The sequence below is a fragment of the Melozone crissalis genome, unplaced genomic scaffold, assembly GCF_028551555.1.
Source record: "Melozone crissalis strain CALT ecotype California unplaced genomic scaffold, PUWL_Pcris_2 ptg000007l_1, whole genome shotgun sequence".
Lineage (NCBI taxonomy): Eukaryota > Metazoa > Chordata > Aves > Passeriformes > Passerellidae > Melozone > Melozone crissalis.
The window spans coordinates 6997128-7239093 of record NW_026535785.1 but is presented as its reverse complement, the minus strand read 5'-3'; the positions used below and the strand labels follow the sequence as shown (position 1 = coordinate 7239093).

At 53.3% G+C, this 241966-nt stretch overlaps 18 protein-coding genes and 2 non-coding genes across 34 annotated transcripts; 10 read left to right on the top strand and 10 right to left on the bottom strand.

Annotated features, from left to right (window-relative positions):
- Nucleotides 1-1733: 1733 nt before the first annotated feature.
- On the top strand, nt 1734-7203 carry LOC128932873 (C-factor-like). The gene is made up of 6 exons (XM_054269615.1): nt 1734-1993; nt 2473-2524; nt 5648-5835; nt 6207-6365; nt 6665-6775; nt 7090-7203. The coding sequence occupies exons 1-6, from the start codon at nt 1748-1750 to the stop codon at nt 7201-7203; spliced, it is 870 nt and encodes a 289-aa protein (XP_054125590.1). The 5' UTR covers nt 1734-1747.
- A 663-nt stretch (nt 7204-7866) lies between these two features.
- LOC128932872 (C-factor-like) lies at nt 7867-9886 on the bottom strand. The gene is made up of 6 exons (XM_054269614.1): nt 9740-9886; nt 9380-9431; nt 8990-9177; nt 8563-8721; nt 8349-8468; nt 7867-8054 (listed from the first exon to the last, which is right to left on the bottom strand). Exons 1-6 carry the CDS (start codon nt 9884-9886, stop codon nt 7941-7943), a joined length of 780 nt encoding a protein of 259 aa, XP_054125589.1. The 3' UTR covers nt 7867-7940.
- A 3282-nt stretch (nt 9887-13168) lies between these two features.
- Nucleotides 13169-20402, top strand: LOC128932869 (uncharacterized). Of its 5 annotated transcripts, none has more exons than XM_054269607.1 (15): nt 13169-13228; nt 13831-13960; nt 14203-14327; nt 14886-14976; nt 15519-15598; nt 15786-15830; nt 16347-16381; nt 16768-16931; nt 17129-17231; nt 17353-17433; nt 17832-17963; nt 18494-18592; nt 18812-19539; nt 20070-20143; nt 20315-20402. In XM_054269607.1, exons 1-15 carry the CDS (start codon nt 13170-13172, stop codon nt 20388-20390), a joined length of 2022 nt encoding a protein of 673 aa, XP_054125582.1. In that variant the 5' UTR covers nt 13169; the 3' UTR covers nt 20391-20402. The 5 variants fall into 5 exon arrangements, with proteins under 5 accessions (XP_054125582.1, XP_054125581.1, XP_054125583.1 ...); XM_054269606.1 differs by having other exon boundaries at nt 17126-17231; XM_054269608.1 differs by lacking the exon at nt 17832-17963 and having other exon boundaries at nt 17126-17231.
- A 1070-nt stretch (nt 20403-21472) lies between these two features.
- CARMIL2 (capping protein regulator and myosin 1 linker 2) lies at nt 21473-43754 on the bottom strand. Its single transcript, XM_054269603.1, is given in 41 exon segments — nt 21473-21650; nt 21736-21846; nt 22082-22189; nt 22351-22653; nt 22956-23024; nt 23203-23239; nt 23574-23693; nt 23961-24366; nt 24752-24855; nt 26395-26882; nt 26885-26941; nt 27677-27743; nt 28227-28343; nt 28786-28873; nt 29358-29533; nt 29669-29782; nt 30714-30842; nt 31401-31496; nt 31566-31659; nt 32266-32334; nt 33007-33179; nt 33679-33736; nt 34012-34108; nt 35164-35245; nt 35403-35472; nt 35686-35790; nt 36003-36079; nt 36203-36280; nt 36645-36754; nt 36943-37029; nt 37169-37263; nt 37614-37702; nt 37776-37851; nt 38908-38981; nt 39526-39596; nt 40190-40287; nt 40641-40762; nt 41946-42005; nt 42276-42326; nt 42441-42532; nt 43715-43754. Coding segments are annotated over 41 exon segments (4734 nt in total). The 3' UTR covers nt 21473-21474.
- Nucleotides 43755-48428: 4674 nt separating this feature from the next.
- Nucleotides 48429-82590, bottom strand: CTCF (CCCTC-binding factor). 6 transcript variants are annotated; one of them, XM_054269351.1, is made up of 12 exons: nt 74448-74551; nt 70786-70880; nt 60815-61607; nt 60019-60189; nt 59244-59377; nt 57850-57970; nt 56929-57078; nt 55459-55619; nt 54586-54768; nt 54064-54199; nt 51288-51455; nt 48429-50269 (listed from the first exon to the last, which is right to left on the bottom strand). In XM_054269351.1, exons 2-12 carry the CDS (start codon nt 70837-70839, stop codon nt 50088-50090), a joined length of 2253 nt encoding a protein of 750 aa, XP_054125326.1. In that variant the 5' UTR covers nt 70840-70880; nt 74448-74551; the 3' UTR covers nt 48429-50087. The 6 variants fall into 6 exon arrangements, with proteins under 6 accessions (XP_054125326.1, XP_054125327.1, XP_054125330.1 ...); XM_054269352.1 differs by having other exon boundaries at nt 60815-61604; XM_054269355.1 differs by lacking the exons at nt 70786-70880; nt 74448-74551 and adding an exon at nt 82558-82590.
- Nucleotides 82591-90378: 7788 nt separating this feature from the next.
- RIPOR1 (RHO family interacting cell polarization regulator 1) lies at nt 90379-120930 on the bottom strand. 4 transcript variants are annotated; one of them, XM_054296328.1, is made up of 23 exons: nt 112612-112873; nt 101721-101847; nt 99883-100032; nt 99489-99567; nt 99154-99177; nt 98633-98686; nt 98399-98551; nt 98247-98310; nt 98121-98164; nt 97790-97915; nt 97356-97504; nt 97046-97175; nt 95138-95950; nt 94745-94884; nt 94261-94435; nt 93989-94124; nt 93658-93819; nt 93362-93520; nt 92821-93017; nt 92631-92714; nt 92344-92434; nt 92061-92124; nt 91257-91342 (listed from the first exon to the last, which is right to left on the bottom strand). In XM_054296328.1, the coding sequence occupies exons 1-22, from the start codon at nt 112871-112873 to the stop codon at nt 92102-92104; spliced, it is 3342 nt and encodes a 1113-aa protein (XP_054152303.1). In that variant the 3' UTR covers nt 91257-91342; nt 92061-92101. The 4 variants fall into 4 exon arrangements, with proteins under 4 accessions (XP_054152305.1, XP_054152302.1, XP_054152304.1 ...); XM_054296330.1 differs by lacking the exons at nt 92061-92124; nt 112612-112873 and adding an exon at nt 120536-120930 and having other exon boundaries at nt 90379-91342; XM_054296327.1 differs by lacking the exon at nt 92061-92124 and having other exon boundaries at nt 90379-91342.
- A 4066-nt stretch (nt 120931-124996) lies between these two features.
- On the bottom strand, nt 124997-130057 carry LOC128932795 (C-factor-like). Its single transcript, XM_054269514.1, has 6 exons — nt 129885-130057; nt 127753-127804; nt 126838-127028; nt 126361-126519; nt 125979-126089; nt 124997-125289 (listed from the first exon to the last, which is right to left on the bottom strand). Exons 1-6 carry the CDS (start codon nt 130023-130025, stop codon nt 125176-125178), a joined length of 768 nt encoding a protein of 255 aa, XP_054125489.1. The 5' UTR covers nt 130026-130057; the 3' UTR covers nt 124997-125175.
- A 5268-nt stretch (nt 130058-135325) lies between these two features.
- On the top strand, nt 135326-138943 carry LOC128932794 (C-factor-like). Its single transcript, XM_054269513.1, has 6 exons — nt 135326-137002; nt 137366-137417; nt 137582-137816; nt 138127-138247; nt 138342-138461; nt 138756-138943. Exons 1-6 carry the CDS (start codon nt 136856-136858, stop codon nt 138867-138869), a joined length of 789 nt encoding a protein of 262 aa, XP_054125488.1. The 5' UTR covers nt 135326-136855; the 3' UTR covers nt 138870-138943.
- Nucleotides 138944-140173: 1230 nt separating this feature from the next.
- Nucleotides 140174-142210, top strand: LOC128932793 (C-factor-like). Its single transcript, XM_054269511.1, has 6 exons — nt 140174-140320; nt 140677-140728; nt 140931-141118; nt 141420-141578; nt 141687-141806; nt 142097-142210. Exons 1-6 carry the CDS (start codon nt 140174-140176, stop codon nt 142208-142210), a joined length of 780 nt encoding a protein of 259 aa, XP_054125486.1.
- A 1786-nt stretch (nt 142211-143996) lies between these two features.
- LOC128932767 (C-factor-like) lies at nt 143997-146198 on the top strand. Its single transcript, XM_054269465.1, has 6 exons — nt 143997-144143; nt 144507-144558; nt 144761-144948; nt 145250-145408; nt 145745-145867; nt 146085-146198. Exons 1-6 carry the CDS (start codon nt 143997-143999, stop codon nt 146196-146198), a joined length of 783 nt encoding a protein of 260 aa, XP_054125440.1.
- Nucleotides 146199-147933: 1735 nt separating this feature from the next.
- TRNAH-GUG (transfer RNA histidin (anticodon GUG)) lies at nt 147934-148005 on the top strand. The gene has a single exon. It is a non-coding gene; the product is annotated as a tRNA-His (tRNA).
- Nucleotides 148006-149882: 1877 nt separating this feature from the next.
- Nucleotides 149883-149955, bottom strand: TRNAK-UUU (transfer RNA lysine (anticodon UUU)). Its single transcript has one exon. It is a non-coding gene; the product is annotated as a tRNA-Lys (tRNA).
- Nucleotides 149956-151360: 1405 nt separating this feature from the next.
- Nucleotides 151361-157065, top strand: LCAT (lecithin-cholesterol acyltransferase). Its single transcript, XM_054269403.1, has 6 exons — nt 151361-151508; nt 153698-153854; nt 154319-154434; nt 154782-154877; nt 154965-155189; nt 155991-157065. Exons 1-6 carry the CDS (start codon nt 151361-151363, stop codon nt 156611-156613), a joined length of 1365 nt encoding a protein of 454 aa, XP_054125378.1. The 3' UTR covers nt 156614-157065.
- An 803-nt stretch (nt 157066-157868) lies between these two features.
- Nucleotides 157869-169337, top strand: MATCAP1 (microtubule associated tyrosine carboxypeptidase 1). Its single transcript, XM_054296348.1, has 6 exons — nt 157869-158300; nt 162188-162331; nt 166177-166309; nt 166381-166686; nt 167415-167512; nt 168013-169337. Exons 1-6 carry the CDS (start codon nt 157869-157871, stop codon nt 168175-168177), a joined length of 1278 nt encoding a protein of 425 aa, XP_054152323.1. The 3' UTR covers nt 168178-169337.
- Nucleotides 169338-169418: 81 nt separating this feature from the next.
- Nucleotides 169419-174499, bottom strand: TMEM208 (transmembrane protein 208). The gene is made up of 6 exons (XM_054296349.1): nt 174460-174499; nt 174293-174388; nt 174138-174197; nt 173888-174024; nt 170885-170969; nt 169419-169866 (listed from the first exon to the last, which is right to left on the bottom strand). Exons 1-6 carry the CDS (start codon nt 174463-174465, stop codon nt 169729-169731), a joined length of 522 nt encoding a protein of 173 aa, XP_054152324.1. The 5' UTR covers nt 174466-174499; the 3' UTR covers nt 169419-169728.
- An 812-nt stretch (nt 174500-175311) lies between these two features.
- On the bottom strand, nt 175312-183033 carry ELMO3 (engulfment and cell motility 3). The gene is made up of 20 exons (XM_054269325.1): nt 182956-183033; nt 182841-182881; nt 182651-182723; nt 182527-182577; nt 181894-182063; nt 180991-181090; nt 180735-180886; nt 180575-180653; nt 180167-180217; nt 179684-179806; nt 179405-179536; nt 179030-179134; nt 178422-178530; nt 178073-178209; nt 177817-177980; nt 177580-177692; nt 177223-177327; nt 176799-176881; nt 176486-176566; nt 175312-176309 (listed from the first exon to the last, which is right to left on the bottom strand). The coding sequence occupies exons 1-20, from the start codon at nt 183031-183033 to the stop codon at nt 176097-176099; spliced, it is 2160 nt and encodes a 719-aa protein (XP_054125300.1). The 3' UTR covers nt 175312-176096.
- A 641-nt stretch (nt 183034-183674) lies between these two features.
- E2F4 (E2F transcription factor 4) lies at nt 183675-195565 on the bottom strand. Of its 2 annotated transcripts, XM_054269521.1 has the most exons (10): nt 195389-195565; nt 193484-193593; nt 192846-193007; nt 192311-192354; nt 189660-189721; nt 189227-189512; nt 188607-188771; nt 187459-187506; nt 185886-185930; nt 183675-185564 (listed from the first exon to the last, which is right to left on the bottom strand). In XM_054269521.1, the coding sequence occupies exons 1-10, from the start codon at nt 195563-195565 to the stop codon at nt 185449-185451; spliced, it is 1215 nt and encodes a 404-aa protein (XP_054125496.1). In that variant the 3' UTR covers nt 183675-185448. The 2 variants fall into 2 exon arrangements, with proteins under 2 accessions (XP_054125496.1, XP_054125497.1); XM_054269522.1 differs by lacking the exon at nt 187459-187506 and having other exon boundaries at nt 195389-195549.
- Nucleotides 195566-196597: 1032 nt separating this feature from the next.
- On the top strand, nt 196598-205063 carry EXOC3L1 (exocyst complex component 3 like 1). Of its 2 annotated transcripts, XM_054296375.1 has the most exons (13): nt 196604-196671; nt 197588-197748; nt 198680-198899; nt 199187-199847; nt 200020-200137; nt 200286-200411; nt 200529-200629; nt 201068-201178; nt 201293-201422; nt 202392-202514; nt 202821-202976; nt 203307-203431; nt 203868-205063. In XM_054296375.1, exons 1-13 carry the CDS (start codon nt 196629-196631, stop codon nt 204052-204054), a joined length of 2262 nt encoding a protein of 753 aa, XP_054152350.1. In that variant the 5' UTR covers nt 196604-196628; the 3' UTR covers nt 204055-205063. The 2 variants fall into 2 exon arrangements, with proteins under 2 accessions (XP_054152352.1, XP_054152350.1); XM_054296377.1 differs by lacking the exon at nt 198680-198899 and having other exon boundaries at nt 196598-196671.
- A 1000-nt stretch (nt 205064-206063) lies between these two features.
- CTRL (chymotrypsin like) lies at nt 206064-207865 on the top strand. Its single transcript, XM_054269600.1, has 5 exons — nt 206064-206115; nt 206264-206367; nt 206503-206582; nt 206787-206880; nt 206977-207865. Exons 1-5 carry the CDS (start codon nt 206064-206066, stop codon nt 207163-207165), a joined length of 519 nt encoding a protein of 172 aa, XP_054125575.1. The 3' UTR covers nt 207166-207865.
- A 3488-nt stretch (nt 207866-211353) lies between these two features.
- PSKH1 (protein serine kinase H1) lies at nt 211354-240709 on the bottom strand. Its single transcript, XM_054296257.1, has 4 exons — nt 240670-240709; nt 239194-239356; nt 237116-238141; nt 211354-215916 (listed from the first exon to the last, which is right to left on the bottom strand). The coding sequence occupies exons 3-4, from the start codon at nt 238052-238054 to the stop codon at nt 215599-215601; spliced, it is 1257 nt and encodes a 418-aa protein (XP_054152232.1). The 5' UTR covers nt 238055-238141; nt 239194-239356; nt 240670-240709; the 3' UTR covers nt 211354-215598.
- Nucleotides 240710-241966: the final 1257 nt, after the last annotated feature.

The following is a 241966-nucleotide window of genomic DNA, read 5'->3' as shown; positions in this document are numbered from 1 at the left end:
CCGGGAAGGGGCTGTGGCAGAGCAGGAGCTGGCTGGGGGTGCTGGAGGGGTAAGCAAAGCCCTGCTGGGGGATGTAATGGCTACAGGGTCTTTGCAGGGGTCTGCAGGGTCAAAGTCAAGGCTGTGAGATGCAGGAGAGGTCCCTGCATGGCTCTGGTCATGGAGCTCATGCGGAGGGCTAGTGGACCCAGGCCAAGGGGCACAGCATGTATGCAGGGGAGGTGCCACGGTGACAAAAAAAAAATCACTCTGAGGACAATCAAGCATTTAAAGGGGGTCTGGGAAGTCTGCAGGGTCCCTGGAGGGTTTTGAGGTCAGGTTCAAGCCCTGGGCAACCTGTTCCGAAGTCATTGCCGATCCTGCTCCTCCTGCTGTGCCTTAGAGTAGAGCTCTCTCAGTTCCTTTCTAACCTGGACAGTTCCCAGGTGCCTCTATAGCATTGAAGCCTGGTCTCATCTCTTCGCTGGCGCACACTTTCTGGCCCTGGGCTGTGATTCTGGAGCCATGAGTGTGCCTGTGCTGCTGTCCTTGGCCACCATCGGTCAGCCCTTTCCAAAGGTCACTCCCCTGCTTGGCACTGGCCCGTAGCCATTCCTGGTCATGCAGCCCTCTTTGCTTGTTTCTGTTGTTTCCTTCCCAAGGAGCCTGGAAGGAAAAGAGGAAACTCCAGTCTAATTTGTTCCTAATGGGAGCTCTGCTCTGGATGCTGCTGGCAGGGCAGGCAAGTCTGTGCAGTGCAATTGTTTGTGCAGGTGACTACACCTGCAAGAACATCTGCGACAGCAGTTCCGACTCCAACACCATCCAAATCCACACCCAGCATGCTTACCTCTCATGGGGGCCACAGTCTGTCCACCACCATGGAAGGAAGCACCACTGCTTCTTCCCTTTCATGATCTGTGTCACCTGAAAGATCATCTTCCAAATGTGAGGGCCCCTCACCATCTCCCGAGTGTTTCTTTGGTGATTGCCAAATGTGGAACCACTCAGCTACTTGGGGAATAGAGACTTCTGTTCCCTCTGCCACACTGAGCAACAGGTATGTGCCATGAGGCACATCCAGATGGGATGGACCCACTCCTACTACTTTCCTCTTCTTTTTTCCTACCCCACCCCATATTCATGTTGCCCCAATTATTCTGTTTTAGCTGAGGCTTTTTACATGGCAGCTCTATGCTTCTTCTAACACTTCTGCATGCTAAAAATCCATGCCCCCAGGCTGGCCTGGGTTGCAGCAGCCTTGCTTTTACAGGCATTTCTTCAGCTTATAAGCATCCAGCATTGTCCTCCAGCAAGGAGGAAGGAGATGGATGTGAGCTTGAAGCCCCAGCAGTCAGTGGTCAAGGCTGCAGGGAGTGGAGGGTCCTTCTCTGCTGGCTCCTGGATGCTCTGGAGGGGAAGTGTTGGCAGGGGTAGAACCTGCAGCACATAAACTGCATTCCCTGTGCTTCCCAGGCTGGGCTTTGGATTAGTGTCTCAGAATTCAACTCACCCCGCAAACTAGGAGATTGCTGGCCACAGCCAGATTTGAACCTGTTCTCCTTTTCCTCACAGTGCTCTTCCAAGCCTGTGGAAGAGGTGGACCCTTCTGCTGTTACAGAGACTATGGGAGCTGGGGCTTTAGAGGAGCATAGTGACAATGCAGGTGACATGCAGCCCTGTCAAATATCAGGGAGCCCTTGGTCCTCTTGAGACCCTGGTATTTGGGGCAGGCGAGGGGCCAGGCGCTGGCACTGTCCCAGTCCCCATGGGTGCCCAGAGCCACACCCTGGGCTGTGCCGGGCTCCTCTTCAGGCCAAGCAGGCGGCAACCCTGCCATGTGTCACCGCCCGGCGCAGAGGCTGGGGACATGGCTGCGCTGGCTCGGAGCGTGCTGGTGACAGGGTCCAGCCGGGGCATCGGGCTGGAGCTCGTGCGGCAGCTGGCCGCCAGCCCCCGGCCCCCCCAGCACATCTTCGCCACCTGCCGCGACCCCGAGGGCCCCAGAGGGAAGGTCAGTGCGGGCACAGGGAAGGGGATGGTGCTGAGCCAGGTGGGCAGAGGGGATCCATGCTCCCACAGCCCTGTTGGCTTGCTGCCCTGCCTGGGTAGCCCAGGAGTGGGGGCAGAAGTGCTCTGGGGGTCTCATAACCCCCCCCAGCTCCCTGGATAAGGCAGTGCCCAATGTGGCAGGATGAGGTGAGGCTGGAGAGGCAGACATGTATTCAGCACTCACTCCTGCTGTGCCTATGGCTGGCTAACCCCTTTTCTGTGCTGGGATTACTCAGGAGGGGGGGCAGTTCCTAAGCCCAACAGCATCTGGGCTGGCTATGGAGCTGCTGCCCTACCCCATCCACTGGGGATGGCCCTGTGCTCTTTCCCCAGAGAAAGCAAAGCCACCCTGGCTCAGTGATCTGGGAGCAGGGGTGGGACACCTGACCATGCAGCCAGTGGCTTCTAACCTTCTCCCTTGCCCCATCACTTTATTTCCAGGCCCTGCAAGAATTAGCTGCCCAGCATTCCAGCATCAAACTGGTCCAGCTAGGTATGGAGCAACCTTTCTCCTTGCACCCAACATTGCTCTCCGGTGATTTTGGAGGTGGGAGCAGGGGTGGCTTTTGCAGGAAGCTCTAGCCCTGCCAGGTGGGGAGGGATCCATGGGGAGGCATCCATGCACACTTGGGCAAGCTTCTCCCTGCAAATTAAGCTGTGCCCTGACTGGAGCAGTCAAACTGGCTTCAGAGGAGGCAGAGGTGGGTCCAGGCATCTCAGCTGAGCAAGTGTCATGGGAAAGGCATGACGTCTCTTCCCAAGGATGCTAAATACAGTGCCCAGGTTTTGGGCTGGGACACATGGGTTCACAAAGTGAACAAGGCAGGGCACAATAACCACCTGGATGGTTCCTGAGGAGGAGGGTTGGTTGGAGGAGGTCATGGTTGGCATTTCTTTCAGGTAAATAATGGAGGAAAAAAACAGCTAAAAATGACACATGGGAAATCTGCCCAGCCTGGTACCCCAGGCTGATGCTCTGAGCCAGAGGCACAGGATGTCCATAGCTTGGACTGGGGAGATGTCCTCTTGGCCATTCCCTCCTTCTATGGATGTGGGCCAAATTCAGTGACCTTTTTCAGCAGCATTTGGGAGAAGCACAAGCAGCAAATGGACCTCGGCAGCCTAGGGAGAACAGCCAGGCTGGCATTTGGAATTGGCAAAGTTGGAATTGGGGTATTCACAGGAAAGAAGCTTCCTGTGGTGCTGAACAGGTCCAGGCTCTCACTGGGGAGGACAGTGTTTGGGTGAAGAGTGGGGAGATAAGGAGCACCAGTCTTGAGAAGCAGAGATTTCCTGTGTTCCCCTGTGTCTGAGAGAGTGGGGCTGTTTTTATTAATGAAGAATTAAAATAACATCTAAATCCAAAAGAAACATTTTGGCAAAGTGCCTGCACTAGGATTGCCATTGCTGTAAAAGGTGAGGTGGGAAGCAGCCATAGCTTCTAAATATTTGTATTTCATTGAAGCCAATAATAAGAAAACTGATTCAAGGCTATTCCGTATCGGTACCTACCTATCTACCTACCTGTTTATTTGTTTAAAAGCACTTGAAAAGTTCAAATAACTTCAGTTCAAGTTCAGCTTTTTAAATATTTCTTAGAAAATAAGACATTCTTGAATTCAGGCTTTACTACAAAGAGGCAACAAATCTCTCTTTTGCTGTTAAGTAGATTATTAAAGTAAAATACCTTCTCTAAAATAAAAATAAATGAGCTGTGAGCCCCAGCTGGCAGTACCTGATGGGAAGAGCATGGCCAACATAAAAGGGACATCTCAAGGCACTCTGACCACTACATGAATAATCTTTTCCAAAAACACACACCCCAAGTCCCAACCTGTCAATAAAGTCCCAAAGTAAGCTTAAAAGCTCTTAAGTATGAATAGCAACAAGATATTTTTTTAAAAAGAGAAGTTGCTTCAAGCAGTCTTGCTCCATAATAAGGAAGAGTTGTCTTCAAACCAGTAACAGGCATAGAGTCTTCAGGAAGAAAAGTTTAGAAAATAACTTAAAAATGTGTAAGATCTATCACTTCTTTTCATTCTCTCTCTTTTTTCCCCACCCTTATTTCTTCCAGGGAGACAAGCATTGGTTGTTTCATCAAATTTGGGGGTTAAGGACTAAAAATATGTTGGTCCCACATGCCTTGGAGCAATGACTCAGCTAACCCAAATAGAGCAGTTAATCATTCACCAGGTGACCAAAAAATCCCTCACTTGTACTGGAGTGACAGAACCTTGAACTTCATCCCATTGTTATCCAAAGAAATAACTCCAAAGCACTCTGTGATTTGTCCTGCAACTAGACATGCAATATCCTCTTGAATGCCAAGACTCCTTCCCCTCCCAGCAGCCCCACAGCAGATTATCCCATGGTGTTCCCCTCAAATGTTTTTAGGACACCTCTACAAAGGTCTGGGCTGCACAACACAAGATAGGAACAAGTCCCATGCTGCTCACATACTTGCTTACCACCATAAAAACATCAGGCTAGTTAAAAATGTCAGGGAAAAGGATCTCTTTGCTGCCCATCAGTGTACAAATATTCCAAGAAAGAAATCTTCAGCCTTGGAAACCTTTGCTAAGTCACTCTTTTCCAAGAATGAGAACAGAAACACAGCTCAGGGGCCAAAGTGTTGCAAAAAAATAAGGAATCTGCAGTCCCCCACTCCCAGCAGGCTCATCACATTGGCATCTGCAAAAAACAGGCACAGAAACGTGCATGGGAACAAGGGCACACTCCAACCTGCCCATACACGTGAATATTCATGGTTTTAAGGGCTCTGTGGTACACCTGAGGTATTAAAAAGCAATATATAAAGTTTAATGTTGGCCTAATTAGCCTGTTTCACATCCTGAAGGTATTTAGATGACCTTTTAAATAAACAAATGATGGCCACTTCAGTTGGTGAGTATCCAGGAGAGGATGTAAATCCTAACGAACAACCCTGACAGCTAATGCAAGCTTAAGGACGCAAACTTAAAAAAACCACCACTTTTATTGCCTAAGTCAGAAAAATCCTGCAATTAAAGCATGGCAGAATTTCAAAAGCTATACTAATACTTAAGCAAAGAGGAAGGCACTGGGGATGCTTATCCTTGTTAACCCAATTTCAGTTGTGCCTTGTTACTTGAGAGGGGGTATCTCCACAACTTGCTCGGTAGGGATAGGGAAGTTCAGATTCAGAGCCTGCAACCAAATACTGCAGGTTACATCCCAAATCTTTTATTACTTGTACACAGCTCATCTGTCAGCTCCAAAACCTGGTGGGTAACAGCATGAAGAAAAAAATGGCTCCCTGTGGAAATAAACTTGGGAGTGTCAGTGTGCAAGGACCAAGCATCCCTTGTACAATCATAAATTCCTTAGATACAGAAAGCAAATACAGACAAATTTTTCCTACCAGTAGCCCCCACATGACCCAAAATGATTTGAATTAAGGTTTAATTCAGCTGAGGCTGCAAAACCAAGAGGTGAGGACAAACTGCTGCTCATTCCAATGTGCATAATCTGCTAAACCTGCTGCATCCTTTCTGGATAAGTGCTGGTTCCAGCCAATTTCCAGTGGGTGCTGTGTGACCCATCAGAGCTATTCTTCCCTTTGCTTTTTCCCTGGCAGACACAGTGAATTTGCCCAGCATCCAAAGGGCCATGCAGGCTGTGGGGAATCATCTGAAGGACCAGGGCTTGAACCTGCTCATCAACAATGCAGGCATCAGCTCCCATGCCACACTGTGCTCCGTGGACCCACAGGAGATGCTCGACGTGTTTGCCACCAACGTAGTTGGGCCACTCCAGGTTGTCAAAGTATGTCTGGACCTTTTGCATTTCTTCTTTTTGGGAAGATGTTCCATGATGGGAATAAGGGCACCTCCATAGATCTCCCCTGCCTACTCAGAGGAGCTCAGCAGCTTAGCCCAGCCCAGCATCCCCCGTGCTTAGTTCTTCCCCACCTGGAGTGGCTGCCTGCTCCAGGCTCACTGGGCCAGCTCACTCCTTTCCTGGGGACAGGAAAGGCTGGAGCCTGGCCCCTCCTTGGGGCATTTCCCCATCCTCTGCACTTCTGCCAGGAGTGTCTGTCCAGCTGCTTGTCTGCAGTCTGTGACAGAGCCCTCCAGGATGGTCCTCAAATTGGGGTTCTGTTGCATGCTAATGGAGCATTGGTGTCTTTGCATCAGGAATTTCTGCCGCTCCTGGAGCAGGCAGCAAAGGGAGTGGGAAAGGAGGGTCTGAGCTGCAGCAGGGCCGCTGTCATCAACATCTCCTCCAAGCTGGGCTCCATCGGGCTGTGCCTCCACATGCCACAGGCCCCCATGTACCCGTACCGGGCCAGCAAGGTGAGCTGCCAGGGGAGGTGCTGGAGATGCTGTCCCAGGCATGGTGCCCATGCAGGGGAGGGAGCCCCTGGGTCATCCCCTGCCCCAGCCACCCATCCCCTGCCTGGTTCTCCCAGGTGGAAGCACAGAGACTGGGACAGCAGCAGCCAGGACTGAGCCTTTCCAGCAGGTCATGCTGATGCTTTGTCACAGGACCAAGTCCCATTCCTCACCTCCACCGACATTTTGTGGCTATGAAATGTCTCCTCTCCTGCCCACCCACTCCCTGGGTTGTGCTGGCAGGGCTGTGCCTCTTCCAGGCTGCCCAGAACATGGTGACGAGGTGCTTGGCTGCAGAACTCCAGGACAAGGGGATCTTGTGCGTGGCCATCCATCCTGGCTGGGTGAAGACTGACATGGGCACACAGGAGGTACTGAGCTGTGCAGGGGAGGGTCAGCAGGACCCCCACTGAATCCCCATGTTCTGGGAAGGGCAGGGGTACTTGGGGATTTTATGTGATGCTGTGGGCTGCCAGGACCATCTTCTGGAGCAGAGCAGGCAGGGAGTAGGCAGCAAGCTGCAACACACTGAGTATGTGGGATAGCCAGCCCTGTCTTCCCAAGCCAGCCTGGAGAGGTGTGGCAGTAAGGAAAAATATCCCTGTGAGCACCATGGATGCTGCTCCCAGGTATGCACCCTCCCCCGCAGCTGCTCTCTGTTACAGCTCATTGTCCTTTTCTGCAGGCACCACTAACAGTGGAGCACAGCGTGAGGGGCATCCTGACCGTGCTGGCCAGCCTCTCACAGGACACCTCTGGAGCCTTCCTCGACTGGGAAGGGAACAGCCTGCCCTGGTGATGGACAGATGGACAGCACCTCTTGCCCATACTGCAGCCTCTGCTCGCTGGCTCACCACTCTGCATGGTCACCCCTACTCACTCCCAGCCCTCCCCACACTGCTGGGGAGAGGGAATCAGCCTGAGAAACAGCCTCTCTCTCCTTTCCCACAGCATGTGTTCGCTGTGCTCCCTCTGTACCCCTCACTCTGTAAACTCTGGCAGCTGATGTCTCTCTGCTCTGTCTCCACACCCAGTCTCAAACCCCTGTCTGAGCCCATGGCAGGATCCCTGTGCTGTGCCCGAGCTCTGTGTGTCCCTCTGTCCCACCTGTGACCAGGCATCCCCCAGCTGAGGGCAGAGGGCAGCCGCTCCCTGTGCCCCCCAGCCCCTCAGGCAGCTCAGCCTGGGCAGGGGAAAGCCAGTCCTGCAGGGGCTCAGAAGATCTCTCTCCTCTCAGGAGAGGGCCCAGCTCCAGCTCCTCCAGTGCCTCCTGGAGGGGAGGTCTCCAGAGGGCACTCACGCTGCCATGGGAGCTGCTGGCTGGAGCTCATGGGGGTGCCAGTGACAGCCGTGGGCTGGGGCAGCTCTGGGCACCACCAATCCCCAGGGCAGGAGTGGGTATCTGGAAAGGGCCACCCCATGAGCTGGCACTGCACAACAGAGCTGGGGGTCTCAGCAGGAGTTTATTGAGGATGTGGGGGAGGTGGGAGCAGTGCCAAAGGGACCTCTTGGCTGCCAGGATCCTGCAGTGGTGTCTCACCAGGGGATGACATTCCCTTCCCAGTCCCGGAAGGTGCCGGTGTCCTTCTCAGAGAGGGAGGAGAGGACCTTCAGCATCCCTTGCACGCTGTCATCCACTGTCACTGGGGGCTGTGGGGCACAGGGGGAGATGCAGCCCATGCCCAAGGCCTGGCTGAGGGCCCTGGAGCAGCTGGAGCCAGGGGAAGGAGCTGCTCCAGGGCAAAGGGAAAGCTGAAAACCCCAGGGAGAGGGACTGAGACGAGAACTGAGGGGATGGGGACACCCAGCACCCAGGATGGGGGAGCTGCTCCAGCAGGGATTGGGCAGGCAGGGAAGCCACTGGCAGGGGCTCAGGACAGCAACTCCCACCGATGCAAAATCAGCCCAGGAGCTCTGATGGACCCGCCCCGGGGGAATTCCTACCGCGTGTCCCGCAGCGCTGCCCATGTCGGTTTGCACCCATCCGGGGTGGAGAGCGACGCAGAGGATGCCGTGCTCCTTGTACGCCAGGGACTGGCACTTGCTCAGCATGTTCAGAGCAGCCTGAGGGGAGACGATGCAGGGACGGTGCTGGGAGGGGAAGGGGGGCTGCAAGGGGACCCGCAGCTGGGCAGGGAAAGCAAAGCTGTGACAGTACCTTGCTGCAGCGGTATGAGGTGACGTGCATCAACTCCCAACCAAAGGCAGAAGCGATGGAGCCGCCAATGCTGGACATGTTGACGATGGCAGCCTTGCTGCAGCTCAGCCCTGAGCCTGGGCTCCCCTGGGCAGCCTTCTTCAGCAAGGGCAGAAATGCCTGTGAGGAAACAGAGGGGACAGGAGCACACATGGACACAGCACAGGGCCGGGGAAAAGCTCCTTCCACAGTGGGCAACATGGACACCAGCACTGGGGGGCATCCTCCCTCCTCTTCCCTGCCAGGCTCCAGCTCCTGAGCTCCAGCCCATGGCTCCACAAGCTTCTCATCAACTGAGAGCCCATTAGTAATCAGAGTGGAGGCAGGATCCCCTCCCACCAGCCCTTCATGCTTCTCCAGGACAGCCCAACGTGAGTGAGGGTCTCACCTGACCCATCAGCAGGGGTCCAATTGTGTTGGTGGTGTAAATCTCCCTCATGTCCTCTGATGTCTCGGTATCAAGCGTGTTCAACTTCACAATTCCAGCATTGTTGATGAGGAGGTTGAGCCCAGAGCCCCCCAGGTGCTCCCCAACCTTGGCTGCAGCTGCCTTGATGCTGGCGGGGTCAGAGACTTCTGCAGAGCCAACAGAGGGAGGTCAGAGCCTGTGTCCCCATGCTGGAGTCCCCTCTGTTCCCCCAGAGGTGGCAGTGCCCGATGGCCCTGCAGGCACCAGCCCATGGCACAGCTCCCTCCCAGCACGGGGCTCCCAGGGTGTGCCCAGCCTGGGCACTCGCCAGAGGAGCTGGGGCAAAGGATCCGCACTTGGGGCACCTACCGAGCGGGATGATGATGATGTTGGGGTGCTTGGAGGCCAAATTCTGTAACTCCTGAAAGAGAGGGCACTGTGTAGGCATGGAGAGGCTGGAGGGGCTGTGCAGAGGCTCATTCCCAGGCAAAGCCCATGCCACTTCATCTCTGTCCTGCATCACTTTGTGTCCAACACCTGCGGCAGCTGCCACATCAGTGGGGCTCTGTGCCTTCTATACATGCCTGGTGCCATTCCCCCCTCCACGTATCCCATGCAATTGGTCCTGTGGTGTCCCAAGCTGGCTGACCTGTGCTGCAGGTGCTTGACTGCAGCTCCAGCCCATTGCAAACACCATTCCTGATCCAGTCTCCCCTTGCCCAGCCTCACCTGTGCTCGCTGTCCCTTGGGGTCCCGACAGCCTGCAAAGATCCACTGAGGTGGGTTTGGCATCCTCAGGAAATGCTGGACGAGCCCCAGGCCGATGCCTCGGTTGGCCCCGGTCACCAGAAGAGAGCGGACGTGGAGCCCTGCCATGCTGCCCTGGCTGTGGCTGCACTGCTCACGCCTGGACTCTGCCAGTGCCTTTTGCTACTTGGTTATCTCACATGTTCCCATGAGGACTTGCATCAGCTCGTGGCTCTCAGAAATTCTCTGCCTGCACCTCAATCTTTTGGCTCTGGTCCATACCCATGATCCACTTTTCCTGCTGGCTGTGGAATGATGCAAAGGGAGCCAAGTGTCCTGCCCAGGCAGGGAATGCCCTGGGCTGGGTGTCAGGAGTGTTGCTTTATGCTGCCAGACCTGAGCCTTTTGGTTTTCAGGGCCAGCACTATCCCTGTCCTTGCAGTGTGACACCCTCTCCCACGACCTCCCTCCCTCCTGGGATGCCAGGCCTGTCCCTCCCCTTGCCCAAGGTCAGGCAGGCAAGGCTGGTCTCGCTGACTCTGCATACTGCAGTTTGTTGGCCTTAGTTCGTGCAATGCCAGGGCTGGGGATGGAGCAGTCAGGACAGGTGAATTCCACTTGAGGACTTGAGGATGGAGCAGCCAGGACAGACAAGTGTTCCTTAGCCACAAGAACAGGCTGAGAAACCTAGAAACCCTCCAGGACCACTGGGAAAAACCCTCCAGGGCAGATCAGAGTGACCCCTTTCCTCAGAGTCTGCTCTAACAGCATCTATAATATTTAAGTGTGATAGAAGGATAATCCCTGCCCCGTCCCTGGAAGTGTTCATGGACAGGCTGCACGGGCTTCTGAGCAATCTGGTCTAGTGTAAGGCATCCCTACTTGTTCAGGAGGGTTGGAACTAGATGGTCTTTAACATCCTTTCCAGCCCAAACTATGGCTCTGTGATGCTATGATAAAATTCAGGTTTGCCCCTGGGTGTGACTTTGGTGCAGCTGGGAGCCAGGGCTGTGCTCAGGCACTTGCACTGCAGGGGAACATCCAGCCCCAGGGTGGTCCAGGTACTGCCCAGCTCTTTCCTGCAGTACTGAACCAATTGATGGACTGAACTCCCAGGGAAGCATCTGACTGGTGGGTTCAGGAGCTTTGGACAGGCCTGAGGATCATTGAATTATAGAATCATCCTCCAGAAGCTCCTGTTGCACCTAAAATCAATGGAGAACCATGACCTGCATGCTTCCATGCGTCCCCACCCTGCAGGGAGGGTCTGGGCATCTGATGGATGATGGATGGATTGTACTTGGTGGTCTTAGGGGTCTTTTCCTGTCTAAATGATCCTCTGATTCTGTGATCCCATTGCCTCCCCAGCTGGTTCCTGCTGCAGCATCACTCAAACTGCACAGATCATTTGCAACAGTGGAATATACACATTTAAGATAGTTCAGAGATGTTGTGTAGGTAGTTTAATTAATAACCACTTCTATGGCATGTGATTGGGCAGAACTAGGGTGCATAAGCTTGTGGAACCTCTCCTCCTCCAGCTGGAAATGCTGCTCCAACTTTGCTTTGCAACTGGACAATGATGACTTCCCATGTTGAGGAGATTTGATCCTCCATCCAAATGCAACTCTTCCAAATAAATCAGCTTTTTTCAGTAAGAGCAAACCCTGCTGCCTCCTCTTCTGTGTGTGTGGTGAGTTGACCCTGGCTGGATGCCTCACATTCACCAAAGCCTCTCTATCACTTCCCTCTGCAACTGGACAGGGGAGAGGAAAAATGTAACAAAGGTTCATGAGTTGAGATAAGGTCCAGGAGAGATCACTCTCCAAATACCACCACAGGCAAAACAATCTCAAACTGGGCATATTAAATGAATTTGTTACTAACAAAATCAGAGCACGATAATGAGAAGTAAGATAAATCTTAAAAATACCTCCCCTCCACCACTCCCTTTTCCCCAGCTCTACCTCCCCCTGCTCAGCAGTGCAGGGAGGCAGGGAATGGAGGTTGTGGTCAGTTCATCACATGTTTTCCCTGCTGGGACTCAGGGAGAAGAGTTGGAGTCCTTCCCCAACTCCAGCATGGGGTCCCTCCTATGGCAGACAGTTCTCCATCAACTTCTCCAACATGAGTCCATCTCCTGGGCAAGAGTTCTCCACAAACTGCTGCAACATGGATCACTCTTCCCTGGGGTGCAGTCCTTCAGGCACAGGCATAGCTGCATCATGGGCTGCAAGAGAATCTCAGCTCCAGTGCCTGGAGCACCTCCTCCCCCTCCTTCTGCACTGACCTTGGTGTCTGCCGAGCTACTCCCCTCACATATTCTCACTCCACTCTTCTCTGGCTGCAATTACATCTGCACAATAACTTTTTTGTTTTCTTCTTAAATATGTTATCACAGCAGTGTTACCACTGTGGCTGAAGGGTTTGGCCCTGGCCAGCAACATGTCTGCCCCTGGCTCTGCCGGACATGGAGGAGGCTCCTGGCAGCTTCCCCAGAAGGCCCACCCCACCAAAGCCTGGCCATGCAAACCAAATACAGGGTGACAATTATATCCATCTTGCTGTGCCATTTCAGTGCCCCCAGTGTCAGCCCACTGATGGAACCACAGCCTCTGGCACGGAGAAGGAAGGCACTGACTGCCCCAAGTCACAGCTGAACTGGGTGAGGGCAGGAATTTCCCATCCCTTCAGCCAGAACATCTCCCAGGTTGCTTGACAGACTTGATGAAGTGGCTTTGATACCTTAACATGAGATAAAGGATGGGCAAGGCTGTTGCGGCAGGATGCTTCTTCCCACGGGCAACCATCTGGGGAAACCCTGGGATTACCTGGAGCTGGAGCCAAAACTAAAGGAAAGAACATAAAACCAAGGTAGAGTTGCAGGGATGGTTTAGCATCACGTGTGAATCACTGAATGGCAAACTGTTCTGACTGGGATTGGAAGAAACCTGTTGTTCCAACACCCCGCCATGGGCAGGGTCACTTCCCTTAGGCCCAGAGCCCCATCCAACCTGGCCTTGAACATTCCCAGGGATGGGGCAGCCTCAGCTTCTCTGGGCAACCTGTGCCAAGGCCTCACCCCACTAGCAGGGAAGAATTTCCTCCTCATATCTAACCTAAACCTGCCTTTTTCTTTTAAATTTGAAGTCATTCCCCCTTATGCTATCACTGCAGGGTCCAAAGTCCTTCTCCAGCTCTCCTGCAACCCCTTTATGAACTGGAACCGGCTCTGACGTCTCCCCAGACCCTTCTCTTCTAGAAGGGGACGCGTGTACCCAGGAAAAGCGCCGGGGCTGGGCACAGGGATAGGACAGGACATAAATATGGGGATGGGGAGGGATGGAGAGGGCCCGCCCCGCCCCGGAGGTGGTGCTGCCGGGCGCCGCTTCCCGTTCCGGGCCGCGCGGCCATGGCGGCGGCGGCCGCTCCGCCAGGCGGGGCGAGCCCGGGGCTGGCGGCGGGGGAGCGGTGAGGGGGCCCGGGAGGGGGGTCAGCCCTGCCTGCCCTGCCTGCTCTGAGCCCCCGCTTGGCGCCAACCTCGTGTGGCCCAGACCCGCTTGCCCTCAGCCCCAGCTGCCCTCAGCCCTTCCTTGCCCTCAGCCACTGCCTGCCCTCATCCCTTGCCTGCCCTCATCCCTTGCCTGTCCTCAGCCACTGCCTGCCCCCAACCTTTACCTTTTCCCAGCCCCTGCCTGTCCCCAGTTCTTCTCCCTTGCACAGTTCAGTTTTAGTTAAGACTTGGTTCCAGGCGAATAGTTATTGGTGATAATGAACAATATGGAAGAAATAAATGCCCTCTCCTGTGTGGGAGACTTGCAGAAGGCCAGGCCCACTCCAGAGCTGTGAGTGTCCCCCTCCACTGTCCCAGCAGGATGCAGCAGGACCTGTGTGTCCTCAGCAGCGTGGCTTCCTCAGCACAAAGCCCTTAGCACGGGTGCTTGCAGAGAAGTGGGTGCACTTGGGTGGATTTGAGCAGTCTCCTGCGTTTGTGGCTGTGCTTGGAGTGCAAAACCCTTCCGAGGGTGATGGAGCACTGCTTATGGCTTGGCGTCTTGTCTCTTCTTGTGTAGTCTTGTGTGTGTGGACAAGAATGTGGCTTCTCCCAAACTCTATGTCCTGGAGCCATGGATTGCTGACCTCTTGGTGAACTACGAGCAAGTGGATGAGCGTGAGAATTTCCTGGCTGGGCAGGTGGTGCGGGTAGGTACCCAGAGGGCCTGTCCCAAAGTGCTCCAACAGCCTTTGAAGTCAGTTCTGGGAAGTTCACAGTGCTTCCCAGTTTGCTGGCTGTGGATGTGCAACTCTTCCTCCTCAACATCTCTGATGTTAATTTTTGTTTTGAGGAGGAAAAGCTTGGTGTTGTGACCGCCTTCCTGTGAAACTTGTTCCAGATCTACAAATAAGAGTTCTTTTTTTATTCCCTTTCTCCAATCTCCTGACAGGTCTTGAGTGACTCGAGTGCAGCTGGCCAGCCTGGGCTGCTCCAGGACGCTGTGGTGCAGGTCTCTGATGGATCCTGCTACATCCGTGTGGTCATTACAGCCGAGGCTCTGCAGGCAGAGGAAAAGTGGGTTCCACCATGGCTTGGCGTGGCTGGGACAGCAGTTCTGCACAGCTGCTGGGAGCACCTGGGGCTCCTGCCTGCTCTTGTCTCAGGTTGTGTTAAGCTAAAGCAACCTCAGGGTGGGAAGCTGGTGTAAAAAAGCTGCTCAGAGAAGAAAGCTGGAATGCTCTTGCTCCAGTGTCTGCTGGTTGGGACGGGCAGGGATCCATGGCAGAAGCTGTGATGCCATTAGAAAGGACTGTAAAGCCCTTGGGTTTTGTGGAAGGAGCCAGATCATTAACCATGGTAGCCTGGGTTGCTCCTTCAGTGCTTTCCTCCATTTCCCCATTTGGACACCCTTAAACTCTTGGGGTGCTGGCAGCAGAGAGCCAAGGATAAGCAGCAGGAAGAAGCTGCTCTTAGGCAGGAATTACTAAGGAGCCCTTGGTGCCTGCTGCTCATGCTGAGACATGTTCCAGAATGCCCCAGTGTGGCTGGCAGAGCTCTTGCAGGAGCCCCACTGTGTGTCAGGGGGGGTCCATCTCTGTTCTTCAAGGCACTCCTGCTCTGCTCCCTTTCCAGCGCCCACCTGCAGCTCAGGCTTTCCAGCCTTAATTGCAGAATTATCGTCCTGCAGAAGTACACGGTGTGTTTTCAGGACGAGGCCAGGCTGGTAAGTGCTCTGAGGAGTGGAAGCAGCCTGCTCCTTTACCTTACTGTGCTCCCTGCACTCTTGCCTGCTCCCAGCTGCTCCCAGGAGCTGAAGGCAGGTGATGGGTGGCCTTTCATTTCCATCTGCAGCTCCTGTGGGGCCTGTGGCAGCTGACCTGGCAGGGATGAGCCCTCATTGGGGTACATCTTTCCTCAATGGGGTGCATCTTTCCCTGGGTCACCTGGCTGTCACCTCTGCCTGTTGGACAGCTGCAGAAGGCCTGCATGGGCCGGTGGCAGAGCAGCCCACTGTCCCCTTGCAGTGGTTCAGAGGTGTCCCCACAGACTCCCCTGGGCTGGCCCACCCTGCTGTGTGGCTTTTGTGGAGCCATCAGCTGACACAAGAAGATACAAACTCCTGTTTGAAGGGGTGCTGTCCTTTTTGAGGAGACCTTCTCTTAGACTGGAGGGTTGGTGGCAGAGCTGGGGTGGGTGTGGGAATGCTGGCAGTCCCCAGGGAGGGCAGGGGCAGTGGTGGGACTCAGAGGTGCCTTCTCCCCACAGGAGGACTGCGAGTTTTACCTCACGGCCCAGCAGTTCATCGTGCTGCCCATGCAGAGGCAGAGGATGGAATCACCTGATGGGTAAGGCTCATGGGATGGCTGGGTGGGGGCTGTGCTCAGGGGGGCTTCTTCATCTTCCCCACAGCAGCACTGACCTTGGGAGTCCTGTTGTGGCAATCCCTTTTAAAGGAGGGATTGTCTCCAAAGCAAGGGAGAAGGGAGATAGGGACTTGGAGGGAATTAGTAACTGGCTTCTTTCTTGCTGCAGGAACCAGAACCCCTCTGTGATGAAGAAGATAAAGGAGCTCTGGCTGTGAGTATGGGGCTGAGGGATGTATCCAAGTACCCTGATGTGTGCAGCCTCAGACTGGCGTTAGAGCAGGCTGGCAAGGGCTGGCACAGGTTATGGCAGCTCCTGGTTAACCTGTGTGAATCCTCGCCCTGGAATGTGACGAAGTTGAATAGACTGGGAAAAATGAAATTATGGTGGCACATTGCCAGCCTCTTCCTCTGAGCTAGGAGGAAACACCTGAGAGGAGCTTGTTCCTGCCAGTGGTGGGCAGCACAGCTGTGTGGGTCAGCCCTGCACAGCTTATTCCTCATCCTTGGAGATCCCCAGGGTCTTCAGTCAATCAATCCATCCATCTCCAGGGGTGAGGCTTCCTGATGGCTATTCCTGGCATACTGAGCATGTGGCCAGATCAGCATCCAGTGAGGGATCCACTGCTTTCACAAACTGCTTCTTCCAATCCAGGCTGCTTGACCTGTGGCCAAGAGCTGTGTATGTCCCAGCCCTAACCTGGCTTTGTCTTCTCCTTGGTCATTGCAGGAGGAATCTTGCTGTGAGGAACGCTCCCAGCTCAGGTAAAGGGTTGTGGGGGGCATGCAATGCTCTGAGTGCCTGGGGGAGCCCTTGGGTTTCCTCAGCTTGGTCCATGTTAGGCAGAGGTAGCACAGACCTGGTCAGATCTCACAAGTGTATATTGCTAAGCCCAAAGCAGGAAGAGATAATGCTGACAGTTGAAGCAGAGTGGGACATTAAATGCCTGTGCTCGTGCTTCTGGTCCAGGATTTGTGAAGAAAGGAAAGATAGTTTTTAGAAGCAAAGGAAATGCAGAATTGTGGCTGCTCCCACAGGTTTCAGTGTCATGACAGTCACTAAGTCATGCAGCAGGGTAAAAGTGTTTGCAAGTGAGGCTTGCCTGAGTTCAGCTGTCTCCTCCACTGATGTCTGTGTGTTCTTGCTCTAGAGCCCTCTGTCTCTCAGCTGATTGATGCCATAGGACAGAACCAGCTGGAGATTTTGAAGGAACATGCTGAGGAATGCTTGGATTTATGGAAATCAAAGGAGAAGCCAGTGACAGTGGAGGATGAGGTTCCCATCACCCAGTGGGAGGCAGAGCGCAAGAAGGAGGTCAGTCTGTCCTGCTGGGACCAGCTGGGACAGCTTGGGGTGCTCTGGTGGGTGGGAGAAGGAAGGGAAAGGACAGTGGGCAGAGCTGGAGGTTTGCTGGGGAGGGAGATGGTGTTGGGTGGGCAGGCACAGGTGGACTCCTGCATCTGGAGAGGGACTGCTCAGCAAAAACCTTGTCACGTGTCTCATTTCAGCAGGGTGAGGATGTTTTCATGGTCCCAGTCAGTGCCCTGGTGATCCCTCCTGAGGAGGAGGCAGTGGTTTGTGATTCTTCTGAGGCAGTGTCTGCAGGGTACACAGGTAGGCAGTGCAGCACCCAGGCATGTGGAATTAGGGGCCCCCTGGGGTGGGGAGAAGAGTTCCCTTGCTCTGGGTGTGCCTCATGCTGGGGATATGACCAACAGTGCCCCTTTCATTGCAGATACAAGCCAAGCAGCTCCTGGAAAGAGTAGTGATGACAGGACAGTGCCAGGAGACCCAAGTGTTGTATCTCAAATCAGCTGTGAGTAGCAGAATCTGCAGATCCTGGAAGGATTTGTGTTGGAAGGGACCTTAAAGAATATCTAGCCCCAATCTCTTCTATGAGTAGGGGCACATTGCACTAGACCAGGTTGCTCCAAGCCCTGTCCAACTTAGCCTTGAACACCTTCCAGGGCTGGGGCAGCCACATCTTCACTGGGCAACATGTGCCAGGGCCTCCCCACCCTCACAGGGAAGAATTTCTTAAAAATATCTAACTGCCCTCTGTCAGTGTGAGGCCATTCCCCTTTGTCTGCCACTCCATGGCCTTGTCTAAAGTCTTTCTCCAGCCCTCTTGGAGCCTCTTTAGATACTGGAAGGTTCTTGAAGGTCTCCTTAGAGCTTTCAATTCTCCAAGCTGAATAATCCCAACTCTCTCAGCCTGTCTCCATAGCAGCAGTGCTCCAGCCCTTGGATCATCCTCATGGCATCCTATGAACGCTCCAGATCCCATCCAGCCTTTAGTTTCCTCTACAGTTGGCTCAGCCCATCTCCCTGGATTGAGTGGAGGAGGTACTGGTGTGGCCAGGTCTTTGGGAGATGTTGAGCAGGCAGGGGATGGTCCCAGTCCTCAAGCTTCTTGAAGCTGCAGCTTTGGTTGGTTGTGCTGGGAGCACAAGAAGTCATTTTGATGCCACCACTGAGCGTGAGTCTCCTGCCCTGGTGTGGGCTTCTCTCTGGCTCAGCACCACCATGGGTTTGTGTCACCTTACTTGGCTTGGTGTCACCAAGCTTTGCTGCAGAATTACCTGTGGAAGCTCCATGTGGAGGAGGAGCTGAAGGGAAGAACTGTCCTGGGCAGTGCAGGGTGTAGGAGAAGGCCTTCTTCATAGCTGCCTGCTCTCTGGGCAGTGTCTGCCTCTCCACCACCTGCCCTGTGAGATCTTGGAGAGGATCTCACTGGGATATGCCACATTTTGGGCTGGAAAGGGCTGCAGAGCTCCCCTCAAGAGCTGTCTCTGAGACCTTGTGCACAGGGGACCCACAGGGAATGGGCAGCTGCTTTCTTTGCTAAAATCAACCCTCTGGCTTCTTCGTTGCAGGTGCTGCATCACCAACCTCGTCAGATAGCCTGGAGGGATCCCTGGACAACCCCTGGAATGGGATGCCCTCGTTGTCTTTGACCCCGAGCTCTTCAGATGGTGAGTCCCCATGTCCCAGGGCATCCAGGCTGCCTTCCTGGCAGGAGACAGCTCCTCTCTTCTTAATGATGCTGGCTTGGTTTCCCCTGGCCATAAAGCAGTGCTGTGGTGTTCCCATAGCCTGGACCTGCATCATTCCAGCCCTGACACTCTTCCTGTGTGCCAGGGCAGGTCCCACCACCACCCTGCTCAAATTGATGATGCTTTTCCTCTTACTAGAGAAGACCTTTCAATCTGACCCTCCCCTGAAGACCCAGAAAGATGTGGCTGCTGACAGCAACACCACTGACCTACTGGAAGTGTGCAGCCAGAGCTCTGCTGAGGGCTCACCCCGGGGAGAGCCAGCACAGACCTCCTCTCCCTCCCTGCTCCGCTGCTACAGCCATCCCAGTCTGGTGGAGATCAGCACCAGTGAGGCAGCATCAGCTGCAGAGGCAGCCTGGGATGCTCTGTGTGCTGATCAAAGCCTGCAGAGATGCAGGGGCTCTCAGCCCACCCTGCCCACTCTTTCTCCAGCTTTCCCAGTCTTGCCCAGCAGCAGCTTGCAATCGCCGCCTGGCAGGATTCCTCACAGGGAGCAGGCCTGCTCCAGTGGCACAGCTTCCTCTGCAGAGGCGTTGAAGCCTGGACTGGCTCACACCAGGACAAAGGGAGGAGAGACTGTGGTTGCCAAGAGGAAGCTGGTGGAGGAAGATGAGCAGGCCTGCAGTGAGCAGCAGCATCTCCCAGGCACCTCGAAGCACAGGGGGAGAGGCACACGCAAGGGATCGGTGCTCGGGAGCCCACAGGGTGCAAAGAAGAGCAGAAAGGAGACAGGGCTGCAAAATAGAAAGGAGCTTGAGGAGGAAGAGGAGGAGGAGGAGGAAATGGAGGAGGAGGAAGAGCAAGCATCCCCTGCAGGAGCTGGGCCCAGCTCCAGGCCAGAGCAGTGCAGTGCTCGGGAGTCGGTAAATACAAAGCAGCTGGTGAGGTCCCCTGAGGGCTGGGGGTGCCTGGGGGGGCTCTCTGTGCCCACAGCACTGGTCTCCATCCCCAAGATCTTTCCTCACCAGGCTGGTGGGGATGGGAAATTGAATGCAGGTGTCAGTGTAGATGGGTAGATGGTGGAGGATCTGGGAATCATGAGGGAGTCATGTAATCACTTAGGCTGGAAAAGAGCTCCTGAGATGGAAGTCTAACCATTCCTCAGCACTGTCAAGCCACCACTGAACCATAGCCCCAGCTGCCATATCCACAGGTCTTTAAATCCCTCCAGGGATGGTGAAGATGTGGTTTAGCCTGAGTTAAACATTTGGGTAGGAACAAACAGTTGCTGGAGCATCTTCTGAGCTATCTGGGTAAAAGATCAGAAGTGAGGGAAAGATACCTCAATCCTAGGTGTTTCCCTGGGGTTATTGGGCTCTCACGCTGCATGGGGCAGCACTCTGGGTACTCTGGCTGGAGCAGACTCATCTCACCCTCCCCTTTGCTTTTGTAGTTCATGGAGAGACCACCCCAGTACCAGTACGAGGCACCGAGCCCCGAGCTCTGCCAGCAGGTACAATCTATCAGGTCAGTGTCATATCAGCCATGGACTCGTGGCTGTCCCTTGTTCCTGCAGTGGGACTCACATACCTATAGTGAGTCCCCAACCTCTGCCCTACCCCTTGTCACCAGCTGCCCCAGTGGCATGTCCACAGCTGGGTTTCTTCTCACCCTGGCTCCTCCTGTCTGGTTTCTCAGGATATCAAAGGCAATGCTGATGTGGGCATGCTGGATGCTGACTGAGGAGGAGGAGGAGGAGGACGAGGACTCCTGAGCCCAGCCCATCTTTCATTCCTTTGTTTCTTCAGTGGGTTTGTCAGAACACTGGGAAGAGTGGTTGGGGGGAGGGATGTGGGGATACCAGAAGCACTGTGCCCCAGGAGACTGCTGAGTGGGCTCTCCTGGCTGCAGAAACCGTGGTTCCAGGGGTGCTGGCATATGACCTGTTGAAAGCCAATACCCTCAGTGCCAAGAGGGGAGAAAAGCATTCATTCAGGCCTGCCTATGTGTGAACCAGCATCCCTCTCCCACCTCTTCATCCTTTTCAAATGCCTTGTCCCAGCAGGTGGGGACAAGAGGTGACCCAGTGCCACCGTAGCAGCAATGGCAGAGGCCCCACAAGCTGATCTTGCTCCAAAGGTACCCCAGGAGCTTGGATGGTTTATTGAATAAGTTTAGGTAGGGTCCTGCACTGTTTATTACAAAAAATATCCCACAGGGTTATGCTGTAGAAATTAAAAATTGTATATTTTTTAAATACACAGCTCTTGTATTAAAAAAAAAAAGAAAAAAGAAAAAAAAACCAAAACAAGCATCTTGCTTTGTCGTAAACATCCGTGTGAGGAATGCGTTTGGTCCGGAGCAGAGGGCAACACAGGAGAAAGCCACTGGGGTGTCGGGATCACGCTGGTGCCGTCAGGGAGCTGCGGGGATGGAGCTGCGTGCTGAAAGGCTGGGTCGTGGTCCCGGTGATGGAAGCCTGCGTCTGGCGGGGGCTGGAGAGAGCAGTACCCCATGGGGCAGGAGCTGGAGTGGTGAAAGTGCCTTGGGAACACTTCCTAAAAATAGCTGGCTGCCTAAAATCACCGGCGCCCCCGCTGCAGCCCACGGCGACAGAGGGCACTGGGGACTGCAACACCGCTGGATGCATCCTGCAGGCTCTGACAGTCCCTGGGCATCCTGGGCAGTGCTGGTGGCCCGGCTGTCCCCATGGCGGAAATTGGGCGATGCCATCATTGGCACATCCACGCCAGCCTGGTGCCCGTCTGTCCTCTCTGCACCCCAGCTGCCAAGCACCCCGGCACGGCGCGCTTGCTTGCAGGGTTTTGTTGGGAGCAGCGTGGTGACATGCAGGGGCTTCACTGTCCCAGGGCCGGCTCCTCCTGGCCCGGCACTGGGCGTCTTTGGTCTACGGCAGCTGAGTCTTGTGCATTCCCAACAGTTTGTGCCAGGGCTTGCGGCTGCTCACCCTCAGTGCCTGTGCCAGCCTGCAGCTCCTCCAGCCCGGCACGGGGCCAGTCCTGCAGCGGGGTACCTACACAAGTCACAGGTGCTGGGGTGAGCATGGGGGGACCCTTGGTACCCCAACAGCTGCTTTAGCAGGGAGGGGAACTTCTCACCTTCAGCATCCGAGGTTGGTCCAGGCTCACCCTCCATCTCTGAGAGGGACTCGTGCTTGGTCCTGTGCCTGAGCACAGGCGAACGCCGCAGGCGCAGGGGAACGGTGCCCACTGGGGGAAACACAACCCAGGCCCACGTTAGGGTGGGGCACAGTGGCCTGGCACCTGCTGGAACTGATCCCAATGCTGAATTCCCCTTGGGAACTTCCCATTATGGCAGTGCCATTGTCTATCGCCCCCAGCTGGGAGAGGCAGCACCAGCATGCATGTGGAACACCACCACCACCCACCTCTGTTGGTGTTAGGTGCAAGGAGGGCTTGGGGTCCCACTTCACACACAACTTACTTCCCAGCTCTGCCGGGCACTCGGGCTCCCTGAGCTGCTCCTCGTGGACGGACAGTGCTCTGCGGCTGGGTCCCCGTGGTGCTGCCAGCCGTGCCATCAGCCGGGTGTCTGTGTAAGCAATGGGGAGGTGCCATTGGAGGACAGCCCACAGCACCCCACCTGGCAGGCCCCCACCGTGTGCTTGGCTCCCTGCTGCCCTCCATCCCAAGGACTCCAACAACAGGCCAGCAGTGGAATGGGGCACCCATGGGCACCTCATGCATCCCTACCTTCATTATTGGGCGGTGTGGGCAGGGTGGGCAGGGTGCCAGCACCCACCTCCCCACCATGGCTGACCCTCCGTGGCAGTGCCACCGGCACGTTCCTGCCCAGCCGTGGCAGGCTGCTGCTCCAGCCCTCCCGGCCCCCGGGCTCCGGCAGCCCGCTGGGCTCTGCCAGGGTGAGCGAGCGCCGGGGCTGGTCGGAGCTGGTGGCCGGAGGCTCAGCGGGCAGCTGCCTTCCCAGGGCTTTCCAGGCTGGCCGGGGCTCGGCGCTGGGCTCCGTCCTGGCGGCTGGGCTGCGGAAGGGTGCGTCTGTGGGGCAGGCAGGATGGAGCTGTGGGCATCCAGAAGTGACAGCCCCAGAGATGGTTCTTGGTGCTGGGAACCAGCCTGCAGTCAGCCCAGGGACTGGGCAGTGGGCTGGTGGCCATCTGCCAACAGCAGGGATGGGCACCCATGGGCATAGGGCACCCTCCCGAGGGTGGAATTGTGCCCACGTGCCTGTGCCCACCAGTCCTTGTTGGCTCCAGTCCCCATGCTTGGTGCGAGGAGAGGGGATGAAGCCCTCTGCCCCAGGGGCTGGTGTGACCCCCCAGCATGCAGTGGTGACCCACCTGTGGACACAGAGTGTGTGCGGGCCTTCAGGGATGGGGGTGAGTCCGCAGAGCTGTCCACGATGTCCCCTGCAAGCACAAGCCACCGGGCAGCAGCAGTGAACTGGGGTCTGCCCAGTGCCACCAGCACCCAACAAGGCAAAGATGTAGTGGGACCCACAGCTGGGAGCCCAAGGGGGCCTGCTTATGGCCACCCATGGGTGCCCAGCTGGGTGGGGGTCAGGGTGGGGAGGGAGCAGCCCCTCACCATCTGAGCCGGCTTTCTTGATCTCGCTGTCTTTGCTCTGCAAGGGGAAAAATACTGGTAAGGGGGGTATCAGGGAGGCAGTGCCCACAGAGACAATGGGGGCAGAGGGCAGAGTGCTGCTGCCAGGCTCTGATGCGGCTGCAGGGAATGGGTGCATGCCAGGAAAGGAGGGACGGACTGACAGACACCATGCAGTGCACAGGAATTCACCCCTTGCAGAGGGTTAGGTGAGAGGGCAGAGGCAATGGGCAGTGGCAGCACAGAGTGGGGTGCTGCCATTCCCACTGGGGAGATGTCCCCGGTCTAAGGGCCACCATCTCCTACCACCCTGGAGGGGCAGGGTTCATCCCAAAAATGGAACCAGTCCCCACCTGCTGCTTCTTGCTCTCAGCAGCCGGGCCTTTGGTGACGCCGATGCGATGGAGCATGACCTGCACGCGCTGCTCGAAGGAGCTGGACAACTCCCCCTCGCTCTTCTCCAGGTGCCTCTTCTGCAGGAGAGACACAGCCCTGCCAGGAACATGGACCCACCACAGCACCTGTGGCACCCACACTGCTGCCTGCGGGGCACCCACATTCTCAACCCCAGCCATGCTGCCAGGAGATGGTGACATGGACACAACCCAGGGGGATATCCCCAGCCATCACTCCAGTGTCCCCACATCCCCTGGTAACCCCACCAGTGTCCATGTGTGGGAGCAGCACCCACCAGGGGAGCTGAACAGTGGTGGTGGCTTGGTGACTGTGACAGTGCTTACCTTGTCATGCCTGACCCCCAGCGCATCCTCGTCCTCCCCAGACAGCAAGATGAGTGACTGGGATTTGCCCTCCCGAGAGTACTTGGGCCGGATCCTCCGGGCAGAGTCAGGAGTCTGGCAGTGCTCAGGCTCTGCTTGGGGCTCAGCAGAGAGCCCCCCCTCCTCTGATTTACTCAGAGGCTTCCCTGACTCGCCTGCCTTGCTGGGGGCTCGTAAAATGTCACTGAGCATCGAGCGCCTGCTCCTAGGGGCAGTGGGACCACCCTCGGGCTCCTTCTCACACCTCGAGCCCCGGCTGGATTTGGGTTTCTTGAAGGCAAAAAAATTCCCAATTTTCTTCTTGAGGGTGCGGGAACCAGATGGAGCCAGAGGGGCTGATCCTGGGCAGGTCTCCGGAGTCGTGGGGCTGGGGAGAGATGAAGCATTGGAAAAGGTGAGCTCCAGGCTGCCAAGAGGTAAGGGATCAGTTTTTTCACCCTGCCCACCCTAAAGGGATGGATCCACACCCTGGACACTCCACCTGAGATGGCAGTGTCCTGGCAAGGGCACCCATTCCCAGCACAGTTCCCCTGGGTGCTGCCTCATTGCCTCCCCACTGTGGAACAGACTCCATGGCCACATCTGGCACACCATGGCTGCCATCCCATTCCTCCTCCCCCAGCCCTGCCCTTGGCGATATCCCTGGGTGTGCTGCTTTCCCCAGCATCCCTTTTGCACTGGGCCCAGCAGCGTTTGCAGGGAGGCTGCTGGAACCTGGGGCAGGTGAGGGGCCCTGAGCACCCCCAGCTTACGGCAGTGTTTCTGTGATGAGCCTCTTGGCAAAGAAGTCCTCCAGCCCCTCGTCCACGCGGGTGATGCTCCTGTCCTCGCTGTTCTCACAGGCCACGGGCTGCACCTGTGAGGGACAGCTGCTGTCAGCCCAGCACAGGGCAAAGGTGTCCCCAGGCATGAAGGTGTGTCTGTCACCCACCCCAGGGCATGGACAAGTGGGTGCCCCTGCAGGATAGGTGCTGGCATGCATTAAAGCCAAATCATGGTGCTATCAGCTGCATCCCAGCTCTAATCCTGCTCCTTTCCTTAAGCACTGGGAGCTCCATGCAGCCCCAGGCTCCTTCCAACCCCTTGCCCAGCACAGAGGCTGAGGTATGGCACTCATACTGTGGGAGAAGCCTTTGGCAGGGATGCCTCCTCCATCTGAGCTCCAAGAAAGGGACCCCTCTGCTGCTGGCAGTGATGGAGCAGGTGACCTGCAAGGACCCACATCTGCATCCTTCAGAGGTTTCTATTCCAACCTTGGAGTGCCACCACAGCCTGCCTGAGAGCCACCTGCTCCATCCCCATAACAAAGTGGTCCATGCCATGGCCAAGCCTTCCTCCATGGCACCTTCCTCTCCCTGGCATGTGCCACTGCATCAGTGCCACGCTATCGATGAGAGGGAGGCGCTTCCCCATCGGTGGCATTTCAATCCATAATGACTTTTCATTACGGCTGGATTGATGCCGCTCAGGAGCCGTTCCAGCCATCTGAGATCTGCTCTCCCTGTCATATCACATCCATCAAAGCCTGTCCTTGCTCAAGTCTTGGCCCACCCTGGGTGCCAGGCATGCCTGTCCCACTGCTGGGTGGTGGTCCCCTGGCCCTGCCAACCTCCAGAACCCACCCTGGGACACAGCTCCTGCCTCCCCTCCAGCCCTGTGCCACCCTGATCCCACCATGATCCAAGGGCAAGCATCACCACAGCCCTGCAAGCCAGGGCTTTCCAGCAAGTGAAAGGATCCAGCTGCATCACGGTGGCACGGGGATGAGGTGATGCCAGCAGGATCCAGCCCCGGGGACAGTGATGGAGCTGTACTACCACTGACTGCACCCAAAAGTTACTTTTCCTTTGGGAAGGGGGGTGCAAAGGCAGGATCCCCATCCAGTCGCCTGTTGGATGGGGGGAGCACAGCCCACCTCATCACGGCTGGCAGAGCCCCACCAGCACCACCGGGAGCCGTGGTGGCCACCGGTGCTTCAGGGATGATGGATTTTGGATAAGGGGGAGCAAATGGAGCTCAGGAGGGAGGCAGCTGGAGCCATTGCCGAGCACATCGCCGGCCCTCTGCACCCAAACTCTGCAGGGTTTTCCATTCCTCTCCTGGCTCCCACCGCTCAGCATCTCCCAGTGGGGAGCAGGAAAGAGGATGGATGATTCCCCTCGCCCCCCCCCAGGCCCCCTACCCATCCTTTCAGGTTCCCCCCCGAGGAGGAGGGGGAGGCTCCGGCAGCAGCTGAAATGCAGAATAATAATAAACCCACCGCGTCTTTGCGCATCTTATTTTCCTGCCTTGCAACAAATACTGACCGCAATAATTCACCCAAGCGGGAAAAAAAAATGGGAAAAACACCCGGAACGCAGCCCACCTCCCCTGCCAGCCGTGCCCCCACCCTTACATTCGGCTTGCTGGGCGGCTGCCGGTGTCGGCGGTTGGGCCGGGGCCTGCCTTTGGTGCAATGCTCCAGCTTCTCGCCGGCGGTCGGCAGGTCCATAAGGAATCCGGTGGCGGTGGCAGGCTGCGTGGCGGGGAGCGAGCCGCTCGCAGGCTCAGCATCCTTTGTGGAGGCAGGGCGTGCCGGCGGCGCGGCGGGGCTGAGTGACGGCGGCGCCCGGTGAGCTCGGAGCCCGCTGGCGTCTCGACCCGCTGCCGGCTCCAGCTCCGAGACACCTACGAGAGGCGAGAGGGTCCCTGTTGACACCCGCCCTCGCCAGGCCTCCCCATCATCATCATCATCATCACCATCGCCATCATCATCATCATCACGGACGCCGTCGCCCTCGCCCACGCGCGGAGGGGCAGCGAGCGGGGCAGCGGCTCCGCCGCGGGGCGGGAGCGGGAGCGCGGCCGTGCCCGCCGGGAGCGCGCGTGGCGGCTTTGCGGCGCGGCCGGGATGGATCCCGCCACCGCCGCCGCCGGAGGTTCGCTGCGTGCAGGGGAGGATGCTCCGGGGGAGTGTGCGGGGATGCTCCGGCAGGGGCCGAGCCCCGCAGCCAGCCCTGGGACCTGCAGCCGGCACAAACTCTGCCGGCAGCGAGCAGCAATCGCAAACATACCCGGTTTGCTCTGCAGGCAGCTCCTCACCCCCCCAGGGACCCTCTGGATGGGCAGCAGGGTGCTGCGGGGCTCAGGGATCCCCTGGGGACACAGAGGTGCTGGAGTCTGCATTAGCTCAGCCAAAGCAGAGTGACCCATCAGCTGCTCCTCGTCTGTGCCCCACTGAGATTCACTCCCCTCCCAGGCTGGTGGGGACAGCACCAGCAGCAAGGGAAACCCATGGGCAACCTCTTCTCCCCAAGGTTGTTGGGGGAGTAGTGGGCGATGTCTATGTCCAAGGTGGCCGTGGGAGGTACCATAGCACCCACAATCACAGACAAACCTCCTACCCCTGGCTGGCTCTGTGGGGAGGGAGTTCAGGGCATTTACTCCACTGCCCAAGAGCACTGAGCCAGCTGGGGCCCAAAACCAGCACAAGAGCAAGGTCAGGGTGAGCTTCCCCCACAGACCCCACCACAGCACTGGGAGAGGTTCTCTGAAGGGTCCTGACCCTGCTGTCCCCAGCCCATGACGGTGGGGGGCTTGGACCATGAGGCTCCCCCATTGCTGCTGCGAGCCCCCCACCCCTGCCATGCCCTGTGAAGGGCACCCACAGCAGGGGGACAGCTCCACGGTGACCTTACTTCTCACAGTTGGTGTGGGCCGGATGCTCCTGAAGTGCTTGTTTCTCCTCCGCAGGGCCATCTTGTACTGCAGGGAGAGAGGGATGGTGGCAGCTCCAGCATGGACAGGGACAGGCTGGCTGTGCCAAGACACATCCCATGGCAGCCAGAGCCTGCCAGGCTTCGCCCAGTGATGGGTGCAGTCCCTCCATCATCCCTAGGCTCCCAGGGCTGCACCCCTTCATCTTATCCCAGCTCCAAAACCACCCACGGTGCTGGATTGGATACTTCCCCATCCAGAACTGTGCACTACACTGGATCCCAGGTCCCCAAGCAGCCACAGCAGGACAAGGTACAAGCAGCCAGGCCGCCACAAGGACACATTTGGGTGCCAGCAGCACAGCCTGGCAGGCTGACGGTCCCATTTCCCAGCACTAATTGCCTTAGCCCTGCCCTGGGGGAGCCGGGGGTGCGTGCACCCGCAGGGGCTGTGGCTAAGCCCGGCATCATCCCGTAAGGCGGATAAAGGGCGGCTGTACCGCGGGCATCACGCGGTGGCCCCGGTCCCTACCTCCTCTGCAGCCAGGTCCGGAGGATTCCTGCCCCTCGCCAGCGCCGTGGCATCGTCCTCAGCCGACTCCGGCAGCAGCACCAGGAGGTCGAGCCCCTGCTTGGAGAGGCTCTCTGCCTAAAACCATTAGGAAGCGCTTAAATTATCCCAGGGGCTGAAGCGTGCTGGGCTGCCCTGTGTGCTCTGCGCTGCTCTGCTCCCTACCCACGGCTGGGATTTGTGAGCGGATTTAGGCCTGATTAGCCGGTGTCCAGCCCGGCGCAGCTGCCCTGCTGCAGGAGTGGCCGGTGCCTGGCGTCACCCCAGCACACGGCAGCAGCGCTGGGACTTTGCTCAGGGTGTTAATATTGCTGTGACCACACTGGGAGAGGATTACCCGGGAGGAAAACCAGCCTGGGTGGGAATTGTCCTCCTTCCCAGACTGCAAATCCAGGGTCACGGCATTGGTGTCCAGGTGCCTGGACAATGCTGGGGTATCCAGACCCCCAATGTGCATCTCAGCCCCAATGCTGGGGTATCCATCCCCATCCCACAGGTGCTGGCAGCCCCCAGCACTCACCAGTTTGCACTGGGCGATGGTCAGGTCTCCCAGCACGGCATCCACGATGCAGTCGGCTACAGCGGCTGTGATGGACAGCTTGATCTCACTGGGAGCAGAAAGAGGGTGCTCAGGGCCAGGACCCAGCACCCCTGCAAGCCATGGGGCCATTTCCCCAGGGAGGGCTTTGCTGAGGAGATGGATGCTTGGCTGGGGCACACCCAGGGGCTCCCAGGACATGCCCATGTGCTGCAGCTTGCTGGGTCTGGGCTGCCAGAGCAGGAATGGGAATAGGCACTGGCTGGGATGGAGAATGCCAAATGCATCCCATTGTTGATGGTCAGGGCCGGCCAAGGGGATGTGCCTGCAAGAACATCATCACCCCACAGGTTTCTCCAGCACCTAGGGACTCATCCAAAGTGGATCCAAGCAGGAAGCAAAGCTACAGGTGGGAAAACCCAGCAGCAGGACCCAGCACACCCCTACCACAATGTGGGGAGAGGAGAAGTTGCCAGAGAGCCCCCAGAGTGCTCCTCTGGCCCGGGGGTCAGTGCCAGTGACTGAGTGAGAAGAAAGAACAGCACATCACCCACTTCAGCTTGCTGAAGACATCAGTGACCATCTGGTCCAGGACAGCGCTGAGGCTGAGCTGGTCCTGGAGGCAGATCCTCTCTGACATGGCAGTGACCAGCTGATCCCTGACCCCGCTCTTCTGCACCACGGCCGGGCAGAGCCCGTGGGCCGTGTCCAGCGCCGCCTGCATGATTGCCTGAAGTTTGGGCAGGAAAGGAAGGATTCAGTTTCTGTTCTATCAGGATTCACACGGCTTTCAGTAGACACCATTCCCCTTATCCTTGGGCCAAGGCTGAAGAACATCCCATCAGGTGCTCCCCATGGTGCCCACCTGGATTTCCCGGCTGCAGGTATGTGATGCCTCCTCCGTGAGACACTCCAGCTTGTGCTGCAGCTTGCCATTCTGGTAGGGGGTGTTGCCAGCCTCATACAAGAGGGGCAGGATCTGACATGGGAAGAGAGATAGTGTGGATCATCCTGTGTCACCTCATCTTCTCCTCCCATATTTCCAGGCACAGCCTGCCCCTGTGGCTCTCCCATGGAAGAGCATCACCCACATCAGCCGGGGAGACACAGCGATGCTTTGGTTTTGTTGGGCCAGGTTTGAGCATCCTTGTCCCTCAATTTCTCCCTGCTACCCACTGACTCTCCTTCCCTTCTTGCACTTCACTACACTGCTACCTGCATCAGGGAGACCCTCAACCAAGCCTTTCATGCCTTCTCAACATCAGTACTGTCATAAATCCTGTCTCTGCCAGATTAAGTAACTGGGGAGGTGCCAGAGAGGTGGGGAAAAGGGGAAAGGGGGTGGTTTGAAGAGAAGCAGAAAAGGAAAAGGTGCAGTGGGGAGAGAGAACCAAGACCAGGAGGATCAAACCAGGTCTGACAGAGCCAGGAGCTGCCAAACCAACATGATGGATTTTGTCATGGGCTGATGTAGCATTGTCACTGCTGGGGTGGGATGACGGTGCCCCAGGGAGGGACCCCTCAGGGATTCAGGGAGGTTTCTCAGTAGTGTGGGCATCTGTGGGCTGCAGGGTGTTCTCAAAGCTGGAGCTCCCATCTCTCCCAAGGAGGGACGTGTGAGCATGGGATGCCAGAGGAAGAGGGGCTGTAGCCCTGTGGGGGGTGTGCACACAGTGTGTGGCTCTGGGGCAAGGGGCCTAAGAACATTTTGATCTTTGTTCTAGAAGGGAATTCAGAAATTCTCAGCTGTTCTTTAGTGCTTGCAAGTGCTTGGTGGTGTGTGTCTCTTGCATCGACATTCTGGAATTCCCTGACTGCTGGTTAATGATGTCATTAATTAATCAATGCCCTGCTTCGATCCCGAATGGAGGCTGGGTGAGCTGTGGGGGTTTCCCATGCTGTGCACTCACACTGACACAGAGGTTGGCATTCCTGATGGCCTCCTCAGCACAGAGGATGTCCTGCTCCACCTCCCTGCCCGTGCAGGTGCTCAGGATGTCAACGTGCTTCTGCACGCTCAGGCAGATCTCGTTCACCATCTGGGGCACAGAGAGGCTGTGTCATGTGCCAGCGCTGGGGCAGCACTGCCAGTTCCCCTCTTTGCTGTGACTTTCCCAAAGAGGAGTGTGCTCAGAATGGGCACAGGCAGGTTACACCCTCCGAGAGCATCCCTGCCTAATAACCAGGGATGCACACAGCAGGGATGTGCTGGCAAGAGTGCCCGGGAGGCAGGAACACACTGTACAGGTTGGTGTAGCTGCAAGTTATCTCAGCAGTGCATATGCATGAAAAGCTTGGATGCAACCAGCAGGATTCCAGGAGATCTGCTTTCCATCCACCCCCACCCTCACCACAGAACCATGGCATGGTTTGGGTTGGAAGGGATCTTAAAGGTCCTCCTATTCCAGCCCTCCTGCCATGGTCAGGGACACCTTCCACCAGACCAGGTTGCAATGTGCTCCATCCCTGAATCTGCTCTGCCTTCCGCTCAGGCAAGGTTAACAGGGTGTTTTGCTGCTTGCAAGAGCTCCCATGAGCAAGCCAGGGTGTTTTGGGGCAGGGAAGGAGCAGCCCCATGCAGTATTTGTCCCTCAGACCTGCTCAGAAGAGGTGGTGAGGATGCCCTGCTGCAGCCGGAAGGTCTGAGCCGGCAGCGTTTGCCGCAGCTGGTTCCTTGTCAGGCAGGACTGGAGCTGCAAAGGCAGAGGCCGTGAGCGGTGATGGTGGCACCTGGCCCTGGGCTCCACAGCCCATTTCCCCACCTTGTGCACGGCCTCCTCCGTCCTCTCGGGGTGGCTGCGGTACGCCTGCGCCACATCGCTCATCGGCAGCGGCATCGACTTGAGCGTGAAATTCCTGTGGGGCACAGGGGGTCAGCAGTGCTGCACCCAGGGCTCAGCCCCCTGCTCGTGTCCCCATGGATGTGACACAGGCTCAGAGCCCACCCAACAGAAGCCTGGACATTGTGCTGAGGTCCAGATCTGGAGATATGGATGGCCAAACTCTGGCCCTCGGCAGACCCCGATGGGGTGGCAGTGACCACGTGCCCAGGCTCTCCGTGCACCCCTCTTTCTTTAGACCTCTGGAGATCTGCACAGCCAAACACCAGACAGGTGGTGGGTGTGCTCAGCAGGGGAAAAAGCTCTACCCATCTGTCACGGGCAGGGAGGAGAGGAGCATCACATCACATCAGCACCACCAGCAGATCACCCCGTGCTCACTGGGGGGCTCCTGGGGTGACATGAGGCTGTGCTGGGTGGGATGCAGAGCCCAGGGGAGCCCTGAGGTTGGTAATGGGGCTGTCATCACCAAATGGGTGCCAGGTTGCTTTTCTGGCTGCAAGGCCAGAGCTGTGGACATGTATGAAACTCTGTGATGCCCTGGGGACAGTGACATGCTGGTGACAGAGGCTCTTTTGCATGGTAGTAACAAGCCAGGAGGACCAAGAGGCTCCTTCCTTACCTCTCCAAAGCTTGAGCCACCTCCAGGAGCCCATGGGCTGTTGTGTTGTTCCTGTCCCAAACCACAGTCCTGCAAAAAGAAGGACCTGGGTGAGCCCTGCCCACACCCACACCATCCTGAGGTGGGTGCTAGCAAGAGTCAGCCCAAGGCTGATCCCAGGCATCAGAGAGCCTAAAAGTGGGGTTAAAAATTACAATTTTCAGTATCCAAAACATAAACTTGGACTTTGCAAGGAGCTATAAGTTAAGTGGGTGCCTGGAGGGAATGAAGGGCTGGGAGGACACATTCAGGGACCATCCTCCAGGCAGGGACAGACATGTCCAGAAGAACAGCCCTGGCTGAACACCATTCCCTGTCCCCTGCAGATACCCCTGCTTTGGCTTTGTGTATACAATGTGGTCAAAAATGGTGTTTTAGGAAGTGATGGCAGAGGATGAGGTGAGGGCAGTGACCACAAAGGTTTGCCTGCAGCATGCTGCTCTGGGCAGGAGCCTGAAAAAGAGGTGGCAAGCACCAGGGCAGGGATGGAGCTGCTCTCTTGCCCTTCACATGTCCCCACATGAATGCCATGGGTGCAAAATGCAGTCATAGCATCCAACCTTGTACCAGGAGCAGTCCAGGGCCACATCCATGCCCACCAGGAGCTGTGACAAAACTCCTCTGATGGCATCAGCATCACAACCATCACATCAGGGCCACCCACACAGGGTCACCCACGGGGTGTCACAGAGCTGCTGCTACCTGAGCTTGGTGTTGATCTGCAGGGCCTTGGCGAGCATCTTGGCCCCCGTGTCCCCCATGGCGTTGCCACTGATGTCCAGGGACACGAGGCTGGTGTTGCTGCCCAGGGCACTCAGCAGCACGTTGGTTCCCAGCTTGAGGCGTGATTCAGCCACTGACAGCGACTGCAGAGGCTGGAAAAGGGACAAGGAGGGGGACCAGGGCATGTCAAGGTGCATGTCAGTCTCCAGACACAGCTCCGCCCCTGTGCAGCAGCGTCTGGGCTGGTGCTGGTTTTAGAGAGAACAAGTGATACTGAACCCTGAGGAACAGAGGGGCAGGGACTGCTTAGACAGGCTGGATTTAGCTCAGATGCCCAGCAGACAGTGAGGAGAAAAGAGAGGTTTTTGGGAAAGCTGTGCTGAATGCAGGTTATAATAAATCTCCATGACTTTAGCCAGACACAGGCTTCCATTTTCCCACATTTCCCACTTCTCTGTCTGAGCTCCTGCTTCAGACTGAGGAAAAATAAAAGCAGAAGGATTTGAATGGCAATGGGAGAGAGGGAGGACTGCTCCAGCCAGTGCAGGAGGGACCTGGATGGCAGCCCTGCATGGAGCTGCACAGGGTGCCTGAGGGTGACCACGAGCAGGGATGGGATGGTTCTGGTGGCTGAAGGTAAGCTGGACTTACACAATCCTCCTCCTGGGTCAGCTGGACAATGCGGTGCAGGACATCCAACAGGCCTTCCCTGCAGGAGAGGTGTGTGAGGGGGTTATTGTGCATGCCCTGGGGCCACAGAGGCAGAGCTCTGCCCTCCCTCCACTCCTGCCTGGGCTGTGACCCATCCCTGGCACTGCACCAGGTGCTGGCAGTGGTGCAGTAATAGGGGTGTCATCACTGTGACCCTCCTGCATGGGCAGGCAATTCCTACCAGCCCATGGGCTTTTGATGGGGAGGGAGAGTCAAGGTGGGTGCACCATTCCAGGGTGGCTCCAAGCCTGGGTGCTGCTGCTTGGCACTCACTTGGATTTGATGTTGAAGTTTTTCCCCAGGGAGACGTGCCTGATGGATTTGCTCCTGCCAATGGAGAGCACCAGGGTCACCATGTCGGGGTCAAAGCCTGCAGGACAGGGAGACACCCCAGGATGATCCAACAAACCCATGGAGGTGGCACCAAGGTGGTCCCTCTCAGGAGACCTGCAGAGCCACCAAGCTGCCACAAAGGGATGCTGGGGATGCCCAGGGAGGCTCCTGAGCATCTTCCTCCCTTCCTGGCTTCCCCAAGGAGACTGAAGACCTGTGCAGAGCTGGGGTCCCTGAGAAATGACCTCCAGAAGGAGCAGCCACTGTGGGCACTCCTGATATGGGGGTGCCAAGGCTGTGCTGAGCCACGGGGGCACTGAGGGAGCTGGAGATGGCCCTTGCTCTCTGCCATCCCTCAGGATGTGCCCCCCATCACCCACCCACCACCCTGGACACCATGGGGGGAGTTCAGCTCCCAGGCAGCTGCCTGCACTCCCATCCTCCTGGCTGCACCATCCCCAGGGAAATCCAGCAGAGATATGGGCAGGGATCTGCTCACCCAGCAGCTCAACCAGCCAAGAGCACAAGGCACCAACACCCACCTATGGACTGTCCCTCCTGCACAGAGGTGCTCTACTGGGAAAGCCAAAAATAGAAGTATATTTTGGCAAAGATTGACTGAAAATTTTGGGTGAGAGCACGAGCTTCTGGAGCATTGGTGTCCCGAAGGACTCCAAACCACATCAGCTTTCCCAGAGTCATTTGGCTACTGAGGAGTTGCATGGTCTGCTGTGAGACCTTAGCAAGGCTGTTTGAAAGTTTAGGTGAAATTAACAACTGGCAGAGGTGATGTTTGTGATGATTAGGAACACTTGCCCATGGCTTTGGAGGCCACAGCAGGACAAGGCTGGAAGCAGAAAGAGTTTCTGCCCAGGGAAACCCTTTCAGTGCTTCAAACCCTGAACCAGCCACATGAGACCACCTCAGATTCAGTGAACTGAAGAGGACTGTATCAGGAAAGATGCAAAATGAGAAATTTTGACAAGTCTTGAGGTAGGAGGGCATAAAGAGATCACCTCACTCGCTGTGCTGGGACATGACAGTGCAGGAGACACAGGAGATCTTTTCCCAGGCTGGGGAAAAGCAACCTACCATTGTCAGACAGGTCCAGGTGACTGATGGAGCTGGCATCAGGGATGAGGTCCTGGATGACTTGGGCCCCTGCTGATCTCAGCTTGGAAGAAACAGCAAGACATCAGTACAGGGGAGGAGTGAGCCCTGCAAACCAGATCCTCCTGTTGGGGAGGTCAGGCAGGGCACAGACCCTCCCACACTGCCACAGGGGCACCCCCTGGCCAGAGGGGGGCTGCCCATGGCTGCTGGGCCCTCACCTCACAGCTGCTGAGATCCAGCTGCAGGTCACTGATGTGGCTGTTGTCTGCCAGCCCTTGCAGCAAGGCCCTGGAAAAGTCACCAAAGCCCCATCAGTGCAAGAAATGGGGGCACCAGCACCTGCCATGGGCACCCCAGCAGTGCAGGCAGTGGCAGTGGGATGCTGGAGAAGGCATCCTTCCCAGAGCTCTGCCTCTCACAGCCCCTTCCCTCCATCCTCCCACCAGCTCTGACCAAGGCTTCCCCAGGCTGTGCTCACCCCAAATCCATTCCCCATCGCACCTTACAGCATCAGCTGGCAGCTTGGTACCTGCCAGGGAGACGTGTCTGAGGGAGCAGGCCTGGCTGAAAAACTCCTTCATGTCGGGGGAGATGGTTTTCACCCTCCTGAAAAGGATGGGAACAACATGGCAACAACTGCATCCCAGCACCTGCCACACCCCTGGATATCCCATCCCTGGGTATCACACCCCTGGGTACCACACCCCCCTGGGTACCCCACACCCTTGGGTACCATACCCACCCCTGGGTACCCCACACCCTTGGGTACCATACCCACCCCTGGGTAACACACACCCCTGATGCCATCCCCAGCTTACTTGTGGGAGAACACATTTTTGGAGAGATCCAGGTGGACGAGGCTGGTGTGGGGTCCGTGGAGCAGGGCCCCAAAGAGCTGCCAGGGTGGGATGGGAGCCGTGTGGAGGAGGAGCTAGGGGCACTGCAGCCCCTCACACAGCCCAGGGATGGAGGGGGCTGAGGGCAGGGCTCACTGCCAGGAGCCCTGCATGGTACTCACGGCATCCAAAGGGCAGTCTGTGCCAGCCAGGCTGAGGTGGGACAGCGAGTGGCAGTGCTGGAGGAGGCTCTGCAGGTGCTGAGAGCACAGGGGGCTCAGCAGCTTTGCCCCTAAATCCCACCCCACACCCTGCAGCCCTGGAGTCCCAGTTCCAGCCTGACCCTCCCTCCTGCTGAGCACAGGGGTGAATCCTGCACACAGGAGCCCACTCTCTCATGGGACACTGCCATGTACCACACAGCCCCCTGCTGCAGATGGCATCTGCCACACTGCCACAAGGAGATGCAGGGGGATGTCCCCAGGGTGTCCTCAGCTGCTCCCAGCCATGACCTCCCCATCCCTGGGGTGCACAGGGCACAGAGCAGAGCAGACCAAAGCCACCCAAACCAGACTGGGGACAGTCAGAGTGTGCCACCCCACCCGTGACAGCACGGGTACTCACACTGATGTCATCCCCTGCCAGCGTGCCGGGGTTCCCAGAGAGGTCCAGGTGCCGGAGGGAGAACCCAGTGGCTTTGTTATCTGTGAGGGCCTTGCACAACGTGCTCATCCCTGCTCAGAGAGAGGGAGAGGCATGGCTACAAGCTCCCTGCACTGGGGAGAGCCAGGGAGCAGAGCAAAGGAACCTCCCCCAGCTGGGACAGCAGGACATTGCACCCATGAAGGTTCCCTTTCCAGGGTGTCCCTGCAGCCCCTCCATCTCTCCTTCTGTGGAGGGGGCAAGGGCATCTGGGCTCTACCTTTGGCTGTGAGCATTGTCCTGGCCAAGCTGAGGCTCTGCAGACCCTTGGGACTCCTCTCCACGTGCCGGCTGAAGGCAGAGACCCCTGTGGGAGCAGGGAGCTCTGAAGGGCTGCACCATGAGCTGAGCTGCAGCCTCCAGGGCAGGAGGCAGCTGCTGGTAGGAGCTGGAGCTGAACATCAGTTTCTGTGAGTGTAAACTCATCCCAGCCCAAATTTGAGTACCTCTATCTTCCAGCTGGTTGCCAGAGAGATTGATGGTGTGCAGGACAGAGTTGGGGTGGCTGCTGAGGGCCTGGGACATCCTCTGCACAAAGTCACTGTGGGGAGAAGGGTCACTCATCCATCGGAGCAATGCCTGGATAACTCCAGGAAGGACAGCAACCAGTCCTGTAGTCTTACAGGGACATGCCAGCAGCTCCTGCCTGTGGGGCAGACCTGGCTCATCTGAGCAACCAGAAGGAAGAAGAGCATCTCCAGGGCTGGGTGGAATTCACTGCCAGGCTATGGGAGTCTCTGCTCCCAGTGAGCTTCCCAGTGTGGAGGGGATGGAGCCACCAGCCCCTGGCACAAGGGTCCATGGATGGACCTCCCTGCTCCATGGACTGAGGGAAGAGCCACCAGGCTGCCAAGATCCCGCTCATCATTGCCTTGCAACACCTTCACCTACCCCTTCAAGCCACTGTTCTCCAGCACCAGCTCCTCCAGGGTCACTGACTTGCTGAGCATGTAGAGCAGCTGCTCTGAGATCTCTTGATTCTGGCAGGGAAGAAAGCCTTTCTGGGAGCCTGGCCACCCCTGGTGCACCCAGAGCCACAGCAGCAGCACTCACCAGCCTGAAATCCTTGCAGGAGAGCTTGGTGAACCACAGGTTGAAGGACAAGGCAGCAACACTCAGCGCCACATCCCTGCAGGGTGACAGGGAGGAGGGGGTCAAGGGCCAGGTTGAGCCAAGGCTGATCCCAAATGGGTGACAAAAAACACCCAACTGGGGCTTGTCCCGAGACATCCAGCCCAGGGTGCCCCAAGACACCCAGGATGCCAGGACACACCCATCCCATCCAAACACAAGGTGCTCCAGCTGACCCAGCCCTGGGATGCTCCAAGACACCCAACCTCAGTGTGACCAACACAACGTTCAACAGAACAGGACTGGGGATTGTGGGTTTTAAGATCATCTTCCCCAGATTATTCCCTTAGGGAAAATCAAATTAATCAAAGTATTTGCATGCTTCTATCTAAACCTCGGGGTTTTAAATTCTTTTTAACTCTGAGCTCTCATGTGAGCAACACCACAGGTTTTGGTTGAATGGAAACAAGTTTCTTTTTTACTTCCTCATCCAAAGAAATCTCTATAACGGTCTCCTTTTTCACCAGCTGAACACAGATCCTCTGTTCCCCAAAACATCAGCCCAGAACTTTGACTTGCTGTGTCCCAGCCTGGCAGCTGCCTCCCCTGAGACTGAGTCCTTGCTCTGACTTTTTTGGGGTGGCTGAGCCCCACAGGGAGAGCTCCAGGCACAGCTGGAGCTCACAGCCCCTCTATCAGGTTATAATCAGGTGATAACAGGGTTATAACAGATATCTGGGGGTGCTGGTGGGGAGCAGGGCAAGTTTCAGGGTGGTAAGCTGCACCAGCTGCTTTGCATAGGGAAACACCTGACAGCCACGAGCTGCAAGAAGCCACTGTGGCATTGGGTTTTCAGCCCTATAAACAGCTCCCAGGCTGATCTAAGAGTTAAAAATGAACAGAGAGGCTGCCTGGACTCTCAGCTGCTGCCCCATGGGATGGGGCTCAGGGTGTTTGGTGAGGGGGAGTGTCAGGCTGCAGATGTGGCATCCCTGGAGCGTGTAACCCATAAAAGCCTCTAACGTGGGCAGGAGAGGGTGCTGGGCCCCCCAGCAGGGGCAGGGAGAGTGAGGATGGTGCTGGGAGCCTGCAGGCAGCAGGGCTGGGGGCTCACCTGCTCTCCAGGTGGCTGAAGTCCAGCAGGTTGAACTCCCGGCAGTCCTGGCTGTGGTAAATGTTGTCCACGTCCTTCCCAGAAGGAGGCACACATGGATCAGGCTCAGCACGGGGCCCTGGGGAGGGCTCAGGTCCCTGGTGCTGCTGCTGGAGGAAGCTGAGCCCTTTGCCTAACCCCAAAGCCTAAAACATTCCCTGATGGCTGGCAGGGGACATGTCCCAGCTTGGTGGGACAGATTGGACAATTTCTGCAGGGAATGGTCAGAAGGCAGCACAGCCCAGGCTGGTGGGTGAGAGGGTGTGGGGAGGGGTGAGCTGGGATCAGTGTCCAGGGGAAAGGGGGACAGGGAGTCCTGCTATGGCTGGGTCCCAGCAGGATTCTCCTCTCCTGGGACACCCAGCAAGGCCCCACCTTTCCAGGGCCTCCCCTTGGGTCACAGTCTGGGAAAGAACCCGGTCCAAGGCAGCTGCTCCCACCTGCACTTTGATTCCAGCCCAGCCAGGAGCAGGGGGCACTCAGAGCTGCAGCTCCCAGCCCCAGCAGCTCCATGAGGCAGCCACAAGCATCCTGTCCCCAAGGGACACCCTGCTGCATCCTTGGGAGGGACCAGCTTACCCACTGGATCTCCTCGCGGAAGGCAAAGCCGTTGTAGTCACACAGGGCAGCGTAGGTCTCTGAAAACCCCCCTGCAAGGAGAAGGCAGTTTGGGGGCAGAGCTTCCCAAGGGAACATGGGGGAGAACTTTGAGGGGAGTGGGAAACAGGAGAGGGATGACAGGGACTCAGAAGTGATGCTGAGGGCTCCCCCTTCCCTGCCCAAAGGGAGAGAGATCTGCTGTCAGCCCCAGTGGGGGCTGTGGCTTGCTCTGCTTGCTCCATGTGGGTGCCAGGCAAGGCACATTGCCCTGGGGATAGTGTAGGGATCCTGCTCCAGAGCAGGCTACAGGAAAAGCTCCTGGCTCTGCACTGGTGCCATGTGAGGTGGGTAGAAGCATGCACAGCTACAGGTCCTTGCAGGTAGATCCTGAGCAATATTGCCTGCTGTCCTGCTTCTTCCTGGGGAGCTGCATCCCCTCAAACCTGCTCCTGACCCATGGGATGGGATGGGGTGGGCAGCAGACCCCAGCAGCAGGGCTCCATCTGACCAAAGCCATCACAGGTGCCCTGCCAGAGGTGAGGGCTGTCAGCAGAGCTGCTGTTGGTGGGTGCAGGGCTGGAATGGTTCTCAGAGTGCTCCAACCCTCCTGGTCCTGCCTGAGGGAAGTTATGGCAGGACTTACCACATGGCCCAGGGTTGCTCTGCAGCACTTCCTCCAGTGAGTCTGTGATCTGCTGGATCCTCTCATACAGGCTGGGGGGGCAGTTCTTGAGCAGTGTCCTGGGGAGGGAGCAGAGGGGTGTCAGGGTGGGCCAGGAGAAGAGCATCCCCACCACTCTGTGCTTAGCACAACCCTGTGTGTAGGGCGGCCAGAAATATTGAATCAGAGAACAGGGTCTCGCCTCCATCCATGTGTTTTTCTCCTGCTAAAAGCACTGTTGCAGACCCATCCTATATTTGGGATTTTCTAGCTGCAGGTGTCCCGCTTCATGGCAGGTGGGTTGGAACTAGATGATCTTTAAGGTTCCTTCCAAACCCAAACCATTCCAGGATTCTGCACTGTGGGGCTTTTCTGGGCAAAGGAGTTGCTCTGGTTCCCACACAAGCACCCCTCAGGAGCAGAAGATCCTTACCCAAGGGATGAGTCTGGAAAGACCTTCTTAAGTGACATGGTGACATGGATAACAACTTGCTCCAAATCATCCAAGGACATGAACCGGAAGGCAAAAGACGCTGCATCTGTTTCTATGACAACCTGCAGGGTCCAAAGGATGAGAGATTCCTGAGCAAGCTGGCAGCACACAGCGTCCCCAAGCCCCCAGACACAACGGTGACAGCCATCAGCTCCTCACTGCCAGCCCAGCCACAAGCACAGAGAATGCTGTGAGCACCAGGAATTTAGGATAAAATACATTGGTGTGCCAGAATAAGGTATAAACTTCCTGAAAATTCAGCTTCAGCTGATGCAGAGGCAGCCCGATGCAGTGAGGTGAGAACAGCCTTGTCTCTGCCTGCAGCAGCCGCAGCTGGAGCATGGAGGTTTCCTCCCTGAATTTATTTAATTGAGGTTTAGGGCTTTTTCAGCTTATGGTTCCTACCAGGAAAAAAAAAAAAATCCCATGGCAACATGCTCCCTGATTTAATTACACGCTGATTGAGGCGTGGGAGCAGGATGACAATTATCTGCTGGCATCGTGCAGGACGGAGCTTCCGCCAGTGCCCGGGGCTGTGGAGGCAGGAGAGCGTGGGACCGCCTGCACGTCAACAATCCCTGGGCTTTCCATGGCCCAGTCAGACATCTCAGCCCCCTCCACCCTGAGGAATCAACCCCTGCACCCCTCTGTCTGTGCCCAGCTCCTGCAGCTCTCGCCTGCTGAGCAGCAGAAACCCCGTGTGGAGGCTGAGGCCATGGTTGCTGATGATGCTTCACCAAGAAAAAGCCAGACAGGATGTCAGAAAGGAGCAGACAGGAGGTTAACCAGGACCACAGCCCTGTTTTGGCCAATACATCCAAGCCTTGATATCCTCTCTTCCATGGTTTCCACTGCCACATCTGCCCTGTGTGCCCGCCCCTCTCTAAGAGGATTATTGAGGTTTAAAACACCCTCCTGCTAAATTTGGCTTCACCTTGGTAAGCCTGCAGCCATTTGTCACCTTGTCCCTGCTGAGCAGGAGGTGCCATGGCCAGGTGCTGTCCGTGGATGGCAGAGGGGAAGGAGTGCAGGCACCCACCCAGCACCCCTGGGTGCCCCCCTGCACCCCCAGCTCCAGGGTAACACCCTGATGAGATCAACACTGGTGACCCTCAATGGGAGACCAGAACACCCCCAGAACACCCCCAGATCCTGTGCTGGGCTCTGGACCAGGGTTTGCCACGGGGAGTGGGCAGAGAGGGGGGTAATGCCCAGGCTGGGTTTGTCCCATTTTGTCCCACTCACCACACTGGGCTCCTGGACTGCCATCTCCCTCACCTCCAGGAAGCTGAAGCTGCTGTGAACCTGTGGGTGAGAGAAGCAGGATCAACCCCAGTGCTGATGGAGAAAGGAAACCCAAGGGTTCCCCCCAACTCCCAACTTTCCCATGCCTCAAACAGTGCTTGGCCTTGGCCCCACCCTTCACGAGCCCCCAAACAAGACCCCCTCCCCTTCCCCCATCTCTCTCCTCATCCTGCTCTTGACCCAGTGTCCCAGGTGACTCAGGGGTCACTCCCTCCAGTGCCCCAGGCCCCCCCAGGAACCCCAAGGCTGTACCAGGGTCCCCACACTTACCCTCACTGGCAGCATCACAGGCAGCACATAGGCTCGCCAGGGTGTCAGGACCTAGGCAAGGTGTGACAAGAGACCACGGTGACATGAAAGCCACCCCTGTCCCCCACTGCAACCATAAAACACCTTCCTGGGGAAACCAGGAACCAGGCCAAATTCTGCACATACCAAGATAAAGTCATCATACTTGGATTTCACCTGCAGCTGGATGCTCAGCACCAGGAGCACCTTCTTTGTCCCCAGGAAGGTGGTGATGCCCTCTGAAAAGACCAATGTCCACATGAAATTGGGTGGCTGAAGTCACCTTGGTCCTCTCCCATGTGCCCTGTTGCTCTTGAGGATACTGTCCCCACCTGAATAATCTCCTCTCCCTCCACACCTCAGAGTCACACCCTGGTTGTTCTCAGACAAGCCTCACACATCACCTGTGGGTCTCCTCTGCTGCTTGGGTGATGCACCCACCTCCCCATCTTCTGCCTCAGCCTCAATCAAGCACAGGGTTTGGGGCTGCTGGTTCACACTGCCTGTGCTGCCTCACCCACCGGGAGCTGGCAGTGAGTGATAAGAGGGTCCTGATTTCTCTTCCTTCCTTTCCAAATTTACCACCAGGGAGCAGCTGGTCACCCAAGTCCTTCCTGTCCACAGGGCAGCCAGGGTGGTCACACGCGCCAGCCTCCCCAAGGTCACAGCTGGTCACTGCCACCATCAGCGGGTCAGTGTGAGCATGGCTCCTACCCTGAGCACCCCCTCCGTGCCCTCCTGATTCCTGCCTCTCATGGGAGAAACAGGGCCAAAGGCACAGCTGTCCATCACTGTGCAGAGCACACCAGGCTGTCACAGTGACACCAATCCCCATGGGTCAGTGGTTTGAGCCACTCCTCCCCAGGGACCCACCCTGGCAGAGCCAGGCCTGAGGCTGTGGGGACACGGTGACCCAGCTCCTCCCCACCAGAGCCAGCCTCGGTGGGGCTGGTGAGGCTGAAGGAGCCTAAGACCTCTGTGGCCTTTTGCTGTTCCAATCAGCCAAGGGAAGGCTGTGAGCAGTGGTGTTCACACCCCCTATGCTGAGCTGCAGGCTGTGCCTTCCTGGGGAGCTCCTGGGGACCCCCAGCTGGCCAGAGGAGCCCAGGTCCATGGGGCTGACCAGCACCAAGCTGCACCCACAAATCCAGCAGCTTGAGCTGTGCAGAATCCCATCCTTGAGCAGCCAGGTTCTCTGGGGATGCTCTTGGTCCAGAGTCCATCCTCAGGCAAATGAGTTTTGCAGACCAGAGGAACCCCCAGACACTGCATGGGCCCCCCTCAACCTCAGCTGTTGCCGCTGAGGGACCCAAAAGTGACTCTGCCAAGCCCAGCGAGGCAAACGGGGGCCAGGCAGGCCCGGCAGGGGCAGCCCCATGTGGCAGCGGTGCCCGGCAGTGGCGGCGGCGGGCGATGCTTACCTTGCAGCTCGGCGGGGATCCCTCCGGGGGACACAGCCATGCCTGGCACCTGGCGACACCTGCCCGGGCCGCGGGGTCAGGGCAGCATCCTCGGCGCCGCGGGAAAGGCGCCCTGCCGGGAGGAAGCGCTGAGGTTACCGACCGGCAGCGCCGCCGCCTCGGTGCCTCCTCCCCCTCCCGGTGCCTCTTCCTGCCCCGTCAGGCGAGATTTACCGCCTGAGCAGGAGAAGCGAAATGAAAGCGACGGTGCCCACGGCCCACCGGCCCCGCCGGGAGGAGAGGGCGGCACTACCCAGCTTCCACCCTTCTCCTGCCATGTGGAGGGCATCCCTCCATGAACGGAGCGGGAGCATCTCCCCACAGCCCCAGCTTCCAGGATGGAGGATCCGTGACCTCTCCCTATCTCCTGAGGTGCTTCATGGGGACATAATCCTGCCTGGACACGGCCGGTGTGTGGGGTAAGGGCAAGTCTGCCCTTCCCAGCACTGGGCAGCCAGCCCAGCTCCATCACCTTGCAAGGGGAGCTAATGGAGATGGGTGAAGGTGCCCAGTGCAGGCTGCTCTCTGGAGGATGGATGCTGGTCCCCATGGCAGGATGCTGAGGAAGGGCTTTTCCAGAACAGAAACGCCCCAGGCCTTCTGTTCCAAAGCAAGGGAGAGAGGCAGAAGCCAGGTGACCTCCTTGGAGCACATCAACCTGAGGACTGAGCATATCAACCACTCCACTCATCCAGGAAGGTTTTGGACCAGGAAGTGCTCCTGTGTCCCATGACACGCTGCAGAGCTTCTCTGGACTCAGGATTTCCCACTGTTGGCTCAACTTGGCCACATTAGAAACTCAGGAAAGGTGCTGGAGGGAGAGGCAGAGCTGCTCTGAGCCAGCAGCCTGAGTCCCTGTGACCAGCACCCACCAGGATGGATGGTGACATCTGTCTTCTTCCCCTAAACTGCCCCTTCCTGACAAACTTCCAAGCTCCAGGCTGGAATCTGCCAACTAGGAGCTCACTGAGCTTTCCCAGAGGTCGAATCACTTGGGAGAAGGTGGTTCCTGGAAGGAATGGGTGAGTTTGCCCTCCTGCTACATCCACTCGGGGCCACAGTGCTTCTGAAACCAGCTTCTGTGTGAGGGTGAAGGCAGGCAGCACCTCCTCGAGCCTCCTGAGCTACATCAGCAGAGGGATGAGCACCAGCAGGATGAGGGGCACAGTGTGTTCACCACCAGTGCAGTCAACAGTCACCAGCAGCAGTCCTGGCTGGATCCATGTTTTTTCCAGGATGAGAGAAGGCCAGGCTATTGGTATCTGAACTTCTAAAAGGGCACCATCTCCCAGCTTTGGCATGAAAGGATATCCAGGGCACAGAGGGAGCAGCTGTCCCCTTTCACGCATCAGAATGGCTTCTATAGAAGACTAGCAGCACAGAGGAGATATCCAGGCAAGCTGCATCCAAAGCCCATTCCCCAAAATACTGGTTCCCACATGCTGGAACATTCTGAGCAGCAGCACAGCAGGACATGTACTCCAGGAGTGGGGCAGACATCCATGAGCACAGGTGTTCCTGCCTCTGTGCAAGCCCAGGCACACCAGGATGTCCAGAACAGCACATCTCCTCTGGTCCAGCAGAGAACAGCAGCCCAAGCAGCAGGGATGGCAGCCAGGCCAAGCCACTGGCAGAGGCAGCAACGCTCCTTGGATCCATCCCAGCCCTGGCTTTCCACTCAGAGCTCAAAGCCCAGCTTTTCCAGCACTGATAACATCTCTTGGGTTGAGCACAATTGTTCTGTCCACATTCAGGCTTTGGATGCTGCCCTGGATGTGTGTCCTTGGCAGCAGGCTGGGATATTGATCTGCATCTCTCCAGAACAGCTCCTCTGAGGGTGAACCAGAAGCCTGCAAGAGGCACAAGCAGAGATCCCTGCCCAAGGCAGGAGCCTCAGCTCAAATCAAATAAAACCCAGTCTGCATAACAGAACCATTGACTGAGCAAGCACAGAGAAACCAGGTCAACTGAGCAGATCGCAAGGTAACACGCCAGGCTGGGGAAAAAAGGAGGATTCCCACAGGGTGACAGCTTCTATCCTCACTAAACCTCTCCTGGGGTCTGTGAACAAAGTTCTAGAATCAGAGCACAATAAAGTTGCTCAGAAATTGCTCCTCAGATCTGGGTTAAGGGCTAGGGTTATGCTTAGGGTTAGGACTGAGAGAGCCAAAGAGCCCAGAGCTCCAGGGACACCGGTGCTGGAAAAGGCCTGCCAAGACAATCCTGGCAAGGTCCAAAACATTGCTGCTCCTACACCTTTCTGATCTGGACCCCCCCATAGGAATGGGCACCTCAGCCCCAGTGACAAGCTGCCCTGTGCCTTGGGCTGAGGCTTCAGAGCAGTCAAGCCTCCAGCCCCAGGGACACTGGCACTGGAAGAGGCAATTGCAAGGGCATTGGACAGGTGATGTACCTGTGTCAGAGACTGGATGTTGCACATCTCACAACCTCTTGGATTGCCAGTGCCTGTGTCTGGTGGGGCTTGGCAAAAGGTGAGGCCACACCCTGCTCAAACCCAGACCACCCATTCCCTGGCTGAGCTGTCAGTCATGGACTCCTGGCTGGTCCTGCTCACCTGGGCCCTGACTGACCAAGGCAGTGCCACCTCAGGGATGGGCACATGAAGGGCTTAAAGGATGGAGCATGAGGCCAGCACATGGTCACAGCCCACAATCCTTCATGGAGTGGTGTTTCCTCAGACAAACACTACAGAGGCCACTCAGCACCAGCCACACCTGTGGTCCTTGCACAAATAAACCTCTCAGCTCTGGTCCTTTCAGCCTCCCATTAAGCTGTTCACACACAGCCATCTCTCCCAGCCATTCTGAATTCCAGGAGAGCTGCAGCACCTGGTTTGGTGTCACCCAGGCCTGTGTACAACAGCATGAGCTGCTGCACATGAACACTCACACAGACCAAGGGAGCTGGACCATGTGTGGTATCTCCTGGGGCCACCAGCTAAAACAAAGCCACTGCACCATCCTTCACACCCCACCTGTCAGCACCATGCTGAGCCACAGGGTTTAAGATATGATGGAATTTCTCCTTACAGATCCCAAGGACACCTTTGGTTTTCCCACTCACCACAAAGACTCCCTAGCTCCAGGCTTATGTAAAACCAACTCAGCACTGCCTCAGACTAAAATATCTTTGGTTTCTGAGCACACAGTCCCTTGCCCAGCTGGGAAAGCACTTGAGGATTTACCCATTTCTCAGCCAGACCTGACTTCTCACAGAAGCAGCCCTTACACCACCTCTCCCACCTGCTGCAACAAGGCTCCAGCCTGCTCAGGACTCCCAGCTTCCACCTCCAGACAGGCTTTCCTTGGCAAGTCATGGAAGACCAGAGATAACGAGTCACCAAACACCTAGTGAAAGCCAGAACTAGCAATTCTTGTGCTTGGTTACAGTCTCCTGTAAAAAAGTGTAAAATAAAGTAGTGCCATTTGCCAACAGTGACTCCTGTACCAGCAGTAGGAGGTTCTACCTGAACCTGCAGTGACTGCCAACAGCTGGCACCTTAAACTGCTGTCAAAGGCAATTAAAAAAACACACCACAGAAACTCCACCAAAGTACCACTCCCATTTTTCAGAATGAAATGGAAACAGTATTCCTGTTAACTAAACCATCAGCTACAACCATTTAAAATCACAGTCCAAACAAACAGAAGTAACAACTGCTCCCATGTTACTCCAAGCTCAAGCTGTCAACACCAACATTTGCATTTTACATCCTCCCTCCTCTACACACAGAGCAGCACACTCTGATTTAAGGTCATGGACAGGTACCTTGCACTTGGCATGGGGCAGAGGGAACACCAGCAGAGAGAAAGGAGCCAGTCCTGCTGACAGCATCCTTCTGGGAAGAGCAGCTTTTCCATCTGGAGATGGCTGCCAGGTCGCACCGTGGATGTACACAAAGAAAGCAGCCAGTGAGCACACGTGTTAATCCGTTATTATTTATTAGCTGTACAGCAGTATATTTTCCTTCCCAGCTTTCAAACCCCATTACATATTTTATAACAGTATTTTTTTTCCCATGTTGGCTTCCTAAAATAATGAAAAATATCACACAGTACAGCTAAGTACAAAAATGCATCAACCTAGAGTCTGATAGCTAAACTGATAGCTCTCTTAAAAGCGATACATAGAAGAAAAATTTGTTTGAAATCAGCAAGACTGAGGCTCTATAAAAAGCTTACATATTTTAACATGTGACATTTTCATATACAGGCATCATTTGTATTTCACATTATTCCTTTTTTTGTCTTTATCAGATTCAAAAATTGTAGAATTACTGACCTATTAATAAAATTTCCTGGCCCAGGTTGAGGGCTGCAGTGACCCACTCATAAATCACCACTTTTGTCTTAACATAGGATTCATAAACACAAAATACAACTACAAGATAGAGCAAAGAAAATGTATTTGTGAAATTATAACTCAAAAAGGTTAATTATATGTTTCAAATTGGTTGGATGGTCACATCCAGAGGGCAGTGTCTACAGCTCAGACTCTGGATGGACAGCAGTGACTGGTGCCCCTCAGGGGTCCATACTGGGACCAGTGTTATTCACTATCACCGTTAATGGCATTGATGAAGGGATGGAGAACACCCTCAGCAGGTTTGGGAACACCAAGCTTAGGGTGCAGTGACACACCTGAAGGACAGGGCCATCCAGAGGGACCTGGCCCTTGGGAATCTCATGAGGCTTAACAAGAGCCAGTGCAAGGTGGTGCACCTGGGCTGGGGCAACCCTTGGGATCAATCAGGGTGGGAAAGAACAGACCCAGAGCAGCCCTGGGGAGAAGGACCTGGGGGAGCTGGTGGGAGAGACTGGACATGGCCCAGCTGTGTGTGCTGGGCTGCATCCAGAGCCCTGGGGGCAGCAGGAAGGGGGAATTCTGCCCCTCTGCCCCACTCAGGTGAGACCCCACCTGCAGTGCTGCATCCAGCTCTGGGGTCCTGGGACAAGGAGGACATCGAGCTGTCGGGGCGAGTCCGGAGGAGGCCACAAACACGATTTGAGGGATGGAGCACCATTCCTATGAGGAAAGACTGAGAGAGCTGGAGTTATTCAGCCTGGAGAAGAGAAGGTTTTGGGATGACCTGATTGTGGCCTTACAGAACCTTGCAGGGATCTTACAAGAGTGCTGGAAAGGGACTTTTGGCAAGGGAATGGAGAGACAGGACAACAGGGAATGGCTTCAAACTGACAGAGGGCGGGGTTAGATGGGCTATTAGGAAGAAATTCTTCCCTGTGAGGGTGGTGAGGCTCTGGAACAAGTTGTCCAGAGAAACTTCCTGCCCCATCCCTGGAAGTGTTCAAGGCCAGGTTGGACAGAGCTTGGAGGAAGCTGGTCTAGTGAAAAGTGTCCCTGCCTGTGGCAGGGGGGTAGAACTAGATGGTCTGTAAAAGTGCCTTCTAACCCAAGCCAGTCTAAGATTCTATAAAATACAATTTTTTTGTGCTTCAAAACCAGATTTCACATGTGGGTTTCTCTTGTTCTGCAAGCAATAGTTTGGGTACATATTTTCTCTACCTTATCAACAGCTTTTCCAACATTTACACTCTATCAATTCTCTTGTCACTTAGTTTGAAAGGAATTAGAATACTGGGGTTTCTTTAAACTGCATTTTTTCATACCTCTTAATTAATGGAAAAAGATTAAAATGTAAAAAAAAAAGTTATTTACAAGCTTGACCATTACAGAAATGCTTTGCAGAAAGCAAAGCATATTAAGGACAGAAACCAGTTGGAGCATGCCAAAACTACCATGTGCAGCCGACTTGGAGAACCGGAGCTACTCAGTGGGAGAAAGCAAAAACAAAAAAACAAAAAACAAAAAAACCAACCAAAAAAACATTTCAAAAGTCTAGAACCCTCCCAAGTCTGCATTTACAGTTAAAAACACTACTGAGAGAAGAGGCTCAAGGACTCTGGGAACTGGAAGGGCAAGTCCGGAGTGGTTTTCCACATACTCTAGTCAAGGCTTCCACTTTTGTATATTAAAACTTGGTGCATGTAAACACGGCCCTTGGACCAGCTTTACAATGCAGTTCAGAGCAAAACTAAATCAAGCATCTCAGAGGAAACCCTCAAGGACTCCAAAATATTTCCTAATGTTCCATGATCCTGTAATGCTAACATAAAACAGCAAGTTCTAGTTAAATCACATTCTAACATCGTTTTATTTCCCAGTATGTTTGGTAAAATGGTCTAAAATGATGCACTTCCCAAAGCCAAGAAAAAAGATTAAAAGGAAAAAAATAGATTTGAGCCGCTTAAACACAGCCCAGGCCAGTTCAGTCAGCCAACGTGGTCTTCCTCCATCACCGGTCCATCATGCTGAGAATCATCTCAGGGGTGAGGTCTCCATTGGGAGCTTCCACTACAGTAGGCTGAGCTTCCTCCTCTTCCTCTGCTGTTTCTGCATCAGGTTCTTTCTTCACTTCAACTATAATGTTTTCAATTTCACCAGTGTTCTGGTCTTCAACCTGAATGATTGCTGCAGCTGGAAGGGCAGACACAAAAGAGGAGAGGGAGAGAAACAGATTATTTTGCTGTTTCCAGAGCCAGCCTGCATGCCTCAAGCAGGTCTTTGGTGAGACTATTCCAAGGCAAGGGAAGGTGAGTCCCACAGCAAGCACTGTCACATCAGTGGGGAGCAATTCAACCCACCTCACTCACCCAAGCATCAAGCATTTATTTTCTTGCCCCTTTATGAAGATGGGCCCCCAGTACCACAGTTCCAGTGTGCACTTTCATATTAAAACATCTTTCAAACAATGGATTTCATAGAATAATGAATGAAATCAAACCCCATATCAATATATGGGCCTAAGACAGAACTTAAACTTCACGGGAAATTAGTGATGACAAATTCAGCATTGAATGTTTCCACAGAATAACCCCAGAGAGAAAACAGGCCACACTTTGTATCACTGAGCAGACAGCCAAGCCACTGAGGAAGCCACCACCTCCTTAAAGGAACTGATTTCCCTTTCCCATCCTACTCTGAGTCTAAAATGTATTTACTTCGACTGTGCACAGTTACAATGTCTATTTTTAACTACATCCCTGTGGTGTTGAAACAACACCTGCACTGGTCCTTGCTCAGAACTAACAGCCTGAAGCAAGTTCAGTTGTGGCAATACCTGCAAAAGCCAGCCAGGTAAGAGCATCATGATGTTTTTACTGCCAGGTGTTTTCCCAAGGACTGTATGTCAGCAGAGACACCATAACTGGTACAAAAAGAAGTGAGCACTTTGCACAATTATGAAATGAAACAATACTAAACAAACACAATGGCCTTTCTTTTCCAGCCTGGCCTGAAGTGGCCATGTTCCCTCGTGACCAGGAAACCCTTGCAACAGATTTCAAGGTGAGTTCTTAGCAATGCAGAGACAAGTACAGTTACCTACTTTTAAAACAATCTCATTTGCAGGGATCACATCTACAAGAATGGCCAAATCAAGGCAAAAGGTGCCCAAGCAAGCAGGGTAAGGTGAGAGCTTCAATCAGTGACTTACGCTGGGATTGTTTTGGTTGTGCAGCAGCTTTGCCTGGTGGTCTTCCTCTTCTTTTCTTACTGGGAGGTGGTGCAGGAGCCTCTTGCTCAACTTCTGGTTCAGCCTCAATTTCTACTGCTGTCTCCTCCTCATCTTCATTATCATCCAAATCTGGTTCAGCATTTTCCTCTGTAAGAAAGGATGTCAGATAAATCTTCAGTTTTAACAAGAATAAAACACATCCATCTACAGAGAAGCACCATCAAATCCTGTCCAAAAGGGATGGATTTGAAGGAGTCAGCTCTGAGAAAGAAGGCAAGTAAGGCTTTTGTTCAGAAGCTGTTGCCACAGACTGTTAATCTGTTACCCTCACTTAGAGAGAACAAGCTGTGCTTCAGAAAGCAAAAGGTAATTAAATTATGTTAGATTATGTGGTAAAAGCTACTCTGCACATGCACAAAGGAGCTCAGAGACAACAGCACAAGGAAGACCAAATAACACATGGCTGGGCTACTCCCAAGCCCATCAGAGGGTCCAACAGCCCATCCAAGTCCCACCTGCACAACACAGAGGAGCACAGCATTGCTCAATGGAAGGTGGGAGCCCAAATTCACAGCTTCTGAGGAACAAACTTCTTGTCCAGGACACTCCCAGAAGAGCCACCAGATGTGAAACCCATCCCAGTCATGGGAAGCAGCTCTTGAGATCACCTTTGGTACTATGGGGAGTTAGGGAATTCCTGGTTGGGACACAATGGGATGCAGGAGGAAGGCCATTTTGGATCACACAGGACTATTTGCAGGATGTTTACAGGGGGGATGAGCTGATTTCAAGAAGTGTGGGGAAAATAGAGGGGCAAGAGGATAGAAGAGGTAGATCCCATGTAAATTGCTGTGGCAGCCATTCCAGGATCTCTGTGAAACAGGAGAATCCCAACAGGCACCCAAGAGCCAGCCTCCTACCCCTCAAGCTCTACACTTCATTCTTCACAACACTCCTTAAACCTAATAGATGAGGACCATCAGCATGCTCAGAATGCTCTGGGCAAACACAGAGCAGACAAAAAGCAGTGAGAGATGTCCAAGAGAATAATATTGTTTGGACAGCAAAATGATTGCCCTTAAATTTGTAGGGCTGTTCACTACAGGAGTAGCTTCACTCAAGAATACAAGGGCCACAAAGATACTCCCTTTTATCTGACTAAAGGGAAAAACCCCAACTCACACTGGGGCATGTACCAGCTGCATGATTTTACAATCATTCAAAGGATTCTCCCCATGAGGGATTTATTTACTGGATTTCTCAGGTCCCACCTCTTTAGAAGTTCTTGACATTCTCCCATCACCTCAATGTCCATCAATTAACATTCTGTGTAATGTTGGGCAGCCAGGAGACAGAACTATCATTCATTGTTTGGTCTTTCCTCCACCTCCCTTCATTATCACAAATTTGTCTATTTCATCCCAGCTTTGCTCATAATTTTTAGGTATTTAGTAGTTGCCAAACCTCATGAAACTGCAGAAATCCAAATAAACACAACAGTGAATAATGCAATTCCTTTAGCAGGTGATTAGCACATCTTTCTTACAGCTACTCAGCTCTCATTGGTCAATTCTTCATATCTATCCAATGACTTCTGAGGTCAACCCACACTTGCCATTTCCACTGAGGCTGAAGGGATTCCCTCAGCACAGAGCCTGGCATCATTCACTGCATATCATCAGCTCATTAAAAAGCCTGACTTTTGACAAGCTTCCCCTACAAAAAACTGCTTTAAACTCAGACCAAACCAACTAAATAAAATATGAGTTTTCAGAACAGGCTGAACTCCCAGGAAGACTTCAAATCAGATACTAAGAATGCCATACTCCAGAATGCCACATTTTGAATTACCTTCCATCAATTATTTTACCCGGCCTTCATTACCTTTTCCTGTTTTAAATGCACCATTAGTTACATGTGCTTAATTCACCTAATTAAATTTTCTAAAGATCTATACAAACATGAGTTTAAGCATCAATTTCTATAGTTTTTGAATCAAGGTTTGCAAATCATTTGATCATACTCATCCTAAAACTTGTTTGCCATGTGAGATTTTCAGATATGCATTGTCTAGCCAGAAATATCCCTGTTCTCCCAACCTACACCCCTTGATTAATTAGATAAAGCACTCCAGATAAAAGACTAATCAGCAACATTCCTTCTGCAAAATCATCTTTGAACTGGTTGGTCTTGAGACTCTACTTGGCTCTTCCTGCTGAAGACATGATGAAGTTTTTCCTCTGCCAGGAGACAGGAGTAGGACTGAGTTTTTCCTTCACACACAGTATTAATCTCCACCACTCCCTTGGATGTTGCCAGCCTTTCTCCACAGAAGTAGCCAAACTATTCGGTGGTGGAGTTGTCTGGACATGCCACCCAGTAATGCTGAAGAATGATCAAGTAACATTTCATAGCAATGCACTGCAGAACCACACAGCCTCTTCTGGGACTCTGAAAAAAATTACCAGAGAGTTTCCCACACAGGCAGGGCAGGAATGGCACAGCTGACACAAGGGGTGTCAGACAGTGTTTTTAAACTACTGTCTTGGAACAGGCCTGGGACAGCAGGCTCTATATTATCCCTCACAGGCAGTACATCTCTCTCTCTACTTGGCCATATATCACCATATTCTGTGTTTGCCAACCAGACAGGACTGAAGTGCCAGAAGAAACCTGCAGAACTGGCAAACCAGCAGCTAACACACACAGTGAATCACAGACCTGTAACTCTCAGAAGGGACTGAGCTGCTCTTACCACTATCAGAAGAATCTTCTTTCTTAGAACGCATCTTTCTCTTTCGGCCACGTTTGCCTTTCTTTGTCTCTCCTCCATTCTCTCCTTCCCCACCATCCAGGCCAGAGCAGTTATCAGCATGTCTGGCCATTGTGTTCTACTCAGTGAAAGATCAAAAACACAAGAAAAGTTAAAACATGCACTGAATTCAAGATCAGACATTCTGGCTCTATATTTTCAAACATGTTTCTGGTAACTATGCCTTTTGCTTCTTAAAGAGAGATTCTTTAGGGGAAATGGGTACATTCATTAGCTTTAGGAATGAAGTTGCATTTCCACATTGCTCATGATGTAAACACTGATGTTTGTTGGTACCAATTCTCAATTCTCTCTGCTCTTTCCCTCTTAAAGAGAAGGGCTCTATTACAAGATTCATATTTTACCCTGTACCTCACCCATCTTTCCTTTTGGGTAAACATTTCCCTTGGCTAAAAAAGCCTCATTCCACCCCAGCCCTCTCCAACTCAAGGCATATTCCCTTACCCTGCGAGTGAACGTTTTGCCACACTTGGAGCAGACAAAGGCAGCAGGGACAAAGTTGGGGTCGTGGTATCTCTTGAAGTGCATGTCCAGGAGCTGCTTCTGGCGGAAGGTTTTATCACAATGGCTACAGGCATAAGGCTTTTCTCCAGTATGGGTCCGTTTGTGCATGACCATGTGCCGCTCCTGGCATGGACAGGGAAAATGGAAACTTGTGTCAATGGATACAGAAAAGTGAATTTTCAGCTAAAACGAGGAAAAAATTTTATGGTTAATATCAGGAAAAGAATGATTCCGCAGCAATGCAAGAACATCTTGATTGTTGGCATATTCAGTCTTAGCTCTTCCCATCCTATATGGACTCTTATTCCTTGGTCAAGGGGTACATCAAGGTTATGAGTTAGAAGGCTTTTCTCTACACGACAGAATCACACCAAGAAAAGGCCACTTGTACTCTCCTTTACACCCTTCAAAAAATTTAGACAGCTAATTTGATCCTGACAGCTGGTTGTTGCCCTGTTTTTTTAAGTTCTTCTAAGCCTCCTGATCTTTACATTCTTGTAAGGAACTTTCTCGTGCATTTTATTTAAGTAACTTATTGTTTTGCATTCTTTTATGGAGGAGGAGAATTTGATGGACTATTGGTTTGTACAGCATCATTGGAGAGGTGGCACTCTCATCCTCCAATGAACTGTCACTTTTGGAAATCTATAATATTGGAGTCAGAATTAAACTTTCCCTATCTTTTACCTTGGAGAGTCCAGTGTCCACATTGTTTTTATTTCAAGTGACATCTGGTCATACCTAAAAGCTAAGATTTCCATCCTATACCTTCAGCTCCTGTCTTAACACTCTTAAAGGGTGCCCCCAGCTTACCTGTCTGCAGGCATAATCACACTGGTCACACTTGAAGCGCTTCTCGTTCTTGTGGGACTTTTGATGCTGGATGAGGGCATACCTCTCATGGAACACAGCGTCACAGTAGCGACACTTCTTGCCCTGCTCAATGTAGGAATGCTGCTTCCGCAAGTGGACACCTACAGGAAAAAGAATCAAAAAGCTTTCACCACCGTGGCTTTCCAAGCGTGAAAGATGAGCCCATGTTCCTTCAGAGATCCTCCCAAGCTCAGCCAAAACAGTGGAATTTAGGATCCAACTAAAAACCTGAAGGACTCGCAAGTAAAACCAACTAGAACCATTTCTAGACAGAAAGAGCTCCCAGAAATACTCCATTAAGATTTTCCACAGATTTGGTTATTACTTGCAATCTGTGCTGATGTAGGATACTTGAATTTGATGACACATGACTGTCAAACTAAAGTGTCTTGTGGACTGTTATTTTTAAGACTAACTTGAATTGCCTGGATACAGCCAGAAGCCAGGTAATTCAGTGGGGGGGAATCAGGATTTTCTGCAGGATTAGAAGTCAGAGTGACAGGACTAGAAGGCAACAGGGATACCAGCAGATAATCCCTGAAAGGTTTTAGTCACTTCTTTAAAATCCTCCAACTAAGAGCATACCACAGCTGCACGAGGTAGCTTAGGGTAGATTAACGCATTATTAGAAGAAAAATTCTTCATAGCTAACATCAGTTTTCCTCTGTTGTAAATCAGCTTGTTTGCTCCATACATCAACTGACTGCCTTCTCAAACTGCCTCTCACTGTAGCACTTGTCTTTACTGGAAGAGAGCCTGCCTTCCCATTACTTGGGTGATAATTCTGTTTAAAGACAGAAAGTTCTGCCAAATCGTGGCTCCTTCCTTTCCCTCAGCTGCTCTGGGCACGATATTGTTTGTCACCTTCTAGAAACATAAGAGCTTGCCTGCTGGAATCACACTGGGTACTGCTCACTAGATCAGCAATGTCCTACTGCAAGGACTCAGGGCTTTTTTGAGCACACGGCTCCAAATCCTGGGAAGTTAAATACTTGCTCTAATTCAAATCTTTTAACTTGATGAAAATATCTCTGCATGAAACAAGGGCCTCCAATGTGCAGGAGGTTAAGCCAAGTGATCTTGCTTTTTAGATCCCAATCCTTATGCTGTTGAAATCTCAGTCCAAGTTCAATAAATGCCTTCCATCTATGAGGAAACAGTAACTTACCTTGTATGCTTGGAAAAAAAAAAAAAAAAACAAATAATGAGAAGAAACTGAAAATTGTTTTAACTTGCAGCAGCTATAAGCTAAAGGTGTGTTTTACCAGCCCCATATGTGAAGCTGTGCTTTATGCTGTGCAGTTACCAGATATGGTATTTGGGTTAAGAGAGCAGTTGGGTTATTTGAACTCTAATTCTGGGAAGTTTTGTACCATCTTCAGCAAATGGCCACGTTTGGGAGACACGTACCCAGGTCACTCTTTCTCGCTATAACAGTATCACAGTGAGGACAGTGGAATTTGGCCACATTCTCCGTGTGCTTCTGCAAAATGTGCATCTTCATGGTACCGCTCTGAGTGAAGCGAGCATGGCAGATGTAACATTCATATGGCTTCTCTCCTTCAGGAGCAAAAGGAAAAAATAGAGCAAGTACTTTTATTAAAAAGAAATCTCACCAAGAATCCCCAAACAACCTCCCAGAAACTTGCAACACACAGAAATCGTAATTCTACAAAGTGCTCAATAACATCTTTCTCTGCAAGTTATAGCCCCAGTAAGTGTCTTTCTACAAAGAAACTAAAGTTCAATCCTTAAGAAAGTTAAATTATTCTTACTCTGAGAAATACAGGCAAGACTTACATGCTGACAGAAGAGAGCAAGTGATATCAGATTTTTTGGGGTGGAGATTCTGATGTTCATGTATACATAAAAGGGCATGTTTCTCCCCATCAATTTTAGCAATATGATTAATTTGGCACTGCAGTAACATTCTGTGCTAAAAGCATCCCTATTTATATTGAAGAAAAAATTAGCATCTTTATGAACTAACATGCATGAGATGCTTTTCAGAATGCACTGAAGCATGAAACTACAAATGGCTCTACTCTTCAGCTGGAACACAGCAAACAGAAGTTTCTTCTGTTCATAATAGAGATGCCTGCATTTTATCACCTCACAGTCAAACTAGAAATCAGAATCCACCAAGCTCATTTCTCAGCGAAGTAATTTAACCCGGTTTTAAATTTACAAGTGCTCACAAAACGTGGTGCATTCTCTTCAGCTACACTTTATAAAGGTTTTATATTAAACTACAAATTAGTATTTGTTTGCTGTGTGCCAGCAACACTGTAGCCTCAGCACTCTGACACTAAGAGAACACAGAATCAGTACCGGAGTGGGTCCTCATGTGCCTCTTCAGTTTGTAGGTGTCTCTGCTGGCATAGCTGCACAGGCTGCACTGGAACGGGCGCTCCCCGGTGTGCGAGCGGATGTGGCGTTTCAATTTGCTAACCTGCAAGCCAAGGGCAAGACTCAAGTTAGCACAGATGAGCAGGCCAGATTGCCAAAAGCACAAGAAACCAGTCAAGAGTTTAAGGCAGTTTATATTTACTTAGGCACAAAACCAATCAAGCACATTTCAGTGCCATTTTCCCATTGCTCCTGCCCACTCTACCTCGCCTCCCAGTTGTGCCTGATGCTTGTTCCCACACTCAATGAGGCCTTTAGACTCTGTGCTCACCTTACTGTTATTGATCATCTCAGCATCTGAAGACCTTCTAAAATTTTAAAATATCCTGGAGAGACTCAGGGAAATGATGTGGGGAAGCTTAATTCTTTTCTCCTCCTGCTTTTATTTAGAAGGTACAAACCCAGCTCAAAGCAAGAACACCAACAGTATGGCATTTTCTACCCCAGCCTGATCATGCTGCTTAATCACCAACTTGTGCCTACAAAAAGCAGCATGACCTCATAACGACCAGCTTGGTTATTCTTTCCTAATTTATACTATGAAAACCTCTGCAACATAACTTATTCACCACTCAAACCACAGGACCTGAAGTGACAGCACTGCAGGCATAGCGTGGGCTGAAAAAAAAAAACCTTGAAGCCCCTATATAAGCTCTCCCACTGTAGCCTTCTTCCACTGCAGACATCCCATTTTTTAAAAATTATGTAGCTCATCATCTGGCTCAAATTTCCTTTCACAGTATAAAAGCTGTCCTATAAAATATCTAACAATACTGCATGGAGGGAAGGCATTCAAGAATGTCTAATCTGCTCAGGGAAATTAAGCTATCATCTAACATTAGCAAAGCTGATTTTCACCAATACTGAGACAAAGGCTCATTAGTTTTAGCTACAGACACCTTCATGGCATAAACAGATGATGTGCAGAACACATGTTTCTAAAATGGGAGAGCACTGTGGACTGAAAGGACACCCCACTGCAGCAGGAAATGTCTGTCTCTTTCAACACAAAGAACACTACAATTCCTGCAATCAGCTTAAAGGACAAATCATTTAAGAAACTGTGACAACTATTGTTTCCAAAGAGGAAACGGGTATCACCTAGAATTTCTGCAAGTGATCTCAAATTGCCTTCTGATTCCCTGAGGAAACCCCACCATTTGCTTCCAAGAGCAGCCCTGATTTATAATTTCTTTTTCCCAGAGCCTTTCAACCAAATGGCCAAAGAGGAAATGCCTAGAACAGAGTTTCTAACAGATGGTGAACAAGCTTTGAAGTGCACAAGGAAGCAGTCAGCACTGTAACAAGTCCCATACCTCCACACTGGCATAGTCACACATGGAACATTTGAATGGTTTCTCGTGGGTGTGTTTGTAGCGGCGATGCCGAACCAACTCTCCACTGGTCACAAAGGCCATGTCACAGTCTGGGCACTTGTGAGGGCGAGTACCTGATGGTGTGCAGCAAGACAGGAAGACAGTGACACAGAGATTTAGTGACAAAAGAAAATACAGGGCAGCACTGGTTGTGGAGTTTTAAATTTTTTTTGTTTTTGATGGGAATTAGCAAGATTGTTTTCGTGTTCTGAAAGATTAAATTAGAGCAACAGAATGCACAAAAGTCAGAGGTTTTGTATAAATAACTAATAGATTTAAGATCTTAGAGAATTAATATCCTTTCAGTGAGGAAATAGACTCCTTTATTTTTGTACCACTTGGTTGTTTACACATTAGAAACGAGCTAGTCAGACATAAGTTCAGTAAGCAGAGAAAATGAGGGATTATGAATTACACTCTTGTTTTTGGCAGTAAAGCACAACAAGCTGAAAACATTAGTGCTAATCCCAAGGCAAAGAGAACATTTCTATAACTTCAGGTAACTTGAGATCAAGTCCAGAATCAATTTTGTGCCTCTGAACAGGATAAGCTCTGCACCTGACCATAATTCTGCAGGCAGAAAACAACTACGCCATTTCTTCTTTTTTACCTTGTTCCACAAGAGAAAGTAGGAAAACAAGAAAGGTCTACCTTAAACCTTGTTCTGATGGCAGAGCAGACCCTATAAACACAATGCACACAAAACCAAGAGTACCTGTGTGAGTGTTGAGGTGGTTCCTCAGCAATGTGACTGTCCTGAAAGCCCTGCCACAGAGATGGCACTTGTGTGGTCTTTCATCGGTGTGGCTTTTCATGTGGCGGTCCAGGTTGGAACGACGAGGACAAGTGTAACTGCACAGCTCACACTGGAATGTCTTCTTTACACCTGGTCATGAAGGAAACCATCTTTAGTGCTTGACAGTAGTGTGGTCTACTGTGTAATATAAAAGATTCTTGGGGATGTAAGTACTGCAAGGAACCACCATGCACCACTAAATCCAACTGCATTGCCTGTGGCTGGTTTGGATTAAATTTTCACTGGTAAGCCAGGACTTAATGTTCCTTCTGCACTCTAAAAAGGGTTCCTTAACTTACAGTTTTAACAAAAATCAAACATACTTATTACAGTATTTTGCACCATCTACCTTACCCAGCAATTGGTTATGAAAAAGCCCACAAAATTAATGATACCATTGGCTCCTGATGAAAAACATGCACACAAACTGTTACATGTACAGTACAGCAAAGAGAACAATCTTTTCAGTCACAGTTGTATGAGAATATTAATGCCACAGTATCATACTTGTGGAAAATGATCTCCCTGACAGCCTACAGAGAGGAGAAAGGAGGTGTGCCCCAGAAACACTGCAGTCAAGCATTATTAGACTGTGAGCAAGCAGCATTGGGCATGTCTGCTCTCCTCCCACTTGCACATATTCATTTGCTTCAGTCACACTGCAATCACCACAACAAAAGCATTTTTAAAATCCATTTGCAGATGGGGAACCTACCTTTCTTTTTAATTTTTGTTGGTTTTGGTGGCTTCATATTGCCCACCACCTTTTCTGCATTAACCTCGGACAACAAACCCTCCTGCTGCTCCTCTTCAAAGTCATATACAGAGACATCCACATCTTTGCCTTCCTCAGTGTAGCGAAGCTTACTCTTTTTGTTTTTCTTTGTTTTTTTGGCTGGTGGCTGATAGTCTGGATCTTTTTGCCAATTGGGATCTTCCTGTGGCTGAAGTTCACCTTGTTCCAGTGTCTCCACCTCACCGTTTGCACCCACTTTCACAACTTGGAAGCCTTCTGGTAAAGGGAGGGTGTGACAGATCATGGGCTCCCCCTCCTGCAGGCCTCCTTTGGAAACCTCATTTTCATAAGCTCCCTGCAGTTCTTCCACAGATGTGGTGGCAACAGGTACAGTCACTGGTACAGGTACTTGGACCAGCTGAAGCTCACCAAGGTTTATAGGCTGCTCTTCCATATTAACAACCTGAAGTGTTATGATCTGTGTGTCATCCACAGTAGCCTCAGTTTCTTGAGACACTGCACCTTCCATTACTTCGGTCTTCATTTGAAGAAGAGTTGGATCCAGCTGATCCATCATCACCATCTGCACCCCACTGCTGACATCCTGCACCACTTCACTTCCATCTGCTTGGTTTGGTGGTATGTGACAAGCATCATCCTCTTGCCCACCTTCACGGCGTCTTTGATAGGTTTTCCTCTCTTTTCCCTTAATGAAAGTTTCTGATTCCTCCACAATAGCGTCGACTGCCTCACCTTCCATTTCACCTTCCTGCTGTAAAAACAAGAGAATGAATGCTGCACACCATCCAATGTATTTAACAACTGCACAAACCCCACAGAAGGGCAAGTTGCCCAACTGGAAACACCCAACTGATCCCAATCATATTAAGAAAACAGGAGCTCAGAGCTGTAGTTCTCCACAAGCCCATCACACTGCAAACCAAGGCAATCACAGAACGCTGCCTGCAGTGAGACAACTGTATCAGCTTCTTGGAGAGGAAGGAAAGCAAGGAAGAGAGAATAAGTGATACACATGTCCCTGTTTCTCAAAGATCACAAATCCCACCAGCAAGATGCACAGCAGTATTACTCCTTACTGAGCTTGTTAAATCATTTCACATAACTTAGCAATATCAGAGGCAGACTCTGCTATAAATTTTAAAGGTACAAAACTACAACACTGTTAAAAATAAAAAGCCAACCTTAAAGAAAGTGCTACATTTGAGAACTGCAGAACTTTTCCAGGAAAAGGCACTAAGAATTAAGCACAAGAACATAAGCTGCATTTATTTAATATCAAACTACTATTACTTCAAGTCTAAACTCCTCTGAACAACATAAGGACATAAAGGAGTTAGGCAAATATGCCTCTTGTCACCAGCCTGGAGTTCAATTCCTGCTCCCACCTCTGGCACTGCTGGGCCCTGAGTAGATCTCAAGATGCACTGTGCATCCCTCCTTGGCTGAATGAGCCATAGCAGGAGACACAGCTCAAATCTTATTTCAGTGTAAATGATGTGGACTCTGAGCTGGTTGGACTCTTAAGGATCTCATGACACCTGTATCTATACCTCTATCCATACAGTCACAAGCAAACCACAACACAGTAGTTCAGCACTTGAAGTCAGTGTTCAGCATGTAACTGACAGGAACTGCATGCAAGCATGACACTGAGATTTTGTGCCTCCTCAGATCATCCCCTGCTCTTCACTGCAGTTGGGGAAAAATATTAAACTCCTGTATTCTCATTTTGCAGGAAGGTTGTTTCAAGAGTAGTAAGAGCTAAAATGAATTATCATTTTGCAGCTTTTTCCCAAATGAAAAGAATAAGATTGTAGTAAAGGAGCATTTTGTAAGTCCGTCTCTGTTCCAGGTGGTTTACTTCATAAAAATAAAAGGAGGCCCCCAACCACACCAAACACTTTCCCTGCATCAGGATACCATTTCTTATACCCCTCATTAAGCATCAAAAAGGTACCAAGGTAAATTTTGGGTAAGAAGAAAGTGACAAAAAAGCCAGCTTCCTTACTAAGCCTGTGAAAAATTCCTGAATCCAGTTCCAGATTTGCTAAGAGACTTCTGTATTTTCCCATTAGACTGACTGGCCTCTCAGACCAGCTAAGTGAATTAATATAAATATTTAATCTCCATTGCTAACTCAACACTTTAAAATCCCCATACTACTTTCAAATATCTATGTTTAATCTTGTGTACTCAATTTTGATTTGACACAAGACATAAACATGAAGCACAGCTATCAAGTCTCCATCAGCTTTAAAAATTACAAGACATGTAATTGCTATTATTTTAAGAGAGTTCTTGCTGTTACTCTGTCTTTTCTAGTATCATCCACTTCTGCTGTAAAAACAATACAGCTTATCTTGTTCTTCAGCCTGCCCAGACAAGGGACATAAATTAGCGTGGTGCCTTGACACCGGTGATGTCGTGGGCAGGCACAGTCTCCAGAGGGCACCAGATCCCCAGGAATAGCGACATATGGCTTCGTGCGCACTCCCCGCAGGGATCCCGCCTCTCCCTTCCTTCACCACCCGTCAGCTTTTCAAGTCGGAGCAAATCCATATGGACAAACAGCTGAAGTACACCAGATGATGTAAGTACTTCACACCAGACAGCAGGCAATCAGAACAGAGCCCGTCTTTGGCCTACAGCAACTGCAAAAGTGTTTTACAATTATCTTAGGTATTTGCAGAGAGAAGAGAAGGCTGTCCAGGTGACCAAAAGTGTCTGAACAAAAAAAGGAAGGACATAGCTAAACAACACATAAAAATGTGGTCAATGGGCAAGGAGGTAACAATAAAATATGTAAGAAGGAGGGAAAAAATGGCAAAAGTCCATCTACAAAGCTAATGCAACTTTGGTGCTGAGCAGAGGTTTGCAACCTTGAAACAAGCACAGGCAGCTCTGAGCAGAGGTGGGGCCCTCACAAGGACCTTCACATTCACTGTCAATATCAGTTGGTAACAACATTGCTAAGTCACCTGAAAGCAAGCCAACAGGCCAAAATTTGCCAGTGTCCTCTATGATTCTGTAGTGGAGTAGTAGGAAGGCACCACTTCTGACTTGTAAAGCAGAAAATCCTATGCCCACCAAGGAATAGGACACTGGCACACATGGAGACTCTGGCTCACACTGTCAGGAAGTTTGCCGGCCTAGGAACGCAGGTGTACAGGGACACCAAGGAAATGCCTGCAGCAAGACTCAGGTTAAAGACACTCACAGTGGGGGTGTACCTGTGAGAAAGCAATGGATGGATTCCTACAGCCGTCCGGTAAAGAACCTCAGACCCCGCCACTGCCCCTGTCCCTCTGTCACCTCTCACCCCGTTTCCTGTCGCGCGGCTATCAGGGCTCACACGGCGGGGCACGGCTGCCCCCGAGCGGCGACATGCGGCACTGCACCGGGCTGGGGCCGCCGCCTCCATCCCTGCCTGCCACCTCCGTGTCACCGCCATCCCTGCCTGCCACTGCACCCCGACCCTGCCATCCGTGTCACCGCCATCCCTGCCTGCCACTGCACCACAACACTGCCATCCGTGTCACCGCCATCCCTGCCTGCCACTGCACCACAACACTGCCATCCGTGTCACCGCCATCCTGCCTGCCACTGCACCCCAACACTGCCATCCATGTCACCGCCATCCCTGCCTGCCACTGCACCACAACACTGCCATCCGTGTCACCGCCATCCTGCCTGCCACTGCACCCCAACACTGCCATCCGTGTCACCGCCATCCCTGCCTGCCACTGCACCACAACACTGCCATCCGTGTCACCGCCATCCCTGCCTGCCACTGCACCCCGACCCTGCCACCTCCATGTCACCTCTCTATCCCTGCCTGCCACTGCACCCCAACACTGCCATCCGTGTCACCGCCATCCCTGCCTGCCACCTCCATGTCACCTCTCTATCCCTGCCTGCCCCTTTCCACTGTCCCAGTACACGCTGCCTCCTGACACTGCCACTCCCACTGTCCCTGCCTGCTGCTGCATCCTGACCCAGATTCCCTGGCTCCAACACTCAGCACATGGATCAGCATTCACTCCTGCCTATTACGAAGGATCCACTATAGTCAGTTCCTTTCCATCAAAGTTAGTGCATCTGAAAATGTCTTGTTCTAAACCAAACTCTTGCCACAGGGGAAATGTCACAATATACTGAATGTCACAATAACAACATACAAAATTAGAGAAATATACTAGGAGCCGGCTCACTTGATGCTTTGGATAGCTCAAAAATCTCAGGAAACAGCTGAGATTTCCTCAGAAGTGTGGATTTACAAATTTCAAAATTCTTCAACTGCGGGGTGGGGACCCTGCAGGATGTACCCTAAACTTGAGAGGAAAATGTAGGGGTGTTTTCCTATTAAATAAGCTCTCTGTAAAGACTCCATTTCTACTGCAGCAAGCTTTGCACTGGCTGTCCATGCCACTTCTCACTCACTCTGTCTTGAATAATTTGCTACTTCTCTTAATTTTTTTTCTTTACTCTAATTCTCCTTTTTCATAAAGTGGGTCTCACTGGCAAGTTCTGTGTTTATTGGAGGACATGTGCTGTTTCCTACAATTAAGCCCATTATAGCAGAACAGTAGGAATAAAAACTGCAGAGTTTCTCTCAACTTTTTATTTCTGGCTTTTGTCTCCAGCTCTCTTCCTACCAGTTACTGCTACCTTACACCAACAGCTCGGTTCCACAATGACTGAATCTAAAAAGGAAAACAAAGCAGCAAGTTAAAAGATGCAGTAAATCAAGACTGAAAAAAGCAAAAGAGAAAATATTCCACAATAAGGAGAACGACCAAAAAAGAAATCAAAGATCTGAAAGCACAATTCCCACTAATAGCTCAAGCCAGCCCTTCCACATGGGCTCACCCAGCAGGCTCTACTGACAGACACTGTGACACCAAACAGCTCAGTGCACTGTCACAATCCAATTAGCCAGGTAAGGAGCTGTGACATCCAAACAACAGACCTAAGCTTGCTCAGACAGCTCATGGACAGCCCATCTAAAAAGCTGGAACAAGCAGAAATACAGAGTGCTGTGCCTTTCATACAACTGACACGTCATTCCAATGAAAGGAACCAAAAGGTTGCTTGAGAGAAAGTAATTTAGTGCCAGCTGTCCTGCTGACTACAGCACAGGAGAGCCTCAGCCCAGATATGCTCACTTTCTTCCCCATATCCAATCTAGCCATGCCCTGTGTCAGTGGGAAGCCATTCCCCCTTGTCCTGTCACTCCATGCCCTTGCCCAAAGTCCCTCTCCAGCTCTCTGGAAGCCCCTTTAGGTACTGAAGGGAATTGAAGCACTAAAAACAACTTGCTGTCATTGTCAATGCAGAAAGTACAAACCCAGAGACAGGGATAGCTAGTGCCAGCGCCTATTTTTTACTGGTGTTATTTATAATAAAGCTACTATCAAAGAAGCATTTGTCTGCCTCTCAGGCACGTTAAAATTAAGGAACCCTGAACTGCATCAAGTTTCATGCACCAAATTACACAAAAATATGTATTTTCACCAAAAAAGGCACAGTCTCAATAAAAACTGCTGGGAGACTAACGCAATTGAGAAGTGTCACACGTTAAATGTTACACATTTAATGCTGTAAAATGCACTTAACTTGAGAAAAAAAATTAAAACTCCAATAGACACACTGAAGCCAAATGCTGTCAGTAAATTTTTGATAGTCATAAAATAATGAGAAGTATCAGCAGCTACATAGTGCAAACAACCTTATCACCTTGCAGCATATTCAGGCCTTGAATTCAACTCAATCTACATACAGATCCCACTCAAAAACTGACATGGTTTTCACACTTGTAGATTAGCCACTTATTAAAAATTGCATGGGAGTGGAAATAAAGCCTAATGTTAAAACATGGGAGACTTATGTTCCTCCTGCATTCTCCAAGAATCCCTTTGAAAGCTGAATTAAAAGAATAAACAACCTCAACCAGGAGTCTGCAGTTATGCACTGTATATGCCACTTAAAGCAAGAGAAAGATTGAAAAAAAAACAAACATATCCAACAGGATTTATAAACAAGAGACTTTTTTCTCCCCTGCCTGCAGTTCACAGATGCCTATGTAAGTATTTTAGTGCATGAGCAGATGAAGATTAGCTGCAGGAGTGCTTGGCCATTCTCCTTCCCACCATGACACAGCCATATCTTCTCCCTGAAAAGTCTCCCAGCTAAGCACAGCCCAAGATAAGGCACTTTAACAGGTAGGCAGCCTTTCCATTTCCTCCAGCAGAGCTACCCTGAGAAGAGATGAACATGGCTGAGTGTAACTTACTCTAAAGCAGACAGACACACATCCAAACAGGCCAGCTGTGCCTTTCACATGCAAAACAAAGAGTTACTACCAACAGGAGAAACTAAAACATTGGGTAAATTTCTTTCACTAAGTAATTTTCTCACAGTAAAAGCTTAAGGCTTTCATTTGGCTACTGCAATCATTTCCATATTCACTGGTTATGACTGCTACACCCATCTCCAGCTGTTTTCTCATTTCCTCCTTGCCACTTACAACACTGGTACTGAAAGCAAACAAGAAGAGTAAAATGGACAACATTTACTGCAGCTTTAAGTGAAAAAAAGGGGTACTATCATTAACCCACTATTAAGCAATTATTCTGAGAAATATTTCAGCATCTTGGAGGGCATAAGGAAAAGCAAGAACCTAGAAGTAAAAAAGCAAACTTCACCATAGGTTAATAAACATTTTTGTTGTTCCTCTGCATGAAAAGGGGCCTGTCAAGATTATGCCCCAAGAAATACATAAACCAGCTATGGGAATGAGAGCTGCAACTGGAAAATGCAGAGTTGTAGAAGGATGGTTTCCTTGAGTGCTGACCCTGTGAGGGGATCAGAGAACACAGTGCTGGTGGTGATTACCTAACCAAGGTGTCTGTGCTGGGAGGTTGGTCTAAATAGGACAAAAAGAGCACATTGTTCTAGGGAGTGATTCAAAGCTTTTAAGTGGATCCCTACACTAAACTGACATCTAGAGGAATTTACTTTTTCTAACAGGAATTCACTTTTTTCTTACTAACAAGACAGGAGACCAGATTTTTAACCTGTGTAATAGTTTCATGGTCTCTGTAAGACAGATAAACACAGCACTCTGTCCAAAGAGCTGCTCTCAGCTTTTTCCTTCCCACTGACAGAATAATTCACCATAATGAACTTGACTGAGAACTAATTTGGCCCAGATGTTATCAGAGGTGATCTCTACCTTCAACCCCTACAAACTCCCAAGGGCACAGCCAAGCCAGTCCCTGGCTACAGCACATTCCTCACCCACAGCCAGCTTGGTGCACTGTTAGAATCAAAATGCATCTTGTCCATTTCTCTACTTCCCCCCTTTTCTTTTTTCTCTGCTCCTCCTATAACCTACAGGAGAAATCTTCCTGGTTGCTACTCCTGCCCAGGGATCCCAGCAGAGCTCTTTCCAATTTCATTGTGTTTCATGAGATGATGCAAAGCAATGAGAAGCTTCATTCAGCACTGACCCCTATTTTTCAGTCAGCAAGTAGCACACACCTGTGATCTCCTGCATTACTCAGAATAAAGCTGACCTTTCACTTTGGATCAGAAACTCAGGGAGTTCATGCAAGACATGGAAACAGAGTATATACCCAGGGCCCCCTGCCAGGCAGAAGGAAACTCAACTCCACATCTTTCCTCAGCTGTTTGCTGAACAAGTTCCCTCTTAATCCTTGCACCTGACAGTGGCAGAAAGCCCCAGATCATGGCTCTTCCAGAACTAATACTGCTAATTCTGCTGTAAAAAGCTGCAGCCTACAATGGAGAGAAAAGCAGATACAATAATGTCAACTGCTTGAAACTTGCATCGTGTAACAAAAGATAAAAAATCATTGCAGTTACTGACAACAAATCCCACATATATTCAAGTCATTTGGGATATCCTGTAACCTGACAAGGAAAGCCTTGATGAAGAAAGCAGATTGATAAAAGCATTTTCAGCTATATTTCTGGAATAGTTTTTTTCCTTACTTTTATTTTAGATTTGGAGAATTAAAGGTCTAGTGAGTAGGTAATAGGGACAAAATTAGTTAATGTTCTTAAAATTTGTTTCATTCTTAATTTCTCCTTCAGTTCCTATCTACCATTCTTTCAAATCTCAGTTTTATTTTTTCACTGTCTTTCAATAATTGCTAGTGCATCTCACTAGATGACACGAGGTCTTTATTCATTCAGAGAATTCTCTACTGAAAGCTGGGAAATGCAAGTGAAATATACTCTTATCAGTAATTTTTATAAAGTTTCCCTTTTTAATTTAGTAAGGAAGTCATCATGTTTTGCTAACCTGACAACCCATTTCAGAAGGACAAACACACAATCTAATCAGGTGTAGAATACAGGAAGACTTACACTTCAAAAGAAGCAATCACAAAGGAATTTCTTTTTAGCTGATGTTAGATCATAAACTAATCAGTCCCTCCCTTTTACAAGTCTTCACAATGCAAAAGTGATGAAGGAGCTCATGAAAGACCATTAGAATACCTGAAGGTATTAAATTCAAAATCAAAAATTATTTCAGATTAAACAGCCTGTAAAATCCATTGGCACAAAAAGTGAAGCCTTATACTGTAGGCAGATATTGGAAAAGATTCCTAGTTTTATCATCAAGTATTTGTGGTCATTTCTTCCATCACACAATAATTTAAGCTTTCATTTAATTTACTGGCAAACTGCTAACAGCAGAAGATATTTCTTCAAAATAAGTCTGAGCAGAACAGGATTCTTTGGCCATCTGATGTAGGGTAGCACGATTCCAAAATGGCAACACCAGCCACTCCCACACCTGAAAAAAAGACCTGTGTAACAAGTTTCATGGCATTCTAGAGACTTCATAATAAGTATCTGGATTTTGTTTTCCTCCAAGGCTTCACCTAGATGAATAGGTATCCAAGAATAAACTTTTGGGGAACAGCTATTTCTTTTATCTTTGCATATGTACTCCCTAAGTAGTAATACTCTGCCAGGACAAGGGAATTCAGACTTCACACTGGAGGAGCAGGAAGTGCTTATCCCTGGGATGGTAACTTGGGTCCTACCCCATGAACAACAGCTGCCCATGCACTATTAGTCACCTCACAAATCACACCCTGATGCACATAAGGAGAACTAAAGTCAGTGCTAGTTAACCTAATGTCAGGCTGTACCAAACACAGAGGTGCAGTTTACTGTTGTTGCAGCAGGAACAGGAAATTCCAGGAGAGTTTTGAAAGCACCTATGGCAGAAGGGTGGTGGACAAAAACTCCCAGAGCCTAAATTAAGACATCCTTGCTTTTGAGTCACAGAAAAGTTAGTCTGAATTAGTAAGTGCTGGAGCAGACATAAACAGAATCAAACCCAGGTGACTCCCTTAAAGTGACCCTCATGCTGAAATTTTAAGAAGCTTCATTGTTTTACACACACCCCTAACTCATTTGGACTCTTATTCCAAATATGCTCATACACCAAGCCCTAAAAGTGCTACAATCAACCTTCAAAGCAGATGAAGCAAAAAACCCCCAAAATCCCATAAAGGCACTCAACCTTGGAAGAAAAAACCCCTTTCTCCCAGGAAGCAGTAAGGTCTCATTTCCAAACATACCCACTGTGCAAAGAAACCATATCTGCCTTTAAACTGCCCACTCATTGCCTCCATCAGCCCAACTATTCCTCATGTTAGCTCAAGCACTCTCAAAACTGCAGCTACTGTCAGGGAACCAATCCAGGCCAGAACTCACCCAGCCAAGATTTCAATCCAGACTGGGTCTTTGGTGTGCCCCAACACTAAGGGCAGCCAAAAGAGAAGCAGGGCAAAAGGGTTTCTACTAGCACAATGTTAAGCTTTATGTTCAGGAAACTACTGCCTCAGCATGGAACACATACCACACTTTAAACCCCCTCAATTTACATTTATGTTCTTGGCGCTTCTGCACTTCTGCCTGGACTGATTTGTTCTCTTCATGCTGGCTATTCTTCATGCAGCTCCTGAGGTCACAACTCACTCTGGAACAGAACAGATGAACTAGTGAAACTACATAAAAGAGAAAGGTAAGGGGGGTTGGGGAGGGGAGAGGGAGGGGGGGAAATAAAAGCAGTGTTCAATATTTAATGCTTGTTTAACATAGGTGTAGTCCCACACCCCTAAGAGAACTGATAACTGCTTGAGGACCCCTTCACTTACCAAAAGAGCCATAAGCAAAACCAAAGGAGTATTTTAATCAGCTTTAATACTTTCACTAGGATGACTGAACTCATTTTACAAGCTCCTCTACCTACTTGTTCTCAAACTCTTTAGCATTCACAGTTCTGACAACCTAAAGCTCTGGATGCCTCACATCAGATTACAAGAGCAATGTGACATTTTAGAGCCAGCTCTGCCTACTTCAGATGGCCTCTCTGTCCTGTGCTGTGGAACAGCACATCACACACAAGGAGTTTTTACTGCTGAGAGGTGTAAATGAGAGCAAATATCACTCCTTACAGTGTCAATGCAGCAGTGGATCTACTGCTTATATCAAATAACAAAATCAGCTCTAACACAGTCCTAACCTTGCCACCCTGAGGAAGACAAGGCTCTCTGCTCACTGAAGCAAGCTTCATTACCCTTATCAATTAAGGGCTTAAAATACCCACATTTACAGAAATACAGAATTTACAAGACAGCACATTACTCCTTTCTGTAATCCTTGTCAGTGTGCAGTGTGCACACATGCTCAAAACCCTGGGAATGGCAAGGAAGTCCAGAGCAGTGATTCTCAAGAGAGGCATGTATTCTTGCTGCACTCAGCAATGAAGGCCAAGCAGTGTTGGATTTCACACTAGTTGGATTTCACACCCTTTGAATTTAAGTGCTTCCCCTCCAGGTTCTTCTGTCATTTATTTAGTACAAGGCACTCAAGTCTGGGTCCTGCATTTATTACTTGGCAAGTCTATTTTTAATTGTTTACCAGCTTCAAAGAGCATTACTGATAAGAGGTTTGTTGGAGCTGTGGATGCTCAGTGATAGTGAGCTTTTAAAAAAATTTGGAAATTATCTCTTTTTATTTAACACTCACTCTGCAAAAATCACAAATGCTACATACAGGCCCTGACCAGGAAAGAGGATGCTCAGAGGATACACGGGGTGTGCTCCACTGCTAAGGGCATATTGAGACTGCTGATGGAAGCTGCATCCTTGCCAGGTTCTGTGCAACACTGGAAAAGATTTCCTGAACTTTACAAACTTTTCAATTAATGCAGAAAAGCCTTAAGAGAGAAGGATTTCTACCTTCAGAAGACATTTGATACAAAATTAACACCTCCCATCTGGAATATTATCACCTTAGAAGTTTTGTCACACACACAAGAGGACAACAGAACACACTGAATTGAATGGAAGCATCTGTTTATCCACTTTGGGTTTCCTGAAATTCTGAATCAAGAAGAATCAGTTTTCTTCCATTTTTCAAAACTAATCTTCTGCTTGGAAAATGATTTAACTGTGAAGAAAGCTGTTTTAAATCAAGATTATACCCAAACTCTTATGAGGGGAAAGAGAAAACAAACCAGTAATTGCAGCTCTTTTCTACACTGAAGACAACACAAATAGAGAACATTTCACAGGGATCTCTGCAGATTAGCACTGGTGGTGAGTTAATGCAAGGCACAGCCATTGCCCCTCTCTGTTTACAAGGTAATGATTCTCATTAAGGAAATAAGTTACTGGAGTTTAAGAGATGTTTTGAAGCTGCTTGGACACCACTCAAGAAGTATCAACCTACTAATGTAAAATCCAGGGAGCTCCAAAAATGCAAGGTTCTCCTGTTCTGATCCACTCCAAGGGAACATCCCAAAGGGAGAGTAAGTCACTTCTGCTCTCCTTTACTGCAGAGATGACACTGAACTTCTGTTAAATATCTGGTATATTAATACCTGGTGCATTATCTTCTGGCATAAAATAACTTGCGTGAATTTACATTCCATCAGAGCTTTGACATTTGGGCAATGTTTGAAGAGCTTGAAGGAAAACAGGCATAAAATGAAAAGCTGAAGTGCTTCACATGTCCACTGCTGAGCTTAGAACACATGGAAAGAACACACCAGCAGGCTGCCAGAACAATGAGGTGGCTGGAATACAAGATCTACACAGAAGAATGACAGAGTTAGCTGTGAAAAAAATATGGGGAGATCCTACTGCTGCCTCCAAATGGAAGCAAAGAGAATATGGAGCCACACTCTTGGAAGCAGAGAGTCAAAGGACAAGTGCAACAGACCAGCTGCAACAATGAGTGGTCAAACACTGGAACAGGTTGCTCAGAGATGCTGTGGAAACTAAAATATTTCCTAAATACAACCCTAATTGACCTCATCTAGCATCAGTGCTGGCCCTGCACTGAGTCAGGGATTGAATCAGGGTACCACAAGAAGTCCTTCCCAACCAAAATTATTTTACCATTCTCTGGCACTACATAAAATGAAGGATATGCTTAAACTTCAAACCCAAAACATTGAGACATTTTTCCATCTATGCAGTTATAACTACGATGCTCCTAGGACTGACATTTACTGGTTCAGCACTCATTTCCACACAAGATGTAGAGGCCCTGGAACACTTCTGCAAGCTCTCATATACTGATCAGTTCTTCAGCAAATGAACAGATGTAGTGTAACTCTCAGCAATCTACTGGGGACCAGCACTTTCAGAGTGGTGGATATCCAAATACACCCAGTATTAAAGGGAACAACATTAGAAAAGCACAAATACTGTGGTTTATTGTTTAGGAGACAGAGAATCACATGTGCTATGAAGTACAAAGATCCACAGCAGACAAGAGTCTTATAGGGACTTCAGTAAGAAAAGGATGAAGCAGTATCGACAAGAGACTTTACTACTTTTTTTATAATTTGCAGGAGAAAACCCAGGTCCACAGTGAATAAATCTAAACTAATAAAAAAGGAAAAAATCTGTCTTTAAAGTATTGAGGGCTACTGTATCCTCTTTTCCCCAAGGTGTTAACAAGAAATTGTATCTTGTCAAATAGGCAACAGGAAAGGTGACAAAAAACAGATGAAAACTCTCCCCTGGCTGCCTCAGGACAGCCTGTTTGCAGAGGCAGCACATCACAGTGACCAACAACTGCACTGGATCCAGCACTTCTAACCAGGAAGAGCCAGACTGGAACACAGCAGGACAAACATTCAAGGCCATCTCTCTCCTTTGAGAGATGGAGAAATCATCACTAAGGATTTGTCTGCACAAGCCACTCAAAGCAGATGTCTCCAAAACCATTACAGATGTCACATCAGGCAAGTGAGACATCGAAATATTTCATTGTTGGCTCCACCATACTGTCATGGAGGCTCACAAATTCTTCTTCATGTAGGTCAAAATGTTGGTAGGACAAGGAGAGGATGCAGCTGCTTTAACAGGACACACACTACAGGAGCAAAGCATAAAGTAGTCTGGGACCATGTAATGCTCCAGGTAGCTCAGAGCAGGCAGGAGTCAACAGCAGTCACTCTTTGGCAGGAAGGAGAGAAGAGTATTAATAAACATGGAAGATAGGCAGGGATCAAGTAATCAATGAGTACCTTTTGAGTATTCAGTATTGCCACAGGAAGCGAAAAATCTCTCTTCAAAGATCAGAAGTGGCAGTAAGTTATATACTCAGCAGGAATGCTGGATAACACTAACTTCTTCCATCCTCCAAAAAGAAAAGAAAAGAAGAAAGGTTTTAATAATCTGATAAGCTTTGAAACTACTAGCCTTCAAAAATGTCATTTTTTTCCAACCTGTAATCTGGAAACTCCTGAAGTGCCTTTAAGGGGTTTTCTTGCAGTATATACTGAGAAAGTAAAACTGAAGTTCAAACTGCACTTCCACTGCAAACAGTTTAGAACACAGGAGAAAGCTACTGGTTAAAATGTGATACTGCTAACTTATGTCATGGAATTATACAATCAAAACCAGGGGGTATTTTTAATTCAGTAGCATTTCCTGCTTTCATTTTAAATCTCTGGATGTTAGAAGTGGTTTCAAGGGAAGAGCTTTGCAAATCAAATACAAGGAGACAGAAAAACTATATAAGAAGCTGAAGTAATTGGCCAAAAATCACTACTGGTTCTACTGCAGTAAAAGGCTCTTCCAGGAGCCAGTCCAGACAAACCATGTCTCTTTCAACATTAAACAATGGGAGAATTCAATTGCCTGGACAACAATTTTAAACATACAGGGAAGTTTACAGCTCCATTTCAAAAGAGTAAAAAATGTTTACAAATAGCCCAATGCTGCTATTACTACTTGTACTCTTGGCTTCCCTCACAGAAAGCCTCTACTTACCCCAAAATATTTTGGGGCATGGTTCCATGAAGACTCAACTCAAACTTGAGGCATCATTTTTTCCACATCCACTTACACCTATTGCTCTCATGAAGGAAATTCTGCTGACCAGCTCATCACCTGGGGATGCAACTGCCAGCACACATGTGGAAGGAGATGGGGTCACAACAATCCTGATGCAAGCCAACCTAATTTTCCAGAGAAGCCTTGACTTTCACCTCTCTAAATGCTTTGGTGTTTATTCCCAAAATAGCAAGAATTGTAAATTTCCTTGTATAGCTTTTATCAATAGGTTGGGAAAAAATGAAAAAAATTTCCTTTATCCAACATGAGCATAAAAAAAAAAAGCCCTACAAGGACAGATCACTGTCCATTTAGAGCAGCAGTCTGTCTCCAAAAACTCCAGCAGGAAACTGTGTGTAGGGAGAGCAATCAGTCATGTCTGTGGTTTACCACCCTTATCCCAACATCCAGTCAGGGGATTAGGGATCATTGCCTCTGGACTTGTGGATCCCCTTCTGAACCTACAGTGTCTCCACAGTCTCTTACCAAAAGAAGGTTTCCCATCAATTGTGGTGGATTTACCTCATTTTTTACTCCTACAAGCTATAGGCTCACCACAAAACTCCCTGCATTTACCCAAGAAGTTGGCCCTGTGTGAAGCACAGCAGCCAGACTGGGCACAGACTGAGTTCTGTGAAGAACTCAAGGGGCAGCAGCAGTGACTCCATTCACCTTCTAATGAACAGCCAGGAAAAACCAGAACTGCCAAACTCAAGCATCATGTGCTTCTGTTGAAATTACCACACAGAGGAGCACATGGATTACATGCAAGTTTGCTCTGTAGCTCTGAGTTCTCAAGATTACATATCCCCTTTTCACCTTTTTAATGTAAGATGGGAAAAAAAGCCTTAGCTTCCAGCAATCTCCACCTAGAAATGCTTATGCCACCATCAAGTTGCTCACTGTAACATCCCTGAGAGCTCAGAAAGTGTCAAACACTTGTGTCAAATCTCCACACACAAGGCATTAACATAGCTTAAAATTATTGAGTTGTTTACTCCTTCTTCCACAGCTTTATGCTTCCTAGTTTAATTCCTGATTAAGTCAGTATTTTACTCAGCATCCAGTTGAAAACTAGGATCACTGCAGATAATATAATTCCACACAACAAACAACAAATGCAATATATAAAATGAGTCAATACATAATTTTATGTAACACAAAACTTTATGGAGCTATGTTTTCTTTAGTGGATTCAATAAAATCACCTTGCTTCACCCTCTGTGCATTTTCCATGCTTAGAAGCAGGAAGGAAGAACCCCTTTGCTGATACAAAGACTGTCTGGGCAGCAGTGCTTGTGCCAAGGTCCTTGGGCTGCTTGGTAGGCAGTGAGCTGGACATGAGCCAGCAGCTTGTCCTGGCAGCAGAGAAGTAACATTTATCTTTCCAACAGCTCCCCAGTGCCACAGCCTCAGATCAGGATGTATTAGCCACAAGTCTGGACTGAGTATTCAGGACACTATTTGACACATCTCCAATATATATCAATACCTGCTTATTTTCCCCCATTCAGAACTTTTACTGGTTTGATCATATTCTTGATTGAAAAGGAAAAGTCCTAAACCTCTCTCTGCTCAAAAAGAGGAAAGGTGGTTTAGGAGAAAGAGAAGACAAGCTGCTATCCAACCTTTTTCTTTAGCACCCCTGGTTTATCACCAAGCCTGAGCTCTCATGAATGACAGTTCTCTAAATATACATGAAACAAGAAAAGGTCAGCACCTTGCAGCTGCCTGAAGCAATTTTCAGGGTTTTTTTCCCCACAATCTTGATTCAAAGATGTTAAGAAATAAAGAAATATATGACTGCTCTTGATATCAATCCATTAGTTAACCACTCTCCCTGTGAGGAACTTAAGCCTTTTAAATTGAACTTATTGGGTTACAAATTCATATTGTGCTTGTCAGCAAGATTAGAACAAGATCACTAATCACTAATATCCAGTATCACTAATATCTGGTATTATTTTGTAAGGGACATATCTGAGGACTTTCATTAAGTCACCTCAGTTTTGATGAGAAGCTGCACAGCACATGTTTAGCATTTTACTGCATGGCAATACAGCTTAGTTTTCCATCAAATTTGAGATTAATTTCACACAGTAATTTTTTTGAGGGTTTTGAGTGCTGAGGCCAAAACCATATGTAGGATTTTGGGAATGACTTCATCCCATCCCACAAGATGGGCAAGAACACACCCATGCTTACTCCACTAATGCATTTAAGAACCACGTTAGGTTCTTTGTCACAGCATCACCTTGGAAACTTGTGTTTATGCTGTTTATTCACTATGACTCCAAAACACACTTCAATCACTGCTTTCTAGGATACCACGTGCCTTGATTTCAATTCAGCTAGAATACCTGGTTCCCAGGTGCACAGCTTTACATGCAGCAGCCTTAGCACACACTGGACTGGATTTACTCCACCTGACAATCACAATGGCTGCCTCAGTGCCCAGTGATTTTCCATGAACCAGAAGTTTATAATGAACAGTTTTTAAGTACATTTTTCACCAACAAAATCATTAATGAAAATAAATTGTGACAAGCAGTTACTAGTTTTTGCTGAATATCCATGGAAACTATTCACTCTTGTACACCCCCAGATTAATCCTGAACTAAATGGCATTTACTGATACTCAGTACTAATATTAATATATAGTAAGGTCATCATGATCAAGTCCTTTAAAGGAGTCAAAAAATATATTTAACAAGCTCTTGTTTTCTTAAAGCCTTTGTTACTGGGATTAACACTTTAACTAAATTATGTACTAAGAATAAATGGGAGAACTGGTAATAACATGAACTACATGTGTGTTAACACCATGCAGAGCTAGTCAAACACCCAAGGTGTTTTGGGCACCTGCCACCCTCCCTGCACAGCCATGTTCATGCACTCCACCTCCTTTCAGAACTGACACATCAGCACTTCTCTGACCTCCTGGAATTTCACTACTGTTCCAAAGTGCATTGACTATAAAACATCCCTTCCAATACTGCAGTTAAAAATATTCCAGTGGTGAAAAATATACCAATATGCCAAGGTAAATGTCTCTCTCACCTCCCAATGTACTCTGGTGGGGGGCAGTTTTAAAGGGTTTTCACGTTAAGTTTTGGCTTGTGTTTGTTTTTTTAATGTACTTTACCTGTGGATGTTTGAGACATATACAGGCTTCTAATGATGATGCATTATTAATATAGACAGGGGTGCAATTCACATGCCAAACAATCTGGGATTTGCCTCCTGTTTTGCCAGAATCTGACATAATTCAATGATGTCAACAGAAATTTTTTTACAGTATGGGAAAAAATATGCAAAACAAGATTTTCAGTATAACATGAACTTACTTAACCCTGTCTTTACATTTGAGCAAAGCTTTCCAGCGAAACCTGTGAAGCTTTAGACATTTCATGAGTTTGCAGCTATATCAGAACAAAATAAGATGCTGCTGTTGACTGATATAATATGTATCTGGGCAGGCTACTTGCACTACAGGAGAAAAAAATACCCTGTAGTTCAGCTTGCTGCACTGCTACCATTACACAAACCCTTGCTGGTGTCACTGGTCAGAATATTAACTGATCACTGCCCTTGTTTTTTAAAAATAATTTCAAACATTCCTGGCCACACCTCTTAATACGAGCCCCACACAGCACACTGAAGTCCTCAGGTAGCTGACAGTAAATTGTGGGAGGGCTTGAACTGAGGGGGGATCTCTAAAAACAAACCTTTAGAGAAGAAATGCAGCTCTATCTATGACTCAAAAGTTCACCTGCAGGGACAGTTAGAGAATAATGCTTCGGGAGTCCATTCTATCAGAGATGTCCCCTAAGCCACTGCACGTTAACTGCGCCATTCTGGAGAGCTGGCTCTGCACTACTTCTCTTTTCACCTGTTAAGAACCACATTGGAAGGAAATTAAGATTTTATAGCTTCCAAATTTTTTATAGAACTGAGGAAAACTTCACTTTAGCTTTAATTTACATTAGATACCCAAACTGAGTTGTTCTGCGTACAGTTACTTAAATGTTAACATGATCTGAAACATAGAACTCCCTACTCACCTTCTGTTTATTCTGCTCTTCTTTTTGAGGTTATTTTGTTAATAAGAGAAAAACAGATCACTCAGCTGAGCAGCAACTCTTTAGCTTTCATATTAAACATGTCTGCAAAAAGCATACCTCACTTAATTCCTAAAGACTGGTGAAATACTGGAGAGATCTGGGAGAAGCAGAACAGAGTGTTGTAAATGAAATTCAAATATCCTTCAGCACAATAAAAAGCAGTATTTTTAGCTATAATCAGGACAGATTCTTTCTAAGTTTCAGTAAAAAACCTGAAAGAACAAGTGCCACGTATGATCCGAGCCATTGTTACCAACACTAAATATAAACAACAAAAGGGAATTTCCTGGATCTGTGTGTGTCTCTAAGACCATGTAGGTTACAGAGTAGCAGAGCTTGATACTGTATTGACATTTCAAGGTCTAATATAACAAAGAGTGAACTGGGCATCTGAACTAAAGCCAAATGGATGAACAGGGGTTTACAGTTAAGCAAATAAATCAGTACAGTTCAGTAAGTTATCACACACAAAACAAGCAGTCAAAGCTTTGGTTGTTCTCAGCTTTTGTCAGTGTGTGTCCTCGTGTGCAGGTAAAGCAGTGGCTGCTCTTTATTACACACATTTCTAGGGCACCTACAAGCACATTTGAGATCCTAAAGCTTATTACTCCCTCAAGCATTCCCTCTCTGGTACAGAGGTAAGAGAAGGTAGAGCTGGCAGGATGGGGAATTAGGGAGTTTTTATGCAAATATAATCAATAACATAGCTGAAAGAGCTCAGGTACAAAAACCTGCTTGGACAGAGCAGGGAGAGCTATCCAGAGGTCAGTGGAACCTGTTTAAGCACGAGGGATAAGTGCAAGGAATAGGCTGGCTTTGCTCCAAGAACAGACAGGCCTAATAATATTCAACATCCAACTTCCAAAAATCTAGAAAAGCAGGAGTTCTTGGACATGAAGTCCTAAGGGGAGGAGAAGAAATTAAATTCTGGAGTCGGCTGTGCACAGAAATTCCTTAGCAAGTTAGTAATCCCATACAATTAGATTTTTCAGGTAAATGCTGAACAAAGTCAAGAATAACACGGGTCAGCTTCTGGCGTTTCAAGACACAGCCCTGGGAGCGCAGCAGGCGGGTATGAACCTGCAGCCCCAAGAGCTGGTGAGGATGCACACAAATTAGCTACAGATCACAGTCAAGATCCAGCCTGCTCACATGAAAACAGCTCTTGAAATAGCTCCTTCCCTCAGAAACTCTGCAGGCACGAGTCACCAGCAAACTTAACGCTCTAGTGACAGTTCTCCAAGCTCTGTCTGAAATGGACGAGCCTTGCTGTATCATTTCAGTTGCAGGGCCACTGGAGGCTACAGGAACTTGAGTTTTGCATCTTTTGCTCAGATATTACTCCTCAAAAATACCCCACAAAGTTTCTTGAGCCTTTCTGTGTGTCCTAATAACCATCCATGCACAGCGGATGACCTTAAAACTGAGCTGGCCCTACACATCCAGAAGAAAAACAAAATGGAAGTAAAAATCCATCAACCTAGAAAAAAAAAAAAGGCAGCAAGCATTGCTTTGCTCTTAAACTAAAATGACTCCTTTTTTCAGTTCTGCGGATGTCCTGTACACTGAAGGAAAGTGTTAGGGGGGTCGTTTAAGTAAGAACAGCTTGAATACAGCACGGAATTCTTTCCAATACTCAACGGGCTCCTACAAATTCAACAGGCTCGGCAGAAGATTTAATAAACTGGAGAATTTGAGACGATATTTACATACTTCCTGCACTGAAACAAAAACACGTACACTGGAAGTGGCAAACAGTGTTTTAGATGCAGTGTTTTAACGACACCTCTGGAGTTTATTACTAGGATTCAGTAACTGGCCAGAGATGAGGAACAGCCATGCTTGTATTTAAGGGGAGAAATGCTCGGCAAAAAAATAGGAAGTCACAAACAGGAAAGCGAGCTCATTTTCACCAACAGGCAAGTCCTAAGGATTACACTGAACGGAGAAGGATCCATACAACACGACAAAACCCTTCTACCGAAGTCATTTCACAAGGTTAACACAAGGCCAAATCCGATACCATATAAACATATATTCTAAAGAAATCTAAAGCTGATATAGAGAACAAACAGCAAAGCGTTTGGACACAGAGCATGTGCGGTTTCCTCCTCTGCATCACAAAAAGAATCGGGTTTTGTGCTTCCCCCCCCAAGCAGCACAGACCCATGGAAGGGAGGGAATAACGCCGTCCTTTGCCATGAGATTTCGGGCTCCATCCCCGGGCAAGCGCCCGGCTGCGGAGGCCCGGGAGGTTCCCGGGGAGGCGCCCCGCGAGTCGGGCAGCCGGGCCAGGTCCCAGCAAGTGACACAGCTGCGAGGCGGCTCGGTGGCAGCCCAGGCGCTCCCGATCGGAGCCCCAAGCCCCGTGGGGACCCCGGGCCCGAAGTGGGGTGGCGGGGACGGGACGGGGGGGGGAAGGGCAGACACAGAACGGCGGGGCCGCCGCGCTCCGGGAGCGGCGCGGGGGGTGCGGGGGGGCTGCCGGCCGGTCACCGCGGCGAGAGCGGGCGCCCCCCAGCCGTGCCCGCCCCGGTGCTGCTGCATGGCGCTGCTCAGCCTGCCTTGCAGAGGGAGCTCGAGTCCCGCTCTGCGCCTCGCAGCGCCTCTCACTCCGCCGCACACGCCAGCGCAGCGAGGCGGCGGCCGGCGGGAGCGGGACACGCAGCCGTCCCCGCGGGCAGCGCCCGGCCGGACAGCGCGGCAGGACACGGGCGGCGGGCGGAGGGCGCCGGGCGAGCCCCGCGGAGGTGCGAGAAAGGGGGGGAGCGGTGGCGGGGCGGGAGGGGAGCGGGCCCGGCGGGGCGGGGGAGGGGGGGGGAAGGAAGGGACGTGCGGGACGGGAAGGGAAGGGAGGGGGCGGTAATGGGGCGGTTAATCAGCGCCGGTGGCGCGGTGGAGGAGACAAAGGAAAGAAAATGGAGTCGGGGCCGACGGGTGGCGGCGGCCGGGGAGGGAAGGAGGGCGGGCGGCCCGGGCGGTGCCGCAGCCCAGCGCCGCGCTGTGGGGAATGGCGGCGGTGGCGGCGGCGGCGGCGCGGGGACGGTAGAGGGAGACAAAGCCCCCCTTGCTGCCCCGGCGGCGGCCGCTGCGGGGCCCCAGCCGCGCCGGAGCCCCATCGTGACACCTAGAGGCCGGAGAACGCGACTGCAAACCCCCCGCCGCCGCCGCTTACCTGCGCCCCGCGCCCCGCCGAGCTCCCTCCGGCCGCCGGGCCCCGCCGCCGCCCCGCGCCGCCCGCGGGCTCCGCGGAGGAGCCGCCGCGCCCCGCACGCCCCGCCGCGGCCGCCGCCGCTTTAAGCGCCCCGGCACCAGCCCCGCGGTTTAATCGCTCCACAGTCGCTTTCGGACACAAAATGGCGGCGGGCGGGGCACAGTGCGCACGCGCCACCCAGCGCGGCTCTGCCGCGGCCGCCGGCCCGGGCGGGGGGGAAAGGGGGGGCGGGGGGGGCCGGCGCGCGCGGGGAAGCGGCCGCGCGGGGCAGGCTGGGAGGGGCGGGCGGGGCGGGGCGGGGCGAGAGCGGGGCGGGAGCGAGGGCGCGGGTCGCGCGCCAACTTCAAACGCGCGGGGCCCGCGGCGTCACCCGGCGCGCGCCTGTGCGTGCGTGCGTGCGTCACCGCGTCACGTGCTGCCGAGGCGCGGGCGGAGGGGGGGGCCGGAGGCAGCGCCCCTCCCTCCCCTCAGGGCAGCGCGCGGGGCGGTGTGAGGGGAGCGCTGGGCAGCTCCTGGGTTAGTGCTGCCCCGGGATCCCGACAGCGGCCGGCAGTCCCAGCTCTGCACGCCGCTGCTCAGCCGGAACTGATCCTTCACCTCAGCCAAAACTGACCCCCTTCGCCTCAGCCAAAACTGACCCCTTCGCCTCAACCAAAACTGACCCCTTTCACCTCAGCCAAAACTGCCCCTTCATCTCTGCAAAACTGACCCCCTCACCTCAGCCAAAACTGCGCCTTCACCTCAGCCAAAACTGACCCCCTTTACCTCTGCAAATTGACCCCTTCACCTCAGCCAAAACTGACCCCTTCACCTCAGCCAAAAGTGCCCCTTCACCTCTGCAAAACTTCCAAAGCAGGAGGCTGTGCCTCAGCTCGGTGGGAAGGAGCTCCTCAGGAGAATAAGGGCACAGAGAAAGTCCATCCTCTGTGCTAGGAGGGATTTGGCCTGGTTAAAACTTTCCTTAAGCTGGAAGAAACCCCAAAACTGAGGAGTCAGTACAATCATGAATTAACCAGCAGGAAGGTTATAGGACAGTTTTGTAAATACCAACAATTGTCTGGAATTAGGGTCTAGAGGGGAAACCGTGCGAGGAGTGGCTGAGGGCACTTGGCTTGTTCAGCCTAGAACAGAGGATGCTGAGGACAGAGCTCTGTGGGCTTCAGCTCCCTCAGGAGGGGCAGCACTGGTGGCTGCTCCCTGTGACCAGTGACAGAACCTGAAGGGAACAGCATGGACCTGTGTCAGGGGGAGTGAGGCTGGGTATTAGGAAGAGATTCTTTACCCAGAGGGTGGCCGGGTACTGGAACAGACTCCCCAGGGATGTGGTCACAGCACCAGGCCTGACAGAGTTCAAAAAGCATTTGGACAAGGTCAGGCATGTGGTGTGATTCTAGAGGATGTCCTGTGCAGGACCAAGATTTGGACGTGATGGTCCTTGTGAATCCCCTCCAACTCAGGAGATCCTAGGATTCCACAATTCTGTGATTGAAGATGGTGTTTTCCTGGTATATTTTAGGACCTTATGCTTGCCAAGCTCATAATCAAGTAGGACAAACCAGCTCCAGTCAGCTTCAGCACAGCAGGAATGGTAGATGTGCTGCCAGGTATTCAGTGGGGAGCTTCTGGGAAAGTCAGCAAGGTTGATTTCCATCAGAAGTTAGACACCATGGTGTTTTCTGTCCACAGCTTATCCCCAAAAGGTGAAAAGAGCCACGGCACCCTTGATGAGATGCATGAATTTATGTGAGGATACTCAGGGGCTTGCCTGTCTTTTATTTGCTGCAGTTTCCTGAGTTGCTGAATCTTCTGGGTTTAACATATTTTCTCATCTCCAGCAGTGCTGTAGCAACTCCAGAGCTGATTGACAGGCAAGCTGAGGAGAGGAGAATTCTATGAGCTCATGCTGCATCCTCTTGGTATTTCCTTACCATAAATCTATGTGAAATGGAGCAAGAGTAATGGGTTAAAATATTAATAGTTCAAAAATCAGACACATTGGAAGGAAGCTGCATTTTTTTGTTCCTCTTACTCCATCAGTCGCTGGAGGACGATAAGGCCAGGAATTCTGAGAGAAACCTAAATGTAAAAAAACCCCAACACTAACCTGTGGTGGGAGTTTTATGGCTGTTAGTGTTAAAAATCTTTCCTCCAATTTGTGCCTCTTGAGATATCACTGCACATTGGGGTAAAAGCTGTTCAACAGCCCAGGCGTTACCACAACCTGCTTAACAAGCGACAAACCCATCAGAAAAACATTAGCATACATTAGCATGTGTAGACTCTGTCCCTTAAATGCTGGGATGAATGATGGTGAAGACTTGCTGAGCTGTGCTGTGCAGAGGAGGGTCCCTCTGCCAGGGGAGTTGGGCTGAGAGTGAGATCAGGCCCTGACCCGGCTTTACGGGTTTCTCCTGCCTAAGCCTAAGCTCTCCCAAGTCCTTGCAAAGCAGCAGAGCGCCGTGGGCTGTGCTCTGAGAACCAGCACTCCTTTGGAGCTTGTTGACAGCCCAGAACAAGTTTCCCTCTCAGGAACATGACAGCAAGATAAGTCCATTAGCCTGTTTCAGTGCGGCATTGGCAGCTTACCGAGGGGCCAGAGGGGATGAGCTGTGTGGGTGCAGCCTTGGCTGAAGGAGAAATAAATTATCTACAAAGCAATGGTAAAAAGTGGCCATTAATTATGAGAGGTGATGGTGCAGCCCACAACCATGAGCTCCTGGGTCTTCATTGCATGAGAAATTTGAATAATCAAAACAATATCCACAAAGTGGCCATTAATTCAAGAGGTGGTGTAGCCCACAACTGTGAGCTCCGTGGTTTTCATTGCATGAGAAATTTGAATAATCGAAACAATATCCCGAATTTGAAGTAACCTCAAAAAGACTTTTGAGTCCAATGTTGGACAATCAAAAGCTTTGCTAAAATAAAAAAAAATCCCCGCATCCATTGCCTTCCGTTTAGCCACTGGATGAGTTGGTGTAGAAGGAAATTAAGCTAGCACAGCACGAAGAATCCGCTCAGAACATTTCTGTGGTGTGAGTTTTTTAAAAATCACGTACATTCTAAGCTGTCAAGCCATCAATTCTCACGCTGCAATTTTTGGGAGAATGGCATATCTTTCGTCTGTAGCTATGAATCTGCTTTAAGCTCAAAATTTAGCTCAGGCACGAATCAAAATGGAGAGGAGCAGTGGCTGTGTGTGAATTTACACTCTTACCCTGCTTTAACTACTCACCCAGGGCAGGGTGTAAATGGTTGCTAGCGATCCCTCTGCCTTTTGTTTGAGCCATTCCGTGGCAAACGGTCGCGTCTTTCTAGAAGGAACGTCACTGCTTAGGATGCAGAAGGTTTTTGTCCTGGCAAGCACCAATTCATGGACTTTTCCTGCCGGGAGCGTCCCGGGCCACCCACCAGCGGGTGCTGGGGGTCTGCCCTACTGATCCTGAGTTTCCTCACTTGGAGGCGCTTTTGAGCTGATTTGCAGGGAATTCAAATCCCCAGCTTCGGCCCTAGCTGTGACTGCTCCTGCGTATCGGTCTCTGAGCCTGTCCAAATGAGACACCCAGAGGCAGATGCACCTTCTAGAAAAGTTGCCTGAGCGAGGCCTTTCCCAGAGACACCTTGCCCATGAGCACAAGGGAAAGAACTGAGGCCAAGGAGCTCCCGACCACCTTGCTGAGGCCCCGGGTGGGCTCACCCTCCTCATTCCGGCTCTGAGCTTCCATCACCTTCACAATCCCTCAGGAGCCACCACTCTAAGTCAGCTCTAAGGAAGGCAGTAGTCGAGCTTAAATTAAGTTTTGAAGGCTGCCTAGAGCACCATTTGGTCTCTCTGTGAAACAAGGCCCCAGCTGTTGCCCCAGGAGTGGTCCTTGGAGAACAAGCCCATACAGATGTGCCTGACAGCCCTGCAAGCAACACGTCAGTGCTCACGAGGAGGCTGTTGCTTTGCTGTGGTTCAGCTCAGGCTGCTTAGCTGTTCCAATCATCTCTAAGTGCCCCAGTGAGTGCCTTGGAAACATGATTTCCCACAAGCCTGGGAAAAGGTGGGAGGTCCAACTTTAAGATTGCTCAGACTGGAAAGGCATAAACTGCAACCTCCAAAAATGACTTTGCATCAAGATTTAAGTGATTTCTAACACAAGGGCTGATTGGAGCTTGTAGTGCCACAAAGTGGCAGTGTCTCCTTGGGGTCATCCTGGCTGGTGGCTGCTCTTAGTGTCAAACCCAGGCAGCTGCACCAGCCTGGATGCTGTGCAAGAGGAGGGAACATTGTGCTGATGGTCTTCAGGGGCTTCTCAGGACACTTTCCCAAGACTGGCAGGTAAAAAGCCGCCCTGCAGAGTGCTCCAAAATCCGCATGCACCCTTCCAATTAAAAGGGAAAAAAAAAACAAAACCAGCAGTAAGCAGGGAAAAGGAACATCTTCCCCAAGCCAGAGCACATGGATAATGTAACTGTGACACAGACACCTCCTACGGGCTGCAGCTCCTGCAAGAAAAGCAAGTAGCTGCTGAGCACAAGCACGTCCGTGCGGGAGGGGGATGTTCTAAGTGCTGACACAGATTTGGCTGACAAACGCGGTGCTGGCACACTGTCTCCTTTGAAATAACAAATGCTGCCGCAAAATGTGCTCTGCACTGCTGGGTCTATCCCTGGGTGCTGTGAAAGTGGCTCCCAGGGAGTTCACCCATGAAGCTGAGAGCTCCAAAAATCAAGGCCTTTTGTGTGAGGTTCAGTGCTGTGGAAATGGCAGTCCTCCAATTCCAGGTGACCTGGTGGTGTCCATAAGGCAGAGGTCTTTGGCAGTGCCAGCACAGACCCATTCACAGCAAGGGGCTGGGCAATAGATTCTTGAGTTAATCTGTTTGAGGTTTTTACCCCACATGTTCTTACAGCCACATAAATAATGGGATTATTCCTTGCAATTCCAGGAGCAGAGTCATTTTGTCCTGGCCTGCAGCTCCCTGCCTACCCTGACAGAAGTCTGCTTTCCTGCTCTGATTTCTTCAGTCAAGGTGTAGCTTATCTTGGAAAGTGGAATTGTGCTGCAGGGAGGGGACAAGGTTTTGGCAGGGCAAGGAGAACACCCAGGTAGGTGAATGAATTAAATTCATGGCTTTGGCCACTGGAGCACTGGGCTGGTTTTTTTCAGCAGTTATTGCAAGGGGAAAAGAAACCAAACCAAATGTGTGAGAGGGCTGGGACACTTTCCACCTCTCAGGTGCTCTTGTCTGCAGTTGCATGTGCCAGCTGGGACCTACATCCCTCATCTCTTGCTGCTCAAGCTGACAGTGTGATGCAGTGCTTTGGGAAAAGCACTGTGCTTCCCTTCTGGAGCTCATCCAGCCCCCTAAGCAGGTGGAAGAGGCTAAGGGATGAGTGATGCAGCAATGTCCCTGGTTAACCCTCCCTGCAATCCCATCTGCAGATAAAACTGCACCCAGAAGTGGTCATGTTGAGGGGGTGTCCCAGATGGGACCACACGCACCACGACATGCTACATTCTGCCTGAGCCAGCCCCAAAAAGCTCTGCTACAGTGAGGAAGGAGGAAGTGAAGGCTGCAGCCTCTTGGTATGTACTTAGAAACCCTGGGAAGCACTGATGGATGGGCCTTGCTTGGCCTGGGAGCTGTAAATCCCCTGCTCTGCTGGTGATGGCAGTGCCCCTGCTCTGGGCATGAGTGACTGGCAGGGCTGGGGGGATGTCCCTGTCTCTGCTGCTTTTGGGGACATCTTTGCTGCTCTGAACTACTCCCCTCCCAGGACCATACAGGCCACTAAGATGATTAAGGGATTGGAGCAGCTGTCCTGAGAGCTGGAAAAATGAATGCTTGAGAAGGGTGTTCTTGTCCATGCCTGGTTGGGGGATAAAGAATCACAGAACAGTAATGTTGGAAGGAACCACTATGGGTCATCTGGTCTAACCTCCCTGCTCAAGGGGTCATCCTAGAGGGCATTGGACAGAATTGTGTCCAGATGGTTTTTTAATACCTCCAGTGAGGGAGACTCCACACCCTCTCTGGGCAACCTGTTCCTTTGTGTGGTCACCCACACAGTGAAGTTTTTCTTCCTCATTTTCATGTGGAACTTCCCATGCATTAGTTTCTGCCCATTGCCTCTTGTCCTGTTGCTGGGCATCACTGAGCAGAGCCTGTTCCATCCTCTGGCACCCTCCCTGCAGGTACTGACAGACATTGATGAGGTCCCCTCTCGGTTGTAACTTCTCGAGGCTGAACAGCTCCAGCTCCCTCAGTCTTCCCTTGTAAGAGAGATGTTCCAATTCCTTAATCATCTTTGTATCCCTCTGTTGGATCTGCTCCAAGAACTCCATGTTTGTCTTGTACTGAGGAGCCCAGAACTGGACATGCTTTCGAGATACGGCCTCAGATATGGAGGGGCAGGATCTTGCCCTGCTGCCAATGCTCTTTCTAGTGCATCCCAGGATACCAATGGCCTTCTTGGTTCCCAGGGCACACTGCTGGCTAAGTGACAGCTTCTTGTCCACTGAGACTCCCTGGTCCTTCTCTGCAGAGCTGCTTCCCAGCAGGTTGGCCCCCATCAGGTACTGCTGCACGGAGTTATTCTTGCCCAGGTGGAACATCATGGCGGGTGTTCAGGGATTTAAACCAGCAGAAGGTGATAGGCAGGGTTTGAGAAGAGGAAGGCAAATTATACAAGCTTAAAAAAATCACAAGTGAAACCACAGAGACACATCACAGACAGAGGGGAGCAGTTCTGGGGGCCCCCAGCCCCACAGTGACACCACACAGGATAGAGGGGCAAGGGCCCCAGCAGCCCTGCTTCATGATGCAGGCAGAAATATCCAGGATCCCTCCTCTCTGTCCAGCCTAATCAGGAAGTGGCACAGGACCCAGCACTCCATTGTGCCTGTTGTCACCTCCTCCTTGGTGGGGCAGAAGGCTCCATGTCACCAGCCATATGCTGCCAAGGCCACTGAACTCAGGAAATTTAATAAAAGCAGTGAGAACCAGTCATGTTGGGAGTGTCAGGGAGGTGGTCCCCACCATGCTGCTGCACCATGCTGTCACAGCCACCAAGAGGACAGAGTTCCTGGGAGAGCCAGAGGAAGCAGTGCTTCCTTCCCAGCAAGCTTCTGAAAATCCAGTAGCTTGTTGGTGCTGAGGAGCTGCACAGGAGGGGCACAAAAACCTCCAGGCTCAGGGAATGTGGTGAGGGACAAGCAGCAAGGGGGGACCCAGAGAGCAGCCTCCCTCCCAGCCCAGTGGTGTGTCCCTCACACAGCGAGGTGGGGACAGCGGATATCCTGGGACAAGGCACAGCCAGTTAGGCAGAGCAGCTCACAGGGTGGTTTAGCATTCCCTGTCACACCCATCCGGTGTGGGAACATTTGGGAACATGGCCTGGCCACCACAGCTGCTGTAATCTGCCTCCAGTGCTGGACATGGGTCTTTACTGGTGCAAACTGGAAGTCAGGACCTAGATAACCAACAGCAGCTGGAGATGGGGAACATGTGGATTTACACACACACACAGACACACAGGAAGGGCTGTTTCCATTTCCAGGGCAGCCCTGGTTTTGGTGGCCCCCATCCTGTATGGCCACCTCCTATTACCTTGGGTGATGCATCCCATGCTGAGCAGCCAAATTTTGGCAACATTTGGCTGAGTTGCAGGGCCAGAAATCACAATTATTTCCCATGACATCCCCTGTCACCCTCCAGGCAGCTATGCTGACACCCAACTTGCCCTGCCCCAGGGCACTGGGGCCAAAGAAACACCCTTACAGCGACACCAACACTCTTTAAAGGTTTTTATTTCTGCTTTAAAATCAAAATTAGTCATTCTCTGTAATTACATTATATATAGATTTATAGAGACAATATAGAAAAGAATTTTTTGCTTTTGTTTTTCTGCAAAAATCTGTAAATAAAAAATAAAATAAAACAAAACAAACAAAAAAAAAAGGTGGCAGCTTCTGTCCATCCGTCTGTCCATCCCTCTATCGCTCCTTCTGCCCCTGCCCTCCACAGCACTTTCCAACAGTCCAGGAAAGGCTCTGGGCTGAGGCCACATCTCACTACACTCCCTACAGCCACAAGCCAGGGAGGGACAGGAGCACGTGGAGCTGGAAAGAAGAAACGCCAGCAGAATATATTAATATCTTATATTTCATTTTATTTAAGTCCTGGGGACTGCAGGTGGCAGAGGGCAGCAGTCCCCATGGCCCTGGCAGCTCCTGGAAAGAAACAGCAAGGTTTCCAAAGTGCAGGTCCTTGTGGGACAGGGCGCGTGCCCTCGAGTGAGAGGAAGGCAAGAGGAGGCAGAGCAATCCGGGACCTCCCGCCACCCCAGTCCTGGCAGCTGGAGCGGACAAGGGGGCAGGAAGGGTGGACTCCCTGGGTACTTTAAATAGCGATCAGAGGGTGGGATGTGCAGCGAGCCCCCTGCCCAGTGGTGTGGAGGTGACACCCGTGGGGCCGGTGGCCGGGGACAGGGAAGCGGTGCTCCGTAAGGCAGTGTGCGGCCATGGCGAGCTGCCAGCAGGCGGGGTAATACTGTGGTGTGCTGCCGGGAGCGGAGCTGCCGGGTCCCCAGTCCGTGCAAGCCCGGGTGGCCCAGCAGTGCCTTTGCCCTCAGGGGTGGCAGGCGGGTGTGCGTGGGTCTCAGAAAGCTGTACTGGCCATGCTGGCTGGTGCAAAGATCCGCGGGAGGCTATCCAGGGTCTCCTCCAGTCGCCGGTGAGCTGATTTACCATCTTCCCCTGCAAGTACATGCCACGGTCAGTGATACAAACTGCAGAAGTTCTGTCCCCTGCCAATCCCTGGCCACCTACCCTGGCCTTTCCAGGGAAACATGCCTAATACCTGGTAGAGCTGAGCCTGCGTGCTATGGCCACAGCATGGAAACCTTTCTTGTTCTCTATAGCACACCCCTGGGCAGGTCCCAGCTGGGATCTGGATCAAAAAGTCCCCAGAGCTCCTGATTCAGAAGTTGTAAATCCCGTTCTCAGCTGCCCACGCGGGACAGGGTTAACCTGTGTTTCAGCTGCACGACTGTTGGCTTCTGGAGAGCCTCACTTGGGGCCAAGGTACCAGTGCTCAGGGCTGTGCCAGCTCTGGTGGCTCCAACAGCTGTGCACATCTGCATGCACTGGCATGGGGGTCACAAGGGCTCCCCAAGAACCCTCAGGCACACACAGGGATGCACACATCCATGCTACAGGCTCACTCTGAGCTCTGCCTGCAAATCTGCCCGCAGCGGCCATCCCCAGCAAGAGATGGTGACATGGACAATCTGCTGGGACATAGGACACAAGGCGTCTACATGTGTCGGGGTGGCAGTGGGATGTGCACTATCAACAACCAAGACACACAGACTCCAAAACGTGACACAGCTGACAGGCTCTAAGACAGAGACATTCGTGAGCAAAGCAGCCAGAGCAGGGACAAGGGATACGAGGACAGCTCACGTGTCCCAACCTGTGCAGCAGCTGCCACGATCTGGAGGCCTAGAAACACACTCAGATGGTTCTCTCAGGGCCATCTAGCAAATAATAAATAACAACCAGGCTTAGTGCTGTGGCTGCAGGATGCCTGGCCCTCGCTGCCAGCTTGTTCTTGCCTGGCAGAGCTTTGGGCATAATGAACCAGAGTGCGTGGGGTAGCCATGGAGCCCCATCTCCCGTGGGCACTGCTGGCACCAGGAGATGCCACTTGGGATGCTGTGGGTGGGGAGCAAGCAGAGAAGCAGCAAAACACTCACCACACAGCATCAGGCTCTGCTTGGCTGCCTCCCGCACAGGCTCTTTGTCGGTTTGGCACAGGTAAACCAACTGCTCGATGCTCTCCTTGGCCTGCAGGAGAAGGGACAAGGAAATGAGTTTTGGCTGTCAAGGCTGGAGCAGGAACAGAGCCAGATGGGGAAGGTAGCAGATGGTGCTGCAGCCCCACGGTGCAGAAAAGCCCCTCATCCTCTTTCTTTTCCTCCTTACTGTGTTTCCTCTTCCCCTGGAACATGCAGCCCTGCTGCCTCCTCCCCACATCCCTCACCTTCAAGCAGCCCAGCGCCGCACACCCTGCCACACGTGTCTGCACCTCCTCATCCTCCAGCTGCTCCAGGAAACACACGAGGGCCTGGGGGAGATGGGGGAGTCAGTGCCACCATCTGTAGCAGAGCAGGGGCAGCACCCCGGGGCCTGTGGCACCAGCCCACGTCATGCCTGGCTGGCCCAGCACGTACCCGTTGGCGGAAGCGGGGGTTTTCTGCCAGGCTGCGGAGCTGGGCTGACACGGCGCTCACCACCTTGCTGTTGCCCTCCACGAGGAGCAGGCTCAGCGCCTTCAGTCCCTCCTTCTTCAGGCGGCCCTCGGGCATGCGCTTCAGGGCACGCAGTACCACGTCCTGGTCGTCTGAGTTGAGGTTCTGTGCCAGCAGCGCTGCAGGAAGCCATCCAAGGTGTGAGGACTCACACAGCACTGCCCCCACACCCCTGCCACCCATCCCCAGGCTCCTCGGATCCATGCTGGGCAGAGTGGGCCCCACACAAGGTGCCAATGCGTGGAATTGCTCCCAAGACACTGGGGGACCTACAGCAAGGATATCAAAAGGGAGTATGGGACTGGGCTGCACTCTAGATCAGACTGACTTGCCCACCCCAAGGATGGCTGAGCCTCTTGGTGATGCCCCAGAATGGTCATGGCACTGCTGCAGGGTGATCAATCACTATGGTGATACTCTGGCACCCCATCCCAGGACTTAAGGAGGGTGAGAGGACACCCACCTTCCTCTGCCAGCTCCATCATGTAGGTGTCAAGCACCAGGGCACCGAGTGACTCAAAGTGGCTCCAGTACTGGAAGATGGTGACCTGCTCGCTCTGGGCACTGCCGGGCCGCCGGGGCAGCCGCCGGTTCAGCACGTCCTCCACCAGTTTCACACACACTGTGGGAAAGAATCAGGATCACAATGTGCAGCAGCCATGGTCACTCCTCTGTGGAGCTCCTGGCACCCATATCCTCCCACTCATGGTCACTGAGCGAGGCTGGCAACTCCCCGAACGCCCCTGGGCACGCACTCACCAATATCAGCCAAACCGGGGTGCTGCTCGCTGATGGGAGCTGCATACTGGGCACTGAGCACCTGCAGGAACCGCTCCACAGGGCAGGTGTAGACGTTGGGCACTTCCACACAGAGGTCCCAAAGGGGCAGCACGCCCTCCTTCCGTGTCGAGAACTGCACCACTGTGGGGACAGGCACTGTCAGACCTCCCCGAGGCCATGGCACCAGGCAGGTGACTCCTGCCCTCTGTCTGGCATGGTTCATTGCTGCCCAGCCATGCCCACGAGGGGACACAGGCTTCACACAGCCTCCAGGATTGCACAGAGGGTCCCCTCAGCTGTGTTTCTTTACCATCAGCAGCTGAGGTGGCTGCTCCTGCGCGCTCCTCCGTCAGCTGGCACACGATCTCCAGCACCTGGGACTCCCGCAGCAGCCTGTCCAGGGCATACATCTCCTGGCACCGCAGGGGACCGAAGGTGCCCAGCTTCTGCAAGGCACAGCCAAACCAGGGACTTCAGGGACGGAGCTCACTGCCCACATCACAGCCTCCAGGCTGCAGCAAGACCCCCTTCAAGGGGATACATACAGCCCACCCCAGGGTGTCCCTGCTCCCTGGTCCTCACCAGCAGCAGGCGGTTGCAGTTGTTGAGGTGAAGCACCAGTGCCTTATCCAGGAACTCATTGCCAGTGCTCATGGGGTCAGTGCTAGCCTCAGAACCACTGCACATTCCGGTGTCATCTGCCCCCATCTCGCCAGCGCTGGGAGCTCTGGTGCTGCGCAGGGGTCTGCCAGCCCTCCTGCAAGCCAGGGAGAGATCAGGGGAGTGGATCAGCACAGGACACCTGGACCTGGCCCTTCCCCACCCACAGGACAGAGGACAAGTCCCAGGGGCACAAGGACTGCCTCCAGCCCACTCCTCATGGAGAGCTGCAGGGTGACATTATGCCACCAGAAGGACCAGGTACTGCTGGTTCTTGACCTAGACCTTCCCTAAGCTGTGATGAACAGATCTAAATACACTTGGGCACCCTTGAACATCCCCCATTCCAACTGCCCCAGGTGCCATCTCCTGCCCTGTGCCCCATGCTATGAGCCCCACTGTGCACCTCTCATCTTGGAGAGGCTCCTCCTCAGAGCCTTCTGAGTCCTCCATGTCAGAGGTGTTGAGGAAGCTGAAGCTCTCCAGTGCATGCTCCACTGTCAGGCTGATGCTGGAGGCCCGGCTGAGGAAGACGCCTTGCTTCTGCTGTGGAGGAAGGCATGGTGGAGATGGATCCTGGCTCACCAGCCAAGACAGCCCTGCCACCTGCATTACCAGGCTATGCCATCACGGATGGCCCCATCCCCATCACCCAGGGGCACTGCCAGCAGGGATGGTATTGTCTCCATTGCCTCTGAGCACTGCCACCATGGCTGGCCCTGTCCCCATCATCCCCAGGCACTGCCAGCCAGGATGACCCTGTCACCCTCACCCCGTGACACCCCTGGGAGCCCCTCACCAGCAGCATCTCCTCTAGACGTTTGAGCTCCCGTTCGAGGGGCTGCAGCTCCGGGAACTGTCCCCGATAGTCATCCAGAGCTGAGCCCAGGAGGCCAATTGCCTCCTCCAGACCTGAATCCACCATCTTCCCCCGTGGCACCTCAGGGGTGCTGGTGGGCAGTGGTGGGGTTGGGGTGGGCCTCTCTTCTGCAGAGGCTTGTGCCAGTGCTGTGGGGGTCCCGGTGCCATAGTCACTCTGTGCTGGCGCCTGGCTCTGCGCTGGCTCTGCACTGCCAGCCTCCTCCTCGCAGGAGGTGGCCCATGCCACGGAGGCACGAGGCTTGGCCTCAGTGGCCCTGTCCTGCCTTGCCACAGCAGCTGCCACCACAGCACCAGGCAGAGAGTGTGCATCTTGCTTGCCCATCCCTGTGTCCTCCGTGCTGGGCGCAGGCTCCCAAGGGCTCTCCACAGTCTTGACCTCCATTGTGGCATCCACACTGGCCTCGCTGATGTGGCTCAGAGTCCGGGAGTAGGGCACATGCCCGTTGGCCACTGTGTCCTTCTTACGGCTGCTCAGCTCCTCCGGCTGGCTCCCGGCAGAGGGGACACTGCTGCCACTGGCCCCAAGCACGGTGTCAGCCTCCTCTGGTTGCTGGGAGAAGGAGATCTCGATGGCAGGGGCGGAGGCCTGCACCTCAGGCTGCACGATGGGCTTGTGTGTGGCATGGCGGGCACTGCTGGACAGCTGGGGGCTGGAGGAGTCATCTGAGGACTCCGAGGAGATGGACCAGGCTGTGCCGTTCTCCAGCTCCTCTTGGCGCCGCAGCATATTCTAGAGGGGGGAAAATGGTGTCAGCTGAGACCCTGCTCCTGCTGCCCCATGTCCCCCAGCTGTCCGCGTGTCAAGCAGGGGCAGGATCGATCTGAGCTGGAGGGCACTGAGGCTGCCATGGCTCTGCTGACGCAGCAGGATGGCCAGCAAACACCTGGCAGCTTCCAGCTCTGGATCCCACCCAGTGCCAGCAGGCAATCCAGCTCCCCATGAACAGCCCCATATGTCCTGGAGCCTTGTGGTGCTGGGATTCCCTCAGCACAGTGGGATGCAACACATGGAGCCAAGGACGCCAACCACCATGGCTGCAAGGACAACAACAGCTCCAGCACCAGCTGGGGACAGCACTGGCCACCACCAATTTTGTGGCTCACCATCACTGAACCAATACCAAGCCAACTCCATGTTAGGCACACCAGTACCATGACAGCATCACACCAGCACCACAGCAGCACTGTTACACCATTACCATTTCACCAACACCATCACCAGTACCACACCAATGCCACCAGCACGGGGACACGGAGAAGCTGTCTACTCACTAGAGCCCAACTCTTGCACAGGGGTGAACCCAGGCTCCCCTAGCTCGGGGACCAGCTCTGCAGGACCAGCCAGACCCAGCCTGGCAGAATCAGGCCTTCGGGCATCAGCGAGGGACAGTGAGTAGGAGACAAGGACTGGCTACAGCTACAGCGGGATGGCCACAGCGCTGGGCTAAGCTACTGGCCTGCTCCAGCCCCGCACTTACACGGCCCTGCTGCGGCCATCTCCCGAGCTCGGCCGAGGAGACATCGCCGCAGGAGCAGCTCTGAGACAGCTTCTCGAAGAGTGTCTCCCGAAAGATGTCCAGCAAGGACCAACCACGCTTGTCAGCTGCCCGCTCCGGGCTCTTGGGCAGAGAGAAGAGGAGCTGTGAACGTGGGAGGGAGGAGCAGGTGCCGGTACTGGGGAGTCCTGGTGGGATGGCTGGAGAGGAAGGAGCTGCCTACCCATCCCTGAGCTCTGCCACCCTCTCAGACGCTGCCTAGGCACATCCCTGTGTGGACCCCTCCACTGGCCATGTCTCCTGAGCAGCCCTGCCTGGTGCACACTTACATAGAATGCCTGTTCCCGCAGGGATGGCGTGTCAGGTGGACTCTGGTTGTAGGTGGAGAACCTCTTGTTCACCGTGGAAGCCTTGTTGACAGAGCTGGCTGCTGAGGGCTGGTCGTCCTTGTCGAAGGGGCTGGGGAGGACAGGAGGACACCAGGGAGGTGAGGGGTATGTCTCAACACACCAGGAACCTCTCCAGACCAGCTCTGGTTTTCCATAATTACAGCCTGGTTTTGGGATGGGAGACAGACTGGGGTGGGTCATAACCCCTGCACTGTCATCTGCCACCAGCAGTGCCTGCTGAGGTACTCACTTCCAGGTCACCTCCAGGCTGAGTTTGAGCGTGCCCAGGTCGTTGATATCCACAGCCACTACCTGGGGCAGAGCTGCAAAGAGGTCCTTGGTCTCACAGGACACATTGCCCACCACAACGTGGTTTGCCAGGCTCTTTAGCTCCGTCACCTGGAGAAGGAGGAGAGGAAGGGGCAAATGAAACCATGGGCCAGTGAGGGTGATGTTTAGGTGAGGTGCTGGAAGTAAGCCCTGGGAACTGGTGGAATCATCATCCCTGAAAATGTTCAAAAAACATGTGGATGTGGCACTTGGGGACACAGTTTAATGATGGGGTTGGCACTTCTAGGTTAACAGTTGGACTTGATGATCACAGAGGTCTTTTCTGACCTAAATGACTCTATGATGCAAGGAAATAGCTGTCCCACCCCATCCCTGTCCTTTTATGCACTATACCTTGATGGAGAGGAACTCAGTGACGAGGGGCAAGAAAACCATTTCCTCGCTGTCCCACACCTGCTTGCTGTTCACCTCGATGCGCCCCCGCAGCTTCCACCGCTGCCGTCCATACTTCATGAAGATCTGGGGATGCAGAGGTATGGGTATGGGGGAGACACGACCCCAGGGTGCTCTCTGTATGTCCCTAGGCATGGCCATGGACTCATGCCATCCACCACCACCACCCTGCAACACGCCCTCCACGCCAGCACCCACCTACACCCCTCAGACACCCCAAGGACAAGAGGGCAGAGGAAGAGCAGAACCCAACCCATATGGTCCCACCAACCTCATACTGGTCACCAGCACAAAGCCGGGCAAAGCCTGCCAATCCTGCAAGAGAAGGCAGAGGGGCGTCAGCAGGCAGCAGGCAGGCAGGCAGGCAGCAGGACAGGGATGGAGCAGGACAGGGTACCTTTCATCCGGATGTGGAACTCGCCCAGCTGGCTCTCCAGCTCATTCTCCAACAGACACATGTTCTGGGAACAGACAGACGGATGGACAGGACCTATGAGCAGCCAGCCATGGACTCAGCACCCTGCCAGCCCAGCCAGCCAGCTGCCTCACCTCTGTGTATTCCTTGTAGCCCTTGCTGGCCTCGGCCAGGCTCTCGCGTGCCTCCCGGCTGCCCGGCGAGCCGGTGCTGTAAGCCTTGACCATGTTGTGGGCTCCATCACGGAGCCGCCGCTGGATGCAGTAAGCCTCGTACAGCTCATCTATCTGCAAGGACAGGCCAGAGCTGCAGTGACAGGCACAGGGCTGGGGACAGCACGGCCACCCCAGCATTGCCCCAGCTCTCACCTTGCTGGCGTGAAACTCCAGGCGACGCAGGAAGCGCTCGATTGACTTCACTTGCTGGAAAAGCAGAGGAGATGGTGTGAGCGGCAGTGCAGCCCCTCTGTGGAGGAGCCACAGGTCACAATGTGGCCTCTGCAGTCCCTGCACTGAAGCTGGGGTCCTGCCTGGGAGCTGCAGGGTGGCAGCCAGTGGGAAGCACCCATGTGCTGCAGCCTTCTCCAGACCCATGCACCAGAAGGTCCTCCAGGAGCCAAGCCAGGCTCCAGGCTGCTTTTTTCCCAGCCTGTGAGCTAACCCATGCCCTGCACTCACTAAAACCATCTTCTGTCTGCCTGAAAGGGGTTATAAGATCATCTCTGCTTCATCCCCTGCCCACCTGGGCCACCCTGCCTGCAGAGCCCCAGACCCAGTCCTTCCCAGGGGTCAAGGCAGCAGGGCAGTGCTAGCAGAGTGGGGCTGGCAGTAGCACATCCCAGGCACAAGGAAGGGGAATTCAAGGGGAATGAGACACTGATCCCGCTTACCTTATCCAGATCGTAGAGAAAGCCCTGGAGGAAAGATGAGAGGGATAAGATGTAGCACAAAGCCAGCTCTGCCCACCCAAAGAAGACCCAGCACATGATACCCACCACCCCCCATAGCATGGCAGTGGGACATGCAGCACCCAGCCAGGGCTGGAGAGAGCATGACAGAGAGATGGGAGCCCCAACACCAGCGCCTGGGCTGGCCCCTACAACCCCACAGAAATGGGCTCTGCCCCAGGCACAGATAGACCATGAGCTGTCCCAGCTGTGCCCACAAGCCCAGCTGTTTACCCAAAGCATCATTCCCCATAAGGCTCTCCCTAAGTGGAACTCACCAGGCGTGAATTCCTCTTGGACTCACGGATCTGCGTGCTGAGCTTCTCCAGTTCCAGCTGGTGCACCTCCAGGTAGGCTCTGGGGGCAACCACACCATGGGGGTCAGGTTGGGATGCTGTGTCCAGGGCTCCTGCTCCCCACATCCCACACTAGCCCAGCACACATGGCAGCACATCCCCACTCCCTGTTCCAGCACACAGGTGTGGGAGGGAACACATATATGCCTCTGCATGGGATGTGGGACCCCACACAAACTGGGACATAAGGCAACGTGCCCAAGAGACCTGGCATGTCCCTGCCTGGTGAGAGCAGAGAGCTGCCAACCCCAAGCCATGTCACAAGCTGTCCCCATGCCCCTCAGGATCTCTCAGCCTCCACCCACCCAGCACTTACGTCAGACCCTTCTTGAGAGCTTCGTACACCTCGTCCAGGCGGTTGGGCTGAGGCACCTTGGGTGGTGGGGATTTGTGGGACATTGAGAACATCCTACTGACCCTGGAGCCAGTCTTGCGGGAGACAGTGGGGGTGAAAGGTGAGAGATTCCTGGGGAGAGAGGCTGGGATCAGCACACAGCACCAGGGTCCTTCTGGGTGCTCCAGCCAGCCAGGCACCTGTCTCTAGAAAAGGGTGATCTCTGGCATGGAGGTCAGGTCCACTGGGCCAGGTCCACCAGGTCCCTGATGCCAGCTGGAGGGAGACAAGGCAAAGGCAGGCACCACCTGGAATCAAACTGAATTCCTGGAGGGTCCATGGGGACATCTCCAGCCCTGGGTGCCTCTAAAGGGGGCATGGTTGGCTCCATCCCAGCACCTAGATTGCCAGGGGCAGAGAGGTGCTCCCTCTGGGAGGGTGAAATATGCCACCCTGTGCTTCCAGGGTCAGGCAAGGATCCCAATCCATCATGGGAGCATCCTGGGGACCAGCAGCTCTGTCACCTCATCACCCAGCACAGCCACATGGGGCAGGGACACGCTCACTGATGCTGTGCCTCTCCAGATGTCACCAAACCTGCTGGATGGCGCTGCCTCCCCCAGCCGACCCGCGGACGCCGACCCAGCGCTGGGAGTGAACACCACCCTTCCTGCCTTGTGCAATGGAGTCACTCCCCAGCCCAGCAACGCCTCACTCACACCGGCTCTTCCCTTCCTCCTTCCCAAGCATCCTCGAGACACCATGGGCTCCTCATTTCCCAGCCTGTACCTCCCATCCTGTGCTGCTCTTCACAGAAGTGACCAAAAGACTTCCCCGAATCATGGGTGGGGAAATTACTGTCTTGGCCTCTTCCCAAGAGATGGGTAAACACCTAATTTCCACCATTCCTTCTCCTTCCCATCCTCCAAGGTCCCTGGAGGCATCTCCCACAAGCATCTCCCCGGCAACCACTGGGTTGCAGGCATCTAAGAGTCCTCACTCTTCTCTGTCTCTAGGGGCCCCCTCTGGTACCCACAAATCACCAGCAAAGTGCTGGTGACCTGGAAAGTGTCACTTGGCCCAGAGGCTGCACAGGACTTGGGGACAGAGTTGAGTAGGGTGGGAGGTCAGAGCACAGGGAGGCTCTGCCTGCTACCCAAGAACTACCTGCAACACGGTAGCCAGGAGTGAGGGATGGTGCAGAGAGGGTTGGTGGGGAAGTGCAGCATGTGGGGATGCTCAGCAGAGAGGAGGAGGAAGGGTATGAAGGGGCCATAACATAACCAGAGAGGATGGAGCAGGGAACAGCTGCTCCTCACACTGCAGCTGGCAGGCAGCTGGTAAAACCTTTCAAACAATAGGTTTGAGGTGACCCTGAGGAAACCCTGATTCACACCAGCTCTCAGCCCCAAAACTGGCTGCTGCAGGATGTCAAGGCCATCAAAACACTTCAAAGCCACCCCAGCTCTACCGCACCCATTAAACATTATGAGGTGGTCACAGGGAAGGTCTTAGGAGCTGTTTGAAGAATGAGGTGAGCTACACCTGCCTTCTCTCTTATGCTCTCGTGGCAGCAGCCACAGGGCTGCAGGGTCCTCATCCCAGTTGGGGCATGGCATGGCAGAAGGTTGGGATGTCTCACATGGCCTCAGTGTTCCCTGCACCCCTCTGTGCAACAGCCCCTGGCTACCAAAAAGATCCCTGAGGGAGATGCTGGGCCAGCTGGATGGAAAAGAGCCTCAGGATGCACAGCAGGTCCCCACAGAGCCCCAGCCTGTCCCCAGTGCCCGTGGCAGGCAGCATGAGCAGCCATCTCGTACCTGAAGGGCCGGTCGGCCGATGAGTTCACTCCGGCGAAGGACTGGCTCCTATTGATCTTGGTGACGAGGACTCGGCGCTGCGGGCGCACAGACAGTGACATCGTTGAGTGTGACCTGGAGGGCCGCCCTGGGGACAATGACACATCAGGGTCACCAGCAGCACGGTGAGGACACACATGCAGGCAGGACTGCCACCACCACTGAGAACAGCACCCACAGACCATGGGATGGGAGACTTCCCCCTCTCTCAGTCCAAGAACGCTCCTGGTGGCACTGGGACACAGACCCCATGCTGTCCCCAGAGATACTGCCCTTGGTGAAGTGGGGCTCTGGACACTGGGAGCTCTCAGTGGGCACACCTAGACACCATGTCCCAGGCTGGCCCTGTGGGAGTTACAGAAAGGGGCTGATGCCTGGTGCCTACCATGGCCTTTCCCAGATACATCCACGGCAAACTCTACACAGTGCCCAAGCCCAGATACCTCCTCCTGAACCCCATCTTCTTCTATGTCCATTGTCACCCGTGCCACCCTGTGCAGGGGCAGGAAAGGCACAGGGCTGGACTCAGCTGCCCAGCCCTTCGCTGACTCTTCACTTGCTTCCGCTCACTCCAGCAATCAGGAGGGAAACCCAAGGACAACAAAGCACTTGGGAAAGTTCCCAGCTTTGCCAGGAGCTCTGTGTGGGGGAAGAAAAGGCCAAGCCATTCTCTGCCAGACCCTGGAAAGTCTGTGCAGGCCACATGTGTCCAGCCCCAAGGCTGCTGCACCCTGTCCTCTGCTCGTGGCAGTGACAGCGCCAGGAGCCTTGAAACCATGAGCTGCCTGTCCCCACCACAGCCAATGCAGTTGATGCCAGTCAGGGATAGAGCAGTTTTCTGGGTCTGCACCTGGCTGCCAGTCTGCATCACAGGAACCATCCCTGTAGCCCTGGCCAGGGCTGGGCCTTGGGGAGGGCAGCCCAAAGGACAAGGCAAGAGCAGGGGAGAACAGGGCTCCTGGCCCTGCCACCCCCAGCAGTGCCAGCTGTGCACAGGAAGGAGCCCAGCCCACAGGGCAGCCACTGAGGGGCAGGATGCAGGATGCTCCACTTCATTCTGGCCACCACTGATGGCAGGTCATTCCCTCTGCTCCAGCCAGCCCTGAGCAGAGCTGTGGCAGCTGCTGGGGATGAGCCCACACGGTGCCCAGCAGTCACACACCACCAGGGACAGCCAGGCAGGACCCCAGGGATGCACAGCTTCCCTGGCTGACAGACTGAGCCAGAGCCACCTCCCTCCACCCTAAGGAGATCACTTTGCCTTTCCAGAGCCACCTCCCTCCATCCTAAGGAGCTCACTTTGCCTTTCCAGAGCCACCTCCCTCCATCCTAAGGAGCTCACTTCGCCTCTCCTCCTGTCTCCAGCATGGCTGACAGTGAACAGCGCAGGGACACAGGCACTGCTGGGGCTTCCACCCCCACCCCATCCCATTCCCACTCCATCCCCACTCCTTCCCCATGCCCAGGAGCCCAGCTCAGCCTGGTCCCACACGGCTCACACCCACTCAGCCGCAGGCAGGCATCCCCCCAGCACCGTGTCCCTCACCACCCCGCACGCCAGGCTGAGGCCAGGGATTTGCAGCACCCAGGATGTGCCGGAGCCACCTGCAGTCACAGCTAACCACCAGCACCACTCACCTCTATCCCAGTGGAGCCAGGAGGCAGCAGGTCCATCTGGTTCCCCCTTGGGACTCGTGTCCCAGCCCACACCACGGAGCCACTCGGGTCCCACGGACACAGCGTTATCTGGGTGCCAGTCCCTCCATTTTCCAGGACAACACTGTCCCAATTAAGCTCATTACCAGGAGCTCTAATCCCTGGCAGCCCGGCTGACCTGCAGGCCTGGGCAGATTACCCTCTGCAGGGCTCTTTAATCTGCTCCCCACTGAGCGAGGAGGGCCTGTGACTCCCGTGCTACAGTGGCTCAGCCACCCACCACCCACAGGACAAGGCTCTCATGTGTGGGGCAGGTCACAGTTCAGGGTGAGGACAGTCCTGCCAACCCATCTTTCTCCAGCCCACATTGCCACTTTGGAGCACAGAGGGACCTCTAAGGAGGGTTTCCCAGGCAGAAGCCTGAACTGGAGAAGGATGCTGAGGTTGTCAGAGAGAAAGATGCTGAGAGCCTCAAGGGGAGGAGGATGCAGGAGGGGGAGAAGGATGCTGGGTGTGCTGGAGGGGACTGATGCCCCAGCACAACTCAGAGCAAACTGCAGCCACCTGCCCAGGCACCTCAGAGGCTCCAGCAGACACTTGTGCCATGCTGGATCCTGCTCCAAAGCACTGGAGGCTCCCTCACTAGCACAGGGAGCAGTGGCTGCAGACAGGACCACATCCCTGCACTCCAGCCCTGGACCTGGCTCTCCCCCAAACATCCACCACGATGCACCACAACACTCTGCATCCCCAGACCTGGCACCCTGCAACCAAGACCCTGTGCCAGGACCCCAAGCCCCCTCAGGGGAGGGGGACACCATAGCCCTGCTCTGCAGGAGTGATGCTCCAGGAGCCCCAAGGATGCTCCAGCCCAGCACCACACCCAGCCGGGTGCCGAAGGGCAGCACTCCCTGCATGAGGCAGGGCAGGCACGATGTGGGGTCTCTGTTCCTGGCACTCTTGGGCTTGGCTCACAGAGGAGGAAAAATCCCCAGCATGGTGCATTCCTGACATTACCGAGATAAGAGGTACCTGGTACCAGCAGCACAGCCAGCCCCCGCAGGGAGCAGAGCCTGGGGCATGCTTGGAAGGGACCACTGGGCACTGTATCTCGCCCAGGCTGGTGAGCCCCGTGCCAGGCTTACCATGAGGCTGGCACCACCAGAGCACCGGCACACTCATGTCCCTGCCATAGGCTAAAGCCCTAAGCACATCCTTTCTCCCTCCTGAGCAGAGAAGGTCCTGCCCCAAAGGTTCAGTCCCAGCAAGCCCCACCGCCCCCTGCCCTTCGTTAGGGCTCAGTGCTAACAAACCTGCCTCCCGACCAAGCTGTTCACCTTTGCCGTGCCACAGACTGCCTCCAGATCTCCCAGCGCAGGAAACGCAATCCTGGGAGTGTGTCCCTCTGTCCGTCCTTGGCCAGCAGTGCCCGTGGGCAGCGGCCAGAAGGGCAGCGAGCAGCTGAACAAGCAGCACAGCACGGGGTGCTGGAGCCCACCCCGGGGCTCTCCAGCCCGGCTGCCGGCTCCTCTCTCGACGCCCGGTGCTCTGGAGATGATTGGGATCCCAAGAATGCTGGTCTGAGCCGCGGAGGGGGCAGTCCGACCGGCTGGGTTGGTCCCAGCTGGTTTCTGTTTCCGACACTCAGACACCAGCCTCAGGTCGCTCCGGCGGGTTTATCAACACTGCCCTGGTCGGAGACGCCCCAAACTGGCTCCCCCTGAGTCCCCAGCCCTGCAGCCCTGGAACTGGGGGTGCTCTGACCAGCACTTCCAGGGATGCCACTCGCTGAAGGCCACCAAGGCCCAGCATGGCCAACCCAGCAGGCTCCAGCACCCCTCACCTCGGGGAAGACCCCCAGGACCAAGGAGCAGCACCCAGGGCACCCAAGGGGGGTGGGCTGCGGTCCCTGCACTGATGGCACTGCGGCCATCCCTGGGGCACAGCAGGGCACATTGTCCCTCAGTGGGGGGGGCCACGATGGCCACAGGACCATCCAGCCTGCCGGTGGTGTGTGGGCCAATAGAGGGGTCCTGCCACACCTCACCCCAGCACCTCTGGGTGACCCCCGGGCGCACGGCGGGGGTGACCTCGGGAGCCTGTGAACGCAGCCCGCGGGCTCGGCTCCCCCGGGAGCAGCGCTGCGTCCGTGTTTGCACAGCTGCGGCCCCGCTGCCCCAACCCGGGCACGTACCCCGGCCCCCGGCGGCCCCTTCCGGCCCCGGCACGGCCCTTGGCCGGCTCCCAGCGTGGGCTGGAGCTGCTCTTCCCTCCCATCACGCCTCATCCCCCTCAGCACAGAGGATGGGAGCATCCGGGGACCGAAGCCATCACGCCTTGGTCACAAGGAGCCCGAGAGCCTCCTCTTCCCTGACCTCTCCATGCTCTGCCTCACTTCCAGGAAGGCAGGACACCCCCGGTTCCTTCTCCTGCTGGGCAAGGAGAGGGACTGGGGGCTTTTAGGAGTCAGATGAGTCAGTGAATGGCATCCGGGCTCCCGTGACTCACCCGGAGAGAAAGTCTCAGCCATAAGGTCACAGCCCCACAGCCCCCATGGGAACAGGGAATGATGGTTTGGCTGTTTGGGTGCTGGCTGCTCTCGGCAGTTCGGGGTGGATGGGTGCTGGGTGCTCTCAGCCCCATGGCAGCAGGGACATGGCGCTGATATCCGCCCCTGCGGCCAGGGGAGGCTGCTGGCTCCTTGGGCCAAGTGGGAGGGCAGCAGGAAAGGGAAGGAGCTGCGAATGGGAAGAATTGGCGGAAGTGCTTATTTACCCCGCGGAGTATCCCTGAGGAAGGGCAGGGCACGGCACAGGCGGACACTCACAGCCAGCTCCTCGGGGGGGCTCACAGCCCCGACCCTGCCACTCATCCCACGGGCTCCCTGTCTCCAGCCAGGAGGAGATGCAAACCCAAACTGTAACGCAGGGAAGCGGCCACCACTGGGGCAGGGGGCTTCCCAGGGGCTGGCAAAGCTCAAGCCTAGTGTGTTCTCTAGGATGGCTCCTGGGAACCAGCCCAGGACTACTGTGGTCCTGGTGAAGTGAGTCCCCAACCACCGAAGGCACAAACCAAGCCTGACACCCAGTCAGGATCCCCACAGACACTGCTCATCTCTGTACCCTGTGAGATGAGGCTGCATCCTGGCCATGGGCACCAGACTCTGCTCCTGAGTGGGCTGTGATGCCTCTCAGAAGTGCTGGGAACCTCTGGAAGAATCCTCCTGGCACTGGCATAACCTTGTGGAGGTCCCACATGCCACCTTCCCCCTGACATCCTTATCTCCAGAGTGCTCTGCTGGGTACCAGTAGCTGCCCCCACAAACCCTGCCCGGACAACTTGGTCCAAGTGCACAAAAGCAACCCCAAGGCCCTCTGTTCTGCCCAGGTCCCCTGGGGCCACCATGCCAGGGAGATATAGAGATGGGTTCTGTTTGTCCACATCAGACATGGGGGTGTGAGTGGGGCAAAACCAATTTTTTTGTTGTGCTGTCATGGGAAAACTGTGCTGTCATGGCATCGGGTGCTGCTCTGGCATCAGGGGTGCATCACCCCAGAGCAGCTGGCAGCTGTGGCGCCTCTCCTGCCTTGAGACACGGTGGATCTCAGTGCAGGCAAGAGCAGATCAGGCAGCCAGGGGGTTCTATCCTGCACGGAGACCCTGTCCTGACACCCCGTCACTGCAACCCGCAGTGACAACCGCGTCCCTTGCAGGTGGCGGGTGCGTGTGTCCTTGGTGTCCCTGTAAGGGAGAGCTTTCCCCTCAAGAAAACTCCTCACCCCAAAAAACCCCGCCGGAGCCCAGCCACGTCACCCCGGGAGCCTCGAACAGCTGGGGGTCCCCAAATTATCGCAGTTCACCGGGGAGCCCTGGCGCTGCCGGCGCTCGGTACCTTTCGGATTGCCATTCATGGCGTGCTGCGGCAGCACATCCCCCTCGGGCTGGGCTCAGCGTCCCGGGCGGTTGTTGTTCTCTCATGCCGTCTGTCCGCCGAGTGCGGGGGCCGTGGCCGGAGGGCCCCCCCGGGCAGCAGTCTCCTCCCCCGCTTCCCCTGCCCGCGGGCTGACATCACTGCCCAGCGCCGCAGCCCCGGCGTGACTCAAGGGGACGGAGGATGGGAGGACACGGGAGGATGCCTGACCCCCCTGCAGGGAAGGCGCCCCACCAGCACCGGCTACACCCGGAGCACAGCACACCTCGGTCCCTATGCTTCCCTCCCCACCGCCCCCTAGGGAAACTGAGGCACGGGTGGAAGGGAGGGGAACACACTGCAAACCCCCCCCCCGCCCCGCTCCAGCCCCTCTCTGATCGCTTCCCTTGCAGACCCCCGCTCCTGCCGGCACCCAGGGCCAGCGCACACCGCCCTGCCGATCGCCCCGCCGGCGCTGAGCTGCACCCGGGGCGGGGCGGGGGATGCACAGCCCCTCGCCCCCGTCCCCGCCGGCTCCACTGCGGGCAGGCACAAAGTCGTGGGCAGCTGATGCTCACACCGCTGCCGCTTGCTTCTGCATTGCTTGGGTTTAAATATAAGTATATATAAATATAATAAATATATATAGTTATATTTGTGTATATATAAAATCACCGTGGCTTTGCTGTAGGCTTCCCACAACATGCAATCCCATGGTATGCCTGTGGGCATCCTCCAAGACCCAGGAGCCACTGGGAAAAGGGTTTCCTTGCTCAAAAGTCCCTACTTTGTATCCCGAGTATCCAAAGCCTTGGAGGAGCTCACTTCAGCCAGGTGAAGCCGTCACAGGACTCTCCAAAGATGCTGGGGTGGAACTCCCATGTGGGAATGTCTGTCCTGCTTTCCATGGGGGTCCAGCTCCCACAGCACAGAGTGCCAGACCCACCTGCCCCCCATGCCAATGCCAGCAGCCAGCAGCACCTCTCAGGCCCACAGCTCCCTGTTTAGTGCCCTAAATAACCAGGAGACTCTGTGGCACAGATGTCACCGTGCTTCAGCGCAGGTCCTGGGAATACCCAAGACTGCAACCCCCCTCCAGGTCGGACAAAGGCTGGAGCAGCCAGCTCTCTCCAGGCTGGGCTCAGCTGCCCCTCACCACGTCACTGGAGCAGGAAGAAACACCTCCCTCCCCGGCTCCTTTCCTGTTTGCTGCTGATTTTAGAGCAAGGTCAGGACAGGTTCAGGAGCAAAAGCACTGAGACAGAGTCTTGGGGGTCCTTGCAGACATGAGGTCCTCCCACAAAGTTAACCCCTCCCTTAGAGAGTGAGCCTGTTGTGGGATTGCTTCCCCAGCACAGACCAGGTCCCGTAGGGGACAAGAAGTGTCAGGGGTTCCCACGTATGGTGGCAGGGCTGCCCCACTGTGGGCACCCACATGTGACTCTGGAGCCAGCCACAGTCAGGCCTGCAGAGCTGAGGTTGCAGCAGTGTCACCAGAGAATGCTGTGACCCAGGCCACCCTCAGGTCCCAGTGCCCAGCACAGCATCAGCCACATTGGGAGAGCAGCTGGAGCTGGTGAGGCTGGGCTGGCTCTGAGAAGCATCCAAAGAAAAACCATCCCAGGTGCCCACCAGCCTCAGTGCCACAGGCCATGAGGAGCCAGCAGCCCATCTCCACCCCAGCCTTCCAGAAGCTACACAAAGACCACGTCTCCTACCTCTCCCGGACACGATGCATCCCCCCGGCTCTCCCCACAGACGGGCAGAGTCTCATCCTGGCAGCTGCCGTGGGCAGTGGCCACCGGCGGCTTTTCACCCCGTGCTGATTCCCCCGGGAACGGCATCACTGCCGGCACCGCCCCGGCCCCGACCATCCATCCCTGAGCAGAGCCTGCCCCGGCTGGCAGCGTGCGGAGCCCGCGGCCGGCACACGGCCAGGAGCGCGCCCGCAGCCACGGCCATGCCAGCTTGTTTGTTCTCATTAAAGGTTAATGAGAAAGCCACGCTAAAGCTGCCCCGGCTGCGGGAGGGGCTTTCCCCGGTGTCACACAGAGGGACTTCCAGGCTTCCCTTGCAGAGGGGTGACAGCCAGGCTGTGCTGCTTGTGGGGTCTCTGCCTCTCCCCAGCCTGCAGTCCCAGGGGGATCTGTGTGGCAGCTGACACATGGGTGAGGTGCCTGGCATGGCACCATCCCGGGCATCTCCCTTGGGGAGACCACCAGGAGCAGGCAGGAGACAGGGCTGGGCATTCCAAAAGTGGCAGAGGGTACCAGAGAAGGACACATGCCATCAGCCGTGCCCTCTGAGCACCTCACAGCACCCTGCAAGGCACTTGGCAGGGCCTGACAGCTCAGGACACCTTGCCAAGGGAGGGCAGAGGAAGGGCACAGCCATGCCAGCAGCACCAGGGTGGTAATTGAGTTAAATGAGTCCCTGTTCTGGGCTGGGCTGGGAATAGGGAGTGGGTGCAAGGAAGGGGACATCTCCATGTGACTCTTCAACTCAGGATGTTTCCCTGCATATTCACCACTCTGGCTCAGCTCAACCTGCCAGGGTGGCTGCCTCAATCCCTCCTCTGCAGCAGGGATGTTGTGGGTGTAATGCCCCAGGTGCTCCCTTTTTGGCAGTATCCCTTTATGCCTTCCTCGTACCAGGCCTGGGGCATCCCCACCCCAACCACAACAGCTGAACATGCAAACACTCCCTGGGCAGCCATGCTTGGACACACACATACAGCCACGGCCAGTTTGTGCACAGGCAGAAAAATCCAGCAGGTTATTCCCACTTCCCTGCCCTGCATGGGATAGAAGACCAGCTTCCCATAGACCCCACATCCTGCCAGCAGAGTCCTAGCGAAATTCTCTAGCTTCTCCCTGCTGGCTCAGGGACCACCAGCACTGAATCTGAGCCTACCTAGCCCCTGCAGAAGCCACCAGCCCTAGTTCAACACTGCCTTAGTGGCACCAGCACCAAAGGCCAAGGTGATGAAGAAGTTATTTCAGGTTGTTTTGGACAAGTACTCCACAGACATCTTTGAGTGGCTGGGAATGTCACCACAGCTGGAAACCTGACAGGAAAGGGCATAGACCAGCCTCAGTCAGTGTCAAAAGTCATGGCTGGCCCAAAAGGTTTGTGGAGATGGAATCAGTCTGGTGAGGGACCAAAAAGTTCTTGGTCATGGGGGAGTCCTGAGAAAAGGCAGGAGATGACAATTTTGGCAAGAAGACACATAGCCACAGCTTGAAGGAGTAAGTGATCAAGTGACCTGTTTTGAGCTGGGACAGCTGGTCCTGGAGCTGCAGGTGGTCACCCCCACCACAGTGCTACAGCTGACTTCTCGGACTTTGCTTTCTGCTAAAACTGGTGAAGCCAACTCCAAAAAATCCTGGGAGCCCAGCGCAGAGTTTTCTCCACAAGTGGATGCCCTGAGGGCTGGAGAAGGACCAGCCCTCATGCCAAGCCAGGCTCTGCCCCCAGCCAGGCTGGCCCCAAGCTGTGGCAGCATCCCTTCCTAGAGGGGCTGGGCACGGGGCGGTGGCAGACTCGAGCCCTCCCCCCTCTCTTCCTCGCATAGTCCCCACACGGCCGCAGAAATAGAAGCGATATAAATGGCAGCCCTATAAATAACCCCAAAGCACGCGGCGGGGAGCTCGTCCCAGCCCAGCACTGCCCTCAGCCCACGCAAAGCCAGCGCTTGGGCTGCCTTCACTGTGCCCAGGGGAACTCGAATGCCAGCTGCTCCCTGCCTGCCATGGGTTTCCCAGGGTCCTGTCCTTTAGGTCAGTGTCATGGCAGGCGCCTCAGCCATGGGCACGCTCTGGATCCCAGCCTGATGGCATTCCTGGGGGACACCCTACACCCATCCAGCTCCTCCCGTCCAATGCCCATTGCAGGCATCCTGCTGCAGCCCAGCCACCAGAGTCCCGGGCAAAACAGCAGCTCTGACCAGGAGCCTCAGCAAGGCTTGGGAAGAGATATCCCTGTCCTCACCACTGCAGATCAACAGCTATCCCCTGGTTGCACCCCAACACCTCTGAGCTGCTCCCAGTGACATCCCCGATCCCTGCCATGTCCATTGCTGCCCCCATTTCCAAGCTCAACCCCATCGTGACATGTCCTCCATGGGGACTCAGCCACCACCACGCCACCACAGCTCCTCTCCACCCAGGGGACTGTGGCAAGGCATCGGGGACCCTCACGAGCGAGCCGAGAGGAGGCAACGCCACGGTGACAAGCCGGTGACAAGCCCTGCACTGCCGGATTTTGCGCGGCGTCACAGCCTCCCGTCCCAGCCCTGCCCGGAGGACGCAGTGAGGCCACCAGCCAGAAGACGGGAGATATGGGGTTTATAGGATGCCCAGGACTTCCCAGTGCCCTCGGGAGTCTCCTCTGGGAATGCGGCGAGGGCAAAACCCGCTGAGGCTGTTTGCATGCCCTGGGATGGCCGGAGGTGCGGCAGGGGAAGGGTTAACGGTGTGAGGCCTTCCCGAGCACTTCTTGGCAGGCTGGGAAGGGCTGGGAGACAGGAGGATCGGGCCAGCAACAAAGCGAGATCTGTGTCATTAATTCCCCCGAGCATTCCTCCCGCCGCGGCCCCGGAGGGGAGGAGGAGGCAGCACCCAGCTGACACGGAGCGCCCCGGTCCCCGGGGAGCCCGGCGGGTCCCGCCCGAAGCGGGGCTCCATGGGGCGATGGCTGCAGCCTCTGCCGCGGGATCAGGGCTCCGGCGCTCGGGCACGGCCCTATATGGGCACGGGCAGCTTCTCCTTCGCCCGCCGTACCCCCGCCCGTACCCCTGCCTGAAGTCCCGAGGGATTCGGGACAGGGCACGGTTCGTGCCACCAGCGTCATTCCAAATCCGGGACCGAAAGAGCGGCTGGAGAAGCTGATCTGTCCCAGACAGGGTCGGGGGGCAGCGGGTGACATTGGGGCTGCTCGCCCTGATACCCCACTGTCAGGCGGCTCCTTCTGCGGGCGGCTCCGGCCACGGTGCCGGCCGGAGCGCGGAGGATCGCTCTGCTCTGCAGTGGGGCGGAGGAGCGGAGCCCGTGCCCGTGTCCGTGCCCGTGTCCGTGTCCGTGTCGCCGTCCCTGCCCTCCCGCCCAGCCCGGAGCCCCCAGCGCGGCGTGGGGCGCCCGCGGGGCTGGCGGCAGAGGGGACGCGGGCGGGCGGGCGGTGGCTTGCGGCGACGTGGCCCCCCAAGGGTGCAGCCCTGCCAGGGCCACCAACCCCGCTCCCCCCGACCCTCCCCTGCCCGCGGGGTGCGGAGGTGCGGGTGGCACTCACATGTCCCAGGAGAGGCGAGGGGCGAGGCGCGGGGCGAAAGCGGGCCTGGCTCGGTGCATCCCCTTTGTTCCACTCCCATGGACGGGAGCAAGCGGGGAGTTCGTGCAGGCTCTTGGCAGCGCCCACCCCGGCTCTCTCCATGGAAACGCGGGAGCCATGTGATTTCGGCAGGAAACCAGGGCCCAGCCAGCGCCAATGGCAGCTGCATGGACGGGAGCACCTCCCTCCCCGAGGCGAGCGACACCGATGCCGACACCGCCATCGCCACCGCCAGCACCGCCACCACCACCGCCGCCCGGCCTGCGGGGTTCCACACCCGCCGGCCCGTCAGCATTCCCGGGGGTCCACGAGCCCCACCGTGAGCCGGAGCAGGATCCCACCTCCCCCGGGGCGAGGGCAGTGAGGGCAGCCCGGCTTGCTCGGCCTTCCTGCCGCACACAGCGCCCACAGCCTCCCCTTGCCGGGGAAGCAAGGCCGGAGCAATACCTCCTCCCTCACCGCCCCCGTGTCCCCCCACAAGGGCCACCACAGCCTCCCAGGCTTCAGTGCTCTCTGAGGGACCCCGGGCATGTTTCACATTCCAGCAGTGAAGTGACATGACCAAGGCTGTGCAGTCACTCAGTCGGTGGCAGAGAGAACACCCAAACATCCTTGCTCCCAGCTCTGTGACACCCAGCACCCCACCCTGCCTTTCCCCCTCAGCTCCTGCGTCCAACTGAGCCATGCTCTGACCTCTCCCAGTCAGAAAGTGCACTCTGGGGGAGCAAAGCATTGGCACTGATCCACATTCCCCATCCCACCAGCTTCCAACATCCTAGGGAAGCAGCAGATGAGCACTCCCAGCTAAGGGACAGGCAGTGGCAGTCTAAATGCAGGCTGTCACCCGAGGGGTGCCACAGTCACACCGTGCTGCTTCCACAAGTGCCAGTCCACTTCCTAAACCCTGGCACCTCTGAGCATCCCTGAGGGTGGAGGGGTGAGGAAGCCACATGCCTGTTGGGGGGCTGCACCCTGCCCCTCTCCTTTCTCCCAAGTCCATCTTTCTCCTACCTGTCCTAGATCCTACCGAGTTGACCCAGTTTTAAGTGGAACTGGAGCCTTTGCAGCCCTGGTGAGACACCCTCCATGCAAGGACAAGGCTGAGCAGTGCTCCCACCAGCCCTGTGAGGCAGGAACACTAATTAGACCATTGTCAGGCCTTGGAGCCCAGTGGAGCAGGGCAATATCAGTGACAAGGAAATCATTGCACCACTCTCACTCTCCTGGGGCCACACCAAGGAGCAGAGCATTTGCTGCCAAGGTTGCTTGGTGAGAACCAGGGCGTCCCAGCTCCCAGCCCAGTTCTCCAGGCTGGCCTGGTTACACACAGGGAGAAGTGATGCAAAGATGGGAGAAGGGACAGCAGGTCCTGAGGCCACCAGGGAAAAGCCAAAAGGCCAACAGGGAGAGGCTGCCAGGGTGGATCCACCAAGCCATGTGGTTGATGAATCCCAGAATGGTTTGGGTTGGAAGGGACCTTAAAGACCACCTGGTTCCAACCCCCTGCCATGAGCAGGGACTCCTTTCACTAAATCAGGTTACTCCAAGCCTCATGTAACCGGGCCTTGAACACTTCCAGGAACAGGACAGCCACAGCTTCTCTGCACAGCCTGTGCCAGGGCCTCCCCACCTTCACAGGGAAGAATTTCTTTCTAATATCCAATCTAATCCTGTCCTCTGTTACTTCAAAGCCATCCCCCCTTGTCCTGGCACTCTGTGTTCTTGTCTACAGTCCCTCTTCACGTCTTTTGCTGCTCTTTCAGATACTGGAAGGGACCCCAAGGTCTCGCTGGAGCCTTCTCATCTCCAGGCTGAACTGCCCCTACTCCCTGAGCCTGTTTCCACAGCAGAGATGCTCCAGACCTTTGAGCATCTTTGTGGCCTCCTCTGGACTTGCTCAAAGAGGTTCACATTCTTATTTTGGGGCCCCAGACTGGATGCAGTGCTGCAGATGGAATATCAGCAGAGCAGAAGGGCAGAATCTCCTCTCTCAGCCAGCTGCCCCTCTGCTGAGGATGGACCCCAGAGTATGTTTGGCTTTCTGGGCTGTCAGCACACGTGGCCAGGTCATGTTGAGCTTCTTGCACAAGCAACAACCCCAAGCCCTTCTTCTCAGGGCTGCTTTCAATCCATTCTGAACCCAGGTCCCAGTGCCACACCATCCCTGTACCACCAGGGTGACCCACCTTGTGCTTGGTGTGGTCAGCACCACTGTGCCACTCTGTCACCACCTGACCAGCATCCCCCCTGGATCAAGTGTGAGGCTGGATCCCACCCACACCCTGTACATGGTGTCACCACTGAAAATTTTCAGTTGAAAGTGACATCCAAGGATTATTGTGGCCAAGTGCCCGAGCAATTTAGGTCGGACACAAAGTTAAAGCATGTTGTTAAGGGCATTGTCCAAATGCCTCTGAGGCACTGACATGCTTGGGACACTGACCACCTCTCCAGGAGGTCTGTTCCAGGGTTTGACCTCCTTCTCAGTAAAAACTTGGGGTGCCTGGAGGTAGACTGACCCACACCACCACATTCCACTTACCTATGCACCACCATCCCAAGTTAAGCCCCATTCCTGGCTGCTGCTGGGGAGAAGCCCTGCAGAGACAGCAGGAGAGGGGACTGCACCCTCCCCTCAGCCTGCTGCCCTGCCAGGCTGGGCTGGGGAGCCAAGCACACCCTGTGCCAAGGTCAGAGCTGGCACACTGCACTGCCTGCTCTGGGAGCTTGCTCAGCACGGACCAGCTTGGCAAACAAAAACAAGGACAGGCTCCTGCCCAAGTTCCAGCAGCACCCCTGGCCTGCCTGCCCTCCAAAACTCCCTCCTGGATTTATGGAGGTATGGTGCCTGCTGGCAGGAAGGAGTTAAACCTCCCAGCATGGATTTGGATACTCCTAGGTTAACCTTCCCAGCATGGATGCAGATAATCTTGGTTTAACCCTTTCTTTATGGATATGGATACTCCTGGGCTAATCTTGCCAGCATGGCTATGCATGGGTACTCCTGGTTTAATCCTTTCATTATGGATACAGATACTCCTGGGCTAACCCTCCCAGCATGGATATGGATACCCCTGGCTCCTGTCACTGGAGGAGCCTTCCCAGCAGTCTGCTTGGGAAGCTGGGCATTGGTGCAGGACAGAGTCCCTGTGCCCAAGGGCACTTTGTCTGAGAACCTGCTGGCATTAATGAGCTCCTCCCAGCACAGGACCCACCCTTTCCAGAGCCTGTGACCCGAGACCACTCCAAGCACATTCCCCTGCTCCTGGCAGCTTCAGCAGCAGCCGTGCCAGCTGCCTGCAGCTGCCCCATGGTGCAGAGAAAGGCCTGAGCTGTCAGAGCAGCCCCGCACCGCGGGTCTCTGCCCAAATTGCTCTTCTCACTGCAGGCTGGGCCTGGAGCCACGTCTTCCTCTCCCCTCTCTCCGGAGGGCTGGAGGCCAGCCCTTGGCTCCAGGCTGGAGCTGCTGCGTGCTCAGCATTCCTGCTGGAGCAAGGCACACACAGGCCGGGGCTCCAAGCCTTGCACAGGGACAGCCACAATGCTGAGCACACTCAGAGCCCAGCCACCACCCCTGTGAGCAGCTGAGGCACCTCCACAGAGCCTGCCACCATCCCTGCCGCCATCCCTGCCGCCATCCCTGCCACCATCCCTGCTGCCATCCCTGCCGCCATCCCTGCCGCCATCCCTGCCGCCATCCCTGCCGCCATCCCTGCCGCCACCTTGGAGATGAGCATCCCACATCCCAGCACTGAGCTCCCCATCCCTCCAGCTGCATAATTTTGGAAAACACCACCTGGTAAAAGCTGAGGGAGCCAGGGCGGCGCTGATGCAGCATGAGCAATGTGAGCTGCTGTTCCAGCTGACTCACCAGAGCCCTGGCCGTGCTCGGGAACTGGCCAGCAGCACAGAAAGGCTGTGCCAGCAGGTCCTCTGAGCTCTGCTGGAAAACCTTCCCCGACACACTCGGGGCCAGCTCACAGAGGCAGCAGGCTGGGGCACGGCCCTGACCCAGCCTGTCCCTTTCCATGGGGCAGAATTCTGTGTCCCAGCACTTTGCCTGCTCATAGGACCAGGAAAAGGAAAGATAGGGTACCCCCAGAGTGGCCACAAACCCACTCGGTGTTGGCCAGCATTGGGTGCTGGTCAGCTCTCCCAGACTCTTGCCAGAAATCTGGAATCCAGGTCAGGGCTTTGCAGCAAAGCCAGGACATCCAGGCTGTGACTTCATCAGGTTCAGCCCCAGCATGGGCCAGGAGGGTAAGGAGCTGCAGAAGAGCACTGGTCCAGACTCTCTGGCCACCAACCAACTCTCCCCTGTCCCTTCTCCACCCCTGGAAAGTTGCTGGCAGCATCTCCAACAGCTGTCCCAGTTCAGCCTGGGGTGCTGAACATCCCCTGGGACCACTCCTCCTCCTGCAAGCTGGCAGCCATGCCCATCTCAGCACAGCAGGAACCAGCTCACACACACACCCGCAGGATCACTCCAAAAGTATCCATGATTCACAAGATTCCTACAGTCCCTTGCTGTTGTCCAACACTGAGCAGGAAGGCTGAACTTGTGGGCAAGCCCAAAACCAGCCCAGCCCAGCAGACATAGCCAGTGGCAGGGCAACTGGCACAGCTGGGCAATGGCACAGCTGAGGTGTCTGCAGCCTTGAGGACTCAACATTGCACCACGTGAAGTAAAGCTTGGCTGAGGTAGGAACACGTTGCCCCAAAGCTGGTGCTGTAAGGGTGTGAGAGCAAAAGGCCATTTGGAGCACGAGGTGTTTTAGCAGGGCTGAGTCTGCAAATCTGGCAGAGCTGTATGCAAATGCATGTAAATATAGTCCTCCCAAGCAGGGCAGGGGATCCCACACACACCCTGATGTGCTCCACTGCTGAGGTGGGGTCCCTGTCCCCCCGTGAGCAGCACCTGCTGCATCCAAGAGCAGAGTGAGCCCACCTGGGAACAGACCAGTCCATGCTGGTCTCCCAGAGTGAAAGCGCTTCCTGCACTGCAGTAAGCAGCAGCCTCCAGCAAAGCTCCCTCCCCTCCAAAGAAAACAACAAAGAAAATGCTGGGATGGGGATTAAGGAAATGAAACCGGCTGTGCAGGGTAAGCAAGGATAGGAAGTGGCTGTGATATCTCCTCTCCCCACTGGCCTGCAGCTCTCCCAGCCTGGAGCCCACAGCATGGCACATCTAAACCCAAGGGAAATCACGTGCTGGAGAGTGTGTTGAATAACTGGGAGGTTTCTGAGTGATCCCTGCTCCTGAGATGGAACAGGCACTTGGGGAACCTCTGTGCTCCCAGACTGGCATTTCCATGCTCTCTCCATCCCAGCACAACATGCAGGGAGACCTCCTGACACCACAGGCTGCACTCTGCTTCTGACGCTGGTACTGTGGGGTGGCACCTCACTGTCAAGCCCACCATTAAACCACATCCCTCAGATGTCCCATCCATACTTTTTTTTAATACTTCCAGAGGTGGTGAGGCCACCATTGCCCTGGTCATCCTGCAGCTATTCTACCTCTCCTGAGCTGCCGGCCCAAATGGATTTGTACTGGGAGGAGTGTCCCTAGAGGAAAGCAGTGGCAGTCAAACAGAAAGACCAGGACCAAAACGAGCTGCTAAAAGCTGCCAGTGGGGTAGGGGTAGCAGAGGGGGGATAGGCTGATAGCAGGGATCCTGCCACATCATCCCCAGACAAGTGATGCTCCTGAGCAGGGCCCGTTCCAGCTCTTGTTCATGCCTCTAGCACATGTGTGAATGCCACCAGCCCCAGGCTGCGGCTCCAGCAGGTCTCTCCTGTATCTGTCACATGTCCTGGCATGCGAGGGCCAGCTCTGTTTACATCTGCAAGTCTCAGATTCTCCTGCTGGGGATGAGTCAGGCTTCCCTCGACACCCCGCTGAGGTGGCGGTGTCAGGGCCCAGCTGGCGTTCGCCTCCTGAGCGGCTCCGAGCCGGCGGATGCCAGGCTGGGGAGCGGCTGCAAAGGGCTCTCATAGCTCTCCTCCTGCCTTCCATCCCGCTCGGGCTCGCACAGCCTCTCTCCTCCTGCTTTCCATCCCGCTCGGGCTCGCACAGCCTCTTTCCTCCTGCCTTCCATCCCGCTCGGGCTCGCACAGCCTCTTTCCTCCTGCCTTCCATCCCGCTCGGGCTCGCACAGCCTCTTTCCTCCTGCTTTCCATCCCGCTGGGGCTCGCACAGTCTCTTTCCTCCTGCCTTCCACCCCGCGGCAGCACGGGAGGCACTGGAGGCTGCAGCTCCCTGCAGGAAGCTCTCCCTGGCTCGGCTCCACCGGGCCAGCTTCCTTCCCCTCCACCCCACGGGCACGTCATGGCTCAGCATGGGGCAGTCAAACCCTGAGCGAGCCCCCAGACACCTCCCGAGGTGTGGGTGGGATGGCCAGGCTGCTGCTAAGGAAACCCCATGTCCTCCAAAGCCTTGGGGTGCTGGGTGTCTCCTGGGGATCCAGCTCACAGGAGAGAGGGGTCCCCTGGATTTGGGACCCCCAGGGACAGAGGCTGGAGCTTGAAGGAGAAGCCAGCCCTCTTCCCAGCTCACACTGCCTGGAGATGCTGAGCTGCCACTGGGCTTGTGGGGTGGTGAGATGGGTGCCAGCTGCTCGCCACTGCCCAGCCTGCACACAGCAGCAAGCAGCAGGCTGCCCTATCCACAGGGTCCCCAGCTGAGCCAGAGTGAGCATCCCAGGAGATAAGAGAAACCCGAAAACACCCCACTGACATCCACCTCCCCCTTCCCTTTCATTGCTCCCAGCCCTTGCTTTCTGCTCCTCTTTTCTACACATCCCAGAGTCACAAAAGCTCTCCTCTTCACATAGAGGCCTTCTCCCTATGCTCCCAAACTTCCCAGGGTGGGAAAAGAGCCTGGAAGCTTCTTTTTGGATCCCCCCACCTGTGTCCCCCTTGCTGTGACCGGGGCTGGGCTGGCTCTGTGCAAGCACAATAGCCAGAAGTGTGTGGAGCCGCTGGAAGGAGCGATGTTCCCGGATGGTATGCAGCCCTGACAGCACTGGCTCTGCTTTAAAGGGTAATTTTATCCTGTAATAACAAACAAGAGGAGCCAAGTTCCTCCCCAGCGTCACTTCCCTGGCTCGAAGGAGAGGGACATGGGGGAGAGAACTCATTACAATGAGCTTGGATGCTTGCTCTTGCTATCCCACAGGTCTTAACTCCACTCCCCTGAGAGAACAAGGGGGGGAAGATGCTGCAGGGCAGCAGGTCTGGGTCAGGAGCTGGAACAGATACATTTGTGTGCTGACATTCTGGGGCCTGAGGAGAACACCCCTCTAGCAACTCCTGTCCTGTAGATAGCAGCAGGAAGCCTGGCCCAGCCCATGGCACGCCTGGCTGAACCCCACCACCATTCCCACAGCCCCCCCCAAGCTCACAGCACTGGTCAGGCACGCTGGCATCTCGGCACTGTGCCAGCTCCAAGTGCAGCCACCCGGGAACTTGTTCTGCCAAAGCTGGAAATTCAGGCCCAGCTGGTGCCCTGGGATGGGCAGGGAGAGGCTGACCTGCTCCAAACCCCTGGCAGGACCCTGCAGAGCAGGACTGGGTGCTATGGCCAAGGGATCATCCCTTTTGTGGGCATCCCTGGGGGCACAGGCAGGGGCAGAGCCCAGCTGTGGGAGGAAGGGTGAGCAGCTCTCTGTGACCCATGGGTGCACCCTCCTGTGCTCCCAAACAGGTTTCTTTTGAAGATCCATGGGTGTGGCAGTGTCAGGGCCCCAGGGCACAGAGCAGGATGGTTTATTCTTAGGGGGCACTGGGGGCATGTGATGGGCTCATCAACATCTGTGGTGCATTCACAGGGGACAGGGAGGATCTCTGCTCACCCCATCAGACTCAGCAGTGGCTGACCTACCTCTGCTCCTGCAGGGACACTGATGCTCAGGAAAGGTGTCCCTTGATGGTCATCACCAGGGAGGGCACAGCCCAGCCTGTGCTGATGGGACACTGATGTCCCCTCCTTGGCAGTTGACAAGTGGGGAAAATTTGGCAGAGCTCAGTTGTGTGAGAAGATGACAATCTCGAGAAGGCTGCTGAGATGTTCCGTCTGATTTCCACTTCCCCAAGGAGCACTTCTGGACATCCCAGGGTTTGATTAAATCCCAGCCTGTCAAACAAAGCTGGAGAAGCACTGCATTTTTCTTCCTCAAGATGGATTTCCTCCAAACCCCTTATTAGGGGTTTGGGTTAAGTCTGTGTGAAGCTGGTAAAGCCGCTGTCTCCATGGTGCCCCCCAGCAGACTAGGGGGCTTCCAGAGGAAGCAGAAGACAGGATCCAACCAGCTAAAAAGGGGAAGAGAGAGGAAGGAGGGAATTATGGTATCTAAAGCTTTCAGGGCCTTAGAGGTGGCAATGCCAGTGTCTGCCCTCTCAGAAAGCGGTTGTGGGAGACCCATGGGAGACAAGGTGGCTTGGGGGAGATGAGTCAAGGGGTGCTTCTGGTTGCCAGGGAGGTAAAGCCTGGAGCAAGCTCCCAGTACGAAACCATCCTCCCAGAGCAGATGTGGAGTCTGCCTGGCTCTGGCTGATGGGAATGGAGAGCATCAGGGCAGGCATCAGTGGGTTAAAAGCTTGAGGTGGGACTTGGGTGAGCTGCTTCCTCCCGGCAAACAATAATAAGGGAGGGAGAAGGGATGGACGGGGCTCTGCAGGGGCTGATAGCAATGGAGCAACCCCAGCCCTGCAGCTGCAGCTGTGCAGGAGGAAGCCTCAACACATTATCTGCTGGTCCCACTCGGCTTCCTCAGCAGCCCTGGTGCTGCAGGGACCGTGTCATTCCCCCTCCAGAGCCTCATTTCTCACGGACACAAGTTGGGTCCCTGTGCTTTGACGGCAGCCCAGACCCCGGCACTCCCCAAACCCTGCACTCCCAGACAGTCCAGCCTTCCCAGCATCAGTGTTTCCCACTGCTGGGGTCTCTGGGAATGGTCACCCAGGCCTCAGAGCCCCCCAGTACCACAGTGCCACCCAGCACATGGTCCCCACAGCAACCATCCTGCTGCCCCATCCCCTCCATCCCAGGCAGCGCCCACACCTTGGCAGAAGGAAGTTTTGGCTGGAAGACGACTCCTGCAAAGGGGATCTCCAGGTCCTGGCTGAGGTCCCTGCAGTTCTGATTGCCTCTGCTCCTGGTCCTTCTCAACAAAGCTCTGCAGCACCTGGAGCTGCTGCAGCCTGGCCACGCTGGCTGCTGTCCCAGCACTTCCTCGTGCGCGGCTGATTGTGACCTGCCTGTGCTCCACCTCCGCAGCTGCACGGCTCTCACAGGAGCAGCCCTTTTCCGTTTCGTTTCCGCTTTTTGACCCTCTCCTCCTGCAGCAGCCTGTGCCTTTCACAGACGCTCTGCCTGCCGCCATTTGCCCCACTCGGGTGTCTCTCCAAATGGATCTTGCCCTGATCCTGGCAAGTCAGGTCAGGAGTCCTGATGTCCTCAGTGCTCCTGCCCCAACCCACAGACCTGCCTGACTCCAGCTCCTGGTGTGCAACAAGTCTTTGCCAGTGGATTTTGGAATAAGGCAGCTGCTGGAAGAGCCTGGGAAATGTGGGCCTTTCCCACCACTGAGCCTGGAGAGCTGCTGGGCTCCCTGGAGCAGAGAGATGTTTGCCCCCAGATGTTACCCTGGCTCCAGAGAGGCTGGGGGAGGCTGTCTGAGCTGCTCTGGGTGACAGCTTCCCCACCCATGGTCTCTGGAAGTCCCCAGATATGTTTCCATGACCCTGTGCAGCCTCAGGAAGAGTCCTCAAGGAGTTGTCAGGTTTTCCCTACTGCTGAAACCAATGCTGGCACCTGTGCCCCAGCTTCAGAATAGAGCTGGATCAGCTGGTAAAAGCAGATGGATCCTAAATCACACTTGCTCTGTTCAAACATGCCTGTGCTCCCAGGGAGCAGCTAGCTGGTCAGGGGAAGCTGGGAGCTCAAGTGTCTCCTGGGGCACTGTAGTGCACCCAGTGAAAGAACACAGGGCTATGTGCTGCCATCCCAGGGGCAGGGGGGACACTGAGGTCTGACACTTCCCAGAGCCAGGAAATAAGCCTGACACAAAGGGCAAAACCAGCAAAAGGGAGGGAGGGAGGCAGGAAACATCAGGCAGGAGAGGAAACGGGGAGATAATCAGCTCCATGAGCACAAACACCCGGAACTTGTGCAAAGGAAAAGCCAACACCACTTGGCAAGCATTTGAGCAGGGAGACCTGCCCATCTGGCTTTTCTGAGGCTTCCTGAAGAACACGTGCTCTGCAGCACCTTAAAGTTCTCAGGGGTCCCTGGCCTCCAAGTTACCATGGATGGCACAGTCCCTGGTGGCTTAGCTCCAACATGAGCTCCCTGGGATGAGCCTTGTCTCAGAGGGTGGGAGGATGGGCTCCTGGAGGGCACCTGGCTGCACTTGTAAAGGCAAAGCACTCACCAGGGCTGAATCCCAGTCGCAGAGAGGTCCAAGCTGGATCATCCTCCCCCAGTTTAGTGTTGGCTTGAAAAATAGGATCAGCTGCCCTGTTTCTGCTTGGCTCTGCCCAGAATTGGTCTGCTATCCCAGCACCCAAAGGGAGACCACTGCCAGCAGTGCCTGGGGTAAGTTCTTCTCCCCAGGAGCTGTGTCCAGTACTGCCAGACTGGACTCCACCTGCACAGCTTCCCACTCCTCCTCCTACCACCTTCAGAACACAGGGCTGCCCATGCCCTGGGGACCTGACCACATCCCAGGTGATGCCCTGGGTGATGGAGCCTGTCCCAGCTGTCAGCAGTCCTGTCTCCTGTGTGTTCCCAAGGGAGCAGTGACACACATCTCATGGGGCTGGCAATGGCACAAGGGGGATGATGACTGCGAACTGTCAGCAATCCTTGGTGGGATCCCTGGCATTGCTCATCTCCCAGGATCCAGCACGTGGCGTGGGACAGAAGGGAGGAACACGGGGAGAGATGGGCATGGAGCCAGCCTGTGGTGACTGGCTGGGCTCCAGCTGGCTTGTGTGGAGTAACTGGGGCAGGAGAAGCTCTGCCAAGGGGCAGGGAGGGCACTCGGGGGAGGCTTGGCCGTGTCTCTGAGCACAGCAATGCACTGCCAGCATCAGGCCCCTCACCCACGCTCCTGTCCCTCAGCCATTCCTTCCCAGGGATTCCCCTCCTCCTGCTGCCATTGCAGCCCTGATAGGGAGGTGCCCAAGTTGGCACTGACCACTCGTGCCAGAGATATGAGCTGGGAAAGAAAAGAGCAAGCATTGACATGGGAAATCAGGCGGCTGGATCATGTGGAAGAGCCCAGAGGGTTCAGAGCTCCCCTGAGGATGAGGCTCCTGAGGTCAGTGTCTTCCTGGCAGAGGCACCTGTGCAGCAGTGGGTGCCTCATGTCGGTGCTCTGCTGGCAGTGCTGGCTCCTGAGGGCCTTGGAAAGCACAGAACAGGCTTGGAAAAGAGCATTTCAGCCTGGGCATGGGGAACACAGCTCCTCTGGCACAGCCAGGTGGGGCATGGCCTCAAGATTCCCAGGAAAGCTCTTGGTGGCAGGCAAGCTGCCACTCCAGAAAGAGGTAAAACCATAGCCCAGACCCAGAGGGACCTGGATGCTTCAGCTCCTCCTCCAGATGAGAAAGAAAAGGTGTGGCCTCTGGTGGGCAGAGCAGGGGGTTGCCTGTCCTGCAGGCCAGGTTGCTCTGCCCACCAGAGACAAGGCTTGGTTTTGCAGGAGTCCTGGCTCCTTTTGGCCATGCTCCTTTAAGAGAAGTTCTTTCCAGAAGGGGCAAAGCCCCAATACCACCCCAAAAGCCATTTATCTGGTGCTGTTACCACTTCCTGGTCAAATTCCTGCAGTCAAAGGCTGCCCAGCCCACCTTATTAAGGTTCTCAGCTTCTCCATCCCACAGAAGTGCCGTTCCCATGCTGTGATCCCATGGGACCAGATTTCCCCACCCAGGGGTACCATGCCCAGCTGGGGCACCACTGTGGCAAGAGCTGTCTGCCTGGGATTGCAGAATTGGACTTTAGTGCCAGGTCTTTCCATTCCAACCACAAGGCTGCTCCCAAAGACAGCATGTCCAGCACAAGGTCATCCCAAGAAATCTATGGCAAATACACCATGCTTTGGTGGAAGCATGGCAGAGACCAGGCACACCCTGCAGCCAGGCAGGACAGCAGAGCTTTGGGTGAGTTACATGTCCCCTTCAGCTCAGAGCAGCTAAAGACAAGGCAGGCAGACTGCTTGGATCACAGGATCATTTAGGTTGGAAAAACATCTCCAAGATCATCAAGTTCAGCCATTAATGCCAGGCTATTCATTGCAGGGGCAAGACAGTCTGAGCGGGGACTCTGCAGCTGGGAGAAGGCACAGATACTAATTGACTTTATTAATTAGCAAGTTGAAGGCAGGGATCACACCCTGCCCACCCACTGGAGTCCCAGGTAGGTCCCTTGCAGACCACAGAGGGCTGAGCACCCTGGTGGACCTGTGCAAGCAGGAAGTCCTGTGGCACTGTGGAGTCCCTCACAGGGACAGAGGGCAGTCACCAGGGGATGGCTTTCCCTTCCCAGTTGAGCAGAGTCCCACTGTGTTTCTCAGAAAGGATTGGCAGCACAGACAACAACCCCCGCACACTTGTGTCCACTGTCAGGTCAGCCTGCAAAGGGAAAAATGAGACACCACCATCATTCCAGGCCATCCAGCAGCACCCACTTGGCTCATGGGCAGTGACAGCAAGGCTCCTTCCACCCAGAGTGAGCAGAGAGCCACAGGAGCTGGGACAAGTCCACTGTGTGGGAGGATGGTTGGGTATCTGCACTGCTGGCTTGGATGGAGGTGGCTTGGGCTGGGAAGCCAGCCACAGGTTTAACCAAACAGGAAGAGATCCCTGCTGCAAATGAGATGCTTTGTGCAGCCTTCTCAAAACCCCAGTGCTGCAGGGACACCCTCACTGCAAAACATGGATCCTGCAGGATGAGTAGAAACCTCATGGACCTGCAGTTCTTCAAGGAATGGGGCACAGGATGGGATGGTGTTGCTCCTCTTCTCCCTGCTCTGCTGAATTCAGGTTCTCTGCATATCTTTCAGACTGCCCAAAGCCCCTTTTTTCCCCTTGAACAAACAGCCTGATATGTGCTCATGCTATTTCCCAGATGTCCCAGTATCCACATGTTCTGCAGGGGCCCAGCACAGACATGGGCAACTTGGAGCCCAAGAGGCAGCTCATTTCCACATGGATCCTCCCCCCAGAGAGCCATCTTGGCCACCTGGGCCACCTCCTGTGCAGGTTTGTAGCCTTGGGTGCCACCCATGGGTTCCCTGATGACCTGCTTGGCCAGAACTCACCTCCTGGGTGCCCATGTCTGTTTTCACCCAGCCAGGGTGCAGTGCCACGCACAGGATCCCAGCTTCCTTGTAGGTCAGAGCCTGGCACATGGTCAGCATGTTGAGGGCAGCCTGGGTAAGGAAGCAAGCATCATCCCTGGGCAGCAAAAAGCTCCATGAACCAGGTTCCCTTCCCACCGCTGCCTCTTGGCGAGGAAGAAAAAACAATGCCAGGTCTTCAAGAGACAGTGTGTGTTTCCCCTGGGTGGGCATGGAGATGCCCTGGGAACTTGGGGTCTCCCTCCATCTCTCCATCCCACGTGTTTCCCTGAGATCCAGCCTGGCAAGAGCAGCTCTGACCCCGTGGAGCTCAGGAGCTGGGGCAGGTCACAACTGTCCATACCTTGCTGCAGCGGTAGGAGATGACAGGGTGGAAGAAGGAATCAGGTGTTTTCTTGATGGACCCTAAGATGGTGGAGATGTTGATGATGGCTGCCTTGCTGCAACTCAGACCCTTTTCTTTGCTGTCCTGGGCAGCCTTCTTCAGCAGAGGCAGGAAGGCCTGGGGAGAAACAACCTAGTGGGATACCTGTGCCTCAAGCCAGTCCCACTTACAGCAACTGCAACCCAGGGAGGGTGAGGAAGAACAGCAAGATGCCAGGAGAGCCCAGGTGTTGCTGCAGTGGCCCTGCCTGCTCCCAATTAGACTTACACAATTCAGAGATGCTGCAGAAGGCTTAGGCTTGAAGAGCAGCCCTAGCACTCCCTTGCACAGCCCCCAGAAATTTGGCAAAGCCCCCTAAGATTTCCCTCGTGACCATGGACAGCCTGTGACACCCTCAAGCTGGGCCAGATTTCATCCCCAGAGCTTCACCCGTACCTGGGCCATCAGCATTGGCCCCACTGCATTGGTCTTGTAGGTCCTGACCATGTCCTCAGCGTCGACCGTGTCCAGCGAGGCCGTGGGGGTGTAGATGCCGGCGTTGTTTATCAGCAGGTTCAGCCCCATCCCGTTCAGCTTCCCCTCCACCACCTTCGCCGCATCGGTGATAGCCGAGGGGTTTTCCACATCTGCAGAGCGAGAGAACAGGCTGAGAGGGAGAGGAGAAGAGGGAGGGGAGGACTGCGAGGAAATGCGCGCGTTCTGAGCCGCGCGGCCCTTCCATCCACGGGCAGCAGATGGTGCTGCGAAACCAGCTCCGACTGATCCCGATCCTCCCAACACCGCCGCCAGCTGAGGGCTCCCGCCAGCAAAGCCCACCGTGGGGACAAACCATTGCTGTGACTCCCGTGTGCGTCGGCTCTCAGCAGCCACCGCTCCAAAGTCTACGTCTGAGCAATTTCTGGAGACCCCAGGGCAGCCTCCGGGGGGACAAGTCCCCAGGGGAAATGTGCTGGACCTGCTGTGGGACGGCTCTGCAAGGTCCTCGTGCTCCTGCTCAAGCTCTGGGCTAATCTTACAGCATTTCCACAGGAGCTGCCTTCCTCCCAGAGCCCTCCTGGTCCTGCCTAAGACTTGGGGTCAAGGCACTCAGCTGGGGGAGCCAGGGAGCTGCCCAGGATGGGTCTCAAGAACATTCTGCTCCTGTGGCCATGGGGCAAGGAGGCTCCAGGGAATGGGGTACAAGTCTGAGACAGGTCTGGAGAAGCTGGGGTTTTGGCAGCAGGCTTTGAAGAAGCCCTGAAGAAGTGGATCCCCATGTACAGCCTGAAGGGAGGGAGGGAAGGAAGGAGAAATGGGGCATGCATGGCTGGCAGCCACAAATTTACCAGCTCAGAGGCAGAGCACACATACCCAGCTTTACAAGAACCAGGTTTGGGTGTTTGGATGCCAGATCTCTCAGCTCCTACAAAAAGAGACATGGAAAGAATCAGCACGAGGCAAAGGTGATGCCAAGCATCATGCTGGGGTGCCAGCAATGGCCCACCCTGAGGGAAACATCTTCCAGGTGTTACTCAGTGCTTGTGAACAGCTGGACTGGGGACTGGCCTTGGCTCTCAGGCTGCTCCCAGGCTCCACAAAGCAACGTGCCATGTGCTCAGGGCATGACATGGCCACCACTGCAAGATGCTGTGGTCACTTTCCCAAAGCATCATCCACAGCCCAGCCAGAGCCACAGCAAATGACGGGAGCAAAGTGTGAAGGACCAGTTTAGCAGGGAAATGTTGTGAACTGGCTGGGGACACAGCCAGACGTGTCTCCCAGAGGCTGCTGGAAATTAGGTGAAAAGGATTTAGGACTGTAAATCATTCAAGTGACTTTACAGCTGGGAATAACCCTTGATAAACCATCTAAACAGCAGCCAGTGATCCCCTAGCATGGATCTTAATAGTACTTGTGACTCCTCTATCTCTGTACCTCCCTGTACCTTTGCCTGGTGTTGCTTCAGGGATCCCCTGGTTATCAAGATAACAGAAATAAATTTCCTCTTTGTGTTTTAGCCATCGATTGCTCTGCCTGCCTGTGCCAACTCACACAGTGGATGATTCAGAGGTTCTTTTCAGCAAGGAAACTTTCTACTTCACAGTTCCTAGCAGCTCTTTGCTCTGAGCCTCCAACTAGGGCAGGTTTCAGAGAGCAGAAACTAAACCACCTTGTTTAATGTGCCCAAAAGGATTGCTTTTACAACTAAAAATCTCTTCCAAACATGCCCACGGGAGAAATACAAATTGGTGGTTTCTTTTGAGAGGAACATAGAGCAGGAGAGCTGCTGGGACTGGTCATGGTTCACTACCAGTTATCTCCGGGCTCCCTCAACAGACCCCATCTTCCCACATTAGCCCTGGGAAATCAAGTTAAATCCACTAATTTGTTTGTGGTGGCCAACACCTATTTCTCCTCCTGTTTTTCCCAACTGCCTGCCTCAAAAGCCTCATACCATCCCAGCAGGAGCTTCCCCCACCCCAACACCGGTTCCAGGCACAAAAGGGCAGAAGTGATGTGGCCTCTGCTGCCTTTGTCCTGTGGTCACGGACTTCAGCAGCACCCTGATGACACTGCTCTCACCCTACCACAGCTGGACAAGGCTTAGGGAAGTATCCCCTGGCTGGGACAGTTGCATGAGGACCACCTTGTAGGAAAACTGGCTCCAGACCAGCCCTGAAAAAAGTCCCTGATCTCATCGCTGCCCTGCAAGAGTCCTGCAAGTTGTGGGGAGGAAGAATGAGGCAAAAATAAAAGACCTGGCCTGTCTTTGACCCAGACAGCTTGGGCAGCAGCCACAGCAGGAGCTGGGCTCCCCCAGGCTGGTAGTAGGGTGGGTTCTCACTGCCCCAGGACTGCTTCTGACATGGAATAATCCACACTTGCAAGCAGATGCAACAAACAAATCAGCTGGAGCCAGGACCTATCAGAGAGCAAGTTCCTCCCAGTTAGTATTTCAGTGGGACACAGCAAGCAGAGGAAGACAAGCTGGATGTAAAGAGAGCTGGCAGAACAGGGAAGCTTTGTGATTCCCTCCACAAGCAACATGTGTGAGTCTCTCCCATTTCAGCAAAGTTGAAAGCAGGGACAGCGGGATTCCACAGGCCACCCCTTTTGGAAACCCCATGTTCTGCACCTCGGGATTTTGCAGAGAGCAGCGTGACACAGCACGACCGGCCCGGGCAGCACGGCTGCCGCTCGCAGCGCCTCGGGCCCTCAGGCCAGCCCAGCCCGGCCCGTGCCCGGGGGAAAGGGCCAAGCCTTGGCACGGCAGGGCGGGTTCGGGCACACCCAGCACGGCCCGGGGCAGCCCAGCGGCGCGGCCTCAAGGGTGACACCTTTGAGGTGTCACCAAGTGCAGCCGATTCTGCGCCGGCTGCACTTCAGGTGACTTTCACACGGGGCAGGGCACGGTGCGGACAGCAGAGCCCCGCGGCAGCAGTGAGCCCTTCAGGCCGGCGACAGGGGCCGAGCGTCACCGCCGCCCCCCGGCCCGCACTGACCTGTGCCCGCGGCCCGTCGGGGTCCCGGCAGGTGGCGAAGATCCAGGCGGGGGGTCGCGGCGAGCCCAGCAGCTGCTTCACCAGCTCCAGGCCGATGCCGCGGTTGGAGCCGGTCAGCAGCACCGTGCGCGCCGCCGCCATCGCCGCCCGCGGCCCGGCCCGCCTGACGCCGCCTCCCGAGCCCGCGGGCCGCACCGGGCTGCCCCGACCCCGGGGGACAGCCTGAGGGGGCGGGATTGTGTCCGTGTGTCTGTGTGTGTCTGTGTGTCCGTGTGCCTGCCCACCTAATGTTCGCTGCAAACGCAACAACCGCGTCCCAGCCCTGGCGTCCCGAGGGGAGGAGCGCGGGGTCTCGGAGCGAACCGGGGCGGCTGAGGGGACTCTTGCCAAGGGTGGTGAGTGAGGGAGAAAGCTTGCAACAGGTCTGGGTGGTGTCTGCAGCACCTTTAGCACACTAGTCTTCACCGTAGATAAGAGTAAAAAAAAAAAAAAAAAAAAAAAAAAAAAAAAAAAAAAAAAAGCCAACCCAAACTAAACCCGTTTAGCGTGAGGAAGTACCAGCCCCTTTACGAGCTGTTTTTATTGCCTGCCCAGAAATGCGCATGATATGCCTCTAAATCTGATAAACAAATAGATCCACGAAGGTGCTCTGAGGCTGTAGCGCCCCTCCTGTGGAGATCGGCTGAGGGAGTCAGGGTTGTTCAGCCTGGAGATGAGAAGGTTCTGTGGAGCCTTTAGGGCCCCTTCCAGCGCCTCAAGGGACTCAGAGCTGGAGGAGGACTTTGGACCAGGGGGAATGGCTTCAAACCCACAGAGGGCAGGGTTAGATTGAGTGTTTGGAAGAAATTCTTCCCTGTGAGAGTGGCGAGGCCCTTCCACAGGTTGCCCAGAGAAGCTGTGGCTGCCCCATCCCTGGAAGTGTTCAAGGCCAGGTTGTACAGGGCTTGGAGCAGCCTGAAGGTGTCCTGCTCATGGCAGAGGGGTTGAATAAAAATGGTCTTTATGTTTCCTTACCACCCAAATGATTCTGTGATTTGGGCAGTTTGGGCTTGCAGGTGATTTGAGGGATGTTTCCTCCTTTTTGTTGCTAAGTATCAGGTGCCTAGTAGAACAGCTGTAAAGAGGAAAAGGTTTGCTGGCATCTAGGGATGGGAAAACAGGGCTGGAGGGAAAAGGGAGAACAGAAAAGAGATAATCAGCATCAGCTGGAGGACAGTGTCTGGAGGGGGTCTGCATTTGCCAGCCTGGAGGTGGGTGTTATTGTTTTCTTTTTAGCTGTTATATGGGCGGCCACATACCCATTAAAATCCCATTACGGTGAGCACACAGCTGGGATTTCAACAGTAAAGTAATGACTGAGCAACTCTGATGTATATAAGCGTTGTTATTTATGTTGCTTATTTTCATCTTTGTTTGACAAACACCACAACAAAACATCTCTGATACTGATAAATACATCAGAAACTAAATATTTCTGTCAGTCGGGTGATAGCATCAGGTGATTTGTGCTAACTCTATCCTGCTCCATGGTGGTTCAGGTACACAGGAGCCTCTGCTCCCCAGTTTACTTCAGGACATTAAAATGCTTTTAGACTTTTCTTTCACAGAAGTTGGAATTTAATAAAAATAAATGTTTGATTATACTCCTAAGGAAAAGAAAACCTTCCTTTTAGCAGATATTTGGATTAAATGTCCTATTGTCTTTTTCCTTCTGTGCTCAGGCCATTAATTCAGTGACTTCTCAGCAGAAATGCTGCTCTGTCTATGGCAAAGTTTAGCAAATAATGACCAAGGGGTACCAACACTCAATCACAGCCAGGGTTTGGTCACCTGTTCTACACAGATCCTGCATGCTGCAGGCAAATTACATTTATAGCTCTTCCTGAAAAGTGCTTGTTTGAAAAAGCCTCGGAGACAGGGATCTGCTGTGCAGAAACAGTTAAAGTGCAGCCACAGCTGAGGGCAGGAGGAGCCTGTTCTGAATGCTGATGTGAACCGTGAAAGAAAGGCAGCTCCAAGTAGCATTAAGTGAGTACTCTCCAGGTGGGTGTGGGTATTGCTTGACCTGCTTCTGCTCCCCATGAATGAAATAGAGGATTATGCATTCTTTGAAAACCTTGCTAGTTAAGTGTTGGGAGGCTTCCAGCAGGTAATGATGAAAAATGCAACCAAAAAAAAAAACCACCAACAGATAATAATAAAGCATAAAAGCCCCAAGGCTTATCCAAGTACTCTAATTTCACGACAACGGCATTGCGAAACTCCATGCTGCTTGGTAAAGTCTGATATTGGTGAAGTTTGGAGCGTTTGAGGGTGTAAATCATAGAATCTTAGGATGTTTTGGGTTGAATGGAACCTTAAAGATCACCTAGTTCCATCCCCTCTGCCATGGGCAGGGACATTTTCCACTAGACCTCCCTAAGAATACAAAGTATTTGAGTTCACTTAGCTAAAAATCAAAACTAGTAGTTCCTGTTATCAGCTCATTGATGTTGTAATTTGGTTGAAGTTCCTGCACTGTAAAGAACATGTGGGCACATGTCCTTTGCAGTGAGCTGATGGATTCATCCTAAGTGCTGCTTTAAATCACTGGATTTTTAAAAAGTGCAACTAGAGGAAGAGGGGAAAATATCTTAATTAAAGAAAAAATGGTAAGTGGGATTTTTTTCCCCTTCCTTTTTATAAATATGGTTTGAAACCAGAACAACTATGGTAAGTTTAAGTTTCTGCTGATAAAATACCAATGCAGCCCATTTTACTCTAGCAGTGTCCACAGCTACTTACAGAACAATATGAGTTTTTGCTGTTCACACAATGTATTTTTTCTGCTCATCTGTGTGGGCAATGGGTCACATCATTTAGGCTGGCATAGCATTTTTGGAGTAGCATGGTGCTCAGCTTTTAATTCTTTACAGGGAGTAAATTTTCCATAGTCCTTTAAATGCTTTTTAATTTAAAGATTATACTCACTCTTCCCTGCTTAAATATCTTTCCTTAATAAGATTTAATGATTCTTTTCAACTGGATTCCTAAATTAACGTCTGCATTACCATGTATCTATTCCTAAACTTTACTGTGCCTCCTTTTCTCACTTAAGTACTTGGATGTCAAACCAAGGCAGTCACAAGCTGATCATTTAGCCTGTGCCTCAGTGTTCCTGAGAGGGAGCATATCTGCCACGTGTGACAGCCCATCCTCAGCCATCCCTGTTACCAAATTTGATTGTGGGAAAGAAAATTTATCTTGCTTGGTGGTTCTGAGGTGCCTCTCCATGGCACTGTGCTGAAGCATGAAGGATAACCCAGGCACCTGTCCTTAGAGGATGGGAGAAATGGTCAGTGAGAAGCTGTGCTGTCCCCATGGGTCCTGGCAAAGCAGTTCTGTCCCTGTGCTGCCAGCCCTGCTGCACCCAGGTAGCTGAGGCATCTTGGCTGTTGTCACGAGGGGAATATCCCCAAAAAGTGTTTCTGAACCCAGTGTGAGGCCCCAGGCTGGCACAAGGTCAAAACACTGTGGCCCAAGGGAGGTTGCATGGACAGTGTATTTTAAATCCTCAGTCACAGAATCACAGAATGGTTTGGGTTGCATGGAACCTTAAAGACCATCTTGTTCCAACCCTTGCCATGGGCAGGGACACCTTCCACTAGACCAGGTTGTTCAGAGCCCCCTCAACCTGGCCTTGAACATTCCAGGGATGGGACAGCCACAGTTTCTCTGTGTAATCTCTGCCAGGGCCTTCCCACCCTCACAGGGAAGAATTTCTTCCAAATACCCAATCTAACCCTGCCCTCTTGTCAGTGGGAGGCCATTCCCTTTGTTCTGTCACTCTATGCCCTTGTCCAAAATGCCTGTCCATCTCTGATACAATGCAGGTGTAACCTGGATGAGTCTGCTTGGAAAACAGCAAAGCTATGACCAAGGTGCCATGGGAACTTCACTTGGGAGCTGCAGGTAAGCTCCCCCAGACCCTGCATCCTTTCACAATGGGGTGTCACTACTCACAGAATCATATCATGGAATCACAGAATGGTTTTTGTTGGAAGAGACCTTACACATTACATAGTTCCAACCCTCCTGCCATGGGTTTCCAACTACCCCCAGATCACTAATCCTCTTCAGCCCAGAAGAAAATTAATCAGGAAGGGTGGGTACTGCCCAGCTTCAGTTACAGTGCAGGGTTGGTCTCACCCCACCTCTGCGTGGGTGGCTCACTTATCACTATCTATTGATTCTTTAGCAAATGATTAATAGGTGATGACAGACCTGACTGCATTGTGGAGCAATGGAGAAAAAAAAAGGACAAAATCAACCCGATAAATAGCAGCGACTTTATTTCTTATTTATAGTAGATTAAATGTACTAAAACTAATTGTGCCACACCCCTGTTCCCCTGGCAGGCGGAGAAAAGCATGTTCTTCCATGTTTCTGTCAGCAGCACTGTCATTGTGCAATCACCTCAGTGACTGAGAGCACACTTGAACCTCCAGCAACTGAGAGTGGAAAAGGTATGACTGCCTCTTGGAAAACTGGGTCCAAGTATTCCCAGTGTGGGGATATGAAAACAATCCATGGGTAAATTTGCAGCAACCTGGGGCTCATGGGAGAAGAGCTACAGTGCCCCTGAGCTTGGTGTTTGTGAGGCTGCACCTTGAATCCTGTGTTCAGTTTTGGGCCACTCACAGCAGGAAGAACATTGAGGTGCTGGAGTGTGTCCAGGGAAGAGCAGCGGAGCTGGGGAAGGTCTGAAGCACGCGTGTGTTGAGGAGCTGATGGGGAGCTGGGAGGGCTCAGCCTGGAGAAAAGGAGACTCAGGACCAGGACTGTTATCACTCTCTTCAACTCCCTGACAATGAGGGTGGAGCCAGGTGAGGTCAGGCTCTGCTCCCAAGTAACAAGTTACAGGATGAGAGGAAACAGCCTCAGGTTGTGCCAAGGGATGTTTCAATGGGATACTAGGAAAAAATTCTTCACAGAAAGGACTTTCAAGCACTGGTACACAGGCTGCCCAGGAAAGTGGTAGTGTCACCATCCCAGAAGTGTTTAAAAAATGCATGGTTGTGGCACTTGGGGACATGGTTTAGTGGTGGAATTGGCATTGTTAGTCTAATTGTTGAAATCAGTGATCTTAGAGGCTTTTTCCAACCTAAATGATTCCATAATTCTGAGGACTTTACTGCTCAGCTTAAGATTTAGACCATGCAAGAACATTTCAGAGCAAAGGAAGCACCTGAATCCCCTCTTAGGAGCTGGACCAAGATCCTTTCCAGAGGCTTGGGGACAGCAGCAGCCCTTGTGATGAGACTGGGCTGCAAGACAGTGAGACTGGTTTCTTTCCCCTCTGCCTCTTCCTGCCAGGCTGGACTTAGACTCCTGGTGAGTCAGTGCTTGTTTAAACTGTAATAATCAATAATGCAGCGTGTGGCCCCAGAGCAAAGTCAACATGACAAAGTTACAGCTCCAAAACAGTGAAAGGCTACTCGAGTGAGGTGACACAGCAAAAATTTGAGACTTAAAATGTTAATTGTTTGTTTTCTGTTGCTATCTGCTTCTGAGTCACTGTGGAGGTTTCAAACAGGCTGTGGGTGATGGCCTTATCCACCACCTAGAGGAAGAAAACCATGGAAGTCTGTTTGGAGGATTTGAGCTCTGGTGCATCTGTTGGCAAGTGTAGTTGAGGTCTGTAGTCATTGAAAAGGAAATACTGAAATGATCTATGGAGCCTGAATGCCAGTCCAGCCATGTGGGAGATCCTCAGGGAGAGATCAGTCTGAGATACTGAAAGGCCCAAAGCTTTGTAGTGCTGGTAAGTGGTAGGAATTCACAAGGGAAAAGAAGTGTCTCAACTCAATATAGAAAATTCAAAAAGTAGACAGAGATCTAATTAACCAAGGAAACAAAATGGGAAAAAATTAATTGCATGGAAGTTAAGGAGAGGCTCAGAAAACAGGCTGGAGTGGACAGGAGGAAATCAGCTGCTGCCAGAGCATGGAGACACCCTTGGCATTGCCACTGGAAGGAAGCTGTTCTGTTAATCCTGCTGCCAAGATATTCTGGGGCGCAAGATGTCATGTGAGCAGCCTGTGCAAGGGCTCTGGGACTCAGTGTAGGAGGACAAGGGGTGGCAAGAGGTTTCTGGGAGTGGGTCTTCACTTACAGTGGGACAGGAACACATGGTGTACACACACACTTGATCCAGCCTTGCAATCTTTTAATGCATCACTTGAGGTACTGACCAGCACGGGGCTCCAGTGGTGGTAGCACAGAACAGTCAGTGTCTCATGGCAATAGCTGAGGTGGAGAATAGGCTTTGAGCAGGGCATTTCCTTTGCAGGTAAATGTCCCAGGTGCCTGAGTCCTCTGTGGCTCTGATCAAAGGGACAGCTCAGCTTAGGACAGCACCCCAAGGGATGGAGCGCGTGACGTGCAGCATGGTGCCGTGCCATGTCCCCACCCTCCTGCCAGGACACCACGCTGGGTTTGCTCTCCCACTCCACAGGTCTTTGGCTCCACAATGAGGGAGAAGTTATTGTCTTGGAAGAAGCAGGAGCAAGGCAGAGATCATTTGCTCAGGGTCACCTGAGGCGCAGCTTGGTACAATGTGCAAAGACCATCAAGCCCACAGGATGCTCGTGAAAGTGTCAAGCCCACCTGAGCCATGGAGCTTCCCACATCAACCCACATGCTGCTCTCTCCCTCTTCACCCACAACAGCCGCACCTGGCTTATGGCATCAGGTTACCCTGAAAGGAATGCCTAATTTTCCTGGAAAAACCAAGTGATTTTGCTGTTAGGTAACAAGGATTGGTCCCCAGCCAGGACATATGTCCTGGAGCTCAAAGAGCTGGAGCAGCTGCTCCTCCCAGAGAGAAGCCACCATTAGAGCAAGCTGTGAGTGGGTGGGGTGGGACATGCTAAAAGGAAATACTATAGAGCTGAGTAAACAGTGTAAGCTGGAGTGAAGAGAGAAGCAGCATGGCAGAGCTTTGTATCAGCTCCGTTCTGGTGACTGGGGCCAACTGGGGACTCGGCCTGGGGTTTGTCCAGCATTTCCTGAGGATGCCAAACCCACCTCAGTGGATCTTTGCGACCTGTCGGGACCCCAAGGGACAGCGAGCACAGGTGAGACTGGGCAGGAGGCAGGGGCTGTGCTGAGGGATGGGAGCACTCAGTGCCAGGGGGAGATTGGAACAGGGATGGTGCTTGCAAGGGGCTGGAGCTTCAGCTGGGCACGTGTGGCACAGGGCAGCTGGGCTGAGACAACATGGGAGCAGCTGTGCATGGAGGGGACGGGGATACGTGGTGTGTGCAGGAGCTGCGGGGTGTTCCCCCTGTATCAGGATCAGGGCAGCTGGAGCAGGGTGCTGGGCACTTGGTGGTGCAAGGATGGAGCTGGAGGGACACGGGTTTTGGCTGGCTTAGCAGGGTGAGCCTTGGCAATGCTGTTCCAGCCGCTTGGTACCAATGTCATGACCCCTCTTGCAGGACCTACAGAATTTGGCATCCAAACATCCCAACCTGGTCATCATCGCCCTTGGTAGGTTCCCTCTTGCCCCAGTTCCTCTGGTGAATGCTTGGGCATTCATTACAGCCCTGGGAGCTTCACACAGGAGCCAGCCTTGGGGGGGCACTTCCTTTGGGGGACACAGGGGACCCCAAACCACCACAGGGTCACTGAGCTCCAGTGTATTGGCTCTGCAGAAATTGCCGACCCTGCCAGCATCAAGGCAGCTGCAGCCAAGGTTGGGGAGCACCTGGGGGGCTCTGGGCTCAACCTCCTCATCAACAATGCTGGAATGGACAAGCCTAAGATGCTTGAGGCTGAAAGATTGGAGGACATGACTGAGACTTACACCACCAACACAGCTGGACCCTTGCTGATGGGACAGGTGAGTCTCCAGCACTACAGCACAGCTGCAGAAGGATCCCTTCCTATGTGTGCAAGCTGGACATTACAGAGGGAGTGAAGGGCCAGTGGGAGGGGCTCCTGTCACAGCTCTGGTGCCCTGATGGGCTCTCAGTTGATGAGAAGCTTGTGGAGCCATGGGCTGGAGCTCAGGAGCTGGAGCCTGGCAGGGAAGAGGAGGGAGGATGCCCCCCAGTGCTGGTGTCCATGTTGCCCACTGTGGAAGGAGCTTTTCCCCGGCCCTGTGCTGTGTCCATGTGTGCTCCTGTCCCCTCTGTCTCCTCGCAGCCTTGCTGCAGCTCAGCCCTGAGCCTGGGCTCCCCTGGGCAGCTTTCTTCAGCCCAGGCTCAGGGCTGAGCTGCAGCAAGGCTGCCATCGTCAACATATCCAGCATTGGCGGCTCCATCGGTTCTGCCTTTGGTTGGGACTTGATACAAATTGTCTCCTATCGCTGCAGCAAGGTACTGTCACAGCTTTGCTTTCCCTGCCCAGCTGCGGGTCCCCTTGCAGCCCCCCTTCCCCTCCCAGCACCGTCCCTGCATCGTCTCCCCTCAGGCTGCTCTGAACATGCTGAGCAAGTGCCAGTCCCTGGCGTACAAGGAGCACGGCATCCTCTGCGTCGCTCTCCACCCCGGATGGGTGCAAACCGACATGGGCAGCGCTGCGGGACACGCGGTAGGAATTCCCCCGGGGCGGGTCCATCAGAGCTCCTGGGCTGATTTTGCATCGGTGGGAGTTGCTGTCCTGAGCCCCTGCCAGTGGCTTCCCTGCCTGCCCAATCCCTGCTGGAGCAGCTCCCCCATCCTGGGTGCTGGGTGTCCCCATCCCCTCAGTTCTCGTCTCAGTCCCTCTCCCTGGGGTTTTCAGCTTTCCCTTTGCCCTGGAGCAGCTCCTTCCCCTGGCTCCAGCTGCTCCAGGGCCCTCAGCCAGGCCTTGGGCATGGGCTGCATCTCCCCCTGTGCCCCACAGCCCCCAGTGACAGTGGATGACAGCGTGCAAGGGATGCTGAAGGTCCTCTCCTCCCTCTCTGAGAAGGACACCGGCACCTTCCGGGACTGGGAAGGGAATGTCATCCCCTGGTGAGACACCACTGCAGGATCCTGGCAGCCAAGAGGTCCCTTTGGCACTGCTCCCACCTCCCCCACATCCTCAATAAACTCCTGCTGAGACCCCCAGCTCTGTTGTGCAGTGCCAGCTCATGGGGTGGCCCTTTCCAGATACCCACTCCTGCCCTGGGGATTGGTGGTGCCCAGAGCTGCCCCAGCCCACGGCTGTCACTGGCACCCCCATGAGCTCCAGCCAGCAGCTCCCATGGCAGCGTGAGTGCCCTCTGGAGACCTCCCCTCCAGGAGGCACTGGAGAGGAGACTGGTTGTGGAGACTGAGTGTGGAGACAGAGCAGAGAGGCAGCAGTTGACAGAATTTTTAGAGGTGGAGGATGCATGTGGACCACAGGTGGATTGGGGAAGGAGACAGAAGTTGCTTCCCAAGCCCTTCTCTTCTTGAAGCTCCACAGCCAAGCACCTCATCCCCATGTCCTGGGCAGCCTGGAAGAGGCACAGCCCTGCCAGCACAACCCCGGGAGTGGGTGGGCAGGAGGAGAGAAATTTCCCAGGCAGGAGAGGAGGCACTTCCTAGGCAGAAAATGACTGTGAAGATGAGAAATGTGACTCATCCTGGGACAAAGCATCTGAATGACCCTCCTGGAAGGTTCAGTCCTGGCTGCTGCTGCTCCAGCCTCTGTGCTTCCACAGGGAAGAACAAGGCAGGGGTGGGTGGCTGGGGCAGCAGCTGGGGATGTTCTGGCCATGCAGGTGCCCATCCTTCTGCCAGGAGACTGGATCCTCTGGGTGTGCTTCCCTGCATGGGAGTGTCGTTTCACTTGACCATCAGGGAATGGGCAGTGGCTTGGAGGAGGCCAGCTCAAGGCAGAGAGTGTCTGCTCGTGGCCGTGTGAGGAATGTCCTGGCCCAGGGGATCGGGGCAGGGGGTGAGATCAGCCTGTGCCCAGTGCTGTGTGGGTCTGATGCAGGAAGCCCTTCTTGTGAAGGTGTCAAGCCCATGTGAGCCCTGGAGCTTCCCACATTCCTTCCACATGCTGCTCCTTCCCTCCTCAGCCACAACATAAACCTCTCATGGTTTATGGCCCTAGGTTTCCCAAGGACAGCAGAATTTTGCATGAGACCGCCAAGGGTTTTTGCCCTTTGGAAACAAGGCGTGGATCCCAGCCAGGATGAATGGCCTGGAGTTTGAAGGGCAGGTGCAATTGCTCCTCCTGGATCCAAGGGTTGGTGTAAACCCTGAGTGGGTGGGATGTTTAAAAAACTAAAAGGAACTATGGGAGGGCAGAGCAAACAGTGAGAGCTGGAGCAGAGGAGGACAAGCAGCATGGCAGGGCTCCACGTCCGCTCCGTTCTGGTGACCGGGGCCAACCGAGGCATCGGCCTGGGGTTTGTCCAGCATTTCCTGAGGATGCCAAACCCACCTCAGTGGATCTTTGCAGGCTGTCGGGACCTCAAGGGACAGCGAGCACAGGTGAGACTGGGCAGGAGGCAGGGGCTGTGCTGAGGGATGGGAGCACTCGGTGCCAGGGGGAGATTGGAACAGGGATGGTGCTTGCAAGGGGCTGGAGCTTCAGCTGGGCACGTGTGGCACAGGGCAGCTGGGCTGAGACAACATGGGAGCAGCTGTGCATGGGGTGCATGGAGGGAACAGTGCTACTTGGTCATGGAGAACTCCCCATCCTTTGGGTTCAGGGCACCTGGAGCATAGTGTGGGTCCACAGTAGTGCAGGGATGGAGCCAGAGCAATGTGGGTTTTAGCTGGGAACAGCTGAGCCTCTGCACAGCCCCTCCAGCCTCTCCATGCCTACACAGTGCCCTCTCTTTCAGGAGTTACAGAATTTGGCCTCCAAGCACCCCAACATCATCATCATCCCGCTCGGTAGGTGCCCTGAGTGCGGATCCTTTGCCCCAGCTCCTCTGGCGAGTGGCCAGGCTGGGCACACCCTGGGAGCCCCGTGCTGGGAGGGAGCTGTGCCATGGGCTGGTGCCTGCAGGGCCATCGGGCACTGCCACCTCTGGGGGAACAGAGGGGACTCCAGCATGGGGACACAGGCTCTGACCTCCCTCTGTTGGCTCTGCAGAAGTCTCTGACCCCGCCAGCATCAAGGCAGCTGCAGCCAAGGTTGGGGAGCACCTGGGGGGCTCTGGGCTCAACCTCCTCATCAACAATGCTGGAGTTTTGAAGGCAAAGTCTCTTGATGATGAGATGCTGCAGGACATGACTGAGACTTACACCACCAACACGGTTGGACCCCTGCTGATGGGCCAGGTGAGTCCCCAGCACTGGCTCCAGAAGGATCCCTTCCCATGTGTGCAAGCTGGACATTACAGAGGGAGTGAAGGGCCAGTGGGAGTGGCTCCTGCTGTCGCTGCTCTGGTGCCCTGATGGGCTCTCAGTTGATGAGAAGCTTGTGGAGCCATGGGCTGGAGCTCAGGAGCTGGAGCCTGGCAGGGAAGAGGAGGGAGGATGCCCCCCAGTGCTGGTGTCCATGTTGCCCACTGTGGAAGGAGCTTTTCCCCGGCCCTGTGCTGTGTCCATGTGTGCTCCTGTCCCCTCTGTCTCCTCACAGGCATTTCTGCCCTTGCTGAAGAAGGCTGCCCAGGGGAGCCCAGGCTCAGGGCTGAGCTGCAGCAAGGCTGCCATCGTCAACATATCCAGCATTGGCGGCTCCATCGGTTCTGCCTTTGGTTGGGACTTGATACAAATTGTCTCCTATCGCTGCAGCAAGGTACTGTCACAGCTTTGCTTTCCCTGCCCAGCTGCGGGTCCCCTTGCAGCCCCCCTTCCCCTCCCAGCACCGTCCCTGCATCGTCTCCCCTGCATCGTCTCCCCTCAGGCTGCTCTGAACATGCTGAGCAAGTGCCAGTCCCTGGCGTACAAGGAGCACGGCATCCTCTGCGTCGCTCTCCACCCCGGATGGGTGCAAACCGACATGGGCAGCGCTGCGGGACACGCGGTAGGAATTCCCCCGGGGCGGGTCCATCAGAGCTCCTGGGCTGATTTTGCATCGGTGGGAGTTGCTGTCCTGAGCCCCTGCCCGTGGCTTCCCTGCCTGCCCAATCCCTGCTGGAGCAGCTCCCCCATCCTGGGTGCTGGGTGTCCCCATCCCCTCAGTTCCCTCCTTGGCCCCTCTGTGCTGGTTGTTCAGGAATTTAAGCTTTCCCCTGTGCCGTGGAGTGACTCGTTCTTCCAGCCTTGCTGGACCAGGGCCTCAGGCCCAGAACTGTTTCTTCCTGTTCCCCACAGCCCCCAGTGACAGTGGATGACAGCGTGCAAGGAATGCTGAAGGTCCTCTCCTCCCTCTCTGAGAAGGACACCGGCACCTTCCGGGACTGGGAAGGGAATGTCATCCCCTGGTGAGACACCACTGCAGGATCCTGGCAGCCAGAGGTCCCTTTGGCACTGCTCCCACCTCCCCCACATCCTCAATAAACTCCTGCTGAGACCCCCAGCTCTGTTGTGCAGTGCCAGCTCATGGGGTGGCCCTTTCCAGATATCCCACTCCTGCCCTGGGGATTGGTGGTGCCCAGAGCTGCCCCAGCCCACGGCTGTCACTGGCACCCCCATGAGCTCCAGCCAGCAGCTCCCATGGCAGCGTGAGTGCCCTCTGGAGACCTCCCCTCCAGGAGGCACTGGAGGAGCTGGAGCTGGGCCCTCTCCTGAGAGGAGAGAGATCTTCTGAGCCCCTGCAGGACTGGCTTTCCCCTGCCCAGGCTGAGCTGCCTGAGGGGCTGGGGGGCACAGGGAGCGGCTGCCCTCTGCCCTCAGCTGGGGGATGCCTGGTCACAGGTGGGACAGAGGGACACACAGAGCTCGGGCACAGCACAGGGATCCTGCCATGGGCTCAGACAGGGGTTTGAGACTGGGTGTGGGGACAGAGCAGAAAGACATCAGCTGCCAGAGTTTACAGAGTGAGGGGTACAGAGGGAGCACAGGTGGGTTGGGGAAGGAGACAGAAGTTGCTTCCCAAGCCCTTCTCTTCTGGAAGCTCCACACCCAAACACCTCATCCCCACGTCCTGGGCAGCCTGGAAGAGGCACAGCCCTGCCAGCACAACCCCGGGAGTGGGTGGGCAGGAGAGGAGACATTTCATAGCCACAAAATGTCTGTGGAGATGACAAATGGGGACTCAGTCCTGGGACAAAGCACCTGAACGACCCTCCTGGAAGGCTCAGTCCTGGCTGCTGCTGTCCCAGTCTCTGTGCTTCCACCTGGGAGAACCAGGCAGGGGATGGGTGGCTGGGGCAGGGGATGACCCAGGGGCTCCCTCCCCTGCATGGGCACCGTGCCTGGGACAGCATCTCCAGCACCTCCCCTGGCAGCTCACCTTGCTGGCCCGGTACGGGTACATGGGGGCCTGTGGCATGTGGAGGCACAGCCCGATGGAGCCCAGCTTGGAGGAGATGTTGATGACAGCGGCCCTGCTGCAGCTCAGACCTTCCTTGCCTTGGCTGCCTGCTCCAGGAGTGGCAGAAGTTCCTGTTGCAAGGACACAGATGCTGCATGAAGATGTGCCAAGCCTGCAGTTTGTGTCTTGCTGGAGTTAAAGGCCAGCAGCTGGTGATGTGCTGGCCATGCAGGTGCCCATCCTTCTGCCAGGAGACTGGATCCTCTGGGTGTGCTTCCCTGCATGGGAGTGTTGTTTCACTTGACCATCAGGGAATGGGCAGTGGCTTGGAGGAGGCCAGCTCAAGGCAGAGAGTGTCTGCTCGTGGCCGTGTGAGGAATGTCCTGGCCCAGGGGATCGGGGCAGGGTGATAAGATCAGCCTGTGCCCAGTGCTGTGTGGGTCTGATGCAGGAAGCCCTTCTTGTGAAGGTGTCAAGCCCACTTGAACCCTGGAGCTTCCCACATGCTGCTCCTTCCCTCCTCAGCCACAACATAAACCTCTCATGGTTTATGGCCCTAGGTTTCCCAAGGACAGCAGAATTTTGCATGAGACTGCCAAGGGTTTTTGCCCTTTGGAAACAAGGCGTGGATCCCAGCCAGGATGAATGGCCTGGAGTTTGAAGGGCAGGTGCAATTGCTCCTCCTGGATCCAAGGGTTGGTGTAAACCCTGAGTGGGTGGGGCCTCTGGAAAAAGCTAAAAGGAACTATGAGAGAGCAGAGCAAACAGTGAGAGCTGGAGCAGAGGAGGACAAGCAGCATGGCAGGGCTCCACGTCCGCTCCGTTCTGGTGACCGGGGCCAACCGAGGCATCGGCCTGGGGTTTGTCCAGCATTTCCTGAGGATGCCAAACCCACCTCAGTGGATCTTTGCGACCTGTCGGGACCCCAAGGGACAGCGAGCACAGGTGAGACTGGGCAGGAGGCAGGGGCTGTGCTGAGGGATGGGAGCACTCGGTGCCAGGGGGAGATTGGAACAGGGATGGTGCTTGCAAGGGGCTGGAGCTTCAGCTGGGCACGTGTGGCACAGGGCAGCTGGGCTGAGACAACATGGGAGCAGCTGTGCATGGGGTGCATGGGGTGCATGGAGGGAACAGTGCTACTTGGTCATGGAGAACTCCCCAACCTTTGGGTTCAGGGCAGCTGGAGCATAGTGTGGGTCCACAGTAGTGCAGGGATGGAGCCAGAGCAATGTGGAGTAGCTGGGAACAGCTGAGCCTCTGCACAGCCCCTCCAGCCTCTCCATGCCTACACAGTGCCCTCTCTTTCAGGAGTTACAGAATTTGGCCTCCAAGCACCCCAACATCATCATCATCCCACTCGGTAGGTGCCCCGAGTGCGGATCCTTTGCCCCAGCTCCTCTGGCGAGTGCCCAGGCTGGGCACACCCTGGGAGCCCCGTGCTGGGAGGGAGCTGTGCCATGGGCTGGTGCCTGCAGGGCCATCGGGCACTGCCACCTCTGGGGAAACAGAGGGGACTCCAGCATGGGGACACAGGCTCTGACCTCCCTCTGTTGGCTCTGCAGAAGTCTCTGACCCCGCCAGCATCAAGGCAGCTGCAGCCAAGGTTGGGGAGCACCTGGGGGGCTCTGGGCTCAACCTCCTCATCAACAATGCTGGAATTGCAAAGCCATGCTCCCTTGATAATGAAACACCAGAGGATATGATACAGGTTTACACCACCAACACGGTTGGACCCCTGCTGATGGGCCAGGTGAGTCCCCAGCACTGGCTCCAGAAGGATCCCTTCCCATGTGTGCAAGCTGGACATTACAGAGGGAGTGAAGGGCCAGTGGGAGTGGCTCCTGCTGTCGCTGCTCTGGTGCCCTGATGGGCTCTCAGTTGATGAGAAGCTTGTGGAGCCATGGGCTGGAGCTCAGGAGCTGGAGCCTGGCAGGGAAGAGGAGGGAGGATGCCCCCCAGTGCTGGTGTCCATGTTGCCCACTGTGGAAGGAGCTTCTCCCCGGCCCTGTGCTGTGTCCATGTGTGCTCCTGTCCCCTCTGTCTCCTCACAGGCATTTCTGCCCTTGCTGAAGAAGGCTGCCCAGGGGAGCCCAGGCTCAGGGCTGAGCTGCAATAAGGCTGCCATCGTCAACATGTCCAGCATTGCCGGCTCCATTGACACCATGTTTGTGTGGGAGTTTGGACAAGTTGTCTCCTACCGCTGCAGCAAGGTACTGCCAGATTTTGCTGGGGCTGGGCTCTGACATTTTCACCTCCGAATGATCACACTGCCTAGCAACCTCCCCCTCAGTCTGTGCCACTCTCTATGCTGTGTCTGAGGTCCTGCCAGTCCCTGGGTGCCCATCACAGCTCAGTTATGTGCCTGGCCCTGGTTCCCACCTCAGACGGACATGATATAGTGGGACTTCATCTAGGCTGGGCATCCACACAGGGATAGTGAGGGTGGCCCCCTCTGCCCAATCCCTGCCCTAGGTGTGGGGTGTGCACATGTTCCCCTTGCAGCCCCCCTTCCCCTCCCAGCATCATCCCGCATTTTCTCCCCTCAGGCTGCTCTGAACATGCTGAGCAAGTGCCAGTCCCTGGCGTACAAGGAGCACGGCATCCTCTGCATCACTTTCCACCCCGGCTGGGTGCAAACTGATATGGGGGGTGGAGGAGAATCATTCAAGGTAAGGGATCTCCTGTGCATGGTCTGGCAGAGCCTCATCATTTTGAAATGTAGAATTTGCTGGGGTCTCATGCTGGGCTGTATGAGAACTTCTGGGCAGATACCCTGGAGGCATGGGAGGGAGGGGGATGAGGACTGGGAATGCTTCTTGCCCAGAGCAATGATGTGTTTCAGGGCAGACCCCTGAGCACAGAGCTGTCTCTCTCTCTGCCCCACAGCCTCCCCTGACAGTGGATGACAGCGTGCAAGGGATGCTGAAGGTGCTGTCCTCCATCTCTGAGAAGGAGACTGGGGCCTTCCTGGACTGGGAAGGGAAGGTCGTGCCCTGGTGAGATGCTGATTCAGGATTCCGACTGTGAGGACCTTTGCTGCCTGCACCATGTTTTACCTGTCCCTTAGTAAATGAGTTTCCACAAACAATTAGCACTGTGTGAGCCTCCTTCCCTTGATCTTCTATTAACTGAGAATCCTCACTGGTGCTTTGAGAGTTCCTCTCAGTTATTTCTGCATATCATTGAACTGGGTTGGTCTGAGTATTCGTTCTTGTCTAACTGGGGACCCAGACACCATCCTGATAGGAATTTGTCCCTGGGCTCGTCCCAAAGGTCTCCCTCAGAGTGGCAGCACAACCTTACAATGACTCAGGCACTCCTCTCAGTGATTCCTTTCTCATTTTCCTGTTCAAAGTGCAAGCAGGGCCCTGCTGATTGTCAGCTCCTCTACCACATAGGTCAGGAAGACAAAACCTGATGCCCTGTTGGGGATCAAGGTAGTCAAAACACACTCATGAAGACCAGGGCCTCAAATGAGAAATCTCAAGTGCAGTCTTGAGCCCTCTCAGGGATGGGAACCTATTCTGTGTTCCTGTTAAATCCTATCTGCACCTCTCTTCTTGGCAGCTCTGCTCCCTGCTGTGAGCTGGTGTGTGGAGGCAGGATTGGCTCTTGGTGTTGTGTACATTTCCATGGGGCACACGTGGCACTGGAGGCTCCAGTGATGACCAGAGGTGCCCACAGGTCCTCTGGGACTCACCATGGGGCTGATGGAGTGGGGTGTGGGACCAGATGGGCACAAAGGACCTCGGGGTCCGTGGGGACCCTGGGGGTCCCCCACTGTGTGTCCTGTGGCGCATGGAAGGGTGGGGAGGAGCAGTGGGATGGTTCCCATTGGCTGTGGGCTGCCTTGGATGTGGAGCAGGGAGCTCTCACCCCCACAGGGTCCTTTCTTCACCACCAGCACTAAAGCCAAGCTGCACCAGGGCCAGGAGCAGCAAACGCAGCTCTGGAGTGACCAAAGTACAATTCTGAAGGCACAAAATTGGGGAGCAAACACGGAGAAGTATCATGATCAGGCAGGAGGTGGCAGTGGGACCCTGGGGATGGTGGATGATGGGGATCAGGGACATTCTGGGTTACCCAGACCTCCCTGACAGTATCCTCCCCACAGCACCACTCAGCTCCCCATGGAGACCATTGTGCCATTTGTTGCATTTTTAACTGAGTTCCCTCAAATTTGTCATATCACACAGGATGCTAAAATTAATTCATTGATTCCTCACCTCTTGTATCACTGAAATTATTATAACCCTGACTTGGCTGTATTATAGGATGGTGGCCCCACTGCCTGAGGCCCCTTGCAGCAGTGTCATGTCCTGGTGCCACCCCAGCACTGCCAGTGCTCTGCACAACTCAGGGCCCCATCCTACACTGCCAAATCCATCCGTACCCTCCTCAGTTAAACGGGATTTGCCGGCCAGGCTGTGCTGGGTGGCGGTGCCAGGGGAGGGGACAGTGCGGGGACAGGTCCCGCGGTGCTGCCGGCGTGTGGCGGTGCCAGGGATGGGGACAGTGCGGGGACAGGCCCCGCTGTGCTGGGTGGTGGTGCCAGCGGAGGGGACAGTGCTCGGGGACAGTCCCCGCGGTGCTGGGTGGCGGTACCAGGGGAAGGGACAGTGCTCGGGGACAGTCCCCGCTGTGGTAACGGCGGTGCAGGGATGGGGACAGTGTGGGGACAGTGCCCACCGCGCTCCCGCAGTGTCGTGGAGCCGGCGGGTGGCAGGGCCCCTGTGCTGTGATCGTATAGTGGTCAGTACTCTGCGTTGTGGCCGCAGCAACCTCGGTTCGAATCCGAGTCACAGCAACTTTTGTCCCCAGCCGGGAGGGAGGGAGGCAGCTCTGAGGGGTTTGAAAAGATGTCAAGCCCTGGCAGGGGATCACAAGTTTGGGTGGTCCGAGAGTGGCCAGACTCATACCAACCATCATTTCCCGACCTGCAGTCACTGTGCAGGGTGTCACCAGTGAGGCTGCAGTGGCACTTCTGGGAAAGCACTCCAGCTTCTCCATTTTTCAGGCAAATTTGAGAATTTAGGGGAATTTGCCCAACGTTCCACTTCCTCAGAGTTTTGCAGAAAGAGGACCAGAAGGTGCTGCGGGGACCCTGCAGAGTGAGGAGGTGGGAGGCAGAACTTGCTCAGCTCCGGGCCCCCCGGGCATGACGGACCTGCCACAGCAGAGGGCAGATAACCAGATTAAAGTCCTGCTCTGGCACTCCCCGCTCCAGGGCAGCAGGATTTTGGCTGCAGGATCTCCAGGGACGCTTTCACAGCAGAGGCAAAACCCACCCAGAGCTGAGGGGTGACCCTGACACGCCGCAGGTCTGGGAACTCGAGGTCTCACGGGCACCAAGAAGCAGATGGAGATCTCAGGGTGCACCAGGAGAGGCCTCAGCCTGTTGCCTTTACCCTTTGGAGCCTCGATGGAGTCACCCCGTTTGCTTGGGCTTGGTGCCCTCTCCTGACAGCCGCAGAACTCGCTCTGGCCGGCGGCTTTCAGAGAACGAGTGACAAAGGGGTGGCACAGGGAAGGTGCCACCCCAGCAGAGGGACTCGGCTCATCCTGGGGCATCTGAGAGCAGCAGGAGGCTGCAGCACTCAGGCAAAGGGGCTCAGGGGTCTGCAGCGCTGGTGCTTGGGAAAAGGAAAGGGTGAGATTTTTTTCTAGCACAAAATAGATTTATTTTCTTCTATATCTTATCCATAGCAAGAAATGAAGGGGGAAAAAATCATTGCATATTTACTTTTAGGATTTACAGTTTATAGGGCATTTACTTACATGACTTTGCATTCCTCCAACATTCATTTACTGAATACACATGTCTCTTCAGTTAGGGAAAGTTAAAAAAACCATTTTTTTTCTGTTCTAAAGATAGGACAGGAGGAAGAGAAGGCAAACATCTGGAGAAGCTGCCCATTAGCAGCAGCAGTGCCTGCCCCACTTTTACCCAGCTGAGCAGCAGAAACACAAGGAAATACATAACTTCTCATTCCTCTTTTTTTTTTTTTGTTTCCACAGAAAGTCAGTGTGAGGTGTAAGGCCACTAAACTTACCTGAAAAATAATTTACTATGCTTGAACAACTGATGTATGTTCAGGTTGAAAAACATTTTAAAAATTTTACAAAGGACAGGGGATATTTTTAATCCAAAATTGTTTGATTTTCCGTTAAAAGAGCTTCTATTTTGCAAAAATATCCTGAAGCGTCTGTACACCTCCAGGGCAGTCCAGGGCTTGGCTGAGGCAGTGTGGTGGCCCCACAGGTCATGAACTGAATTCCCTTAAAGTGATGCAGGGCTCTGCTGGGAAACTTCCACTCATCACCCTCGGGTGAAAAGGTTCTCCTGACACTATCAGGGTTCAGCTGGAGCCTCCTGTGTTCCAGTGCGTGCCCATGGCCTCTGGCACTGAGCACCACTGAACAGAGCCTGGCTTCCCTCCCAGGAGAGATGCTCCTGTCCCATCAGTATCTTCACGGAGGCTGTCACGCAGAAAAAAAGCAGTTGCCAGCAGAAATCTAAACTTTAAGAACTCTGCCTGAAGTCACTTGGGGCACCCGAGCGCCCTTCACTAATGGAAACCACAATCCCCGGCTATGCTCCCCGCATCAGCGGCCCCGGGCAGGACCGCTCCGGCCCGAGGAGGTGCCGGCTCCTGCCCCAGGGCTTCTAAAGGATAAAGCCACCGCCTGAACAGGGGCTTGAACCCTGGACCCTCAGATTAAAAGTCTGATGCTCTCCCAACTGAGCTATCCAGGCTCACATTTGGGCTTTTGGGTGGTCTGTGACAGCTGGGGGGGGGGGGAACCCCGCTTTCCTCAGCACCGCAGGGACAATGGGGGGACCCACTCTGGCGTTCCCCACTCCCACACCGCCCAGCGAGGCTGCCAGCGCGGGCCAGACGAACACCCGGGCTCTGGGATCTCGCCGGGCGCTGGGCGGGCTCAGGGCCCGCCCTGGGATGCGCAGCAGGACAGGAGCGGATGCTGCGGGAGCGGCTCCGGAGCCTCCGCCGCTCCCGAGGGAGGCGGGAGGGCCCCGCCGGGGCAGAGCAGCAGCGGCGGCGGGGCCGAGCCGGGCTCCGGGCTCGGCTGTGGCTGCAGCGGCCGCGGCTCCAGCCCGAGCCCCGGCGGCGCTTCCGCAGGAGCCGCGGTGAAGCGGGAGGGAGGGGGGGCTGCGGGTTCGGTCACCGGGACACAGAGCCCGGGGGGCACCTGCAGGTGCCACCCCACACGTTCTACTGCCCTTCCTCCCCATCCTTCAGGAGGGGACCCCTTTGCTCCATAGGGAACCCACCCTGCCTGCCATCCCACCCACCAGTGCCCATCAGCACCCTGTCCCACCTCACGCTTCCTGGGAGCAAGAAGGCATCTTCCCTTCAGCAATCTTTCCTTCAGCAGGAGAATATGCTTTTGCCCCATCCCTTGAAGTGTTCAAGGCCACGTTGGATGGGACTTGGAACACCCTGGTCTAGTGGGAGGTGTCCCTGCTCATGGCAGGGGTTTGAAATGAGAAGAACTTTTAAGGTTCCCTCCCAGCTAGAGCGTGTTCCCAGGGCAGCTGAAGCTGCAGGGGCTTCCCCCAGCTGGGACTGCCACAGAGGGAGCCTTCCAGTGGATACAGGGCCGGGGCAGTGCCCAGCATGGCACCGGGGAATGTGGCACTGCCGTGTGGCACAAGGAGCTGCCCAGATTTGTCTTTTCCCATCCCAATCCCTCCATCTTCTTCCAGACACCTGGGGCCACCTGGCCACGCCGGCAGCACCAGCACCAGCATCCCCTGCCGGGGCAGGAGGAGAGCAGAGGGGCAGGGAGGGAGCAGCTGTGGGGCATTACCCCTAGAGAACCACACAGGGGCAAGACCGTGGCAGCCACGTCCCCAGAACGTGGCAAAGGGACACGGAGGGCCCGGGAAGCCGCTGAACCCGCAGCACCCCTGAGCTGGGCTCCCGGGGCTCTCAGACCCCCCTGGCGCTGCTGGGCTGGTTCTGACAGGCCATGGCTCGTCCGTGAGGCCAGTCCTTCGTCCCTCCCCGTCCCTCCTCCTCCTCACGGCCAGCCCCTCTTGGCTCTCCCCTCCCCTGCAGCCCGGGTGCCTCTTGGCTGGACCCGCGCTGCGATCGTAGACGGCGCTCGGGCCCGGAGCCGTGCGGAGGATCCCGGCCATGGGGAGCGGCGGCGCCGGGGCTCTGCTGCTGCTGCTCTCGCTGTTCCTGCAGCCCACGGCGCAGTTCTGGCTCTTCAATGTCCTCTTCCCACCCACCACCACCCCAGAGGCTCCCCCGACCAACAGCACACCGCCCGTGGTTCTCGGTAAGGCGGCGCCGGCGCGGGCACCTGCGGGTCTGGTGGGAGCTCGGGTTGCCCAGCAGCCCCCAAGCAGACAGGGCTGGGTCCTGTGCCACTGCTGGGTCACTGGGGTTGGGCTGTGATGGGTCCTGGCTGTCTGGATTGGAGCCACCAAGCGACGATGTCACACAGCTCCTCAGTCCCCTCCCATTCACCGGGCTGGCCATGCCCAGGTGGAGCCTGTTGGAGCTGAGGGGATAGACTGGGCACCCCAGAAAGGAAATGGGTCTCTGATATCTCACACCCGGCCCACAGAGTGTTCTAGGGCTTGTTTGTGTCTGGGGAACTCTGCTGGCGGAGGCACTGGGGCTGCAGCACAGCCTCTTGTGCCACTTCCCAAACAGGACCCACCACCTCTCCCTTCCCTGAAGCCCACCCCATCCTGTGTCTGCTCCCGCTCCCTGGAGATGGCAAAGTCATCCTCTGCTGCTGCTAAAGAGGATCCAGCTCACATCCCACCCAATGCCAGCTCTGACTGGGGGCAAGCCAGCAGGAACAGGGGCACAGGGAGATTAAAGGAGATGTGGGGGCATCATCTCAGGGAGGTGGAAGAAGCCACCACCAGCTGGTGCCTCTGTGCTGCATGGTTCTGCATGGTTCTGCCTTCCTGTGCCATCACCAGGCACTTGAGCTCAGGTTTTACAATGAAAACATGAGTTTCCCCTTAGAAAAAAAGAGAAGAGAAAAAGCAGAAGATCCCTCCCCGCTGCAATGCCAAGGGCTGACCTTGTAAATTCCCTTCCCAGGGGCATCAGGGGGCACAGGCCTCCATGTGCTGGGGTGGCCAGAAGACCCAGCTCACTGTCACCAGGTGCCTCTTCTCAGGATTATTGGAGCATCTCCTTTTGTCCCCAGTGCCAGCCCCAGGCTGTGTCCCATGCCCAGCCAGACTCAGATGCCCCTTGTGCCACTCAGTGCCAGCCCCAGGCCGTGTCCCACGCCCAGATGCTCCTTGTGCCACTTGGCTGCCTCTCCTTCCCCTCGGCATCCAGAGCCAACCCATCCCCCTGGGCCGGGCGTCCCGGAAACCCCCAGTGCCCTTGGGACCACTGATAACCCCTGTGGCCTCACACAACTCCCTTAATAATTACCTAATGTCCTCTGGGAGGGGAGGCAGAGCTCAGAGCTGTGTGCCAGGGGCAGGGGGCTCCTGGCTGTGCACCTTCAGGAGCTGTCAGAGCAGCTCGTGGTCCTGCTCCTCTTGCTGGCCATCCCTTCTGCCCACTCCCTGCCAGGGCTCCCCTACGCCTGTGTGGTCCCCACCCAGGTGCTTTGAAGACAGGATTAGACCCTCCCTGCACCCCTAGGGATGTGCCCCAGGCATGGAGGAGCTGTGAGGCAGGTTGAGGAAGGAAACTGCTGCGTCTCCTTCCCCTCTTGCATGGCATGAGGCACTGAAGGTCCACACCAGCCCCTGCTGTGTACTGCAGCCAAGTCCTTGGACCTGCTGGGGCCTTGGGATTTGTCACCCGGTGCTCCCATTCCAGCAGGTTCACTGTCCCCTGCAGTCATTCACCTCTTGTCCTCACCCTCACAGTCAGTGCTGGCACCAGGAGCTGGCTCTGGGCCCCTGCACACAGCAGGGAAAGCTCTCCATGGATTCTGATCCCGGCACAGCTCTCAGGGCAGCAGCAGGATGGGGTCCTGCCTGCATGTGTCCAGTCTGTATGGAGAGTTTAAAGTTCAGGAAACTCTCCCTCTGCACCCCTGAACTGACCACTGTCCCCAGACAAGGTGTCAGGACTGCTTTAGGAATGGGCAGCACGAATTTCTTCCACCAGACTGCAGCAAGGAGGGGAAGGTGGGAACCCATCCAGGGAGGAGCGGGAGCAATCCAGGATGCTTTGTGCTGCTGGGGACTCGTGTGTCTGAGCCAAGGGTGACAGCTCTGGGGGTCACCCCAGGGAAATGCAGCTCCAGGGGTTCCCAAGGATGCAATTCAGCACTGTTTTCATGCTCACCCAGCATCTCAGCTCCAAGCACCCTCTCTCCTGTGCAGAGCTGATTGTTCTCCAGGGATGCTGCTCCAGCCATCCCCAGACAACCCCAGGGGAGCATTGCCTGGGGTGGGGTAAGCCCCAGCTTGGGCAGCCCCCAGGGTCAGTGGGAGGGGGTTTGTCACTGGCTCTGCTCTCCCTCTGTGGTGCCTCCAGTGCCTGGGTGTCTTGGGAACCAGCTGGAAGCAAAGCTGGACAAGCCAGATGTGGTGAACTGGATGTGCTACCGTAAAACAGAGGATTATTTCACCATCTGGCTCAACCTCAACACCTTCCTGCCAGTGGGAGTTGACTGCTGGATCGATAACACCAGGTACCATCCAACTCTACCACGGGAGCTCCCTGGGGAAATGACCTACCAAGGATCTCCCTCCCCTCTCCTCCCCCTGGCCATGATTTGGCACACACAGAAAAAAAAATGGGAGGACCACGGGATTGTTTGGGAACACAAGTGAGTGGCTACTGCTCTGTCTGTCCCTGTCCCAAGTCCCTGCCATGTCCTCAAGCCCAGCCAGACCACCCTGAGCACCCACTGGAGATGCTGTAACCCTGCCCAGAGCTGCAGGGTCAGGGGGCTGTGGCAGCTGATTCCATCAGAGCCTCCTGTCCCAGGATGTCAGGAGAGCAGAAGGGACTCTGGCTGGGCTCCAGTGCACCTCACATCCACACAAGGCTTGGAAACAGCCAGGTCCAAGCCCTACCCAGTGCTCTCCACCCCAGCCCTGTGTTCTCCATGGGGACATGGCTCTTCTCTCACCTCCTGTCCTGTCCCCACAGGGTGGTGTACAACCGAACCTCTCGGAAAATGTCCAATGCCCCAGGGGTGCACATCCGAGTTCCTGGCTTTGGCAAGACCTATTCTGTGGAATACCTGGATCAGAGCAAGCTGGCAGGTGAGAGGAGGAGAGGCCAGGGTGTCTGGGGGTCCCACGTGCTCCCTGCAAATGGGAAGGTGTTCCTGTATCTCCAGCAGGGACTGGTTCTGCAGAGAGCCCAGGGCCCTGGGACTGAGGGACATTAGCCTGGGACACACACACACACTCCAGTGGGGTGCTGGCAGGGAGCACCCCATCCTTGACCCCAGGACTCAGTGGGATGCACGGAGTCACCACATCTGGCTGGACGCACTGAGCTACAGCGCTTACCAGGGAACATTCTGACCATGACCAGGGCCAGAATGGAAAAAGCTTGACCAGAGAAGACCACAGACCTAACTGCCCCTTGTTGCCTCTGCCCACAGGCTACCTGCACACCATGGTGCAGAACCTGGTCAACAACGGCTACGTGAGGGACAAGACGGTTCGGGCGGCTCCCTACGACTGGAGGGTTGGACCCCGTAAGTCTGGGGGTTGTGGCCATGTCCCCCATGCTCAGAGGGAAGCAGGATGACCCTCATGCCATCGTGCTCCCCTCTTGCCCACAGAGCAGCAGCCCGAGTACTTCCAGAACCTGAAGGCACTGATCGAGGAGATGCACGACGAGTACCAGAGACCCGTGTTCCTCATCGCACACAGCATGGGCAACCTGCACGTCCTCTACTTCCTGCTGCAGCAGACACAAGCCTGGAAGGATCAGTACATTGGGGGCTTCATTTCCCTGGGTGCCCCCTGGGGAGGCTCTGTCAAGCCCCTGCGTATCCTGGCGTCCGGTGGGTGACTCCTCGTGTGCAGACACCTCCTTGTTTTCTTTCCCTCCTGCAGAAATGGAGGGGTGGTAGTGGGCAGAGAAAGGGCAGAATGATGAAAGAGATGGGGGACTCAGTTCCTGTTTAGCTTCTTTGCAGCCCAGAAAGCCACAGTCACTTGCCTAATGCTGACAGCCCAGGATATCTTCAAGTCACAAGTCCAAAACTGCATGAGATTAAAAATCATGTGCTTGAAGGTTTTAACATCTGGCCCCTTGCATCACCCTTAAGTCACCTGCTAATATTTTCTCTGTTGCCACAAGAGCCAGAGATATTTTTAAGGTCAACTGCGGTCATTCCATGGTCTTAGGACTCCAGACACACCAAAAAATATCAAGGCTTGAAGGAAACATGCAAGTTGGCCATTTACTACTTCTTGCTCCTGTCCCTGCAGGCAGGAGTGGTGGTGCCAGGGTTGCAGGGAATGTTCAGGGCTAGGTTGGTCTGTGCCATCACACATCCAGGTTTGTCTCCAGTCAGGCCCTCTGAGCAGCTAGAGATGTGGAGAGAAGAGTTTGAAAGGCTGTTCTTGATATCTGCAGGCAGGGGGGGTAAGGTGAGGATGAAGGTGATGGGCAGGGGAAGAGCTGAGCTGGAGAAGGGCAGGGGACAGTGTGAGTCACTGTGGGGAGCGCTGATCCCAGCCCAGCTCTCCAAAGGCTCCAAAGTCTGTGTGGGGACATTGTGGTGCCATTTGTGATGGCCCCGAAGTCTGTGTGGGGACACTGTGGTGCCCTTTGTGACGAGCCCTCGCGTGTCCCGCAGGTGACGAGCAGGGCATCCCGCTCATGTCCAACATCAAGCTCCGTGAGGAGCAGCGCATGACCACCACCAGCCCCTGGATGTTCCCCACCACCCTGGCCTGGCCCGAGAGCCACGTCTTCATCTCCACTCCCTCCTACAACTACACCTACCGCGACTACCAGCGCTTCTTCACCGACGTCAACCTGGAGGATGGCTGGTACATGTGGGAGGACATGAAGGACCTGCTGAAGGATTTGCCCCCTCCTGGGGTGGACACGTACTGCCTCTATGGCACGGGCTTCCCCACGGCAGAGACTTACATTTACGATGAGCGTTTCCCCTATGAGGACCCCGTGGATATAATTTATGGTGACGGCGATGACAGTGTCAGCACACGCAGCTTGGAGCTGTGCAAGCGGTGGCGGGAGCAGCAGGAGCAGAAGGTGTTCGTGCAGGAGCTGAGAGGTGCCCACCACTTCAACATGATCTTCAGCAACCTGACCCTCAGTTACATCAATGAAATCCTGCTGGGGAGCAAGGAGGAGCAGGGGGAGCCAGGGCAGGCGAGGTCCAGCCCAGAGGTTGGGAAGTTGGGGAAGATGCTCCATGAACACAAGGTGCAGAAGGAGCCTAAAAAGAACTGAAAGGAGGGAGGACCAGCTTCCCTCCGTGTTGGCCGGCACCACAAACTGCCGTGCAGGGGAGCAAAGGACTTGGAGCTGAGTTTGGAGGAAAGTGAGCAAGACCAACAGCTCAGGTGGATGGGCTGGCACCCACTTCCACACTGATTGGTTGTTCTTTCGGGAATGGTGATTAATTTTACTTCAGAGGCTTGTCACTTCCCACCAGCGGGTGGATAATTAACCATGCTGCCAGCTCATTAACATCATACTTGTGAATTCCAGCGTACGCACGAGCCCTTGTTGCTAGCAAGCCATTTTTAGGCACTTTAGAGGCTGTGAACTTGTGGTGCTGTAGCTTCTGCTCACTTGGGACAGAGCAACTCACTTAAGAGCAGGCTCTGACTTGCCAGGTGGTCACAGAGGTAGCATGGGGGCAGCACAGCAGGTGTGGCTTACAGAGCAGCGAGCTAGGCTCCTTGGGCAAGACCAACTCGAAATCAGCAGATTTACAAAATAATAAACACACTTTGCTTCTATGTGCTGAGCCTGCCTTGTCCTTCAGAGCCGGACGGTGAAGCCAGCCATAACCAGAACGTGAGGTGTTTGCTGCCTGCAGGCACTCCAAGAGACAGGGCTTTGGGAAAAACCACAAGGCCAATGGGGTTGGTGATGTGACCAGGGCTGGCAACATGATGTGGGTGACAATGTGGTTGGGGTTGGTGACATAACCAGGGTTGGTGGTGCTACTGGAGCATGATGCAACTGGTGCTGGCAGAGCAACCGGGATGGAAACATAACTGGCCTTGGAAATGCAACTGGGACTGGCGATGCAGCTGGAGTTGGTGACACATCCTGGGGTGGCGATGCAGCCAAGGCTGGAGATGCAAAGAGGGTGGGGATGCAGCCGGGGTGGCAATACAGATGTGGTGACACAGCAGCCGAGGCAGCAATGCAGGCGGGAGAAGCAGTGCAACCGGCACCGGCTCTGCCTCCGGGCCTGGCGATACCGCCGGGGCTGGGGCTGGGGCTGGGTTCGGGGCCGCTCCCGGAGCTGGGGCCGCTCCCGGGGCCGGCGGCGCCGCCGGGTCCGCCCCGATCCCGCGGCGCGGAGCGCAGCGCGAGGGGCGGGGCTCTCCCTCTGCGCTCCTCTCCCATTGGCTGCGGCGCGCGGGGCGCGGCGCCGATTGGCGGGCGGCGGCGCGTGCGGGGGGCGGAGCCGGCGCAGCCCCGGTGCCGGCCCGGTGCCGCCGCGCTGGAGGCCGCGGGCTCGGGGGCGATGGGTTCGGGGGCCGCCATGGGCTCAGGGGCCGCCGCGGGCTCGGGGGCGGCGATGGGCTCGGGGCCGGGCCATGGCGCTCCGCTCTGCCCCTGCCCGTCCCCGCCGCCGCCCGCGCCGCGCTGCCCGCGGGGAAGCCGCCGGCTCTCGGAAACCGGGGCCGGGCCGCGGCGGAGCGAGGGCGCGGCGGGGCGCGGGGGGCTGCGCGCCGCCGCCTCGCTGCCGCACATCGCGCGGGGCCGCGGCGAGGAGGGCGGCGGGCGGCGCAGCCCCTGCCTGCTCGTGGCGCTGCGGCCGCGCAACGTGGAGGCGGAGCGGGAGCGCTTCTTCCGCGCCAGCTTCGCCTACGACCCGCAGTTCGAGTACGCGGAGCCCGTGCCCGCCGCCGTCCTGGACAAGTACGGGGCCGCCTCCGACCGCTTCGTGGCTCAGGTGAGGCGGGGCTGGGGAAGGATGCTCGGCCTGGGAGGAGGAGGAGGAGGAGGAGAAAGGAGGGGCCGGTGTGGGACGGACCCTGGTGGGCTGGTCGGGAGATGGTCCATGGTCATGGAATTCTGGAATGGTTTGGGTTGGAAGGGGTTTTAAAGACCTTCTAATTACCCTACACACCCTGCTGCCATGGACTGTGACATCTTCCACCAGATCGGTTGCTGCAAGTCCCTTCCAACATGGCCTTGAGCATTTCCAGGGATGGAGTGGCCACAGCTTCTCTGGGCAGCCTGTGCCAGGGCCTCGTCACCTGCACGGGGAAGAATTCATTACTAATGTCCAGCATAAAACCATGCTCAGTCAACTTACCATTCCCCCTGTCCATGTGAAACCTGGCCTTCTTTCCCTCCCAGCTGGTGCCCAGTCCCTCTCCCCTTGCACCTTTTGTGTCCTGCCTTCATTACACTCACCCTGTGATTTCTCAAACCTCACGTTTCAGTAACCTCGCCCACCTGCAGGAATGGTACCTCCTCCATGGTGACAGGGGTCATGCTGGGGCTGGGTGATGCCACCTTGGATGGGGCTTTGAGCAGCCTGGTCTGGTGGAAGGTGTCCCAGCCCATGGAGGAGGATTGGAACTAAATGATCCCAAATGTCGCTTTCCACCCAAACCAGTCTGTGTTTCTATGCTCAAACTGGCTCCTGCTTGTGCTGGGAGCTGTGCTCCATCAGAGACACCTTGCTGGTATGCATCTGCACCTGTTGCTGTAGAACCAACAGCAGAGGAGCTGGAGCACATGGGTGACAGCATGGGATGTGCTCCTTACCTGAATTACCTGGTGGTTAAGTCTGGCTTGTTTTCTGGAAGGCCTAAAGGTTGTCCAGTGCAACAGCATCCTCAAGGCATCAGCAAACATGGTCAGTAATGATATTAATTGGTGAAGACTCCACTTAAGGAGTCTGTATTATTTTGCTTAACTGTTTCCATGGCTTATACACTACTGAAACATTTCTGAGTTGCTCTCTGCCATGGGGATGGCACTGAGAAAACAGCTCCTGGTCATTCATCAGGAGAAAAGAGGCAGGAGTGCTCCCAGGGTGCTGTGCCACAAACAAGCCTTTTGTGGCTGCAGGAGTAGAGCTGCTCTGTCCCTTCAGCCTGTGCTTGGAGCTGGGAGCCTGGCTGTGTCCCAGAACCAGTTTGCACCGGGGAGTGAGCATCCTGCCTCCAGGAAGAGCATCCTTTCTGTGAGCAGCTAAAAACCTCCTGTTATCCTAAATTCAGGCTGGCACACCAGAGGTGTTTCTTTGCACCTCTCAGTCAGGAGTTACTTATTCAAGTAACAACTTCCTCACTGATTTATTTGTTGTTTTTTTGATTGTTTACTTTTCCCTGCATCACTGCCCATGCCTCTGCCTGGATTATTATCCAGATGGTTCAGGCCCTTTCTGCACACAGCTTTCTGAGCAGTTTGTCATTCCCAGTGTGTACCATAGCTCTGCCCCAGATGAATTTGTGCCAGTGAGGCTCTTGCAGGGGAGACACTCTGACGCCTGCAAAGACCTCTCAGCTTTTGGCATTTCCCTCCTGTATTTTATTCCCTGAGTCCTGCACTAAAATGAGTTGCTCAGAGCTCTTTCTCCCTGTGCTTTTTCCTTTGGTGCAGTTGGCTTGCAGCAGAATAAAAGATGAATAATTGAGATTATTTTCCTGAGATTATTTTTCTCTGGGCAGTGCTTTGTATGAATGGAATGAAGGTTTGTAACCACTGTGGATTCTGGAAGCTTTTGCAAGAGATACTAAGTGTTGAGTATTTCTGCCAATGTTTCTCCAGGTTTTCTGGTGAGGCTGGGATGGGGCAGCATTCATGGCACTGTTCCTTTGCTCTTGCCCTGCAGTAACCTCCTTCCCGTCTCTTTTATTTTGGGAAGCATTTTTCATTGGCAGCTAACTCTTAGCTATAAACTGCTTTTATTTTCAAAGACCTTTTCATTAATCATGGAGGTTAAACAAATAAGACATTTTGCTAAGTCAGCATCCTTGGACATGAGCAGACAAACCAACATCATCTCCCTGCTTCCAGCTGCTCTGCATGTGCTTGGGGGGTTATTTTATTTTATCTTCTTAATAGAAAACTTGAATAAGCCAGGAGGATTCTTCCAGCCCTGTGGAGGCTCCTCACCCTGGAGATCACATCCCTGGTTTGCCACGTGAATTTGAGTGGCACCAGCACAGAGCTGGAGGATTTGTTGTCGCACTGCAATGTTGGGTGCATGATCTGGGGATGCTCAGGACATTGGAATCTCAGGAATTTTGCTCACCAGGATGTGCTCTGAGGGTCAGGAAGGAGCTCTCTGGTTGTCTTGCTCCTGGGCACCAGCTGTGCTGGGTTTCTCTTGGCTCAGTGGTTTGGGTCCTCTGGGAGGAGAGAGAGCAGAGGTGGGAGGATGGAAGGTTGTTTTTCTGCAGTGGTCAGCTGAAGGTACCTTGTGCTGTAAAAGTGAGTCTGATTGTTCAGCAAACAAAGAAAAAAACCCAAAAACCCCCACCCCAGCACCCCAGAAAACTAAACTGACAGCAGAAAAACTCTGCACAGCTTCTCCTGGAAAGACTCAGTAAAAATGACTTGAGAATAAAAACCAGCTGTGAAAACTGCCCAGGGAAGGAAAATCAGGACCTTCTGCAGGGGTAGAGGAGGTTGCTCACCAGATGCGGACCTAAAGCCCCTCTTAGGATCATAGAATTGTTTAGGTGGGATAAGACCCTTAAGATCAAGTCCAGCTGTTACTTAAGCACTGCCAATCCCAGCACTAAACCACGTCCCCAAGTGCCACATCCACATCTTTTAAATGCCTCCAGGGATGGTGACTCCACCTCTGCCCTGTTTCAATGCTTGACAACCCTTTCCATGAAGAAATTTTTCTAATATCCAACCTAAAACTCCCCTGGCACAACTTGAGCCATTTCCTCTTTTCCTATGGGGTGTTGGATGATTTGAGCACCTGTGCTGGTGGTGAGCACCCATCTCCTGATCCTGGGTAACCTTAGGGACTAGGGAGGGACAACAAGTGGTCCAGGGCTGGGAAGCTTGGCAGCAGCCCAGCCAGGTTTGCAGAGGCAATAGAACTGCTGGAAAAACTCCAGAACTGGTTGAAAGTCATCTGCTTTGGAATATGTACTAATATAATATGAATATAAAATCTAATATTAATATATTAATATATATTCCTATGGCTGGAGAAAGTAATTGCTTGAAAATGTCTGCAATGGAAGCTCACTTTTTGGGGAGGAAATGTGCTAATAAATGTTCATATTTTATAGATGCTCCATAGATGTTAATGTGAATAATGGAGCACGTGATGCTTTTATTAGAAGGCTGCTGGGTGTACAGCAGGCTGGTGTGCTGAGATGCTGTTTGAAGCAGCATCACTGCAGAGGGTGATGCACAGCCTCACTGCTGAGCTTGGAATTCAGCCCTGGAGTAAGAAACTCTGAGAATAAAAAGCAAGCTCAGAAGCTGGAGGTCTTTGTGCAAGCACTGGAGTTTGCAAGGAGAACTGAAAGCAGAAAAAGATTGAAAATAATAATGGATTTAACCACGCTGCGACGATGCAGTTTCTCTTCTGTTTTGTCTCATTTCTGCAAGGGGGACAAAAAGCAGAAGGAATATGCTGTGGGTGGTGCTGATTGTGTGAAGTGTCTGTCTGTCCTGGTGGCCACCTCCAGCCAGCTCAGTCTCCTTGGTTTTTTAGGTCGTGCAAAACCCCATAGGATTTTATTGGTGTTAATTGTGGTTGCCTTCACTGGGTTTGTTCCATGTGGGATCTTCGGCTGTATTTGTGAGCAGGGAGGTGTTTGTGCTTATGTTTGTGCTTTCTGTGTGGCACAGGCCATCAGGATCATCCGTGCTGTGCTGGAGAAGTACGGGACCTACGAGAGCTTCGAGGTGGCCACGGGCGGGCGGCTGCTGAGCAAGTGCCAGATCTGGTCCGTGATCCGAAAGTACATGCAGAAGGAGGGCTGTGTGGGAGAGGTAATCACATCCCTGCTTTATCACTTGTAAAACACAGCTAAATATTTATTTTCTGATAAAAAGGACTCTGATTAAGAAATGTTTTGGTTACAAAGAGGAAGCTTTTCTGCTCTGAGCAGTGGTGTCCCTTCACCTCCCGCTGCACCATACCCCGGCTTTAGGACTTGGGTGCTGGTTCCCCACAAACTTCCTGTGATGTTTTCCATGTGTATCTCCCTTCTGTGCTTGAGAGAGAGGGAGCAGCTGCTGCTTGCCTGCATGGCCATGCCAGGAGCCTTTTGCTGCATGCATGAGGCATCAATTACTGTTGGGAATTCATTTCTTGCTGTTGGCAGTGGGAGGGCAGACTTCTCTGACAGCTGCCTTAACCCACACATCCAAAAGCAGAGCCAGGGGAAGGGATTTCCTGCTGTCCTGCAGGACATGCAGGTTATGGTGCTTTGAAACCCCAGGCTTGGGTTTTAAGGCTGGGAAATACGTGGTTAAGGTACAACAGTAGCCACGTGGGATGGAGCCAGGGGAGAAGTTCAACATCTCCTAACCTGGTTTCTCTGCACTCCCTGCAGCATCCAGCATGGAGCATGCCACAGCTGCTATTAAGGAGCTTTTTTTATCCCCTCTGCCAGCAAGGTGTGGGCAAAACACTTTCACCATCCTGGTTCAAAGTCTGAGAAGGATTTCTGGGCCTGGCTTTGTGTGGGTTGGCTGCAGGGCAGGGACTGTGCAGTGCTGGCTGGTCTGGGGGCTTCCTCACCACTGCTTCTTGGCCAGACTCTATTTCCTACCTCTGATTTTTCACCTCTGTCTCCCAAGAGGGTTATTGGTGAGCATTTCTCCAAAGTATCACCTCACCCAGTGGTGTCCAGTGTGTTCCATGCAGGAAAAGCTCCCCTGAGGTCCTTCCTGCCCAAGGACATTTCATTTCCTTCTCAAACACCCTTGGTTTGCCCTGATGCCTCCTGAGGGTGTTCCTGGGGTGTGGATTTGGCACCTTGGTCCTCCTAAGCCTTTGCCTGGGACAGAACAAATTTCTGCAGATGTTTTCTTATGATTCATCTGCCTTTGAGTGCCCAGAGCCAGTCCCAATACCCAGCCAAGCAGCTGCCAGTCTTACAGACCTGCACTTACACCTTGCTAGTTGAGCTCTATCTCTTGGGTTTATTAATTGATTAAATTCATCTACTCTGTTCTCCATTAATTGAGCCCTGGCTGGGCAAAACCCCATTGATTTTCTTACATATTGGTGTACAACTGGCTTCCTTCCAGCCCTGTGTAATTGTCCCTGGGCTCAGAGCTCTTAGGACTGGACTCAATGAACCCTGTGGGTCCCTTCCAGCTCAGGACATTCTGTGATTCAAGGCAGCGCAGAGTTCAGTCACTGTTTGCACGTTGGTGTGGCTGTTTTATCTGGGGCCTTTGATAAGTGCTTTGGAAACAATGAAAGCATTGGTTTGTTCCTCTCTGTCCAATGGAAATTTTGCGGGATGTGTCTGGGGTAGAAGAGAGAAGCGTTTCACCTGCTCTCAATACAGCCACGTTGGCAGAACTTGCACTCTGTACAACACCAAAACTTGTGCATCACTGATAATCTCACACCCTGTCAGGGAGCTGGGTGGTTCCAGGCTGTGTCTCCCTCCCTGCACCTGTATCTCTGATTCCTGACTTTCACCATCTGTGTCTGTTCTGCCGTGCCCTTTGCTTCCCTGGTCTGTACTAATCGTGGTGGCTTGCTTGAAAGAGAAGAACCCTCTGTGGGGGTGCCTTAGCGCAGAGCACAGCAGCTGGTGTGTCCCTGCCCAGGGCAGCCCTGGCAGGCAGCGTGGCCGGGCTGGGGCAGCCCCTGCAGCCCCTTTGTCCCCAGCACCGACCGGCAAAGGCAGGATCCCGCTCCCAGCGCCGCTCCTGGGTAAGTGCTCATGCTGGAATTAAACCTGTGCCCTCAAAAGCTGCTTTGTTGGGGTCCAAGCTGCACATCCTGAAGCTCTTCTGCTTTTCTTCTGACTTAGGATAGGCATGGTGCTGCCAGAGGTTTCCATATGGATTTCAGTGGGCTCACAGCTTGCAGCAGAGAAACACCTGGCCCCACTGGTAAGTGCTGCATGGCAATCCTTGGGGTTGTGGAGTGTTGTGAGCCTAAACAGTGCTAGCTGCTGTCTCTTGGGATCCCATCAATGGCCTCCCTCTACCTCTGAGCTGCTTGCTCACTGTCAGAGGTCCTGAGCAGTGCCAGGAGAGACAGGAACCCAGGAACCCATACCCTGGTGCCATGGCGACCACCAGACGCCTTCCCTTGGCTTCTTGGCATGAGCTCTTTCTCCATCAGTGCATTCACAAAAGCTGAGCAAACCATGGATCACAAGGATGCACTGGGGATGCTGCTCAGAATGAGAGAGGTGTCAGACCTGGGGAGCTGGTCTAGCTGCTCTTTGGCTGGAGTTGCAGCCCTGGTTGTGTCTGCCAAGCTGGAGGGTCCCAAAACAAGGCAAGTGGTGCTGCTCAGCAGGATGAGGTTTTGTAGCAGGAGAAGGACTGCAGCATAAGGAGCTGTGGTTTCTGGCACTGCCCAGAGTCCCTTTCCATTGCTCCTGGATGGCTGGTTCTGCATGAGGAGTCAGAGGTGAACTGGCAAGGCTCAGCACTGGAGGGATTCCTTTTTCACACTGATGTATTTCAACCCAGGTAAGCGGTTGCACTGTAAGTAATTGATGCTGTTTCTTTGCCCAATGGTGGACTCTGTTAGGCTGCACTTTTGGCTTTCACAATAATAATAATAAATCTGACTTAAAGCAAACCAATTCAGTCTCCTCTCTTTTTTTTTAATAAGAGAAGAATTGTCATGTTGCAACACAGGCACATTTTCATCCTGAAAAGTGTCAGTTGTGAAATAACAGGTGGTTTATAGAGTTAATAGGTATGTAGGGAATTTTGATTGCTATCCTGAGGTTTGCCACTGCAAACCTCAGATGAAAGAGCTCCAAGGGACCATCCTCTGGTGATGCTGCAGTTTTGAGTTGCTGCAGATCTGAAGTCAAATGGTCAGAAAGTGATGCTGGCTCTGGTGAGCAGCTCTCTTGGCTCCAGCAATTGTGATAGCCATGTTTCTCAAAATACCAGGTTTTTTTCGGCATAAAGATACTGAATAGCCCTACACATGCAATGCTCATCCCTGCTTTTAGTTGTGGCCAGCACACATGGTTCCTCTTGTGAGGGTGGACTGGCATGGAGCCATCCTCACTGCTCATGTCTTGAAGCCTCAAATGAGAGAATCTGTGGAGAAGTCCTTGAAAATGGAGCCAAAACCTTGGATCCCTCAGGAGATGTTTCTTGGAGAGTGCTGAGCCATTACAAAGCTGGTGCTGTTGGGTGTTCAGAGTGGGGTTGTTTTGATGGCCAGAGTTACTGCCCCATCCCATTGCCAGTGGGGATGCAGAAGGGGGAGCAGGCAGCTCTCCAGAGGGTCTCCATCCTGTGTGGCCACAAAAGGCTGGGGAGCCCATGGGAACAAGCTGGGGAGGTGATGCTGGAGCCAGAGGGGCGCTGCAGGAGCCTGCCCAGGGGCTGCCTGCTCCCCCCACAGTGCCTGCTCAGCTTTGTTGGCCGTAAAGAGATTAAAGGAGCTACTTCATCCCTGCATGAGATCATCTCCTCTCATTATCCCCCCACCCCCCGTGGCTCTTGCTGTCTGTCATTCCTTTGGGGATCTGCAGCACAGCCCAGTGATGGTGCAGCAGCGCCAAGCAGCACCATCCGTGGTGTCAGTGGATTTTTGTGGCCATCTGCCACATCTCAGCCTCTGCTGAGAGCCCAGCCCCGCTCATGGCCGTGTCCTCCTCCTCCTCCCGCAGGTGGTGGTGCAGCTGACCGATGACCTCCTGTCGCAGGCGGTGATGATGGTGGAGGACAGCCGGCCCACGCTGGCCATCAACCTGGCCGGAGCCCGGCAGCACTGGCTGGAGGGGATGCTGCGCCACGAGATCGGTCAGCTGGGCTGCTGTGGGTGGGGCAGAGCTGGGGACGCTGGGGCATTCACTGCTCTCCCCTCTCCCCAGGCACCCACTACATCCGGGGGGTGAACAACACGCGGCAGCCGTGGCACAGCTCCGAGGGCCGCAAGCAGTACAGCCTGAAGCCCGCCAACCCCACCGAGGAGGGCCTGGCCAGCCTGCACAGCGTCCTGTTCCGCAAGCAGCCCTTCCTGTGGCGGGCTGCCCTGCTCTACTACACCATCGAGAGGGCCAGCCACCTCTCCTTCTCTGCCCTCTTCCAGGACCTGGAGCAGTACGTGCAGGATGCTGGGGTCCGGTGGGAGTACTGCGTGCGGGCAAAGCGGGGCCAGACGGACACCTCACAGCCAGGTACCACTGCGGGGTCAATGGGCTTTGGGAAGAATTCTATTGACTTACCATATATATTTCTTTAAGAAAAAACAGAGTGTGGTATGTTCTGCTGCTGTGTAGGTTGAGCATCACCAGTCCTGTAGAGTGCGAGTTGGCACAGGCAGCCAGAACAGGCACAAACTCATGGCTAGAACACAGAAAATAAATTTATTTGCATTACCTCACTGACTGGGGGATCCCCAGAGCAACACCCAACACCTGGGCAGAGGAACACAAGATCAAAGGGTCACCAGCCTGCTGTTCACAAGCTTATCAAGAGTTACACCCAGGTGCAAGGTCACTTGAGCAATTTACAATCCTCCAGATTAGAGTTTTGCTTTTAACCCTTTCCTCCCAACACAGCCACAGCACCCAGTCCCTGCATCCCTCCCCATGGGAGTGGCACAAGCTCTTGGGGAAGCAGCAGGCAAAGGAAGGGAAACATTTGGATACATATGGATGCTTGCAGTGGTTTATCCTTAAAAAAATTACTTGGTGATTACTTGGGAAGTATCCCAGTGGGGTCTGTGGCTCTGGCTGCACCCGGCTGCCTCCCCAGTGCGCACCCCTTGGGACCTGGCAGTCCTGAGCCCTGGCACACTCATGGGCAGTGCCCTCATTCTGGTTATTGTGGTCAGCAAACATTCAGGCAAGGGGAGGGTGCTGGAAGCCAGGAGTCCTCTCCCAGGCCTTTTCTGCTGCTCCAGGCTGTTTCAGTAAGGACCAGGTGTACCTGGACGGGATTCTCCGCATCCTGCGCCATCGGCAGACCATCAACTTCCCACTGCTGGCTGCCCTTGGAAAGGTAAGAGCCAGGCTGAGACTGGGGCAGGGGGTGGCTGATCCCACAGTCCCATCCCACCCCAAAGCTCACACAGGCTCCCTCAATCTCCTGGCTTCCCAAAAACCAGCCCTTGCCTGGCAGCCCTTCAGCTCTTTGTCTTTCCCTGCGCTCATGGATCTCTGTGTACCAGGGAAAGGCTGTGCTGGGTAGGATGCAAGGAAGGACAGGACAATCCATAATCCTCTGTGGGAGACTTTCGGGAAGAGGCTTAACCCAGCAGGTTGAGCCTTTCTGGCCCTTGGCCACAGCAGTCCTGCTGTCACCTGTCCTTGCACCGACCGAAAATTACCAAACCCACAAATCCTTGCAAATCCCACACTGCCAGCAGCTCTCCTGCTGCCTCCCCACGAGCAGCAGGGGTGTTCTGACTGACGCAGGGGGCTGCAAGGGCACCAGATGCTGCCCATGCCACCTGCCAGGGTTTGGGGTGAGGGGACTGACCCCCATCTCCTTCCTGCCAGGTGTCCTATGAGGATGTGAATCGGCTGAAGGAGTTTGGGGTGCTGGAGAAGGCTCGCATCCCCCACTTCATGCAGGACCTGGAGCGCTACATGAAGCAGCTGGATCACATTGTCACCACCAATGGCCTGAACGAGGAAGAGCTGGAGCAGCTGCTGCCTGACTGAGGGGCACCCCCTGAGGCAGCACCCCAGGGGTGTAACTGGTGCTGTTTACTGGGCTTTACTGGGGCTGGAGCGGAGGGCAGAGCCCGAGGCGGGCGCTGTGCATGTAGCGCTGTGTAGGGTAGCGCGGCCAAGGGCCCGTGTGGTTGTGTTGATGTGTCCCTGCATCCTCCCTGTGTATTTTGGGGATGCCTGTGCTGCTCCACGTGGCTTTGGGGAGCCAGACAAGAGGGTTCAGGGAGAGTGAGGGCAGAGTTGGGGCGATGTGCTGGTCCCCGAGTGCAGAAGGCTGTGCTGGGGGATTGCTGGAGGGTGCCAGGAGGGCTCCCAGCCCTGTGGGGGCACCTACCTGGGGCCAGAGACAGGGCTGGGGGCTCTGGGCTGTGCCTGGCAGGGAAGAAGGGCTGCACTGCACCCACAGATCGCCCCATGGATGCCTTTTCCACTCCCCACCCCTTCCCTCATGTCCCCCACCAGCAGCAGGAAGGACTTGAATCCCCCATTACCAATCTCTGCCCAGCTCTGCACCCCAACTACAGCCACCCTGCCTGGCTTTGAGGACTCAGGGTGGGGACTGGGTTCGATGTTAGGAAAAAAGCGTGTAATAAAGGTGATGTAATGGAAAGGACGTGTGGGCAAAAGGTTGTGGATAGCATCAAAACCCAGGCTGGCACACTGTGAACACCCACAGTGCCTCTTGCTGGCACAGGCAAAGCTGCATGGTCTGAGCTGGTGTGTCAGGGGCTGGAAGGGGTCATGGACTGTGACAAACAACATACTGGACAGGGACATCAGTACATCAAAGCAGGCAAAAGTAAAAACTGCCCTGTTCCTGGTCTTTAACACATGAGCTCTGGAGCAGCCATGGCACCCCTGGGAGTACCCTCTTAAGAGAAAACAAAACAAAACCCAAACCAAACAAACGCCACAGCTTCTTGTCTTACATCCCACTGAGCTCCTGCAAAGGTAGCACAGGCCAATCTGTGGCTCCAGAGAGCTCAGGCTCAATCCCAAAAGCTCCAAGTTTGGCTGCAAGCCCCGTTCTCAGCATCCCCAGCTGCCCCTCACTCCTGATCCTGCAGGGCAGCTGCAGATTCTTCACAGGGTGCAGAGGCTGTAGCAGGCAGGGCAGCACAAAGCTTGGGAAAGGAGAGCACCCGTCTCTGCGGATTCTGCTCCCCTCTAGTCCAGCTCTCACAAGAACATGCTGGCACTTTTCACAAACCCACTGCCGGCACGGTCAGTTAAGACTCTGCTCTTTAATGTGCTATTTCCTCCAGCATTGCACTCCCCAACGCTGAATGCGATACAGCGCTGCTTTAAAAAGATATTTACACACATCCCAGCATCACCCCCTTGTCAGCCCGAGGAGCGAGGCCTCAGCCCACGCCAAGACCCAACCAGGGGAAGTCTCTTGCGGCCTTTCTGTTGGAATGGCAGCAGTGACAAAGGGCAACAGAGCTACTGCGGTGGTTCTGGATTGGTTTTGGTTGCATCCCTGATGAAATAACAGCATGGAGATGGGAGAGGGCGTTGATCTGTGCCCAGGCAGGGCTAGAAGCGCTTCATCTGCCGGCGCTCCTGCCGCCGCTGCTTCTTCTCGTTGGGCTCCTGAGCTGCGGGCGCGGCCTCGGCGGTGAACCAGGGCCCCAGGATGTTCACCCACAGGAGGTACAGAGCGCGCCCCGGAGCCTGCAAAACACGTGGCACAAACTCAGGCACAAAGGCCTGTCCCTCCTCGGGACTGGTCCTTCTGAGGGACACGAAGCAGCTGGATCAGAGCATCTCAGGGTGCACGGAAATCAAAGGCAGTGGCGGGTGCCCAAAATAAACGGCCTGGTTTCATTCCATGGTTGAGGAATGTATACAGAGCTCAGGCTTCGTGCACGGAAATCCCAGCATCAGGTCTGAATTACCCAGAGGGATCCAGCTGTCCAGACATTCCGCCTCTCCTTCCTTCGGACAACACACCCACATTTCTTTGAATTTATGAAGAAAGCGACCCAGATGGTCTCCAGGGGACAGCCGAGTCGAGGCTGCCCTCTGCCAGGCCAGCTAGGGAGGAATTTGTGGGTGAGGACTGAAATGAGATCAAGGACTGAACTGGGATAGCTTTCCATGCTCCCACAATTGCCTTCTGTACCTCTGTGGGATATCCTCAAAGCAAATGTGGAATTTTTAAACTAAATGGAGATTTTTTTTTCTCCTACACACACAGTTTTAGCTGGAGACACATGACAAACGTTTCAGAAGCAGAAAAGGTTTGGTGTGTTAAGGGGAATGAAAGCCTGTAGCATTTTATCTACCCAAAGGCACAGTGTGCAGCAGATCCCAGCCTTGGTGCACGCTGAATGGCTCAAAGAGCCAAACATGATGAAACACTGTTTGTTACAGACACAGAAAGACTCTGTGCACCAAGACAGCTTTGATCTGCCTCATGTTGCTTGTTGCCCATTTATGGGACCAGAGAGAAGACAAAGGCCAGCCTAGTTTTTGTGTAGTTGACCCAGAGGGATCAGGACTTCTTTGCCTTGTTCAGCCAAAATTTTAAGCAAGATGTGACAAGGAGATTAAAAAACATATCAGGAAATACTTCAGGCCTGAAACATGACACTGAAATGAAATGGATAAATAATGTCCTCCATCCTGAAGACAGGGAAAGAAAGCAACACTGCAGAGCAAGATGGAAAACAGCAGGGCTGGGGCTTACCAAGAGCCAGAAGTACCAGACGTAGAGTGAGAAGCAGCTCAGCACTTGGACTATAGCTGTCAGCAGGATCACATCCTTGAGGTGCCTGAGGGAACAAAAGCAAAGCATTAATCTCTCATTCCAAGCCCTGGCAAACACAGCAGCTCTGCCAGCACAGTCTGCTCTGCCCCAGGGGAGCGACCCTGCCCAAGCCAGGCTGGCCCTGCTTTGCCACACATGGTTATCTAGAAGAATCAAAGCAGCAAACAAACAACAACAGCAAAATACTCTGATGAATCAAAGAGATCATCTCCCTCTGAAAAAACAACATTGAGAAAGCTGAGGAATTGCTGGGGGTTGGAAATCAGCAACAAAACCACCCCCCACCCCCACAGCAGCAGCCAGCACTGCTGATTTGACACCTGTAATGACATAAAGTGTAACTCCTCACGACTGGCTGTGCTGAAGGGAGCCATGAATCTTCCCCATGCCATTTCACAGGCTGACAGGCACTTGGGGTCACTAAAGGACAAGCACACCACAAGCTGAGCTACAGCAACAGACGGCTCCTCCTCCCATCCTGCTTATCTGACTCCAGCCCTTCCATGCCAGCCTGAGGCAGAGCTGAGAGCAGCCAAGGAGAGGAATCAGCTGCCCACACTTCAACCACCACCCTCGGAGCATCTCACACCCAGGAGAGGTAAACAGGTATTAGTTTTTCAACACAAGCCTCGGGGAGTGCCATGAAGGTTTAGAAAAGAGGCCAACTCTCACTCTGGTTAAATCATCTTCTGGAGTAAAAAACCCTTGAGTCACATTCAAGAATGGAGACAAGAAAACAAAGGCTATGGCATAAACAACATCGACTCAAGACACTGCAGAATCCACCACCAACAGCTCTAGCACGAGACACTGAGGGTTCAGTGACCTCTGGCATTACCAGAGGCCACAGAAGGGTGAAGGCAGAGCTCTCACCAAGGCAAAGTGTCCCAGAGATCATGAATATTGGCTTTTCCCAACCCCAGAGCAACACAAAGCATCCATTTCAGCAACAGACAGCACAAGAGAAATGCCATGAAATCCACAGTGTTCCAGAAGCAGCTCCAAAGGAGCAGCATTAATCAGCTGCAGCAGGCTTAGCTATGAGGCTGGAAATATCCACTGCTTTCTGAAATACCTGCTAGCCTAGGGTGGTTCCCTGATCCCCAGAGAGGTAATTTAGAGGTACAGGGTAAGGATTGGAACTTCAGCTCTGAAGATTTTGTTTTTAGAGCTCTGCCTCCCCTGTGTTTTGCATATCCCATGACTCAGATAAGCATTAATTCATTTTAATGTGTGATAAACCCCACCCCAAATGCTCAGGCAGAAAAACCTCTGTGTCTCAGCAGAAGGGAAGCACATCTGCAGCCAGGACTGCAGCAGGGCTGTGCCTGTCACCTTTCCACAGCAGGTGCTGTGATCCCTGTGCTGCCTCCTGTCAGTGACATCCCTGACAGCACCATCACACACACAGGGCAGTTCTCAGGCACTCTGCCTCAGTGCCCCAGTGCACAACTCCAAGAGGCACCACCCACAACCAGGAGCACACCCCAAACATCAAAATTCTGTATTTTCGTTCTTTAACTGTCAAACATTGTTTCACTAGAAAGGTATTCAAAATATTTTGCAATTCCACTCCAGAGAGCCAAACCAGTGTAAAATGGGAACAAAACACTTGGCTGAGCAGCAAGTGACCAACTCATGGGTCACACCCCCTCTCCTCCTGGCCACCTTGTCCCCCCCTGAGTTTCTTACACCAGACATCTGAGTCACCCCTGCTGCAGGCACTAAAGGCACCATTCCACTAACCCAGACACAAGGTGAGAGCTCATCCTGTGCAGAGACAGCAGGTTCTGCACCCCACTGCCTGCTGCTGATAACATCCCCAGGCAAAAATCAAAACTTACTTTAATGAAACTGTATACATCAATATATGACTCTGACAGCCTGAGAACACCTGATGCAACACAGAGGGCTCAGCTGCAAACAAGGCCCCACTGTGCTTCTTCAAAAGCCTGGCAGCAAGGGAAGGACAGAGGTAAACCTGGAGCGGCAGCCCAAAGACACATAAGGAAGGAGCCAGGACCCCAGCACCTCTCTGAGCACACGCTGAAGATCCCCAGCAGAGCTGGACCTGGGCAGAGGCTGAGGGCAGGGAAGACAAAGAGCAAAGCCCAATGTGTCCACAACCACCTGGCAGTTTTCTGTAACTAGTTTGAGGCTCACTGTTGGAAAATACGTAAATCTAGAAGGTATTTCTGCTGTACTAGCAATGTCTATTTTATTTAGCAGCTTTGCAGGAATTACTGCTGTGTTTCCTGTAATACTGTGCCATTCCTTCACCAAGGAAAAGAGGAAAAGACAGTTACAGTGGCACCAAGGAGACTGGACAGGCAGAGACTCAGTGCTGTCTGCAGAGGGACATGAAGAATGCACAAGCATGGGGGACAGAAATGGCTGAGCAGGTGACAGGAGCTGGCTGAAACAGAGACAGGGAGTTTTAGTGTGCAGAGCATTTCAAGACATGGCCAGTTTGCAGCCAGGATGGCGTAACTGGCAGCAAAACCCTTCTGCTCTGTCAAGCATTACCTGCTGTGCTGGTTTAAAACGAAAACACCTATCACTGTGTGCTGCAGCAGTGTTTGTTAACTGGAAGAGGATTGTAAACTACTCCTGCTGAACTCTTTGTGATCTCTTACCTCTACAGCTCAGCCCTGTGGACAGTGACCGTGCCAGGCTGACACACCCACGTCGTGGCTCCTGACTGGAGCACACCAAGCCAAGTGTTCAGGTAATAAGGACAGTTAAGGTACACTCTGAGAAAAAAAGGCTCCAAACTTCCAGCTCCCCTCATGCCCATGCCAGTGGGCAAGCTGAGGAGGGAGCTGAGGCCCAGCCTTGTCCTCGGGAGCCTCTCCTGGCTCTGTGTGCACGCTCAGGCAGCAGGTCCTGCTCACCTGGACTCGTGCGGGTGTGGACACTCACTCTGCCATCCCCTGCTCCATATTCAGGTCAATTCCCCCGTCGGCAAGGCTGCCATCGTCTGTGAAAGACGGCTTTGCCATGGAGTTCATGGACCGGTAGCTGGTGCCGTAGACCACCAAGCTGAAGACGAACGCGACCTGCAACAGGGAAGCGCTGTCAGCTGCGACCCCAGGGCCGGGGGCCACGAACGAGCCCCGGCCCGGGTGCCCCCGCCGGGGCACAACACGGTGCCCACGGTGCCGGCGCTCACCCACGTCCAGGCGGAGGCGGCCGAGTAGAAGATGACCAGGTTCACTAGGGCGTACACGGCCTGCGGAGAGAGCACGGCAGAGCACGGCACAGCTTTCCTCGTCTGCCCGCTCCCAACCCGGCCCCGGCCCCGCCGGCCCGCCCGGCCGCACTCACGGAGGCTCCCAGGATGATGCGGAGGTAGAAGCGCAGCGTCTCCCGGTTCTCCTCGAAGATCTGCTTCTTGCCCTTGGTGCCCGCCTTCCCCTTGGGCTGCGGAGCCAAGAGAGGCGGTCAGCGTCTCCCCGGAGCCCCGGGCCCCGCAACCCCGGCCCCGCACTCACCGCCATGGCCGCGCCGGCTCCGCGCTCCGCTTCCCGCGGACGTGACGCGACGGAAGCGGCGGGACAGAGCTCCGGGCAGGCGGGACAGAGCCTCGGGCAGGCGGGACAGAGCCCCGGGCAGGCGGGACAGAGCCGGGACGGGCGGGACAGAGCTCCGGGCAGGCGGGACAGAGCCTCGGGCAGGCGGGACGGAACCCCGGGCGGGCGGGACAGAGCCTCGGGCAGGCGGGACAGAGCCCCGGGCAGGCGGGACAGAGCCCGGGGGCCGGGCGGGCTGGGCGCGGCTCGGGCCGGGAGGGGATGGCCCTGCCCCGCGGTCCTCCCACGGAATCGCGGAATAGCGAGGCTGGAAAGGATCAGTTGGTCCAACCTCCCTGCTCAAGTAGGGTCTTCCCATAAGTGTTTTTTTAATATCTCCAGTGAGGGAGACTCCGCACCCTTTCTGGACAAGCGAACTGGGAAGAACTTCACTGTGCGAGTAACAACGCAAAGGAACAGAAAGGTTGCCCAGCATGGCACTGGGACCATCCACAGTGCTCCTAGCCATCCTGGGCTGGAAATAACCTTAGCTGTAGGTAGCTTGACTCTGAGCCTGCACCTCAACACCAGGAACAAGATCTTGCCAGCCATCCTCCCAGCTCCTTCACGCACAGCTCCCACAGTGCTGCCATCCCAGCCTTACCCACTCTGACCCCTTTTGACCCTCAGTCAGTCTGAGCCCTTCCCCAAACCTCTGGAAAGGACACGGCTCCGAGTTCTCCACAAGTTTTTATTGTCCCAATACACAGGAGACAGAGGCACGGCTGGATCCCCACGGACCTGTGGCTGTGTTAGCACAACACCCTTGGGAGGAGATGCAGGCACAAGGAGGTGCAGGGCACTGGGGCTGTAGGGCCGGGGAGGAGGTAGCTTGAGGTGCAGTAGTGCAGCAGCATGGCTGAAGTGTGCAAGTATCTGCCCCAGGTGGGGAAGGCACTGGAATTGGCACGATGGGCACACCAGGGTCTGCTCCTCACACCAGGCTCAACTGAATGGTGCTGGGAAAAACGGGCTTGTACCCTAATCACCCCCATTCCAGGAAAGTGCAGAGGGCTCAGCAAATACACCTTTCAGTGCAGGAGGGACCTGGAGATGCCATCTGCTTGACAAACTTAATGGAAAGGTGTATTCCTTCCTTTTTCTGACACTTTGTCATCCAGAAAGGATCCCCTACACTGATGGCGAAAGTGAGGCAGTGCAGATTGGTACCTTTGTAGTGTTACTCCCCCTCCAGCTATCCCAGGGCTGCCTGTACCTTTATTCCAGTCCATATCCTTGCCCTCTCTGCCCAAAGCCTGGCTGCAGTGTGGGGGAATCAGTGCCACCACAGAGGGGTTTGACTGTCTGTATTTCATCTCACCTCCCCCTGGCAAGGGGGCAGAGCAGCCGGGTCACCCCCCTGGAACAGGAGGCTAGTGCTTGGTGGCTCATTCCCAGGTTCTTGCAGGAGACAGGACACAGGCAGGGAAGGGTGGGACACCCAAACCCCCAGCCAGCACCTGGCCTGTCCCTTTGGGCCAGAGATGAGGGACAGAGCCTGGAGGGAGGGACTTGATTTTGAGGGGCATAGAGGGTGGGGACAGGGCACAGGGAGGAACTCACTGCTCTGCATGGCTAAAGTCATAGCAGAAGTTTAAGTTGCTGGGAGGCTTTGGGATGGGAGGGGGGTTGTCAGGAATGCTGATGTTCTCCAGGTCCAGGAGCCGCAGCTTGAGCTCCATGGACAGCAGGACATCAAGGTCTGTCTGTGTTCTCTCACTTGTCATCTCCTTGCCCAGAAGCACATTCAGCCCATCCGTCCAGAGGCAGAACTGGGGAAGCAGAGCATGGGCATCTCTGGTACCAGCCCTGGGCAGCCAGAGAGCCCATCTCTCCCCTGCTGTGGCTTCCACCCCCCAGGGACACACAGAGCTCACTCCCTGACTGCTGTGTCCTGGCACCACATCTTGGGCACAGTGTGCCACCCCAGCGGGCCCCTGGAGCTCACCTCGTACCGGGTGGGGGCAACGAAGTTGAGGCAATATTCCTCCACATCGTGCACAATAGAGAAGGCCAGCTCCAGGACATCCTGCAGGGACAGCACAGGGGCTAGCTGGCTTCTCAGCTGGACTCCACCCAGCCCAGGTGGGGTTCAGAGCAGGAGCTGCACCCAGCCTCCTCCTCTGCACTCCAGGAGACCCAAGACATGGTCTCCCAAGACATGGACATGGTCTCTGTCCATGAAACCACACAATGTGCCAGCATCTACCCACTCCCAAAACCTATTCCCTGCTGGACAGGATAGGGTGTGAGGTGCTGACCTTGTTCTGCTTCCCAGAGCTCTTCTCCTTTGTGTGTGGACACTCCTTCCCCACCAGCAGCATCTTCATGTCTGCCACAGGAACTGTGGCAGGTGGAGGAGCTGTGAGTTCCTTCTCCCTCTTCCCATCCCTCTCCCCCTCCTACAGGTCCCCCATGTGCAGAGCCCAGTACAACCCAAATATGGGGACTCAACCATCCACAGCTTGGGGTGGGGGGCTCAAGCCACTCTGCAGCACCTTTTGGGATGCCAGTCGGCCCCAGCCTGAACTCCCACAGCTCCCAGTCCCACAGTACCAGCAGACTGGGACAGCCATGCAGCAGCCAAGCAGAAGGGCAATTCCCACCTTAAGGCAGTCTTAACCTGGAGGTTATCAGAGGGCTTCCCTCCCTCCTTCCCACCCTCTTTTTCTCTCCATCACCTACTTTTCTCTGTCAGGCTCTCGATGGGGGGAGACTGCACCCCCTCCTCCACGTCCCCATAGTGCAGCACCTTGTGGTTGGGAGACAGGCGGCAGTACCACAGCTTGTCTGCAGCAGAAGAGCCATGAGAAATTCTCAGCCTCCCCTTGCAGAGATGCCATTCCCAAGGGGCACGGAGCTGCCTCCTTATCAGCGCTCCCCATTCCTCCCAGCCCATTGGTTTAGCCCACACTAGCTGTCCAGAGAGTTGGGCATTCTACTCCCAGAGATTAACTGGGACTTCCCCAGTGGCAGGGGACATGGCAATAAGCCTCTGTCCCCCTGCCAGGCCCCCACTCTGGAGCAGGGTTGTGCACCCACCCTGCCTGCGGCGGCTGCTGATCTTGCGGAAGAGCGTTCCCTCGCAGAGGTGCAGCAGGCGCTGCTGCCGGATCAGCTCCAGCAGCTCCGGCTTCAGCTTCTCCCGCAGCTCCCTGGGGTGACAGCCAGCACAAGAGGAGCACAGCCATTTCAACAGGCACTCACTGACCTCCCAGCCTGACTGTCCCTGCCCCAGGCCCCCATCACAGCTCCCCTCCCTGCCCACAGCCCACTCACAGCACAGGCACAGCCAGCGTCTCCTCCTGGTGCAGCCGCTCCGTCTGCCGCAGCTTCAAGATCTCGCTGTAGTTCAGTGCGTTCACTCTGGTCTTGAACAGCTCCAGGGACGTGGGCTTGAGGGACAGGGTCCTGGTGATCTGCTCCCGCACCACCTGCATCACCTGCCAGGCCCGGCACGTCAACTCCAGTTTGGCAACACTCCCCAAATCCCTGCATTTGTACTCCCATCCAGGGAAGAAGCATCCCCCCTCACCTTGTCAAAGTCCTCCTGGGTTGCTCTCATCTCCTTCCAGGTCTTGTTCACCAGCTGGATACAGATGCAGAACAGCTCTTGAAAGAAATGATCCTGCCCGAAGAACATAGGGTAAAAGGCCTGAGCCGTCTCCGAGCCTGTGGTGAGAAGGACAGATGAAGCCAGACTTCCCAGTTTTTCCAGGGAATTTCAGTGTCCAGGGAAACCTGGGTAATTCCCAGCCCTACATCCCCTTCCCATGCTGTCAGCCATGCCAGAGCCTGGTGGCCACATAGATGCAGTCCCCTGCCCTGGCAGCTTGTTCCCCAAGCAGCAGGGCAGGGAGAAGGACAAGCTTGGGCACACGTACATGGCTCTCCAATGTGCAGGATCTCACAGAGGATCAGGGTGAGCTGGATGCTGCTCCGAGCAAAGGGACACTCGTGTTTGTCTTCCCGGCTGCTGTTCTCGAGGATAAACTGGAGAAGAGGGACATAACCTCACGTTACATGGATTTGGAGGGCTGCCCCAACAGTGCGTGTCAGACTTGCCACACACCTCCTGCATTCCTAGTCGAGCTGTCCCCCCAGTAGGTGAAACCATCTCCAACACAAGTGACCCTCTCTTCCCAAAATCCAGTCCCAGCCTCCTCCTTCCCTTGTGGCAGTGTGGGAGCTGATCACTGGCACTGCAGGTTGGAGCATGGCTCGTGGCCTGCTGGTTTTGCCCAAACTGCCCCAGTTTGCTCAAGGCCTGGAAACTAAGCTGTGAGCAAACCCTTAAAAATTATGGGGACCCTTCAGAAGCACTGGCCTCAAATGGCTTCTCCTACCCACAGGAAGGACTCATCTCCATCTGAAACAGAGCAAGAACACTTGCCTGGGTGTGGCCATGGACAGATCACAAGGAAGGAAAAGAAGGTGGAGATCCACCAGCATTTCTCCACCAGGGAGTTCCCTGGGAGAGCACAGCACCTACCCTGCTGTAGGCATTAGGGGTGTTCCTGGAGAAATACACCATGTTGTCCAGAGCAAGGAGTCCTGGTGGGGCACGGCGGAGATCCTCTGCTGGGTTGCTGTTGTTCTAGGAGGACACAAAGGATGCAATTTAGCAGCTGTTGCTTTGTTTTTCAAGCAGCAGTGTCTTCCCAACACAGCCATGGGGTTTGCCTTTGAGTCCCAGCACTCCACAGCACTCGCTGTTCAGGAGTGCCGAGGGAGCAGAAGGGAGGTACTGCATGGCGTTCCCTCAGCACCAACAGGGACACCTGGCTTAAGGGAGCCATCAGAAGGTGCCACCAAGGCCACGTGGTGGGGCCAGCGTGGGGCTCAGGGGGATGCAGGGGGAACACACCAAGAAGCCCAGCTTGCGGAACTCCTTGGCGCACAGAGATCGCCGGCGCTCGGTGCTGAAGGTGCCAGCAGCTGCCTCGCTCTCCGACTCAAAAGCAGCCTGGCGCAGGGACTGCAGGAGATCCCGCTGCTCCTGGAGGGACAGAGGAGAGGAGAGGATGCCAGTGAGCCCACAGCAGCAGGTTCTCCCAGGGCAAACCCAAATGTGTTGGGTTCACCCGAATGTGAGCTACTTCCACAGGTGGAAGGGACCAGACTTGCAAGGGGAATACTCCCAGACCTGTGAGTAGGGGTCCATGGACATTTTCATGCGATGCTCGCACAAGTTGAGGCTGACAGACTGCAGCACGTAAAGATAATGGGCCATCTCATCCCCCAGCGGCTCAGAGCTGTGGATAATGTTCTACAGGAGATCATGAGACAGAAGGTTTCCCCATGCTGCTGCTTCCAATCCAAGCACAGGACCCAACAGCCAAATCCCAGCAGGTCCTGCTGCTCAAAGGGGTGCTGGGAAGTGGGAAACTCCCCTTGGGGTTGGGCAAGATCTGTGTGCACTGAACTGCAGGCAGATGGGGGTGCAACCCTGGGCACGTGGGTGCCAGCAGAGCAGCACCCATAGGCATTCTCAAGGAAGGGGTATGGGGCACACAGGCAACCCAGCCAAGCATGATCACCAAAGGTTGGGGCTCAGGGGACAGGGCCTGGGGAGAAAGGACAGAGAATGAAGCACAGAGCAGACCATTGCACAACCCCAGCTCCTCACCTTGTGGATAAACTGCCTGATGTTCTTCTCCCTCAGGTATTCCATCATGTCCTAGGAAAAAAAAAGGCTGTGAGACATTCCCCAGCTCAGCACACCACCATTTCCCCCAAAAAAGAGGAGGCAGAGTGAAGACATAGACTTAAACATCTCTGGGCACTTCTTGTGCCATCCCAAAGAGCACAAACCCCACAGCAGAGGACCCAGCTGCCCAAGGTCCCATCACAGAAGGAGCCCACCCTGAGAGCTCAGATGTGCCAGGGGCTGGGTCATTACAATCACTGAGCCACCACCAACTGTGATACTTCTGCCACTTGAGACAGCTGAGGGCTCTCAGCAGAGCACGCCGCTGACAGGGGCACTGTGGTGCCTGACTCTGCACTGCCACCACCCTGCCATGGGGGCCCTCACCCGGCGCTCGGCGTCGGTGGCGCTCAGCAGCAGCGCAATGAGCAGAGCCATGGCCTTCAGCTGCAGCTGGGCATTTGTCCTGTGGGAGGAAGAGCAGGAGGATGTGAGAGCCACCAGCTCTGAGGAGGGGGGTGAATGGTGCTCTGGCCCCTCCACTTACACCTGCAGGTGGGTGAGAAGGCGGTCCAGTGTCACTTCTTTTTTGACCACCTCAAAGAGGAGGCGACTGGTAGGCACCATATTCTCCAAGATGGACAAGGAGAGCTGCTGGATAGATGCATCCACTGCATTCATGTTGACATAACTCACTATCTAGGAGACACAAAACCATCTGTCAATGGCAGGCTGAGCCTGGAGCACAAGGATAACAAGGGATGCCAGAGGCACAAACTGTGGACATTGTAGAAAACTCTTACCTTCTTGATGAAGACTGTACTAAGGTTTTCCCAGGAAACAAAATCATGCTCCATCAGCTCTGTGAAGGCTTTGAGGGTATGAGCCAGCATCTCCCCTGTACTGGGAGAAAATGAACAAATACAGTGAGGATGGCACCAGATACCCTGATCCATCCTATGGTGGTGTCTCTGCAGTTGAACATTGGTGGGTGTGTTAGAAACAGCTGGGGAAGAGAGCAGTGAGCAGGAGAAAGGAAAGAGACTGTTGGGTAAGAAAACAGACTTCACTTAGTCATCCCAGGAAGCTGACTTGCCCAGGAAGTCAAGGCAGGGGAAGTTCAGTAGTTGGAAGCTGCATCCTCATGGTACAAAGATCACTGCAGACAAGGCCTCAGGAAAGCTGAACCACCCCATATCCCTCCCTCTACTTCCAAGAAACGTGCTGCATTGCCTGGTTCCACATTCTCTGTGTGACAGGAGCTCAGAGCAGCTGCACCACCACATCTTGGAAGAGTCACACAGGCAGTGGTATTTGGCAACCAGGGTTTTCTCAAGCTCCTTGCAGAACTCTTGAAGCTATAACCTCAGGGCAGAGGGATCATTCAGGGTGGCAGGAATGAGGAGCAGCACTGGAGGGCAAGATGATCACAGGAGTTTCCTGGTAGCAAACCCCATGAGGCTACAGATAACCCAGCCAGGGAAGGGATAGAAGGTTCAAGTCTGGGCACATTCACAAGGAGTCAGGACTGCATATCTGTGGGGACCTTCCCCTGGCTGCCAGCATGCAGGGACACAGCCACAGAACAGGCATCAACAAGTCAGGCACACAGAGTCCACTCCAACACCCAGCTTGGAGCTCATGCAGCATTAGCAAGGGAGAAGAAAAATCAGGGACTGCAAGTAAAGTCCTGTCCTGATACTAACTCGTTCCCTTCTTCTACAATAGAGTAGATTTGCTTCAAGCCATTCCTGCTGATGAACTCTTGAGCAAAGGTAACGTCCTGGGAGAGGCTTGCAAGCTTCTTCAGTGAGTCAGTCTTCACATCCACATTCTTGCTCTGGATCCCGATATACAACTGCTCTGCTTCTTGGTCCTACCAGGAAAGAAAGTATCAACCCCAAGGGGCTCATAGAAAGACAGCGAGAAGCTTGAAGGTGGCTGTAAGAGCTGAAGTGCAAGTTTTGGAAGGAGCCTCAGGCTAGAGCAGCCCCAGCAAGGAGCTGGACAGAGAAACAGAGCCACCAGAGCAGAGACCAGGTGGAGCTGAGGATGGAGGTCAAACTGGCGTGACACCAAGAACACTTGATGAGTTGGCCCCCACGTCCAAAGTATTTCAAGATGATTTAATTTCTTTTCAAACTCCCCCAAGATCTGCCAAGGAAAAATGAAGGCTGAGACATGTCTCTTGTCTATTTCTGCTGGGTCTGAGGCACAGAGAAGAGCCATCATGAGCTCAAGTCACAGAGGCAATCAGAGGCAGAGGGCTCAGAGCACCCCACTGCAGGGGAACGGAGCAGCAGAGCACACAGCAGAGACAGGGGGGCAGAGGGATGTACCGGGGAGGTGGTCAGCCGTAAAATGCTCCCGTTCTTAATGTCCCTGCGGTTCTGTAAGGAGAGAAGGAGCCGGTGAGCCGCTGGGCGCTGCGGCGGCGGGGCCGGGGGCCGGGGGGTGTCTCACCGACTCGGTGATGTAGGTCTGCCGCCCGTCCGCGTACTGCAGGGCGTAGCGCTCGGCGTTGGGCAGGCTCCACCTGCGGCCAGGGGCGGCCGGTCACAGCCCCGCTCGGCTGGTGCCGGCAGCCACCGGCTCACGGCAGCCCGGTCACGGGCAGCTGTCACCACTCGCGGGCAGCGAGTGCGGTACTCACGCATCACAGACGTCCTTGAGCACTGAGGCGAGCGGCTTGGTCTGCGAGAGGGAGGGAGGCCGGCCGTGAGGCGGGGCGGGGGGCGCGGGGAGGGGTGCGGGGTCACGGGCAGTACCTGCTGGAGCTCGATGAGTTGCGGGACGGCTCCCATCATCTGGATGGCGATCTTCACCACGTCCTTGGGCGGCTGCATGGCTCCCGCGGCGGCCCCGCACCGCCGGCAGTTCCGGGTTGTTGCCGCCGCCGCCGCCGCCTCCCCTCACGAAGGGCCCGGCCGCCGCACCGAGGCCTTGCGCCGCCACCCCAGCCCCGGGCAGGCCCGGCCCCCTCACCTGAGCTGACGCGGGTGTGGCAGGACCCACCTCCGGCAGCAGGACAGGGCCTCCTGCCCGGAAAGGAACCCCGTCCCCTGGGCGAGGGCAGAGAGGAGGCACAGCCTGGGGCAAGGTGAGAAACTCTGGAAAGTTTTTGTTTATTCACGTCAGAGAACACTCTGTACAAATATGACAGGCAATTTTCTTCCCTTGCAAAAAAAAAAAAAAAAAGTATAAAAATAATCTTTATATATGAATCAAAAGTTCATTTGCAACTGTAAATTTTTCTCTAGGTATCCTTTTCGGGAGGTCGTCTAACTGGTGGTGGACATGAACACTGGGAAGGAGGGCAAGGGCCAGGCAGTACATGAAGAGCTCGAGCTACACCAAAGCCACGGAGCCTTGTGAACAGGCAGGACCAAGGGATTCCGGTCAGCTTCCATGTGGAGAGGGGAAGGTTCAGGGACTGGCAGCGTGCAGGCTGGAAGTTCAGCCCCCAGAAGGGTCTCACACCTTGGCTGTCTTGCCAGCAGCAGCTGCCAAACTCGTGTCCCATTGCCCCTCCTGAGTTGTTCACGCTTTCCCCAAAGAGGCTGCCAGTGCTTTGTTACTGCAGAAATGAACAGTTCTTGTGGAGGAGTCCCATGCAGAATGAGAGGACCTGAGGAGCCACTCCAGGGACACAGGTCCCAAGCACAAGCTCTTCTCATCTCTGCAGGCTTTTCATACTTTACATCCCTTAGTCTGGTGCTGCAGCTGGTTGTGTGGGTCACAGGCAGTGAGCAGCTACGCAGAGAAATTAAACATCAGCTGTTTAAGTGGACGGCTGGAAGCTCCCTGTGTGCAGCAGCCAGCCAAGACCTGGCCTGGCTCTCTGTTCAGCAGTTTGCAGAGCAGGAAAGGCAGGACAGCTGCTTCCACAGTGGTGGCAGGAAGATGTGCAAAACTAAAGACACTCACAGGACTTGACCAAAACCCAAAGTTGCGGCTTGCAAAATACAATACAAATACCATCAGGACATTTTTACTCCAATTAAACTGCACAAGGTCCCAGCCTGGTACCAGCTGATGATCCTAAGGAAGCCAACAGCAGACCTTCCATTACAAAACAATGAAGAAAATGTTGAGGAAAAATGATGCAGAGAAAGCATTGCAGCAGGTAACGACCTGCCACAGGATCAGGAACTGGGAGTGTGGGTATGGGCACTAAGGGAGCAAATTCAAATATACAGAAAACCTGATCCTGAGAGAAAAAGGGGTAAAAAAAGCTCACTATTCGACAACACCTACATAACCTGTCACAGCAAAATACTACTGAATTGTAACTGCTTGGTCACCTTTCAGACAGTTGCAAGTTCAAGTGCAATGGTTGGAAAAATCCAGCTATTTGCAAATATGAGCAGGCTCTGATGTCCCTGGAGTACCTTACAGGCACCAGCTGAAGCAGTCTTATCCTTTGAAACATCTCTTCAGTCAGGCAAAACCAAAAATTAAAAACAAAACCATACTGGCACCTCTGCTTTAGCCCTGTAGAAACAGCACAGCTGCTGGACAAGGAGCTGGAGCCCCTGGGGCTGTGCATCAGAAGGCTGGTGAAAGCAGATCCAACATTCCTGCTGATGCACCAGCAGGGAAAGGCTCAGTGCTCCTGGGTCCTACAAGGAGCACTCAGCTCCTGAATCCCACTAGGAGGCACAGCTGGCTAAAAAAAAAGTGCTTTTTGTAAAACATACTAGCTTGGTCTGAAGTCACTGAAAGAAATAGACACTTTGGTGCCATTTTTTTTTTCCTCTTGATGCCTATTGGAAATAAAACTACCCCAATCCGAACCACTAACACAAAGAAATCTAACAAACAACCTCTGGGCTTGTGAACTGACCATGGTATTGGGGCTCCTTGTAGCAGCTGGTACCTAGGAGGTGCAAAGTGCCTCTGGGAGTGCAGGAAAAACCAAGGCATGCAGATTGGAGGAAGCTCAGAGAGGCACGTGGGCAAATTCTGCAGGTGAACTGGGAACACTCAAAACACAGAGCCTTTGAAGTGAGGCCCAGGATCCAGTGGAGAGATGCGGGGGGAAAGCTGCACGTGCATCTCGCACGTGCACCAGAGGGTGAAGCAAACTACAGGGAGGCTCCCAGCCTGCAAGTCCACATCTCTTGGTTCTGAGTCCATTTGAGAGCATCTCTGAATGACTCGGCCATCGAGCTCTAGCACAAAAGGAATCCAAAAATAGACACTTTCCAAAGAGTTACAAAACAGTCCGTGTTTGCAGGGCTCACAGCCGCACTGAGAAGTCAGAGGTTGAGGACAGGCACATCAAAGAGGTCACAGACACCTTCACTCTCATCCAGGTTGTAGATGTAGTCGTGATCTCCAGGTGGAGGGGAGAGGCGGAGCAAGGGAGCAAACACTGGGGAAAGAGAAGCCCAGGGTTGGTTACAAAACTCAGCACTCCCACCCCAGCTGAGAGCTGCCAGTGGCACTGAGCAGCACAGCCACCTCACAGGAACAGTCTTGGAGGTGGCCTCAGTCAGCCTGACAGAACTGAAGAGACTCCTGGGTCTCACACCTCTCTCAGGGACTGGCAGGACAGCGAGAACTGAGTCTGTGTCCAGAGCCCAGAAAAGACGAGGGCGAGTCTGCAGTCACAAGGCTGCCAGCTGGGTGAAGTCACGCAGCATGGTCTTCCTCCCAGGAAGGCCACACCATGACAGGAGACTCTGAGACTCACCTTCAGATGACATCAGCTCTTCCAGCAGCTCAGAGTTCACACATTCTGGGGAAGAGACAAGCATGGTAGCAAAACAGTCTGCTCTCCTGGTCTGCTCCTGAGTAGTTCCCCACTTTCCCCACCCCTGTTATCCCTTCTCTGGCTAAGGCACAGCATGTGCAGCAGGCAGTGAAAGGAAGCTTGTGCTTAAAAGAGATAAAACCATGTAGTAAAAGTAATTCCAGCACAAAACACTATGAGAGAACTCCAGCTCCTGTGGCTTAGATTGCACAGCCTTAAAGCAGCTGCCAGTGCCAGGGCAACATTACTGGGATCACATAGAGGATGAGAGGCTGCAGGGAGTGTGCTGCAAGGACTGCTCCTCTGAGCTCTGCTGCGCTGCTCTCTTCCAGTCCTGAGTGTTGCCTCTGTTGCTGTTGACTCTGTTTTGTCCTCTGCTCCTGGATTTTTTATCTTCCCCCTCCAAACTGGGAAGAATACTCCATAAAAGCACATACTTTACCATAGAAAGTAAACATCTCCTTTACAATAGCGTTCACATAGTGACACAGTAGAGTTACTTTGGGTAAGTTAGATCTCCTACATGGCTGGGGCTTTGCAGCAGTTTATATCTCACATTGTGAACTCAAACTTACTCTTCAGATGTACTTAGATATCATCAAGACTTCATCCTTTATCTGCAGCAGAGGTGCTGGGCAAGGAGGAAGGATGTTCTCCAGGCTGACTGTGGAGCCCAGGGCTAAGAGCACACAGATTGTGTCTGTGTTTGGGTCTGTGGGGATTTCTACCCAAAGGCAGCACCTCCACAAAGCATCTGCTAGAGCATGGAATGAAGAACAGCTGTTGTACATCCCCTGTGACCACCACTGAAGTGCTTGGGTGTACTTGGCCCTGCCTTGCTGTAGGGCTACAAATTATTTGGCCAGCAGTGAAGAAAAATAAATGTACTGATAAAGTTTCCCAGTTTAGGTTTGTGTCAGACCAAATTCCTTCACCTTTTCTGCCCTTAACGCAGAGTCTGTCCCACCATTAAGCAGCAACTCACAGATATTCCTTGGGCAGAGTCAGAACTCCAAACACAAGTAACAGCATCTCCCTCCCCTACTGCTCCAAAATTACCAGCTCCTCTACCACCACCACTGAGAAGTATTTTGAAGAGAGAACATTATCTCCCCAGATTATTTGCTTGGATTAGCCTTAGGCAGCTAAAGCTGAAACAAGACTTAGCAGGGATTTTTCTTTTCCATACTGCTGAGAAGCTGAAGGAGGAGCATGGAAAGGCTGAACATGGATTAGTGTCAGCATGGGGACAGGAAAGCCCTTGCTGGTGCACTGCAGGCAAGATCTAACAGAGGTTGCTGGGAACACGGAGACAGAAAAATACATACAGAAACCAGTAATTTTAAGAGGGCCTAACTACTCTTTAGTAGAGGGCCAGCAGCCACCAATGACCACAAGCACCTTACAAAACCACATCCACAAAATAATCCAAAAGGGAGCGAATCAAACAAATTGTCCCTTTTCTGTGGATAGATGGGCACAGAAAAAAGCTGTGGTCAGGGAATGAACGTACCTCTCATTGGATCAAACATCTCTGACAGCTCTTTGGGAAGTTCCAGTACTGCAAATACAACAAACCAGATGGTTTGGATCATTACATGAAGAGTCTGAAATGCTTTACAGCAGAATCACCCACAAACCTACTGTGCTCCTTACACACCCAAATCATCCAGAAATTCTGTTCCCACACTCCATGTCAGATGTTTCTGCTGCAATGACAAGCAACAAAGTACTTGAGCTCCACTACTTGAAAATAAATTTGTAGGAGCCCTGGACATGAACATGTTATCACAGTCAGCAGCTGTGTCTGTAAACCTCACCCAGTACACTGCCCTGATTACCTTGTGTAGGATGGGGACATGCCTTTGGAGAGGCACAGTGATAAGATACATGCACATCCAAGGCCTAATTCCACAACCAAGATGACTCCACAGCTGCTTTGAGACACGCCAGCAGCAGAAGTGAAAAAAGCACTGGGTGAGCTGTGTTTGAATAAGATTTCTTCTTCTAACCATAACCTAACTTGGAGTGTTTCTGCAGGGAAGTTGGGCTTCAAGACATTCCAGCAGTGTGGCTTACCTAGAGGATGCTTTTCTCTCCTTGGGCCAGCCTGCCATTTCCTGGCATAAAGCTCCAGAGTTCCTTTTTTAAAGCACATCAAGGAGCTCCCCAAATATAAACTGCAGGGTCACTAAGAACACAAGATCACTAAAGACAGATGAAGTATTCCTGAGCAAAGGAGGAAAAGGGAGACAAGAGCTCTCCTAATACAGAAAACTCCTCGGGTTACAAAGGTGCTCTCAGTGGTGGCTGAAAATTCTGTAACTTCATGAAGTCTCAAAAATAGGACCTTACTCTACAGAAAGGATTGAAGGGGAATAACCTCACATGTAACAGCAGAGACGTGTGTCATGAGGGTGTCCCTTGCAGATTTTCTAGTACTGATGTCACAGAAAGCAGCAAGACACTAGACAAGGCACAGTCACCTTGACACCATGTTTCCTGGCAGCCTCACAGGGCAATGCCTACTCATCCTTTGCAGACTCTGGCTGACAGCAAAGGCAGAATGGAGCTCAGCTCCTTCCTCCAGGCCCAGCAGCCTTTCCCTCACTCCCAGCAGCAGGATTTTGGAGCAATACATGAAACAAGCAGCATACTCACCTCCTGTGGGGTCGGGCTTGATGGGCTCAAAGGAGGTAGAGGTGCTGGGCAGGACAGAGCTGCTGTCCAGCGAGGCTGAGGACTGCAGCAGCTGCGTGTCCAGCGCCGCCGGCTGCCCCTCGAAGTCACCGCTGCCCTTGGCCTCTGCCGCCGGGACATCGCACTCTGGGAACACCACAGACACACCCAGGAACGTCACCTCCCACCTGCCCAAAGGCAGCAGCACCACACACAGCCCTCACTGGCACTGCTGGCCAGGCAGCTGCACAGGGGGAAGCTTTCCTGCTTTCCTCCAGGTGCGTATTTGGACATATTTCCTGCTGATCAATGAACCTGCATGATCAGCTTCTCCCTTACAGGTGCTCCTAAGGTTGGCACTACAGGTGCTGCTACACCTACAGGTGCTCCTAGAGGTTGGCACTACTCACTGAAGCCAAGTGCCTGATCTCCCTAAGCACAGCCAGTCCCACTAACCAAGGCCAAAGGAAGGGCAGCAGCAAAGGCAGTGATGCCTTTGCCAGGAGCTCTCAAAGCTGCGCACTTGGCAGTGCCAGCCCCAAGGAATGCACCCTGCTCTACCAGCCACCAGCCCATTTCTGCCTCCTGTAGCTCCCTCTCACCTGTGCCTGCACTTTTCTGTGTGGGAGGCCCATGGTCCTGAGTGCTGGTGGGTGTTGGTGTGGAGGGCTGGGTGCTGCTGGGAACAGAGGCCTCCTGGAAGTGGGCCAGTGGTGGGATTTGTGGTTTGGAGGGTGCAGCTGCCTGGCACTGAATGAGGTCTTCAGGGGGAGGGACAGGGAGTACAACAGGAGGAGAGCTCCAAGTATCTTTGTTTACTAGAAGAACATCAATGGGACCACTTGTGCTCTTCAGATGGATCTGGTATTTCTTCTGTCCATTTAGACCCTGAAAAAAAATCAAAAGCAAAACACAGACTTACATTAAAAACCGTTTTCAAATAGCACACCAGTTTTCCACAGGCAAAACATACATGTAACACACACACACACACACACAGAGCCCCTGCACTCTGCCCATGAATTTATCACTCACCTCAGGGACAGGAACCTCCAAACGTGTGCCTGATGGGGCTCGAATCACAAGGAGGGTGTCTCCTGTGAAAAGAGAAGCAGTCAGGGCTCCTGGGCACAAGCTGCTGTGATGTTAATTAAGCACTGATGAAAAACCCACCTCAATGCCCCTTCCTCTCCTGGCAATCCTCCATGGAAGGAAGCCATCTACACCCCAAGCACATCATACAGTTCCGTTCCTAATACCTCAGAAGAACCAGCTTAAATTCACTCTTAAGAACATCTGAATCCTAAGGGAAGTATCCTTCATTCTGCTGTCACAAGCTTTTAGATGTGAATTAGAAACAAGAGAGCTGCACTGCCAGCAGAGAGATGGGGTTGAACCAGGTTCAGAGCCAGGCTACCAACCTCAGGCTGGTGTCCCAACACCTGAAACCAACATTACCCAGTCTCTACTACTGGTCAGAGCTGCCTTAGCTGTACTGGATTCTCCACAGAGCTCAGCACATATGGGACTGGAAGCCAGGCTGACAGCATCCTTCCTTTGCAAGTTCTGCAGCTCCTTAAGACCTGCACCCTAATAACCCAACAGTCACAGGCAAGCAGCTCCCAGCCTGTATCTGGGTTTAGAGAAACATGAACAGAGAAATACCAGAGCTGTGAATATCTGACATATTTAGATCAAGCAGCTTGCAGCTTTCACTTTGAATGTTTAAGCTTTAGTGTGGTTAATAATCACAATTCCCCAGTATTCTGATTAAGCTTCATGTGGTAATTAACACAGAAGATTGCCAGAGTGATGAGAAAGAGTGGACAGCAGAAAAGCACATCCCTTAATTTCAGGCAGGCAATCAAAAGTCAGAGCAGCAAAATATAAAGGGATTAAAAACAACATGGGATTTGTCAATTGGATGGGACCTGTTTAACAAATCTACATTTAAGAAAAATGCAGAAGACATTTAAAATGCATAATAAAGCTCAAAGACACCAGCTCAAGCTGTAAGACCTGTCAGTTTCAGAGACAGGTGCTGGGTTTGTATCTCCTTTGATAAATATGTCCCAAATACTTGTACAAAAGAGCACCCAGTAGGTTTCCACTTCCTTTTTGAATCTGCAAGTGCAAAATGCATCACAGCAACAGATGCAGAAATTAGGTTTCCCAGTTTCTAAAAACTGACATATTCTTACTTCTCTTCTTTCTTTTTTAATTAATCTCTATTTGACAAGAGTCCAAGAGTGGAAATCTTGGAGCAAGCAAGTTCAATAGCAGTCAATGAGAAAAACCAAGAGCTGAAATTCAGGCTGCACCACAGTTTGAGGGACACAAGAGGTTTAACCAAAGAACATCTTTAAGGCTTAGGTGTTCAGGAGAGGAAAAAGAATCATTTAAGGCATATCCATACAGGAAAACTGGACAGGCAATGGAAAACCATGGATGAAAGGCTCCATTCTAGAGGGAACTGACACCTCCCCTCAGTAAGATCTAATCTCTGCATGTTTTGGTGAGGTCTGACCTCAAACACAAAGTGGTTTACAAAAACCAGGTGCAATGAAATGCAAAACGCTCAACCAGCCAAGCAAGGAGCTGTCTGCTGGTCTCCAGTAAACTCTTCCAGACTGTTACAGTGATCTGGCCCCCAGCACTGTCAAACTGAAAACACAATCCCTGCCCCCAAAAGTGCAGCTTCCACCAGAAGAAAGAGCAAAGCCAAGGGGTGATGATGCAGCCGTTACACCGGCAGGAACTTGGTGAACAAGGAAAGCACAAAGGCAGCAACAGCAAACAGAGGAGCTGATGAAGTGCAGGGTGAGAAAAGTGCTTGGAGGAGATGAGGAGAGCCAGGCACAGGTGAGATTATGCATGGCTGGAGGCAGCCAGGATAAACAGCTTCAATCTCTGCAGCAGCCAAGCAGAAGCAGGTTGCCAGGTCAGGAGAGGTCAGGCACCCATTGAAGCAGAAAGGAGCTGTGACTCCACACCACTACAGCTGGGAAAAGCAGTTTATGTACTGAGGCTGCCCCACTGCCTGCTGGCCACCAGCATTAATCTGGTCTTACATCTGTCATTAGAATTGGCAGCAGAAGAAACAAAGACTGCTGTGGGTTTTCTTCACTTTTGCCCAGAGACAGAACATAGAACTTTTGATACAGTTGCCCCCTCCCAGCTTTAGGAATGAAAGGAGTGAGGGCAGAGCAAATGGTGCATTCCCTTCTGTCCTCTGCTGTCTCCTTCCTGCATTCTTGTTGGCAGGGTAAATGATGTAGCTGAGGGACCACCTTTAATACTATTTCCCTGCTTACACCATGGTCTCTACTGTGAAATAAAATTCGTTTCCTGTCATTAGAACACTGCCCATCCAAGCCCTTAAAATTAAGGGCTTCTAACATAACACACATACACCCAACTGTGAAACCCAGCAAGAAGACTTCCTTAGGAACAGCACCTCTATTCCTTTAAGCACAAGGGCCTGTCCCCTCTAATGGAGACAGTAAAGCCACAGCTCAGTGGTACACAAACCTAGGACAGCATCAGAGCTGACATTACATTCCACTTGAGGCTGTTGGCCAGCCCACAGTCTGCTGCCCACTCTTTCTTGGAGAAAGGAGAGTAGCTGGGACAGACTGACAGAGCTGCAGCATCACACACCTCTTTGAAAATGAGCATTTCCTCACCTGTGAAGCACTTGCAGATATCTTCATGTGTCACATAGGCTAATGTTTCCAAGGTTAAGGAGAAAGGCTGCAGCTTCCTGCACAGACAGAGAGCTCAAAGCACCTGGTGTTTCCTTCCTGAGCACAGGGAACAGCATTCCCAGAAGGCTCTCCATGCCACACTCTGAAGTGGTCTGCATGTGAGGTCTGCAAGCTCCATGCCCATCAGAGCTGACATCCTGAGATAGTTAAGCCACAAGAGCTGCTCTGCACTCAAGAAAGTGGCACCTGTGACTCAGAAAGAAGCACTTTTCTCACTGTGGTAAACATTACTATGTTTTTTACTTCCAAAAGCCAGAGGAGAAGCTGGATGCAGAGAAAAGCAGGTCTCCAGGCTGGCCAGTTACCCAAATTTCAAACCAAGGTGCTGCCTTTTGACCCTTTCAGTGCAGCTTCTCCAGCAGCAACAGGTCAGCACCCACCAACCCTCAGGTCTCTGCTTCCCAGCCCAGCAAGGGAACACGGAGACAGAGCCATCAGTTCACACAAAGGATATCGACTGTTCTGCATGTCTTCTGTAACATTTTTGATGCTCTGCTGAACCCACATCTTCTGCTGCTCCAGCTCCTGTTCCCGCTGCTCCAAGTCCTCAATGTCTGCCTTCAGCTCGATCAGTTTGTGAGCTATTTCACGTGTGTTGCAGCCAGGACCCACCCCCCTGGGTAAAGCAGAAATGGGTGAGATATATCAGCCTCTGGAGGCCCCAGACCAACCCCAACCTCTCTGCCAGCCTCTTATTCCCACCTGTGTCAAACATCAATGCCAGATTGCCTGGAAAGCCATGTCTGTACCTGCTCTAGATCCCCACCTCCCAGCACAGCAATGTTTGGTATATCTTTTTATTTCCCACAGTCTAGCAGGACTCTTCCCCACCTCCTGTGTCATGATAGGCATCTTTTCTAGACCAAGGCAGTGCAAATATTTAGTTTGTACCAAAATAACACCTTTGCTGTAAGAGAGACACCATATGTACTTCAGCTTTCCTCACCGTGCCATCAGCACAGCCCAGCTGGGGGAGGCAAGAGCATGGACCACTGAGGAATCTCCCTCTGCACAGGGCATTTTAATCCCACTGTCACTTAAACCTGCACTAGAAGGGACCTGTGAATGATTTAGACCATCTCTGCCACTCACTTCCACTGGATACTGTTCTTGGACTTCTTCTCGATCAAGCCGATGCCTTCCAGGACATTTGTGATATCGTAGATCCGTCGCTTCTGTCGCACAGCCAAGGTATCTGCAGCCTGAAAAAGGTTAAGACACTTAATTCCAAACTCTCAATCATGTTTAGCTCCTTCTTGCCTGGCAGATTAACTCCTGGCCAAGTACTTTGCTCCCCATTTCATACCTCTCCTGTTCCAGCGTTTCAAGTTACACAGCCATGTTCTTGATCTCATATGACCATGAAAAGTCACTCATTCTTCTTTTTTTCTTGCCCCACAGCCTCCCCACTAAACACAAACCAAATTCCAGCACTCCTGCTCGCAGTGGATCCAAAAATCACCATTCTCCAGTAGCAAAGCAGGGCTAGAAAACAGTAGTTCAGCAGCCTAAAAATGCAGTGCTCCCTTGAGGTAGAGCTGGAGATGGGAAGGGGAATGCTGAAAGCTGTCTCTGCAACACTTCAGTGAAATCAACATTCACAAGGTCTTTTCTAAAGCTGATCTGATGCCACTTGACAAAGAATCAATATCTTTTCAAGAGATTCCTCTGTTTGAATGACATGATTCCAGGTGGAGAGTAAACAAGAGCACGCTTGGGGCTTCCCTGCCTTGCTCACACGACCCTTTCCCCCTCAGGTTTCAGGACTCAAGGAATGGAACTGCTTCCACCACCACACAGCAACCTGGCACCAGCAAGAGTTAATGTGTGCAGAGCCAGGACCAGCAATGGCAGTGGCAGTGCAGACAGAGCAGGTCAGCACAGGAGCCATGTCCCTGTCACCCACCAGTGAGGGGCCAGGACTCTGGAGACCCTGCACCACACAACTACATAAATCACACTGACCAACACAAATTCCCTTAATGGACATCTGAAGTACAAAGATATTGTCAAATCCAATGAGAAAACAATTTGGCACAGGCATGGAGCCAGGAAACTCCTCCAGCCCTGCATTATTGGGGCTTTCTGGCACTTGTCTGTCTCACACACGTGCCCACATAAGAGATGATTATATAAACCACAGCAAAGGAACTTCCCCTACAGGAAAGGCCAGAGATTAAGTATTATACATTGCAGTGTGTTACTTCCTCTGGGTGAAGATCTTAAAAATACAGAAGCAAGATGCATTCACACAGCACTTCTCCACTGCCTAAAGGAATGGGGGAAAACCTCTGGCAGGTGACTCTGACCACACTCCCCCTCCTGGTGTGTGCCGGGAGGGTTAAGTGCTGTACGGACAGTTTCTATAGGTGTGTGTTTCTGTAGATGTCTGAGGCTTTGGTGCCAGGGATCACGTACAGGGCAAGAATACAGAAGAGAACAAGGTTCTGCAACTGAAGCACACAAACACCTGCAATGTATGGCAAAGTCCTGGGAAAGAAGAGTGCCCGGGACCACCCGATGGGGTGGGGAGAAGGGCTGGGAAGGAGGAGCAGGGGGGGCTGGGAGGGCGGCCAGTGCAGAGCCCTCCGTGCACGGCCGGCAGCTCTGCCCCAGGAACCCCGCTTTCCGTGCACCCAGAAACGGCTGGAAAAGCCCTCCAGGATCATCGATCCCAGCCACTAAACCCCACCACTGACCCACGTCCCTAAGCGCCACATCCACAACCGTTCTGACCAGGGACAGTGATTCCAGCGCTGCCCCGAGCAACCCATTCCACCAGTGCCTCACCACTCTTGCCGTGTAGAAATTTTTCCTGTAATCCAATCTAAACCACCTGCTGCACCGGGCGCTGCCGTGTCGCCGTTCTCCCCCTCCAAACCCGCTCCAGCCGCCGGAGCCCCGGTCCCGCCGGAGCCCCGCTCTCCCGGCGGCCGCTCCCTCCGATTCCACCCCCGGGCCGGCGGAGCCCTCGCCCCCCGCCGCCTGCCCCCGCACCAGCTTGAGGTCGAGCACGCCGTCCTTGGCCTCCTGCAGCAGCGACACGAACTTGGTGGTCAGCAGCCCCAGGCTCTTCTCGTGCCGGCTGGGCGCGCCCGCAGCCCCGCTGCCACCCCCGGGGGGCTGCGCCCCGCACTCCGCCATCTGCCCGCCGCCGGCTCCGGGGCCGCGCATCCGCTTCCGGGCCGCGGGGCTCCCCGGGAACCTCCGGGGCGGGGACGGCGGCGGGGCGGGGACGGGGGACTCCCCCCCGCCGTTTCCCGGGGGGACGGAGCCGTTCCGCTTTGCTCCCGGTGTTCCGGCAGCCCCGTCAGTTTGGGGGGTAAAGCCAGGGGTGCGTCCATCCCCTCGCCGTTCTGCGGTGCCAAAGTCAAACTCCCGCCCCGTGGTACCGAAGCCAAAGCTCAGCCATGTACCCAGCTCTCACCGCCCCGCTGACAGGGGCGGTTTGCTGCTCCAGCACACCCAGTGCCGGGGGAATCCTCCAGCGTGGTCCCGGGGAGCGCAGCTTGTGGCAGGGACGCATCTCCTGGTCCATCCGCTGCCATGCAGGGTGCACCCTCGCGTTCTCGCCCCCGGTCAGGCTGGCACAGCGCAGCCCTTCATGGTGGATCCACCCTCGAGTGGGCTCGCACTGTGGGTGCGCTGGGGTCTGGACCCCGCTGTCCTCCCCGAGCCAGGGTGGGTGCGAGGGAAGGGAGCAGCGCTGCGGGCACGGACAGGGCTGAGTGTCCGGAGAACAGGGGGTGCCGGTGAGGGGAGACCGGGTGTGATCTCCAGGACGAGAGGAAATGGCCTCAAGTTGAGTCAGGAGAGGGATCGATTGACTATTAGGGGAAATTTCTTCATTAAGAGGATGGTCAGGCATTGGAAAATGTTGCCTAGGGCGATGGTGAAGTCGCCATCCCTGGACACGTTAAAAAGGCGTGTGGATGTGTCACTTAGGAACGTGGTTTAGCGGTGGGCTTGGCAGTTACCGGTTGGTACTCGAAGATTTTAGAGGGCTTTTCCGACCTAAATGATCCTTTGGTTGCGTGACTCCTATTGCCCAGACCTCCGGCTGTCGCGGTGCCTTCCCGTGTCCCCCCTCCCCTCCGCCCCCCGTTCCTGACGTCCTGAGCGCGGCTGCGGGAACACAATGAGGCCCTGAGGAGCGCGGCTGCTCCGGCTGAGGAAACGGCAGCCGGCTTCCTCCGCAGCCCTGCCCTGCCCCGCAGCTCCGCGCACCCTGCACACCATGGGCATGTCTGCGGGGGACGAGCGCGCCGCCAGCCCCAGAGGTAACGGGGATGATGCTCCCCGGGGAGCCGGCGAGCCGGGCAGGGAAGGGATGCTGCTGCTTGCAGCACATTTTGGGGATTCCCCTGCCCTTTGCCTCACCCCCTCCACCCTCCTTTTCCCCGTGCCGGGGCTGGTGCCTTGTGTCCTTGCGGGGTGGCAGCCTGGCTGTGCTGCCTGATGGTGATACCGGCGCCGGGGTAGTACAGCTCACCGCTCATCTTATCCTCAAAGCCGCTGTCCTCCTCCCTAATCCCCTGGTCCCCAAGCGGCTCCCCAGCAGGGCAGGAACCTGGCTTGGCACCGGGTGACAGCCCCGCGGGGCTGCAGGGAGTGGCTGGGGATGGGATGGGGTGGGGGAATGATGAAACCAGGCACTGGGGACTGGGAATGGTGTGTGATAACTGTGCTGGTTCTCAGCCCTCCACTGTGGCCAGGAGCTTTTTGGCATGGCTCTGGACCTTGTGTCAAGGGGGACACAGCTGTGTGGGTGCTTTGGGGAGACCAGGAGTCTCCAATCCTCACCTTAACCTGGCTCTCCTTCCTGTGAGAGCTGCAATGTCCCCATCCCTCCTGCTGACTCACTGCTGGAGTCTCAACCCTGCTGACAGCTTCCCAAGTGGCATCAGACCCCCCCAGGCAACCCAGCATTGTGTTTGGGGGAGCAGCCGGCCTGGGGACAATCTGAGCTGGCAGGCTGAGTCACAGCACCCCAGGGCAGCTTTGCTTCTTGCTGCCACAGCCATGGTGGTGGCATCTTGGGGGCGCCTTGCAGAAGGACCCTCTTGGTGCCACGCTGCCCAGCTTCCCACATCCGTGTGTGCTTGGAAGTCCACTGGCAGTGAGCTTCCTGCCTCGGGCCTCAGGGGCCCTTCCTGCCCCTTGGTTGTGCTCACTGACCCCTGGCTTCATCCCCAGATGAGGAGTGGCCGGAAGCAGAGAAGGCTGAGAAGCTGGCGAGAGGAGCTGCTCTGAAATGGGCCTCGGGGGTGTTTTACCGCCCCGAGAAACTGGAGGGGCTCGGGCACTACCGGAGACGGGAAACGCAGAGGAACAACTCCATCCAGTCCCGGCTGAAGGTGTGTGTTTGCCCATCCCATGAACACTTGCAGCCACACCCCCTCCTCAGGCAGGGATCCCACCAGGGTCCCCTCTTGTGCCATGAGTCCCCTGTATGTCCTCTTTTGGCTAAATCTGTTCCTTGGACTGGTGTTTGGTGGGTGAAGTGCAATTGCCAGGGGGAGAAGACCTCTTTCACCCTCTGCCTTGTCCCAGGCAGTGCCTGAAGTGTTAAAAGGAGGCTGCTGTGTCTCTGACAATCCTTCAAAATAAAACACCAAGGGGGCTCAGCACATTCCATGTGCAGGACTCAGCACACCCCATCACTGCCCTGTCCCAGCCCCAAAGGCTGCCCTGCCCCACAGCTGGAGGAGGCACAAAACTCCAACCTGTCCCTGTCTGTGGGTCTCAAGTGGGAAAACTGCATCTCTACATATTTGTAAGGGCTGTCCCAGTCTCCCTGCACTCCTGCCTCCTCACCCACATGCCCTTTTGCATGACCCAAGGAATTATTAACCTCAGAACTGAATCAGTCTGAGCACCACAACTTTCTCCTGATCATTTTAGAGATGGTTTCTCCTATCCTGACTCTGGATGAATTGTCTGGGAGGCCTCAGTGAAAGCAACTTGCTTCTGGGAATTCTTGGCACCAGGAGAGGGGAATTAAATGAGTGTGCCAGTGCCACTGCAGGGCTGGAAACGATGGCACTCCATTTGGGAGGAGGGTTTATATGGCCACTTCATGCCTTGGGGACACACAGGGGCCCTGTGACCCACTGCTCCTTTGCAGAAACAAAGTAATATTTTAAAACTGAGAGAGACATCAGATTACTGTTTATCCTGGACCTTGAGGGGCTGCAACACAGATTGTGCAGGGCTGGGGCAAATGGTGTGGGGTTCTCCTGCCTTCTGGAGCTGCTCCAGTGCCCTCCATCCTTTTCTGCTCCCCAGTCAACTGTCCAGTCCTACCTGGAGGGGGTAAGTGCAGGGCTGGAGCAGCTGCGCTCGGCGGCCCAGGAGGTGCAGGGCGTGTGCCAGGACCTGGGCGCTGCACGGTGGGCCCTGCTCGACAGCGCAGACCACTTCCAGGGCCTCCAGGAGATGAGGAAGCTGATGGAGGAGCATGTGCAGCTGGCCTCAGTGGTCCAGGTGCTGCCCCAGATCTTCTCGGGTAAGGCAGAGGCCCAGTCCTGGTCCATTTGGGCCGGAAAGCACTGGAGGAAACCTTAGTCCAACCACGGGTTCTGTGCAGGGCTGGTGGTAAAGCCTGAGCAGGTCACTCAGGCTTTGCCAGTTGGGTGAAGGGAGATGTCCCTGCTTCCCCAGGGCCTGATCCAGTGGTGTTCCCAGAGCCCCAGACCTTTCCCCTCACCATCTCCTTGATAACCTGCATCTATGTCCCTGGTGCAAACCCCTTCATCTCCACACTCAGTGCTGGCATCTCTCCCTCTCCCACAGTCCACGAGGTTTTTTCCCATATCCTGCAGCTGCTCCATGGGCAGCATCTCTTGGAGGCCCACGTGGAGCTCATGATGGTGGAGCAACTCCGGGATGACATCCTCTCCCAGCTGCACCTCCGCGGGCTCTCCAGTGCCCAGGCAACTGTGCTGTCCTACTTCAGTGGCCTGCAGGACCTCAACGAGAGCCTGGCCAAGCAGCTGTGGGACATTGTGGGCAGCAGCCTGCGGCTGGTGCGCGAGGACCCCGTTCTCTTTGTCACTGCTGTGAGGATCATCGAGCGGGAGGAGAAAATAGATGACACTCTGCTCTTGGAGGCCACCTTCCTGCCCCCTGGCCGCCCAAAGGGCTGGAGGCAGAAGTTCTACCAGGTCCTCCAGGACACCATCACAGGAGGCTGTTTCCGTGCTCCCCGCTTGGATGCTGAGGGGCCAGGGCTGGCCAAGCACCTGGCAGCGCTGCAGAAAGACATCGTGTGTGAGCTGCGTGTGGTGAAGGACCTGATGGTCCAGTGTGTCCCAGCTCACTACAACATCCTCAGCGTCTGCACTGCCACCTACCACCAGGCCCTCAGCAGCCACCTGCAGGAGATCCTGCGGGAGGACCTGGACAAACAGGGACTCTTCCTTCTCCTTGAGTGGGCGTTCCGTGTGTACCACAGGTCAGCACCAACCGAGCGAGGGAGGTTGTGGAGAGCTGGGTTGTTCACCAGCTCATGGATGGGTTGGGAGAATGTCTCTGGCTGCCAGGGGGTGATGACCAGGAAGGCAGAGGGACAGGTAGGAGCTCCTGGAAAACAGGCCTTCCAACCCTGCCCCACCTCTGCCCTCCAGCCCAGAGATGATGGGTCACCCTGACCTCCTCCCAGAAGTGGATGTTTCTGCTCTGGATCCCTTGATGTCCTCTGAGCTTGTGGATCAGACAGAGAGGAGATATGTGATGAAAGTCAAGGTGAGTGAGCAGGACAGGACTCCCACTGAGTCAAGCATCTGCTCATCATGAGCCTGGGATGAGGCCCAGGACTTGCTGTGCTATGTTGGGTCTCAAGGGAGTCTGTACTTGGCTTCTTGGGCTGCCTGTGGGGGTGTCCATCCTGCAGGCTAGTGTGTTCGAGTGGATGCAGAGGACCCTGGATGTGGAGTTCAAGGAATGGTTCAGGGAAGAGGAACCTGAGACAGACCATGAGGGCTTCTTCCAGTCAGCCTTGCCTGCCATTGTCATGCAGGTGGGACCCCAAGAACATGGGTACAGATGGGGCATGGCCATGCTGAGGCCTCCCAGAAAGGATTCCATGGCCTGCAGGCTCTCCCTGAATCACCTCCACTTTCCTCTTGTGCTGCAGATGCTGAATGAGAACATCCAGGTGGCTTCCTTGATCACTGACTCTCTGCAGCAGAAGATCTACAACATGGCCTTGGAGGAGCTTGAGGCATTCCTGGGCCGGTCAGTGGAGCCCCTCACACCCCTGCCCACCCTCACAGAGCCTGGGGCCATGAGCATAACAGGTGGGGGTGGAGATCTGCTGTGGGGCACCCAATGCTCATCCAGCTCACAGAGAAAGCTCAGCAGCCTGTCTACCCATGGAGCTGCTATCTCAGCCTCTGGGGACATCAGCTCTCAGGGCCTGCTGCCCCAAATGCTTGTCTGCTGAGACCTCCCAAGGGGATCCAGAATGGGTCCCACTGTCCCACCCTGCCCAACAACCTGTCACTCCCCAACGTGGTGGCAGGATCTGACAGGACCCAAGTGAGCTGGGAGGGTTTTGGGAGGTGAGCTGGGAGGGTTTTGGGAGGTCCATGTGTCCCCAGGAGCATCCCAGGGCCAGGTGCCCGTGGTGGCTCTGCCTGCCCGTCACGGTTCCTCTGCCTCGCTGTGTTGCAGCCTGCGGGAAGCGCTGGTGCAGTGCGGGAAGGAGCACCAGCAGGACCGGGCCGTTCCCAAGTACTACATCTCCCACCTGCTGGCCGTGCTCAACAACAACCTGGCTCTCAGGTAAGCTGCACCAGCACCTGGGAGCTCTTGTAGCAACACCCACCCCCATCCTCGCTGGGGCAGCGTTCCCACTATGCTTCCCAGGCTACCTGTGCCCTCTCTTCTCTCTCCTAGCAATTCTGTCTCCTCCCTGCACCCTGACGCTGCCTGCAGAGAAGTCCCTGGATCCCTGCAGGCTGCTCTAGATAGGATGCAGAAGAAAGCCACCCAGCTGCTGCTGGAGGAACTGCTCCTGGACCTGCAGGTATGTTGGTCCAGAACCTGAGGCTGACAGGGCTGCAACAAAGCTGAGCCCAGCAATAATAGCCCTACTGCAACTCGAGTTCATTCCTGCTCAGGGTGCCTGCCATCTACTCTGTGCCCTGCTATCACCCTGCAGACATCTCTGCCAGCCTGTCCCCCAGACCTTGATAAAGCACCCGATGTCTGTCACCAACAGCAGCACCCCATATCGCTGGGCAGATGGCTCATGGCCCCCAAATCACCAACGGACAGAGCCCACAGCCAAAGCCCCCCCGAGCTGCCTCAGCTCCTTCTGGCTGTTCCATGGCAGAAAACCAGCTGGAGAGCAGCAAAGTCTGTGTGGAGGATACAAATCCATGTGCAGCTGCCTGAGTCGTTTCCTGCTAGTGTAGTCAAATTTAGCTTTCCTGGAGTCTGGACCAAAAACCTGGAATAATTAACGGCATTACTATTTAGGGCTTGAATGCCATGAAAACAAAGGAAGAGCCAAAAGGTGAAGAGCTTGCAGGCAGCAGTGGCCCTAGCAGAGACAGGAGTGTGTGCCTGCAAGCAGGAAGACAGGCAAGGACAGCAGGGCAGGAGTAGGAAATCAAAAAACATGTTATGTCTACACAAGGGAGGTGGGGAGGAGTGGAAATTAAAAATAGGCATGACAGGCCAAAAGCAGGTATGTGAGGAGCAGCTCACTGCCCACACCTCATGTGTGCATCATGACCCAGATAAAGCCCCAAAATGATGCTCTCAGGGTGTCAGGGAGGGACACCCCCAGTGCTTCCATAATTTCCCAACCTTAACCACTCTGCTGATTTTACACTGAGTTTTGGCTGGCAGCAGGGACTCAGGGGCTTTGCAAGGCGAAGTGCCCATGGTGCCAGGCAGCAGCTGTGGGTGTTGTGCTGCCCTGAGCTGGCAGCTGTGCGATGGTGCAGGGCACAGACACTGCACAGACACTGCTCCTTGCTCCCTGCAGCCCCTCTGCCTGCAGCTGCCTTCCCGCAAGTGGCTCTCCGGGTCCCAGCTGGTCGGCAGCATGTGTGAAGTGATTGACAAGTATGCAAAGGACTTCTCCCGCGTCAGGAAACCCGTGTTCACGGTACCTCCTTGGAGCTGCTGCTTGTCTGTGGGGCAGGGCTGGGCAGTGGGCACCGTGCTGGGGTGCAGGATGCTGGGGATGCAGGAGTCTGTGTCCTCTGGGGCAGTGCAGAGAGCACCGCCACATGGAGATGTTCAGGGCTTCCCCCAGATCCAGCTGTTTTCTCTGTCCCTTCGGTCAGGGGGCTTCCCAGGAGATTGTTCCCATGGCTTGGTGTTGTATCTGCCCTTTTGCCTCTGCCTTTCCCTGGGGAGCTGGGTCTGGACACGCAGGCAATGGCAGCACTAACAGCTGTCCCCTGCCCAGCTCCTGCTGGCCGAGAGCGAGCTCCTGGTGGCCAATCAGTACCTGCGGGCGCTGCTGCAGAGGAAGATGGTGTGCAAGAGCCGGGAGGAGCGGGGCCAGCTGTGCCACCGCCTGCTGCAGGACGCCACGCAGCTCCGGGAGCTCTTCTGTGGCCTGGTGAGAGCAGCCTGGCTGCGTGGGGAGCTGGGGCTGCACCATGGAAAGGGAGCATCACCTCAGCCTCGTGCTCCCCTCCAGCCCACAGCCCACGAGCAAATGGGGCTGTCACACTTGGGTGGTTGTGAGGCCAATATGGGAGGAATTGGCTGGAATAGGGACTCTGGGGACCATCACCCTGCCCAGCAGCCCCTGATGGTGGGACATGCTCAGTGGGAAGACACCAGCTGCAGGGGCTCAGGTCCCCACGTGGGCACTGAGGATGCAGCTGGCTCCCCATCCCCTCAGTGGCATCCTCTGGGTCTCACATGTGGCTGCTTTCCCTCTCAGGGCCTGGACCGGGGCCAGCAGAGCCTGGAGGCCGTTTTTGCCCTGCGGGAGCTGATCTGCCTCAAAGACCCAGCACTACTCAGCCTGGAGGTGCTGGGCTTCGTCACCAAGTACCCCGATGTCAGGTAAGGTACTCCCTGCAGGAGGGGATGGGTGTGAGCCTGCCCAGGAGAGCCATTCTTGGCCTGCACCCTCTGAGGTGACACAGCAGAGCATGCAGTAACCTGAGCCTTTACCCCCTTCTCCCTGAGGTTTCCTTTTCCCATGCTCCAGATTTGAAGGGTTCTTGAAAAGTCCCAAGGCCAAAGGCGTACAGAAAACAGCAGTTCTGCTGTGGCATTTGCACATCTGTATTTGGTGGCCAAACAAACTGTGAAAAGTAACAAAACACCAAATTGGAAACATCAAAACCAAATTCAAAAGGTTGGGAGGGATTGTTTTCAAGAAAATGCTACCTGGCCTGGTGCAAAGTACCAGTTTTCCCCTGGCTTTGGCTTCTGTGCATGGGGGGAGGTCTGCAGCACACGAGCAGTGCTCACTCACCCCTGGCTCTCTCCCCAGTGACGAGCACATCTCCACCCTGCTGGACATCCGCGGGGACGTCTCCAAGGAGGTGCGGCACGTGGTGCTGGAGATGATGGCTCAGCACCCCCAGGCTCTGCCCGAGGGCTACCGGCCCATCTTCAGCACCATCCTGGTCCCTGTGCCCGAGCTGCCCTTCTGCCTTCGCAAGGGCAAGTGTGCCTGACCCTGCCTGGCACTGGTGCCCTGCTGGCCCAGCTAGGGGCTGTGCAGCGGGAGAACAGGTGACATGTGGCATCCTCTACACACAGCACTGTGTTGGGGACAGTCTGGATAAAGGCCATTCTCCTCTGGTCTTGCCCCATGAGAAGACTGTCCCCTGCAAGGACCAGTCCTGGGATACCTGGACTGGGGGAAATCCAACCTGTAGCTATTTTGGTGGCCTGCTGGGACAGTGACTGAGGGCTGCTCAGGCCCACTGCCTGCAGGAGAATGAAGAGTTGCAGAAGGGACAGGAATCTGCAGCTGGGACAAATTCATGTCTCCATGGGGCTGCAGAGATGTTTGGGTTTTCCCAAGTCTCCAGACAGCCCCCTGAGCCAGTGTGTCCCAGCCAGCTCCAAGTTTCTTTGCTATTTCTGTTTCTAAGGCCTACTTCTCCAGCTTTCCCAAAACCCTCTAATTTTAAGGATTCCCACACTAGCCATGAAGGCAGTCACCATTCCAGCTCTGAGGCAGACTGGAGCCTTGCTGGGACCAGGCTGGCAGGAGGGTTTCAGCCATGGGAGGTCCCCTGGGCTCAGCCCTGGGGTTGGGTACTGCTGCTCCCCCAGGCTGGGCCCTGCATGGCCAGTGGGGAGCAGCTGAGCCAGCTCATCATGGCTCAGGGATGCTGAGGAGAAGAGCACAAGGTGGACTCCCCAGCCTAGACAGTGCCATCAGCCCTATCCCTGCTGGCACAAAGGGACAGCTCTGAGTTCCTGCTGACCTGCCAAACCCCTGGCTCTCGCTCATTTGCCAGGAGGAGGACTGGAGTTGGAGGGTCCCAAGCTGCATGGAGAGCATGGTTGTGCCTGGTGTGTTGTCCTGCTCCAAGGCTCCTCTGTGATGGGCAGCACCACCCTGAGCACTGGCTCTCCCTCCCTCCTGTGCTGCTGCCCAGGCCTTGGCATCTCCTCCCAGGTGCCATATGAAGATCAGGAGCAGTCTGTCTCTGCCTACACCCTGCCCAGCCCCTGCAGGGAGACCCCCATGCTCTGCCACGCTTCCCACCCTGGGATGGGCCACATCCCACTGTCCATGCATGGTACCACTGCTGGAAATAAAGGCCTAAGCTCTGTACTCTGCACCCCAGTGTCCAGCTCTGCTCCCTGGAGGGTTGGGGTATGTGGGTGGCACAGAGAGGGAAGGATCCACCCCCAGGTTCAGCATCACCCCAGACCTGGCTCCCTGCACCCTGTGCCAGCCTGGGAGATCACCCAGAACACAGGGGATAATGCACACACTACACACCCCATTGTCCAGGACAGAGGGGGCTGATGTTCCCCAGCCCTGGGTCAGGTGGCTGCAGTGCTAGGGGGATGCTCAGTGAAGGGCTCAACCTCAGCTTGGGGAGGTGCCCACTGTTCCCCCTGGGGCTCATGGTGTGCTTGCCCAGCTGGCCACACTCCCACCTGCCTGGGAAGGTGTCTGCTCTCCCCACCTGCCCCCACTGGCTATGGGACTTGCTCACCTGCACCGCAGACATAGTTCAAAGTGTTCAACCCTGAGCCCTGGGAACATCCAGGTGGGCCCAGGCCAGGACTTCATGGCCATGTGAAAAAACAGCTCTAGTCCCAGTAGATCTGAAACAAGTCTGAGCACGGGACAACCTCCCACCGCAGGAACTGGTGCCCATGCCAGCATGTCCAGCCCCACTGCTACCCCAGCTGTGTGCCCACAACCAGCCTCTTGTGCCCTCCAGCACAGCCCTGTGGTGCTTCCTGCCCCAGCTCCACAGCCTGCAGTCACAACTAACACAACGCAAGACAGCAAAAGCCCAAGCCCCCCAGGTGTCTTTTGACAGCACCTTCCCACATCCCTCTTTGTGTGTGTGCCAGACTTGGCCCGTCACTGCTGCCTAAATGTGTCACAAGGCCACAGGGGGACCTTAACCTGGTCACTTATGAGCCACGTGGCGCCCTGGCTGCTATAAAAACCCGTGGTGCCCAGGAGTTCAGACTATCTCCTTTCAGGATGGCTTTCCTGTGGGTAGTTGCCTGCCTGGCCCTTGCCAGCGCCGTCTCAGGTAAGTGCTGCCCACGGGTGTGGGAAGGTCCTCGGGGCGCAGCAGGATGCCAAGGAGGGTGACACAGCCACCCACAGCAGCACAGGCAGCCCCCAGATATGAGCCCTGAGCTTTTGGGTCACCCTTGTCCCCTGTGCCTCTCCTGCAGGCTGCGGGGTGCCCGCCATCAGTCCCTCGGTGGCCTACAGCGAGAGGATTGTCAATGGGCAGAACGCCGTGCCCGGCTCATGGCCCTGGCAGGTGTCCCTGCAGGTACAGCACTGTCCCTCTCCCTGGGCACTGCCCTAAGCACTGGCATGGCCAGCTGTTGCGGGACCTCTGCCTGTCCCCAGCTTGGGGGTGTTCAGCCTGCCCAGCCCCAGCTCCTCCCCTCTCTTCCCTCCCCAGACCACCACAGGATCCCACTTCTGCGGCGGCTCCTTGATCAACCAGTACTGGGTCGTCACAGCTGCCCACTGCAACTTCAAGTAAGGAGCGATGCCCAGCCAGCCCATGCCAGTGCTGCTGGCAGGGCCAGGGGCTCAGAGCATCCCGGGCATCTCTGAGTGGCACTCGGGTCAGCCCCAAAGGCCTGAGCAGCCCAGGGCTTCCTCCCCAGTGGTCCCCATGGTGGCTGCCCCAGTGCTGCTCCCACCCTGGGTACTGGCTGGACACCACCCCTGACTCCCTCTTACCTCTCACAGCCCACGGTCCCACGTTGTTGTCCTGGGGGAATACAGCCTTACTTCCAACAGCGAGCCCGTCCAAGTGAAGACCGTGTCCAGGGTGAGCCGGGCGGGTCCTGGGGCGGGGCTGCAGCTCCGTGCCGGGGCTGCTCCCACGGGGCAGCCATGAAGGGCTGTGCTGTTTCTGTCTCTGCAGGCCATCACCAACCCCGGCTGGAACCCCAACACCATGAACAATGACATCACCCTGCTGAGGCTGTCCACGCCTGCCCAGCTGGGGGCCCGTGTGTCCACCATCTGCCTGGCCCCTGCCAACCTGGCTCTGCCCTCCAACGCCTGGGCTGTCACCACCGGCTGGGGACGCACCAACCCCAACTGTACGTGAGCTGCAGCCTCAGGGAGGGCTGTGTGTAGCTGCTCTTCTTCCTTGGGGCTCTGAAGGTCCAGGGGTGCTTGTGGGGGGGGGGTCACATCTCCTGTACGTGTGGGAAGGGGGAGAGCTGGGCAGTGGAATAGCCCTGTCTGTGTGTACCAGTGTGCACACAGGTGCAGGTGTGTGCTCAGGGGCTGGGTGTGTGTAACCCAGGGATGGCTGTGCACAGGCACAAGCCTGCCCTTTCTCTGGGCTGCCTGCATGAGGTAATCCTGAGGGAGAAGGGGTTTGTTGGCACGGAGGAGGAAGGCACTTTGTATGGTAGCATCCGTGCACCAGGGAAAGCTTGCCCAGGGCACCTGTGTGCACTGCAGGAGACCCACAGACACTGAGGTGATCTAATGGTGCTTCTTTCCCCTAGCCCAAGCCTTGGCATCAGTCCTGCAGCAGGTGACCGTGCCCCTGATCTCCCAGAGCCAGTGCATGCAGTACTGGGGCAATCAGATCACCAGCTCCATGATCTGTGCCGGTGGGGCTGGTGCCACCTCCTGCCAGGTAAGGAGCCAAGTTCCTGCTGCACAGGGTGGGTGGAGGAGGATATGAGGGGTCTTGCTGAGCTCCCATTGCATCACAGGGAGGGTGGAGGAGCAGGGGACACAGGGTCTTGCCCTTATGGACCCAGATATTTAAGCCCCAACACCCGGCTGTGCGCAGGGGTTCAGGTTGCTGGGACCAGTCTGGAGCATGTGCCAGGAGCACTAAGCAGGAATCTTCTCCACAGGGTGACTCTGGTGGACCTCTGGTGTACCAGACTGGGAATGGCTGGACCTTGATTGGCATTGTCTCCTGGGGAACCTCCAACTGCAACATCAACACGCCGGCCATGTACACTCGTGTCAGCCAGTTCCGTAACTGGATCGATGCCGTTGTTGCTCAGGGGTAAAGCTGCTGCCAGCCTGATCCCTTCACTGGCAGTAATAAAGTAATAAAGTATCAGCTTTTGCTTGTGCCAAGCACTGTCTCTGCTTCCTTTCTTCTCATGATGCAGAGTGGGGTGGAAGATACATGGAGGAGCCTGGGGCTTCTCTCCTTCCCAGAGCTGGAGCTTGGTGCCCAGCTGGGACCCAGGGGGAACTGCCAAACTAGGACAGGATGCTCAGGAAGAGGGGTAGCAAGGCTGGCTGGGGCTCAAGGGGTCTTCAAGCACACCCTGGCACCAATCCAGGCAGTGCTGAAGGTTGGGAGAATGGTCCTCCCACTGACCCAGGTGCCACCAGGGAAGGGAGTGTGGAGCTGCAGCTCAGCACCAGAAAGGATTGCCCAGCTGCAGTGGGAGGTGGGTGTTGGTGGGGGCACAGCATCCTAAAGGATTCCTGTCTGCAGTTTAGAGCCATGACTCGTGTAGCAGCTGAGAACACAGCTGAAAGGGAGAAGTGCCACAGGCAGCTCCAGCTCCTGAGGATGGCTGGAGGACAGCACACTGCTTCACACCTGCAGATCTGCCAGGTAACAGCAGGAAACTGCAGGCCATTGCAAAGGAAAACCTGAAGCTGAAAACAAATTTAAAGCCAGGTGACAGGCTTTTACTCAAATGGGTTCCTGAGACAATGGCTGGTGGGGAAAAAAATAAGTCTTGTGTGACATGGGAGTAGCAAGACACATGCTCAATGAATTACAATCCAGCTCCCAGCAGCTCCAAATAGAGCTGGTGATAAGGCACTGTGGAGAGAAGCAGGATCAGACTGTCCCAACATGAGCTGTGGGGTTTAGTTTTCCTTACCAGGGATTAGAAGGTGATACAACACCCTTGCTGTGTGAATCACAGCCCCTAAAGTGTAATCACTCTATTAAGCAGAGAGTGACATTGCACAGGGACACACTGATGGGAGGGGTATGGAACATCAATGGAAAGCAAACATTAACAATCCGGCCCATATGACTGAGTTAAAATAAATACAAATCTGCTCAAGTAAAGCCTAGGGCTAACAAATTTTAGTGGTCAATAAGAGTTAGAGTTTTTTTAGCGGTTTGCCCTGCAGGGAGCATCTAACTGACCTTAAAGGCAAGTGAACAGAGATGTGGGGATGGACCATGCAGGCAGAAAGAACTGGGGCTATAGGGAACGTCAAACAGGAATGACCAACTGCAGCACTGTGGGTCACCTGGTCTGTGTGCTGGGCTCTCTGTCAGCTCTGCCACCACTGGGATGGGGTCCCCTGCCCTTGGAAAATCCTGGAGAGGAGGTGTCTCAACAGAGGTGTGCATTGTTCATTTGATATTGCAAGTTTTCCTGATGGTCCATAAAAGCTGCTCAGTAAAACTGGAGAGGTGATGAGTGGCTGTGGACAAACCAGAGCATTCCTCTGGCCCAGTCTACCACCTTGCAGCCAATGAAAAATAAACAGAATGTCCCAAAGTGCCTGTTCAGCCTCCCATCTGCACATTCCAGCAACAGGCTGAGTGCCTGCCTCATCCAGGGCACCCCATGGACATCCCAGCCCTGCACAAGGTGTCCCCTGGGCAGCTGCAGTACAGAAACCAGCAAACCCTCTGATGGGCACTTTGGTACCTGTTGCTGTGATCTATGAACATAACAGAGGGGTGAGCACCTCCTGGGTCTCCATGGACTTACTGACCATCATTCCCAGCCTGGAAATCAGGCCTGGAATTGCCTTGCAGCAGCCAGCCTGCAGGTGATCAACAGGCACAAGTAAGGACAGCAGAGCCGTGGGGTACACAGAATACATGGACATGTTTTAGCAGAACGAGTACAACAAATAAATAATTCTGTACACTCTAATGTGAACATTACAAACTAATTACAATGGGTCCCACCTCATGTGACAGGACAGTCCTTAGAGTAAAGCCAGGACTCGAAAGGCAAGGCACAGAACAGGACACTGGATGTGACACAGACCGAGTGGGTGAGACCGGAGTCGCTTCCAAACCGTTCCAACCCAGCAGCGGAAACTGGGCAACCAAAAATAACAGCAAGTGCAGGAAGATCTCGGATCCCAATGGCTTCCTGGGAGGTCCTTCCGTAGGGAAAGGCAACAGGAAAGCTCAGGGCATCAGAGCTGCTGCTTTGTAACACCAGGAGCTGCTGCTTTGTAACACCAGGAGCTGCTCCAGGAACCGATTCCACATTCAGCAAACAGTGCAGTGCCCTCTGCAACAGCAGCCAGAGCTCACCCATCACACATCTGCAGCACCACCAGGCAGGGGAGGACAGTGGGAAAGGGACAATTGTTACCAGGCAGAGCTCCCGCTGCCCCTGGCACACTGAGGGTGGAAGGCACTGAGCTCTGTGATGCCGCTCGCCACAGCACGTCCCTGGTGTTCACATTTATTTCTTTGGGAAGTTTCCTGCACAGTAAGGCACAGCTGACATGCAGGCACCTGCCTTGGAGTGCTGCACTCTTAATCCAGGGTGAAAGAGGAGACTGAGTGGTCAAAAAAAGCACCAAAACCCTCCCAAGAGTGGTGAAGGCAATTTGGGACTGGGTTCATGCAGAGTGGTACAGGCACTTTGTGACACTTTCCAGGAGAAAGCTGAGTGGGTGAGAGGCCTGGACAACCCAACCTCCCTGCAAATTCTAGGGCTCACACTAGTGCCAAAGAAGCCAATGTCTGTGTTGCTTTGCATCACTTAGAAAACTAAATTAAGTCAAACAATTGGGATTTTAATTTATCCCACCTCAAACCCCCCAAATCTTTAAGTATCATTACATAAACCAATACAGCCCCACACAACCTAACCAGAAGCCTGTAACAGCCACACAGTGGTTGCCCTATGTGGTACAAGACTGAGCTGAGCCTGCACTGCAGGTCCTCAAAGGCACCATATGGAAGCTTCTCCCTGCCCCTGGACTTGCCACAGCTCCTGCAGAGCCAAACCCAGAGCTGCTGCCCACCATTCCTATTCCAGTTTGTGCATCAGATAAAAGCTGACTCTCTTAGTACTGCAGCCAAACACCCAGGTAGAAAACAGGACTGAGCAATAGGGCAGGGCCTCAGAAATAGTGTAAATCACCAGAACAGAAAATATCTCACCTAAAAGAGGAAAATGCCCACCAGATTCCAAAGAAGAGTGTGAGGGTTTATCACATCCAGAACAAACACGTGAAGCAGGCCCTGCACTGCAGCTGCTTTCCACATCACTACCAAAGCCAAGTCTGAGCCCAAGCTCCTCACAGCTCTCCTCCACGTACAGCTGTGTGCTTCCAAGAACAACACAGGGCAGGAGCATCTGGATGCTATCACAACTGCAGTGTTCAACAGCACAGGCTTCTTCAGGAAGGGTGATTTCTATCCCCACTGGGCTGATGTGTCAGGATTTTTAGAAGCCTGAGTGAGAAGTAAATAAAAATGGACTGATAATTTCTGTTTTAGGAAAATACACTACATGCTCAAAGACCTGGATGCAAATCTTTAGACTCCTTAATGCAATTTCTGGATGACTTTTTCACATTCTTTTCAAATACCCTTCAACAAAAATAATAAAAATCAAGGAACCAACAGGCCACATTCTTTGAAGCTGTAATTCTCTCCCCTGAGAGAGCAGCCAAACTCCAGGACAAAAGGATGGGATTGTTTTACACAGTACTGCTAAGTTCCAAAAGACAAACCACCCTAATTCCCTTCACTCCTCAAAGAGCAGCGAGGAGAGGGCTGTGCTGGGACAAGGACACACCACAATTTGCCACTAGGTGTCATTCCAACTCCACCTCCCCTGCGTGAGCCAGAGCAGGCAAAACAGAAGCACTGAGATTAGTGGTGGTCTGGAACAGGCAGGTGTCACTTCTGTCCTCCCTGCACGTTCAGGAGGGAAGCTTCCCAAAAACACCCTGCGAGCCCAATTAAGAACCACCATTAAAAGTCAAAGAAGGACATTAAAAAAAAATAAATGAAAGAGTAGAAAAAAACATTTCAGAGAGATTTTAGTTTCTAAAATCCCCAAAAAAGGCACTCCTGAAAAGTGTAAACTCCTGAGATTTAAGACCAACTGAGCACTGAGCTGCTCCTGTGGAATGAAGACAGATGATCAAGGTAATTCACAGTGAAGAGCTTCTTAGAGAACAGACTGAAGGCACCTGGACCATGGCTCAGAATTATAGCACTTTGCCTGTCCCCCTCCACACCAGATCAACTGAAAACCTGTCCCATTTGCAAGAATAAAAGCACCTGAGGAATTGTTCTTAAGCTGGACGTTCCAACGTGGCATTTGGAGCACCACAGTTTTCCAGACTGAGGGAAACATCACTGAGGACTCCAGGGTCACTTGGACAGAGCTCTGCTCATCTCCCCTCTGGCCACATGTTATTGTCTGGCTGCAAAGCTCCTATGAATATTGGATTTAGAAAAAGAAGAGGGAGTGAGCCAAGAGTTAAAATTGAACTATGGAAGGAAAGCCTGTAAAGATTTTCCCAAGCTTACACTGATTTTTCCATGCAAACAAGAAAACCTTGCATTTGTGAGAGGAGTTAGAGTTCTTTTTTCAGAAAAGCCAAAGCTCTTTATGGGATGGCCTTGGTCCTCCTCCCACAGTTCCCAAGCAGTGGAGTGCCCTAGGACTGCACACACCTCAATACCACAGACAAGCAGATGCAGATATCCAGCACTCTCAGCTATGGGATGGATCCTCCTTCTGCCAATTCACCCCTAGCCACAGAGCATCATCACCAAATCCTGGCACTGTCAGGAACCTGCACAGCAACCTCCTGCTCCTCAAAACATATTCCAGCCCAAAGTAACCACAAACAATCACTCTGAACGTCCCCTGGTGAAAAAACAGTCGTGGAAAAGATCAATGAAGCAAAAATTGCCACAGAAGAGAAGATTCTTGTTCTGCTTTGTGAAGGTGGAGAAATAAGCCTGGTTAGCCCAGAGCTTTATGCATTCCTCATCCCACAAGGGAAGGATAAAGGAACAGCATGGGCAGATCTCTGCATGATGCCTGTGCACTTTGACAGTCTAGTGGTTAAGGGGAAGGGTCTCAGTTCCAGAGGTCTTGGCTCAGTTCATCAGTTTGACCCCCTCACCAGGCAAAATAAAATCCCTGTTTTATGGATAAAAATGCAGGATAATCTGGAGAGGGCCATGGGAGCAACCAGGAGGTAAAAGCAATCACAGTGCCTGGAGTGATGCTCCAAACACACCAAAGCCTCTTCAAGTAATGGCTCAGAAGCAGAAGTGCTCTGAGGGAGCCTCCTGCCACCACCTGACCTGCAGGACCCCAGGGTCCAGCTGATCCTGGCCCAAGAGGGGCTCCTGCTTTTGGGGAGCTGTTTGCAGGACCATGAGGGACACTGAACTGTTTATGAAACAAAATGTGGCAAGCTGCTTTGTCAGAAATCACATCTAGTTTATAGTTCCTGGTAACAAACTAGGGGAAAACAATGTGAGGAGGTAAAAGATGCTGAAAATATTTTTGTCTACAGTCCACAGAGTTGAAAAAAATAAATATAGGAAATTCTACAGTATCTGTTAATGCTGAAGGAAGAAAGATTGTGTGTGACATGGGAGGATGGGTTGCTCAGAGCAAGGGCAGCCTGCAAAGGATGTGAGGTTTTCAAAATAACATGAAAAACCATGCAAAGGATTTTGAATTCACTCCTGCTACACACAGTGGCTGTCCTCAAGTGCCTGCTCTATTCCCCACCACATGCTTGGCACACCAGGCTGGTTACACTCATTTACAGCCCATCCCACATTTGGGGTGGGAGCACACCCCCAGAAATCCCCCTTTATTTTATTTTTTTTTACCTTAGCACAGAAAACTCCAATCTTCCCCCATTAAAGCTGCTTTGCTGTTTGCTGACTGGGAGTGACTGTGAGAGCTCCCTGGAGATGGGACTGACCATTTTAGCCCTGCTGACACTGAAACACAGTGGCACAGCCATCAATCCTAGGAAAAGCCAAGCTCACCAGACCCTTGAGCTGGGACCTGCCTGCACCTCCAGCCCAGAGCCAAGCAAGCCCTTCCCAAGGGCACAGCACAAAGCAAATCGTGTGGCTTTGTAAGAAAAGTTTCAAACCCCAGCATTTTCCTTCACTGCTGATCATGTCTCTGCTACCATGAGAAGCCAAATCCATCCTGTGCCATCAGCCCCACTTTGCTGCCCTAACTAGCTGGGAAGAGAATCTCAGCAGGCTTGCAGAAAGCTCAGCTCTGCAGCCCCCACCTCCCCTGAGAGTCCTTTGTAAGAGGCCACCTCATCACCCACACAGCACAAGGACTCCTCAAAGGCAGCTTTTTCCTGGTGAACTTAAGTCACCCCTCACAGCTCTAGGGCATTTGTACAATGTCTCCAGGGTATTGTTACTGCTGACACTCCCAGACTGGGCTTCCACTACCCAAGCCCCTACCCTGATGCTGTGGAGCCATTTGTGGCCACCCCAAGAGCTCCCACCACCACTGTCCCAAAGCAGGGATGGCAGTGCTGGGGCTGCACAGGCACACAAAGCAGGGGAGCCCTGTCAAATCTGCAGGCAGGGAGCAGCCTGGAAGCACCAAAGTTCTGGTGCAGTGACATGGTCAGTAACACTGTGCTTACAGTGGTTATAGCCCATCCCACCTCTGGGGTGGGAAGCACATCCCTAAAACCTCCCTCCTCTTTTTTCCCCTTAGCACAAAAAAACCTTCTTAATCTTCTTCTGAAGGGTGCAAGGTGCGCAACATGTCAGAGACACAACAGATCCACAAGAACAACAAACCCTGCGTGACAGGCACTGGTCTTGCTGCAAACAGGGAAAGGACAATTCCAGGGGTAAACCCTTGATGTCATCAAGTGAGCCCTTGACGTCATCAGGAGGATGGCAGCCCTTGGGGGAAACCTCACAGCTTCCCAGCCCTGGTGGAAAACTGCTGTCTGGCATCTCTTTGGCGAGGAGCTGGTGGGCAGCACAGCAGTGAGTCAGAGCTATCCCACTTGTAACTGCACATGACTCACTCCAGCTTCGCTGCAAAGGCACCACGGAGTCTGACTAAACCAGCCCAAAATCTGAGTATCTATGATTTTTAAATACATATACACCCCCACACGTGTGTGTGCACACACGGACGTGCGCGCACAGACACACCAAGTGATTGCTTCTTTTTTCCGTACACAAGTGAGACAAACTAAACGCTCTGGAATTAATAAATAACTATGAACAACCAAGCTCCTGGGCTACAGAAAGAGCTCTTCTCCCCACGTGGCTCCTTAATTCCTCGAGGCTCTGAGCCCACAAGGACTCCCCCGTTCCTGGTGCGAGACCCTCGCAGGCTGGCACGGCCACCACGAGGTTCCCTTTCCTCCACACGGGGTGAGGGGGACACCTCCTGCAGGGAGGGAGGGAGGGAGGAACCTGGCTGTTCCTCACTGAGTGTGTGCACACCTGCAGGGCAGAGCAGACCTGTGGCAAGGGTCCTCCTTTTGAATTTTCCTTTCCAGAGACTCAAGCTCAGCCCGTGTACTGCTGCTGGTAGCGCAGGTTGAGCTCGCGCAGCTCCCGCTCCCGCACGCGCCGCGATTTGTTGGACTTGGTGGAGCGGCTGGAGCGGGTGGACTGAGCTGACTTGGTGCTCTGGCAGCGGGAGGAAGCCCTCTTGAGAAGGTTCTGTGAGATGGAGCGGTGCAGGTTCTTCATGGAGGAGGAGGCTGCCATGCTGACCACCCACGGGTGCTTCAGGGCCTGCAGGGCCGTCATCCTGTCGCTGGGGTCCACCGTCAGCAGGCGGTCGATGAAATCCTTGGCCAGGTTGGACACGCTGGGCCAGGGCTGAAACACAAAAGAGGTGGTTGGAATGAGACATCCTTGCTGATTAATTAATTTCTCCCACGTCTGCAAGGTGCTTTGGGGCATTCTGCTGCTTCCCTTCTCTCTTTTATCCTCAAATCTTCCAAGCTGTAACTGGCAGTATCTGCCCAAGGAGAATGAGACACAACTCCATGTTAGGGGAAGAGGCTGAATTAGTGGGAAATATCTGCAGGTACACAGGTGCAGAGTAGATCCCCCCAGCAGCTGGGCTCAGGCACTCAGAAGCTGACCCTGCAGGCACTGACACACCCATGTGCACACACTCAAGGGTCTCAGTCTGTCACTGGCCAGGGGCTGTGTACAAATCACAAATGGGATGGGACTGCTGGGAACGTGCCTTGAGCTGGTTTATTTTCCAGCACCAGTCTCATTACATGGTGATGACAATGGGAAGATGCCAGCAGCTCACATTCCAAGCAGCAGACAAAGAACTTAATGTTACAACTTACTTTAAAAGTTCTTTGACCAATCACACAAAGCAACAGCACATTGACAGTAGTTCTATCTAATTGCTATAAGCACATGGACCTTTGGTTAAGAAAATGCTTGTTTATTTCAAATACAATACCTGCTTGTAAGCCTTAAAACACAATGCACAGAGCTCCATTATTAAGTTTAAAACTTCCTAGTATCTTGCTAGATATACTTTTCTGCAGCCTAGGGAGTTATTCTAGACAAGTTAATACACAGACCATTGTTCTATTTGTCCTTATTTTTCTACTTTTTAAATAATTTTTCTGCTGACCTATCTCATGGCTACTGCTTAGCTCTCATCACAGGTCTGCTGTCTCTGAGGCCTGCCTTTTGCAGCTTTCCCAAAACCCTCTGATTTTACGGATTCCCTTATCAGTCAACCCCCAGACCCAACCATCTCTCCAGCAGTGGCTGGGCCTTCCCTGGTCCATCTGGTCCCCAGATCTTCCTGGAGTTTTGTCCTTGTCCTTAGAGACACACACACATGGACACCCCCAGCTTCCAGGCCCTTTCCCTGTGTCCAGCTCCATGCTCACCAGCAGCCACACTCAGCCACACTCCCCCACACCTGTGTTTGCTCCATTTGCTGCACCATGACACACACAGGCTCCCAGACCCATGTCCTGCTCCAGCTGCTGGTCCTTCCTACCCCATCTTCTCCCATCACCTTCCAAAATCCTACAACTACTACCAGAAGCACAGTACCTGTATCTCCATGAAGACCCTCTCTTGTCCAAGTGCTTTCTATCCCACAAAGCCATTGCTGCAGGCACAGGAGCCCTATCACTCACAGGGGATGGATTCTGACACCCAGGGTCCTTGTGACTCATCATCTCAAGGCACACATCTAGGCAGGAAGCACCAACCTCTGCACTGATCCTGGAACCAAAACTAGGCAGAATTTTCTGCTGTGGAATTTGGTCTCACTCCCAACATGGAAATTTAGATGCTGCTACCTGGTTAACCCTGGTACAGCAGCTCAGCCCAGCTGGAAACAACCCCATAAACTGTTCTAAATATATAGAAATGTTAGATATAAGAAATTTGCAATAATGTTTACCACAGAAAGAGGAAGAAATTTGTTTTACAATATGTTAGTTTTAAAGAAATAAGCCCAAAATAATTAATTAGTCCTATAATAAATATCCTCCCAGCACACCCAAGAATGGCCATAACAACTTATGAGTCAAACACCTACAGCCACAAATGCAGAATTGTTTCATTTGTGACAAAACACTGTATTTGCACTAGGGTGGGAAGTGAGAACATTTCCTTCAGCATGAGGTAAAGGCTGGGCTGTGGATGTGGACAAAGCTGGGAAGAAAAATGTGACAAAACCCACTGTAAGGGTAGACAGGAGGAAGCAGCATGGCCAGCAGAAAACCCCAGGTGGTGAATGGAGCCAGCAAGAGCAGGTTTCTGCAATCACTGGGTACTTTGGGGGTCTCACCTGTCCTGAAACAACCAATACTGAATTTTTCAAGTCTGTGGAGATCACATCCCAAGCTGCATTAAGAAAAAGCCTGAGCAGATTTCTGCAATGAACATTTCCATATAATAATGGTGACATACATGTAACTGAGTGGACCCACCCCTGTCTAGTTAAAAAAGCAAAACTCTGCTATTCTGTGTCTCTCATTCTTCTCTTCATTGGGTGAGGAAGAAAAGCACCCAGCTATTTTAAAATTCAGGGTTCACTGACTGTACAACCAGAAATAATGCCCTTTTCTTGCACAGAAGGTCTAAAAAAGATATGTCCTGATTTTTTGGAGGTTTGTAATTCATTGCTACAGAAAGCAATTTTCTTTTCAAAAGACTCAAGGCACCAGCAAGAGAACAGATCCCTGGGAGGAATTTTTAATGAAAAGGAGGATGGTGTAAGAGTTACAGCACTGCTCCCAGCCCACAGCCTGTCAGTGCATGGCCAGGAAAGGTGAACTTGAGCTTTAGCTGAGGAACTGGCTGTGAGGGGGATCAGGGTACCACAGTCTTATTTTACAAGGACTAAAACAGTCTGGCTCACTCAGCTGAAATGGGATACATGGTCACTGCCAGTAACTATGCAAGAGAAGAGACTGAAAATTATATTAACTACCTGATATAAAGAAAATACTGGTACATGAATAAATACATATATATGTTCCTGATCATATTCAGAATGGAAATGGAAATACTCAGGGAGGAAGCAGATCAGATACCCCTTCACATTTCAATAATTAAATCCATTAACAACAACAAAAAAAATTCTAAACATTCAAGTTTTTCTGTCATAGAACCATTAAGGTTGGAAAACACCCTGAAGACCATCAAGTCCAACCATTAACCCAGCACTGCTGTGTTCACCACTAAACCATTTCCCCAAGTGTCACATCCACCTTTTGAACTCCTCCAGGGAGGGTAATTCCACCACTGCCCTGGACAGCCTGTTCCAGCGCCTGACCACACCTCCAGTGAAGAACTTCTTCCTAATACCCCATCTAAACCTGCCCTTGCACAACTTGATGCCATTTCCTCTTTCCCTACTGCTTTGTAAAGAATATAATTATAATATAATATATAAGTAAAATTAGTTTGTCACAATCTGCCTTTAATGGCTTTTTCTTAGCTGATGAAATAAATGTACCTTGGCAGTGAATGGTCAGAAAAAACCAGGTGCTTGTTAGAAAAGAACAGGACAAATTCTGATCACAGACTCATGAAAGTGTCTATAAAGAAGGTAAATAAAACAGCGAAAATCCTTTCCAAATTAATCACGGAAGCCACAATAAAGATTCAATTTTAACTGAACACATTGGTCTATTTTGAAGATTGATGGACAATTGAAGAGCTCAGCCTTCATGGTATTCACACCAGAACCACAAAGCTGAATCTGCCCTGCCATGGGGGAATATAAATCCCATTGCAAGCCCATAGATTCCCAAGAGACTTTGGATAAGGTACCTCATTTGTTAAATACCAGCAAGGGGAATCAACTTGCAGGATTTAGCCTTCATTGGCATAATCTCAGCTGATCCCAGGTGGTGCCATAAGTCAGCAGGGAACACATCACCTTCCCCTCACACTGCGGGGCTCCAGCTGCAGAGAAACTCTGGGCTCCTCTTCCAGATCCAAATGGAACCCAGGCAACAAGAGGCTTTGCCTCCACTCTTCCAAGCTTGCCTTGAAAAGCTTTTAAAGACTCATTTCTGTAGGTTTTTTATGGCTCCCTTTCAGCAATTCATGCAGCTAAAATCACAAACTCATTACCTGGCTACTCCATCAACCCCCAATTCCTTCTTTCCTTCTCCTCCTCCCAGGAGCCACAGCTCACCCCATTCTGTTTCCTTCACAGAGGGCTCATTCTCCACTTCCCAACAATCCTAATGGGACATCCAAGCTAATGATACAGCTATTAAATTTACCAACTAATGATACATCTATTAAATTTACTAACTTTCCCTCAAAGTGAAGGTAAATGCAGGTGACAATTTGCTCTCTGTGCAGTAACTTTATAAGAACTCTTCACTACCATCTTCATTTCTGTTACTGGCAACTGAAGTGACTTAAGATCCCCACCCTGAAAGAGCTTTTGTTCCCCTCAGGTGGAGAAAACACATCCACACAACTCCAATTTCATGGTTTTTCCTGGGTATTTCTTCCCCTCTTACCCTAAAACCTTTTACCTTTCTGAATATGGTCCCTCACAGAAATACAATCATGCCAGCACCTCCAGCCTCTCCTTTTTTTACCTAAGTCAAAAGAAATGCAAAGATGCTCAAACAAAAAGTATTTGAGAACTGGCACAACAGTACTTGGAAATACATCTTCAGGACAGGCAGGACAGCATTATTTTCTCTTCCAAGTGTAAGTAATTGCAGAAATCTGGAATTTGAGGCAACCCAGGAACTATTTTGCTGTCTCCAAATGCATTCAAACTTCAGTCAAATGAGATTCTGGTGAGTGAAATGTGCCTCTAAACAGCAGGAATAATATTACTTCAATATTTTCAAGTCTTATTAAAAGATGGCAAGTGTGATGATTTGGAATTTGAAGAAATCTGTGAAGTCTGAGGCCCAGGAACTGTGATACATAACCAGCCTAAATCTTGAGAGGCCTGTCCAGTTTAATGAATCCTAAAGAAGAATAAACTCCAAACAGAAGAAGCACATTGGATTTCTCATTATTCCAATTACTCTAGTTTCACCACAAATGGTGAATATGGAGTACCTGCAACTAGATTTTTCTTCTGGTCAGCAAACACAAATCAGTTTATTGATCTGTTTACACAGCTGGAGGTTTGATTTGCTGCACCACACACATCTTTCCTATTTTACTGAAGGTTTTTCTTTAGTAATACGTAGGGCTACATTCTACCCATGCAATCTGCAACCTCAGTCCCTGGAGAAATGCATCCACTCTCCAGAAGACTTGCATCAGTTGACAAAACAGCAGTTTTAACTTGGCAAAATCCCATTAACCCTCCAAATTAATACTGCAAGGCAGCAGCAGAGGGTTGTGGGGGGCTGAGGGAGGCTGACACTGGTGTGTTTGGGCAGGACATGAGTGCAGGACATGAAGTGTGCTCCCATGACAGGACTGAAGCAATCCAGAGGAGATGCTGTCCATCTGCTTGCCTGAGGAGAGACAGAGAATGGCTTGGAAGGAAAATGCTCCCATCCAGTGGCCATGAAATGTTGGATCAGCTAAACTCTATCAGAGAGCCTTGCCTTTAAATCTCAGCACTGCAATGACAAATCCTGCTTTTTTGTGGTACAAAAATGCCACAACAAGGCCACAAAAATGAAGAGAAGTCACCAACACTTGCATTTCTGCTCCTCTACAAAGCAATTTCAAATGTGATGCAGTTTGAGTACAACTTCTGCTCCCTCTGTTGGACTGTGCTGCTTCAGACAGATAAAGCTCTGGTGTCTTTCTGCAGAGAAGCACAGAATGGTTTGGGGTGACAGGGACCTTAAAGCTCATCTAGTCCACATCCCCTGCCATGGGCAGGGACACCTCTCACTAGCCCAGGCTGCTGTGAGCCCCATCCAACCCGGCCTGAGCACTTCCAGGGATGGGGCAGCCACAGCTTCCCTGGGCACCCTCTGCCACGGCCTCAGCACCCTCACATACCTTAAAAAAAGGTGGAATAGCCACATTTGGAGCTGAAGCTCCACCTGAATGACAACAGAGACCTCCTACATGTGACCAGTTTCTCTAATAACTGCAATCATGTTCCCTGTCTGGGATACCTGGTGCAGTGCCTGCTTCAAAACCTGATTTCTCATGAGACAAACCCTGGATACAGAGTCCTTTAACACTGGAGACTATTGGCCTCATGCTGGAGGGAGGACTAAACATCCTCTGGAAAGTAATGTCTGTAACTCTAGAATTTAGCAGAGTGACTAAAAACATGATTCAGCACAATTTACAAGGAAAAGAAAAGTGGGGGGAGCAGAACTGCACAAAGCTGCAGAGAGATCTTCTGGTTAGTTGGGTACAAATAAAAGAAGGAATAATCATCTGACTTCAAGCTCTGCTTTTAGTCCCAACAGTACCCACTGAAGGAAGGATACATTCTAATTTCCTGATTTCCACCTAAGTTACATTTTGTTTTCAGGAGAAGAAAGACAATGTTTATAAGGAAGGTGAGGGAAAGGCCTGGATCTCCCTTGCCAGTCAGTCTTTACAAAAACATGAAGCACAAAGCATGTTATCACAGCTGCAAAAGATTGCTCTTAGGCCAAAAATACTGTATCCCAGTCCAGTGATTCCTAAGAAAAATACTGTATCCCAGTCCCAGTGATTCTTAGGATGAGTCTGAGCACTGCAGAAGCCTCAAAGCACCAAAGAGACTGAGGAGCCCCAGAGCAGCACACGGGTTCCTGCAAGGTTCTCCTACAGAAAACCTTCAGATATCTACTTTGCAGTATCACAAGATAAAATAAATTTATTGGGAGTAAGCCTGCCCCAACAAACAGACTGGGTTTAATGCATCCACTTGGTCAGAGGGAACTGCCTTCACATCATGTCCTTGTCACCATTAGCAGCAATGCTCCACATCTCAGGAGATCAACACATTTCTCTTGTCATTCCCATTTGATGTCCCCATTGTGACAGCACACATAGTTTGGTTTGTGCAAACAAAGTGAGCCAAACTGGGGAGTTTCTGTAAATTTTTCAGCTGGGGTTTTTCAGCCCAGCCATTCCTTGGCATGAGTCACCCAAATGGCTGCAGAAGGAGCTACATCAACCCAAGAGAGAGACTGGAACAGAGTCCAGAATTAGCAGCACTTCAACCAAGTATGAAACCCATCCCACAGCCTGTCTTACAGCCTCAGTGACAATGGGAGAGATTCCCATGGTGGAGACACTTTGCCCTGGTCCCTCAGGAATGCCAGCTGCTGCTTCTGAGGGAGCACTAGCATTGCCTACAAAAGCATCTTCTGGACTTCTATAAGCTGCATAAAACACAGGGCACTTCACCCATCTGCAACTCCAGCCCTGCTAGGTAACAAACTCAGGGGAAAGCAGCCTCCTTTACAATGCCTTAAAGAGCTCTCAAGTGTGTTATGTTTTATTCAGACTTAGGCTCTGAGACTGGAGAAGGAGGAGGGGGAGAAGAAAGAGATCCTCCTCTGAGTGTCACTTAGGCTGGGGATTGCGTGCAGCGCTCTGCTCTGTGTCACTGCATCCCTTCACCACCCCTGCTTGTTATTCACAGCAGCAGAAAATCTGCTGAGGCACTGGCCAGGCCAGTGTGTGGGGAACAAACAACTGCTGGTTTGTTGTGCTGCCCTCTGGTTTGAACAGCCAGCCCACCTCTCTCCCTGCAGCTGATGTGAGCAGAGAGCTCCCAACAGGTGCTGGAAACAAACCCTGACCTGTGTGACCACTGTGCATCTCCTCACCCAACTGGAGGGACCTAGGCAGGAGTGGGAGCCAACACTCCAGAGGCAGAGCAGTTTTCTTTTGATCTATTGATCAAAATGAGCAGGTTTTGGATACCAGAACTGAGTCCCTGAATTTTATTCTGCCTGCAACGGGAGCTGCTGTAAAGAGGCCACCAAAACCTGCAGTGCAAACAAGTTAATGACTTAAATTTATTATCTTTTAACAAAAATAAGTCAAGCTAGTATATGTGTGGAGCTGAAGGCAGGGCACATCTCTTCAGCTTCTGTCATTTTTCAGAACAGCTGCACCTTAAAATTCTGACATTTCTGGGGGCAGACAAGTGACATGCTGTTAGTTTTGAGAAGGAAATTAACTGGACTTGATGCTCTAAAAGGTCTTTTCCAACCTTAATGATTCTAAGAACATCACCAAAAACTCTCTTCATTGCATTACCTATTTGTGCATGATACAGCAGTTCTGTCTCATTTAGGAGATTCCCACACGACATCAGAAAGCAGGAAGTGTCAACTCCGAAGGAGCAGGTTGGGGACTGCAACTGTGACACACGACATGGCAAACCAGCCTAGGGCTGTGCTGGGGCTGCAATGACACCAGGGTTGCACCATCCCAGGCATTGTTCAGCCCCCAAACAACTGCAACGAGGTGATCAAAACCAACTGGTTCCAAAGAGCTGGAACAAAAAGTTTCCAGTGAAAAGATGAAACGTGCTAAAGTCCGTGCAGGGCAGATTCCCAAGCATTCAGCATTAATTTGTTGATGTGGGGAGGAGGAATAAAGGAAGGATGAAAGAGGAAAATACAACAGCCCTTTAATAATCCAGAGCATTATAAGTATGCGCAGCCATCTGGTGCGGTGAACTTCTATAACCCAGCTTTTCGAATGGAAATAGCCAGCCCATTTTCCCTGGACAGGCACTGAGTATTCAGCTGGAATCATGCACTAAAATTACAGCAGCTACAAAAAACAAACACAAAGCTTCTCTCTCCAGCCAGGGGCAGCCCCTCTAAGTGCAATGCTTAGGGAATAGCTGTTAAAATGGGGTAATACCACATTGCAGCTTGGATCGCTTTACGTCTCTTAAAAATGTGTCAGCAAGTTACAGCTGCACACAGGGGGCTTTAACCACTACCTTGACTGAAAAATTGTCTGTTAGGGAAGTTCAGGGTTAAGGACCTGGACTTGGAAGGATGCGGGTGAAAAATGAGATCACCAAGTATACAGTGCTGGAGATTGCCATGAAAATGGAATGAGTCAAAAATTTCCAAAGGTACTGCTATAGCACCAGCAATACTCACAGCAGTATTTGCAGTAACTAAACTGGAAAACATCTTCCCCAGACTGGTCCTAACATCTGGGTATCCTGACATCTTCAGTGCTTTTACTGTGAAAAAACTCAAATTTGAGCTGAATGATGTTCTCTCACTCTGAACTATTACCTTAAGAGAGTATTGGCTGTGAACTGGAGCTGAAGTAAATACGTGTTTCTACGTACAAATTCAGAGTAAGAGTTTAATTAAGAAATGGCAGTTCCTGACAGGGAGGAAAGATCTTCCCCAGGGAGGAAGAATATCTTTCATCACACTGATTAGAGCAGTGGTGGGGGATGAACAGATAAGCTTATAACCTCCCACACAACCCCTCCTGCAAGCTCCAAGCTGTCGGTGCACAAGCCCTGGGCGCTTACGAGGGAATGAACAAGGGGGAGTAAATCCTAAGACAGTCTTAGCTGCCACTCCAAGCCTGCCCTGCTCCCCAGCTGGCACCAGCTCTCCTCTGCTGCTCTGGACAGCTCCTTTAACCTCCCAGAGCACACAGATGTGTCACAGAATCATAAAATATCCTGAGCTGGAATGGGCCCACAAGGACCAAGATGAGGAGCAGTGCTGCAAACACAGCAATGTCCAAGCCCCAGCTGCCCCCCTGTCTGCCTTGACTCTCCTTTCTTCCTTATAGTCACTCTTTCAGTTTTAACCAGAGTCCAACCCTGTCACAGTTTCAGAGGAGGTGAAATGATGCCTCTTTCACCTCAGCATTTCCTGAAAGCCCAGGTTTAGTGCTTCCCAAGCCAGGCCATGTGGCCCAATGCCATTGCTGGCTTTCTCTCAGAAAGCACTGTTCTGGGTAGGCAAGGTGGATGTAAGCCATTTTAAAGTAAACAAAACATCAGGAGACACTCTAAGTAGGCTTGCTAGGTTTTCCACTATTCAGTCCCGGGTCACTGGTTTATAATTGCTCTTCCTGTCACTATTTGGGACATTTTTGTTAGAATTCAGAGCAGGATAACTGTTCTAGATCCCATTCCAACACATTTCTCTGTATTTTCTTCTCAAATTTCTTTCAGCATCCCAGCTATTCAGTGATGGAGACAGAGATCCTGCTGAAAAGCAAAGTATGTCACTGACACTGCACCAAACTGCACATACACAGGAAGGAAAAAGGACAAACCAAAAATCCTTAATGTAACACATTCCTAATTCTGCAGCCATAATCTTACACCAATGTGATCTTTTCCCCTGTTAAAATCCTACCCTGTTCTCACCTACATTGTTGGGGTATTTCTCTTTCCAAAAGAAGATTAAACCATTTCAGTTTTCCATGTGGAGTCATACTACCTACTGTGGAGCCTGGCCATCCCCAGGTTCAAAAACACTGGAGAAGATCCAGGTGAGAACTCCAAGATGGCCAGGGGTCCCTGACACATGGCCTGCAAGGAGGGGTCAAAGGAGCTGGACTTGTTCAGTCTGGCAAAGAGAAGTCTAAGGGCAATCTAATGGCATTTATTTAAAATGCTACCACATTTATTTAAAAGTAGTTCCAAGGATTACAGAGTCACACAATGGGTCCAAAGAAGGGGCAACAGGGAGAAGCTGTGCCTTGGAAGGTCTGTGTCAGGAAATACCAGGAGAAGGGTGGTGCAGCCCTGGAAAAGGTCACTGGGGAGGTGGAGGATCTTCATCCCTGAAGCCCTTCAAGACTCAGGAAGACAAAGTCAAGCCAGCATGACCTAGTGCTGGCAACACTCCTGTCTCGAGCTGAATGGGATTAGAGCTCTCCAAAGGTCTCTTGTAACCAAGGTTTCTATTTCTCAAGTGCTTCTCCCCTCCCTGCTCCCAGCCAGCACTGTCATATCCCCTCCAGAGCAGCAGCACATCCCTCCTCCCAGCACATATCCCTGCCCAGGCTCCATCCCACATGCTCAACAGGGCCAAGTGTGCCCTGAATGCTTCAGAAATAAACATGTGCTGATCAGCTTCAGGTAAATTTGGACTGATATTCAATTACCTTTCCTGCAGGAAGGATGTGCTTTAGTTCTCTCTCTTACTGAGCCACTGACTTTATAAAATTCATAGCAACTTTGAAATCTTCACATTTCCCAAACTGAGTTGACACTGACCTTGGCATTTAAATAGTTAATTCCAGAAGACTGAAAGACAGACAGCACAGTTCCATAAACTCTGCTTCTTTGGGAAATCAGGGTGAAGGCAGGGCTGCAACAGACACCCAAGGATCATCCAATCCATCCCATGGTGCTCCCAAGGATCCACCAGAGATGCATCACTCCTGACAGATGACTGCCTCACTCGTTCCACAAGACAGCTTCAGAAATCCTCTGGGTAAACATTTTTTGGAGTGGGAGACACAAGTTTTGTAAAAATTTCAGTGTGAATCTTTCTAAGTGCCATTTAAGACTCTTGTTTGACATAATCTGGAAAAAAGATTATTCCTCTTCCTCTTCGAAGCAGCCTTTTACATATTTGCAAACTGCTATGACAACATGTTCCCCAGGCCAAACAGCCAAAAGTGTTTTAGTTTTCCAGAGACTGTGGTTTCTTGACTCACAATTGTTTTTGTTGATCTCCTGTCAAGTCTCTCTGCTTGGCCTGTGGTGTTTTTGAAGTCTGCTGCCCAGAAGTGTCAGAGCTTCAGCTTGGCACCTGCAGCAGCCACTAAACACAGCAGGATCACAGCACACGCTGCCTTTCTGCTCAGACACCTCAGTACATTCACCTTTTCCCACAAGTATCACACTGCTCTCACACAATAGTTTGTGATTCATAGACACTTCCTTTTCTGAGAAGCCAACACCTCCTAATTTTCTGTTCTTCACCTATTTTTGTGCACTAACTTACTCTTACTTTAAAAAAAAAAACAAAAACTAAACTACATCTGCTACTGAATGGCTCAAATTTGACAGGACTATCTGGAACTCAATGCCCTTTGCAGCCCTTCCAATTCAATGTAATCTACAAATATAATGAACATACCTGCATGTCCCTCACCTAGGTTGGTTATTAACCCCCAAATACCTCTGCACCTTCAGCCACCTCTAGAGAACCACCATCACTACCATGTTCCACTTTGCTGATGAGCCACCAGTAAGTAAATGTCACTTTTAACACACCAGGTTTGGGGAAACACAAGATTTGGTCCCCAGGCCCTCCCTGCCTCACAGTTCATTTCCAAAAAGGAAGTTTTCAGACACCATGGAACACTTGCATGAAATAGCTGAAGATCTCTTCAATGTCAGATCCATCCTTGCCAAGCTCCAGTGCCAAACACTGGAGGTATGGGAACTCCTGTAACTTTGGAAAAGGACTTTACCATTAAATTATTTTACATTCTCAGCCAAGTGTCAAGTTTTCCTTAGTTTTACCATATCAGCCTCTCAAGCAAAATGGTAGCTGAAGAATGCCACCAAGAATTCCTGAATTTTATAAAGCTAAAAGCAAATTAAAAAAATATGAAGGACTAAGTGTAGGGAGGTAAGAAACTGTAACCCAGGCACCCCCATCAGCACTGATAAAACAGCATATCAAGTCTTGAATCACCCCAGCTGCAAAGAGAAACCTTTTCACAGGTGAGCCACATAATCATTCTCAATATTATCAGATTATTAAAAAGGTTCTTAGAAATCTCTCTACAGACACAAAAAAAGGTAGGAAACACACAAATACTTTATCAGATAACACAATTCTCCCTTTTGTGAGACATCAAACCAGGCTCTTTGGTTAATCACCTGAAGTGCCTGAAGTATTGGTGCACTGGATGTGTAGGGAGTGCCATGATGATGAAGTTCACAAGCTGCAGACACAGAGCCAGGCACACACCAGCACTTTGGGGAACCCTGCAGGAACAGCAGGCATCTCTTAACAGCCTCCTCCAGAACATTCTGCCTCTCCTTGACTTGTGTGAACGGCTCCCATGTCACCAATCAGCACTAATCTGGTGCATTAGTAAAAGCTCAGTTTTCAGGAAAATCTATAAAAACATCCACTTGAAATAACAAAGGTATTGGAAAACATGCCTGGTTTTTCTACCTTGTCACTCACTTGGGGCAGCAGGGGGGCAAAGCAGGGGGGTGGGTGAGGCTGGAGAGAGGAGGAGAAGCTCATGCTCCAAACCAGGGAACTCGGATGCACCACTGCCGGTCTGAACCACCCCTTCCAGCCCCAAACAAATAATCCAGCTCCCTCTGTCTACAGCCTCAACTCTGCAACTGCAATCCTGTCAGATTTAGGGATTTCAAGGATTAGGTAAAGAGACTGCCAAGAAAACCCCTGGGTTTAGGAAGCACCTTTGCAGCCCTCTGGCCTAACATGAACAGGAATTCCCCAAAACAGTTTCTGCAGTTGAAAAGAGATTTCAACAATGTGATATTAAAACCTTGATTTCCTGCCTATGCCAAGCACACTCCTTAACTCCTCCTTCCTCACATCCCAGGGCAGGAGCACACTGCAAATGCTAGGGAAGTCCCAAATTCGGGTCAGAGCAAATCTGAAACACCTTCCAACGCCAGATTGTTCCAAATATATCAGGTTCAATTGCCTCTCTCCAAGGCAGGGTCAATTACAGGCCACACAGTGATTTGCAGCAAGGTACATGTTCACAGCCCTTCCCCACAGAGCTCAGTTTTGATTAAACAAAAGTGGCTTTTAATCTGCAGCAGGGGCAGCAGCTGGAACTACAGCCAGGTGCCAGCTCTGCAAAACCTCAAAGCTTCAGCCTGGGGCTCAGAACAGTCAGGAAGATGCTGTAATTTCCTCCAGAGTGCAGCACTTTTACAGCTTCCCCCTGAAAGCTCACTTTAAAAATGTTTTATAGGTGCCAGCCAGTCCTCCCTGTGCCCCCAGATGCTGTCCTGGTGTTGTACTTGCTTACAGCCATCTGGGGCCTCAGGTCCTCAGCAGAGCAGGTCCGGGAAATCCAGCTGAAGCTGAAGATGTCACCCCAATCCACTCACCCCACAACCTGTGATAAACTCCAACGTGTGCCACAGCAAGGAGAGAACCAGGTGAGTGCTCACACCCTGCTCAAGGGCTGCACCTGGCTCAAGCCCAGCACCACCAGCAGTTGGACTCCCAACACAAACTCCAACCCCTGGGTAACCAAGGGAAGGCAGGAGGGGACAGCTGCTGTATTTAGGGACAGGTTTCCTGCAGGTCACAGCTCTTCCCACTGCAGAATTAACACATATTCTCACTCTCTTGGTTCTAAGTCAATTAGCATGCAATAGCTTGTCTTGCCTCAAAATACACCTCCACTAAGGTATCAGAAAAAACAACACATCTGAGCCACAGCTGGAAAACCAAGGATTCAATCAGCCAAAGGTAAAAGAGGAAATGGCCTAGGCTATGTTTAGGCAAATGTAAAGGAGTCAAAGACACCAATGGTAGCTGATAGTTCAAATCCTTCCTGTTAATAATGTGTATTCTGTACAGAGGCAGCTTAATATTCTTTTTCTACCCTACCAATGTCCTTTTATCCCTACATCCCTAATTCTGCAGAAATACTATTCCACCATTAACAGGATTTTATAGGGCCTCCAGATGAAGGAATGAAAATATATGTCAAACCACAGCACTATTGTAAATCCCTTCCCCCCAGATGTGGCTCTTGCCTTCCTCCATCCTTATATTACATGAAATACGTTGTGCACCACTTCCTCAAACTCAGTCTTTCACCCCAAAAATCTTGAACAAAATGCTCAGCTGCTGTCCCTCACTCAGCCTTGAGCCTGCAGGTACTACTGGCATAGACAGCAGTCCTAAGGAAAAAGGGCTGTGAATGAAATCACTGGGAAAAACCCACATTCCTCTTCCCCATGGAGATTCCTTCCCTGCTTTCTTTGTTTCTAGAGGCTCTGAGGCTTAGACAGAGTTTCCACTCTGTCCTGATGACATGCACAATTCTGTGAAATATAAACTATTAACACTGAGTGCTGCAGACTGCAGCAGTATGGAAATGGCAGATGTAGGCAGAGAAAATTACTCTCTCCTTGCTTACCCTGCCCTAGCACAGGGGGTTCTCTCCACTGCTGTGTTGCAACATAAGCTGAAGTACATGGTAAAGAGGCAAAAGGAGAGATTTTGTAAAAGGTCCTTGTGACACCAATTCTGTTGGAGGAAAAAAACTTCAAAAAGAATCTTAAGATGCAGCCAGAGCAAGGGGGACTTGATTTTCAAATGCATGCATTGGTTTCAAAGCCCTTTCACTGGAAAAGGTGTTTCTCTACCTGTAAATAAAATGCTTACCAATGCAGCTTGCCGAGTTTTTGCAAGAGCATGGCCACTGATCCATGCAGGAGGAGGCAGGATTACCCAGGTTTTAATTGAGGTTATCACATTTCCAAAGATGTCCCTCCCTGCAGAGGGAGAGATCTGGACAAACACTTCAGCCCTTGGAGCTGGAGTGACACAAACACACCTACCCTCCCAGCCACTGAGCTGGTGCATTAAAAGAAAAGAAAGAGCAGAAGCCAAGAGAAGTCCATGTATTGGGCTGGCTTCAGTGTTCTGTGCCTGGCTTGGAGAGGAGCTTTCATCCTGTTCAAGTGCTCCAGCTCTTCAAAGCTGAGCAGAGTGCCCTTTTCAGCAGAGCCCTGCGACTGCAGCTCGCCAACACTCTTGTTGTTCTACTTCAAAATCACCGCTTTCACACGGCCATGTGAAATGCAAAAGCACATTCCTCTGTAAATTGATGGGGTTTTACTTCTTCCAAGCAAAGGGCTCAACAATTTATATAAAAAACAATTCTTCCCTACACGGGGAAAAAAAGCCAGCTCTAGTTTTTAGGGGAAAAAAAGCCTGCATTACTCTAAGAACAGGACTATTGTAAAACACTTCTACCATCTAATGTGGCTCACAGGAACAAACAGCAGCTGCTCTAAGTAAAAAGCTCTTTTAGCCCCCAAGAAGGCTAAAACATGGTCCTGGAGACTTATATGCTCACACCAGTAAGTATTGCAAATGTGTTTTAAAATCCTGCCTTCAGCTGCCCCATCCTTGTTTTCTTTGTTACACTATATTCAACAGCTTGGGCCACTCAAACTCCAGGGGAAAGAACGGAAAATTGGCCACCCTGCTGCTTTGAAATCTCTCCCCTCTTCTGGCACAGACATCAGAGGCCAAGGTGATGACTGCCCTGCAAAAGCATCTAATGGGTCTAAAGACCACCTTGGCACAGGCATGGAGGGCCACACCAAGTGTCAATGTGGCCTTCTGGGGACCCCACAAGGGAGGGGTCCTGCTGAGGCACTGAGCCAAGCAGAACTTCCACAAGAATCAGATGGCTTTGCACTGAGCTCCTCTTGGAGCAAAGAACAGCTCTACACTTTGCAAAGGTAAATCTGCAATAAAGGGGGGCACTTACCAGCTGTTCTGGCCTCTTGTGCTTACAGGACTTTATCTCCTGTATCAAAAAAATATATAGGACCAAGAGAGCATTAGAGGGCAGTGGTGCTTCTCTGATCCTGGCTGTATTTAAAACTAGCTGTGAATGTTTTCCCAAAGAAATACTCCAGCCCAAATTCAGGGAAGGCAGTCTGCCTTACTGCCCACCTTAAACAGATGTGCTGCAAGAAGATCACCAGAGTTTTCCCTCTTTCAGGGAAAGCCAGCCAGCCAGACCTGCCACAGCATCAATGCAAAACTTATTGCATTGCAAAACCTCATCCAAAGTTTCAGAATCCTTGTCCTATACTGACTGAATTCTCCTGAAGGTGAGAAGGATTATGGAGAGATTTTCTCTGATATGCAAGTGAACTTTTTTTCCCTTACAGGAGACCAGTCTCTACAGTAAAATACAAGTATGCAGAACAGAAAGTTGAGTTGCCACTACACACTTCCATCTGCAACTTTTAGGGGGAGGAGGTTACCAAGAATAATTACAGTTTCTCTTTGTTGCTTGTGCTTTTTTTATATTAAGCTTGTCATTTGATAGGAAATCCAACCACAGTCATCATAATTCATAATGCAGTGACTGATCAGTCCCTCTGGGGTGGGATGGGCAATTCAGCAACCAGCTCCCAGCTGAGTCAGAAACAGTCTGGTTTCAAGTTCTACCCCTTCTCTCTCAAAATGTTGAATAAATGCAGGAAATTAATACTGAAATTTGACAAGGCTGTCACCTGTCTCCTCCACTATGTGTCACAAGGGATTTGAGGGATTACAAGTCCTCCACAGCCTTTAAAGCAGCCCCCACAATGAGGACAATTACGAGGAAATGCTCTGCAGACGTGCTTGGGTAAGGACTCATCCTGTGAGCACGCATCAGCTGCCTTGGAATGGCTTTATTTTTATCTTGTTTTCTGCCAGGTAGCACAGGTAGTTTGTTTGCTAATGCACTGCCTGCACTCTCTGTGCTTCATGCTTCTGCTATTAGCTGCAGGCAAGAAAAGCTGCTTGGGGAGAAAGTGGTTTATCTTTTTACTCACACAGGCTGAGTTGTTATGGGAACACCATTCATGCTACTCATCCAGAGTAACTTGGTTTTCCTGTAACTAAGGGCATTCTTCCAGCATGAATCTATCCATAAAGGATCTGCAGAGCTTACTCAACACCTGCATTTAACTTGGTGCTTTAAACTCCAAGTTAGGGCAGAACATCATTAAGATTCTGAATGCTCAAGGAGAGAAAAGTAGAAATGCAATTCACACACAGTTTGCAAGTCAGGCTTCTCCTCTGACCTTTGTTCATTCTCTCCATCAATGTGCCTTCCATAAATTTGTCCAGTTGCTCTTCAAACTCAGGTAAACTTGCAAGGTCCACAGCCCTTGTTTTCACTCTGTGAATAGCCTGTACCATCAGGGACTCTGCAGATTTAGGGAACTTTCTCCTGCTGGCAACAGCCCCTTCAATCTTCACTGGTTTTGTCCCTCCCTATGGAACTGACCACGTATTTCACATCTGTGCTTATCAGCAAATTCCTGATCCATGCAAAGGCCACTGTCACAATATGGCTGCAATGCTCCTTCAAGAGATTTTGGTGAGGATTTCTACCAAAAACCACTGGAAAATCTAAGCCACACAAAACCAGTTCATCTCTCCACAGGCTGCTAAGTCTCTTGCAGAGCTCCTGCAGACTTGCAATGCCCAACTTCATCCATATATCAAGCATGTCTCTCCTATCAATGCATCCACTAGCACCATAATTTGGAACAAACTTTTTTGGTTATTTGATTAAGACACGTTCCCACAGCAGCACACACCAACCTCACCCACTGTGAGCATACCACAAAAAGCTGATTCTGTTCTATGAATAGGAGAACAGCCCATGAGAGAAATGGTATGTCCAGATCAGATATCAAAATCAGAACAATCCATACACCTTAGCTAAGTTTCCCAATTTAACCATAGCATACATTATCTTCCACTTATTCCATTGATTTTCCCAGGTGTGTAAAGTAACATAAAAGTATTGGTATTCAACAGAAGGAGAAGCTTTGAAAAAGAATCAGAGCAAGCCTGTCCCAGCAGGATAATGATGGTCCAATCTTCAATTCTGCACTTGCAAATTCAAAGGAAACTAAGAATGAAATTCCAGCTTTATTCCTCAATCAACTTTTTAAGGTACAAAGAGCTCCCAAAAATCAGTTTTAACTCCAAGATTTCAATTAAAAATTAAATGAAATCATTATGTCCAAACATTCTTTTTAGTAAGTTCCAACAAAACAAGTGAAAAAGAATAATTCTGCAGCAGGCTACATTCAAAGCAGTGTCAATAGCTCACCTAACCCTTACTCAGGATGCTCAGGAAAAAAAAGCACGCCAGTTACAAAGCCAGTTGTCCTTCCTTCCCCATCCTAGCCATTACCAGAAGCAGCTCAAAAAGTGGAGGAGATATAAGAGATAATCAGAGCAGTGATGTCAGCAGTACCTGAATAACCTATTGTGGGAGACCTCTCCTACTGATCTGCTAATGGCCTCTTCAAACAGACCTCACACTCCAGGAACAGCAGCCGGGGTAACAGGGTCCCAGCCAGAAAGCAATTACATTAGCTGGACTAGGGATCACTTGTTTTTCCAAGAAAATGGAGCTGCTTCTCAGGTCAGCATGCCTCTTGGCTTTTGTTCCTCTTTCAATACAGCTTTGTCCTCTGTGACCAGGTTTTGGGGTCAGACTTTTCAAAAAGCACGGAGACTCAGGGCACTGCTGCTGCCTGCCACGGTACAGCCTGAAGACAGCTCCCTCCTTCCACACTGGAACTTGCCTGAGCCACACAGCTCAAGCTGTCAGCTCTGTAGTTCACAGGCTTCTTTCAATATTTCCTCTTCTGTTTTAGATCCTCAACCTTCAGATTACAGAGAAGAAAAGCAGTTGCTCCCAGGAAACCTCTGCTCCTGCATCCATCCAAGACAGATGCTGTTGGTAATGCACTCGAGTATTCTGCCCACTCCTACTCCAAAGAAACCAGGACTTGGCTCCTGCCATTCCCATTAGTCTGACAAACTTATCAATAACCTCATTTCTGACATCTTCCCACTTCCTCCAGTGTAACACAAAGAAAGAAGAGCCATTGCCTGTGAACACCAAAAATTCAGAAGCATTTAAAAACCCAGAGTGCTGGCAAGATTGTGGGAAACACAACAGACAGCTTTAAACCTCTGGCTCACTTTGTCTTCTCCTGGAAATTATTCACAAAATGAGCAGCCTCTTTACTGCACCTCCTGCCAATACCTGCCTGCACTCAAGCACTGTGCAATTTAGGGGCATAGGCTTAATTACACTGGTAAATTAAAGCATCCATTTTCCCTGGCTCTAGAGGAGCAGAAAGCACCCAGGCAACAGATACAGGCTGCTGGCTGACACATATTTGCTTTCCAAGCGGTAAAGCATCGACAGCTTTCCAAAATAACCACTCATGTCACACACAGTATCCATAACAGCCTCCTAAAGTGTGCAATTTGTGGTGGCATAACAAGTCAATGCCTCAGGCTTGTGCATTGACACTTTCAAAATAGAGAGCTTAATGCTTTCTCTGTGGCACATTGCTACCTCTGCATACAACCAACAAGGCCTCAGTGGCCTAGTTGCAATTCACAATATTTCTCAAAACCAATCTGTTCTGGTACAAGGACCAGTGGACATCAAAGTAAATTACCCCAGGGAACCTTCAAAACACTCAATTCACTCTCTCCAGATTGCCTATGGCTGCACTGAGCTTGATCAGACCCCCTTCAAATGTTAATTTTTTTTGGAGGAAAGGCCCTAGTCTGTTCACTCATTCTTCAACAGAAGCCAGGCCATGCCTTTGGTTATTCACACAGCCTTTCTACACAAGATTTTCAGCTCTGTATTTTTATCCAGAGAACACAGACCTGCACTCAATAGTCAAGGGCATGGCATGGCAAGGATATGACAATAGCAACACTCACTCCTAATATCAACAGGGTTCTGATCAGAAGTGTGAAGATGTTACTTACAAGTGTTTACTTCAAATTGTTTCTTCTGAAGCGCAAGAAGCACCTTCAGGTCCTACTATCATTTACAGAATTCCTAAAAATTATCCCCCAAGACTCTTCTGTCCATACTTACCCATGAAAACTATCCTTCAATCCTCCATTTTCTCACATACCAAGCTCAGGAAGCAATGCAGATCAATTTCTGAAATAATCCCATCTCCAGATGGAAGAAGTAAGTGCCCCTTGCCTGTCATAACCTTTCAGCAAAGCTATTTTCCATACTACACTTGGATTCGTGTCAGGAATCAGACTAGTGATACATGTGCCACATTTCAAACACCCTGGCACAAGTTTTAACTGCAAAGCCTCTAACAGCAGCTAGAAACCCACAAGCATCCCAGTTCTGGTCTACACCAAGTTTCCTCTTTCTGTGCACACATTTTTTTAAAGGAGCTCACTATGCTGCACTGGGAGCAGACAGAACATGGGAAAGGATTTTAAAAGCCAGAATCACAAATTTTTTTACCCCTGGTAATGTTACCACCTACAAGACAACCAGTTTTTGGTCATCACAGAGACACACCTAGAGAGAGCTGAGACAAAGTAGAAATTTTCCAGAGTAGAAATCCATTTTGATTTAAGTGAAATGTACATCTTTGAGTTAAGTCTGTAGTTTTAAAACATAGCTGTTTAGTCTGACTGCCTGTTCTCGTAAAAAGCCTATACTGGGAGAAACTGCTTCAGCTGAAGGACAGAAATAAGGGAGGGGGGCAGAGAGAGAAACAGAGAGTGCTACAAGAGCAGGTCAATTTGACCTAAGAATTCTTTCTAATAAAGAATTAGTGGAAATCTGTAAAAATGAATATGTATGAACCTATTATAGAAATCTGTAAAAATGAATATGCATGAACCTATTGTGAAATTGCATGCATATGGATTTGAGAGGGGGATAAAAAAAGACCTAGAGGTCCCAGAAGTACGCATGTCTTTTAAAGAGAGTAATCTCCACGTGTGTCCAGCGGTGTAACAAACATACAACTTTCACAAAGTTGCACAGTTTGTTTGCTTCCACAAAACAGAGCTTCTTGCCTGACTGCCCCCACCTCACTCACCTCGCCTGAGTAACTGTACTTCCCCTTCAGGATCTGCCGGTACAGGCGGGTGCGGTTGTCGTCCTCGAAGGGCATCGTGCCGCTGAGGAGGATGTAGGAGATGACCCCCAGCGCCCACATGTCCACCGAGTTCGTGTAGGGCTTCCTGACCAGGATCTCGGGGGCGATGTACTCTGGGGTGCCGCACGTGGTTTTCATCAGGCAGTCGTCCCCCTTCTTGCGCGCGCTGGCCAGCCCGAAGTCGGTGATCATGATCTTGGAGTCGGTGCCCGGGTGGTAGTAGAGCAGGTTCTCGGGCTTCAGGTCGCGGTGGGTGATGCCCAGCGTGTGCAGGTACCTGACCCCGTCCAGCACCATCTGCAGCACGCGCGTGGCGTCCCGCTCGGTGAAGGAGCCCTTGGCGATGATGCGGTCGAAGAGCTCTCCACCGGTGGCCAGCTCCATGACCATGTACACGCGGTCCTGCGTCTCGAAGACCTCGATGAGCTGGATGATGTTGGTGTGGCGCACGCGGCGCAGCACGCTCAGCTCCGACTCGCACACCTCGCGCCCCTCGCGGTACTTGGTCTCGATCATCTTGATGGCGTAGGGCTGCTTGGTGGCCTTGTGCTCCACGCGCACCACGCGGCTGAAGCTGCCCCTGCCGATCAGCGCTTTGATGTCGTACTTGGCCGTCACGCGCGGGTCGAACTTGGCGCGGTACTTGGCCACTTTGTTCTTGCGGGGCTCGGGCTGCTGGGCGGGCGGGGCGCTCCCGGGACAGGGGTTGGTGTGGTGGGGAGGGGAGGGAGAGCCAGCTTTGATGACAGCCCTGCAGTCATCTTTGATGAAATGCTTGTAGATGTCGCTGTGGCCCGTGTAAGGTTCCACTTTTTTAACCAGGTCTAGCTGCACATCCTTGGGGGGCTCGGGAAGCACTTTGCTGGTCCCACAGCCCATCACTGACTGGTGTTAATTCCCTATCAAGGCATGTTCCCAGGGGAGCACCAGCAGCAACCACATCCGGGGTGATTCCCACATTTGTATCTTAGAAAAAGAATGAGAAGAAACAAATAAAGAGGAATCAAGGTAGTGAAGATTTTTTCCCCCATCTGAATTAAAACAATAGCGCCATGCTATCACAAACTGAGAATATGGGATTTCCACTTCTCTCTGCTACAGAACATGCACAGTGCTCTGCTGCTTTCATCATGAGTGAGTGAAGGCAGTGCCTACAAACACCCACTCATGGTCAGAACAGATGTGTCCATGGAAATAACACAGTATCTCTCTTTATTGGGGATCGTTTGTTTTCTGCTCCCTGCTGAGCCCTGAATCAGCCACAGAGCAGTGGAGGCTGCACAAGACTTCTGGAGGTCTTTTTGTCCAGACACAATTGCTTAACAAAAATCAAATAAAGAAAAAAAGTCAAGCATTTTCTTTAGAGTTTTGTTAGATCTGCTCAACTTTCTCAGTTAGCAGCCAATCCAAACCCAGTAACTCTGAGTTTGCTTACCAGAAGTACCTCAGCAACTTGTACACTTAACCCATCTTCCCAATAAATTATTGATATTGAATTTGTACACTGTCTTAAGCCTCTCACTACTTTGCTGCTGGGGATCAATGGAACAGCAGAAGAGGCAGGAATATGGAGCCAGAGGCACACTGGTTTTAAGGTACAGCCCCTGCTAAAAGGGAGATATTCACTTGCCCAGAGCAGCTTTTAGTCAGCAAATCTCTCCTCCTCCAAACCCTGAGAAATCAAGATGGGTTTTCACATCTTTCAACAATCTCAATTTTGCTTTGTTTTACATCTTTAGGCACAAAGTGGCGCCTCTGGCCTTCCACTGGAACTGCCTGTAAGAAGTGGAATTCCTCCCAGCTGTTCCAGACTAGGAGCTCTTGCTTACCCCAACAAAACCAAACCAGCTGCACCTGGGCAAGTCTTTATGAGCTGATTAAAACAATATCAGGAAATGGGGAAACCACCTGTGGCTCTGGCAGTCACTGGGCACTTCTACATTTGCCCTTTTTGACTCAGAGCCCATCAACATGTGTCAGAAACCCATTAGCCTTGAAAATGTGATTTTAGGTCTTACCATCACCAGGTGTATCTCCACTCAAGCACCACCTCTCCAAGCAACTGCTCAGCATGAACAGCAAAAAAGGAACCCCAGCCTGTCTTCCATGGGGAGAAGGAAGTGGAGAAATAAGAAATGTTTTAAAGGGACACCCGGAAGAAGTTGAGGCTCTTCATCCAACCTGGAAAGAAAACCAGGCTTTAGTTAAGATTCAGTTTTATAATCAAACATCATCAAAGTAACTTCTCAAGGGAGAAGTTTCCTCCTGGCAGCACCCTGAGGTCAAACAACCCAGCCATGCCTGTAGTAGGGTGCAGGCAGTAGAAATGAAAAACAACTTCAGAAAGCTCAGCTGATTTCTACCAAGCCCTGCCCTGGAGGTGGGGCTTCATTCAGATTAAAGCATCATAATAAAAAAATTAAGAGCTCTGGCCTGTCCTGAATAATGCCTCCCATGGACAGCTTTCCCACCATTATTGAACCTTAAAGCATTTTAAGTTAACAGAGAAATGGAATGAGAGCATCCATAAACAAGATTATTACAGAGTAATTCAACATGTAGAGAAGGACTTGTGTAAAACATCCCACCCACAACTAAAACCAAACAGAAGAATGAATCACTTGAAAATATAATCTATAAATCCACTCATGGCATTAACTGAGATCAGGCAGCAACTTCAGCATGTCAGTACATGCTGACACTTGAGTGTTCCAGTGAAGGCCACAGAACCAGAGTCAGCAACAAAATGCTTAACTCCCCGTCAGTGCAGGACATGCTCCTGTGCAGTAACCACCGAGAACGTGGGGAAAGGAACTAAAGCAAATTGCAAGCATTACAAGCACTCTGAGTGGGAAATCACATACTTGGCAGGTGGCAAACTATCTGAACTACAGGAATGGGTGGGAAGGAACACGGGGTTTATGGTTCTCCCCTCAGACACTGAGCTCCTCGCCTGCCGGGTCAATAACGCATCTCGAGCGTGCCTCTCACTGCCTGGCAGAACCTGGCAGAACCTGGCAGAACCTGGCATGCCCACTGCGAGCTCCTGGTGCATTTCGGAGGGGAAACCCGGGGCTGGGGCTGCTGCCGGAGTCAGGGCCAGAATCAGCCAAACCAGCCGGGATCCCAAACCCGTTTGTTTCCAAACTCATCCCAGCCCAGCCCGCTTGTGGCTATACTGGAAAGGGGACTCAGGACCGGGCCGGTGCCGGGAGCTCCTCCCGCGGCAGGTTCGGCTCCAGCCTGGGAAGCACCGGGCCCGTCCCGCTGAGGGGACACCGGGAGCGGGCAGGGCTCCCTCCCCGGCCCGCCCGGCCCCGCGGCCCAGCGCTCCAGACAGCGGCAGGGCTGAGACACCGGGACCCGCCGCGCCTGCGCTTCCCAGGCCGCACCACCGCCGCCCCCGGAGTGATAGAGAGAGGGAAAGGGAGGGGAGCCGGGACCGGAGCCGGAGCCGGGCCGGGCGGTCCCGGGGGCGCCGATCCCGGACTCACCTCGGCCCACTCCGGCCGCGGCGCGGCACCGCCTCCTGACGTCATCAGCGCGCGCCGGGGACGCCAGGGGCGGGGACATCGCGCGCGGCGATTGGCGGAGGGGGCGGGGGGCGGGGTCGAGGAGCGGGGAGGGCGGGGGCGCTTTACCGCCCCCTGCCGGGGCCGCCCGGGACCGCCCAGAGCCCGGGGCCGCCCGGGACCGCCCGCGGCTCCGGCGGCCTGAGGGGCTCCGGGGGCGTGAGGGGCTCCGGGGGCGTGAGGGGCTCGGGGCTTCACAGCAGCCCCTCAGTCCCGCCTAGGACCCCTCAGGGCTCTGGGACCCCCCAGCCCCACCCCGGACTCCTCAGCCCCAGGACCCCTCAGCCCCGCGGGCCCCTAGAGCTCCTCACCGCCATGGACCCCAGGGCCCCCCTCACTGCTCTGGCCCTGCTGTTACCCACAAAATCGAGCTCGTTCCTTGGTGTGCACCCAGCCGATAATGACACACTCCAGAGAGATGCTGATTGTTTATTTCAGAGCTGCCCGACCCTGGGTGCTCAGCGCTGTTCCACAAATCCAGCACACCCCACCAGGCTTTCTGTGCCGTTATTTACACAAAGAAGTTCAGGGTTAGTGACTTCCCAAGGACAGCCCCTCTATTAAGATTGCTTAGTAATCTTAATAGATTACTAACCATAGTAATTTCCATAGGAATCAAGTAACTTAATCCAGGTAATTTCTACTCATGCTCAGGGAAGGACCTTCACCTATGGGTCTTTTTGACCCATCACATGAATTTTACTGTTACCATGAAGATAGCTCAGCTCTTAGATACACGGACTTTGAGTATTTCACCAAGCTGGCAATGTTTACATAGGCAAACATCAACATCTAAGTTTATTACATCCCTAAATCTTGTTAGTTCCAGAATATTCTTGAGTGACAGGTATTGTCTGCTGCCTGTTCCAGCGATTACCTCTCCTTTTTTTGCTGATTAGGTTTGAAAGCGTACAAAGCTCTTACACCAAAGAACATCCTGCCTTAGGGTAACACTGGCATAATCTGCATTTTGCACCACTGTGACCCCGTGGGCTGAGCCGGCGGCCCCTGGCAGGGGCAGTGTTCCCTCTCCCCGTGCTCCTGCCTCGAAGAGCGGCCGCAGTTTCTCCTCTTTGGAGCCAGATCCAGCTCTGAGAGCTCCCCAGCAGCGCCTTGGAGCCCGCAGCCCATGGAGCAGCTCCGAGGGCTCCCCGCTGCGCTGCGGGACTCGGGAAAAACATTCCCTTTGAGAAAGAATTGCCCGGAAACATCGGCGCTT

What these genes read in the sequence shown, in the direction of transcription:
- LOC128932873 (XM_054269615.1), top strand. Translation starts at nt 1,748, where the DNA reads ATGGGTGCCCAGAGCCACACCCTGGGCTGTGCCGGGCTCCTCTTCAGG. An exon ending in CCGAGGGCCCCAGAGGGAAG is followed by an intron (nt 1,994 to 2,472) that starts GTCAGTGCGGGC and finishes CTTTATTTCCAG; the next exon opens with GCCCTGCAAGAATTAGCTGC. An exon ending in GGCCACTCCAGGTTGTCAAA is followed by an intron (nt 5,836 to 6,206) that starts GTATGTCTGGAC and finishes TCTTTGCATCAG; the next exon opens with GAATTTCTGCCGCTCCTGGA.
- LOC128932872 (XM_054269614.1), bottom strand. Translation starts at nt 9,886, where the DNA reads ATGGCAGGGCTCCACGTCCGCTCTCTTCTGGTGACCGGGGCCAACCGA. An exon ending in CCAAGGGACAGCGAGCACAG is followed by an intron (nt 9,432 to 9,739) that starts GTGAGGCTGGGC and finishes CCTCTCTTTCAG; the next exon opens with GAGTTACAGAATTTGGCCTC. An exon ending in GCAGCGCTGCGGGACACGCG is followed by an intron (nt 8,055 to 8,348) that starts GTAGGAATTCCC and finishes TGTGCCCCACAG; the next exon opens with CCCCCAGTGACAGTGGATGA.
- LOC128932869 (XM_054269606.1), top strand. Translation starts at nt 13,170, where the DNA reads ATGGCGGCGGCGGCCGCTCCGCCAGGCGGGGCGAGCCCGGGGCTGGCG. An exon ending in GCTCTGCAGGCAGAGGAAAA is followed by an intron (nt 14,328 to 14,885) that starts GTGGGTTCCACC and finishes CTCCCTTTCCAG; the next exon opens with CGCCCACCTGCAGCTCAGGC. An exon ending in AGTGCAGTGCTCGGGAGTCG is followed by an intron (nt 19,540 to 20,069) that starts GTAAATACAAAG and finishes TTGCTTTTGTAG; the next exon opens with TTCATGGAGAGACCACCCCA.
- CTCF (XM_054269351.1), bottom strand. Translation starts at nt 70,839, where the DNA reads ATGAAGAGAACAAATCAGTCCAGGCAGAAGTGCAGAAGCGCCAAGAAC. An exon ending in CCACCTCAACACTCACACAG is followed by an intron (nt 59,378 to 60,018) that starts GTACTCTTGGTT and finishes GCACACCATCAG; the next exon opens with GTACTCGCCCTCACAAGTGC. An exon ending in AGCGAGAAAGAGTGACCTGG is followed by an intron (nt 55,620 to 56,928) that starts GTACGTGTCTCC and finishes TTTTTCCTGTAG; the next exon opens with GTGTCCACTTGCGGAAGCAG.
- RIPOR1 (XM_054296327.1), bottom strand. Translation starts at nt 112,873, where the DNA reads ATGGCGGTGTCGGCATCGGTGTCGCTCGCCTCGGGGAGGGAGGTGCTC. An exon ending in CCCCGGTTTGGCTGATATTG is followed by an intron (nt 93,521 to 93,657) that starts GTGAGTGCGTGC and finishes TCTTTCCCACAG; the next exon opens with TGTGTGTGAAACTGGTGGAG. An exon ending in CGGCGCTGGGCTGCTTGAAG is followed by an intron (nt 92,435 to 92,630) that starts GTGAGGGATGTG and finishes CTTCTCCTGCAG; the next exon opens with GCCAAGGAGAGCATCGAGCA.
- LOC128932795 (XM_054269514.1), bottom strand. Translation starts at nt 130,025, where the DNA reads ATGGCGGCGGCGCGCACGGTGCTGCTGACCGGCTCCAACCGCGGCATC. An exon ending in GGCCAATGCTGATGGCCCAG is followed by an intron (nt 126,520 to 126,837) that starts GTACGGGTGAAG and finishes GTTTCTCCCCAG; the next exon opens with GCCTTCCTGCCTCTGCTGAA. An exon ending in CAGACATGGGCACCCAGGAG is followed by an intron (nt 125,290 to 125,978) that starts GTGAGTTCTGGC and finishes TTCCCTTTGCAG; the next exon opens with GCTGACCTGACAGTGGACAC.
- LOC128932794 (XM_054269513.1), top strand. Translation starts at nt 136,856, where the DNA reads ATGGCAGAGCTTTGTATCAGCTCCGTTCTGGTGACTGGGGCCAACTGG. An exon ending in CCTGGTCATCATCGCCCTTG is followed by an intron (nt 137,418 to 137,581) that starts GTAGGTTCCCTC and finishes TTGGCTCTGCAG; the next exon opens with AAATTGCCGACCCTGCCAGC. An exon ending in GCAGAAGGATCCCTTCCTAT is followed by an intron (nt 137,817 to 138,126) that starts GTGTGCAAGCTG and finishes AGCTTTCTTCAG; the next exon opens with CCCAGGCTCAGGGCTGAGCT.
- LOC128932793 (XM_054269511.1), top strand. Translation starts at nt 140,174, where the DNA reads ATGGCAGGGCTCCACGTCCGCTCCGTTCTGGTGACCGGGGCCAACCGA. An exon ending in CATCATCATCATCCCGCTCG is followed by an intron (nt 140,729 to 140,930) that starts GTAGGTGCCCTG and finishes TTGGCTCTGCAG; the next exon opens with AAGTCTCTGACCCCGCCAGC. An exon ending in GCAGCGCTGCGGGACACGCG is followed by an intron (nt 141,807 to 142,096) that starts GTAGGAATTCCC and finishes TGTTCCCCACAG; the next exon opens with CCCCCAGTGACAGTGGATGA.
- LOC128932767 (XM_054269465.1), top strand. Translation starts at nt 143,997, where the DNA reads ATGGCAGGGCTCCACGTCCGCTCCGTTCTGGTGACCGGGGCCAACCGA. An exon ending in CCAAGGGACAGCGAGCACAG is followed by an intron (nt 144,144 to 144,506) that starts GTGAGACTGGGC and finishes CCTCTCTTTCAG; the next exon opens with GAGTTACAGAATTTGGCCTC. An exon ending in CATCATCATCATCCCACTCG is followed by an intron (nt 144,559 to 144,760) that starts GTAGGTGCCCCG and finishes TTGGCTCTGCAG; the next exon opens with AAGTCTCTGACCCCGCCAGC.
- LCAT (XM_054269403.1), top strand. Translation starts at nt 151,361, where the DNA reads ATGGGGAGCGGCGGCGCCGGGGCTCTGCTGCTGCTGCTCTCGCTGTTC. An exon ending in TGCTGGATCGATAACACCAG is followed by an intron (nt 153,855 to 154,318) that starts GTACCATCCAAC and finishes CTGTCCCCACAG; the next exon opens with GGTGGTGTACAACCGAACCT. An exon ending in GGATCAGAGCAAGCTGGCAG is followed by an intron (nt 154,435 to 154,781) that starts GTGAGAGGAGGA and finishes CTCTGCCCACAG; the next exon opens with GCTACCTGCACACCATGGTG.
- MATCAP1 (XM_054296348.1), top strand. Translation starts at nt 157,869, where the DNA reads ATGGGTTCGGGGGCCGCCATGGGCTCAGGGGCCGCCGCGGGCTCGGGG. An exon ending in AGGAGGGCTGTGTGGGAGAG is followed by an intron (nt 162,332 to 166,176) that starts GTAATCACATCC and finishes CTCCTCCCGCAG; the next exon opens with GTGGTGGTGCAGCTGACCGA. An exon ending in TGCTGGCTGCCCTTGGAAAG is followed by an intron (nt 167,513 to 168,012) that starts GTAAGAGCCAGG and finishes CCTTCCTGCCAG; the next exon opens with GTGTCCTATGAGGATGTGAA.
- TMEM208 (XM_054296349.1), bottom strand. An exon ending in GCATCATCCTGGGAGCCTCC is followed by an intron (nt 174,198 to 174,292) that starts GTGAGTGCGGCC and finishes CTCTCTCCGCAG; the next exon opens with GCCGTGTACGCCCTAGTGAA. An exon ending in TCTGGTACTTCTGGCTCTTG is followed by an intron (nt 169,867 to 170,884) that starts GTAAGCCCCAGC and finishes CGTGTTTTGCAG; the next exon opens with GCTCCGGGGCGCGCTCTGTA.
- ELMO3 (XM_054269325.1), bottom strand. Translation starts at nt 183,033, where the DNA reads ATGCAGCCGCCCAAGGACGTGGTGAAGATCGCCATCCAGATGATGGGA. An exon ending in ATTGTAGAAGAAGGGAACGA is followed by an intron (nt 181,091 to 181,893) that starts GTTAGTATCAGG and finishes ATTTTCTCCCAG; the next exon opens with TACAGGGGAGATGCTGGCTC. An exon ending in GTACAGTCTTCATCAAGAAG is followed by an intron (nt 180,887 to 180,990) that starts GTAAGAGTTTTC and finishes TGTGTCTCCTAG; the next exon opens with ATAGTGAGTTATGTCAACAT.
- E2F4 (XM_054269521.1), bottom strand. Translation starts at nt 195,565, where the DNA reads ATGCGCGGCCCCGGAGCCGGCGGCGGGCAGATGGCGGAGTGCGGGGCG. An exon ending in TGGAGGTTCCTGTCCCTGAG is followed by an intron (nt 189,513 to 189,659) that starts GTGAGTGATAAA and finishes ATTTTTTTTCAG; the next exon opens with GGTCTAAATGGACAGAAGAA. An exon ending in GATGTTTGATCCAATGAGAG is followed by an intron (nt 185,931 to 187,458) that starts GTACGTTCATTC and finishes TCTCTTCCCCAG; the next exon opens with AATGTGTGAACTCTGAGCTG.
- EXOC3L1 (XM_054296375.1), top strand. Translation starts at nt 196,629, where the DNA reads ATGGGCATGTCTGCGGGGGACGAGCGCGCCGCCAGCCCCAGAG. An exon ending in CTTGAGGCATTCCTGGGCCG is followed by an intron (nt 200,630 to 201,067) that starts GTCAGTGGAGCC and finishes GCTGTGTTGCAG; the next exon opens with CCTGCGGGAAGCGCTGGTGC. An exon ending in AACAACAACCTGGCTCTCAG is followed by an intron (nt 201,179 to 201,292) that starts GTAAGCTGCACC and finishes TCTCTCTCCTAG; the next exon opens with CAATTCTGTCTCCTCCCTGC.
- CTRL (XM_054269600.1), top strand. Translation starts at nt 206,064, where the DNA reads ATGGCTTTCCTGTGGGTAGTTGCCTGCCTGGCCCTTGCCAGCGCCGTC. An exon ending in GCTGCCCACTGCAACTTCAA is followed by an intron (nt 206,583 to 206,786) that starts GTAAGGAGCGAT and finishes CTGACTCCCTCT; the next exon opens with TACCTCTCACAGCCCACGGT. An exon ending in AAGTGAAGACCGTGTCCAGG is followed by an intron (nt 206,881 to 206,976) that starts GTGAGCCGGGCG and finishes CTGTCTCTGCAG; the next exon opens with GCCATCACCAACCCCGGCTG.
- PSKH1 (XM_054296257.1), bottom strand. Translation starts at nt 238,054, where the DNA reads ATGGGCTGTGGGACCAGCAAAGTGCTTCCCGAGCCCCCCAAGGATGTG. An exon ending in AGTACAGTTACTCAGGCGAG is followed by an intron (nt 215,917 to 237,115) that starts GTGAGTGAGGTG and finishes TTTGTGTTTCAG; the next exon opens with CCCTGGCCCAGCGTGTCCAA.